Source organism: Dermacentor andersoni, chromosome 5 (assembly GCF_023375885.2).
Source record: "Dermacentor andersoni chromosome 5, qqDerAnde1_hic_scaffold, whole genome shotgun sequence".
Taxonomy (NCBI): domain Eukaryota; kingdom Metazoa; phylum Arthropoda; class Arachnida; order Ixodida; family Ixodidae; genus Dermacentor; species Dermacentor andersoni.
The window spans coordinates 59,698,497-59,986,854 of NC_092818.1; the positions used below are offsets into that span (position 1 = coordinate 59,698,497).

The window sequence follows — 288,358 nt, forward strand, 5'->3', positions numbered from 1 at the left end:
TGCTCGTGCGCCCAATATTAGAATATGCATGTGAGGTGTGGGATCCGTATTTGAAAGATTCACTGGCAATATTGGAGCAAGTTCAAAGACGTGCATTGCGGTTTATTTATTCCCGATACCGCCGGCAAGACGCCGTAACACCACTTTAAGTGAGAGCAAACCTGCCCCTACTTACTGTCAGGAGGAAGGAAAAACGACTTAGCCTTTTCTATTTAATCATTAATGAGCTTCTGCTTGTTGATAAGTCTCGCTACATAAATGAATCTAAGACCCGCATAGTGCGAAATAAACATAGCAGACACGTTAAGGAAAATCAATTTCACAAGCATTGCTACAAATACTCATTCTTCCTTTCGACAGCACGGGACTGGAATTGTCTCCCTGCAAACATTGTAAACGCAGGGACCCGCGAGCAGTTTTCCGAACTTTTGCCCGAATATTTTCAACAATAGCGCATATACTGCTGTATCACTGTATTCTATTGTTCTGTTCACTGCTTGCTCTATGTTTATATATTGTTACCACTCCTGTCTTGGTCCTGATGTGGGCCGACAGTATCTGTAAATAAAAAAAAAAGTTTACGACATTACGGAAAGCAAAGTGTGCAATAATTAAAGAAGTTGTAACTTTATCTTTTTCACGGCGTACGCAACTTCCCCTCTGTGGCATAGCAGTGCATCTTGTGGAAATGCGTCCATGGACGGGGCTCTCCGGCTTCCCACGTCTCAAAAGGCTAGATTTACTTAATTTTAAAGGTTGCTCAGCATCTTGCTATCTGAACATACCTTATTGAGACAATCATGTTCCAACATTTTTATTTTCGTTTCCTTCGAGCACAATTCGGTGAGGTAGCGTTGTGGTCAGTGTAATAGCGTTCGAGCGTTTGTTCAAAACGCGATACTTTCGGTTTCTATTAAACAGTAGGAAGACGTCGACACACGTACCTGGATGCCACTTAGGCAGCGTGGCATTTGCGATTACCTTTGAATGTTACGTTTCTTTACACTTTTCTTAAATTTTCTTAAGTTTCTTAAATTTGTGCGAATCACTGCTAAAGCCCTGATGACAGTGAAGTTGCCGCGCTGGCTTCTTGTTTCTGAGAACGTAAGTGATATTAATGACCCCACTACGGGATTAATCAACTCCGTTGGCAAAAATACCACTACTATTGACGTCACAAGCTCAATGACGCAGTGCCACCTACGAGATATTGGAGGCATTTTTCTTTTTCCCCAGTACGTGTGCAGTGCTGTGCTCTTGGTGGCTGTGAAACTGCGTGCTAATGTGTAAAATGCGCGGCGTTGCCGCTGTGACGCCGCGTTTAGCATTGATGGCGTCGACGCTCTCTTCGTTCTGTTCCACCAACCGCCTGACTCATGATGCATTCCCTATTGTTTCAGCCTCATCACCAACATTATTATGCATGCCCGCTTATGTGCTGACGACTCTGTTTTCGCGAGCATCACAACAATCCATTTCACTTCAACATACGGCAACCTTGTCAAGAACATTTCCTATGCGATGCTCATAATATCATTACTGGCCACTGCAGTGCTGCTTGCCCTGCCTCCGAAATACGAGTACAGGCGCCACCACTCTCAGAGTCTCGGCGGATGCGAAGCTTTCAGTGCTGTTGATGCGAAATAGGACAGTGCTTGGTACGCCGGACTAACAAATGTCCGCTGTTCCCATAACATGAATTTCAATTGCAGTGCTGGCGCTTGTTAATAAGTTTTCTTCACTGTGCGGTTATGGTGTGAAGCTGGCGATAACGAAGCGGCCTGTAAACGACAAAATCGTTCTGTGTCGTTAAAGAGGGCAGTGACTATCGTAAAAATAATGAAATGAGCAAACGGACAGACCGAAAGGACGAGGCAAACACAATTTCGGGCACTGAGCTGCTGTCCTAGCGGGAGTACACTATCGGGATAAGCACAAACATCAGTGTGATAAACTAACATCGCGCTGAAGTGTTGCAGTCGTTCGCATTGGCCAGCAGCTCGAAAGAAGCGCGCAATCTGCTGCGTTCAGTTGCCTATGTGCGCAAGTATATAGATTGAGCAAAACAACTCCATTAAATAATCTGAACTGTGTTGATGGCCAACATTTTGACATTGCAGACATGTACCGTTTCTTCAGTGTAGATGGTAGAGAACACTAAGAAACAAGCACGACCAATTCAAAGGATTTGTCATTAGTGATCGGCATCGTCACTAGCCTTCCAATGTTTTTTCTGTGTACCTTTAAGACATTTCTTGTCACTTCATATTTTCTTACTTGTTTTTTCTTACGTAGCAGCTGAACTTAGAATTCCTGGTGGCACATGAGTGGCTGGCTGTTTTTTGCTTACAACTCTTTGCGCTCATATACGTATGTTCCTTTCTTTTTTAACCTTGACTCCTTTAGCGCCATTTTTCTCAAGTATTAAAAATTGCTGTAGTTTTTACTCCTATTGTTCTCGTGAAACGTGGCAGCGAACTAGTATTTCAATAGGAAGTTTCTATATATCATTTCACATGAATTTTCTGCAGATAGTTTTCGTGTGTTGTACGAAATTATTGGGTCCTTATCAGCATCTTCTATGTCTTTAGTGCCATCAGGCACACCTTGAGCACCACTCGTTCTAATTTATATTCCGAGAAAAGAAGTGAAAAAGACAGAACAATTGAATAGAGTAGAATTCTTGGCTATTATGTGCCAAACCCACGATTTTATTATAAACCGCGCTGTAGTGGCGGTCTCCGTAATAATTCTGATCACCAGCAGATCTTTAACGCGCCCCATTGCAAGACAGATACATATGCATGCAGTGAACGTGCAAGTGCGCGATTGTGGTGCTCTACCATAATTTTGGCGTGACACAGAATATATATTGCCACGGCCTCGACACAGCTGACAGCCACTCGGTGCGATTCGGTGCCACATGCTAGGCATGTTGGGTGGCTCCGAGAAGAAGAGAACGACGAGGGTGCCAGGACAGCGACATATATAAAAAGATCTTTAGCCTCGACCGAAGTCTTTTGTGGCTTTGTCTGTGACAAACTGGTGGAGCTGCTGGGTACACGTCTATGTACTCTGACCCCCAGGAACAGAGCGCGGACAACCTACGCAAAAGCCGACGGCTTCAAAGACTGCCTCCGGAATACGGCCTCCAAGATCTGCCGAGGATGTCCACCACAACTGCAAGCCAGACACAGGAGACGTACGGTACGGGACAGCCTCCTGCGTCGCTGGTTCTCCACACCCCACGCTGGCCGCGGCCGTTCCATGGTGAGCCTTTTGAGGACGTGGAAGACTGGCTCGACGAATTCGATCGTGTGGCTGACGTCAATTATTGGGACGAGCAGAAAAAGTTAAGGAACGTGTACTTCGCCCTAGAGGACTCTGCCCGAACATGGTTCGCTAACCACGAGCCATCCATCACCACCTGGCAAGAATTTCAAATGCAGATACGCGACACGTACAGCAGCCCCGCAAGAAAAGAGCGAGCAGAGCAAGACCTTCAGAATAGGGTTCAAAGGCCGAACGAAAGCGTAGCCATGTTCGTAGAAGACATCACGCGGCTTTTCAACCGTGCTGACCCTGGCATGACAGAAGCGAAGAAAGTACGCCTACTGATGCGTGCAGTTAAAGAGCAGCTGTTTGCTGGACTGATGCGAAGGCCTCCAGCTACAGTAGCTGAGTTCGTCAGTGAGGCGACAACAATGGAGCGAGCCCTTCAACAACGCTCCTCGGTCTACGATCGCCAAATCAACCTGGGATCAGCATCTTCTGTCTCGTTACCCTATGACACCGATGCGCTTCGAGAGCTTGTGCGTAGTGTCGTGCGTGAGGAGCTCGACCGGCTACAGGGAGTGCGATTTCAACCGACCGTAACATCCCTCACAGATATCGTCCGCGAAGAAGTTCGCCAGGCAGCACAGCCATTCGTGCAAACCAGACCTGAAGCCGCCCCCGTACTGACTTATGCGCAAGCAGTGAGGCTACCTGCGCAACCCGGGAACCATCGTAACCCGCCTTCTTCTGAAGAACCGCTGTGTCACTTCCAGGGCCAAGGTTCACGTACAAATATGTACGGGTCCACGAGCCCCCGAATCAATACGCGAAAGTCAGACGTGTGGCGCACACCTGACTACCAGCCACTCTGCTTCCACTGTGGCGAAGCGGGCCACGTGTACCGTGCCTGCTACTACCGAAGAATTGGACTCCAGGGCTATCACCCCGGCGCTCCTCGCCCACGTGAGGGAGAGCGCCCGAGAGAAATCCAGCAGTATCTGGCCAGTCAACCTTCGTCGCCGTACGCGCAGTTCCCACCGGTTGAACAGTCCCTGCCAACGACCCGATCTCCGTCTCCGCAGAGGCGCCAGTCACGATCACCACCTCCTCGACGATCGGCGTCACCTAGCCGCTACACTACGTTCTCCGCTTCCGTGGGCAATCGGCCCACGAGCCCAAGTCGGGGAAACTGAGAACAGCGACCTCCGGAGGTGGGGCCGCTGTCCAACGCACTTCGAAAGATCCTCCGCTGCGACACCCCGACGACGACGATAACGACGACGACAACGACGACTGCGCACCTTCGACACCTTTCTTCGAAAACCCTGAACCTGTTTCAGCCGACATACTCGTTTCTGTAGATAACCACCCGGTCACCGCTCTTGTCGATACTGGCGCCGATTATTCTGTCATGAGCGGACAACTGGTTACGGCACTTCGCAAGGTGACGACACCGTGGCCAGGACCTAAGCTCCGTACAGCCGGCGGTCATGTTCTCACGCCGATCGGCAAATGCACTGCGAGGGTACAAATTCGCGAGGTCACATTTGTTGGCTCATTTATTATACTGGAAGAGTGCTCTAGGCAGGTCATACTCGGCATGGACTTTCTTCGGGAGTACGGCGCAATCATAAACCTTCGCGAGTTGCTTGTCACATTTTCCAGCGAACACGCAACTCATTCGGACGACTACCACCCACAGTCCACGGTGTTACGCGTTTCGGGTGACTGTGCTACTTTACCACCCCGGAGTACTGCGTTGATCACCGTAGAAACAGACGATGATCCTCCCCATCTCGGAATCGCTGAAGGCAATCTGTCAGTCTTGTTGGCTCGACAGGTTTGCGTAGCCCGCGGCATCTTGCAGCTGTCGTCACGGACTGCTCAGATTTTAGTGACCAATTTCAGTCGTGAATACCAGCACTTCGCCCCACGAACTGCCATCGCCTATTTGGAGCCAGTCAGTGATTTTCCCGCTTGTTTAACTGTAGGGCAAAATGATGGAGATTCTAACTGTGACGTACCAGCCAACAGCAATATTGATGTGAATTCTAAATTATCAGGTGAACAACAGGCTAGCATTCGAAGCCTTTTACAGTCTTTTGCGGACGGTTTCGCTTCAACATCGAAGGTCAACCAAACGCCTACTGCGAAACACAGAATTATTACAAATCCCAATGAAAGACCCGTGCGCCAACGTGCCTACCGTGTTTCTCGTAAAGAGCAAGACGCCATCCGGAATCAAGTCAAACAAATGCTTACCGACGATATCATACAGCCCTCCACCAGTCCATGGGCGTCACCTGTGGTTCTGGTGAAAAAGAAAGACGGCACACTGCGTTTTTGCGTTGACTATCGCAAGCTTAATAACGTTACGAAGAAGGACGTTTATCCCCTTCCCCGCATCGACGACTCTTTGGACCGCCTTCGAAATGCTCGATACTTCTCATCGATGGACCTTCGCAGCGGCTACTGGCAAATAGAGGTTGATGAGCGTGACCGTGAGAAAACTGCATTTATTACGCCTGACGGACTCTACGAATTCAAGGTCCTTCCTTTCGGATTGTGCTCTGCGCCTGCCACTTTTCAGCGCATGATGGACACGGTTCTATCAGGTCTCAAGTGGCAGTCATGCCTTGTCTATTTAGATGATATCGTTGTCTTTTCGGAAACTTTTGAGCAGCACCTCCAGCGCTTACAAGCAGTTCTTGACGCAATTCGTACTGCTGGCCTGTCTTTAAAGCCTGAAAAATGCCATTTCGGGTATGACGAACTCAAATTTTTAGGCCATGTCGTCAGCTACGAGGGCATTCGACCAGACCCCGACAAAACCATTGCTGTTGCTTCGTTTCCAACACCTTCGAACAAACACGAACTCCGCCGTTTTCTAGGGCTTTGCGCTTATTATCGACGCTTCGTGGCAAACTTTTCACGGATAGCCGAACCTTTGCAGCGGCTGACTAAAGATAATGTTCCGTTTGTCTGGGAGCAGGAACAACAAGAGGCCTTCTGTGAACTCCAGAATCGTCTGCGCACACCTCCTGTTCTAGGACACTTTGACGAAGACAGTGACACCGAGTTGCACACGGATGCCAGCAACGTTGGCCTTGGTGCCGTCCTCGTACAGTGGCAAGATGGAGCCGAACGCGTCATTGCGTACGCAAGCCGCACTTTGTCTCCAGCCGAAAGTAACTATTCCACTACGGAGAAGGAATGCTTGGCCGTTGTGTGGGCAATTGCTAAGTTCCGACCATATTTGTACGGCCGATCGTTTCGAGTTTTGACAGATCACCATTCATTGTGCTGGCTAGCCAATCTGAAGGATCCATCTGGCCGTCTTGCACGCTGGAGTCTTCGCTTGCAAGAATACGATATGACAATAGTGTTCAAGTCCGGGCGTAAACACACCGACGCCGACTGCCTGTCACGTGCTCCACTTCAACCGTCGCCATGCGAGTTTGATGAAGAGGACGCATTTCTGTCCATTATCTCAGTATCAGACATCAGCAAGCAACAGCGCGATGATTCAGAACTCCGGCCTCTCATCGACTACCTTGAGAACCGTCTACCGGAGCCGCCTCGTATGTTCATCCGCAAGTTCTCCTCGTTTTTTCTCCGCGATGGCGTTCTCTACAAATTGGGTTTTCACTCGACCGCAACCGCCTGCCTCCTTGTAGTGCCTTCTTCACTACGTGACGACATCCTGCGGGCATCTCACGACGATCCATCTTCGGGCCACTTGGGATTCGCACGGACGTTTTCACGCATACGCCAAAAGTACTTCTGGCCTAACCTTCGCCGTGACGTCAAGCAATACGTGAAGACATGCCGCGACTGCCAGAGACGCAAGACACCACCCGTGCGTCCCGCTGGTCTTCTCCATCCCGTGGATCCTCCGCGGATCCCTTTTCAGCAGGTTGGAATAGATTTGCTTGGACCATTCCCCACGTCGAGGGCTGGTAACCGTTGGATTGCTGTTGCCACAGACTACCTAACACGTTACATTGAAACCCGAGCTCTCCCACGAGGCACTGCAAATGATATTGCGACCTTCTTTGTACATGGTATCGTACTCCGCCACGGTGCTCCAAGAGTGGTTATAACCGACCGGGGCACAGCATTTACAGCGCAGCTCACAGAAGATATCATGCTTCTCAGTGGTACCGTTCACCGCAAAGCCACTGCTTACCATCCCCAGACGAACGGGCTCACAGAAAGACTAAACAAAACGATCGCTGATATGATTTCCATGTATGTTGACGTCGACCACAAAAACTGGGACGACGTTCTCCCATATGTTACGTTTGCATATAATACTGCCGTTCAAGAAACTACCGGCTTCACCCCTTTTCGCTTGGTGCACGGCCGGGAAGCTGTCACAACGTTGGACGCAATGCTCTTACCCACCTACTGTTCTAATGTTGTCAATGATGCTGCCGAATTCGCTCGATGCGCCGAAGAGGCACGCCAGCTCGCACGAATGCGTATCCGCTACCAACAACACAACGACGCCGACCGATACAATCTTCGTCACCGCGACGTCACTTATCAACCCGGTGACAAAGTATGGGTGTGGACACCGATTCGCCAGCGTGGTCGGTCGGAGAAACTTTTGCGCCGCTACTTTGGACCTTATCGGATCGTTCAACGACTCAGCGACGTCACATACGAAGTGATTCCTGAAGGAGGAGGCACCGCTCGCCGTTCCCGACGCCCAAGCCTGTCCGATGTCGTTCACGTCTCTAGATTGAAGTTATACCACTCCCGCTGAACGCAAAGTCCCACGCCTCTCTCACCATCTACGTCCCTCTTAACAGCATCCCCGTGGCAATCTCCAGTGCCTCAATGTTCCGCATCGAGACGATGCTTCTAGGGAGGGGGGTAATGCCACGGCCTCGACACAGCTGACAGCCACTCGGTGCGATTCGGTGCCACATGCTAGGCATGTTGGGTGGCTCCGAGAAGAAGAGAACGACGAGGGTGCCAGGACAGCGACATATATAAAAAGATCTTTAGCGTCGACCGAAGTCTTTTGTGGCTTTGTCTGTGACAATATATATATACGCAGGAAAGAGACGACAAACTTTGTCGAAGACTTCTTTTACTTAACGTTCTCGGCTGGTGGACCAGCCTTCGTCAGAGTACAGTCCTCTGACGAAGGCTGGTCCACCAGCCGAAAACGTTAAGTAAAAGAAGTCTTCCAAAAAGTTCAATGAATGAATGTGTGGTTTTTATCGGCGCAAGGGCCAGGTATGGCCAAAGAGCGCCATCCAAAACGTTCGTCGTCTCTTTCCTGCGTATGTTACGTCGGGTCCTGCGTGCTGAACTTTGACGAAAACAACCCATATTTATATATATATAGCTCTAATAGCGCTACGAAGCCTGACCTTCATTCATTCATTTATGAGCCTCGCCAAATTGCAAGCGAAAGAGTGGGCATACTCAACGAAACCTACCTAAATACGTAAATCTGGACACTTAAGAAAACTGACCTCTTAAATAAATCTTTTGCTAATCGTAGGCATTGTTGTACTTGTTCTGATGTAATATGGATACTGTAATTTTAGCAAATGTTGTTGTCAATTGCCTTCGCGATCTGATTTTTAAGAGTTGTATATTTTGTCATTGTTGTTTGCAATGCTTTGAATGCGTACCGATGCAATGTTTCTTGCTTTGCTCGGTTGCACCGTCCTGACACCGTAGCCTCGGGCACGCTGAGCCTTAACAAGTGGCAGCAAATCCGCTGCTTTTGCAGGAGTCGTCGTTTTTGACAATGAACAATACATGGTTGGTATAAAACCCCTGCCTGCATTGTTTTTGGCGCACGCTTACTGTAGTTGTTTAGAGTGCTCTTAAATTGCCTCACGGGGCCCTTGAGCAGAATTTCTCATGTTTGCGATAACAATTTTTCGCTGCTAATCCGTCAGGCTAACATTGAACTTGCTATCGGAATTAGCTACCAATTTTACGAAGTACTTCTACCATAGTAGTTCCTAAGTGCATCGCAAGGCCACATCGGTCGTGTTCAGTCAACGTCCGAAAAGTGTGATTACTAGTGGGTTCGGCCGAGCTTACCCATGTGTATATGCACAGCTATTAGCGTAGTTGATCGCACAAGAACGAGTAAGTCGTGACGCACTGTTCATTATATTTATGCGCTATCACATAGCTTTCAACATGGCTCCGCAGCATTTTGTTGAACATTTCGTTTTCTTTTATTCCTTTGAGCCACGTTGTGTGGTTTTTGTGCTGGTGAATTCTATTTGCTAGTTTGGTCAAGTAACGTCAAGTGAAACGTGCACGCATTCACGCACACGCGCACGCATGCACGCACTCGAGCACACGCTCACACACACACAGAAAAGACTATGGCTGAATCGAACGCCCTGCTTAATAATGCGGCTGTGTTTTATTTTAGCGTTCCCGCGGGTGCTGCTAAAGGTGGCTAGTTTAGTGGAAGGACTACTAGCATGTTTGGCGGGATGTTAATACGACGTGCAGTGTTGCGTCACGAACCGCGAAGAAGCAGTTTTTCTTTCGTCGCCGTGCCTACAGCCAATAATTAGCTTCTGCATGTGCATTGAGCTTGTGATTGGATTACGTTTGCGAGGAAGCTCGTACAGTCGATCACAATTCGATCCCCCTAGAATTACGAGGCTGCATTATAAAATGTTCAAACGATGTCCTACCCCTCCACTTTGTTCCAACGTCCTCTACAGCAGATGTGGACAAAACCATGTAATAGTGACGCATTTACTGACAGTCCACAATGATTCAGAGACTGAAGGCGTTATGGTTCACGCAGGAGCTTGTGCTTTGGCTGAAGCACACAAGCCCCTATTTATTTGTGTCGGTTGAACCGCGTGGAGATTCGCTTCGGGTAGAATTGTCTAATATCTTTCTTTTGAAAGGCGTGCCATGCGTACGCTTCCTAACCTTGAAGGCCTGTCTGTGTACTTTGTTTGGTGCCAAAAGCAGCGTTGAGCTCAACCACCGTGTTTGCCCTTGAGAGCGTCGTTTGAGCTCCTATTCCTGTACTTTTCGCCCAAGGGAAGCTGCCAAAACATAGAAGTGTCACGATAAGGTTATAGTGAAAACCGAAAAAGAAAAACAAGGAAAAGAAAGACAACTTTACCTCGAGGGCAACCACGCAATTCTGCGACTTCTTCAAAGTCTGTTGTCGGTATTGTCGGCTTCACTGCGTTTCTACGCTTGCCCGTGCTACCAAAGCGGTAGCTGAGTGCGACTGCTAAGCAGCACAGCTTCTTGTCGAAGTTTGTCACCTTGAGTAGGCGTTTTTTCTTGCGTGTTGTGCAGTCGGGCACTGTTTTACGTTCGCTAGTTCGTTTGGTATCGTTTTTTTGTGTGTGTGCCTGATTGATTTTGCCTTGTTTCTCTTTCAATCTTTACGTGAAACGCGCCTGACTAGTTCCGAATGGCAAATTAGAGAAGTTTCTGCTGCTGACAGTGACGCTTGACCTCGTCCTTTGAGGAATTCGTGTGTTTCCTGTACTCTTATCACACTGTTTCCGCTAAGGCGGAGAGCAGTGTGACAGAAGAATGCGCGAGCGTAGATAAAACTAACTTATCTGCCTTCCTAGAGTTGTCTGAATTTTTTCCAGAAGCCATATTCTTGCAAAAGACAAGAAACGTCATCTTGTTGCTGATATTGCGTGAATTCGTTGCTGAGGATTGAAAAAGTATCTGTGGAATAATCTGACACCTATCATGTCTTTTAGCAGTCTATCCCACTTTAAGATTCCAGAATTTGCGTCATCGAGTCTAAAGAAGCCGCTAATAACGACATTTTTAAGCATATGAGCACCGGATCTTGAAGAGCATAACAGCAACAATAAAAAAAAAGATAGGAACCACTTGCTACACATTAATCCGCTTTGACGAACCTAAGTAACAAAACATTATAGATAAAGTAGAAAAAAATAAACACTTTTTAGAAATTCCTGACTGTCTCTACTCTTTCTATATTTAACGTTGCTTGCATTGAGCGAAGGCCAGTAGCGAACAGGGAACCTAAACACCAACGTGGCGAGTAAGTTCTCTTCCAATAAGAGGAACAGAGTTTTTGCGCATGGCAGGCTGAGCGTTACGCACGCCGCTTGGCACACAAAAACATCGTTATTTTTTGCTCCTTAATAACTTCTGCATTCTTTCAAGCTTGCATTGGAAGTGCTTGTCTCTTATTTGTCGCTTTATTTAGACACTATGTGTAAAATGCACCCAATCCGTTTCCTCTCACCTGAATGAGTGAGTGAGAAAACATTATTCCGAATCAGAACGATTCGCGTCCGGCCAGTTAGTGGGCTGGAGCACCCGCCGAGGTTACGGCCACGAGCTCTTGCTTCTCGGCGGCTTCCTTGGCCCGCTGGACTGCCCAGAGTTGTTCGTCCAGGTTCGAGCTGTGCAGCTCGGCTTGCCATCGCGCGCGGAGGCTGTCGATGGAGGCTCTGTCGATGGAGGCTTCGCTTGCATTGTCGTGTATTAGTTCCCGGCAGCCATAAATCATTTCGGCATTGGAAATTAACAACGCCTGTAAAGGATGCTCTGTCGTTCGTAGCGTCTTCGTGCGGCAAAGCACCCTTCTCTTTTTCCTTGTAGCGTAAGTCGTAAAGCGGCAAAGCATTAGGTTGATGCGACGGGGCTGATTAGGCTGACTTCGCCACAAGTGACAACTAGGATGTTCGGAATCGTGTTTTGAACGAGAGATAAGCAGGATGTGTGTATTTTTGTTTCTTTTTCATACCTTAACACAATTTGTAGGAATTACCCATGACATGTAGGCTTATTCTTCTTGAGTGGATTACTAGTAGACGCGAAAATTATTTGTGCGATAAATCAAAATTAATATTTGAGTAATAATTGAAGTCTTGCTGCTTAACTTTGAAAGTAAACATTTTATGAAACACATCGCAATTTCTGAATTCTAGCCATGGATTTCGAAAGTCATATTCACTCGAAACGAATTCTGAGCATGGCGCTTGTATTGAGATATGCATTGCGAAAGTTAGCAAGAAACACGTCGGTGTTCCAGTAATTTATGAGCTTCAATACATGAAAACGCGTTTGTTTAAAAAGCTGAGTTAGGCAAGAGTGAATTTTTACCGCAACTTTGACGGTGCTTACCGAAAACTGGAGTTAATTTCAAAATTCCTTTAAAGCAGATATGCCTTCTGAGAGCAATGGCATAAATTCGAGTATTGCAATAGCTATGCGGAAGTATGCAGTCGGAAACTTGATTAGTAAAGCTTAAGTAATTCATTAATTAAGCATTTCAATTTCTACTGTGCGCAACGTCCACCTCTTCGAGTAATCGAGCTCAATGAATGCATTTGCGCTTTATGCCGCAGGTGATTTTTTAGAATTCTATCAACGCCGAAAAAAGGGAAGAAAAAGCAATATTAATGAGATACACGTTGAAAGTTCTCGTTTGAATAGACCTAGATTTTGACATTTTAACTTGCATGTTTATTGCAAGAAACTTACAAAGCTGACCACTACTAAAACACAACTGTCTAGGCGATTTCTCCAGGATTGGATTTGACAAACCATAATAAAGGTCCTGCAGCACGCACGTCAGCGCGCAGTGGGCGTCTCCCCCGCAGTGACCGACAGGACTCTACCAACTGTCCTAAGCCTCTGCGCTTGTCAAAGTGTTTATTTCCCATCCCCCCTCAACAGATGTCTCTTCGTCTAGGGCTTTGCCCATAGCAATTCCGCGCCTATAGGTGGTGTTCAAATTCAATGACAGCTACCGATGTCCTCTGAGTAACGGAAACATATCCCGAAGGCTACGCTGTTGCGGGATGCATTCGCCGGAAATGATTACGCAGCCGAACTCACTTCATAGAAGCGATGTTTTAGACAAATTGTGCTGCTTCTATCTCACATTTTTCGTCTATCCGATGTGTACTCATGGTAGCCCTTCAAGGTTGGTACCTGCTAAAGACGCCTGAGAATGACGTCACAGTATCAATTTCTGGACGGGCGCGACGCGTATCAAGAGTCGCGTCCCGGGTTGATTGAAGGCAGGAGAGTTGTGCATGCGCGCGCAAGCTTTCATGGCGGATTTATGACGGCTATAAACAATTTCCCAATCCCTGGCGTCTCTTGTTTTCATGCGGGTCTATGATGTCATAGACTGGAGAAAACAGTAAGGGCCTGGAAAGCCTCAGGAGATAACAAGCCATATTTTATGGAAGGTTCTCCACTCGCTGCTACATGCAGTGGGTTAATATTTGGCTTCGAAGCTCTTGGTAATATTGTTCAAGAAAAGAGAAAGATTGACATTTCCCTGGAATGTAACAAGACGTTACAAGGAAACATACAAAAGAAAAGCTTCAAATGGTCGATTAAATCGGCCTCCTCCTTCAGTATTCGGGCTGCCTAGATTGTTCAGATGGTAGCCACCACCGAGGAAAGGCGTTGGTCTCGGGTTAGGTCCCCGAACTGAGGCTATCCTTCTTTATTTCAACTGCGCGACTTCCTTTCTCAGAAGCCTGCATTGGTTTTCCTTGTACTTTCTTAAATCGAATGCTTGGGTTCTACGTGTCAAAACCACGATGTATTGATGAGGCACGCCGTAGTGGGAGACTCCGGATTGATTTTGACCACCAGGGGATCTCTAACGTGCCCCAATGCTCGGGACACAGGTATTCTTACTTATGGCGCTGATCTAAATGTGGCCGCTGTGGCCGCGATTTGATTCCGTGACCACGTGCTTAGCATTGCGACACTATAACCGCTTAGCCACTGCGGCAAGTCTTTGTTTCTCATGCTGTGCTTGCGGTCGGATCAAAAATTTTAGACTTTCACGAAACTGCCTGCCCCATTCCGGCTTCTACAGAGCTGACTTGGCAGAAGCATTTATCCATGGATCGAAAACGTTTTCACACAATGACGGAAAAGTGCCCCCTCGACAGGTTACAGCTTTGCACGTTGTAGTTGGCAAGGTTTTCCCATGGGCCGGTGCGAGGGCTGACTAGGCGATACTGTGGTCTCTGGTTGGCCATTGTCCTGTAATCATTTCATCGGCACACCTCGAGGGATTGCGTTAATGTGAGCTTTTTGCTATCTAGGCGGAGGTGCCAGGTGCGCCAGAAAGGAGCGTTTACATTAAAGGAACACTAAAAAAAAAACTCCAAATGAGTTTAGGTAGACAAAGTATTCATTCAAAACTAACTTTCCCTTATTCTTTGCTGAAAATAAAGGTCTGTTTCGCATTTAAATTTGTGCGCCTAAACACCCGCGGCTATACGACAGCCTGGCGTCATATATTTTCGAACGTATTTCTTTCTTTTTCAACTTCGGTTTCTGTGATCCAGTAAAGGTACATAAAACGTTCTATATTCTGTCTTTGGCTCTTTTAGAACACAATGTAGTTCGTCTTTACCGATAAAACATGTATTCAGCTCGCACTGATGCCTAGCTGGCGCTGGAAGGTGACGTCGACACGCCAGGCATCTTTTGCTTTTGGGTTTTCTTATGGGTTCCTACCTCTGGCTCCAAGAGTGGTCATCAAGTCCACGCCGGCTAATAAGGGCTCTTTTGTTGTTGTCAAAGGGAGATCTCCCTTTGTAAGTTTTTTTTTTATTTCTTTCAAATGTGCCGGTCAATCACCACAGATCATTGCGGGAAGGTAGAATGGCAGTTTCCACGAAAAACACAATGTTTTACTGTATGAACTGTTGTGGCCTTCACTAACAACGGCTGCTATGCCGGCCGTACCACCTGTGAGCTATTCTGCCCGCTCTTTCCCACTTCAGGATAAACGCATTATCATTATCGGAAATAACCTGGAGGGTTACTGGCAGCCTTGCCAGGCGAAGGCCAGTACGTTGTTAGTTGATCATACTATAAGCATGTGATGTCGTCATTTACTGTGTCGCCCGTAGTAAACATTTGTAAAAAATAAATGCTAGAGGTCTTACGTGCCTAAACCGCAATATAATAATGAGTCACCCCATAGTGGTGTACCCTGGGTTAACTTCGACCATGTGGGCTTTCTTAAAATGCGCCTAAACCTAAGACTGGGAATGGTCTACTTGGTAAGTTGCTGGGAATGGTCTACTTCAGAGACAATCCCACAGATGCTCTGCCATGACTCTGATTAACACAGGGCATCAGCCACTTATAGCCACATTGTCAGGTTTGAACGACAGAGAGCTTTCAGAGCAGGAGATAATACTAGCGTCCTGGGAAAGCAGTTGAAGAGCAGCGCAAGCAAAAAGAGCGCTCCCGACATAATTTTTTTAAGGGGGCCCACTCTCCCCTTCATACTAAAACCTACATAAGAGATGCCTTCGCATTGGGGGGGGGGGGGGGGGGGGGGGATTGAAGCGTGGGTGAAAAACACGTGTGCATGAAGCACGTGTACCTGGTTCACTGCTATACACTGTCATCACCATCCACTATCGCTCTCTCTTCTTTTCCTTCCCCTTCTGTCTTCCCCTACGCATAGTAGCAGGCCAGATACAAAGCTCCTCCGGCCAACCTCTCGTCTTTCCTCACATTAAAATGCTATATTTCGCTCCATCTCGCTCTCTCTAAATTTAAGTACGCTATCGTTCTTGCATTTCGCCCCCATGGAAAGGCGGCCGCCGCGGAGGGGATCGAGCCCGCTACTTCGAGCTCAGCAGCCTAATGCCATGGTTATTGGGCTACCGCAGGGGGCGACGTCCCGCCAACGTGTTGTCCGTTTTCCATACGCATTGCACACGTTCTGTCGCACAACCCTCGCATATGATGAAGGTGAACAAGATCTAGAGACGGCTCACGTTAGACCAGAGGCAGACATACGAAATACAATTTGAATTACCTTACCCCTATTTTACAGGTAGGCCCATAGGCTGCGCCCCTTACAACTTCCCCCAATTCCTGAATCCCATCACGAGACACATGCAGACGAATGTATTCTGTTTCACGTATTCCGTTGCCGTCCAATGCCTTCAGACAATTTCCGCAAGAAGCAAGAGAACGTGACACTGTGCCGGCAACTGACAACTCCGGCAGTGCAAACGCCGGTGACAATGAGAACTAGTTACGCGAATTGATTGAACCAGCAGGCACTTTAATTACGGCCTGTCGTAAGCCAACCGTGCTAGTCGCAGCAGTCAATGAAGAGCCGGTGCGCCCGCAGAGACGAACTCAGGGGAACCGTCGCACTCGGTTGAGTGTGGCACACGGGTCGAACAGCGGCGTCACCAGTTGACACCGACACATGGGCCCTGTCCTGTAGGGATGGAAGTGCTGCGCCAGTTGCGCGCGCCAAGTCATCGAGCTGCACGAACCTGCGTCAAAGCACTAATTTCAAATGCAGTTGCCGAATTTCGCAGGATGTCCGGGTTCAGTGACAACCACACAGCTACATGCATGCGTTGGCTAGCGCTTAGCCCTGCAATCCAAGCCTAAGCACTCCATTTGAGCATCGGCGTGCTCGGTGAGTGGGTGTGTTTGGTGGCATAATTGTAACTAGGCCACAAAAAATGAAAACTGTTTTGTGCTATGCAATGCATTATGAATATATTATAAAAGTGTTACGCGTTTGCGTATAAGCAGACCAGCTGAAGATGTATTTGAACTGCGGCTCATTTCACGGACAGTAGGGATGGAATGCCGCAATGAATACACAAGGTCGTACAGTCTGCTCAGTATGTAGCTGATCAGTTTTGTTATACAGTTTAGCGCTGCGTTTGGCGCCCTATTGATACGCGTGCGTCGATTAATGGGCGAACGCCGTGCGTGCAACGTTCTAAATGTATTTTGCACCTGCACCACTTCTGGTTACCGGCATGTTAGTGCGGCCCACCGACTAACGACCTGCTTGCTTTCATGAAACTTCTTGGTCACAAATATTTGTTAGCAACCGCAATCTTCACTCAAATTTGCACTCAGGCTACACTCTTCGCTGCCCTGCCACACCGCACAAAATCAGGCTCTTTCCGCTGCGGAAAGCAAGCCAAATATGTAAAGTTTAACATTTACTCAACTTTAGCGGCCAAATTGTGCTCATAATTAAACGTTCGACCCAACCGCACACCTCCAAAATTGCGCTCGCGGAAATGATGTTCACGACGCGACTTGCGCAGGTCGAGTCCAAATAGCTTAATAAACCATAATTCGGCGCACGAAATATCGGTTGCCCTTTTACACTGGCTTTACAGCTCCTGTGGCGGACCCGCGAATAAGCCCAAATAATCGAACTCATACAAAATACTGGTCGACGACGCAGGCGGAGAAAGCCAGTGAACATTTTTATCCCTTTATTGCCTTCAAAACTATCTCGGAGCTATTAATCGCGAAGCGATGTGAAATACTGGCAAACGTGCAATGGCCAGTCAGTCAACTTCACATTTATTCTGTGGTACTCTGCTATCGTTATGGAAGGTCACCAAGAGTGAAAAATTAGCTGAGGGCACTACGCAAACGGCATTCACCGTACCTTGATAGGTGCTCTTCAGTTGGTGGCCCCTGTGAATATTTCTCGTTAATTGTTCACGAATACGTTTAATTAGCTAAATTAGAAAGTTTTCGTAGTCGATGAGATGTCAATGAAAAAGTTGTCGACGATGTTGAGAAAGGACTGATAACATGATGTAAAACAGCATAGGATTCGTGAAGACATCTTTTTAAGAGAAAGAAAGCTCGTGAAATAAATCAAAAATAAAAGAACAAAACTCCAGTGCCGCCGCGACAACGCCTCAGCGCGCTAAGGATTGCATGAATCTTTGCGCAAACCTCGTCAAATAGGGGCACTGGGAACGAGCGGCCGCGCTGTTTTCTCGACGCGCCAGCAGTTTTTGACGCGCATCTTCGGTCTCTATCCAACGCAAAGTAGCGCGATGATGTAACACTGCATTTTGAAAGCCGTTACAAGGCCGTGGCCCAGGTTCGCACGCTCGTAATGTACACAATGCACTGATTACGTTCACGCTTGAGACCACTTATATTACTGGTGCGGAGACTCGTTCTTATGCGGATTTTTTTTTTCTAATTTCGCAGGCTTTCTATAAGTTTTATTAGAAAAAAGGACGACACAGACCTAGGTTGCTATATATGCTGTTATCGGGAATTTCCCTACGTATTCCACAACTTTTGCATTCACACCTTATTGAATAAGTAAGGTAATAAATGTTGGTTCACTAAAATTGAATGTTACCTGTTTGCTCAAAACGAAACAAAATTGCTGGCTCTCGCGTACTCGATAGTAGCACTAAGTAAGAAATGGCAGCCGCAAAAGTAAATTGGTTGGAGATGATACTATCCACAACTTTAAAATGGGCGTAGTTCATGTTCGGAACGGCGCGTCTCGCCACAACACACGGCACCCCACCACGCCATTCTGTGCACTGGTCCACATGGACGCTGCCCAGCTAGAAGAAAATCGGCTGAAGAGCGCCCGACAGGCAGTGAAAGACGGCAGGCAGACCGAGCGGACAGCCCGGCTAGAAGAAAATCGCCTGAAGGCGGTGCCACGCAGAGCCGCGCCATCTCTCGATGCGACGCAAAACCCGCGCCACGGAACTCACAGACCACTGGCTTTCAAAAGAGCACAGGCAAGCCTGCTTCAGCGCCAAAAGATGACAATGAAGTGTATGATGTCCGGCATCTGCCTTTTGAACGTCGCTATTGAATATGACAAATGAATTTTAAGCGTGCTCTAACACACAGCTTGAGGGATATTGGGAACCACATTACGATGAATTTGCAAGCAATACTTACTGTAACTTGTTTGGGAGTAACTAACGTATGTAATGCGGCCCTGTATAAAGCGGGAGGGGCCAGAGACAGCATTTTCTTTAGTTTTGTCTGGTTGACTAGATGTTCTCGTTTTGTTCTCGCAAGTTGCCCGTATGCTCTCGTTTGAGTGCTAGGATACCGGCACTGGCTTTTGGCACAAGCTCACTTGAAGGTCGCTGACAACGGGAGCTAAAAAGCACTTCATGCTTAAAAAAAAAAAAAACTCGACCAGTATTAACACAAGCGTATCAACATAGAGTGGGTGCTGTTCACGGAGAAGTTTCAGCTTTTTTTCTTTCTTGGCCATATTTAGTAGGCACATGCAGTGTGTAATTTAATGGTGGTTTCTGAGAAATGTGTATTGGTTCCTTTTGTAGCTTCATGCTGAAGTCAGGTGGATGACAATTTTTCCGTGGCATGAATTCTACTCGCCTTACGTGTTTCCGCGGACCTGATCTGCGTAAACCTGATACCATTCTACAAAGTCAAATAAGGAACACCTTTTCTTAATTTGCCTGTATTTCGCTCATATTGACCTTTACCAACCTTCTCGAAAACGCGTATTCGCTGTTTCAAAACGGACAATTTATGCTCCAAAGTGCCAAATTTGCTGCTCCCAGAGCTGCTTCCAAACTTCCTTGGCCGCTTCCATCCCTGGGCTTGTGGATCACGTGATCTAGCCACAACTCGCAGAGGGTGACGCGCATGAAGTGCACTTCTACCGTGGTGGCCAAGCGGGCTTGGTGTGGCGCTGCTAAGCCGTGGGGTGCAGGATCGAATCCCGGCCATGGCAGCCGCATTTCTATGAGGGCGAAATGCAAAAACGCCCGTGAACTGTGCATTAGGTGCATGTTAAAGAATCACAGGTGGCCAAAATCATTCCAGAGTACCTCACTACGGCGTGCCTCATATTCATATCGTGGTATTGGCACGTAAAATCCTATAATTTGTTATATTATATTTAAACTGCACTTCTCTCTCAACCATTTCTACTTCTCTCCCCTATGCCGCACTACCCAGAATGGCGCGGAACAATAAATAGGGCTAGTTGGTTCCTGGTAATCTTGAGAACGTGTTAACTTCGAGCACATTAAGCTTAATAATGTAGGGGCACTGTAAACATCTGTGCCTCTCTCTGTTAATTGCGTTGTATATTTAAGTCAGTGCCTTCTGAAAATTCACCCCGGGTAGCTGTATTTAAACACTCCTCTTGACATAATCTACTCCCCACCTCTCTAGCACCAGGCAGCCCCCCCCCCCCTTCTTTACACTCTGCTGAGGGACAGACGTCCCAAAATTTTCGCTCAACTTTGCGTCGCAGGCGGTGTCAGTGAAACGATTGGTTCAATGAAAGCTTATTTTCCCCTAACTACGGCAGAAGGTAATTGTGAAGTTAGAAAAAGAATGTCAGCTGCGGCAGCTTGTACTGCCCAACATATGAGAGAGGATGGAGTCAACTACAAGCTGATACAAAGTCCTTCCACGTGCATTTTACAACTTAAGCGCCTTATTGATTCACAAATGCATGCTTGCTTTGTTTGTTGCACTCCTTCCCTTTTGTTGTGCGTTACACTTTGAAGCGGCCTCAAATGCCCTTTGCTTTTTCTTTCTCAAAGTTCAAACCGGGCGAATGACGTTATTTTTGGGATTATTAGTTTACTCGTCTGCAAGGCTCAGTTCTGCATGTGTTTGTTTTGCAACGTTTTTTTTTCTATTTTCACGCCGTGTGGCATGCATGGCTCAGTTCTGCACGTGTTTGTTATGAAATGTTTTCTTTTTCTATTTTCACGCACTCTGGTAGGCATTCTGTCCCGAGTAAAACCAATGCTCAGGTCTCGCAACACGCTGTTCGACTCATGTTTGCCCAGACGTTGTCAAGCAAACACACGTGCCATGTTCACGCTGACCCCGTCAGGGTCGCCGTACCGTGCTATGCCTTTCAACTAGAGGCGCAATTGTGTCGCCATGCAGGTCTTGGCGGGTTACTGAAAGGATGTACTAAAGAAAAAAAACAAGCATTGAAGAATATAAGGGGATAAAAAAAAGTGGTTTCTGAACGCGTTCTACAATTCACACGTTCGATGCTGACCCTTACTGCGAGATAAAAATAGGAGCACACAAGACCTTTTTCTTGGCTCACGGGCTCTATATCATTTGAAGCTATAATAATTGTATATTTCTTTACCTTGTGTTTCAGAATGCCTTGAAGAACTAAATCTTATTTTGATTTCTTACTTTCTTTCGTCTCTCGGTTTGGCATTCTGTTTACTTCGATTTCGACTAATACATAGTAAACGAGATTTGTAAACAACAAATAATAGGAGCGTTTTTAGGGTCATATAACGTAAAACTATTCCAACCTGTTTTTATTCAAATCTCCTGACGTCAACTTTACCTGCACAAGCATGGTAACCCGCAGCGTTGTTTGTTAAGCCTTGAAAACCTTCTAGAGCCGCAATTGAAAAAAAAATCACGAAAATTTTCGCAGTAGCCGGGAAGATTGGTGTGTTGGGATTCCATACAGTGAATGTATGTTCTGGCTTGGTCCAACGATGTGTGCTTCTTAGCGCAACGAAAACGACAAGAAGTGGTAGGAGAACGACACAGGTGTTTTCCTCGCTTTTTATTAATTAGAGCACTGAAAGTGTTTTTCTTACCCGAACAAAACTTACCAAAGGCTAAAGCTTGAGCCTATGAATCGATTATTTAAAGAAGTGCTACGTTCGGGCTCAAAAACAACAGTTCAGTTTAAGTAAATTTCTAGCCCGCGAACAAGCGTTAGCGTACTCTGACGAAGGCTGGTCCACCAGCCGAAAACGTTTAGTAAATATAGATGTTTATACGCCTATCTGTGAAGCATAGAATAACAGCATCTGGAACAAAAATAGTTTGAAGAACAGAAGCACGCCGTAAAAATAACTGGCCTTTACTGTCGTTTCAGCCGCGGGACCGCACTTCCGTGGCCGAACAGTCAGTAAAGTCATGTTGTTTTCACTACGTGCTGCTATTCTTTGAACTCGTCAGCGAATGTTCCAAACCTTGGCGGCGGATGTTCCACATCCGCCGCCAGGGTGAATTAGTTGAATTAGTAAGTACAAGTAATTTCTCTATGTTGTCCTTGGTGCCTTTGTTGGTTTCTTATGATATGTTTAATAAATATCGCGCTCCCCGGCTAACCCCCGTTCTTCTCGCTTATCATTATATATACATATATATATATATATATACCCTAATTTCTTTCCTGCAGTTTTTCCACTCTGTAGGGTCACACCAATGCTATCAGAAGATATGAGTATGTTAGTCCTTTCACAATCTTTTCTAGCACCGCTACGAAGGCTCAATAGCGATTGAACACGAGCGATGTGGTAGAACGCCGCATCACGCTTAAGCATTATACCGGCTAAGATGGCAACGTCGCCGTTCGCTAAACAGCGCAAGGCAACACGAAGAGTAACTTTGCAGGCAGGAATGTCACTTTTACGCGCATTAGTTGCAAGGAGAACAACCAGAACCCATCTACGCTCCCTGAAGAAGCAATTTCTTGGATGTTGCTACCCATAAAAAACTTCGTGAAACACCTTCCTGTACGCCTACTACACATAAAAAAGCACTGTTTTGCGAAGTTTATGCCCAATAGTAATTTTTTTCTCGCACCTACTTATGCAGAGCAATGTAGCAAGCCCTGAACCAGATCACCTTTTTGCTCCTGGGGAAATCCTTTTCCTCTGTGATCTTGCTCCTTTTTTTTTCTGTCGTTTTCGAAAAGCAGCTACACTGAGCTCTGGAAAAGCAGACCCGGTTCCTAATGGTTCTCACGCCGGTTGGTCTGAGATCACTCTCTGCTCACCGTTCCAAATGGAAAAAAAATATATTGAGAGCCGCAACCAGGAGGTGTGCAGTCTCCCGGTGCCCCAATCTAGAATGTGCCCACCTGTTTTATTTGTGTGTGGGTGGCTTGCAGAATAAATAGTCCTAGGGATGCTGTTTTGTCGAATGCACTGCAGTCTGCGTTTCTGTGCGTTGCGCGCCTCGGCGTTCGTAGAGATGCCTTCGTTTGGTGCCTCCCTGTGCAGCATAAGTCAGTGTGTGTTGGTAATTTTGAAAAGTTTTGTAGGACAGCCTGTAAAGCTTCTGGGTTGATTCAGTTATGTCATTCGTGTATGTTTTTCTGTACTTGTTGAAACTTATTTCCCATGTGTTACGTGCTCTCATTACAATTTGGCATAGATTTTACTTAGTATTTTCTTCCCAACTGAGGCTTATAAAAACGCGTAAGAAAGTGAAGCGGTTTTATTATGAATTTTTCCATTACACGTTCCTAATAAACAGGAAATCTAGAGAGTTCAATTTATATGCATGGATGAGGGAACCACAGAAATCCGCGTGATGTCATGACGGCCGCCATGAAGGCGGTGATTGCCAATGGGGACTTGCCACCGAAAAAATAATCCTGATGTAGGGTTATAATGAAACGCAAATAGTGCTTACCAAGCAAGCAAAGCGAACAAGTATTAGTTCATTCATGTATTTGGTCATCCATCGCTACGAATATGGGCCTGAATTTAGAAAATTGCTCGTACGTAAGTGCTATGACGTTGGGTGGCGCCCTTATCTAATTATTTCCAGCATCAGAATTGGCTAGGATTTGCTCCCATGAATAATTCTACCCTAAGAACAGTTTGTGAATATGAGCCTTGTTTGTTTAAATTTTCTCTCGGTCCTTTAAGTATTTGTGTGTTTCTATATCTAATAATATTAATAATAATAATAAGAAGAAGAAGAAGAATTGCAGATTCGATAGAAATACTGTTGATTACTAGTGATTATGCTCAGTACAATGTTCTCGACTATATACAATTCATGACTTCAGGGACATCAAATAGGAGGTTACTTGTAGAGTGATTCAATTATGACAACCAACAGAAGAGGAGAGCTCATACTTTTACCTCCTCAGTACCATGGTGAAGTCCTGAACAGTAGCTTATACTCAATACGTATAAGTTTGCGGTCATTACAGCAGAAAGCCATGTGGTGTGTCAGGAAGTTCTCCTGCGCTTAAACGCTGCCTTGCAAAATACGGACTCCAGAGTGGCGAGGCAGCACGGAAATCTTTGTCTGCTGAAGAGCAAGCATTTGGGATGGCGTTTTAGTAGAAAGAGGTCATTTGATCAGAATACGCGACTTTCGTGACCATCTGGTGGCCATAAAACACCAGATATGACCCTTCATACATCAAGGATGTTTTTTTTTTTTTTTTTTAAGTGGCCGCAGAGCTGAAAAGGCAGAGGACACCATCTCTCGTGATGGGTCCGGTGTGCGGCGCCATATGAACGACTATGTGATATCTGGAGAGCACCGCAGAATAACTGTCCGTGTGCTGATGCCGTACGCGCTCAGTGGCCGCTTTGCCGATTTGTACTACAGTTTTAAAGATTTGACTCTCTGTTAAGAGAAGACTTGGTTTTCTAGTAGTGTCAAAATTAGGGATCAAATGTGAGAATATTCAACAGTTTTATAGGTGACTGGTGATGATGAAGCTCTCTCTTTACAATGCAATGCTCCAATTTTCACTGTGGCCTATCGACCACTCCAGTGGGGGGGTTGCTAGATTTCTTTCTTTCCTTGATACATTCATCAGTTGGATTAATGAGGAAAAGTACATTACTTCGTCTCGTTTACTGTCGAAGTAACTTTCGTTTACTTCGACAGCGACATCAATACCACTTTACTTCAGAGTTCCACTGCTCACACTGATGTGAGCACAATCCTGCAATCGAATGTTTTTAGAAGTGATATTGATTAGCTCAATCGTAATCTCAAAGAGTAGGTGTACATTGATACGTGTTCTTACACCGAGCACAAATGAAAGTACGCTGATGTCTGGTGCCACCGCATGATGCAATAGTTTCGTTCTTCCAGTTAACTTCTCAATAGACGAGCTTCTCCGAGAGGTTGAGCGACTGAAAGCAACTACTCTGTGACGTAGCGAAGTGTAATTGAAACCACACTCTGGAACTTTAACAGTGCACTGGCAGGAGCCGGTTGGGATGATGTCATTGCAACATTTCATGCAAAAGAGGCCTACACAGCTGTCTTAAAAATTTTAGTAACACATGTTTCTCCTGTAAGAACGCAACACAAGCTTCGAAATCTCGGAAACAATAGTTGAGGAAGGGAGGCTAAGAAGTGATGGGCGCTAAAGATGGCTTATATAGGCGATTTAAAAAAAACAAGGAACATTGAGGACCTTAATATGTTCAAAGGCGACAGGAATAGGGCAATCAGCATTACCAGAATGGCCAGAATGAATTACATGAAGAACTTATTTAATGTTGATGTAAAGAACAAGGCTGATATCGCCTAGACTAAACTCAACAATTGAAGGGCATAAGAAGACTGCGGGTGATGGATTAAATATTGTCAATAAATGTATGTCCGAGTCTATGTTAACAGATGTCTTTAATGATTTATTTGCATCTCCTTCCGATAGCACTCATTCTTTTAGGAGTAAAGACCCACCTTTCCTGGAGTCCAAGGTTTTGTAGAGCGCTTCTTTTACCCCCAGTAACAAGCAGCAAAACTGCTGGGACGATCCGATTGAACAACAACAGCAAAAGCCCCGACATAGATGTACTTCAGATTCAAATCCAGCTGTGCCACCTGCGCATCAAATAGGCATGTGTCAAAATCGTGTCAGTCTTTAAGCATACTTTCAAACTTATTCTATCATCGGGTGTATTCCGAACGAAACTGTAAGTTGCTCGTAATACTTAAGGATGGCGACCAAAATAAACTATATAATTATAAGCCAAGTCAACTCCGCAATTATTTCTAAGTGCATCAAAAAGCTGATTTCCAAGAGTGGTTTGATGAGCAAACATTATACCGTGTCAGCGTCAACCTTTCGTTTACTGAAAAGTTCGTCGACAAAAAGCGCGCTCCTTACTCAGAAAGCAACAACCTTATATTCTTGCGGAAAGCAAATGTACACATTCGAGTTTATTCGTTGATTTTTCACAGGCCTTTCATCTTTTATCTTTCAATCAAAACATCTTGCTCTCAGAAAGCGAACCTTACGGCTTCTGAGGCAGGTTTTGATTATTCTTGAAGTTATCTGCAACACGGACAACAAATGGTAGTTATAAAAAAACCTTTATAGTATATTGAATCAAAACACGAAGGCGTTTTACTAGGCAGTATATAAGAATTTTTACTGTTCATTCTTTACCTAAATGATTCACTACGAATAGACGACGACGCTCAGGCTCAGTACGTTACTTATCCAGGTGATGCCAGCGTATTTTTCTCAGCGCCAACAAATCAAGAAGGGGCAGAAAGTGCTAACAATGTCCTCGGGAGACTATTTATCTCGTGTGAAATTCCATCGTTAAAAGTTAACGAAAAAAAAATTTCACTGGCCTGCGCGGCACACGTAGTCTAGTCGCAGCGTGAGCTGGAGGATCGGCCTCATAGCAGCGTCGTTTTTGGCAGCACGCAATAGAGGGTCTTTGCGGCGAAGTCCGTTGCGTCGTTTTCCCGAGAACGGCTGCCTACCAGCGTCGACTGCGAGCTGCGGCTTGTGCTGCTCTCTGCACAGCGGTGTGCTAAGCCTGACGGTGCCTGGTTGCAGCCTTGCGCATTGCTCTATGATTCCTTTTTTCAGCAGCGGATCGTATCTCTTGAGGAGCGTGTACCGTGTAACGTGTGCCGATGAGCAAATGCAGGTGTCCAGATTTCGCGACGCACATGTCACATTCCATGACAGGTGGCACGATACGATGCAACTGTCACGTGTCGGGACGCCTGCTGGACTACAGCGTAACTGCAATACAATTTTTTCACGTAACGACGCTACCCACGGCGCGTATATCACATCGTGTGACAAGTGGCAGAAAAGGGTGCGGCTGGTGCTTCTGATAATGATAATGATGATTTATCGCATCGCGTTTGCAACGGAGCGGCGGTAAATAGCCATCTGACTTGTTTGATTTAATCAGGCATTCGATACATGTTTTTGTTTTTTCATGCTAGCATTACTGTATGCATCTCCGTAATCTTTTTCTCTACATCAGAACTTCTGTATCAACCTTGCACCTCTGCCTATGCAAATGCTACATGGCATGCCGCTTGGTGCTATATTATGGAACTTCATTGCAAAGGTTGCACTTATGGGCGCTACGCGGCGCGCATCTCGCATCACGTGACTCGTCGCGTGCTAGGACGCGTGTATCGGTATATGCAAATGCATTTGCAATATATGTAAATGCCACGTAGCTGGACAGAACGAATGTTGTGCTGTCTGCCGTCGCTTGGAGATACACTGTTTTTTTTTTCGCGTAATTTGATAATTAGTCTTAATTATTTAGTCAACTTCTCAAATATTATAATATAAATAAATGAAAGTGACAATTAGAAAACTTTAGAGCGACATGAAAAACTCCCGATACAGCTTTCTGTTGCTGAATAGGTGCTACATTAAAGGTTTTTCCGAGCGTGAAAGAAGCCCGCAAATGTACGCAAATTTGCCACGCGACTGGTCGCTCGAGGCACTTAGGACGTATTCGCGCGCTTCTTTCAGGCTGGGAGAAACACTTTTATGTAGCACGTATTGAGCAAAAGAAAGCTGTATCGGGAGTTTTTTTTATGTTGCTCTGCAGTTTTCTTAGTGGCCCCTTTCATCTAATTATGATATTTGAGAAGTCGATTAATTAATGAAGACTAATTATCTAATTACGTGAAATCAAAAAAAGTTAATTTGAGTATCTTTATGCTACGGCAAACAACATTAACTTTGTCTTGCTCAGCTACGTGGCATTCACATATTTTTATGTTTGGCTAAATTTATTTGGGGCACCCTGCATAGCGGTTCTATGAAACGAAGAGGATTCTATTTTCTGCTACCCTAAGGGAGCATGGTTCAGCATTCGGAGGTGCGGAGATAAGGAGCGTAAAGATAGACAAGTAAACACAGCGGGAGATGAAATTCGGCGATAGCGAAGAGAGCGCGAGGAGGAAAGCGGAGGAGGAGGTCATGGGGAAAGCGCGAGAAGAAAAGCGTAGTGCCGCGCTAGACAGGCTGCGCGGCTACGATGGATACGAAATGGAGCTAAAGTAGCGACCTTCTCTCTGTTGCCCGATGACGCCACTGATACCATATATGGAAACAAAGCGCTGCATGAGCGGAGGTCTGTCAGCGGCGGCTGCTGTGAATCGCGCGTACACATCACTGAGGCGCTGCGTCTCAAGATATCCCGATTCGCAAGGCAGTAGCGCCACAGTTCGCTCTATTTGCAATGTGCCGTCTTAAACAGATTGTCCGCGCTAGCCAACGTATCGCGAAATGAAAACATGCATAGAGCTGCGCTCAAATTTCGCATTAGGGACTATCGTAATCGTCGGTGATTTTTATTTCCATATGCAACAGGTGCTACAGCATTCTGCAATGCAAATATGCTCGTGCTTTCTGAAAGGCATAATTTTTAGCTTTCTGCGCCACTAAAGTTGTGGACTGCGGCTGGTCGCCTGAGATATTCGGTCCGATAAAATAGGCGTGTCTTGAAATTATGGACACCATAGGCCACATTTCCAAAGCTTTTCATTCCTGAGCGCTTTCTTTCATTTAACAAGCTCCAATATTGGCTCAGTATTACTATGCGCATTACCACGATTGTCTGAAATGCGTTCTTACAAACTGATTCAGTTTATTTTTTTTGTAATAATATGGGCGAATATTTATGCAGGAAAATCTGCTACCTCTACACTGTATCTGCATGATTTGCTACAGCAATTACCTGTAATGGCTGGCTGAAAAGAAATGTGACCAGCACGTCAGGCACAAAACATATTGATTTCTTGTTCTATTTCAATGTTTCTTCTTTCCTGACGTCCTTTTCTGTATATTCGATCACTAATTCTTTACAATAAACATGAACCAACTAGCCCCTAAAGGTGTGCTTCACAATTTGACGGTAACAAATAAATGCCTATATGCCCTGTACCATAACATTATATGCGCGGACTGGCTTTGTACAGCAACATACCTGTTTTCATACCGGTTCACATGTCATATAGAAATATTGATTGAGACATTCTTTAGATGCCGCTCTAACTGTGCACGTTTTCTTTTAATAAAGAAATTCACAAAGCTATTCCTTCGTCATTGCTATTTGCGCACATGGCCGCACATTTGCTAAACATATGTCCAGTGTCAGGTGCGACCAGAATTTGCACTTGCTAACAATTTTAGCATAAGACATTTTTGTGAATACGAGTACAGTTTCTTCCTATTTATTTATTTCATTTAGTTAGTTTATTTTTACAATACTCCCGGCCCAAGGATGGGGCCCTTGCAGGTTGGACAACAGATAATTTTTACAAATGCCAGTGTAACACAGTAATGCAGCGGTGCAGCAGAAAAATACAATGGGAAACTTGAATTCCGAACAATTGCGCCAGCAAATGTGACAAGCAAAGCAACATAGCACCATACAAGAAAACTATATTGACACAGTGTAATATGATGTTACTGTGTCAAATAAATCACTGATATGCAGCATACGTAGTGCGCAATCGTGTTAGCAATAAAGAACACAATCGTGTTAGTTCGTGCTTTAAATAGGGTTATAGGTTAAGCATTACGATTTAGGGTATGTCATGGAGTTAGAAGTACGATATATGGATCAGAGCCTAAGGCAAGGTGCTTGTTTTTCAGGTCAATGAGCAACCTTAATCTTAGAATCATACGATGTAATTCAAGTTCCTGGGCATTCTGAGGCTGCATGAGAGATGTCGGGGTATCAGTCATCGGTATTTAGAAAAGGTCAAGCGTATCAGTTTACGTTCATTAATTTCCAGAGAGTTGGTGTTTTTCTTCGTGTGCGGGTCCCCACTGATATATTTGCATTCAAGAGTAGGTCTAATTTTTGACATGTAGGCCTGGCGTTTAGCGAGTGCAGGGACTTGCCAGAGCGTATTCCGAGGAAGCATAACTTGCGGAATGCCGATGCACATATCATAGATAATAGATACAAGTTATTCAACCAGAGTTTGTTAGGTATAGTCACACCAAGGTATTTATATTCACTAACCTCTATGAGCGATAGAGATGTTGTTCACTGCAAGCTCTAGAACTCTCCGCAATCACTTACTTCCATACTTCTCCGATTCGATCACCCACTGGTGTACCTTTGTAATAGAAGTTATTTGTCATCAGCTTATACCATAGCTCAAATTTAAATTTCTCTAGTGACACTGACCCATCAGTTGGCCTTCTCTAAATGCAAAACCATGCACCTATGTTGGTCTTGCAGTGTTTTGAATTTTGAATAACGTTGCTGCCTTTATTTCTAACTCTTGTCTTCTTCCGTCTGGCACGCCACCTTTTGACTGTAAAACGCTTACCCCCACTAAAGACACTGTGGATCAATGGTCCTTTGAAACCTCCCACAGAGTGACAGAACAGCAACACTGGCCGAAACCACTAGGCTCCAGCGCCTCCAAAGATTGCCTGGTTGTGAAAACCGATCCACAGCTATGAGCGAAATCCTGCAAACCACTCAAACGTTCGTCTCGATCTTGTTTACACTACTGGGGTGTTTCCGCTGCCTAGAATATGTTCTCATTTACAAGAAAAAAATGGTTCTACCATTTGCTTTCCGTGGGATAGTTGACACAGTAGCTGATTTTAGATAATGCATAGAGCTATGTTACCTTTTTCCCGAGCAGGACAGGTCGAATGTTTTTTTTTTTCTTTTGTTTTTTGTTGACTGTATTGCGTTTGCGAAACTCATAAACATCGCTTTGGTGATTCATAATATATTGTAAATAATATCAAATATTTTAATCTTTAATTTAGTGCGACCATTTTGATTGGCATTCGTAATTTTCAAAGCTTCTATCCTTCACCGTCCGAGCCAGGCGTCGAGTTTCAAGCGCGAAATATTTAAGCGGGAAAGGAGGGCGCTAAAGAAAAAATACAAGACATTAGGCATCAATTTCACCAGCCGCTATCAGTAAAATACGCTCGTCTTCTACCATCATCGCGAGCCTTTCATTCGATGTCGTTAATAGCACATCTCAAACAAAAGCCATGTTCGGAAAGAAGCGCGCCCCACTGCTACGGACGCGCCAGTGCCTGACATCCCTCTTTGATTAGACTGGTAGTAAGCGTTCCGGTGACAGACAGACAGACAGACAGACAGACAGACAGACAGACAGACAGACAGACAGACAGACAGACAGACAGACAGACAGACAGACAGACAGACAGACAGACAGACAGACAGACAGACAGACAGACAGACAGACAGACAGACAGACAGACAGACAGACAGACAGACAGACAGACAGACAGACAGACAGACAGACAGACAGACAGACAGACAGACAGACAGACAGACAGACAGACAGACAGACAGACAGACAGACAGACAGACAGACAGACAGACAGACAGACAGACAGACAGACAGACAGACAGACAGACAGACAGACAGACAGACAGACAGACAGACAGACAGACAGACAGACAGACAGACAGACAGACAGACAGACAGACAGACAGACAGACAGACAGACAGACAGACAGACAGACAGACAGACAGACAGACAGACAGACAGACAGACAGACAGACAGACAGACAGACAGACAGACAGACAGACAGACAGACAGACAGACAGACAGACAGACAGACAGACAGACAGACAGACAGACAGACAGACAGACAGACAGACAGACAGACAGACAGACAGACAGACAGACAGACAGACAGACAGACAGACAGACAGACAGACAGACAGACAGACAGACAGACAGACAGACAGACAGACAGACAGACAGACAGACAGACAGACAGACAGACAGACAGACAGACAGACAGACAGACAGACAGACAGACAGACAGACAGACAGACAGACAGACAGACAGACAGACAGACAGACAGACAGACAGACAGACAGACAGACAGACAGACAGACAGACAGACAGACAGACAGACAGACAGACAGACAGACAGACAGACAGACAGACAGACAGACAGACAGACAGACAGACAGACAGACAGACAGACAGACAGACAGACAGACAGACAGACAGACAGACAGACAGACAGACAGACAGACAGACAGACAGACAGACAGACAGACAGACAGACAGACAGACAGACAGACAGACAGACAGACAGACAGACAGACAGACAGACAGACAGACAGACAGACAGACAGACAGACAGACAGACAGACAGACAGACAGACAGACAGACAGACAGACAGACAGACAGACAGACAGACAGACAGACAGACAGACAGACAGACAGACAGACAGACAGACAGACAGACAGACAGACAGACAGACAGACAGACAGACAGACAGACAGACAGACAGACAGACAGACAGACAGACAGACAGACAGACAGACAGACAGACAGACAGACAGACAGACAGACAGACAGACAGACAGACAGACAGACAGACAGACAGACAGACAGACAGACAGACAGACAGACAGACAGACAGACAGACAGACAGACAGACAGACAGACAGACAGACAGACAGACAGACAGACAGACAGACAGACAGACAGACAGACAGACAGACAGACAGACAGACAGACAGACAGACAGACAGACAGACAGACAGACAGACAGACAGACAGACAGACAGACAGACAGACAGACAGACAGACAGACAGACAGACAGACAGACAGACAGACAGACAGACAGACAGACAGACAGACAGACAGACAGACAGACAGACAGACAGACAGACAGACAGACAGACAGACAGACAGACAGACAGACAGACAGACAGACAGACAGACAGACAGACAGACAGACAGACAGACAGACAGACAGACAGACAGACAGACAGACAGACAGACAGACAGACAGACAGACAGACAGACAGACAGACAGACAGACAGACAGACAGACAGACAGACAGACAGACAGACAGACAGACAGACAGACAGACAGACAGACAGACAGACAGACAGACAGACAGACAGACAGACAGACAGACAGACAGACAGACAGACAGACAGACAGACAGACAGACAGACAGACAGACAGACAGACAGACAGACAGACAGACAGACAGACAGACAGACAGACAGACAGACAGACAGACAGACAGACAGACAGACAGACAGACAGACAGACAGACAGACAGACAGACAGACAGACAGACAGACAGACAGACAGACAGACAGACAGACAGACAGACAGACAGACAGACAGACAGACAGACAGACAGACAGACAGACAGACAGACAGACAGACAGACAGACAGACAGACAGACAGACAGACAGACAGACAGACAGACAGACAGACAGACAGACAGACAGACAGACAGACAGACAGACAGACAGACAGACAGACAGACAGACAGACAGACAGACAGACAGACAGACAGACAGACAGACAGACAGACAGACAGACAGACAGACAGACAGACAGACAGACAGACAGACAGACAGACAGACAGACAGACAGACAGACAGACAGACAGACAGACAGACAATGAACTTTATTTGATCCTGAGGAGCTTCAGCGGAGGCCCCTATCGGGGACCCGCGGAAGCCGCTGGCCGCGTCCAAGTCAAGGGTTCCGGTGATATTTAAATATTTTATTGGTAGCCGCGCCAGCATGCGTCAGTGCCATCGCTGATCAAGATTTAATCCGCTGTTCCAGCTACGCAACGAGGGCAATTACACTACATGAACGAATTTCTTGAATCCAGCTTCTCGCTTCGCTGCACGATCCGTTAATTAACAGAGACCACCAGTAACGGCGCTCAACCTAACAGCCTGAACGCCCAGGGGCAGTGCGCGGCTGGAAATGAAGACTAGTACGCGTTGTCATTCCTCGTGGCGTCGGTTTCACGCGAGCGTGCTGCGATGGGCGAATCACAAAACGAAAACAAAGCACTATCACCCGGACGACGGGAGCTGTGTTCATTGGCGCGAATGCAAAATTCGATCAGCCGAAACCTTTGTCGTGTGCAAGCACCAAATTGGGGCCGAGTTTACGCCTTGACGACTTTCGACGCCGCAGGCAAAAGTATTAACAGGAATTTTCTTCGACTACTTCCTTACAATCTATCTTATCCAAAGTTAGCATTACTAGTCTGTATTATCTACTCTCTATATCAGAGCGACTTGTATTAGTTTTGTTAGTAACCCTTACACACATACTTCCATTTTTCTGATGTATCAATTATGTCTTTTCTCTTAGTCTTTATATTATTTTCGGTCTTGTTATTGTGCATTTTTTAATTAATTTATTCTGAGTGTCTAACAATGTTACAATTTTGATGCAACCACCATGTATGCCTTGTAATGGACCATTGGTCTAGTCAAGCTGTTTTCCAACAGCTTTTAGCCTTTGGTATCCACCAGAACACTTGTAATTCTGGAAATAAAATTGAAAATTGAAATTGATAGAAGCTGCATCTGCAAGCACTTTAGCGGCCCGAAAGATAGTATTAGAGGTTGTATACGCTGTATCGAGCAGTGGCTAGGAATAATAAAATTATAGTAATAATTAAAATAGCAGTAAAACGCAAACCGTCGTGGAAAATCTTTTCTCGCCACGTAAAACTATGAGTTTTCTCATGTGTAATGTACGATTCGTCTGTAAACGAATGAGAGAAAAAAAAACACTTCTGCCTGAAGGGCATTGAGAGCAATAGAATTGCTTAGCCGAGGCGTAATCCTGAACACGATTACGTCACTGGCAAAACTTTTTACAGCAGCAACGAAGTAGAACGCACTTGTCTACTGCAGTATTAGTTCTGTGTTTGTCTGGGAGAGCTCTGTGACACCTGGTGACTGTATATACTGTGAAGGCCACTCATATTTGCTCCATCGATCACCCGCTATTCCACCCGATCGGCCTGGAACACCGGACATGCTCAAACTCTCGAACTCACCGCATCACTAAGAACCCTCAACGCTAAGCGCGCAAGTGGCGCTTTTGCCATCAGCGGGACAGCACGATTACAGCAATTACGTTGCCCACGTTGCCTCGGGCTTCTGTCTATTTGCTATCGCAGTAAAAAAAACTGCTTATCGTCATAACAATTATACGGACTCGACAGAACTATTTAAAGCGTTCTACATAGGTTAGATTGGAGTTGCTTCATACAGGGCATGCTAATTTTGACCTCGGGCCTTGTTGGCACGGCAGTGGGGAAATTTAGCACAAGCCGTTAGTGAAAACAAAAACACAGAGGAAAACGGGTCGCGAAGGTGTTAGTGAGGTGAGCTCGGGGGGTGACCTCGCAAAGGTGGGAGGCACGTTTTGTAACTGATTAGCCTCGGCAAAAATGGCTCATTGCAGAATAGGTGAAGTCGCCAATAGGCCTTCCTACTTATCAGCCCCCGTGACCTCACTGAGAATCTGGGAACTCAAAAGCTAGACAATTACTGCTAAACGTACAACAAGGAATTCATTCTTCAGCTCGTACTGGTAAAGTATTATTTTACAAATATATTTTCATTCATTTCGCGCTAAGAACATGAGTTATCGTTGGGCATAAAATAAAGGAAATAAAAGTAAAGAAATAAAAAGTGTAAATAAACGAAACGCTATCGCAATTGCTCGCAGGGCAGGAAAAAATTCGTTCCGAGATATCTTCTTGGACAGCCAAGTTTGCTTCCTTTGAAGAAAGGCTAAATAGGCTTGAGACTTCAGTACTACCATTCACGGAAGTGATTCCACGCGTTCAAGAACTTGAATAAGCTGTCGCTCATCTTGCAAACGTGGTATTGAAACTGGAAAGTCGGTCTGACGACCTTGAAAACGGGGTCCCGCAGAAATAACCTTGTTGTCTATGGATTACCTGAACCCCATCCTGAGCCCTCCGGGCAACTACTTGATGCATTCACAAACTTAATATCTGATAAACTTGGTGTTCAGTGTGCAGACATTGAACGTTGGCACAGGCTTGGGGCGCGTAGAGGTGATAAACCACGTCCTGCTAACTTCAAATTTTTGGACTACAGGTCAAAGCTTGCAATATTAAAGAATGCCCGGAAGCTTAAAGGTACAGAAATATATATAAATGAGGACTTCTCTGAACGGGTTCGAAAGATACGCAAAGCTCTTTGGAGACTTTCTGTAAATCAAAGGAAAAATGCATCTACGGTTCGTCTGCAATATGATTATTTGCTGATAGACAATGTACGCTATGTGCTGAATGAATCAGGTGATTCAATGATTAAAACCAAAAAGCAAACCTCTGCAGTACATGAAACTTGACTGCATTCCGATACTAATTTCTCGCTGATAAACCCAAATGCCCGCAGTCTTCTTAACAAAATTCAAGACTTTCATGACTTCGTTGCATTTTATCATCCTTCTGTGATTTGCGCGACTGAAACATGGCTTGCTGAACACATCTTAGATTCTGAAATTTTACCACCAGGTGACAGCGCCCTCAGGAAAGATAGAAGTGGCCGGCGCGGTCGCGGTGTGGCACTCTTTCTAAACCAAGACATTGAGTTTACAGTATTGCCTGACGTTCCTAACTGCGAATCTGTATGGTGCAAAATAAGGCTTTGTGGATTCACTTTGGCTGTAGGGGCTGTTTATCGACCCCCTGACACGGATCTCAGTGTCTCTTCCGATCTTACCGATTATGTAACCAAACATAAACTTAACTGTTGTAATATGTTACTTGCTGGTGATTTCAACACCCCTGGCATACATTGGCCAACGCAATCTGCTAGTGGCCGTCACAAAGCCATTTGTGATTACTTGATTAACAAGACTATTTCTTTCGATCTGACGCAAATTGTGAATTCCGCAACCCGCGAAAGCTCAATTTTAGATCTTGTTTTCATAAATGAGCAACTTATACAAAATGGTTACGATTGTAATATTGTTGAAGGCCTGTCGGACAATGAGGGGGTCAGTGTTTATTTGAATTTAGCAACTATGCCTAAGCTTCCCTCACATCAGACAGTATTAAAATTTGAACGGGCTGATGACAACTCCATAACTGAGTTACTCGCATGCTCTTTTGATGAGTTTTCGAGTTGCGTGAACCATTCCTCTGTTAACGTGTTAGTGAACCGTTCTTGCTCAATTCTCAATCAGTGTATAACCGATTACATTCCAACTAAGTGTAGAAAGCGCAATCCCAAGCACCCTTGGTACACACGTGAAATTATACACCTAATTCGTAGCATCAGGCGTCTGCGCAAACAACCCTATGCAAACAATCTAATGAAAGCTTCAGTATTGTCCACACCTAAAAACAACCGAAAATCTGCTATGTCAAATGCGAAAATTTTCTATTTTAATACCACCTTGTCATACTTCATTAAAAACAAACCACCAATGTTTTGGCGAACCATCAGTCCACCAAGTCAGAGCTCTCCTTCATTAAGTTTTGCTAATCAACCATGCTCAGATAATCTTAGCATTACTGAAGTCTTTAATAATTACTTTAGATCAGTGTTAACCCACCGTGGTTGCTCAGAGGCTATGGTGTTGGGCTGCTGAGCACGAGGTCGCGGGATCGAATCCCGGCCATGGCGGCCCCATTTCGATGGGGGCGAAATGCGAAAACACCCGTGTACTTAGATTTAGGTGCGCGTTAAAGAACCCCAGGTGGTGGAAATTTCCGGAGCCCTCAATTACGGCGCGCCTCATAATCAGAAAGGGGCTTTGGCAGGTAAAACCCCATAATTTATTCTTTTCTTTAAATCAGTGTTCACCTGTGATGATGGACAGACCCCCACGTTTTGCACTGCTCTTTTGTCATCACCTTTTCCTAGTATGGTAATCACTTCAGCTCGTGTACATAATCTTATACTCAAGATCGATACTATGAAAAGTACTGGGTCAGATAATATACCAAATATGTTTTTACGGCGATATTCTGAATGGAGCTCTCGGTACTTATCCCTATTTTTTCGAAATCTGTAGAATCATCCACTGTTCCAATACTCTGGAAATGTGCTAAGGTTGTTCCCGTTCACAAAGGCGGTAATAAGCAGGAAATGTCTAACTACAGACCTATTTCTTTAATATCAACATCTTGCAAACTGTTGGAACACATTATTCATAAATATATTACTGAGTCTTTCTGAACATAATGTTCTTTCACATGCTCAACATGGCTTCCGTTCCCGATTCTCGACGCTAACACAACTTCTAGAATTCTCCCATGATATTGCTTCCATACTTAACCTTACAGGACAGCTTGATGCCATTTTCATTGATTACAGTAAAGCTTTTGACACAGTGTGTCATACAATGCTTCTCATTAAACTCACGGCAGTTTTTCATAATTATAAACTACTAGGTTGGATACAGGACTACCTAAGTACAAGAACCCAGTTTGTTGCATTTAACCATGTTCACTTATCTCGTGTCAATGTTACATCCGGTGTACCACAGGGCTCTGTCTGGGATTTTTTGCTGTTTGTTGTCTATGTAAATGACGTCGTTGAAGTAATTGCGGGCACTTCTGTCAAAATAAGACTATATTTTGATGACTGCGTCCTTTATTCTACTATAAGTAGTAAGCATGATCAGTTGGAGCTGAATGAAGTCTTCGCCCGTTTTTGCGAATGGAGCAGAACATGGCAAATGTCACTTAATTTTAAGAAAACCGTATCAATGACTTTTCGAATAAAAAACAACCATTACAATTCACATATTATAATGAAGCGCACAAGCTTGCAAGCGTCCACACGTTCAAATACTTTGGTTTTACTTTCTCCCCTGATCTGAAATGGCATGCTCACATTAAGTGTATAACCAACAAGGCGTTGAGAAAATTGCGTTTTCTTAAAAGAAACTTACGAGATGCAAAAGAACTTCAATTAACGGCATACAGATCACTAATAAGGCCTCTATTTGAATACGCGTCGGTAGTGTAGTCGCCACATCATTCCCAAGACATAGACATGCTTGAGTCTATTCAGAAAAAGGCCATAAGGTTTATACATAATCGTTATGACCACCATTTCTCACCGACATCACATGCTAGTAAGCTGCTACTAAAGCCTCTGGCCCGTAGACGTACATGTGACCATGTTGTTCTGCTACATAAAATTGCTCATGGGAAAACTTGTATCAATGCACCTATTGTTTTCGCTAACTCTTCTTCTCGGCCCACCAGAAAAAGTCATCGTCTTAACATTGTTCCTTTGAATGCATTGATTGGTTGTTTTAGGATTTCCTTTTTTCCGCATACAAGTGCGATTTGGAATGGCCTTGAGGGGTCCTTGCGCGAGTTATCAAGTGATGCATTTGCCAACCTCTTGCCAATTATGTTCATTAATCAACTAGCTCTTTCTGATATTGTTTTTGCATTGTTTGTTTTCTTTTTGCCACTCAAATGTATCTTTAAATTGATTGACATATGTATGCACTCACTCCTGCAATATCTTGCTATGCAAGGTGGCAGTATATGTAAATAAATAAATAAAATGAATAAATAAAAGCCGTAATATTTTTTTTACAATTTCGCACTGAAATTTATGCACAGGTATGTTAGAGTGACGTCAGTCATTTCAGGACAGTTTCTCAATTTTCCGGCGTTCTCGTGCAGTAAAGGTTCTAGTAACTTGATCTTTAAATTCAGTCATTGAATTTGTAGTTAATACTTTACAGTAAGCACTTATCCAGGCCAGACCCGAAGCCTTCAATATCTCTGACGTCATGGAAAGCCGGTCGGCAATGGGGGATGTGTCAAGGCCACATATTGTCATAATCGGGTGTCCCTTACTAAGGCGTGCCTAATAGTTAAGCCGTCGTTTTGACGCGGAAGAAAAAAAAAACTGTTTAATTTTTTACGAAACGTCCCGTGATGGTAGCATCGGCTCTCTTCGGTATTGAAGTAGTGTTGGTTACTGTTAAAGCTGATCTTTATGGGCCCTTCAAGAAGTGAGAAGCTGTAAGAAAAGAAGCCAGTCACAGCGCATCGTGACCGAATAGCAACGAACAGAAAAAGAAGACGTAAAATTTGGTAACGTGCTAGTTCGTAGTTAACATCTAAGGCCATGCTATGCGCCTGCCGCGCCCATGCAGCTATTGCTCTTCGTGCAATCTTGTTCGCTGTGCAGGAGCTTTCCTTCAGCGCGCTTCAGCCTATCGTCTCTTCCGTGTCTCTGGCACGCTCGTTCATGGCGTCGATAGCGGTTACCCGAAGTGTAACGTCAGTGGCAGATGCACCGGGCGCCCCGGAAATTGCGTGTTTACTTTGCTCGGCGGGGATAAGAGCGACCCAAGTCGAGCTGTTGAAAAGCATTCTCGGGCTCTACGCGGGAAGCACCCACTCCATCACGTGCCGTGCGCTAAGCGAAGCGCTTTTGCGGCCGGCAGGCTTTCCAATAAAGACTATACGCTGACCCGATAGAAGGGGGAAGCGTCGGCGTTATCAGCCATCTGCGAGCGATGGCTTTTGGTCGCATCGTCTAGTAAGCGTGGTGCGAGGAATACGTAGACGCCTTCTCGGAGCGACAACTTGTATAGGTGCCAGTATTTGGTTTTCTTTAACGGCAGTGACGCGTTCACCCCGTTACTTCATTCTGCGGCAACTAGCAGCTTGAGTAACGGTTATTGTTTCGTCGCAGACTGTGCGTGAATATGCATTGCGAATTTTTTTAAAGCGAAGCTTTATATGGTTAAGCGGCAATGGTGGGCGGATGCTGCTAACCACGCCGCCGAGCAAACTTCAGACATCGAACGCAAGCGACAAGAGCCGATGGCGGGCATACTGTCACTGACGTCGTTCACTCCGTCGCAGCGGAACCGCTGTGAAACTTCATTAAGAAACACAAAGACGTAGCTAATAATTGAGAAAGACATTAACGAACCATCGGGATTAGCCCAATGATAAACACCGGATCAAGACGGCAAGTTGGGCCAGTTCGTTAGAATTCATTGTAAGGTTCGTTACAGCGCAACACAAGAGACGGACAAACGGAAGGTATAAAACTGTGACAAAGCGCTTTCTGTGAACTGATATTTTTATTGAAGATATATATGGTGTGTATATAGTGTGCTTATTGTATCTTGTGTTGCGCTGTAACGAACCTTACAATCAATAAACACCGGGGCTGCACGCTTCCACTTCACTGGTTGACCATCTGTGCGAAGTGCTTGGGTGGTGAATTTTTTTATCTGTGCTTTAAGTCAACGCTCATTTGGTGGACTACAAATTTTCGGAAATGAATGCCGGTTGGTGTGTGAAAGTTATTACTTTAATGAGGCCTATCGTATTCGTATATTGTTTCTATATATTGGTGCGTGGCATTGTATCGGCTGATATTAATGAATGAATAAAAAAATACTTCAAGGCAGCGGGCGGCTCTCAGTGGCTCTTGAGGAGGAGCCTGGAAAGTGTTTCGGTTGAGTGAGGAACACCTAGATCTCGGCCTTTGTTCCTCTGGCCTATGTGGGTCCTTGCATTTCTGCCAAGGCGCATCTTCAACTCGGTCGCTTTCGTACGGGCCAGTCGATCTCCCCGACAGAACACGAAACAGGCAGCTGTGACTACAGTATGCCGTAGTGGCTTTCCGTGCTTCAGAAATAAATTGTATTTGATTCTATGGGGTTCTCAGTCACCATGCAGTAAGTGTTGCATGTTGGATCTCTTGAAAAAACCGCGCTGGTCGAAATGAGGTGTTCTAAGTCTGCCCTGATTCACTCCTAACAATATCTGCATCGGGTAGAAGTGCTGGCAGACGTAGTATGGTTGGCGTGAAACCATTTTTCAAGGCTGAATACACACCGGCTGACATAGAAGTAGTTGCAGGAAGGAAAATATTACATAATTATCGTGGAGTGCAAGCCCGGTTATTTCCCATATTGAACCTTATTTTCGTATACAGATGAGGCGAGATTTCTTGAAACACTTGCGGTTGGGATAATTGTGCAACGCACAATTTAAAAAAAATCTTCCTTCAGGGAATACCTCCAATAACGTGCTCCGAGGGGAGAGCTGCCGCGGTTGTTCAAGTTGTGCCGGAACGTGCTCACTCCGCCGGGTCACCATGAGAGCGTCAGTAACAATCGATTATGAAAGCACAGCATTTCAGCCCTCTTTTCAAGCAGCTGATAAAGATACTACTCAGAAAATGTATTTTACACCTGTGTCTCAATTTTGTCACGTCCTGCATGTGTTCATATATATATATATATATATATATATATATATATATATATATATATATATATATATATACATGGAACTTTCTCTGGCATTACCCGACCGCACTTGTCACAAAGAATTTTACAGCAGACACGGGCAACCACGCAGAGAATGCATAAAGAGGCCCGATGGCGGCACACGTATTTGAGCACATGTTAAGTGGCTCATTCCAAAGTTTCCGCACTGGTTAAAACGAGATGACCAGGTGCACCATGCAGCGTAGCGTGTGGGAAAACGCACAAAAGTCTCGCTGTTCTGCACTGGCGCTGCTCTCAGCGCTTTCCCTCCCCCCCCCCCCCCCCCCCGCAAGCGTCACAGAGAAAAACTGAAAGCTTAGGGAGTTGGTAAGGATTCACGAATCAAACGGTTAGACGTAGAAGACATGAACACTTTCTCAGATAGTGACCTTACATATGTTTGAAGGACGATCGGTCGTGACGGTGTTCGTAACACTTGAGTTATGCGCGCTCGTGTTGGTATTGAACCGACCTTTTCTGCTTTCGCTGGTGGAATGCATTGCCACTACCACAAGTGTAGCGTAGGTAGTGATAGACGTCATTGTTCCCTACCAGCGAGGTTCTTCGTTTTATTTTCCATGCACTGATATCACAGATAATGCCTGTTCCACTAGCGCGCGCTGTGAATGCATGCTCGCGTTTAGCCGTACCATCGCACTCAGACTGCGCATCTAGTATGGCAGCCTATCTCATCACTTCAGAATCGTCATCTCATTGTGGTCACGTCATTGTCATGACAGCACTTTTGTCGCTCTGTCGATGCTGTTCTTTCGTCGCCATTCTATTGTCGTCACGGCGTAGTCGTCATGCAGTCGCCGTTATGGTCACGGCCAACGTTGTCGAGTGAATGTCTAAGCAAAGCGGGCCCATACGAGAGACCGTGTATGACGAATATAACCAAGGCAAGGAAGTTTCAGAATGACCGCTACAGATTAGGAATATCCGTGTTTTCCATGATATGGTGGGCAAATTGATTGCTTCAATACTGATCGCTTTAATGTCGACAGTCATCGTGAGGTGCGTACTGCCCGAAATTTTTGGGTATTACTTTTCTCGAATATTTCTTCTTGCGTTGCCTGTTTGAGGTTCTTTTTATCTTTTCTTTTTATATTCTTTATTCGCTTGAGTTAACACTTGAGTCTCTTTCAAGCCGGTCTCTCAGTGGCATATTTTTCAGGGATCAATTTATTCAGTAATTATCTACAGAAACAACAAGGACAACATACGCCTTTGAAACCTTGAAGCTGCCTTTCCTGTGCGTGGACCTTTACGTCTAGCGGTCCTTTCCGTTAAGACGGCAGAGTAAATAGCTGTTCTTTTTTGGAAGTCATCGTGTCGTTGCTCGGTATTCTGTTCGTCATTAGTTTCACATGTATCCCTTGGATAGTGTCATGTTGATGTAAAGGGAAATTGAAACTAAGTAGGATCGTTTCCCACCTCCGCACTACATTTGTATAGGCTGTGTCTGCACGGGTTTCGCGTTGGCGTATGATAAGTGTCCATGGCTAAGTCAAGCACTGGTCAAAGAAGCGATGTCTCCGGATGGAATGATTCGACAAAGATGTCTTCATCAGGAAAACAAAAAGAAGTATCCTTGCCAAAATGTTGGCTCCTGAGATATCGTTTGTTCAACTGCGGGTCACATTAAATATCCACAACTTCCTGTGAACCTTTGTCTTGAATAGCCAGGTAGGTGTTATGCCAATATGTTTCTGATACAGTGGCACTCCATTCAGAGGCACAGTTGTCGGTCATCGACGTTAAAAATTAAATTATGTGGTTTTACGTGGCAAAATCACTTCCTTATTATGAGGCACATCGTAGTGAGGGACTCCGGGAATTTCGACCACCTGAGGTTCTTTACCGTGCACCTAAATCTAAGTACTATGAGTGTTTTCGCATTGCGCCGCCATCGAAATGCAGCCGCCGTGGCCGGGATTCGATCCCGCCACCTCGTGCTCAGTAGCCCAACACCATAGCCACTGCGCAACCACGGCTAGTGCTTATCGAAGTGCGATATTCTTCATTATGCATTTTTATGTATGAATGAACAACAAATTTCGCAAAAAGAATACTTAGCAAAAAAAAAAATCTACAGCCACAACAACAGTAAGAGCTGGAGAAAGATAATATCGGCGTCAAAACTTATTACGGTTAGAATGCTCAGCAAAATCTGGGTTTTATACGTACCAAAACCAACAATTTGTTTGCGAGGCACGGCGTAGTTAAGGGACTCTGGAACAATTTTCACCACCTAGTGTTCTTTAACCTGCAGGCAGAGCACAGTACACAAACGTTTTTCCATTCCACCCCTATTGGAGTGCGGCGGCCGCGGTTGGGGTCGAATGCATCATCTCGAGTTTACCAATGCAGCGCCGCAGCTGCTGAGCCACCACGGCAGGTAGATTACAGGGTGCGAGACCGGCTAAAACACCGAGAACGTACGTGGCCTGAGCCTGGTATTCCTGTTTTCATCCTGCGCCGGCAAATACGGCCAACTCAGTGCTGCACGATATTACTGTCTCGGTGGAAAAACTATGCGTGATTACAATTTTGCTCGCTGGTCCCACAGAGGCTTTAACGAGAAGTGTAAAACCTTTATGGCGAAGACGAAAGCATGCTATAAAACGAAATCGTTATTGGTGGTGCATGACTAACGTGTAAATTGAACACTTGCAGCTCAGCGGGCTGTGAGTTGCGAGCTGCAAGCCCTTCCTTTTGACATTTTTTGTGTTGTATGTTTTCCTCACAGTGCAAGGCAGCAAAACGGACATGTGTGTCTTGTTAGGTTCGCTCGCTTTCCTCTCACCTCTCTCTTCTCCTTCTCTTTCTCTAGAGTAGACCGGCTAAGAAAAATTAAAACCCGGCACATTTCTTCGAGCGATGTCGGCATAGCCCGCGAGCGTAAGGATGCATTAATCTACGAACGAGCACGTGCTCTCTGAAGTATTATCAAGAGTTCTGCGTACAAGGGGCCATGGTTGGCACACCTTTCTTGATCGCATGCTTATCGCGTGTTTTTCAGGCTCGTTCGCTCCCACGCAGGCAGAGGCACACCCACACGCGCACGCAGTTTCGCAGCCGTTAGCAAAACATTCAGTGCATCAATGATTCTCTGAAGTAAGTATCGGGTGAAGACAACGAGCCTGAGTGCGGCTCAAAAAAGAAATCTAGAAGCATTCCAACCGCATCGCCGCCCGAATAGGTGCGCAGCTACTCGTCTGCGGCAGCGATCAATGAAACTCGGCCACGACTAATGGGCCTACAGGGACGCTGGAAATGGCGTCTATATGTTACCGCCAGGCGACTCCTGAAGTGCGTGTGGAGAGCAGGGCTAGGCGGCCAAATGAGATTAAGCTGTCTGGCGATAAAGCGGCCCGGTCTGCCATTTCCTACACCGCGATGTGATCATTACGGAAGCGGCCGATGTTCTTGTCGTCTTTTCTTGACTTGTTCTTCTTGGATTTATTGTGGGTTACAGTGACGCCTGCTTTCCTGTGTGGACCGGTGTGACGACATTCATGACGTCTTTCTCGTTGGCAGTTGATGCTGATGGTTAAAACGTTACGAGAATTTTTATGTAGGTGCATCGCCAAACTGCATTATGACTGTGATGAAACAGAGGCCTCTGCGTATGTATATACATATATATATATATATATATATATATATATATATAAATTTCCGGTAATACGGGCAAAGCACCTTATCGCGGGTATACTGTGTCAAGCGTGGCTCTCTCGAATAGCAAAATAGCATAGTTATTGGTGGGCATTCTCTGCAAGTGCATATACACTGTTGCCGAGTGCCTGAACTTTGCGAGCCACTAATGCGCCCCGCTGAAGCGTTTCAAGAACGCAGGAAGCGTGCATCAGGCACACACTGATCCAAAAACAACAGCAATAGCACATCGAAAAACTCGCCGTGCAATCAAGTCTTGATGTGCCAACAACGCTAACTAAAGCCGCGTTGGTCCGACTGAAAAGAACGAAATCGCCCACAGACCAAATAGAAAATTCAGAAGTCTTCACTCCTAAAAGCTGTCATTGGACGGCAGCTTGCGCTAACAGTGCAGATGCGCTCACTATCAACACTGACGGGCAGCTATCGCTACAGTGACGACGACTGCACAAGGGCTGGGGCACACGCTTGATGGTAGCGACCAATTAAGGAAAGAAGAGTAAGAAATAAACCAGGTGTCGGGCGCGATGGCCTCCTTGTCTGGTGCTTTCTCCACCACAATGGCAATGTCCGCGAAAACGCAACTCAAGTTGGACCAGCCTCAAACACAATGCACGTGGGACATTCCTCGTGTGCCTGCAGCGGCAAAAGAAAGCGGTTTATGCTCGCGTTGCATTGAATATCTGCCCCAGGACGCTATTCACCTCTGAGCTGCCAAGAGCTGCCGTAAACGCTTCCTTGGACATGAATCTCGCTACCGTGAGTATCCGGGCCTACTCGTGGCTACCCGTGGCTCATCGAGAGGCTCACCCGACAGCCGCATGAGCGTCATGCGAGCCACCTCGCTGCTCCCACAGCAGCTAAACTACTTCGCCTCAGTATCCTCACGATTCTCGAGCGGGCTCTGCTATGCCTGCGGGATCTCTCCCCAGCTCTGTTCCGGGGAAGGTGCCCGTGAGGTGCACCGCCTCGACGCAGCAACGGAGCCCCGCAGCTCCTCGACAGAAAGGTCTGCAGGCTGCCCCGCTGCAGGGTCCGGCTCACCCGTGCTCACTGTCGGTTCCCCTCCGTGTGGCGAGACGCACACTACGACCACCGCTGCTCCGTTGCCATGGCAGTACACGCCAGCCGACCTGCAGTGACGGCAACTCCGCGAAGCTCGGGTGAAGCACCGTCTCGCCGGACAATTCTGCGTCGGCTGAGCAACTGCGCCGGACCATGCTTTGATAGATGGGCTCATAGTAGATGGGCCCCACTGTAGCCTCGGACGCGACATATTATGGTCCACCGTGGTACTGGGGCCCTGCGTTGGCATCCCAAATCACCACAGCACTACCAGAGCCCGAGATCACTGTCCATCCACCACAGCCCACGGTGCAACCTCCAAGCTTGCCGTTGCTTGGACACCTGGATTATTAGAGCTAAAACTAGATAAAGACTAAGGGAAAGAACACACCACGAGTGGTTTCGTGGAATCCGGGCACCTTCTGTCCCTTCAACTTTTTCTAGTTCCAGCGGTAAATTTCCGACACGAATGAATACTAACTTGTTGACTTCGCCCTCCTTATTAATCTATGTGCACATGAAGAACTTAACATTTAAAGGATATCGTGCAAATCCAACGCACATATTGCAATCCAAGCTTGCGAGAAGCGGGTATTGAAATCTTTTACGTTTGTCCATTTAATTCCTGCACCCTTGGCGTAAAGGAAACTGACACGCGTACGTGCCTTCGCGTACTCGTGCTACTCAGTGTGTCATATCTAATACAAGCTCGTATTTCTCACTTCCTTCTTATTTGTTTTAACTCGACCGACCACTTCTTCGCCAGTACCCGTTCTGGACATGTGCCATAGCACGGAAATCGTAATCATAATCAACGCGCTGCCATATTCTAGAAGATCTAGTTGACGTCAGCAGGATATCTGCCTCCTGCTACTTCGACAATCCCCCGTTGGGTCGCGCTCCTTGGATGATCCCCGCTGCTGGCATGCGCCGTGGTGTGGAAATCACAATGATATTCAACGCGCGGCGATGATCTCCAAACATTTAGTGCCCTTCCACTCTGCGAAGCAGGATAACAAGCGAAGCTGGATTGGGATGTCTGTACTGATAACTATATTGATTTGTATGGTCATTGCTATGTTCATTCAATAAAGACACATACACGTAACTGCGTGCTTTTTATCCTCTTTATTTTGTCTCATTCGTTACCAAAGTGATCATAGCTTTGTGGTCGCTGTGGTGCACCGCGATTGGTTGCACTGCTGTGCGAGACACGTTCTTGCCAAAGGTTAAATCTGTGCACGATGAGTGACGCGTGGACGGCACATTGACGTCCGTGTAGCACTCAATTGCAAACCATTGCAGCAGGAAGGATTCAATCCACTTGCTTCAAGGCGCGCTAAGTCGACCTTAAGGTCGATGATTGGTGGGTACAATGTTGCGTTTTGTTATGCTGTTAGACCCTGTAACGGGATCGAAGGAGCGCTGTCATCCCACGTTTTCTATGTGGCGATGAAGGTCATGAGTCATAACGTGGTCAATAACATGTTAACATTCAGAGCGACCACTGCGACTTCTTTCTTTCGCGCATGCGCGTCGGGTTGCGCCGGAGAAGTTTTCAGCGTACAGGCGACAGACGGGCGGACGAATCGGCTAGCCATATACAGATTTCGCTGTAAAAGCTAGCTGGTGTTCATACGATGCATGATCCCGCTCCTTAGCCAATCTCCTTGTGTGCGTGTGCTATTGTACGGAAACCACTATCATAATCAACACACCGGCACGCTTCTTCTTATATAGGCCCCGTTGTAAGTGCCGTCGTATGAAAAATACAAGAACGCCAGTGTACCGCACAATAGGCGCAAGTCAAAGATCCGCAGGGGGTGAAATTTATTTTGTAATCCCTTACAAAGGCATGCCTCGCAATCATATTTTAGTTTTGCCCACTAAAACCCCCGAGTTTCATTTCTAAGGCGTTATAATTATGAAAACGCGGCGATCATTTGAAAGGTTGAGCTGGCAAAACCACTTGATAAAGCTAATCACTACAAGTAGTTTTTTGCGTCAGAGCCCGTAAACATTGGATTTCGTCTCCTTACGAATATCAGCACGTTATCTGCTAATCGCTAAACAAGGCTAATAGTTAAGGGCTGTTTCTCCAAATACATCTTGCTCAAGGCTTCAGTGAGGCAAGTTTGGCATTCGTCCGCACTCTTGTACACTTTGTAGTTGGAGCCGTTCTGTGGGCGAATGCTGCAAGATCATGCTTCAGCGATGCGCACTGCAGTACAGTGAGGCTCGTGTACTGGCGTATGCGGACAATAGCACCTGTTTTTGTGCAGACGAGAAAAGTGTAAAGACTTTGCTTGCCATAACGCATGACTCTTGTGCAGTTTCCAGTGCAGCTGTTAAATTATGAAAAAAAAAAGCTGGAGATTCTGGTTTCTACTGTGATGTATGATGCCAACCAGCTATGCCGGTATTCAGTGAAAGCAACACTGCCAGTGCTTACGTGAATTATACTCTCAACACCGTAACAGTAACGCTCACTTGTACTTGAAAGTTGCAGAAGTACATCGTGATGTTAACACTTGGCAGATGCGGCATTTGCCCATCTTTAGCGGCGCAGAAATTTGCTGTGGGGTTCCTATCAGCTCGACCTATGTATGACGTGCAAGTGCTACACTGATCACGTCTTAGGTTGCAATATTTCCATCGTGTGTTTGCTACATTTGTCTGGAGCTCACGTGTTGATGCCATGCCGCAAGCTAGCATTTTTCTTCCTCTTGAAAGTGGAGGCCCCAGCCTGATTCACCTCTTTGTTAGACAACTTGTCTACCGGCTATTCTTCTCTCGTCATTTTAGCTGCCCATTTTTAACAGTCCAGGAAAATGTTACAGCTTCGCTTATGCAACAGAGTTTCAGGAATAGCAGTTTCATCCTATGTCAAAGATGTACCAGTGCTTCCTTGGCGGAGTTCTCGAAAGATTGTACTTCCTGAAAGTTTGTAGCTCCTGCAAAAAAATTTCTGCTGCGCTTGTACACCCATTCTTTGTTCCTGTTTACTCGGCACCTTACATAGAGTGACATTACTTTGATCTACCTACGCCTGTGCAGCGATCGATTTTTCCTCAATCTGCTTAAAGTTTTTTTTTCTCTAAATTACATGCGGTAACTCTTCCTGTCAAAACTTGGTTAGAGAAAAGGGGCTATTTCTTGCTATGGTCGACCAACGGTCGTTTGCATCTGCGTGGTGAAACAAAAATAAATCTTTTATCAGTGGTAGAGATGCCCAGCTTTTCTGGGACGGTCTCCGAAGAATCCTAAAAGAATGTTCAGATGCCGCACCATAAAAACTGGTTTCCTTCCTACCAAAAGGTTACTGTGTACCATTATTCGCCATGTTCACATTACATGGCTTGCACAGCCTTTGGTGGAGCAGAATGTGTGACAGGCATGCTGTATCACCGCGAAGTATTCGGTCGCTCTTTCGCAAATCTTCTGCTTACATTCGTAGTGTGTATGCCACTCAAGAATTATCGCCGTAATGAATGTGTTTATCGGACGCTTGAATTTGCTTGTCCCGTCTTTACGCGTTTCTGAAGTGACCTTCAATTGCTGTAGCACTTTGTATGTTAAAGGATACTTTATTCCTATGTATGAAAGAAAAAATGAGGACGTGGTGTAATGGTTAGACCATCGGGCTGTTGCGCTGGGGGACGGAGGTTCGAATCTTGCGGAGAAACACGCTTCGTTGGCCATTATTCCGAATCTACCTCGTCATAACCCAACCGAACGACGCAGGTGAAACTATGGAATTTTAGCCAATGAAAGCTTCACGCTTGAAAAATTTGGGCTTTGCGTGTCAAAACCATAATCTGACTATGAGGCACGTTGTAGTGGATGACTCGGGAGTGATTTTGATCACCGGAGATTAATTCCAGGTAGAAGATAATTTCTTTAAAACTTGCTGCGATATAAATGAACCGTCGTGACCGGGATCGAAGCCGCAACTTCTAGCTCAGCAGCGCATGCCTTATCTGCCAAGCTACCATGAAAGGATGGATATATATTGAAAGGGAAATGACTGCTCGAGGGAGCATAATCTATATGTGCCGTGTCTGTTTTACTAGTCAGCGAAAAAAAGTTGCTAAACCGGAAAATTGAAAAAAAAAAGTATTTTTTAAGCTTTTAACTATTAAAATTAAATTGTGGGGTTTTACGTGCCAAAACCACTTTCTGATTATGAAGCACGCCGTAGTGGGGGATTCCGGAGATTTCGACCACCAGGGGTTCCTTAACGTGCACCTAAATCTAAGTACACGGGTGTTTTCGCATTTCGCCCCCATCGAAATGCGGCCGCCGTGGCCGGGATTCGATCCCGCGACCTCGTGCTCAGCAGCCTAACACCATAGCAAGCTTTTAACTATTCTAGGAAGAAAAGTATTTTCGGATCTCAAGCATATATCAGGAAAAAAAAAGCCAGCAGATCCCACGCCCTGCAGGAATCGATGTTATGCGAAGCAGTGAGCCGGCAGCTGACCTAGTTAATGAAACGACCATGAGAGCACCAAGACATAGGCAGATGTTTCATGACTTAAATGACACGGATGTCATGACATTCTTATCATGACCTATTATTTGTGTTCGCTATGTCCTGTTGCCATACTATGCCAACTTTCGTAGATACCAAGACGTAGGTGGCTATTTCATAACCCACACGACAGGCTTGTCATGACATTAGAACCTACCATTTATTATCGTCATGCACTCTTGCCATACAATGCCGATTTTCGTACATACCAAGACGTAGGTGGCTGTTTTATGACCTGTATGACAAGGATGTCATGATATTCATTTCATGACCTATGATTTTGTTCGTCATACACTCTTGTCATATTGTGCCAATTTTGGTACATACCAAGAGATAGGCGACTGTTTCAAGACCTACATGACACGCATGTCAAGACATTCATGTCAATACCTATCATTTATGTTCGTCATACACTCTTGTCACACTGTAAAAATTTTTCTACATACCAAGTTAACGAAACGGCCATGAGAGCACCAAAATGTAGGCGGCTGTTTCATGGCTTACGTGAGACATATATCGTGATGTTCATGTCATGACCTATCATTTATGTTGGTCATATACTCTCGTCATACTATGCCAATTTTGGTACCTACCAAGATAACGAAACGACCATGAGACCACCAATATGTAGGAGGCTGTTTCATGACCTACATGTCACATTTCTCGATAATAATGTCATGACCAATCATTTATGTTTGTCATACTCCCTTATCATAATATGCCAATTTTTGTATATGCCAAGTTAACGAAACAACCATGAGAGCACCAAGACAAAGGCGGTAAGATAGATACTCTCAAAGTTGGAAACGTTTGCCAAGGAATGATTCGCATTTAAAAAATCATGTCCCATTCCACTGTGTAAAGGTCCATGACAAGCGAAGCTGTTTAGCACATGAAAGAGAGGTGACACAGAATCTTCAACAAAGGGACGTGCTCATTTGTTGTCTTTTTTTTTATTGATATGATATAAGGAGATGTTGGCGCGCAACTTAAGGCGCCGGCTACTCCTTATCTCTTGGGTGGTTCCGTCATACATCATTCAGGGTTCACGGTTACATATCAAATAATCATTTCACACAAGCACCAGGACTTATAAAGCAACGTTTCCACAGGAAGACTATGGCAAATGTCTCCACACCTATGCAGTCGAAAGTCTCAAAAGTAGAAACGATACTGTCGCCTAATAACACATTTTCTAGCCAGCGGGTCAGCGGGCACATACAATATACATGGCAAAGAGTCTCCACACGTATGTAGTCGAAAGTCTCAAAAGTACAAACGATACTGTCGCCTAATAACACATTGTCTAGTCAGCGGGTCAGCGGGCACATACAATATACATGGCAAAGAGTCTCCACACGTATGTAGTCGAAAGTCTCAAAAGTACAAACGATACTGTCGCCTAATAACACATTGTCTAGTCAGCGGGTGGTATACACATCGTGTAAATATATTAGCACATACAGTCACAACAGAGCAGTCAACATAACATACTTCCCAAACAGATGGATATATAGAGTCACATTGAAATGAACAGAACAATGAAAGCACTAATAACGTCCAGCGATGCCGCTGTCTTCAAAAAAAGTCTTTAGTGCTTTTAAAGCGCTCTTCTGTAAGGCCGTTGTTGGCCAAGGGCCCAAAGTTTCCTTAAACTGAAAGGTCTGCGGTCTAATTTACTTCGCGCTAATTTAAGTCGGCATCTTGGTGTGTCGTGATGTGGGCAATCTAGAAGGAGGTGATATATATCTTCATCTACAAATCCACAATCACATTCGGGGGTTTCCACTCGGCCAATTCTGTGTAAGAAATGCTTTGTGTAGGCAGTGCCTAGCCTTAATCGATGAATAAGCGTTTCCATAGTTCTACCTAATGAAAATGAAAATTTGAATTCAATAAATGGATCAATATGATATAAGTCAGAGCTCTTAGAATTCTGGTCAAACCAAGTGTTTCTAGACATGTTGAAAGATGTTGTCCTTATAATGCAGCGTAATTCATTCTTTGATATTGGGAGCGGAGCCGTATCATCTTTCAGGTGCGCTTGTCATGCTGCTTCATCGGCTGCTGTGTTGCAAGGAATGTTGCAATGCCCTGGTGTCCACTGGAATGCTTTTGCATGCTTCGCTTCGCTTGCCTTTGTGAGGTTTTTAAGTGTTTCATATATTATACTGTCACTGAATGTTTTCCCCTTTGTGCTGCAGAGTGATGTTAGAGCCGCCTGTGAATCGCTGAAAATTACCCATTTTTGCGCTTCTGCTACTGACAATATAAATTTTACCGCACATAAGATTGCGAACAGTTCAGCCGTTGTGGACGAAGTCGCACGATATAACTTAAATGATTCTTGTTTGTTGAGGTGCGGTATAATGAATGATGAAGTTGAAGAGGTTGCTGTACTGGAGCCGTCTGTATAGACGTGTGGGTATCCTGAATACCGCATATATATCTGGTATAGTGCTAGTTGTTGAGCAGCTTGAATGAACATGTCTCTTTTGCTGAATATCCCTTCTACTGACAATTCGATTTTTGGAACTGTGAGCAGCCATGGAGGATATTCGATGTCTGAGTTCCAAAATTCATTTCCTGGCAATATGTGAAGATTTTTTTGAATTTCTATATAAACATAACTTCTATCTCTTTCCATTGTGTCTAGAGCCAATGGGTGGTTTTTATGCTGGGTTTGAAGACGGAAATAATGCCGGCATGTTTCTGTAGTTCGCATAACTGGAAATGGTGATTGGCGAGCCTCAGCTATTACAAGAGAACTCGAAGTCGCTCGTGGAACTCCTAGACATAGGCGTAGTCCTCTAGCTAAAAGTCTTTGAAGTCTCTCTTCTGACGTGTGGGAAAGTCCGTGTAAGATGGGCGCGGAATATGAAATTTTTTGTCGTAATAATGCATTGTAAACAGTCAGCATGGACGATGCTGATCCGCCCCATGATGTGCCTGCAAGTCTGCGAAGTACAGTCACTATGGCATTGACCTCGTTTTCGAGTTTCTTTAAGTGGGGTGCCCAGGATAGCTGCCTATCAAGTATTATGCCAAGAAATCGATGCTGTGTGACAATCATTAGTGGGTGTTCTTCCAGATTAAGAGTGAAATTTTTTAACTGCCTCCGAGTGAAGGGCAATACAGCAGTCTTTGCGTGTGATAGTACCATTCCTCTTTCTCTCAAAAATTGGTTGATGATATTTATGCCGTCTTGCAATGCCATCTGGAGTAGTTGAGCTTTAGACCCAGATGTCCAAATACACACATCATCTGCATACAGTGAAAACTTTAACTGTGATGGCAGTCTTCGCGTTAAATCAGCCATGACGCAGTTAAAAAGGAAGGGGCTGAGTACGCTTCCCTGTGGTACTCCCTGTTTGACAATATGTTCAGCACTCTTTCCTTCACCCGTCTGAACAAATATTTTGCGACCTGATAAAAATACAGAAATCCATCGCAAGGACCTGCCAGACAGACCAAGTTCCAACATGCTTAGCAGAACATGAACGTGACTAACGGTGTCAAATGCCCTCTTGATGTCTAGGAATACTGCTATAGTCATGTTTCCAAGTGCACGCTCATGCTCCACACAGGTTACTATATCTAATATTGCATCCACTGTGCATCTATGTTTTCTAAAGCCTACTAAGTAGTTGGACAACGCCTTCGTTTCATTACACCACCATTGAAGTCGCGCGTCAATCATTTTCTCCATTACTTTGCATAAACAACTTGTCAAACTAACGGCGCGGAAGGATTCAAGGCACAAGGGCGTCTTACCAGGTTTTAAAATTGGTATGATTCGAGCGACTTTCCAAGAGTCAGGTACAGTTTCCTCTATCCATAAGTTATTATAGATGTCTAAGAGCGCATTTGTACCTGTCGGTCCGAGGTTTCTTAGCATATTGTACGTAATGCCGTCCGGCCCAGCAGCGGACTTTTGGCGACATGATGCAATTGCACATTGGAGCTCGCTTAATGTGAAAGTGTGATCTAATTGAGGATGTTGGGCCCAGTAGCAAGCAGTAATTTTTCGCTTAGCCAACTCTACTGAAATATCAAATTCTGCACATTGTGAGGAAAAAGCAGATCTGGAAATAAGCTCACAAAATTCATCTGCAACTATTATTTCACACGTGTCCCGGGCTACAGCGAGAGCACGAAATGGGAAGCTTTGTGTTACAGGTCCGCTTAAAGAATGGATTACTAGAAAAATTCGTGGGACAGCCGTGTGAGGAGACAGCGTGCCGCAGAAATCGCGCCAGCGCCGTTTGCCTAAGCTTTCCATTCGTCTGCGCATTACATTGTGTATTTTCTGAGCGTTTCTGTATGCTTCTAAACTTCCGCTCCGTCGGTAAGCTCTTTCGGATCGGCGTCGGACGGCTCTTAGGTGTTCATATTCTCCGTCAACTGCAGCATAATCTTTTGGTATTGGGACCTTCTTTGTGCATATGTTCATATTATCCTGCAAAAATTCTGTAAATTTTTCCACTGTTGCATGTTAGTTAATTTGATCCGTTAGGCGGTACCGAAAAGCTTGCCAGTTGGTTAGTCTGCTGTAACGCCTGATATCATAGTGCATGCTAGGGTGGTTAACAAGAATGGGAAAATGATCACTTCCGCGCGTTTCCATATCTGTTGTCCATCCCACACCATTCACTAGATCATGTGAACACAGGGTAACATCTATGCAGCTTGAGTAATTATATCCACGAAGGAATGTTGGCGACCCATCGTTTAAAACAGTGAAGTTGCATTTATCTATGGCGCACTCAATAACATTACCCCGTGCATCACAATGATCACTGCCCCAGATGATGTTGTGTGCGCTGAAGTCGCCACATATAAATACATTAGAATGAGCTATTTTGAAGATATCCACTAGCGCTTCTACTGAAATCCGGTTTGAAGGTTGTAGATATAGATTAATCACTGTTATACAGAGCTTGCCAAAGGATACTTTGCATGCGATGAATTCCGGGAAGTCTGAATCACTGGACTGAATTTGATAAGATGATAGGTCCTTTCTGACGCACAGGAGCACTCTGCTAACAGCACCTTGACGAGAAGTCTTATATATCACATAAATCGAGAGGCGAAAGTCGTCAGGGATTCCCGCCTCTTGAATGCAAAGTATTGGGAAGTTGTATTGCACAAGCAGTTTACGAAAGTCAGCCCACTTTCTTCGAAGACTGTTGGCATTCCACTGAAATATGGAGACATTTTTGTAGCGGTTATTCATGTAGTGCCTGCCGCAGTTTCGGCCCGGATTGTTGGCACAACAGTATTTCTAGAGGCAACAAGGCTTTTACTTCTGGTAGGTTGTTTGCTTCCGGCAAAGCAGATAGGATTGCCTTAAGAGCTGCGAAAAGCATTGGCAAAATCAGTTGTGTCACCGATGCTGTGGTATGTTCGCTATTAGCTGGTGTTACTTCTGCTGTAGATACGTAAGGTCGCTGAGAGAAACGTGTGCGAGTACTGGAGCTTTCTTGTGTATTACTTTCGGCCTGCTGTCGTCTGGGTTTCTGTAGCACTGATGCATAAGACTAGGTGCTTGACTGTGATCCTCTTGATTGGTCTCTTGGTTGCACTGTTGGTTGTTCTCTAGAGGAGGGATATCTTGTTGGTGCTCTTGGCTGTGGTGGTTCCGGTGCCCGCTGAGGTGGGTGATCTGGTACTGAATGAACAATCTCGAGGTTTGGTGCGGGTTCATTGCGTCGCGGTTGTCTTCCATGAATTAGTTCATGCCGACGCATTTGTGCAGCTGCTTTTTTCTGTGGGCAGCCTGAGAAGGAGGCGGCATGGTTCCCCGCACAGTTTGCACATTTAGGTTGAAGAAGTGACTTGCACTCCTTGTGGTCATGGTCTTCTGAGCAGATTTTGCATCTACGTGTGATACGGCAGGTTTTCGCCATGTGCCCAAATCTCTGGCAATTATAGCAGCGAAGTGCGGGTCCTAGGTATTCCTCGACAGGGTGACTGGTGAAACCCAAGTAAATTCTTCCAGGAATAGGGCGGTCGTCTCTGAAAGTCAGGATTACCGTGTGAAGTGGACATGACTTCACTGCTCCATCTTCTTGGCGGGAATACCTTATCTGTCTGCGTGCCGATATAACACCTGCATCTTTCAAGAAGTCTAGGAGTTGATCGTCTGTGTACTGCAGAGGCACATGTTTTACTTTCCCAACGTTTCGCGTGTACGACTCTGGGATGAATGGCTTGACTTCCAGGCCACCTACACTTGAGAGCTTCAAAAGGCGTTTCGCCGATGCTAAGGAAGCAACGCTGACACTGAAACTTTCATCTCTGGTCGTCCTGAAAGACTGTACTTTTTCTTTGGCAGCAGAAACTATTTCGGCAGACACTCGGTTTGGATTTACTTGCCAAAAAGTAGTACCTTCACTTGTTGGGCAGAAAGACAACCGGAATGCCTTCGGCTCGCTTTTTCTTATACGTGACGACAGTAAATGGTGCATCTTCACCCATCTCTTCTTCATCACTTAGCTCATAAGTCGATGTTCTATCATCGTACTTGCCGTCTTCTAGGCAAGGTTTCTTGGTCTCGGCTTCACCATCAGCCATCATTCCTGAATTCGCTGAAGTTGATTCTGAGTTGGGGAGAACCAAACGTGCCGGCTTTATGAAGCTTTGTGACGCTTGCAAGGCTCCAGGCTTTTCATTACGGCCCGTAGCGTCATTCATATGGTTTGTTACGTTTGGACGAGCATAAGGCTCGTGACGATGTTCTCGGCTTCCGACCACCGTAGCGGCAGGGTAATAGTCAGGTCTTCAAAAAAGAAATGTCGTACCTGTAAGGCGCCTGGCTCGTTGAATCTTCACCCGATGTCTTGTTAATCAATCGGCGTCAAAGGTAACCGTAAGTATCCAAAAAATCAGAAAACCCAGAGCACCACATAAAAACAGCGACCGAACAGATACACTTCTTCTTCTTCCATTTGTTGTCTTGATTGGTGGTCACCGTGGCGAAAGGTACGCACGTACATTTATCGTCATTCGCGCGGACGACAGGAACGCCGCACCGAGAAGCCAGAGGGAACTAGACACGCGTGAAGTTTCGACAGGGCCGCCACCACGGGTGACCGGAAGGAAAGGAAATGAGATACGCAAGGCCTTGGAACGCCGTCACAGAGAGGGTGGTGCAAATGTATACATGGCCGACACGGGTCGGCCTTTTGGAGTAAGATCTGATGGTAGGATTAATTAGCATGTCAAAATTCTGTTCTTACCCGTGTACCTCGGACCTGTCTTATTCCCACAAAACAAGGGTAGTTCAAGGGTGCGTTATAGGTCCCGGATCCCACTGCCGGGAGTCCACAGGGGTATGTGCCCTTACGCTCGGACCCTTTCTACACAATCTTCGGAATCAACCAACGGTTTTTTCAGACGCACAGGCGCACGGAAGACACACGGAAGCCTAACCATAAACAGCGTAGCTGTAAAATTTTATAATTACACTCCTCCCTTGCTCTAACATTTGATAAATCATTTGACGATCACCGTGGGCCACTTTATGAGAAACAAGGGCATTTAAAACGGAAGTCTGAAGCTGCAAGAACCAAGAAAAAAGAACTATTCAAAACATCAAACGCTTCCTTCGCACCTCGCAGATTGTGCCATCGTTCTTGTCGACAACACAAAGTTTTTTGCGCCTGTCAGCTGCTCTGCTCGGCAACGGCGAGTGAACCCGACCTTCCAGCCACCAGTTTCAAAGTCGAAGCCGGTCACGTCCGTTAAGCGTTCTTTTTGTGTGTTCAGTGCCCGGCACTCTACGTTGTGTTTATTTATTTAACAAATGCTTTCGATTTTCTTTAATGCTCGCTCTTGTAGCTGCAGGGACGCGTCGCCGGAGTAGCGTCAGCAGCGTTTTAAAATGCTGGATGCAGGAAGTTGTTTCGCCTAACGGCGACGGTTGTTAGCTTCGGACAAAAGACGTGTTTTTTGCGAAGTGCTCGAGGGTATGAGCGTCGTCTCAATGGTTGTCAGGCTCGGGGCTCAGCTGAGAGCCTACGTTGTAGCCGGAAGCGCCTGGAAACATCGGCTTTAGTAGAAAGTCATCGATGTGACCAAATATATTTTTGGTCGTTGCCACTTCCTCCTAAAAAGAAGGAATGACAGCCATTTTGTAGGCTAAGTGCTAACGCGCTCCTCTGTACTCAACCCAGGAGCTGGCGGCAGGGCCTCTGAGAATGAGTAAGAAAATGACATCCGCTGCGAGGCATAGTTGTTTTTCCAATGCAGAGTATATCCTTGAATGGGGCTAAAGTTTATCTTCAGTCATGATTAGTTCTTTTCTCTGGAGGGGGGGGGGGGGGCTATAATGTTTGGAATAACTTGAAAACAGTGAAACCCGGTTGAAAAACAGCATACGACGTATACCATGATAACTTTCTGCCGGGCGACAATGCGGTGTTCTTTTTTTTATTCCGGAAGGACATCTGAAAAATTACTGCTGACCTGCATTTACCCGTATCCACGTGAATGAATCGAAGATGCATATATTAATTCATCGGCGAATATCAACATTTGATTAGTTTTGCCATATCAATTGACAGTTCAAATGAGATCATGTACATTTGTAAGAAGTCGTGGAACTATTCAGCAAGATATTCTTCTCAAGTTCGATTAACTACTAATCCATTCATTAATCGTTAAAATTGAGTCAGAACCACGAGTTAATTATGAGGCATGCCGTAGTGAGAGGCTCCGCATCAATTCTGCCCACCCTTCGGTTTTTAAACGTGCAGGTTTGCTATAAACGCACCACGTGTACCGTGGATAAAGTATGAAACGACGATGGCATTTCGCAGTACATTTCGGGGGCTGATAGCTTCAAACAACATAGGTGCACTTTTCTTGCGCACGGGAAACCCGTAAACAAAATGGATGCAAACCACCTTTATCTAATGGCATCTATATATGCAGTTGGCCACCCTGTAAACGCAGTAATGGCCGAATAAAGCAGTGCACCTTTGGCCTCATGTCTGTCACAATCCAGTCAATTGCTACATTTCAAAACGCAACAGCTTTAATGTTTTCGGGTCGATCGTTTCTGCATGGAAAATAAATTGTTAAAGTTATGGAGTCTCTCACGTTGTTAAACTTAAACCTGTGAGTTTCTCGTAAATGCATATAACTATTTTAAGGCCTAGTCGGCCTGGTTCCCTGTTACAGTGGTAACTCTTTCTGGTGACTACCAAGCAAACCGTAGTCGGTCAAGCGGAGTCTCCTGGGCTAACATTGTGAATCTCGTAGATGACGTTGCCGTTTAGAAAGCAAGCAAGCACCCTGGAGAGCTAGTACACTTGGAGATTCTAAGGGTTAGACAGGAAGGAGCAGTCTGTCATGCATGTCCGTATCAGCTGGAGAATTCCTCTTGGAAAATTTATATTCATATATGGCAAAGCATAAACAAAAGACCAAGCTCGCAGAAGTAGTACAACTTCTTACTGTTATTTATCAGACTCTGTGGAAAGGCGTTCTCCTAAAATAATACGTAGGCTACGGCGTTATCGACACCTGCATAACTGCTAGCTTTGGTATGATAATAAGTACATCTTTTATTAGTTGAAGTCATAAAATGCTCTCTCCCCCTGGTACCTTTGCGAAGTTACCTCGTGTAAACACGGACTTGCCTCCATTGCGCGATCTCTAAAATGGTATCTCAGCGGAGAGCACTGATATGTCGTTCTTGTCATGACATATAGGTGTATGGAAACTAGGCAGCAGCCGGTCGTGCGGCTTAGGCCCAGAATGCAGATTTTACTGGAAGTAAGCTTCTGCAAATTCAACCATGTCAACTGCTTGTACGTCGGTGCCTGCATTGCTAACACGTATCTGAACGTGTCACCAAATGATCGTAAGCTACGCCAACATGCATGCCCACAAGGGTCCTTGTGCTTAGGTAAGCATGCGGCGCATTTATCTTCCAGATTGGGTGCATCAAAACACACATTCGAATAGCCCTTCCTGCCTAGATTTTGGATGCTGGTGGGAAACGTTCGAGGACTTGCTTCCTGAGTGCCTATTTTCAGCAGTCGTCACTGTCTGCTGGTCGACACATTCACACCGCTTTCTCCTTTGCGATCATCGCCATTTCGAAGGTTGGGCTTCGAACCGATACGATGAAAAATAACGGTTCTCTAATTATTTTTGTCCATCGTGGACAATTTAGGAATTTAAGAAAATGTTTACGAATGACAGCTATACTGAAACTCGCTAACGCATTCTAAAATTCGCCTCAATTGTTGAACAAGGTGTCACGTTTCCTTCGCTATATTAGAAATTGCAATATATGTTTCTGCAACATAGACTGTTGCCACATATTGCCGCGTTATTTCTTACGGATATTTAAATGCGTTTTGCCTATAGTAATTGACACTTTCTAACTTTTTTTGTCTGCTATGCGAGTACGCGCCTATTATCACATCAGCAGAACACATTCGAACATGTGGCTTAACGTCATCGTAAAGCGTCTTAAAAATAAAAAGAAAACGCGAAATATTTTTGCCTCAGCAGAACGCTGTAACAGCGCATGCGCATGAAATAATTATTATACCATGCAAAAATTGCTCAAAACACTGGATAACAAATAAAAAATTAACATACTGCTTTCTTCGCAAATACTGCCGGTATGTTACAAAATAACCACCCAAAATTCACAAATTCTAACAGCCACAATACCAGCCAATCATTAACACTTTTTCACGATCAAAACTTTTGTATTCCCGATCGGCGAAACCGCCACACAACAGAACTACGTTTTCTCGCCTGTTTTAAAGTCGGACCTGACAACGGTTTACCTCAACTTTCCTATTTGGATCATGCAGTCATCTCTGACATTGCTTTTTGTCCTGGTGTCATTGAATCGCTAATAAAAGTATCATATAAATAATATAAACTGAAAAATATTGAAAAACACCACATTAACTGTGTGTACAATTATGTAGGCTATTGCTCAGCAATAGTTCTCATCAGGAGTGGCGCTGAAAGACTGGAGGGTGGGCACGATTGTTACAGTCCCCCTACAAAGGTATTTTATCTTTGTGAAGCTCTTATCATCAAATATAACAGCACAAGACACACCAGCTGCATCATGTTTATGTGATGGTCAAGTGTGCTGCTTCGCAACTGGTCTCAGTAAATTGCTCGGGCTCTGCTTTCGAACCTGAAATTCGTGCGAAGCTATCCAACGTACCTCCTAAACATTTCATGTTCATTTTGCCTTCTTTTACGAATCAGTGATTCTCTATTCGTCGCACAAGTTCTGGCTCTAAAACTCATCTCATATTTTCTAAAGCTACTACGCTCACCTGCCAGCTAAAATGGTAGGCAATGCTCGCAGTATTCTGAGAGAAAAGGAAAAAAAATGTACAAAGCAATTCGAAGTGAGATGGGCGAAATGTACACGGCGTAAGTATTTCCAATACTGGATATTAACATTTCATTTGGAGAACGCTAGGCTACAAGAATGATTTGCTAGGAGTAGCGAGCATTTTCAACGCGGGTGGAAAAAGATTCTCATCACTTGGGATTGAGCACCAGTACGAACAGGTGCGACATTGAAATAGTCTTTCCCGCGATGAACAGAGGACCAGCTTAAGACAAAACCCTATCACTACCTCTCTACCGAGCTTGCATGTTTCATTTCTTTTCGGCGGGCTCCTAGTCTTCCTGCTTGCACATTACTGTTAGCTCGTGAACAAAGGATATCTGCAGATTACAAAACGTGAAGTTCTATCTTATGGCGTTCGTAAGTGATCATTCATATTTAAAACAGCGCCAAAAAACACGGACACAGGAGGACGCAAGACGAGCGCTGGAGGAGTACACAAGACGAGTACCAACTAGCTCGCACCCAAACCCTTCTGAGTGGGTGATCAGTTCTACCAAAAATGCCGATCTTATGGAACGTCACTTCTGAGCTCTTTCAGTCACGCCGGTAGCATATCGCCTTTATGCCTATCAGCGACAGAACCATGTACCACTGGGGAAATGGCATTTTCGCTCAGCACATTGGTATAGATGCTCCTACTAAAGCAGAGCTATTAGTGCTGGCTCTGTGGATAGAGACTCAACGCTCATCAAGTTCCCCGAGCTAAGCGAAGCGTTTTGTGTCTAGAAAGATTGCCAATAATGTCTTCGGTGGTACGAGCCAGTGCGGGGCGCTGGCGTCAATGTCCGGTATAGAGGAGAGGTGGCACCATGGTGTGCGGTCGAGCGAAGATTATGAGGCAAACCTAAAGAGAGGTCCTTGAGCACTGACTTGGATAGATAATTGCGGTGCAGTTTTGTCTTTCAGTGTGGGCACTCATGCCATCCATTGAACTGGCGGCAGCATGATCCCGATAAGCAACATATTTGAGCTTTGCGGGCCATCAACGAAGATTAGGGGAGTATAGTTTGCGGGGTGAGCCTCGTTAAGCGCTGCTGTGAAATTGCTTTTATTTTGGCGTCCACCGCTGTTTTGTGCAAACAAAACTGAAGTGAAACGCAAATTGATTATTTCAATGACGAGTGACAACTGGAAAACAGTGAGATCTGGGAAACATCGCCTAATTATTACGTCTTTAATGCTTTAGAATACACTAGGCAACGTCATCGAAGGTTAAAGCTGCTGTGAGCATCTTTACTGATCCTAGGAGGCTTTCTTGCTTGCATATATATTCACCTGCAGAATCGCTAACCATAATGCCTTCTCTATGTACTTTAACTGGTGTTTGCTTGAAAGTTGTGACGTCAGTCCATAAATGACTGCATCGGCCGCAAGCCCGCGTATCGAGTTCCTTATCGACTAAGATTATTAAAAAGCGGCATATATATAAGCGGCCAGACTCACTGTGACATGGTGCAGCGGCATTTGTTACTCGCACGGTGGCTACGAACGTTTTGACAAATGGTTTGCCGACATTCCGTTTTATCTATCGCAACTGCAGAGGAACAAAATGTATAAAAGTTGAGATTTCAGTGGAAGAGATGATGGTCATGCCTTTCTGTAATCTAATATTATGCGGCTGATTGGAAGTAATGTTACGTAAACTCGCGACAGGCAGCAAGGAAAAGGGGAAGCTGTTGGAGCAAATATGTTCGCCGCGACGAACAGGCTTCGCGGAAACCCCACAACCAGTCTTGTTGGAAGAGAGGTATGCATACCCGCGGTGAGGTTGCCAATGGAAAGGAAAGTGGCGCTTTCACCCCGTTATGGCATATTCATCCAGCCGTTTCCGAGACCCATTGTAGTTCATAGAAGTTACGGAAGGTAATGTAATGTAGGTATGGAGGGAACGAACCGACTTCGAAATGGTATATAATATGTGCACAGCCTGCGCTTGTCCAGCAGCACTACGAAGCTAATATAAGACATTGGCCAAGCTTTCCTGCAAGATGTCTTTCACGTGTTTGTGTTATATGTTACCATGTTATGAAACATAAACCAAACATGTGGTTATACATGGCGGCAACTTGACGAGCGCGGTGAAAAGCGTCGATAGTCATAGCGCGCACGATCTGGGAACATTCTTTTCATGTGTTTCTGTTGCACAGCCTTAGTGCTCCAATACGACAAATCAAATACCTCAGAATACGTGTTCTTTTGAATGGAGCGGAATCCGACTCCTGTCGGCATAGCTGCTACCTGTTTTTGTCCGTTTCTTTGCTTTAATTCTATCTTTTTTTTTGGGGGGGGGAGGGGATCAGATTACAAGGCTGGCTTACGTTCTCTCTTTCAAGGGAGTCTGCCATTTTCTTTGTGCCATGCTTAGTCAACCAATCTTTCATTCTAAGAATTGTTGCTCTGAGAAATAAAGATAATAAAGCAGGCACATATAAGTGCTGCCTAAAATTATGGAGAAGAAGCCGGCGCAGCCATGTTGTATTTAGTGTAGTTGGTCAGTAGCGCAAAATTCGGAAGAGAAAATAGGTTACCGATATGGGTGACCCTCTGCAATTGAAACTCCTCCCACAGGTTCGTGACTAGAAAGCACAGACACCTCTATTTCGGTTATACAGAAGAAGGGCAACTTCAAGAGGTCCCTACCTCAACCTCAATTCGACCTCAGCCTCCTAAAGTGAGGTGAGGTTGAGGTGAAGTTGGCTACTGGTGGAAATTCCGTGAGGGAGGTCGGCAATGTTGACCTTCACCTAATGCGTGAGTTTAGGTTTAAGCGAGGTCGGATGCTTGGTGAGGTCGGGCTTTGAGGTCAATCTTTGCCGTATCGGCTTACGTTTATGTCCTCCTAAACGAATGAGTCCACAGCATTGATCAGACTTTTGTAAAATGTAAACTTTCGAGTCATTATAAATATGTCGACATGTAGGTAGAAGGTCCTTGAAATTTAGCTGATGCGTTCTAATGTGCGACGTCACCGAAAAACTCCACGGCCAATCCATGCGCGCGCTCATGCCATGCAGGCTACGTGACGCGGTTGGTCTATCTAACATACGTGCGTTTATTCATAACCTCGAGAGTGTTCACTTTCGAAGTACATGGTTCAGGCGTGTACTGTATATTCTGGCACGGCCAGAATCGCTGACTGGCAGGACGTCAGAAATATAGATTAGACGAGTTCAGTGGCAGCTATCAATGTGCGCACGTGCGTGTATGACGTGTTTATGACGCGAAGACATTGTTCCATCATTTGGTGTGCAGCTGCAATAGCTTAGTTCCCCTCCTTTTTTGACAATGGCGTGCAACATTGGGCGTTGCGCTGCTATCTTTGACCTAGAATAAGTTCAATGCGTGGGGCTAGCACGCCCTGCGTGATAGCTCGCATGCTAGGCTGGTCATAAAAATTTAATTTTGAGTCTCTCCCATATCTTCAGAATAATAATGAAGGCGTTTGATGCCGTTCTTGACGAGATAATAGGTCGCGGAGGTGCATCATTACGGTATTCTAGAAGCAATGCAGTAAAATGTGGTGTAATATCTCCCCTGTGTAAGTGGCGGATCAGAAGTTTTTAATAGTCGGGCATGATGAAAACTGAACGTGCTCAGAAAACTAAATAGACTATTATAACATTGCGCCGTACTTGCCTGATATCCTTTCATGTACAACGTAAGGATTGCCAAATTTTTTAAAATATACATACTGTCAATCCCTCATGGGATTATAACAGGAAGGGCAAGTACATATGGCAGTATTTGCGAACAAAGAATATAAATAGATTATATAATCATAAGTGTGTTATTGCAAAGGTTTTGGTTTCACTAAACAAAAGAATTAAGTAGTTCATCACAAATGCACTATTTGGGTACAATATACTATAACAACATACTATAACTATTATCGATTCACTGCAATCAGATGGTTTCAATGCCAGAAAATTGACCGAATCACAGCTGAATGAATACATTTATATTTGAGTGCCATCCAGCGACCACCCTCACGTGGGCCGGCAATAAATATTGGCAAGAAAATTTTGAGTTGATAGAAAAATTTTGCTGTAAAGGCCACCGATCAGAAATGACTCCACTCGCCCCTTACACGTTAGTTCGTTCGGCGTCCGTCTCAGAAACAAGAAATGCAATGAACACGCGAGTTTTCATGCAGAGCTCTTCCTTTCCTTCTGTCTTAGGTAAGGTGCACAGTTCGTGGATGCCATTAGTCCATCGATAGGCGTTGTCGTGTAACGAGAACAGGCAATAATCTCGGTCGAATATTTCGCATATTGCCTTATATATATTATATCTTGCCTTTATATACGGAGAGAGAGAGAGAGAGAGAGAGAGAAAGATTATCGAGGACCAAAAGGCGGGGAGGTTCTCCGGAAGATAAATATCCAGTCTGTTACCGAGCACTGGGGAAGAGGTAAGGGGAGACCAAAAAATAAAAAAAATAAAAACACACGCAGAGAGAGAGAGAAAAAAAAGAGAGAGAGAGTGATTACAAAAAAGTTTAGACACCTTTTTATAAGGACGAAAAGGACGCGCGGCGGGCCCTTCCCTCCTTTCTGGCTAGTGCAAACGTTAATGCTGAAATTTGTAGCGTGCACGTTAGAAAAGGGTGCAGAGAAAGTTGACACACGAGTGCTTGCCAACTTACCAACTCGTCCAGCTGTCAGTTCTGCTGCTGTTTGTGCGAGCTGGCGCGCCGCTGCTTCAATATGTGGCCGCCATGTTCTACGGAAAGATTCGGCGATGATATAACTCGTTCTCCGAGCAATTTACGCTATATCCATTCATGCAAGGTCGTCGGGAAAACACCGCGTAGCCTTCAGGTGCAGCCGCAACTACAGTATGCGGAAATTTCTCTTGGATAGGCAAACATGTGACGCGCATCATCAGCCGCTGTGTGTGTGTTGGGAACTATATTTGACTGCATCGGTTTCCACAAGACAAATATCAGCGCCACATGTGCATTGCCAATGTGAATTGCAAACATAAGAAGCATGACAGTGCTCGTGTACCGCTAACCCAGGGGCCAATCGTTATTTATGAAGAATATTTGCACCGGCCATGGGCATCCGTCTCACGCATTTCAAGTTTACTATGGTATGTTTACTACGTTAGCCTTCTGCATAAGGCCGGTGCGGTGGCTCGACACAGCGATCCCGAAGGTTGGTGAACCAGCTCGATGCCTTTGGGTTTTGTGCTTCGGCGTTGCCTCCTTGCCCTCACTGCAAAACAGTGATATCCAAAAGGCTCGGCATCAAGGGAACACGACTGATATTTGTGTGGATGCAATTTCCGTCAGGTGGGTGAGGGTGTCGCACAAAACTGGCCGAGCAAGATCTACCAAAACCAAATTTTCATCCCACTGCATACTGTAAAATTAGAATCAAGCTTCTCTAAAGTTGGTAATCGGCCGATGCGCTCGCCATCTATCGCCGGAAAAATAAAGTCATGGGGTGTCGTCGAAATATGACCACGCGTAGGCATGCCGCATGCTCGACCAATGCTCTATAGTACGAATAACCTGTAAAGTAACAGCTACCACTGCTTCGGGCGTTCGCGCAAGGCACATCTGGCAGCTCGACAAATTCAATTCATACTATACTGTACGCTGTCATCACTAACCAAAGCCATACTATCAGCTGCCAGTTACCCCGTCCAACAAGCGAGGTAGTCCTGCAGTGCTTCGAGGGAGAACAATCTGAATGCTTGTCAAAGTAAAGAGTACAACTTATTCCGTAGCAGGACGGCGCTCACGCTGTTACGATCGTTGTTTGTTTCTCAACTTCTCATTGCTGGTACACCACAGCTTCGACTTAGACGGAGAATGTTTTCTTAAGGGCACATTCGTGAAACGAAATTTTAGAAATACACAAATTATATCCGAGGCTGGTTTTAGCATCAAACACGCGCGGATGCATTGCGCTAGATTTTCTGTCCGCCTCATCGGCACCAGAAACTCCGACCATGCCAAGTTAAATCATTTGAGTACGCCTCACAGAACATTTACAAAGTAGGACACATCACGTCATGCTGGCAGACCAAGCAAGCCTGAATGGCTTTCGGACAAGACCACGCGGTAAGCACGGGCATGCTGCTTTTGGCAGCGCGCGCCCGTGGTCTTTCTACCAAGACCCCAATCACCACCAACTTTCGCCGAGCGTCTTCCTGGCATATCACACGGAGCGACCGCCCAAGCCTGCATGGAAGTAGCCCGCAGATAGCGCCACAGCCTCCACAATGAGGAGCACTCATGAAAACAAGGTGTATAGGAAGATTAAAAAGACCTGTGAAAATGTCACACTTTCATGAAAGCTTCCAAACGATTAAAAGGGGGACGAGGCGCTACTGAAGTTCCCGTGGTCAAGCGGCCTATTTGTATGACTTTGAGACTCCCGTTTTCTTTGATGGGTGTGCGTGTTTTATTTGTTTTCTTTTTCTTCTAGGCGTGTGGTGTTTATTTAAACACTAAAGTATTGAAATTAAGTAGCACATCTTGAGCTGGATGAACTAAGTAACTGAAGCCCCGGATACCACCAATGGACAGACAAGGGGGCGTACTCAAACCAAATAAGTACTTGTGCCGCGGCTGCCTTTGCATTTATTCCTGCGTTTAATCTTTTATCAATATAATATTTAGATTCTTACAATGACAAAGTGACGTTCTGCAATTTGTTTTATATACTGTAATTGCGAAATAATAACAAATTGTTCCTTCAAGTTAACGAAACTCAACATTGAATTCTTGAATTCAAAAGTGATCATCAAATTCTTTCATGACGCAACGTATGCTTTACTATGGCGAAGTATGACAAAACGTGGTACAACTACTTTCCAAGAGCCAGTGAAAATGCGATTTTTCATTTCTCACCTAATTTTAATTCTCTGGAACCTAATCAAAGGAATTATGTGCAAAATACAATATTGCCATTAAAGTACAGATTGCGGCTTTGTCGAAGTGCCATTGTTCAATGGACCCTCAAGAATGTGCTTTGGTTCCAAAGCTTCGTTGAACTTAGTTCAAATATTTTGGTATTTTTCGACTGATTGTTTTGCAATAGTAGTGTCCTGGATTGCGCCACCTGGGGTTTATGGACGGCACTAAAGGATGTAACGTTTGCTTATCTAAATATAATTAATTTTATCAAAATTTCACTGTAAAAAAGAATGGTGACAGTGAAGTTCGACACCGCCATTCTCTGCGAGCACACAGAACGGGGGCGAGCTTTTTGTACCATCTCTTTATCTCCAGAGCGGCAACATAATAATGAAAACTCAGCTTTATATTCTAGCCAGAGCATATCACATGACAGGCCATTCGCTCAGCTAGCGTCACCATAAATCCGGTCGTACCACCGCCATCGGTCGCACAGGACACTAATAGTTTATCTAAACCAAAGAACACTTAAGATAAGCTATTTCACAGCTGGAACCTTCCCATTAACAAACTATTTACAAAAGAATTACTTTGTGTTGCTACGACGAAGCCACCTGTATCATAAGCATTACAACATGTTTATACTTTAGAATATTGGCTAGCCGGGCTTGTTGGTACGAGCACATACTTCAGCAAACAGCGCAAAAACGGGACACAGAACAGAGGCACACGACACAGGCGTTGTGTCAGTTTCTGTGACGTCTGCCCGTTTTCTTTGTCCAGTTTTCGCGCTCTTTGTGAAAACATGTTTACCTAAGTTAACGCGCTGGTCACATCATCATCATCATCATCATCATCATCATCATAGCCTGTTTTATATCCACTGCAGGACGAAGCCCTCTCCCTGCGATCTCCAATTACCCCTGTCCTTCGCCAACCGATTCCAATAAGCGCCCGCGAATTTCCTGATTTCCTTGCTCCACCTAGTCTTCTGCCGTCCTCGACTGCGTTTCCGTTCTCTTGGTATCCATTCTGTAACCGTAATGGTCCAACGGTTATCTAATCGGCGCATTATATGACCTGCCCAGCTCCATTTTTTTCTCTTGATGTCAATTTGAATATCGTCTATACCCGTTTGCTCTCTGGTCCAAACCTCTGTATTTGTCTCTTAACGTTATGCCTAGCAATCTTCGTTCCATCGCTCTTTGCGCGGTCCTTAACTTGTTCTCAAGCTTCTTTGTCAGTCTCTAAGTCTCTGCCCCATATGTCAGCACTGGTAAAATTCACTGTTTGTACACCTTCCTTTTCAATGATAATGGTGAGCTTCCAGTCAGGAGCTGGCAATGTCTGCCGTATGCTATTCAACCCACTTTTATTCTTCAACCCACTTTTATTCTCTTTCAGAGACTCTAGATGCTGACTGGCGATCCTGAACTCTTGTTTCTTTGCCCGGCTATTCATCATTGTCTTTGTCTTCTGCAAATTATTCTTCCAACAGCACTCTTACACTCTCTCTGTTAAGGTCCTCAATCATTTGTTGTAACTCGTCTGCATTGTTACCGAATAGAACAATGTCACTCGTATACTGACGCCATGTGCTTCTGAAATATGTCTTGACAAGTCTGTTAATGTTTTAAAGAAATTCGAAAAAATATAAGTTACATTGAGCGCGCTAGGCACTTAGCTGAAGCTGGCGTTATTTCGTCTGAAGTTCAACATATCTTCCTCGACCATAATAAATGATTCAGTAAATCGAACTTACAGAAGAGTGCTGGCAAAGAGCACTTACTGTACCTGTATATCACAGAAGCTAAGCGTGACTATTGCCATAATGCCGCTATTCGCGGGAGCAGCCTAACAATCCTATATTCCTAGTTTTAACCACTTTTAATTGCGTCAAATATCAATCCCTTGCGGTCAGTGCACTTTTTGCGATATCCTCGTTGCCTACTGAGATGAATTTACGGTTCTCCAACGAGGTAATACTTATCAAGTGATTATTAGATATCACCATACGCAAATGCATGATGGCACATGCAAAAAGTTTGGCAAACTTTTGTTCCAATCGCGGTACCTGAAATTTGGTATGTGGCTGTCCTTGGTCCACGATGAATTTGAACCTTATAGTGGCTCGTTATCCTAAGATCACGTTCTACGTCACGCCTTCGGTCTTTGACATCCGCCAACGTGCGGTTTTGTGTGGCACTGTTTAACGCTCAGAGGGCTAGGTAAAGTTAGCCACGAAAATGGATGAATGTACTGGTAGTATTTGCTGTCGGAATAGTTCGTGCATGTCAAATAGTGAATTTAGAGCCAAAAACACAATCACAGAGAGGGGAAAGAAAAGCGCTCGTGCTGACTATATGTAGCCGCCCCTCTGTGATCGTGTTTTTGGCGCTAAATTCATTATTATTTGGGCGAACGGACAGCCAACATAGCTAAATGCGCGTGATGCGCCACACACGTTGTGGCGCCTCACATGGGTTTGGTTTGGGACAGATGCAAATTATTTCTTCATCCTTAAAGCCCATAAGAATGTGCAGCCTCACTCATACATATTGTACGATTCGAATAAAAACAATTATTTACCGCTGTGCTTGTATTCTCTTCATTATATTGTGGTTACGTATACTTTTCTCTCTATTCGCAACTTTTTCCAACATGTGACACCGTCCAGAGAACTATAACGAAAATAATAGCCGGTGCGCGTTTGCGGTAGTATTCAGCTAGTTGAACCTTCATTCACGTTATTTTTACCGTTCACATGAAGACGCGTAAGTTTTCCTACACTTTCCTTCTCTTTATCGTCTATTTTTTTATATCGTGAACGGCCCACTTTTAACTTTCCTCGTATAGTACTACGTTCAGGGATCTATAACGGAAATAATAACCGCCACATGTTTGTTATGGCGATAAGCCCCCGAGAAATGGGCTCGATTTGCTGGGGCAGTGTCTTATGTTATTTCTTGCTTCTGTGTTTTCTTTTTTTTTTTTCTCTGAGACGCCGTGTTGCCTCCTCGGTGCAACTTTAAAATAATCTCGCGGTGGAGCTTGTATTTTTTCTCGGAGGGACTAGTATCAGGTCACTGGACTGTGAAAAACTCTCTATCTTTCTGCAGGGTTTCAGGGATAGCTTTTCTGCTTCCTCTCGCGTGACCTCTGCCGGAAGTCGAGCAAATGTCAACATCGTTAATCCACGAACCCGGAAATCCTCTTCAAATTCGGCCGCTGGAGTTCGCGCAAACGGCTTGTTTATAAGTGAGCTTAACTTCTGCGTTTGTTCTGCGGGCCCGGAACGCTGAATTCAGTTGTATAGCAACATAACACGAAGATAGGGAGAATCCTTATCAGGAGCAGTAAATTCGTTTAAAGGTGTATTGACATGATATTTTCTACTTTGACTTTTCTTTTATGACGCCACGTGTGACCGTGAAACGAGCGCCACCATAACAAGCTACCGAAGGAGCCCGAACAAGTATGAAAATCTTGGGATGTTCTGCTTCCACTTGACCACATGAAGCTTGATGTCGTCATTATACATACGTACCTGCGGAACGAAACAGAAAATGGTTGCTGGAAAATATATTACTGTAAATTATGGTGTTTGAGGCTTGCCAGTATTTTGGATTGGATTTCGATTTAAGGAAGCTTTGTTTAACGCGAGAGATCAAGAAAGGAAAGTATCATGGCAGTTTGCCCTTAAAGTGGACAGCGAGAGGGAATGCTTGCAAAATAGTTGCGATATGGGTCAGTTGGTACATATTCTTGAGATATAAACGAGTCAAAAGACAGTTTTTTGACTGTTTTATACCCTAAGAACATTTTCAAGCTTCCTGACTTACCTGCTGCAAGTTTGGGATGCAAACAAGAACTGAGCTAACGTGGCGACTAGGAATGCAAAGGGATTTCTGCGTCAATTTTTTCTATGAATGTGAATGACTTTTCGCAAGTACAAAATGCGTGTAATATGTAAGATACTTTGCAATCAGAACGTTCAGATTCAATGAAAACATCAAAAACATGCCATTGTAAATTCTATTATTTAGTTTGCCATTAACCGCGCACTCTCTCATGCAATGTCTCAACAAGAGACCTTTGAGGAAATAAATAATAAAAAAAAACTCGAGCAGTGAACTGTTCAAAAAGCGCATCTCTTTCATTGGTTTTCTCGTGCAGACAGCTATATTAAACGTTGTTCTCAGAAACAAGGCAGAACGCTCAAGAAATGTGCATACGTTACTTGTTAGTTTTGTCAACGATAAATGCCACACAAAGTTCTCAAGTCGCATAATTTCATTCCATACATCAAAAAGGTTGAATTACGTGGAAGATATGGCCTAACCTCCACCTCCATCGATGCCGACTCTTGGTTTGAAGGTAACAAACCAACGCTGAACACAACCGTAAACTGAAAGAAAGGTGCACACGTTAATGCGGTGTTACAAAGGTTTTTAAACGCGTCAAAAACATATTATCTATGCAGCACATGCTACCTGACTAAATGACAAATAAAGTTGCCTGATTACGTATCTCGCTTTAGTTGCGTTTTTATTCGTCTACTTCCTTTCTTCAAAGCTAGCTGGAACTTCAAGAGGTGCTTTCTATATCTTTTTATGTCTTATTTTTTCTATTTTTTTATATTTTTGCCATCGTTCTAGTGCTATAAAATTCTAAGTACTCTCCAGGCGAATGTTCGCCGTCACCATCACTGTGAAGTTTCATATAGAGTCCAAATGAGAGGAGGATGAGCCTGAGGCGAGCTTGTGCCGAGGATGATCGCTTTATGAGCGCCGTCTTCCTGCGTGCGCAATTGTAACTAACTAACTAACAGACAGACAGACAGACAGACAGACAGACAGACAGACAGACTAAGTAAATAAATGAGAAACTAGTTATTACTTAAATAAGTAAATACCCAAATAAATAAATATAAACAAATAATGAGATAATTACCTAACTAAATGACTATCTGAACGACTGACGAAAGAATACATTATTAATTGAATAAATGAACGGATAAATCACCAATACATATTTTGTCACATTTTGGAAGGCACACCTAGAAAGTGGTGGTGTAGCCTTAGCATTCTTACTAGTCAGACTTGACTACACTGCTGCTCGGCTTGAATTGCGCGATTAGAATCGGTGTCCTAAACATCTAAAGAAAATTACCAGGTAAGCTGTATCCGGGACGGAGCTGCAGTGGGGTAGGTGAAACGTCCTATGCATGCTACTGAGGCGCGTATGACAAGTATACAGTACGCAAACAACTTAACAGGGAAGAAGTGACACTTATGCACACACTACAAAGTGTGCATGCATGCTTGACTTGCGGTCCAGCTAGTGGGGGTCGTTACGTCTAATCTCGCAAGCGTGCTGGCTCAATATTCGGTATAGGCGCAGCGTACTCAAAGGTGGTGGGAGCGAATTGGCAAATCACTGCATTGCTCCCCGAGTGTCTTCAAGCCATTCCTGCAACCCTGCCTGCCGAACGCGGATACGCCACAATTGAGCAACCACCAACAATTTGCAATAAAAACGACACACCGGCAAGGCTAACAACTACCGACAGCGAGTGATTGAGTGAGTGAATAAACTTTATTGAATCAGTAGCTATTAAGCAGGCCTCTTATGAGGGGTACGGAGGGTCGGGGCCAATATTTCAGGGCACCGCTGGCTTCGATACGCCCAGGATTGGGTTTCAGGCAATATAGCTACTCTGACCACTTTAGCACTCTGAAACGCGACCGCTCCCCTTCGGATCGATAAATGTACTTAAGGTCAGTGGCTCTCTGAACACCGTGCCTGAGGCTAAATTTAACTCCGATTGCATCGAGCGTGCTGCAAAACGAGCGATATCTATGCACGAAAAACAGGGGCGGCCGGGTACTGGCTTCTTTGCCTCGTCGGAACGGCACCAAAATATGGAGCGTGCGTCACTCGATTTCAAAATTATGTTAGCATTAAATGTTATCGCTACATACATGCGACCAAACACACAGTCATACGTGATCTAAGTGAACCCTTTCTGCTGGCTGAAATGAAAAACGTTTCACGCTTAAAGTTACTGGTCCACCATTCGTCTTGCAAGTAATGCAGGCGTATTTATTGCTCTCTATTCTTTATGCAATTTTTGAAGTTTTTCTAAGTAAACAAGACAAACCCGACAATCAGGTGCGCACTAACTAACCAAATAAGTTGTCCTATAAAGAAAACGTTGTATGCGCTCCACTAGGATATTCGCGGAAGCGAACTGCGCCATTCCGTTCAGTCCCTTCAGGATTCCATCAACGAGAGCCACCTAGGCAGGTACGCTATCCTGTCAGCTGTGTTGTCGAGCACATAGGCTTCCCGGCTGTACTGATATAAAAGCAGAAAACAAAGAAGAAAAGAGAAAGAGAAGTGGTTAAATTATTTCCAATTGACTTGTTTATCTACTCTTAGCTATTGCTTTTGAATGTTACTCTACTAGCCGGGGTAGCCCAGTGGCGATGGCGTAGCTTGAGGCTGCGCTTTCTATACGGGCCACGGCGGCTGCAAATTAAAGGACGCAACATGCGAAAAAGCGCCGCGTACTTAGAGAGACAGAGAGCTAAAGGAGGATACAGGCAGGTAAAGCAGCTGTGCGTTTTTGGTTTGCTGCCCTGCTCTTGGGTGGGAGGAATTCGCTGTTTGAATGAAAACATGAAGAGAACGAGAGAGAGAGAGAGAGAGAGAGAGAGAGAGCTTTAAAATAGGAAACGAAAAAGATGAAAGTCGTTTTATATAGAGGCGTTCACACAGTTGGATGGACCGTGAGAACCCCCGCAGCGTTACCACTGTGTTCTGATGCAATATTAAGTCCGATCGATGCTGTAGAATTATGTGTAGCGACAAAGGCTGATCGTCAAAATTCTGAGCACCACTCAAAGCGATTGTCCATGCAAATTGCACAGCGGGCCCTGGTATAGAACATGACAAATAGCGCGTCAAGATACCCAAGGTGGTCAATAATTCGGTGTCGTCGAATTTAACCGTTGGTGCTACTTCATGAGATGCCAAATATAAGCTGTTTTTTCTTTCTTTCTTTATGCGCGCAGTTCTGCATCTAGCTGTGCGTTTTGAGTTTTCTTACCAACGGCCCATCGCTAACTAATAAACAAATATTCGCTGGTACTTTCATAATACCTATTCATTGATGTGAATATCTCGATGTCTACATTCGTGCTCAATTGGCCCTCCATTGGTGTAGGTCCTCGTAATGACACAAATTGTGTAACCTTACATTGCCTTTACAGTGGCTTTCTCATATCATTAGCTCATGTGGTTCCCTGGTGAGTATTCATAATTATCATTACCCCAATTGCTGCAAAGGTGCTAACATAAGCCTACACATTATGCAATCAATAGTCTTCTGTGAAGGGCGCACACATGGTGTCACGGGTGGGGAAGAAAAAAAATCTAAATAGAAAAAAGCACGAAGCAAGCATCCCTTAAGGAAAAATGGCAGACATCTTTAGCTGAAACGTTTGTGAAGTTGGCAATGTGGCGCTCTTCACGTACAGTGTGAAAACCGAACAAATACAAATCCAGCACCATTCGATCCTTGCAGTGGTGCGAAGATGGGCGACATCGTTCTTGATCGTATTTCCAGCCCTCTATCTGGAGCCCGCACGTGTCAGGGTGACAAATGTACCCTGCCCCCCCCCCCACCCCTCGGGGAAAAAATATCGCATCCGATAGCCACTGCGAGGACTCTTCTGAATACGTTGGGAATGAACGGAACGGGAGGTAATTCGTATACTCCATCAAGTGAGTTGGCGGTCAGAACAAGGCTCGAAGCCATTGCTTTCAACGCGTTGTGTCAGCAGCTGGAAACATGGCAGAAGACGAAGTGGCTGCCTTGAAGGGGAAAGGTACGAAAAAAAAAGTACAAGACGCTTCAGGCAAAGCAATTCACAAGAAGGACAAATGCTCAAAATGTAATTTTCTGGAGAAGCAGCTAAGGGAACAAAAAAGTACGCCAGAACTCATCTTATGGTGAGTGTCGACGGTAATGCGAATAGCGTTCGAGCAATGTAGCGGCAGACCATATTCCTGAAGGCGCGTTTATTAAATAATTATGGGTGCAAGAGCAAAGATGTTGATGATGCATCTTTGGCTAGCAGCGCAACGAAAGACGTAGGAAATGAGAGAAGGGGCAAGGAAGCGCTTCTTTTATTTCTTTTCTGACCCTTTTCTCTTCCTTCTTACGCCGGTAGTCGCGCTGCTAACGAAAGATGCAGCATTATCAGCACGCTCTTGCGAATTGCATTTTGGCTATATGCCACAAGCTCCAATATCGCCCCACATTTTTATCGCGCTCGCCTGCCAAGGTCACCCCTGAACATGTGGGCATGACGACGATTGTATGACGCGAACGCAGTGGTGTAGGATTGACGAAACAGGAATTATATCAATGGAACGACAAAAGTGCTGTAAGTACGACGGCAGGGCGACAATGAGATGTCAAGTTTTAAATTATGACGATGACATAACGATGACACCATGACGAAGACAACGCAATGACAATCACACAATACTGTATGAAGATGGTAGCGTGAGGACAACCGGATGACCAAGCTGCAGTACGATGATGGTACGACCTCGATGGCATGATGACGATGGTATGAGAACGTATGCACGATAGCATCTGTCTGACGATGACCCTACGGCGACGATTGATCGCACGGGTGGCCTAATCACGGCTGAGAGACTGCACGACGATTACAATAGAAACATGGTCAATAAATGATGTCCATAGATCGGCGAAGGTGGTTTTATGACGACGGCATGGCGACAGCGAGATGGTCACTGATGTGATGACGATGGTGAAACGACAGATCGAGAACAAAACCGTGAGGACAACGGTAGGACAATGATAGCTCACGACGACGCCATGACTAATGTCAATGTAATCACCGTGACGCCATTCCGACGGGGTTATAACAACGAATGCATGACGACGTCTGTATGACGACGACGCAATGTCGATGATGGCAGGACAATGGTATGAGCCCAAATGGATGACGAGGAGTGTATGATGACAATAGCGTGACGAAGACTGTATCATGAAACCTATATGATAACAATGGCATGACGGCGACGGCATGACGAGAATCGGATGACGAAGATGAAGTGACCACGAAGGAATGGCCACCATGGCATCACGGCAGTTGTGTGAGATCGAATGCAAGACACCTGTATGACGACGATTATCTGACGGCCACGGCATGACGAGAGTCCCATGAGAAAACTGGGATTCCGACGATGCAATGACCGTTACGACGACATCACGACGGCTATCACACACCTACTGGCCGAAGCTATTAGGAAACCTTGGTCACTGGGTCGGAGTAGATGACGTGACGATCACAGCATGACGACAGTCGCATCATAAAAACGGAATGACGACGGTTGTACAATGATGGCGGAATCATGGCGCCTTGTGACAAGGAATGCACGACACCTGTATGATGGCAATGGCGGGATGATGACGGCGTCACCAGAATCAGATGACAAAGCTAAAATTGACAGTGCAATGACCGCGATTGCATGACGACCACGTGATGCCGTGACCAAGGCCCAGTCTGCTACACAGCTTGGGCCACTAGGTCACGGTAGAAGCGTTATCACGACAATATCACGAGAGGGACGGGACGAAGCTGGAATGATGACAGTACAACGACCACGACAACGTCACGACCAGGAGCACATACGTAGTGACCCAAGCAACTGCACAACTTGCCGAAGGATTGCACAACTTGCGTTCCTAGGTGAGCGCAAGAGGCTAGATAAATGGATAGACTCAATACAGCAGAAGTAAGCAAAAAATCATATTTTCAGTAATATTGCGAGGTACTAAAGTTTAGATCGATTGAAGAAGCTGGGATCATGGTAAGTATTTTTGCCACTGGAACTTCAGAAGTAGTCATCTAAGGAGAAGGTATGGATAACTGGAGTCAAAGGGGAGAGGACGTAATCGTGCTTACCGCCTCTATAAATGACACATGAGCTGGTTTAATGTCACAATTCTATTCCGACGCTATCCCTTTGCATGCTTCGTCGGTTGTCGACGCTCCGCCCTGTTTGTCACCGGCACTAGTTGACCGTGAGTGCTGAAAGATAGGAAGTGGCACAACCGAGAGAACCGTATGTTACACCGACCTTTGTTTCAATGAACTATGCTCGCACCTTTGAAAGGTTTCGAAAACTGACTCTGTTTTACAAAACACAGCCATTACGTATCTGAGGTGATTCTCTTCACTTGTTATTGTGCAAATTAGGGGCAATTCAGGAATGCATGTGACGAAATACTCCATTCACACAAGTCGGCAAGAAACTGCCCGTGAATGGCATGCAAAGCTGTTTTGTTTTGCGTTGCATAATATTGGTGTAATTAGCTAAATATAGGTACTTATTGCATTTTCCGCTTTATCATATAGTGATGAATATTTTAGTGTAAAGTATGCGTAGGTAAAAGAGAGTTGTACTGCGGTCGTAGCTTCCGTTTTGCCACAGTGATGTAGAAGGTGCCTGCTCTTAACGTTGGTAACACCAACGCTTGTCCTGGCGGGTTCCGACAATGACTTGTTCTAGTGTTCTAGACGTGAAACAATGATTAGCCATACATGAAAGTATGACTGCCACGACAACTTATTCCTCACAATCACATTGACCCGTATATTTTTTTGCAAACTCTTCAGCATAACTCCATTGACCCAATAACGTACTTGAGTAGCTATGAAGATTGTTTGGCGACCCTGTAGGGGCGAAGGTTTTTGCAAAGAAAGAACTAATATCTCGCACCCAACGGTCCGTAAAGTTATTCCTTCCTTTAAAAAAATTCAATTTAAATACATGCCTGTTCAATCAGCGCAGCCTTAATGTGACAGGTATTCGCAGAAGTTATACCCAAAAGCAAGAGCCAATCCAGCACGTTCATCCTTAGTCTATACAGCAACCCCGCGCACATGCGACACCGCTTCCTAACCCGTTTTAGGCAGGCCACCGACATTGCGGGCTCCCATCGCCTACTAAACGGGGGAGATTTTAACGCCCCGCACGGAGCATGGGGCTACGCCTATACGAGAGCCAAATACAAGGCTTTATGGCAGGATATACAGGAGACAGGCTTACCCTTATCAACGACCCCAGCTCCCCCACCAGAATGGGAGCCCGGCTTACAAGAGACACCACACCCGATCTAACATTAGTGAAGAACACGAGAAGAGCCAGTTGGAATAACGCGTTCGAAGACCTTGGTAGTGACCACAGAATTCTCGAAACGAAATTATTGGAGAATTTCAAGATCTAACCCAACAAAACCTTCAAATAGACGGACTGGGGCCAGTTCCGCAAGAATCGAGCCGGAATGACGCACGCGCCCATCACACACATTCAAGAATGCGCCAAAAAAGTGATTGCTGACGTCAATGAAATAACAAAGACCGTGACGACTGAACAGCCAGCTGGTGCACGTGTGGGAGGCCAAACGATCGCTTCAAGCCAGATGGCAGAAACAAAGACACAATAGGAAGTTGAGGAAACGCATAGCGTTACTCAACAAACAAATAGAAGAACACTGCAGAACTCTTAGTAAACAACAATGGGATGAGATCTGCAACGCGATGTACGAACGGATTGGCACCGGTCACACATGGCGCCTGCTCCGACACCTGCTAGACCCGACCAAGACCAAGGCAACACATAGGGAAACCCTGCGCAAGGTAATACACACACACGTCAAGGACGAGGAAGAAATTCTTTCCGAACTCTGTGACAGATACGCCCCTCAGAACCAGACAATTCAACACGGGGAATACACGGGAAAACCCAACTTCTCTCTGGACAGAGACTTTGGCGAGGCGGAAATCTGGGCCGCTTGGCAAAAGCTCAACAGCAAGTCGGCCCCGGGACCGGACGGCGTAACTAATAAGACCCTTCGTAACTTGAACAAAGAGACCATCTCCGATTTGACCAAGTATATTAACGATTGCTGGACCCGAGGATGCATCCCCGACCAGTGGAAAAGAGCAAAAATGGTGCTGATCACCAAACCCGGGAGACCCCCAGATCTCACCAACCTTCGACCAATATATCTTACGTCGTGCGTCGGCAAGTTGATGGAGCACGCCTTCCTCACACAGATTAACGCACACTTGGACGACGTCAAAACGTATCTGGACACCATGCTCGGGTTTCGAGCTCATCTCTCTACGCAGGATGCAATGTTGCAAATCAAACACCAGATACTCGAAAACAAGACAAGAGGTACACCTCAAGAAAGCCTTCGACAACGCAGCTCACGCAGCCATACTACGTAGCATTGCCACACTCAATCTAGGAAACAGAGCGTACAGCTATGTTCAGGATTTCCTCACAAACAGCAAAGTCTCCTTAACGTTGCGAAAACTAGTATTGGAAGACAAAAGCATGGGCAGCGTCGGTACCCCGCAAGGCTCAGTCATCTTGCCGATGCTCTTTAATCTCATTATGATCGGCCTCCCCGAGCACCTCAACGCCATCTAGGGAGTGCATCACACAATATACGCAGACGACATTACGGTCAGGGTGTTCGAGGGAAGCGACGGAGAAATCGAACAGCGGCTACAGACCGTGCTCGAGGTGGTGGAAGAGTACCTCGTCAGAACCGGTCTCGCCCGTTCGCCAGAAAAATCGGAACTCCTCCCCTACCGCCCTACGCTTAGGGGAAGACCTCCTAAGGCTTACATCCAGCGTGCTGCCTACGAAGAAATTTGCATACGCAGCAAAGATGGACAAGAAACACTCAGGGTGAAGCAGATTAAGGTGCTCGGACTCATCCTAGAATTGAACGGCATCAACGGAGAAACGGTCAGGCATTTGGAGACTAATGTCACGAACACAATGACGCTTATCAGAAGAATCACCAACAGACACCAGGGTATGAGGGAGGCCAGCGTCGTCAGACTCATACACTCCTTCGTTAGTAGGCTCATTACGTATGTGGCCGCCTACCACAACTGGTACGCGGCCGAATATGCCCAACTAAACACCCTCATTAGAAGAACACACAACATGGCACTGGGCCTTCCAGACAGCATAAGCAAGGAACTTCTGCTACAGCTGGGCGTCCACAACACGCTCGAAGATTTAATTGAGGCACACCAAATCTCGCAACTCGACACGAACGGTCAGGAGGATCCTGGACAAACTCGCGATAAGTTATCAAAAGCAGCACGGTGACAAGACATCCCTTCCAAGCGCGATTAGGAGAAAGCTGCAGGTGGCTAATCTACCCAAGAACATGAGCCCCGAATTCAATCAGGGTCGAAGAGAGAGTAGAGCCTAGGCTTTACTAGAAGCCTTCGGTAGGGACAAGCAAGCGCTGTTCATAGACGCTGCAGAATACGAGGATCTACGTGCTTTCACAGTGGCCGTCCTCAATACGGACAAACAATTGGTCAGTTCTTTTGTTATACGTGGCAAAAGCCCAGAGATAGCCGAAGAAGTGGCGACAGCCCTAGCCATCGTTAACCCTAGTTGCAGAAACGTACTCAATGACTCACAGACGGCGGTCAGAAACTATGCACAAGGCAGAATTTCGCCGAAGGCTGAGGCTATACACAAAGCCAACGCAAACTATGTCACCTCAGAGGAGACGGAGGAACGGCACATTATGTGGTTCCTGGGTCACACGTCCCCCGACACCCCCGTACCCAACCTCAACGAGGAGGTCCACCGCGTAGCGCGAGGTCTCACATTCCGCGCTCGCGTAGAAGGATCCTCTCTTATGGTTGGAAATCCAATGGAGGCATGGACATAGAGGGACAGCATGACCAGGTACTGTGATACCACAAAATTTTATCAAAACTCGAGGCCCACACTTGACCTCACACTCGACACACTCGACACAAAACCCCACACTCGACAGGGCCCAAGCGGTAGGCTGGAGGCAGTTACAAACCAAGACCTTCCCCAACCCCGTCCATCTCAGGAGGATAGATTCAGACATCTATTCAGACAATAACTGCAAACTATGCGTCATGGCTCACGTATCTCTTAGACACATTCTCTAGGAATGTGAGGTTATATGTACAGTAAATGCAGTTTCCCCAGATGAAGCTGCGGCGCGATGGACGGCCGCGTTGCGCAGCTCAAAGCTCCAAGATCAACTATAGGCCATACAGCAAGCCCGTGAGGCGGCAAAGACACAGGATCTCCGGATTTCCTCAGGGGCGGCCTAGGCCCAGGCCACGAATTTGCGAGATTGTCAATAAAGTTGTTACCACCACCACCATCACATACATACCTCCAGGACACGTTCGCCTTTAGTCGCAAGACCTTCAGTCTCACCTGGTATGATAGTGTGTGCCATGATGTGTGTTTTGGTGTTGCGGCCGTATGACGCAAAACTAGGCCAGACGAATCCTCTTCGCGCTCATAGGAAGTCACTTTTGTTCAATTTGCAAGCAAATAGCGTTACCTACCTTTACCAGTTTTTGTTATCTTTTTGGCTTACAAAAATACAGAAGCCTGCTGAAGTGGAGAGGGCTTCGGTGCGTCCGAGCTAGCGCCGTGAACGTATGCATAACTGAATATCGAAGGTGGTGCCGACGTGTGCGATTGGTCCGCTTCCCCTTGCTAAGCGTGCTGTGGCTTATTGAACATCGCGGTGGCATGCAACAGAGGGTAACAGTAGTTCATCAGCAAAGAAAAGTTGGCAGATAGATCTCGAGTAGATGTGGAAAGGACACGATAACATTATACTTCCACCCAAGTTGTTTTATTATACGCGCAGAAATCAATTCCGGTCGGTAGCTCCGAGTCGCCAGCGCCAGAGCGATCGTGGGACAGTCATATTTTATTCATTTCGAAACGGGTAAGTCTCCGAATATTCCTGGAAAAACTCAGTTTTGTTCAGCATAGTGCGCCACCTTTAGTGCGCGTAAGCTACTTAGTCGTGGTGAGTTTGCGGGGTTTTTTTACGTTACGTCAGACAGGGAAAGTGGGCAAAGCCCCAAAATTTTTGACCAATACCTGAAGGCTCATGCAAAGGAAGCGTAGAATTGTGAGCATTCTTTTTTCTTTTGGCTGGCCTCATCATGCATAATTAGTTTGTGCACTTCTATCAGAAAAGGAGTTTTGTAGTTTCCATGACGTCGCGTGACGGGCAGGCGAGTGGGAGTCACCCGCAAACATTTTCATCAGTCGAGACTGGATCGTGGCAGAAATGGAATAGACGCAGATTGAAATAGCTTTATGTTATAGTATCCCTGATCGTCCCAACTTGCGTGACAAAGTTTTCATTCCAATGTACAACAACATTGGTATATAACATCCACAGTATTTTTTTCACGATACATGTCGTAACTCTAGTGAAGCTGACATTCCCTCAAATGTTCTCGCTGTAAGTTATTGAAAGTCTTATATGCACTTGGTTGCTTTTACTGGCGAAGAAATAGTGCTCATCTATAGTGCTTTATGCCAGCCTTTAGATTAAGAAAACTTAGCGAGAGAAATGCATTCTTCACTAGTTTTATTACTTCCTTAAAATCGACAAATAATAATTATACGAGTGGTGTTATGTTATGAGGGCCACCGCATACTTCGAAAAAGAAAACAGCCGCTATATTATGCGCGGAAATAAGATAGGCGGTTACAAAGTGCAAGAACGCTACAGCAGGTCTTGCCAATGCCACTGAACAGCCCTCCCTCTTCATGCCTCACTGCCCTTCTTTTCTGTGCCACTTCCCATTAATATGGGCTGACTGTTCGTTGTGCGCCAAGACCTTGTTTTGTCGCAAGTTCCGCCCGTCTGAGACCTCATTACGTGCTTGCACTTTCGCCTTATTGATCACTGAGCCTTGCGCACCAAGATGAGCTGTAGTCACGCGAGTTTGTTGTCAAGCCGAATAAAAGTGTCTTCTCTGCTAACGCAATCGAGAGGGGTGACGATCGATAAGGAAACAAGAGGCACGGGTGACTGGCGTCCGTAAGCAATAAGACTTTGCAAGCTATCATGATAAAGTTTTCGTACCGACCTGTAAATAATCGGTGCAATTGTGTCAGGCTGCGAATAGCACGGACGTGTCGACGAGGTGCGTGACGTAGTCACGTTGCTGCGGGCAGGAGTTTTATCCTTGATTTGCAAAAATCAGCCTTTGCGACCTGATGCCTCAGTGTATGACAAATTCTATGGCTGGCTGTCGGTCTATTTAACTTAGCGATTGTTCCTTGTATACACCTGCAATGTTCGCCTGCTGCGATCTCCTAACCGCTTGACGAGCGAACTTGCGTATACGGAAGATAAAGATTGCAAGAAAATCACAAGGTTTTAAAAGTAAACTTATTTGTAATGTTTAGTTGAGAGTTTATGCAAACATTTATTTTGACACTACCTTTGTAATGTTTCATTCCTCTGTTACATGTTTTCTATAGAGCACTGCTAACTACGACATTCATTAACGCGCCCATGCGCCTAAAACATTACGAATAGGACAGGTATCGCACGCTCTTTATTGCTGGCGCACATGTATTTGCAGGGATACCATACAGGAACGCTACCAGGAATACCATAACAATATACGCAGCTAAGCTTTTCATTGCTTAATAACCTGAAACTCGTTGTAAGGAATTTTGGGCGGTCAGCTACTAACGCTCGCTTACCACGAAGTCCATGCAACGGATAGGAATGGAGCTCATTTTAAACGGCCAGAACAGTAGCCTAAAATGTGGTGAAACTCCTATTAGTGAACGGCATACCTAAGCTTGGCTGCGCCGGAATTAGCCGTCAAGAGTAATCCTGAGTTTTAAAATACCCGTACACAGAACATGGTCCAGGATGGAGAGGTCATACTAGACATTACAGAAGGGTGTGTCGCTCATAATTAAGGATGTCGTTTGTTTTGGTGGCAAGCCAAGCGGCCAGCGTAAGCGACACTTCGTTAATGAAGTGCAGGCAGAGCCGCTTGCCTTGTGCGATGTTCCTGTATCATTTTTTCACTTGTGCATGTTGATGAAGCCGAATATTGCATATTTCAGATGCTCTTAGCAGCGCCATGGCTTTACCGCATACATATTTCATCCCGCGGGCACGCCAGCGTGAGCGACTTTGAGGGTCAGGGATGCCCGTCGCGAGCTGAGCGGCATTTTCGGCAGCGCCGGTGAAAGAACAACAATAAGGTTGATGACGCGTAGGCCCAATAAAGCATAGTAAATATCTTTCTTCTACTAGTTAGTAATTTTATGGCAGGCTGCGTGGCCCTAAACATTGGGCGCCCACCAAGTGCTCTAGAGTACGCCATCAAGATTTCATTCTAGCGGCGTTTGTTTAAGCGAGCCTCATGCTGCGACTAGCGAGGTGGTTAGTTTTTCTTTAGAAGAAAAAACAAATGGAATTCTGAGATTTGACATCACGAATCTGGCACACTTGGATGGAAGCCGTCGTGGGAAGCTCCTGATCATTTTCTCTAACCATTGCCTAATTCTATGTACGCGAACGTTTTTCAATTCACCTTCATCAAACTGAGGCCGCAGTGCATGTGAGTTGAACTCGCGACCTCGGGCACAGCTGCGGAACGCCAACGCCACTTGGACGCCGCAGTGGGTAGAAAAATTCGCGTTAAGCCCGTCTTTTCGTGTGGCTCGTGTTCCCGTCATGACGTATTCGCAATTGCACTGCTTATTTTCTGCATCCGGCATGTGGTGTGCGGCGTGTGCTATCCAAACCAGCTGGGGAGTCAATTTTAGCTTGTTTCCATCGCCAGCCCCCTTATGCCACTAAGAATAGACAAATGGGCTAATTGGTTTACTTGCACCTTGAAACTGTAAAATCGCACTAAGACGAAAGCAAAGACAGAGGACAGGACGAAGCGCTTACTCACAAGTGAAAACTTTTATTGAGAGGAAGCAAGTAAATTAAAGACCCTTCCCCTACCGGAAAATGGGGGTAAGCGAAGCTTGTCCTGCGTGCACCTCACCTTCGTCATGGTTAGTAACCCACAAGTAACGGTGCCGGATTGCTTCGGCCTTTCGCTCCTTCAGCTCGGGATTTTCTCGGTGCTGTCGGGTTGCCCGAGCTCGGGCGGCTCTAAACGCGCCTTTGTAGTCCGACGTTATCGGCGCGCGGGCGAGCGTCGCTAGTTGGCGGGCGCATCGGTGCGCGTTGGCCGCGTCCCCTTTACGTTGTCGGCGCCGGTACCTGGAACCATCGGTCGAATATAGACTCCGTTGTTCTCGCCAACGTCACGTAACGTGTGCGCGCGTTCACGCTACGTCGGACTATATTTAGGCCATAATGACTGGATCGGCGCGCCGACGGCGAGCCCGTTCACGATCGACTTCTCGCCGCCACTCGTCGGACGCTGCCAGTTCTTAGGGGGAACGCACAACGAATGGTCTTCCCGTCCGTTTTCTGAGAATGAACTGAACGCAAACCAAGCTGGCGCAGCTTGCGCGAAACCCTTTCCTGCCCTTTGCCTCCCCAGTCGTCTGAAGTGAAATGGCTCTGAGTTACTCACGCTCCGGCACTGGCGCAGCTGTCAACTCATCAAACCGCTCTTTCCCGCAGCTGCCCTGCTCTGGGAGCAACGGGTTTTTATGCGACCATGACAACGCCACTTGTGAGCCAATAGAAACTTCGCTTGGTACACGTAAAACGGCTCAGGAGGTTTGATCACGGGTTATAGCTTTCGAAGGCAACTGCCTTCACGTCGCTGATGACTTGAATTAACTTCACTATCCCTCCTTGTGCATATTTTGTCCTTACGCTGAGACAACTGATAATTCTTTCTTGTGTTGTCATCAATTCAGTGTACTGCACAATTTTTTAACCAGCGCTTATACTCAAAGGATGGAGAAGGTGTTTTTTTCCTGCATTTCTCAAAGAACATTTGCGCTCTAACAGCAAGTTATTCGCTTATTACCAGTATCGCCTGTTGTAAGGCTATGTAAAGCACAACCTAATTGATTGTACTGCTCAGCACGAAGCTGGTGGTCTTCCTTGCAGCTCTAGTAAGACTGATCTACAGTAACCTGAACTATTCTCTCTGAAGGACGTTATCGGTGTCGTCTTAAACCGCTAACGAACTATGTTGGCGCAACGTACGATGCATGCATTGATATAGTGGGTGTAGTGGTGGCCTTCTTTGAAGGGGAGAGAACCCCGAAAGCTGCGATTGTTTTGTATACAGAAGATCCGAAAACAGTCTTATCGATTGTCGGCGCGCAAGATTGTGCTCCTCCGTCAAACTATTGCTTGTTCTAGTGACTACGCTTTTCTGCCTGTTTTTCGTTTTGCGCCTTGGTTGAGCTCAACCTAATGGTGTCTGCACTCTTTCTTTTCCTTTACACTCCCCTTTTCCCGTCCCGCAATGCAGGATAGTACACCGAGCGTTGTCATCTTGATAACCTCCTTGCTCTTGGCTTGATTTCATAACCGTTACTTTTTTTTGTTTTTGTTTTTTATGCTGCTGTGGATGGGATCCTATTGTATTAGTTTTTTTTCTAGTGCGCACGGTTGCTTTTTTGCCTGCAAGACAACACATTTATTAGAAATTTTTGTCATTGAGCTTGCAGCTCACACATAAATGACTGGTGCTTTCTGCTGTGCTCAATCCACGTGGCTTGTACTCAAACTAACACTTTTTCTGTTCGAGTACACGTGCTACATTGCAAGCGCTTACGGCGCAAGAATACGGTGTAAGGAGCGATACAGGACTTTCCTTGCTTTATCTCCGTATACTCGCGCTGTACATACTCATGTTACAAGGCTGTAATGCTAGTTAAATATTTGCATCCGACCTTTTAAATACGGTTCTCGATTAGACCTAACGTTTTCTCCTCAACGTAAGGAAGAGCGCTTTTCCTTTTGTGGTCTTAGCGGACGGTTACCCTTGTTCTCTATTATATTTATTGAAAATAAATTACAAGAGAAAGATGTAGTCACCCTACCATGACGTCTCTGCTCCCCTTTGGTTTAGCAGTAACAACAAGGCTTACAGCGGACGCAGTGGCAGCATTTCGATAGGGGCGAAATGCAAAAGCGCTTGTGCGCTAAGATTTCGGAGCACTTCAAAGAACCCCAGGTGGTTAAATATATTCCGAATCCGTTCAGTACGGCGTCTGTCATAACCAATCATGTAGTTTCGGGGGGAGGAGGGTTAAAGATCATAAACAACGTCCTTTTTTTAGTTGTGACGCCGGCTAATCGGCATTACTGCTTCGTAGCGTGTGTTTATGTCAGTACTAATAGCACGTAGTAAGCGCGCAGATTACTGCGGTCAGTAATGGTTACAAGAATATCTAATACTTTTTAATGCAACCTAGAATATTTTCTTGCGCGGGCAAGAGATACAAACTATTGCTTGACCATTCATTGCATCCCGCTGAATAAAAAGAAAATAGGTCCTTCCCTCATCACCGCACCAGCACCCATGACAGCGGCTCAGTGTCTATTGCGTGGCCCTGCAGAGCTCGATGCCACGCGTTCCATTCTGGCCAGGATTCCCGCATTGCGATGGGGACGGAAGGCCAAGACCTTCGTGTACATTGAACTTGACACGCGTTAAAGTACCCTAGGCGTAAAAGTCAATCCAAAGTCCTTCACTATGGCGTGCCTTATATACTAATTGCGGTTTGGGTACATAAAGCACTCGCATCCATTTTTAAATATCGCAGTGACAGAGGCTGCTTCAATTAGGGCTGAAGCAACACAAGTTGTTTCAAATTTAATTAAGGAACATAGGAACAAGGGCGCTTACCGCTGAAAGCGGCGGCTCTGATTTGATAAAAACTCGATAAATAGTGATGCATTCAAAATGCTATATGTCGCCAGTCAGATTACGTATAACTGAAGAAATTTACAGCCTCTCTTATATTTTCGCTAAGACGACACGAATGTGAACGCCCAAGTGCCGATGCCGTTAAAGTTCGCTTATTCGTCTCTCTTAATTCCCTCATTTACCTTCTTAATTTGCTTGGTCATTCCCCTTAATTCACTTAGTGTACTTTGCTTAGTCATCGCGCTTAATTCCAAAGGTCGAGGGTTCGGCTCCCACACAAGGTCGTGGGTTTGAGTCCCATAATTAACTCTATTCTAGTTAACTTCACCTTCATTAACACTAGAGGTCGTGGGTTCAAATGCCTAAATAACTATATCTTAATTGTCTTCGCCTTCATAGCCTCGCCTTAATTACCACCAAAGTAGGTCGGTTTGACTCCCACCAAAGACCGAGGCTTCGACTGCAACCAAAAATTCGTAGGCTCGAGCACGTTAACTAAATTTATCTTAGTTATCTGTACCTTAAGAAGAAGCTTTAGTTCGGGCCAACTCCGACGCGGCCTATTCAAATACGTCTAAAACACAAAATCGCTTTTCTGAAATAAACCGTGGACTGGTTTTAATTAAATTTGTTGTATTTGAGAGAGAAAGCTAAATTATATTGACTGCTGGAAGCGGAATTTCAATTTAGGGCTTGAATTTTGTCAAAAAGATGTTTCGAAAATTTCAAAGTTGAAAAAAAGTAGACGCAGGAAGTTTATAAATAAATAGCTCTGCATCAAGAACAGATACCGCGGTTCCGTAAACGGCATCCATTAGACCACTCAAAGTGGTCAAATTTTATATGTCAATTTATGTCTTACCAGAATTACTTACCTTGTGTACAAGGGTTCTGTAAAATCTGTATTTCCATATTACTGAATTTCTTTTTAGGTTCTTGTGTAATATATCAATTTTTTTCGCTTTACATGTACTATCAGATGCAGTTCACAGAATTGCGATATCATTTTTCCTTGCTGAGTGACAGAGTTGTAAACTTGATAGCTTAGTTTTCTGAAAATTTCCTAGTTTTGCCAATTTTTAATAAAAAATAGACGATCTAAATAAAAAATTCTAAACCAACAGTATAGATTTTAGGTTTTTCTTTTAAATGCAACAAACCTCGCCAAATTTGAAGCAGTGCGTGCCGAGAAAAACGAATTCCCCTTTGACATGTATTTACATAGGAGCACCCGAGCTAAAACTTCCTGTTGATTGCCTTCGCCTTAATTTTTAATAAATCTAGTGGGTTTCACTCTCGACGAAGGTCTAGGGTTCGACAACCACCAAACGCCGAGGTTTTAACTGCGATCAAAGACCGTACGTTCTACTCCCACCAATGGTCATGCGTTCGACTCCCACAAAAGGAAGTGGGTTCGAGTGCCTTAACACTATCTTAATAAACTGTGCCTCAATTAACTTCGCCTTCGTTAACGCCAAATGACGGGGTTTAAACTCCGACAAATGGCCGCGGTTAAACTCCCACCAAAGCTCGAGGGTTCGTAGCCTTTTCTAACCTTTCGTGTCATCGACACGTTTTCGCTCAAGGACTTTGAAGGTCGACTAACTGATGAGACGCATAAGACTTTCGCCTTTATAAGTGACGAAAAGAGTGGCGTCGGTACCCACGACAAGGATCGATCAGAGGGCTGGCAGAGGTGCGCTTCCAAAGCATTCCGAAAACCGACATTACTGCAGCAGAAAGTTATACATTCTTCAAGATTTTCTCTTGGTTAAACGCGTTCACCCCAGCCTTTCGTTATTCTCTGAGAGAATACTTTTTGTTTTGTAGGTTCCTTGCTGGAATACATCTCTCAATTTTCTCGCTATGCTTGCTTGGGAGGCAAGCTGCATAAAAGAGCTTGCCATTTCCCTGATCGATACACGTCAAAGGATAACTACTTCCTCCTCTTCATCCTGAGCACACCGCCTCGATCACAGCATTAATTGACAGGCAGCGGTGCCTGACGCAAGTGATACAGACTTTCACTCTGCACAGGTCAGGAGATGCGGGCTGCGTGTTAGGAACGATTAGCGGGACCCGGTTTCTGACTTTGCCCAGCATCTATTGAGTGGCGCTGATCATGAATCGAACATATAAGAATTACATGTCATGTTCACGTTCGCTAGTTCGTCAATTCGGCTTTGTGTCCTTGGGAGTTCAGTTAGTTGATGGAGAGACCTCGGGGACGCTGCAGGTCGAACCAACATGCCCTCTTACGAGTCCACCTTCTCTATTTCCTGGAAAGGGCGGGCGCATAGACATTCTGATGAAGTGAAACCCTCGGATGTAACCGCGAGAAATTTGTCGCCATGACTTTTCATATGTATTCTTGACAGGAGTTACATAGCACTACTGCCTGTGTTCATTTTCTTGTCCTTCTATTTGTACTGACAGCGCGAAATTGAAGTGAACGTGGAGAGCTGTCGTTCCGTCTTTGTTTCTTTGTTTGCATGTTGTCTTAAACTCAGCGCAGGCATTAAAAATTCAAGGCGTACCAAACACGTAGCCTGCACTTTCGCTTCCACGCTTTTTTTCTCTCTTATATTGAGCGGAGTCAAAAAAAATTACTTGCACGAGATAGCAGCACTAAGCTTTTGCGGCTTGACTACGACATCTGAGAAGTGATCCTGAATGCGGCAGCTGGCAGTTGCGATATATGCAATGAAGTTTCGCTACTTGAAGTGTGAAAATAATGAAAATACGGGTTAAGTTTTTATTACAAGTATTCGTGCTTCAAACAATTTTTCATGTTACATGCAATCTTACACGTGATTGTGCGCCATATTTTATGTACATAGGCGCTATGAGTGATAAAAGGTCGTTGGAAAAATCTAAAAGGACTCGAAGAAAAATTTATAGAAACAAATGAAAACTACATCCACTCGGCCTCAGGTCTTTGCAGTTAAATCTGGCACAGAAGAAAATTTTATACACTTTCTCTGTGAATGCCCTGTATACAAAGATCAGTGGCTTGCCCTTCGGACAGCGTTATGGATTTGTAACAAGAAATGTTTCTTTTAGAAGTGATGATCCCGACACGGCGGCCTCCTGTGTTTGCAGTGTGCAAATGTGCAAAAGCACAGCTGCATGTTTTGAGATGTTGCAGCCTGCATGACCGTTTGTAAGGAACTGAACGAGAAACAACCGCTTGATTCAGAGTGCGCGTGGGTGCATACGGTGACATTATCTTCTTCTAATCTTATAGTGTCCTTTCCCACTACCCGCATTCCGGGTAGTCAAAAAGTATCTGCTTCGTTAAGCACATTTTATTTGCATTCACATTGCTGGCGCTCCTATAAAGTTACTCCTTGTGTAAAAAAAATATACTTCGGCTAAAGCACAATCGCTTGAGATGTAGCCATGTCCTACATTTAAGCCAGTGAAGCCCACCGTGTGGTAAGCAGCCAGAAACGCTTGATGAGGCGGCTGCCTCCATAAAACAATTTCGTGATCCAATCGAACGCAGTAGAAGGGCGAGTTTTGATGTTTCAGGGTATATCACGCAACTATTTCGATTGCAACATCGGGAACCGGCGTTAACTGCAGACCGGGGTTTGAACGTCAGAAGCTTGCGCAGTACCTTCTACAGAAGGTTAGACGCATGAGTATTTTAATGCGTTGGCATTCTTTGGCGAGTACCGCAGCAAAATCTGTCGCGCGAGAAGTGTAATGCCTTGTATCGACACAAGATAAGTAATTTCTTATATTAAGTCAGTTAATCGTTATAGCAGTGTAAATATAGTTGATTGGTAGCTTCATAAGCAGTAGTGAATAACTGAAACAAACTAAAAAAGTAATTCATCAGAGAGAAAGCCATTCTCGCCATGCATCCTCAAAAGCTTGCTTTCCCGTTATACAGGTGTATGTGCCGAGAAGCTTGCTGTGGGGCTTATGAGCATGATAACAATAACTGATTGGTAATAATAGCATCTGATAACAGTATAATAATGATAATAAATGCTTGGTGGCGTTAAAAAAGCTGGCGACGTCACCGTCACCACGTCAAGGCTGTGACATAAGAGGAAAAAAATTAAATAAATTAAAGGAAAAGCCGCTGTGGTGAAACCGGTTGCGATGGCGTTCCGGTTCATTTGATACGATCGCTTCGAAGGGGCTTTGGAGGTTCCTGGCGACTCATGTCCACACTGTTCAGTGCGCGTATTTCATTTCTTTGGCACCGGAAAAGCGATGACTAGACATGCATAAGCTAGGAAAAGCAAGTAAGCAAAAGCGACGTTAACAGCCGACCTGAAGAATGTTTGCGCATTACTAGACAGATCTCATAATTCCTGTTGCATTTTTCTTTCCCTCCAACAACAAGAAGAAAAAAGTTGTTGCACTTATGTCCTGTATTTACATAGCTTTATGATTATAAGGGTTCATGGAAAAAAAAACTGTATCTTTTCACTTGTGAACATATGGGATAAGAGCACACTTGGGCTTTTCTGAAGATGGACGTCACTAACTCCCTCCTCTACACAGGATATAGATGGCGTCTCGTACGGCGAAACACACTTACGTCATATTACCAAGTGTGTTACAACACAATTTCACCAAATCATGGTGTTATAACGCGAATGCACATTAAAAATAGCTCTTCGAAGAAACGACACCAGAACAATTTAAGCTTGCGTAAATCAGAAAATTATACCGCCATCATGAATCAAATGTGCGCTGAAGTCGTGATATGGAGAGGGCGGAAGCAATAGTAGCACGCGGTCATCACGATGTTAGCAAGGTAATCAAGCGCTATTATACTGCATGGTACTAGACAACAGCGCAATGCGGAGCCCACTTTGCGTAACGACATGACAGCTGTCATGTAAATATATGTTGCCGTCTTTTTAGGGACATAGGTTAGCGACGATGATGCCTCAGTGGCTGTGACGCCATACTGCTGAGAACGAGTGCAAGGATTCAATTGCTGGCCCCGGCGGCTATATTCCGATGGGGGCGGAATGGAAAATCAATTTTGTACTGCTCATTGCGCTTGAGTGCACGCTACAGAAACCCAGGTAGTAGGTATCACGCTGGAGCCATCCACTGCTCACCATGTTTATCATGCAATATGGAGACGTTAAACAACATAAATCAATTTGCATGACATTGATCGAAAGTCCTAGCGCAAGAGTACCGTGCATAAGTGCGGCACACCGTCATGTACGCTCTTTTATAATATGAAGTGGCCTGCTTATATATCGTAGCCATTCGGCCAAAGCAGTTTTAATATTTCCTATAACTGGAACTGATTATTTCCTCGAATTAAAGCGGTAAGTCTGCCGCACACAGGCGGATGTCAGGTTTAAGTACAGCACTTCTGCACTCTATGTTAACAAAAAGACAAACGCTCCCTTAAAAAAAAAAAAATATGAATTTTGCGTGCCAAAACCACGATCTGATTATGAGGCATGCGTAGGGTGGGGGGGACTCCGTAATTGTGGACCACGTGGGGTTCTTTAACGTGCACCTAAATTTAGGTACACGGGTGTTTTCGCATTTCGCCCTCATCCAAATGCGGCCACCGGGGCGGCATTCGATCCTTCCAGGTCTTGCTTAGCAGCCCAACACCATAGCCACTAAGCAACCACGGCGGGTGTTCTTCGTTAAGCGTTGTGGCCTAATACAACAGCCAATAAGTTTAGGGTATAATTTGATTGAATAACTTTAATGAAAGGTCCTGCGAGCTACGGGACGCAAGGGCCCATAGAGCGGGCTGCTCCCACGTTGGGACCGGGAGTTGTAACTCCCTGGCCAAATCGTGGGCTCGCTAGACGGCCTAGAGCTGCTCCGCCAGGTCCGTGCTGCGTAATGCTTCTTGTAGCCTGGCGGAGTCTTGATCCTCGTTTGCGTGGGTCCGACCACACGGCCAGAGCAAGTGATGTACGTCTAGTGTGCTATGGCAATTTTCGCAATATGATGTATGATGTTTTCGCAATATGATGTAGTGATGTAGTCATTCTGAACGTAATGTAAGCATTCTGAACGTGAGGGCTTGAGGCCTGGTGAGCTTATTGTGAGGTGTGCTGTATATTCTGCGGTCAAGATAAAAGTGCTTTGTTATCTCGTTATATGTGGAGGGAGGGTCCCGATTCTCGCTGGGATGGTCACGACCAGAATAGGTGGCGTCGCGGAGGGTTAGGTCTCGCGCGCTCCTGTGAGCCATCTCATTGAGATTGCGAGGGGCGTCCTTGATATCTCCGAGGTGTGCCGGGAACCAGCAGATGGTGTGATGCTGCAGCGGTGCGGATCTATTGATTATTTGTAGAGCTTGGCTTGCAATTGCTCCTTTCTGAAAGGCTTTGACGGCCGAGCGTGAATCGCTGTAGACGTGGGTGGTGGTCGGGTCTGTGAGCGCGAGTGCGATGGCGACCTGTTCTGCTATCTCGGACTTGTGGGTCTTGACTGTGAGAGCGTTTGTGACTTGACCTTGCTTATTGATCGTGGTGGCAACAAAAGCCTTCCTGGTCGGGTACTGTGCCGCGTCTACGAAACAGGCTAAGATCTTCTTATCACGTATTTCACGCAGGATGAACGATCCGCGTGCCAGCCTTCTGGGTTGATGGTGCGCGGGGTTCATGTTCCGCGGGAGTGGGTGAACCCTGTAGGAGTTGCGTGTGTCCGTCGAAACGCTCTGATATAGATTCTCCATTACTGTGGTGTCATGACCTAGTTTGGCTAGGATTTCTCTACCTGGTTTGGTTCCAGAGAGTCTTGTCCATTGAGCCAGTTCTTGAGCTTCGGCGATTTCTTCAAGTGTATTGTGCACCCCCAGTTGCAGCAGGAGCTGCGTGTCGGTGTTCTTGGGCATTCCCAGCGCTAGTTTGACTAGCTTCCTCAGTTGTACATTGAGTTTGTCCTTCTCCGCTGCCTTCCATCTGTGCATGGCCGCCTCGTAGGTGAAGTGGCATAGCGCAAAGGCGTGTGTTAGCTTGAGGAGGCCGTGTTGTCTGTTTGCTATGCGTCGTATGAGATTCAAGGCATCATTCGACTTTGTCACGATCTTCTCCACTGTCGCGGCGTTAGAGCCGTTGCTCTCAATGAGCATCCCAAGGACTCTGACTTTGCTGACGTGTGCAATGGTTCCTCCGTCTTTTGTTCTGAGAGTAATGGAGTGTGTGTCTCTGATTTCATTCTTTGGCTTGGGACCGCTTCTCGATGGTTTGTAGACAAGGAACTCCGACTTCGCAGGCGAACATCGCAGGCCGGTGGGAGCGAGGTATTCCTCGATCGCGTCGATCGCTTACTGCAGAGCGCTTTCAATTGATCCCAGGCTACCTCCGGGTACCCAAAGCGTTACGCCATCTGCGTATATCGTGTATTTGACGTTCTCGATTTGATCCAGTTTCTTGCCTAGGCCAGCTAGAGCAAGGTTAAAAAGCGTCGGAGAGATGACAGAACCTTGCGGTGTGCCCTTGCCGCCGAGTTTGTATTTCTGGGACTTGATTTCCCCTAGACGGAGGGTGGCCGTTCTGTCGCTCAGGATATAATGTGGCTGATTTCATTACGTTTGCATATTCACGTCGATGCCTCCTATGCGCGTCTACGAAGACAGCGATAGTATAAGTTACCCTTTCGTAACCCTTTAATAGTAACACTTCCTTATCTCCCTCTGATAAAGAAGTGCTTTTTTTCATCATAGACAGCTAACACCTGACGAGATAGAAGAGGGGCAAAAGTTTCGTGCTCCTTTTCCCATTATCGGCTCAGCATATGACACATGTGCTTCATCTCTTCTTCATTTAATCGCTCTTTCTCTCTGGTTATTTCATTTCACTTTGTGTATATAGCAAGGAATGAGTCGAAATAAACTATTATCCGTTTGTCTGGTCCCTTGCTTTGTCTCCGTCTTGCGCGCTGTTTAGGTACTTCAACTAGGGAGACCAAGTTGAGGTACCGTGCACCGGCGATTTCCTTAAAACATGTCTCATAAAAAAAAGGTTTTCCGGTATTCCTAGAAAACATTTCAGCCTTGCTTCCTTTTTCTAGACAGTTGCATACGTTGAACATTTCCTCACACCCTGGATTCTTTCTTTTTCTAGAATTCCGGAAGAAGCGCTTTATAGAAGAAATCGAATCACTCCTTTTCGTGTAGGGATTCGGCAGCACTTACAATGTTTATTCCAGGTGGGTGTTATCACAAATTTTCAGCTACGGTTTCTGCGTGTCTAATGCGCGGTGTAAGCAAGGTGTCTTGTCGGCACGTTGTACCCTGGTTGGATGTTCGTTTAGCAGGCAGAAGGCTACGCTCGACAAGGAGACTCTTACCATAAGAACGCGACGCTATTGAATCCTCGCGCTGCGCTTTGAAAAACCGCTCTGCAGCGCACGCCTTTGCGAGAATCTTACGCCTACGTCTCAACCATTTATTGATTTCCGCGAATTCCTTCGCTACATGCTTACGTCCTCCCGGCGCGTTCTGAATAGACAGGTTTAGCTGAGCGCCGCTTACGCTCCGCTCAGATTTCGCACGGTGAGGCGCTGCAGGAACCACGAGATTTCGCAAACGGTAAGCACGACTCGGCAAGACGCGATCCTCGTGCTATCACCTCGGCTGCTAAAGGACTAAGAAGCCAAGTAGACGTGCTCTCACGCTCCACCAAATCGGCAGTGTAACAGAGGCAGCAGAAACAATCTTGGTGCCGCTATCGGAATGAGCGTTGCGTGCCATCTCACTAGCATTCCCGCTAAGCGCTTGTGCGAAAATCGCTACCTTAGCGACCTCCTTTGGGCAACGCCTATAGCCCGCATAGCGCGCACCAACTTGAGAATAAAAGAAAGACGGCGGCTGGTCGTGGCACGCGAATCCACGACTCGCAGTTCTTTTCCTACGTCGATTCGGGTCAGCTGTATTTCTCCTTAGCTCCTGGGACATAAGCTTACAAGTGGTGACCCAGCTTCGCCGCACTTTTTTAGGGGTCTTCGTCATCACAGACGTGGTTCACCTGATCATCGGCTCGGACATCCTCTCATACTTCGACTTGGACGTCAGAATGCGGCGTCATCGCCTAATAAAAGGTCTGACTCGGCTCTCCATCTCTAGAGTCCTGTCCTTCTTTGCTACCATGGGCATCCGCACGCTGATACCTTCCTCTGCGTGCGAAAAAATCTTGGCGGATTTTCCGGAGTTAACAAAGCGAACCAACCTCCCTCAGGTGCCTAAACATGTGGTGACACACCACATCGTCACCTGGGGTTCACCGGCAGCCGCTCGACCAGGCCGCTTGTTTGGGGATTGTCTAGCTATCGCCAAACGAGAGTTCGACCGCATGCTGCAGCTCGGCATTATACTCCCACCGCCCAATGCGTGGGCTTCTCCGCTGCATTTAATGCCCAAATTTGATCCCAGTGACTGGCGTCCCTGTGGAGACTATCGAGTGTTGAACACCAAGACTGTCCACGACAGCTATCCGCTACCTCACACCCAAAACTTTGCATCACACCTCGACGGCTGCGCCATTTTTAGCAAAGTGGACATGGTTAAGAGGTATCACCAAATTCCCATCCAACCCGGCCACATATCCAAGAGCACATCACGACGCCCTTTGGTTTTTTTGAGTATGTGCGCATGCCCTTTGGACTCCGCGATTCGGCTCAAACCTTCCAGCGGTTCATCGCTGAGCTCACGCGGAGCTTTCCTACTGTGTTCGCGTTCCTTGATGATGTCCTCATGGCCAGCCCTACGTCTGAAGGTCATGAGCACCATCTAGTACGTGCTTTGTTCCAACGTCTACAGCAGTACAGCCTGGTTTTGAACGCCTCGAAGTGTGTTTTCGGCGCATCTGAGCTCGAGTTTTTGGGCCATCGCATATCATCCGAAGGTATACGCCCTCACCCGTCCCGCGTCGAGACTACCCAGGATTACCCCGGGCCTACAACACTGCGCCAGTTACGCCAATTCCTGGTTCTTGTGAATTTTTCTAGGCGCTTTATACCGCACTATGCCGAGCTCCATCGCACACTCTCCGAGCTCCTTCGTTTAACCGCCGGCCCGTCCTATGTAATTTTTTCGTCATCAGAAGCCCAAGCCGCCTTCCCTGCTGTCAAGCTAGCAATCGTTAACGCCATACTTCTTATCCGTGCGCACTTCAAAGCCCGAAATCGGTTGATGGCGGATGCCTCCAGCGTGGCCATCGTTGCCGTCTTACAGCAGTGCATTAACTCCGAGAGGAGACTTTTTACTCTCGGAAGCTACTTCCCGCTTAGATCCGCTACGGCGTCTTGGCCCAGAGCTACAAGCCATCTACACTGCGATACAGCACTTTCGGCAATTTCTGGAAGGATGCCAGTTTTTCGAGCTGACCGATCATAAGCCACTGGCATATGTTTGCCGCACCAACTCAACGAAGTACGTGTCACGCGAACTCAGCAATCTCGCCTATATTTCGGAATTTACAACCGACCTCCACCACGTGAAAGGTGCTGACAATACCGCCGCTGATCTCCATTCTCGTATAGCCGAAGTAGACCCTCCATCTCCAATTTTCTAGGATTCTCTTCCTCTCAACAGAATGACGGAGCGCTCACCGCTTTTCGAGAGAACCCCGTTCTCCCCGACTACGGCTTGTGCCCCATCCATTCTCGCCTGAGCTTTGGTGGTGCGATGTCTCAGCAGATCTTCCCGGCCCTATTGTTCCAGCTTCACTAGGTCGTACCAACTTCCAGTCTCTACACGACATATGTCGCCGACGTATTCGGGCTACTCAGCGTGTCTGCCCTGCCTCCCCAAGACACCTCCCCAAGACGCCTCACCAAGCCTTCCTTTCACCCGGCCATCGTTTTGATCATGTTCATCTAGACATCGTGAGCCCTCTACCGATGTCTCAATGTTATCGTCATCTACCCGCCATGGTCGACCTTTTCACATGCTGACCGGAGGCTGTTGCCATTCATGACATCACCACTGAGGCTGTTTCCGCGCTTTCATTTCTGCGTGGATTTCTCGCTTTGGTTGTCCTGGCACCGTGAAAACAGACCGTGGACGCTAATTTTAGTGCTCCCTGTTTGCTTGCCTTAATCGCGTTCTCGAAGCCAGACATTGTCGTACAACTGCATATCACCCGTGTGCCAACGGCATGGTGGAAAGCATTCACCAACAACTGAAAGCCGCCCTGGCTACCTGCCTCAATTACACGACCTGGGTTGACCCTTGCGCCTTGTGATCCTGCGTTTACGGCCCATCCACCGGACAAACGTACAGTGGTCTTCAGCAGAGCTGGTATATGGTAGTTCTCTGCGTCTCCCCGGAGGCTTCTTTACGGCAACGCAGCTACTAGCCCAGCCACAAGCATTCCTACAACGCGTCCTTGACTATGTTAAAGACCTTCGGCCCACTACGCCCCGTCCTTACTGCCACAATACAATCTTCGCGCTTCCCGACCTGGCCACTTTAAAACACGTTTTCGCGCACCTCACCCCTGTCCGTGCACCCCTTCCCCGCGCCTACAGCGGCCCATTCCGCATCCTCAACCATATCCCGAAAACCACTACCTCCCTACAGTACGGCCGTGAAGAGACAGTCGGCTTAGACTGCTTTAAGCCGGCTTACGTGGAGGCTGCGATGAAAAGCCTCGCATCACCGCCTGACCTCATGCTAGAGTGCCATATGCGGCGCTCAGACCAGTTTCGACTTGCAGCCTAGGTGGGGGGCACTGTAACGCCCTCCCTTGGGTGGTGCCTAGAACCCATAATAGCACGCGCCCACACGAGAAGAAAATAAAGACGGGGCCTGGTCGTGGCCCGCGACGCTACGGCTTGAGGTCCTTTTCCGGTGTCGATTTGGGTCAACTGTCTTTCTCCTTCACTCCTGAGGCATAAGCAGCCTACACAAGCACATGCCTGACTGAGCGGAGCGGGGCATGGGGATTCGTATAGAGCAATGTAATGTGCGCACATTTTATGAAGGAAGCCGACTTTGTTGAAGGCGTTTTAAAGTACTATAGTCGGAGGTGCATTTCTGCATCGGCTATCCTACACGTCTGTAATCGGTCTATTTATACTGAAGTGTAGGGGACAGTTCACCGCATCCAAGTGGGTGCATAATGATTAGTGGAGTCAAAGAAATCAATTGGAAATATGATTCTCTTCGTCAGATTCGTAAAAAAAGAAACATCAATCAGACCAAGTTGATTACGGAGCTTAGGTTTCGTCAGTTACAGAAGTTTTGATGGTGTGTGTGTAGGGCCGTTAGCTACACGAAGACTCAGTTCTGTGTTTACAAGCTTGCAAGCAATTGTCTGCCTTGACAGCCTGTATGTAGCAGTGGCGTAGCCAGAAATTTTGCTCGGGGGGGGGGGGGGGGGGGGGCTCACTTTGCAGTTCGGCCCCCTCCTTAATAGGAAGCTTTAGCTCGGGTGCCCCTATTTAATTACATGTAGAAGGGAAATTCGTTTTTCCCCGCAACCACGGCACCAAATGTGACGAGGTTTGTTGCATTTAAAATAAAAACATAAGTTGTAGTGACCTTTGGTTTCGAATTTTTCATTTAGGTGGTCAATTCTTTATCGAAAATTGGCCGAAATCGCTAATTTTCAGAAAACGAAACTATCAAGTTTGTAACTCTGTAACTCCACAATGAAAAATGATATCACAATTCTGTGAACTGCATCTAATAGTACATCTACGGCTCACAAAATATGTATGTTACACATGAATCTAAAAAAATTTTGTGTTATGGAAATACGGCTTTTGCAGAACCCTTGTACACAACGTAACCAATAAACGTAAGATACAAATTGACATAGCAACTTTGTCCGCTTTGACTGTTATAATAGATGCCGTTTACAGAACCGTGATATCTGTTCGTGATGCAAAGCTATTAGTTTGTAAACGTCGTGCTTCTGCTTTTTCGAACTTTCGAATTTTTCAATGTAGTTTAAACAAAATGCAGGCCCTAATTTGAAATTCCGCTTCCTACAGACACTAGAATTTAACTTTCTCTTTCAAATGCAACATATTTCCTTAAAAGCGACTCGGGGATTATCTCATAAAAGCGTTTCTGCGTTTTACTTGTATTTGAATAGGCCGCGTCAGAGTTGGGCCCGAGCTAAAGCTTCCTCTTAAACAATTTGTCGAGGGATCAAATACATGAATAATAACTGCATTGCCATTGCCAAAGATGCTACAAACGAATTCTTAAACGCTATGCACTGTCAAGACAAGTAAAATGTGTATTTTTTCATAAAAGAATGTACTCTTATGTGCCAAAAATTGTGCTGAAAATAACTGATGTTAATGCTTCCGTGTTCTTTGTCTATATAATAAGAAGATGTCACACGAACTTTAGAACTATATCAGTTCGAAACGAGGAAAGCAGTGCATGCCGATGATATGAAAAATGAAAGGTCATGAAATGAACAAGTTGACGACAAATATGTTCATGAAATATTGTCATTCAAGAACCGTGTTTGTATTCTTGTACATATGCAATGGCCAGGGAAAAATCTCAAGTCAGTCCCAGTCGCCGATAGACTGTACACAAGTCCGTGCGCTCCACATCGAAGGCAGGGCAGTGAAGTAGCAAGTGGTCGAGCGTCTGCAAATCGGCGCAGTTGCTGCACGCAGGGTCGCCAATTCCCTGCAGCCTGTGTGTTCTAGCAGCCGTCTTGTAGCAGCCGACGCGCAGGCGAAGCAGGAAAGAGCGGTCCGCCCGGGAGAAGCCCACGCGGGGGAGGAGTCGAAGTGACGTACCTTCGGCGACGCGCTGGTCCGGGTGCTGCGCACGGAGCGTTCGCCGAATGGTTGTTTTGGCCACGTCGAAGCCGCTGACCGAGGTGGCGAGGGGGAAGCGCAACAACACCTTTCTCGCGGAAATAGCGGCCTTTGCGTTCTTTGGGCGTTGTAAATTCTAATGTTTCCACTGTAAGCTCTGCCGTCGTGTTTCAGGCTCGTAGTAGTGGCACGTTGGTTCGTTCCCGACTCCAATTGCAGACAAGAAGTCGTCATCCTCATGGTGATACGGGATCAGATGAATCACAGCAGCGCCAAACTTCTCCGTCTTCTGGTGGTGGATCAAAATCTTGGGCATCCATTGCGCACACAATAGCCGATAACCGAGGTGTTCATGAATTATGGCATGAACCGAACCTTGACTGATGCTCACATGGCCTGCCAGTTTATCGATGCTTATCCTCTGTTCTTGTCTCATCAGCTCATCAACCTTTGAAATTGTGTGGGGGGTGATCGCACGATGGCTTTGGCCTGGTCTTGGAATGTCTTTGCAACTTTCCCGTCCTTCTTTGAACCGTTTGCTCCAACGCTTCACAGTGGCCAATGAAATACAATGCTCAAACGTACACGGCAGCCACACGGCGAATAATTTTTTTTTGGAAACACCTTCAGTTGCCGAAAACCTCACGACACCACGCTGGTCAACTCTTGAAGCGTCCATTATGTCACGCAACCATGTTCAGCCCAGTGTATAAGAACATTACAGAACATTTATCCTTACACCTGCGTGTCACTTTTGTAAATGAGAGATGCCGCTCTGTTACGCGCATGCCTTGCAGATAATGAACCGAACCATTATTGCGCGGTGAGGGTAGGCTCACATTCATTTGACTCTCCCTCATACATTAGAAGTGCAAAGATACAATGGGATATACAAATGCGAAAATACAGCTTGATAAAGGGCAAAAAAGTGTCACTGGAAACAAAGTTCACTGCCAGTATACGCGAAACCTCACAACAACATATTTAAATATAAGTATAAGTATCCAATAAATCCACGTATGTAAGAAAACGTCATCGTATATAATGCATCAAACAAGGCAAATAAGCATGTTGCGCAATCACAGATTCACAGAATCCTAGATTCCGCCCACATTGCATCCACACCCTCAGATGCATCGCGCGCGATGGAAGGCGGCGCGCTTGCTCCCCGTTTTTCTCCTTTGCGCACACAAGACTGAATCACCATCGTCGGCTCACCCATTCAACCCCCACCCTTATGCTTCCACCCCCACAGCATTCCAACCCCACAGCATGCGGCGCGCGGTCGCGATGTTATCGCCCTTGGACTTTATACAAAACATGAGGGTGACGGCGACGGCAGGAATGCGCCTAGAGTGTCCATATAATTGCTATCGCAATAATATAGTAAGAGTATCCGGCAACTAAAGCGTGCCGTGGCACATTACGTTCTGCAAAAGAAGAAGCAACAAAATTGAACTTTCACCATGCGACAATACGCTGCGCCGCAACAACGTATTTTTTTTCCTTCTGTGGTGTGGGGGCTCCGAAATGAAGAAACGCATAGGAAAGCATGTTGGCCATAATCGAATGCGTACTTTGGGCACCTAATGTGGCTACGGAAGGAATATCGAACAAAACATGAGACGCTTGGTCCACCGAGAACCATACGCATACTGCTTGGTATCCTGCACCGGGGAGACAGGACTTTACGGAGAGGTTGCGCTCAAGCGAACGCGGTGCAATCCGTCGATTCCCCACAGTGATGGCGGCGAGCGACCATTGTTTCGTTTTCTCGTCTGCTAGCCAGAAAGTATCCAAAACTCTGCCAGGCGAAAATCCACTCGGCCAGAGCAAACCGAACGCGCACCAAAGTGCGCCGCGTGGTGGTCGAGGCAACACGAGAAAAACGTGTGCGCTCTGGCTAGCTCTGGCAGCCCGCGGGTAGGGTAGCGAGAAAAAAAAATTGAAGAGGCTCAATGTGTCCTCACGAATAAAAGTCAAAGTAGAAAAATAAATAAGAACGTAGTTACCTTGGCTGGCTTTAGTGTCTTAACATGGATGTTTTGGCGTAGGTGAAAAAAATGTTGATTTTTTATGTGACATGACGGCACAATAAACGACCACACCCTTTCGTCTCATCGGACCTCGCTGCGTGCTTTGTCAACTAGTCTGCTAGTGTGCTGATTTGGCTTGTCTTGTTAATATGTTCCCATGTAAGACTTTAGAAAAGTCAATGGACTTTTGGCGTCAAATGTTTATAACACCATTAAACCCACAAAGTTCCGGAATTGAAAATATAAAGCACAACATTGGAAATGCCAGTGCACCTTTCACGTCAAGAGTTTATGAGATTTATACCCATAAAGTTTCGGAATTGACATCTATGCACTCCATAGATTCCGCGGCCTCAGCGAGATGCCGCGGCGAGCCCGCTCGCCATCAAAACGCCCTTGAAACTTTGTGCTCGGATGGGGCTACTTGGGCGTTATGTGACCCCCGGTGCATGGGCGTTGCCGCGAAATCCAGCCCGAGTTCGCAATGTTCACGGTAAATGTCTTTCCAGCGTGAAAAAGACATTCTAGACAAAATCCAGAATGATTTCCGGCGCCGGGGGTTGCTTTGGTCGGCTGTGCATGGACAGCCCAAAAACATTTCGGGGGGGGGGGGGGGGGGGAGCTGAAGCCCCATAAGCCCCCCCCCCCCCCCTGGCTGCGCCCCTGGTATGTAGCCCAGCCTCGTGTTAATGTAAAGCGGAATAACAGGCCACTTTTCGCCGGGAATAGGTGCGCTGCCTTAGTGAAACTCTCGCGACATGTGACAATTTCGCGATGATAATTCCTTTATCCTTCTTTCGCCCCTTCGATTATATGACCATGTGGATACTTTATCCTAGGAGTTTACGCACTCGACGCCGCGCCACGATGGCCTCTTTTTTGAGACGCGAGGGATATCGTGCGTACAATACCTTCATAAGGACAGTATAAGGATTGCAGCGACAAGTCTAGCCGAGCAGTATGGGTGCGCCTCATTGATTTCTGTTCGCCGACACGCAGCCCAAGGGAACGACGCGGAATCTCCATTTTCTCCACGCGACACCCAAGTCTGTTCAATGTGCCGTCTCCATAATTGAACGATCCGCTATATGGCGCAGAAAAATCTGAAGTCACATTTCGCCCTGTAATATAACGCGCGAGAAACTAGAGCAGAAGCTCTGTACTACGTAGCGAGCTTCTGCTCGGTATACGAAGTACAGCGGAGGGAGTAGGGTCATGACCAATCAGATTTGGGACAGGATTGTCTAGAAATGCTTCCGAACGCGCGAATTCCAAGGTAGAGGGGCTCTAAAGCAAGACAGCAAGGCGCTCTTCTTCTGGCATTGCCTCTGCGCATGTTGCAGATTCTATGCGGTTCCGTAAGGAAAGGCAGCGGCACCTTGTTGTACGAGTCTGGATCGCCTAGCTGCTCACTCGCTTCTTTCCGGTTCCGTGTGGCCCAGGAATTGCAAATACAAGAAGGACCCATGCGAGCAGACGGGTGGCTTCCTTCGGGTCGTAATTTATTGGCTGTAGCCAGCGGCTGACCGGCCATCTGTCTTGCCTGGACCGAGGGAAACGGGCTCGGGCCCTCAGGTTGACTCAGAGACAAACAGTGGTCATTTCTCGAGTGTCTCGGTGCCTATTTCTGCATCACTGTCCCATTATAAGTCACCATAGCACTTTATCTGCGCCGTCGCCCTTCTTGTTTCTGCGCCTAATGCTGGTGCTATCTTGAAGCAGCCGTAATTTGACCCTATTCTCTTACTCCCGAGAGAAAAGCGCACAATTCTTTTTTATGAGGTGACGCTACTTATAAGAAACAATATTTGTGAGTACAGTGGCAGTGGCAGCTGGTTGGATGTGGCACATCGTTTCTGAAAGCCACAAAGCAGGCCTCTGAGGAACACACTCGAGTGCTATTTCCCGAACTTCAGGCGATGTACTCATGCCCGGTGTATTACACTGTCGCATCTAGGCCACATGTCGGCGATTCTTATGCGCTACTGAGGCTATCTTTAACTGAATCGGACGTTCTGCACATTGAAACTAGTATCCTTACGGTTGAGGCATGTGCAGTAATGTCCGCGGTGAAACATGTCAAGAAAACAAGGTTGCAAGAAGACAAAATAATTGACACTCTTGAGGTGCGGTTGGATCTGTAATGTTGCTCCGTTAATATAAAATAATGTGCTAAATTATATTTATGCACTCCTCTGTATCACCTACAAGTCTAAATTCTACTTAATAATATTGTGATGGGGACAATAGTAGGCAAAACTAAAGGGAAAATGTATTTACGCAATATCCGCCGAGGGAAGCTGCAACCGAGATGGCGTAACAACCATCACACGAGCGCTTCCTTGATGGTCGTCTTCATCCCCTTGCTGGCGCCATCTCCCATGCACGGGAATGCTTATAATATATTCCCCCCGCCGTTGGGAGCGCCGTCTCAGCTCTTACGTAAAGCAAGGGTTGTTGTTATGAAGTAGTGCGTCAGACAGGAGACGTGCGCGATATCACCAGATTGTACGGAAGATCACGAGCTGCTATTCCCCCTGGGCGATATCGTATGTTACTTCAGTGAGGTGGCGGAGAACTTTGTACTCCCGAGAGTAGGGAGACAGAAGAGTCGAAGACCGGCTCACGTAGCGGTAAGGCGTTCAAAGAAGGACCAAAGAGCCTAGGAAGAACTGAATGGTTCTGTGGGTGGCTGTAGTAGCCGGCCTTTTGTAATATCTGCGAGGCAAAGAGACAATCCCGTGCAATCTGGCCAGCTGTTTGGGCTCGAGGACTAGCAACGTTGACGTAGTCTGTTGGAGCATACGTAGCTGATGGCAAGAGAGCCTCAAAGGGCAACGTTGGTTGACGGCCAAACAACAGATAAAAGGGGTGGAAACCGGCGGTGTCTTGTTAGGACGTGTTGCGCGCGAATGTGACTTAAGGCAAAGTATTGTCCCAATCAGAATGACTTGCGGAAACGTACACAGACAGCATCGTCATCAGCGTGTGATTAAGAAGCTTGGTAAGGTCATTCCTTTGTGGATAGTAGGCTGTAGTTAGCTTGCACCGTGCCAAACCCTAATGAAGAATGTCATCGACAACTTTTAAGCAGCTGTCGCGGCGCGCCGTGGTAGAGAATGACATGGTGACGCAGAAAGTCTGCGACGTCATTGGTACAGCTTGCCGGCAGTGCCTGGCTGATGGCATATCGTGTGGCACAGTCAGTAGCTATGGTAATCGACTTGCTCGTTGAAAACGAAGTTGGAAATCGTCCAACTAGATTGAGGCCCAAGCGGTACAACGAGACAGCTTGAATCTTGACCTGCTGAAGTGAAGCGGTGGGCAACAAGGAAGGGCGCTTGCGGTGCTGGCAGGAATCACAAGTAGCAACACACCGGCGCTCCGAACGGTAAAGGCCTGGCCACGACGACGCATCCTGTAGTATGTGCTGCACACTCTGGCACGTCCACCAGTTGGGGCATCCTGTAGCCGTTAAAGAACATTGGAATGAAGAGTCGAAAGGAGTACAAGCAAAAAGTCTCAGCCTTCGGAATTGCAAGTTGGCATGCAAAAGTCCTACTTCACAGAAATTCCTGCCGTTCTTAATTTTTGTCTGGCTGAGAGAACTCCGTCTTTTAACTTGAAACCTGCGAAATTTTTGAATATGGCGAGGAACTTGTCCTCTAAAAATTTGCACAATCTATGCGCAGGTGAAACAACATCCTCACTCAGCTGCATGTTTAAAGTTGAAGCCAAAATTTCATAAACTTGACGCACGCATTTATCGGCGATTTATTATATTTTTTTTCTGGGAGACGTTTAGGGGCATTCCACAGTTAATTCCATGTGTCGGCGGACCCCCTTTCTGCGTGAGAAAAGTATCTTTATGGAAATAGGGAACGTCTTCTCAACAATTCCTATGGATAACTTATTAATCGAAGCATTACCAATGTGCTCATAATTTCTTGTTCAACAAAACCAACCATCACCAAGATCACCAGAGCCAACAATCAGTTCACCAAGAGCCAGCGTCTTACTAGGTCGATAGTGCCAAGTAGCACACTTGATTATTTTGTCTGGCACGCCCGATGCACTTACAGCTTAAACTTAGTCCATAGTGTCTATCCAAAAACACAGTTCATTACTATAATTTCGTCTTGATGTGCGCTGCAACTTTTTAACAACGCATTGTTGATACCCCCAAAAATTTTTGAATAAGTGATTGTTGCAGAAAGCTAGTATTGTACGACAACTCAGCTTATTACCCAACAGCATTTATCTCTGCCGAAAGATTACCCATGACGTGCCTAATATTGCCCTTCAACTTTCATTGCGACACCTCTGATTTTTATTTCAATACATATTCGTCTGCATTGGGAGCGGTTGTCTGGACACCGCCACAACGATCGCCGATAATAGCCTCGCTCTAAAGTTCCTGTCATTTAATATACCTCACATTCTGTCCATATATTATCTTCAGCTTCTCTTGCAGGACAAAGCTCAAGCTTTTGTCACATAAATTTGTCTAATTGACATATTTTTTCTCACGTCGAGTGGGCTATTTAGAATCGGCGTTTTCTGCATTTCCGTTCAAGCGCCATATTTAGCCTTTTTGCCTGTTGCCACATTATTACTAAATTCTATGCATGCACTGATAGTTTATACCTAAGTCGCCACCCTCGTTAAGCACTGCAGTGGTGTTTTTTTACGATTCATTGACGACCAAACTTTCAGTTGGTATGCACCAACTTAACATGTTTAAAAGACCTACTTTATTGTGTCGTGCGGCGAAGGTTGCTAACGGGATGAATAAACGAAGGCGGGATAGTTAGTTGAATGAATGAAACAATTCAGCGAAGACCGCAATAAAAGGGAAGTATGCACAGAATGCCGCAAACGAACGATGTCCTTTTGTGCGTGGAGCTCGGCTTTGACACGGCGCCCATTAGGAATGAAGATGCACCTGCTGGGCAAATATTCTATTCACACACAAAAAAAAATGTTTGCCAATGTGGGAATCGCCGTTGAACAATCTGATCGTCACTAGTGAACAATGGGCTGAATGAACCAGATAAAAAATAGAAATGTTATTCTCTCCCAGCTATAACTTTCCCAGAGCCGCCAGACAGGGTTGCTGGTGGGCGTGCAGAAAAATTAAAACTTGGCGAGGAGCACTTGACAGGAGATGTGGGAGATATAAGTATTTGCAAGGGTACAGATGAGGGACTCTATTCTCGCGTAATAACTTCGCGAAGTTTCTTTGCAGCCTGAACGGCGTCGGAATGGGGAACATGCAAATGCTCTAAAGAAATTTAATTTAGGAACGACATGACGGTTTACAGCTAGAGCACGCCGAAGGAGGTGTCGTTCAATTTTGCGTTTTCTCATTCGTCGAGTGCTTCCAACTTTTCGCATAACTTGAGCAAATGCAGCCGGGTGCAAATTCTTTTCTTGGTGCGTTCCGTCGGCGGCGGTGCCCGCTTTGACGCAGACTCATTTAACCTTTAACACTTTTGCGAAGTCGCAACGCAGAAGGATGTTTATGTCTTGGAAATTCATTCCTGGCTGCAATAACGAACAGCACTGTAATATGGAGAGACGTCGTGTAGAGGCACTTGCGATAACTTTTCGCGGAAGTGTGGAAATGAATTTTTCGAACCACTAGAGAGGGCAACGGGCTTTACTTTCCACGAAAATTGCTTTTGTAGAGTCGGTGTCTCCCACCAGCCTTGTTAGACTGATTGCCCCATCCCTGCCCACATATCTGTGATCTTGCGAAGTTCTCAATTATCCTCTCATTCACGTGCGTGATAGCCCGAAAGCAACTGGATATTGGGCAGTAGGACGGCGTAGTGCGTTCTCGATACGCTTACAAATTACGTCTTCCGTGATAAGTGAAATATAGGACACCGCACCGCAACACCGCAACCAGGGGCATTCAATACTTATATGGGCACGTGCTTTTTCTATACAGAAAGTAATTAAAGTCAGCACTTGACCGTGTGTACACGAGGGAATTCTGAGTGGCCTCGTGGGTCGGGGAGAAAATTAGGTGCATTCCACGCGCTGTGGGAGTGCGTACAGTCGAAGCAGGGGTGAGACGACATAGAGAAAGAGAGAGCGTAAACTTTATTTTCAAATCAATAAGATTTGAGTCCGGCGTCTTTTTAGTGGTTCCGAGACCTTGTCTCGAACCGGCTTCCTCTGCTCGATGGACGGCGCAGAGTTCTGCTGTCAGGTTCGAGCTGAGCAGTGCGGTCTTCCAGCGCGAGCGGAGGCTGGCGGTGGAAGAGAGGGAGGGGTCGGCACTGCCCGACTTGTTTGTTAAGTGCTGACATTCCCATAACGTGTGATTAAGTGTGGCAACCTCGCCACACGATGTGCATCTGTTTGTAGTGTACATGTCAGACGACATAGAGAAACGATGCATTTCGGCAGGAGGCAAGCAACGGCCATCGGCGAATAACTTGCCCTGTAACCATGAGCCGAGGTGACGTTCGAAACGTGACAGTGCGCCTCACCGCCCCCCGCAGCCCCTCTACTTTCTTCGGACGACACAAAGCTCTCGAGTGAGGGAACGGGCGCCTCAAAGAGACAGCTGACGGTGGCAGGCGAGGGGTATACGTGCCGTCGAGGTCCGATGCTGCTGCGACCACGAACACAAAAGAAAGAGTCAAGGGAAACTAATTGGTCCTAAAGTTTACGCCGTAATTTAAGGGGTTAATAAAGGAATTTTGCACTTGAAGGCGCAGATTTGGTGAACTGAGGATATTTAGGTTTCGTTCGCGGTTTCATTGCGCAGTATTGTGGAGAATAGAGCAGGCTACCGGCACATATGTTGGGGTAGTACAAATAAAAATAGGATGTGTAGATGCGTACAGATAAGCACAAGCCGGACCCGTTATATGAGCAGTAATGCACTGTGTTGAGCTACTCGGAAAGGCAACAGCAGTATCACCCAGGAGCATCATGAAGCACAAAGCACAGTTAGTAAAGATTCAAATTTCATTTTACTTCTCAAAGAAAAAAAAACGCCATGAACGAAACGCTGCATTGAAGCAGCTTGAGGTGACTCGGGGCCCATTTAAAAAATGGCAAAAGTGAGGGGGAAAAACAACTTTTGTACAATCTTCACGGACATCATACATCGGCAACCAGTACGCAATGCAGCATTACAATCAAACCCAATCGCAAAACAAAAGTCAAAAGTAAAAAATACAACAAACTCAGAAGTAAAATCAACGCTGTAGCAGAAACAGCGGAATTAAAGTAAATTTATTTCATATTATGAAATAATAAAATAAAGTTCAAACAAAGTAGATAGCATTGCTTTTTTTTTTCTTTACAGCGACAAACCAAGAAATCGCACCAACTCCTTCCTTTACCACACCCCATCTGAAAAAGATGGCTGATGAAAAGTGTTTTGCTTAGGTTCACATCTTCTGCGGACCATGCGTTAGTTTTGAGTATGTTGGGAACCCATAAGCTCAACACTTGGAAACCATACCTGTTGCGAAGTCGAGGTTGCTTCCACTTCTCTTTGCGTCTGATGCTTCTATGAGTTCATTCATTCATTCATTCAGAATTTATTTAAGACAACAAAAAGGTTGTCCAGGGTGACGTGGCAAAAGGCATACTTTGCCTGACGAGGCCACGCCACCCGGATGACAGGCGGCACCACAGGCTACAAAAATCAAGAAAGAGCATTACATAATAGAACACACATTCAATATTTTTTACACAATACATAAGACATCCTTACAAAACACAGGCTTTCGGCGGAAAAACAAACAGCATACTTCAAAACACAATTCGACCATAGCAGTATTTACAAAACACACTAGTGATAGGTATACGTTCAGTTTTCACCTTTAAGGTTCATTTATGAGCATTGCTTTAATTAACATTTTGTATTTACGTATAGAGGGAGTGTTGCGTACAGTATCCAGAATAATAGGGTATTGATTAATTAAGTCAGGAATTTGCCATCCTAACCTCTGAAAACCGTAATTAGTGCGTACACGAGGTGTTTCCATACATTGTTTCCTAAGTTCGTATGTGCTAAGTTTAGTGTGATAGGTGGTTTCGAAGGTTATTTTGTCTAGTTTGTACTGGCGTAATATTTCCAGACATAATTTGTATGTGTGCAGTTTACTTATTTCTAGTATTCCATAAGACCTAAACAAGGGCCAGCAGCTGCGCAATAACTGTATTTTCCCAATAGCTCGTAACGCCCGCTTTTGAATTGCAAAGAGGGAATCTCGATTTGTTTTTGTCGTCGTTAACCATACAAGGGAACAGTAGCTTAAACGGCAATGTATTAATGAATAGTATATTTGCCGTTTTATGGACGCCGGGAGATATCTCAATTTGTTTAAAATGCCAACCGCCCGACAAAGATCACTTCGAAGCTGATCAACATGCGAATTCCATGAGAGATTTTCTTGAAACAGAACACCTAGAAAACGAATTTGCGAGCACTGTTTCAGCTGAGTGTTTTCAAAGTTTAAGTTTAGGTTGTCAGGAGCTTTTACACCTTTTGCTCTGAAGAGAATGTATTTGGTCTTACTAGTATTTAATTGCATCTTGTTTAGTTTTAACCATGTACTCAAGCCGGTCAACCAATAGTTAGCCTTTCTTTCGAGCGCATAGGGGTCAATACCTGAGAAAAAGACATTAGTGTCATCAGCGTACAACACTAGGTTTTCGCTGCCTGGTATATTCACAATATCATTCAGGTATAAAATAAAGAGTACAGGTCCGAGAATAGATCCCTGAGGCACACCATATTTTATTGTTTTTACGTGTGAGGCTGCAGCATTTATGACAGTAAACTGCTCTCTTGACGTTAAATAGCTCTCAATTAAGGTCAACGACACGCCACGGAATCCGTAAAGTGGAAGCTTTCTTATTAGAACATCGTGCTGAACACAGTTGAATGCCTTTCTGAAGTCGAGGAAAATTCCCAGGGTGTGTGCCTTTTCTTCAATGTTGTTTAGAATTTTTTCCTTTATCCCAAGGAGTGCGGTTTCGGCTGATCTATCTTTCCTAAAGCCAAATTGCTCATCGGCTATAATATTTTGCGCGGTGAGAAAACGGACGAATCTTTTGTTTATAACCTGTTCGGCTACCTTTGCAAATACTGGTAGTACTGATATAGGCCTATAATTTGTTAGTTCGTTCGCTGGGCCACCCTTGTGCACAACAGTCACTTTGGCCAGTTTCATTTTCTGCGGAAAAACTCCTGTAGATAAAATAATGTTGCAAATGTGAGAGAGCGGACAACTGATTATTTCACCTACAGCCTTTAGAGGTTTCGGTTTAATTTCATCTGCTCCTGGAGCACAGCCATTTTTTAGTGTCAGAATAATATCTAGCACTTCACGTTCGTCAGTGTGCGTTAGTGTCAACGATGAAAGCTGAGTTATAAACTTGGCTCAGCAAAATTTAAATGCCGGGACTCTTACGGACCAAAAACACGATATGATTATCAGGCACATGGTACGGGGGACACCGGGATAATTTTGACCACCTAGGGTTCTTTAATGCTCATTTAGATCTAAGTGCATGGGCGTTCCTGCATTTTGCCCACGTCTAAACGCGGCCGCTGCGACCGGAATCAAATATTTCTAGTTTGTGAAGTATTGGCTAAGGGAATAGTGCCCACCTTTCTTTCATTTCTTCCAAATAAATAAGAAATGAGGATCTATCCTATCTTTGCGATTCAACACATTTGAAAGCCTCAACGAAAACGTTCAATGGTGTTTTTTGGTCTTGTATAATATATACCTCATGCCTATATAGTATTTTTTATCAAAGATGTCAGTTGGGACATATTATTATGAACGGTGTGACAAACGAAGACGGGGTACTGTACGCCCAGAAAATCTAAATTCAAGTGAAACCGTCCTGATCGAGAACTTTATTCACGCAGCGAGAGAACATACGTCTACGCAAATCTTGGATATTATGCGTCTTTTCACGCTTGATTGCTGCATAGTGTAATACTTGCCTAATGCACTAGTTCCATTCTCTCGAAACCAGTATTTATTTATTTTTTACGCACCACAGTGCATCTAACAATCCGGGACCATTTGCACCGTACGTCCCCTTGTTTTGCTGCCATGTCTTTTCCTCATAATCGTAGCATCGACTGGTATAATAATCAGCCAAGGCATTTCGGAGATTAAGGCACTTAGCGAGGAAGTGGCACCTCCTGTCAAACGTTGTTGCTTTTCCAGTACTTCTTGTGCCACGGTACCGGTATGTTTGTCGTTGGGTTAGTCATGCGATTCCGTGCTGGAAATCAGGTTTCCTGCTCTGAGCGCGCAAGCTTCAGTCACAGAAGAAACAAAGGAGGAAAAGAGTATACAAAAAGAAACGCACTTTCCAAACGCGTCAAAAACACCTCTCATGACGTTGTTCTTCGTCGCTAGTCCAGATTCGCTTTTTACGACATAACCCCATTTCGGTGCCGGCGCGGACAACAATGCTTAAACAGCGTGCACGTATCGTCTGGCAAACAAATTGTATGCGAGTATGCCATAAGCTTTTGAACACTAAAATCATCCCAGAGATACGAGACGCCGCTGTTGTGGCTCCACATGTTTTTTGTTTTTTTTTGCCCAGGCAAGACGTCAGTGATGAATAAGTGATGCGCGTCCAGAGAAAGTCCGACGTTTCTCGAGAGCTAGCCGGTTGTGCAATGTGCTCTCCGGTTAAATACAACACCTGTCACATTAAGAGCGTCTAGTAAGGCGGCACTTGCGTTCCGCTAGCATACTAATGCTGCTGGCATGAAATAAAATATACGCTTCTTATACGCAGCCATCAAGGAAGAGACTCCACGTGAATATGCAGAAGTTGAAAGTTTAAACAGAAATTACGTCGATATTCGTGTTTATGCTGGTTTCTGACAGTACAATCAATCAATCAATCAATCAATCCATCAATCAATCAATCAATCAATCGGTTGCAGTTTTTCGCAACGCAGATGGACTTTATTTACATTCACAAAAAAAAAACTCCTGTAGGACTGTGATACACGGGTGACAAAGTGAGCTACCTTTCGCATAATTAAACTTAAGAAACGAGCGATGGGCACGGTGTACAGACATGCTGAAAATGGCGAGACTAGCCCGCCCAGCGACTATATATTTATTCCCCCATAGTGAGATCGGTCGAGGGATTCTGCATGCAAGGCTCCCGACACATGCCGGTAGTTTTATCCGAACATATTTATATCATTTTTCGACGATAGGTATACAAGGCGCTAATCCCACTTCTGCCCTTGTTTTCACCTTGTTTGGGAACTGCCCAAGTACTGATTTGCTCTAAATTAGTTACAAAAGGATTCAAATGTATACTTTACGTCATCTTACGTACTAGCTCACTTGTCTACCAGTCAGCGCAGAGCTATCTAAGCTATTCTACGCATTATAATTTACTATATCACCATATGCTAAATTTCTAGTTTATGCTATACGTTAGTGGATTATTCAGGGTAGTGCTAAAGACCGCTGCTTACGAAGTCTGTTCCAGCCCCAAATCCCTCGTGTAAGAACAGGCGTCACTGCGAAGCGTGACTGAAGTCCTGCACTCCGGAGGCAGCTGTGACCTCGTAGGAATCCGGCTGCAAGGGGAGCAAAGAAGACATCGCAAAATAGATAGTCGACGATGCACTGTGAGAAAGCCGACATCAGAAAACGAACGCTGGAAGGAATATATAGAAATAGCAGTACAATTGGAGGGGGGGGGGGGTATAGCGACGAGCGAAGTGTAGCAGGGAAGTTGATTCATGTTCTCCAACGTCTCTACTTTTCTTGCCTCGTGCGCGACTTAGTCTACACCGTAAGAACCGGAAGACGCGTCTCTGCCTCTGAAATGTCAGTTGTGAAGCGAGGCGAGGTTGGAATTAATGAGGAACTCGCTCTGTTGCTCCGAGCATTGTCGGCGCTGCGAAGCAAAGAAATAAAACGTTTCCCAACCTTCTTTCGGCCCTTGCTCCCTTAGCCGCTCGTCACGCCCACGCCAGGCGTCTACATTCATTTATTATTTTTTTTTAAGGGGGGAGAGGACCAGCTTCAGATAAGAGGGTAATTCCCGCGAGACGCCTTGTCTCTGAAGCTAGCCCAAGACGTGCCGTCTAAAGATCTTCGGCGAAGCTTCTTTCGTTAGGAACTTTGGAACAAGCTCTCGAGAATGGTGATGCAATAGTAGAACGGTCGGCCCGGTTTCCCTGGGCATTCGAGAGCGTTGATTGCTTCTTCCTTTCTTTTTTCTTCTCTAGTGAGTAAGGCTGTCGTTGTTTCCGATGTCGTCCTTCGGCCTCAATCGATGAGCGAAACAAGGTGGACAGTAACGGGGCGCTGAAACGTTTACCGGACGCGGTATTTAGAATTACGCCTGTTGTAAATAACCATATATACCGTGTGGAATGGTAGCGAGGGATTGTTATTACTTGACACAGACCATTTTCCCGCCAAATTCCAAAGACACATCTTGGAAAACGTCTCTGAGAAAGCCCGTGGTGCTGCTAGCCACCCACAGACACACACAGAGAATACATATATATATATATATATATATATATTCGTTGTCACAGATAACCAGTGCTCCCAACTAAAACTTACCATTAGCGCCAGCTTGAAGATTAGCGCGTTTTGTTGCAAGCCCCACCAAGGAGTACTATGCGCAGTACAATATTTGTGTGGGTTTGCGTCGTGCGTGGATGGAAAACTGTACTGCTGCTGAGAAGTGCACCTGTTGAGGCGGGCGAAGGTAAGGTGCACACCCCATTAACCATGAGTTACCCTTGCGTTTACAGCGCATGTGTTATTATTTTTTTTTTTCGCTTGCGTCTTTGTGGCGTCCCTTATTCATTATACTTGGTGTATGTAGGACTAAAGCGCAATAAAGACGTTAGAGTGGACTGAATCAAGCATCAATCCAAAGGGGTGAACTTGTATAGACGCATGAAAGACGCATGCTTGTATAGACGCTTGTATAGACGCATGCATTTTGTAGCTAAAACCTTGGCTTTGCCGTCCAGGAATTGCTGAGAGGGCGATGAGGGAGGCTGTATAGTGGTGGGATCCGGATTAGTTTTCAACATAAAGAGATCAAAGCGGGGTGGACGCGTCCTTTTTGCATTTCGTCCTGTTCTGAATGTGGCCGCCATGGCTGCCAATCCGGAACGGTTCGTTTTACGCATTTGTCAGATGCTTATCCCGGTACAGTTGTGATGTCACGAGGCAATTTATAAGTTCAATGTGCGCGATTAAATGGGGTTTGCATTCACTGCGCGCCTTGGAAAGATTTTCAAACAGAGTTGCAATAATATTCGCTAGAAAATAGAGAAGGCTCTTAGAGCGGGTGTATTCCGTCCACGAAAGCGTAATTTTATGGGCAGTTTCTGTTTCTTTTTCGTCTACATTTTTATTGCCTATTGAAATCGCTCGCAGCACTTCACCTATTCACGGTTTCTTTTACCTTGTTACTGCTTACGTTTGCTTCGTGGCAAAAACGATTAAGAAAATTGGCGTCACATGACCGACACATATTTTTCAGTTGCCTTAGATTACATTAGATTTTGGGGTTTAACGTGCCAAAACCACTTTCTGATTATGAGGCACGCCGTAGTGGATGACTCCGGAAATTTAGACCACCGGGGGTTCTTTAATGTGCACCGAAATATAAGTACACGGGTGTTTCCGCATTTCGCCCCCATCAAAATGCGGCCGCCGCGGCCGGGATTCGATCCCGCGATCTTGTGCTCAGCAGCTAAACACCACAGTCACTGAGCAACCACGGCAGGTACAGTTGCCTTTGTATCATAGCATGAAGACTGAAATTCTCTTGAAACGTACCTGAAACAGATTCTGTCAACTACTCGCTTACCAAACTTTGATCTTGACACATGGCCGCCCTACATTTTTGTTTCGAATATCATTTTTTCCTGTGGTTGTTCTTCACTTCATGACGTGCACACGCTTGGTTTTCTTCAGCTACAGTTGAGTTATACTTGCGCGAACATAAAACAAAATACTTCACGTTCCCTCGAACAGCTCCTTCATATTGTGTGACAAACATCTCCTTTTACAAGGGTCCACTTTGAGATGGAGTATGTTTTATCTTTGTTTGAAGGAGAAACGGGCATGTCAGTTGTTTACATAGGTCTGGTAATTTGATATGCACATCACATTCATTGCTATGTTGATTTGATTTCCTGTCTGAGTTTGCCAGCATCTGCGTTGACAGCTTAGTTGACTTAATAATACTGATTTTACCATTTCTTGTCATTTGCTTGCGCTACGTGTAACAAGGTTTGAGGCAAACGTGAGCAGAAAGCTTGCAGCGCCGGAAAAAAACCGCTGGCCTTGGTTTCACGTACTCCGCTTTATTTTATTACTATGGCTGTTTTCTTCATATTTATTTACTTTTTAGCATGTGTGCTTGGCATTGTCAGCAAGCAGCTCTGTGTTAACTTACGCTTGAGAGTTCTCCGCGTGAAGCATGTAACAGCGCTAGCAGAAAATTTTGCCGTTAAGTCAGTGAGCGTGCTTTTGCCCGGCAGAATGTTGTGAAAGCTAGCAGCAAGGCCCATTGACTTTCAAAGCAGATGCGCCGGCGGAAAATTGGCCCCTTGCTGTGACGGCGAATTCATCTCAGTGATGTGGCGTAAAACAAAAAAAAAGAGTGATGCGGTAGATGATGGATCAGGCGAGGGTGCGTCTGCACAGCGCGATGTGCAGGAGCTAAAGCAAGGAAGCGTTGAAGAAGGCGCGAAATTTTGCTACTCACTCTGTTCGCTTGCGAAGTGAGCACTAAAGAGTCAACGACATTCAAAATTCCTATTGCGTATTTTGACAAAGAGGCAAGCTGCGTGTGTCTGTAAGTGTGCGCAAATTTGTTGATAGTACTCATCAAAAACCTGGCCTACCAAAAGAAATTCGAAGTCCTTCATTCGAAAAAGACTGGGTGCCGTTCCAATATAGCATTGCGTCAGTAATATTTCGCATGATGGCATGCGCTCCTGGGCACATAAAAAAGGGTGAGGTAATATTTCACGGTTAGCTATAGGATTCGTATGCTTGCCTGGTGCGCTATGGCGCATATTTCTAGACCAATGATGCCTAGGCAAAGGGTGCCCCTTCCCCAGAGTGGAGTTGCAGGTTGGAGTGACATCACACAGGCCAATCTCTCTACCTTTCTTTCATTAATGTTTCTCGTTTTATCTAGACGAAGGATGCGAAAGGATACAAGCGCTAAACGAAGTTGGCCTAAAATTTATTGCGATGGGCTAGAGCAGAACCTTAGCGTTGATAATTGTTGAGTACGTTGCTTGAGCTGTTTAATGCAATGCGATGTTTTAGTACCCCACGCATTGCTATAGCATCATTATTGGAATTTTATGTATACACAAGTCAGCCAAATCCAACTGTTGATCACCACGTGTGGTGATGCAAAGAATTCGTGACATTCAGGGAAAATGTTAGATTCATGACATTCAGGGAAAATATTGGCATAAGAATGTGGCTTCATGGGTGGACAGGTTCCCACCACGGGCTAACGACTGCGGGCTAAGCCTCCCCGCCTTCCTCCCTTGCACGCGCTGGGAGAGGCCGCCGCAGTGAGCCACCATCTTTCTCGGCTCACACTCGCATGCTTTCCGACGTACCCACAGCATATAGCTCGAAGCCGCGATCTTACCGCGACCGGACTTACGAGGAACATCAGGACGGCGATGACGGCGACACAAACTCACCTGGAGGATCCATATAATTTCTATAGTAATAAAACAAAAAAATTGTGTTGCCTGCTCAGTTGTCCGTTCTGGACTCGCTTTCGCACTGTGCCCTAATTTGGCGGCTTTCTCCACTTACTACGCTCAATATCCCTCTACTACAGCCTCTGGGGATACCCTAGTCGAGCATGAAAATATAACGGAGTGTGTGGAAGGCATAGAAAGAAATATCAGAGGCCCGAACGCCTGTCTGGCTTTTTCTAAGGGATGGTTTGCCTACATGGAACCTCAACAGCCACTTTTATGCTACCGCTAGTATAAGGGATGGGAAAGGCGGCATGTTAGAGTGGCCGGAGCTGAAGTAGTGAGATTTCGCCCACATATGAAAGAAATGGCCGGCTCGATCTCAGTTGCAGTGATATGAACTGTCCAGTGTATAGGCTTTCTTGCTTTGCGTAAATTGTTCCCGATGGACTACAAGAATGTTTCATTTATTGCAACTAATACTCAGAAATGTTGCATTTTGTAACAAGGTTTTCAGATTATGAAACAAGTTAATGCCTTATACATGAAACTTTACTCTTTCGATTGCTGTTCGTTTGAATGTAAGCTTGTATGCATGTAGCATATTCAAGATTTCGACGAAAATTCGTCTGGTCAGGCATTGAAATGAAAAAGGTTTGCAGTCACTGACCAAGTCAAGCGAAGTCAAACTCCTCTTGTCCGCCTCATTGTGAACAAAGAATCCGTACGGGTTTCAAAACGTCTTTCTTTTCTTTTGACTTAGTCAGTGACTGCAAACCTTTTCATGCATGTATCATGTTGTTACTCTTATTTTAGGCTGAGTTTTTCTTTCTCTGTCATGTGTTTATTTGCGTTGGACATCAGGCACACTCTGCCTACACTTTCATGAGCTTTTTGCCTGCGGTCCTTTCCCCCATTTTAGGGTATGGGAAAAAATAAAGGAAATTTTCAATATGGGTAAGTAATGTGCCACAGCGGATTGGCGACAGACGCCTCACTGATTATTCGATCGTGATAGGGTTCAGAGAATCTGAGCTTCACTGGGAATGTAAGATTGACGAAATATCTGATTGCCCACGAATGGAATCAATCGACTTGCTAAATACAGATCCGTTCGTTTACACGTTAAAGTCTTGAATTTTTTTGTGCAATCAATTTAGTTGAGAGTGTTTTGTCAGTAGTACATAGCTTTTTTAGAAGTGATGGCAGTTCCTTTTGTCTTTGAGACTACCGAAAATGCACTTATTTTGTAAGATACCGGTCAGCGAAGACACATTGAAGACCACTGAAAACCTTGTTCGGCCATTTCGGCGTTGCGGTACTTGCTGATTGATGTGTCTCTCAAATAAATCCTAGGGATTAGGAAAGGTATAGAAATCCTGCAAATTTTCGACATTCTTTTGTTGCACTATTAGTAAAAATACCAAAGAAAAAGCGTTATTGCCTCTATACAAAAGCACACGGAAGTAACTCGTTCGCAATCTAACCCTTAGTACTACAGATGCGAGTAGAAATATTCTTCGCAGGCGATCACTTCATTGATTTTGTTAGATAATATTGAAACCGCATGGCGACAGTGTCTGAGAATAATTCCACCGAGCATAAATTTCGAAACTCTTGCCTGTAATGGAACGCAATATTCGATTCCCAAATTTAACTCCGCTAGCCAAATAGTTTTTCCGATGTCTGAGTCTTCCTCTGCCCATTACTCCAAGTGTTTTTTTTTTCTTAACAACATATAAAAGCTACCGTATCTAGACCCGTGTCGTTGTTGCTGTTACACTACGTGGGTAGGCGGTCATTAGGAGCAAGAGAAAGTTCAGCATTTATTTCGCGAATTCTCTAAAACATGCCAATTCACTGTTTAAATACTAACTTTATGGAACCTAGAACGCCCAAATTGAGGCAGAAGAGTAGTGAAGTAAGTTCTACTTGCAGACATTATAAGACAAGGACTACGTTCGAGATAGCTGACCTCGATGTGTGGGGTGAAATACAATGGCATTCCTGTGAACAATTTTCTAAATAAGTGTTTTTAACCCAGATTAGGATGATATTTAGTAAACTTCTCGACAAATATCTCGAAAATTTTGGGTACTTTGGAATTTCTGCGAGGCACACACCTCTCCGCTACTACTTGGCTTTTCTTTCGCAAAACGTGTGTCGAACGTAAGTAAAACAACAATTGGCATATTTTTGCTAATTAGCGAAATTCTTGTTAAATGGTTTTCGTGTGCTAGTAACGTCCGCTGATCGCGTAGCTTTGCTGCGAATATTTGCGAAGCCTAGATAAAATTTCCTTCTTTGTTGTTCTCTGTACAAAAAAAGACACCTGGTATAAGCGCGTGAGAAATTCGCGAGGTCGCTCACCAGAACTGTGAATGAGACGTAGCTTTTGTAAGAAAGCATCGGACATAGTACCAAAACAACGATGACGGTAACAATAACAATAAACAAAACAGAAATTTTATACTATATTTAGCGGTTCTTGTTTGGACGGAAGTTCTGCTTTGAGATTTTGGAACATTTAGGAATTTAAACATATATGCCTTGTGCAGGTTCTCGGTTTAGATTAAAAACTTTCCGTTGATGAACTTTATCAGCTTTGTTATACGAGATCGTCAGTGTTAAGCAAGAATTTTAATTCTATTCTTACAATAGCACAGATAAGCGTGTTTGCTTTATCTGCACAGTTTCCCACGAAACTCAGTGTTTCCGTCGCTTTCTTTATATAAAGTTTGTGATCGCAAAAGTAAAGCGCTTGCTTGTTTTTTTTTTCTTGCTTTTACCTGAGCCCGATGAATGGTGAAAGGTGATAATAAATATAGATACGTGCCATAGGACTAGAGTTGGGAAGACTTCTCTTGTGCGCCTGAGGAGGACAGATACGCTACAACAGCTTTTGGTGAAACGCGCAGTCGTTATTCGGTGGTTCAGTCATTCAACGGTCCTTTTGTCAATGGTAAATTAAAGACGCGTTGTTTTGGAATATGGGCCTAAGCTGACTGCACAGACGCAGCCAAAGGATCGGAAGCCGAATTCACATAGACGCTCGTTTTCAAGTACTCTTTGTGATTGGCAGGCAATCTTTGGTATGTGTACGTTTAGTATGTGTACGTGTAGCAGCCGGGTTGGCAGGAATCTTCGCTTTCAAGCTAATCCTAGCGGAAGAAACTTTTGTGTATACCGATCAAGAATCGCTAGGGACGTATAAGCAAACAGGAGTGAAACCTTACCTCAACTTAAAGGCTACTTCAAAGAGTGTCACGAGATTGGCTTATTGCTGATGAGCGTGTGCACACGAACTGTTGAAATTTCTTTTCTGGTCAAGAAACAATAACTGGCACCTTTAAAAACGGCTAAGTCTGCTCACAGAACTTGAAAATTCTTATTTTAGCAGAGCATTTGTTGCCTAGCGTAAATATCGCACTTCTTTTAAATAAGGTTGAACGCGTACCCATTACCAAACTGGCTAACATACGGGATTGAGATATCACATCCAGGTTGCTGTTTGTTGTACAGTTAAACAGTGTTGTTATGGGCTAGGCACCATGGAAGTGACGAGCCTAGGTCGAGAACCTCGGTTAAGTTTCAGTAACAGAATGTGCAACATGATAGTCACGTACCCCCAGGACTTTATCAAAATTTTGTGTATCAGAACGTGCTTTAGATCGCACCCTTTGACGAACGCAGAATAATTAACACCAATGATTAGCTAGGGCGTGGACAAGTTCTCTTGTGAAAGCACTGAGACCTTTTGACACGCACTTTAAGTATTACTTGCCTCCACATTTCGCCAACTTTTTCATACATATTTACCTCCGACTTTTGGGAAAAACTTTATGAGCTACGCAGTTTCAACTGTTCCGATAGCATCTGTTGTGAAATGTAGTGATGAAGACTAGCCGTAGTTGTAGTCAGACATTTACTGCCGCGGGGTGATTGTTAGTGCAGAAAATTGTGGAGCGACAAAGACGCATGCAGTATGAGAAGGAAATTGCTAAACAATATAGGCGGGAACATTTGTGACAAAAAAAAACGAAAGCATAGAATTGCGAGCCTTCGGGGTGCAAAGGAAGCTCCATGAAAGGTTTTATGTCTTTGGCAAAGAAGAACCGCTTCGGAAAGCAATTCGGGACGAAGCAATAGGCTCACAAGTCGAAATAAATAGAAACAAACAGAACACAAATACGCATAGGTTTCCATGCAGTGTTATCCAAGTTAAGCGGAGTGTCGAATCCCTTTGAGCCCCCTGTAACAGCGAGGAGACATTGAGCAAGAAGGTGCAAGGAAGCTTGCTCCAAAAACTAGGCGGCGGACTACACACGAGGATAGAAAAGAATTGTAGATGGCGGGCAATATAACAGTGTAGATACAGCATCCTCCATACGCAAACTTGTTTCCTGCTTTCCGGGTCGTTGGTCCCTTGGGTGCCCTAAGCCGACTAGGTAAACACTCAAACCGTGAACGTGGCCTCAAATCGCTTTCTTGAATGAATAAACGTAACGTTCAATGTTTTTATGTGAAGCAGGCGGATTGGAAAATTTTACCCTTTTGTTTTAGTTGTATTTTTATTGCAAGCGTGATGTTCCGTTTTACGACCAAAAATTTTCTCGTGAAGAAAAATGCGTCTAGATAGAGAACTGGGTGTCGGTATCAAAGCATTTTTTTTTTCATTTTTCTTCACGCTCACACTAGTTTGTGCTACTATGGCGTTTATATACACGGGTCGTGGGCCGCCGTATACAGTTGACAAGAAATACCTTTCGGCTGATGCCGAGTAAGTTTAAATAAGAATTACCTAAATACCAACTTGAAATTCTGGAATATCGTTTCGTAACTTCGTAATTTTCGCAGAACTATATTGTCACGTAGTAGTGACGTTAAAGAACACAGTAGCAGTACTGTGAAAGACAAAACTAGCTTTTATTGGGCGAACCTGTGCCCACAAAAGAGGCTACACTTAAAGCGCAACGATAGCGGCGAACACAGTCGGCGATCGTCGAAAATCTGATCAGCGGGTCAAGCGCGTCGGCTTTTATACAGCAGTCATCGAATGTTCCAGTCTAATCGTTCGGACCCGCGTGCCTTCCACAAAGTTCTACACCATTCGCGTCACGCGATGAAATCAGATAATACAAGGTTCGGCGACAACAGACAGCGGATAGAAGCATCGATAACTTTCCAGAAACTTCGGATACATGCAGGCGCGTCCCGCGCTGTGCGATAGCATTTGTTCGGCGGCGAAACGTGGTCGCCCGATAAAGATAAGTACACGTGTCAATATGTATAGACACACGCTCCGCAGTAGAGGCATTTTACATACCTTTCGCCGTTTGCTAAAATAGTCAACTAACCATGCACGGATTTCTGGCCATCCGGATGATGGCGCCATCGTAAAGTGGAACATAATCGCCGCAGGACCATTCGCCAACTTGGATCCTACGTCTCTGCCCGTCTCTATAAAAGACCGCTTCACCGGAGGACGAGCGACGCAGGCTCAGCAGCAGTGGCACTGTACTGAACTTCGCCGTCTGCTATAATAATAAACCTATCGCTTACGTTGGTTTCCTGTATTTTCCGCACTCTTTGTTAAATTTTGAAACTCGAACGTTAATTTGAATAGCACTGCTGTTGAGTTATTTCAGAGTGCACTTCTTTTAACATTAACTCATGAGCCAATCAGCGTTAGCAAATGGCTGACACCTGCATAGCTTGTGATCATAGCCGTCTCCACGTAGGGGTGCATATCACTTTCTGGAAACAACCTTATTAATGCTGTACTTGAAGAAACCACCTAGGCTTTAAGCAATTCTGGTGCCTCAAAAGAATCTGAGAGAACAGAGCTCAACATGGTGGATGAAATCGCAGACATTAATCTCAAACCTGACAGCATCAAATGTACTGTAGATTGCATTGAAAATTGATGTGGGTGTTGTCAAAAAAATACAATGACGTTATTGTTCAAATGAAAAAACAAACAATGCGCCCATGTGTCTGATCTAGGCAAGCGTGAGGAAAGGCTCTAGACACAAGCTAAGAAGCAAGAAGCGGACCTACTGAAGCAAGAAATTAACACATTGGACGAATATATAAGGTGACTAAATTTACAAATCCATGGGCTGCCGCATCATGCGGACGAAAATTTGTTTCAGAAACTTAAATGCCTACGAAATGAACTCAAGCTACCACTCGTTTCAGCAACGGACATTGAAGCTGCGCACCGGCAGCGTGTTGGAGATTCGCCTGATATGGCAGAAGATGAGGAACTTGAGAACGGCTCCCATGCTTGTTTCTTTTTGGTCCCACCGCATCAGGGAAGCTTGGTACGAAACGAGATCGGAACTAAGGAGAGCAAGAACATAAATCATTACAAGCGGAAACCTTACTGCTTAGAACAAAAAGCTGTTCAAGATGTGCGGTCAAGAGCCACAGAAAAAGAGTGCCAGTTTTCGTGGGTGATAAACGGCAAAAAGTTTGTACGTCACAGCCCCCGTGACCGCGTCATGAGAATCAACAGAACGGACGATCTTGGGAACATTTGATAAAGAAGCTAATCTTTACCCACGATTTCTTTTTTTTTTTTTTTGGGCGAAGTACAGGTGGTCACTTATAACTGCATTGATTGTTTCAAGCATTGTAAGAAGCGATACAATAACAAGCATCTTTTCTTGTTTCACTTAAATGAGCAAAGTTGAGTACACAAAAGTGATATCAACGAAAAGCTCACAGAATCGTTTGAACAGCGGTTTGATATTCTGGCTTTCACTGAAATTTCGTCTTCACATAATTTCTGTCCTGTAAATTTGCCGGATATATCTGCACTGTTTCTCGAAAGAATAGAAAAGGAGGCGCTATTGCCACCGACGTCAGAAGCAATGTACATTTCGACGTCATTTCAGGGCACTGTTTGATAAATAATCATTACGAATGCATCATGATTCGGCGTGTCGACACTGTAATAATAGCTGCGAACCGGCCTCCATCTAGTTCATTTAGCGTCTTTAATAAATGCCCAGAAAGTGTGCTAGAATACTATACGTTACTTCACATGCCTGCTGTTCTATGTGGTGACCTCAATGTTGATATGATGTCCTTGGGCTCACCAAACAAAAGTTTCTTGACTTCTTTCTTTCATACTGCTACAAGAATGCAACACGCGTACCGACAAGAATCACGGCAACGTTTCAATATTTGCTTGGTTCGTGTTTTATACGTTTGAACATCACCAAATTAGAAGGTGTTCTCTATAAGCGACCACTTGCCTACGTTTATTATTTTTTCTAACAAGCAACTTGCAACCCAGGTAATCGCCATGTAAAAACATTATACACATAAAAATTGATAACGCTAACATTACAGTATTTCAGAGTTTAGTTTCTGTAATTGACTGGGACGAGTTACAAACATATGACTGCATATAGGTTAGTCATCAAAAAGTTTGGCCGTATTTTCCATCACTAAAATGAAAAAGAAAGGTAGCAAATCGCGGAAAGCACGTATTGACAGCATATGCTTAAAGATAATACGACACCGAAGCAAGCGCTTCGTCCTATCCAGAGAAACTAGGCATATAGAATATTTGGAACAATTTAAGATCAGGGACGAACTAGGATCTGACATTATACGGGCACGCACCAGATATGAGCGAAACATTTTCTATATTTTGACTCGGAATAAGTGTGGCAAGCATTTAATAACCTGACATCAAAGAATGATAAAAATGACATTCTAGAACACACAATAAATGGAATTGCAGGACTTTTAAAACGAGGACTTAAAAACAGGAATTTTTAAACGATGGGCACTCGGACGCTTTTCCTACAAATGACTGTGGCTACAACTTACAATCTGTTAAAGGCTATAAAGATTCAATATGTTTAGTTACCACTAAAAAACGGAAGTGTACAACCTGCTACATAAATTAAGTGATGGAAGTTCGTGCGGCTACGATTACATAAAAACTCGGATTAAAGCCATCGCGCATCCTATTTGAAAAGCTATGCGCCATATTGTTGACCTAGTACCATCTACAGGTGTTTTTCGTGATGAATAAAAAATTGCAAGAGCGTAAGTAATCTATTAAAGAAGGTGACGCAAACGACATTAATAATTATAGGCCCATCTCAATTTTTCCAATATTATCTACGAGTTTCGAAGACATTATGCACAACAGGCTAGTCAACTTCGGTAATTCAAAGGAGAGTATTTTTGATCAAAAATATGGTTTTAAGGAAAAAAAATCGACACAACAGGCGTTGTTATCAATTAAGCAGAAAATAATAACACTCTGCGGAACTTTCTTACCTTCGGAATATTTTTAGATGTTATAAAAGCATTTGATTCTATAACAACTATATTTTATTAGACAAACTATGGATATATGGTATTAGGGTAATTTCTCTGGAATTTATCAATAGCTACTTAGCAAACCGCGTTCATTAAAATAATTTTGATCACGCTAAACCATAAATAGATAACGTTGAATATGGTATCCCACAGGTTTCCATTCTAGGCCTACTTTTATTTTTGTTTAATATAAATGAGAGAGAGAGAACCCTTTAATGAAAGGCAGATATTTTAGCCGGCTATAGACGTCGCTGACATGCTACTCTGCGTGGCTAGGGGAATCGAGGACAGAAATACAGAAGGAGCGAGGCACATAAAAAAGGAATAAGCTAAAAAAACAGGCACGAGTTGTGGGCAACGGCGTGCAATGGTAGAATCATTCAGTGTTTGCACCGTCCTACAGTGAGGTGACAGAATTCGCCGCTTGGTGTATGGGTGTGACAGAGTAGAACTAAAGTTTGACGAGTTGACCAGTGTTTTCTAAGTATATAAATAAAAAGTTCATCGCACGCCTCTGTTGCGTGAGGGAGGCAAATGGCCTAAGACACAGTCAAATGATAAATGTCTCTGTGTAAGTGAAACCATGCAATGTTCATAAAACACACGCTCGTCGACATACGCTCGACACTCAAGCCGAATATGCACCACGGTTTCAATTGAGCCACAATTGCAGTGTGGGCTTGTCACTTGGCCGAAGCGGTACCGTAAGCCGTTTCCATAGACAGTGTTCAGGCGAAGGCGACGATATAGAGCTTCCAGATGGCCAGGTATGCTGGATGGGACTCTGGATCTGAGATGTGGGTCGATTGAGCAAAGGAAAGGGTAATGGTGGGTCGGCAAGCCCCAGAGCCGATCCTTGACATTATTAGCATTCCTGGATTTTAGTTTATGCTGATGACACAAATGTATTTATTCTAGAACTGAACTTGCTACGCTACAGAGTGAAGCTAATAAGTGGCTTGTAGGCCTCGTGATTTGGCTACAAATAAATAAACATGAATGAAATGTGCAAAAAAACGCAATTTTTTTATCCACGCAAGAAGCGCCTTTCCCATTCGATAACGGCCAAATTTCTTAGTCTTACTGCTGAGCTCGTTAGTACCAGTGTTGTGGAAGGGGTGCCCCCCTTCCATTCTAATTCCACTTTGAGGAATCAGAAGTTGCCGCAATTCCATTCCTTTCAATTCCTCGGAATGAAAAAGCTTAGGCCATTTCCACCCTGGGAATGGCCGGGCGAAGAAAAGGCGCCTTGGTAGTTTTACAGAGTCACCGGTGAGCGCACCATAAAGGTGATGTCATTAGACGCGTTAAGAACTACAAAAATACGCAATACATGTGACCAAGGTCGATGGAGAGTAGGCTTAGTGACATATCTCGTGCAGTACAACCACCCTACTAATTCCCATAGGGGCAGTTGTCCTGCTAAGAAAAGTATTTGCATGGTTAGCATGTTTTACCGTCTTGTGATGATTGAATATTGTTTAAGCTTAAATACGTTAATGCTAAAATGACGACATAGCTTATTTTTGCTGGGATGTCCTCGTGATTTTTAAATGCGGAAATAAAGGTCGCAAGCAGTGCAATGTGCAAGAAGAAGCTTTATTTTGGTTTTATTCATCGAAATTTGGCAAAGGCATGACCTAAGTGAGTGCTTCGCCGTTTCGTTTTGAAAACCTGGAGTGTAAATGACGCCTCCTTCAATGGATAGTTCTAAAAACACAAAAAAGTGAGATAGAACACTTGGCTTCTACCTAGGAGTTGCGCATCAAACATGAGCTGCTCGAAGGAAGTGCTTGACAGCCTATTTCGCTGTCATGATCAAGAATGCTGTAGAAAACACGCGTTCCACGTCAGCTAACGTCGTATTCACAGTGAAAACTTGCCTTACGAGGTCTTGTTCTTTGGACGAGGACGACGTGCTTCTCTTGCGAACCCGCCGTGGTTGCTTAGTGGCTATGGTGTTGGGCTGCTAAGCACGAGGTCGCGGGATCGAATCCCGGCCACGGCGGCCGCATTTCGATGGGGGCGAAATGCGAAAACACCCGTGTACTTAGATTTAGGTGCACGTTAAAGAACCCCAGGTGGTCGAAATTTCCGGAGTCCCCCACTACGGCGTGCCTCATAATCAGAAAGTGGGTTTGGCACGTAAAACCCCATAATTTAATTTTTTTAATTTTTTTCTCTTGCGGCACATATCTCGGCCATCTCTGTGTTTTCTGGACTTCTCACTGCGTTTGTGGGGTCTACCACCCCCTACATCACGGTGATGGATGTACTGCACCCCGAGGAACCTCGCGGTGCCCGCTCACCCGCGGACATCGGTTCGAGGAAGCGAGGAAGTACATCGAGAGATAGCGAGAACACAGAGCTGTACTCCGCATCAGGTGACGAGTCCTTGGAAGACAGCTTTCGACTTGTCCAGTACCGCAAGGCCAAACGAAGAATTTTCAACTGATCTTCGGCGTCCAGCTCGAACACCGTGAAAACTGCACCTCATCGATGGCCTCACTCCATCCTATTTGTGCCACAGAACGCTACTGACAACCTACGCGCCCACAACAGGCAAGTACTCTCCGGATATCTAGAAAACACTGTGCCGAACGAGATCAAGGATGTCAGAATAAACACTAGGCGAAACATCCTGGGAATCGATGTGATGAACCCAAGCGCGCTGAACATACTGCATCATGTAGCGCAGCTGGGTAGCATCAAGGTCCACTCCATCGTGCCAGCGAATGGTGCCACAATAACAGGAGTCATCTATGACATTGACAATGAAATACCTAACGCAGACCTCCCTGTTCTCACAAAACCAGCAAGTGAACAGAACGTCATTGTGCATGTTGGTCGCCTCGGTAAAACACGTTGTGTGAGGATAACGTTCAAAGGTGACTGTCTTCTATACTACGTGAAGGTTGACCAATTCGGCCACCAGGTTTGACCATTTATTCCAAGACCAATGCAATGCTTCAATTGTAAGAAGATCGGTCATGTGAAGGGTGTTTGCAGAAATTCCGCTTCCCCGTACAGCGGTTCCCTTTCAAGGCTCTTGCCCTCTCTCAAAAGAGACTGGAGATTGACGTGGCAGAGGATTTCTGCGCCAGATTATCCGGCCAACTCACTGCTCCCAACATTCCAACGCCTTCGAGTAGTTGTCCGCCACCACGCGATCACCGCATGGATCTACCATTCTCAACCCACGAAATTAAGGCAGCATTAGCTATGTGTGGCCGTGCATCAGCACCAGGACCTGATGGAATTTCCTACCGAGCTCTGAGTCATTTGGGTGAGCGAGCGAGAGGTGCTCTCCTTGAGCTGTACAATCAATCTTGGAGAGATGGTGCGCTACCAACAAGCTGGAAGACAAGTCGCCTTGTTCCACTGCTGAAGCCTGGCAAGTCGCCGTTGGAACTCTCGTCATATCGCCCTATCGCTTTGGCAAGCTGTGTGGGCAATGTAATGGAGAGGATGCTCCTAGGACGCCTGGAGTGGTACTTGGAGTATCACAACACCTACCCCGATGCCATGGCGGGCTTTCGACGTGGTCGATCATCGATCGATAACGTCGTCGACCTGGTCCCCTACGTTCAGCATAAGAAATGCCGTAAGCATTTCTACGCTTCTTTGTTCCTCGACGTCAAAGGGGCGTATGACAACGTTACGCATGAAGTCATCCTCTCTGCTCTCGCAGACGTAGGAGTGGGTGGTCGGATGTTTAAATGGATACGGAGTTATCTCTCCATGCGATCTTTGTTTTTGTAAGCACGGAGGAAGGCCATACTTCTCTACATTATAGCTGCCGCGGAGTCCCCCAGGGCGGTGTACGTAGCCCTGTCTTACTTAATCTAAGTCTAATTGCACTCCTTGAGCACGTGCCAAGCACAGTCAGGTTATTAATGTACGCGGATGACATCTGCATATGGATGGCTGCAGTAACAAGCCTACAGTTGCGAGAGAGAATTCAGGCAGCCGCCACCCAAACTGCTACCTACCTCCGTAATCGAGGCCTGGAAATTTCCTCCGAGAAGTGCGTATTCCTGCCATTTACAATGCACATTAGTGCCATTTACTAACATTGAAAAAAGGTTTTGAGATATTAGCATACGTCATGCCATTCAAGAGGCCTCAAAGCAATTCACATTCACTGTGTCAACAAAGCTTCAATTTATATTTGCTCTATTTACTTAAGGACGTCGGCATCTCGCGCGCGTTCTCTCCAATAGTAACGACGGTAAGTCTCGCGTTGTTGGAACAAGCTTTTGATCGAAATATATTATGAATGGCGCTTGTACTGCGCTTGGAAGAGCACCTGGTCTTCTTCGTACATGGAGATATTGTGCAGCATGCTCTTACTGAAATGAAGATGTCGAGTAAACCTTGAAGCAGCGCGAAGAAGACGAAGACAACAATCGAAAACACAGACAAGACGAGCGCTGTCAAGATGTCGAGATCAATAAAAATGAAGTGATAGTCAGTCAGCCACATTGAACTTAAAAGCTAAATTTAGCTTTGAAATGTTTCTCGGCGCTCGAGGAAGGAAACTTAAATGCCCCCCACCCCACGCATCGCTCACACAACATGAGGCAGTAAGCTGGCGAAGGCTGCAAGCAGGTACGTTCTTCAACCTGCACACATTACACAAAATGTCCCCTACCCAGTACAGGGATACATGTCCGTGGTGCGGAACCCCCACGTTATACCACATCACGTGGGAATGCAAGCGTAATTTCGCATTCCATAAAGTAAATAGCCTAAGTGCGGAACAATGGGAGGGTCTGCTCACCAGCAGCGAGCTCGCAGCCCAACGGGCAATTGTGCAGCACGCCTGCGAGGCAGCAAGACTCAGCGGTGCCCTGGAATAGGGGCGCAGACCTTGTGAAGCGGCCAGGACTCAAAACATGAAGACACCGGCCCACCGCCAATCTCTCTGAGATATAGAGAAATAAAGTTTTTCCATTTCCATTCCATTCTCGGCGCTAATATAAATCTGCATGCAGTATTCATGTGAAGTCAGTGTAGGTCGTGGCAAGCAAAAGCACAAACAGCAAGAGAAACCATTCTTTACCGGCGACAACGAAGATGGAGAAGGCTGCGGTGCAGCGGAAGACACCTCGATATAACGACCTACACTATAGCCGACACCTCGCCCAAGCAAGGTAGTCTTGTTTCGAGAAGGCTGTGAGCGACATTTACTGGCAGATCCTACAACCAGCGACAAAATACTACGGATCACTGTATCTCCGAAAACGTTTGATTCGCGCCCAGCCTGCAGCAGTCGGCAGTAAAATTGTATACGGCAATGTTGTTAGAATATTCTAGTCAAGGCGCAAAATGAAAGCACCAGTCTGCTTTGTTAGGTTGCGAAGATACTAAGCGTTTTCTCAGATCTCGTTCCCCGCAATATATTCTCGCCGGGTGTACGAGCGTGTATATTAAACTAGAGGGATATTCTATTTTGAAGGGTAGATATGTGAGTGCGAAACGGGTACTCTAAGGTCAAATAGGAAAAGGCGAAAAGATAAGCATTCATTTATAAGGGTGCACAAGGCTTATTCATTAGGTTGGGCTGGTGCAAAATGAGTTGTCACGCCCCCTCCCTCTCCCCGTTTTCGCTTTAGATGTTCTCAGAAATAGAAAATAACCTCCGCATTGGTTTTTGAAGGCAGTATTGCATTACAATTTGGGATGCTAACAAACATGGATGATGTCAACAATGTTTCTAACGCTTACACATCATGTCCTCATCTATTTAAAGTAGAATTCTGCCCTCGCTTGAACAATACTGAACAACTGGAGCACATGTCAGAAGTACGTTCGCAACGCCCTACTGATTAAAATGCAAGATTAATAATCGAAGGCTCTCAAGAGACACGGAAGCTACGACTGTGCACTTGATTAAGAAAAGATTATACCACCTGGGATTTTTCGGACAAACACAAAAATGGAATTGCGGACATTTTGACGATGCGCTTCGTCCCATATGTCGACGTCGTGGTCAGCAGTTCATCGAACTTCTGCACGTTTCCATGGGGAACGTGGCAGACACAGAAACTTTACTGTGGGTAAGCGCAACATTTACTATATTAGCACTCATGAATCGACAGCACTTAGTGAACCCTTATCACCTTTGAACAATTTGTTTAGCTTCAAAGAAACTCCAACCGCAGCGCTTGAAAGAGGTCTTCAGTGTTTCTTTGTTTAGATATCTTATAAAGCAAAAAGAACTAGTTCTAGCGCTTACTCCCTCATGAAGTAAGCAAGTATAAAAATGAATTTTGCGGGTTTACGTGTCTGAACCACAACATGATTATAACGCACGCCGTAGAAGGGAAACCCGCATTAATTTTTCAAGCGTGCGGGTTCGTTACCCTGCATGTAATGCAAGGTACACGAGCGTTATTGCATTCTGCCCGGTTGTTAGCACGGCCACCGTGGCGGTGACCCAACCCGCAGCCTTGATCGCACTCAGCAACGCAGTGCCATAGCTCCTCAGCTACCGGGGCGGGTTACTAAGCAAATCCATTTCTGTGACGCAATTCCTGCAAACGAGACGGGAGCCAAGGCTTCTTAAGCGGCTCAGGCTGTGCACGTTCCACATTTGCCTCGCACGTTTGCGAGCCACTTCGCAAATTAAGCGCGACGGCCCTCTTTTCTCCATCCTGTGTGCATTGGCAATGCTTGAAGCAATTTTCATGGTTGTCATCGCGGCCTGTTGTCATTTATTTGCGTTTTAATATCTTCATGCTGATCATTTGTCAAGGCTATAAATATGAAGGAGATAGGAGTTTATAGAGCGTCCCATGCTCTGCTCGTCGACGTAAGCATCATTTGTGTTTGAACTACTTTCCTTGGCGTTAGCAGGGTACTCGTGGCGATAGCATTTCTTTTTTTCGGCAGCGCGCAGTGAAGTACGCGCATCGTCAAGTGTCGCACCTGCTTTTGCAACGAAGGTGTCCGAATGCGTGACAAGACTAGCGCATTGCAGAGAAAAAAGAAGATAAAAAAATTAGACCATTTTCGAAACGTTTAGGTAGCTGGACTGGCGACATATTTGCAAACCTGTTGCCCATGGTTAACTTGCTGCACAGAGGGGTCCTTTTCCAGACCGACATTCTTTAAGATGAGTTGAGTCACACATAATTTACATTAGCGTAACAAAATGTCATTGTAACATTCCCTGCTAAAAGAAGTCCCATCATATTACGGTCTAACAACCTGCAAACTCTAGATGCCAGGAAGCTCCCGTAGTGATACATGATACTACTGAAGCCGTAGTTACCAACCAACATTACCAATGGCGCAACTCAAGCGACTACTTTTGAAGCCGTAGTGCTGCTTCACATTAACGATGCCGTACCACAAGGAAAAAAACCTTTTAAGCCCCCCTTATTTACCAACGTTACAAATGCCGTATCACAAGATACTGCCACGAAAGCTGCAGTACCTCCCAGCATTGTCAATGCCGTACCAATAGGTAAACGGATTATATAAATTGAAAATGCATGTTCGGGATCGGAACCGTAATTGGCGCATGAGGGATCGTGACTAATGACACCGTAATGATTCCGAATGGTTGCTGTGCTATACACCAGCTTTAACGAATAATGAAAACGTCCTAAACGTGTTGGGAGCATAGTTTAATGGAGGCAAGGAATACACGTTTTGACAGCTTGAGAACGGAGTCGACTGGCTTTATTCAAAAGTAAAATCAGGTTTGCCGAGTGGCCGTGGTGGCGCCCTAGTCTGGCCGTCACCTTGGTTCCAAAAAAGAGAAGGGGACAATGACCCCCACGGTGAGGAGAACTGGCTTTTCGAAAAGCGGGAACATCGAAGTGATGGACGGTCGCTACAGAGTAATGCATCATAAATACACGGTAGGAATGGAATAGCAACACCAGCTACTGCTACAGGCGCTCGTGTGTGTTTGACTCCTTTCTTTCTGTGTTGTGCAGCATTCCCCAGGGCTGTAGCCATCTGTTGAGCAGTCTAATTATAGTGGAACTCATACCGTCAAGAGTTGGTTAGAAAACAAATACGTTAGCCAGAATGACGAATAGAGCCACCTTTTGGCTCTTTTATACGTATCAGGAGTTCAACTGATGAGATTTCCCTTTTTCTGTCTAACACCAACAAATGTTTTTCAGGCAGCAATAATTGATACACCTGAAGTACCCGAAGTGAACCAAGCAATACGAAAAGAGACTCACAGAGCTCCATTTCTTTTTGAAGATCACAATCTCTGCGCAAGCTGCCAGAGCCTCTGAGTATGCTCCTTTGTGTGTCCTCTTCGCATATCTGGAATGAATATGAGATAGGTAGGCCATAAATACAATGATGAACACCCAAGGAAAAAGCATTTGTGCCAACTAACTTATAATTCCAGCTTTATTCCGCGTCACCTAATAACCCTGATACCTAATTTCAGCCCCTACCACTACCATAACTTATTAAGATAAACACAGATCTGAGCAGCCACACACGATGATCTATCCATATCTTGGCTCTCATATGATAGGCTATTGCCCAGTGCAACGGAAGTATGTGCAGCCATAATGGTATACATGCATGAACGGATTTCGAAGCTTTATGCGTACCTGCATTCTTAAGAGGCATAATCAGTAATGGACCAACTGGAAACGTTGTTTGTATATACGCAAGAAATAATGAGGATATGATAATTTATCATCTTGAAGCTTCCAAATCTCAGCAAAAAAAGAAGTGAAAAAGCAGTGAAACTTTCAATGTAACACGATGCAGAAATGAAAGATGGCATGTTGTCTATATGATGGAGAAGAGAAAGTAAGGTACAATGAAAGAAAAACCCAGGGACACTAGTCCAATATATCTGCCTCGAGTTCACTTTCTTGAATAATATTGTTTACAGGCAATACTATCTGTGCAATAAGGGTAAGGGGATTGAGCAGACTTGTCATGATGGGCGCTAAGTTGCCATGTACACATCCCCAAGGACATGCGAGTTCAAGGCGCTGCGCGTTCTTCGTACGCGATTAAGACGACGGAGACGACATGCCATGCGGCTTTCGCGCGAGCGCGCAGAGAGCTGCAAAAAAGAAGAAAATAAATAACCAATAACAGAAGTCCAAGGGTGACGAGAGAGAAAACGAAGAGTAGGAGAACAAACGAGACACGTCGGCAAAGGGGATTGGGCAAAAAACGGCTTGGGGTGCGGAGGTCTACGCTCGTGGGGCCACAAGGAGCCCAGCCTACAAGGCCCTCACCCAGCCGCATCGAAGCTTCCCCGATGGCTTGATGTCTACCGGGCACGACGTAAGCAGGGCTCGTTCGAGAAAGGCTGCTGAGGTACAGAGGCGCGAACTTGAGGGGCTCCTGGACCCGGGCTCGCAGAGGCCTCCACCCAGATACGTTGTGATTTCCCGACTACCTGTGGCACCTCTCCTGGTGTTGCGGCGACGGGGCGGCGTTTCGACAGCTGCACGGCTCGGCCGTTCTCGAGCGTCTGCGAGCGTCACTGTGCTGCCCACGCCGTCCGGGTTTTTAATCAGGATAAAGAAACAACCGGTGAACTTTTTTCCTTCTAAAGTTTTGATGAGAGGAACTCGGACTCTTTAGTTAACTGTGTACATTTGCCAGGGCTGCGTTAAGCCACAAGTCTATGTTTTGACCTTTTGCGATTTCATGCATGCCCTCTGGTTGCACTTACATTCTGTGAGTCCCTTCTTGTCAATATGATGAGATTTTGTAGACTCAATGCTATAACACTGTTTGCCACTGCTCTGATTTCTGTTTTATAAAGTGTGCTTTTTGGGTGTCTTAAGTTGCAGCTGGCTTTGTTCATTTCTGGAACTTAGGCAACACCTCTGCCTGTTAAGTAAGACAAGAACCAATTCGCTACGAAACTAATACATGTCACTGTAACTTGCGGAGACAAGTTGCAATATATACTACCTATCCTCAGATGCTTCTTTCAGAAAATCGTTGACGGCTTTTTGTGATTAACCTGTAAAAATGGCAGAGCATAACAGACAAGGCAATACCATGTACTGTTACTTTGGAGCGTTCCCTCTAGCCACTCCTGGCTAGAGGGAACGTTTGCTGAAAAAAGCTGAAAACTGCCAACTGTAGCATAAATTTTACAGCAACTAGGTATGTTATACTCACCCTTATCCATAGTGTTATGTTAGGAAAAGCAAGGCGATTAAAAAAGCAGGAAGATCCCACGCCCTGTGGGAATCGATGTTGTGCGAGGCAGTGCGCGGAGAGTCTATCAAGTTAACAAAACGACCATGATGCGTCAAGACGCAGGCAGCTGTTTCATGACCTACATGGCACACATGTCACGATATTCATGTCACGACCGATCATTCATGTTCGCCATGCACTCTAATAATACTATGTCAATTCATATGCATACCAAGACCTAAGCGGCGGTTTCATGACCTAGATGACACGCATGTCGTATCATTTATGTTCGTCATACACAATTATCATACGATTCCAATTGTGGTACATACAAAGTTAACAAAATAATGAGAGCACCAAGACATCGACGGCTGTTTCATGACCTACACGACGTACATGTCATGATATTCATGTCATCAGCGATCGCTTATGTTGGCCATAGAGTCTTGTCATAGTATGCCAGTTTTAGTACATACCAAGGTAACGAAACGACCATGACAAAACCAAAGCATAGATAGATAGATAGATAGATAGATAGATAGATAGATAGATAGATAGATAGATAGATAGATAGATAGATAGATAGATAGATAGATAGATAGACAGACAGACAGACAGACAGACAGACAGAGACAGACAGAGACAGACAGACAGACAGACAGACAGACAGACAGACAGACAGACAGACAGATAGATAGATAGATAGATAGATAGATAGATAGATAGATAGATAGATAGATAGATAGATAGATAGATAGATAGATAGATAGATAGATAGATAGATAGATAGACAGACAGACAGATAGATAGACAGACAGACAGACAGACAGACAGACAGACAGACAGACAGACAGACAGACAGATAGATAGATAGATAGATAGATAGATAGATAGATAGATAGATAGATAGATAGATAGATAGATAGATAGATAGATAGATAGATAGATAGATAGATAGATAGATAGATAGATACTGTCAAAGTGGCAAATGTTTGCCAAGAAATGCTTCGTATTTAAGAATCTCAAGTCTGTACTTATATGGCAATACATAGCCATCATCCGTCTTAGCCTTGCGAAATGCCCACTATTTGCTTTTCTCAAATAATTTATTAATTCCTCAAACACGCCTGTTTGGGTAATACATGAGGGTTGGGCTTCTGTCCGATAAAGAAAAAAATTTCCTATAGTGGCCTTGAAATGCTACACAGTTTGATCGGCGAGATCATTCCAGTCCATGGCCCTCTGAACGAAGAAGGGCTTCATGTACAAAGTACGTGCGGGTAGCAGATATACATGGTCTTCTTATGATGCACGCGCAGTGGCGCAGTAGGCATCTAAAAGCAAAATTGCCGAGTTAAAAAAGGAGTAACTTAAAATCTATATATATATATGATGATGATTGATGTTTAATGGCGCAAGGGCATCTAAGGCCAAAGAGCGCCAGTACATGTGTTATGGTTTAGTAAAATTGTGAGATTAGGACTATGATTTAAAATAAAGGCTGTATAGAGGCCTACACGTAAGATCTTTAGATACTAGTGGAGGAATTCTAAAATAATTACTAAGATAAATATAGGGCTTTAAAAACAATTGCTACAGGCACACATGTTAATTTATTCTGGATTGTCCAAGTCCCTTGGTGTACAATTCTTGCTTACGCAAGAAGCGCAAGAGCTCAGACATACTTTTGTGCATCAGACTGTGCCTCACCTGTGAGGCGCAATCTGAAGGTTAGGATGGTACGAGATGATGTTGAGAAAGTTAACTTGCGCAAGATAATTAAGCACTCTTTTATAATTAAAAAGTGCATCCTCTGATAAGAACATCGAGGGATGGGGTGGTATATGGTGTGAGTAGAGTTCTCTAAAATGAGTCAATCGGTGTCGGTGAAGTTCAGGACATTGAATGAGGACATGTAGGACGGTTAGGTTCTCACCGCAGCGTGTGCACGTCGGTGGGTCAGTTGCTGTCAAGAGGTATTTGTGTGTGCCATAAGTGTGTCCTATTCTGAGGCGCGCCAGGGTGACTTCGGTGTGTCTATTAAGCTTCAGTGGAAAGGATTTGGTTAACTGCGGTTTGAGCAGGTGCAGCTTATTTTGAACTTCCTTGTCCCATTCAGTTTGCCAATGATTACGGAGCGCCTTTCGTACCACAGGTTTCATATCCACACCAGGTACCCAACTTACATCAATTGTACCCCGATGAGCCGCTTCTCCAGCATTTTTGTCCGCCATTTCATTGCCTGCGATCCCAGAGTGGCCTGGCACCCAGCATACAACAAGAGCAAGGTTTTGTTTATGCGCTACATGAATCTGTTTAAGGAGCTGGTTAATTACGGGGTTTCGGCTTGCTTTGCCACAGGACAGGGCTGTGACAACGCTTAAGGAATCTGTGTATATTATAGACTTTTCTATCTTGTGCTGAACTATATACTCAACAGTGATCAGGATACCATACGCTTCCGCTGTAAAGATGCTGCTGTGTTTATGTAAGGTTTTAGAGTTGGAGAAGTTTGGGCCATGGGCTGCACATGATACCGAATTTGCAGACTTTGAAGCATCAGTGAAAAGTGCAATGGATCTGTACTTGTCTTCAACAGCCATGAAATGTTGCTGGATGAGGGCACTTGGACAACTCTTTTTCTTAAGCTCTCTAAAGGACAAGTCACAAGTGACAGGACATTGCTCCCAAGGTGGAATGGGTTCAGCATTGTCGCTTTCCTGTATATCTGTGAAAACTACTCCGAGTTTTTCCGCAATAGATTTTACTGCCAGCGAAAACGGCGGGGTGTGTGAAGGCCTGTTTAGGTACAACTGATTTGTCGACTGATCACTTATGAGTGCTTTGCATGGATGTTGTTTTAGTGACATGATTCTTATTGCATAGGTGACTCCCAGATATGTACGTTGATAATCCAGCGGCCACTGATCCGATTCTGCATACAGACTTTGGACGGGGCTCGTCCGAAAGGCACCAAGCGCTAGACGGATACCCAAGTGATATACAGGATCGAGTAGCTTAAGCGTTGTCTTTGAGGCCGATTGGTAAACAATACATCCATAATCTATGCGTGACAACACAAGGCTTTTAAAAAGAGATAGGAGACAGTGCCTATCTGTTCCCCACGACTGATGAGATAAAATCTTTAAAAGGTTCATGGTTTTAAGACATTTCAGCTTCAACTGTTTTATGTGCTGCATGAAGGTTAGCTTGGTATCGAAGATTACACCCAGAAATTTTTGTTCTTTTCTTATAACGAGGCTTCTCCCATGCATCGTAATGCAGGGGTCCGGACATACCCCTCTTCGCCTAGAAAACAGCACACAGGAAGTCTTTTCGGCACTGAATCTAAACCCGTTTTCGTCTGCCCATTTCGTCAGCCGATTAACACTCAGCTGTATCTGGCGTTCACATATTGATAAGTTGCAAGATTTAAAGCTGATTTGGATATCGTCCACATAGACAGAATAAGACACCGTGGGTGGTATAACAGAGCGGAGAGAGTTCATTTTGATTATAAAAAGTGTGCAACTTAGCACTCCTCCCTGTGGTACACCGTTTTCCTGGATAAAAGTGCGTGATAGTACATTACCAATTCTTACGCGGAACTTTCTTTCAGATAAGTAATCTTGCAAAAGGTTCAGCATACTACCACAAATTCCATAGGACGACAGGTCTTGCAGAATACCGTAACGCCAGGCAGTATCATATGCCTTCTCAAGATCAAAGAATACAGATAAACAGTATTGGCTATGTACAAATGCATCACGTATATATGATTCAAGGAGAACAAGATTATCGGTTGTAGACCTCGCTCTTCGGAAACCAGATTGGCGAGGGTCCAATATACCATTATATTCCAAAAAGAACACAAGGCGACGGTTAATCACTTTTTCAAATACCTTGAGTAAGCAGCTAGTGAGTGCAATTGGTCTGTAACTGTTAACTAAGGAAGGGTCTTTGCCGTGTTTGAGTATTGGTAGGACTATTGCTTCTTTCCAAGATGAAGGTATATGACCAGTTGCAAAAATCTTATTGTAAAGACCTAAGATGCAGTTTAGGGTCTCATAAGGCAGATTGTTGATTATTTCATAAGTTATTGTGTCAGAACCTGGAGCCGAACTACCACAAGAACCTAGGGCAAGCTTGAGTTCATGGAATGTTAACGGTCTATTGTACCCTTCTGATGACTTGTTTGGGCGCAGAGGAGTATTTTCTGCTATTCTTTTATGCTTTAAGAAAGTTTCGGAATAGTTTTCCGAACTTGATACTCTTTCAAAGTGCTGACCAAGAGTGTTTGCTTGATCTTCTATTGTATCGCCAGAGCCAGGGATGAGAGGAAAAGGATTTACACGTTGACCTTTTAGTTTACGTACCCTGTTATATACTTTACTAACATCCGTGTATGAGTTTATGGAGGATACGTAGCGTGACCAGCTTTCTCTTTTGGATGTTCGGCGGATGCGGCGGCCATTTGCTTTGCACCGCTTAAATTCTATTAGGTTTTCTGTGGTTGGATAGCGTGAAAATCTACTCCATGCTTTGTTCTGCCGTTTCTTTGCAGTTTCGCAGTCTCTGTTCCACCACGGCTTTGGATTGACTTTATCTGTGCAGGACTGAGGTATGCAGTTTTTAGCAGAACAGAGGATATGCTCAGTGATGTAGCTTGCCAGTTCTTCTACACCTAGGTGGTCCACATCTTCCAGGCACAGTTTACATATGTTTCTGAATTTCGACCAGTCTGCACTATGAAGTTTCCACTTTTTGGGGTAAGCTGGTCCATCGTGCCACTTTGTTGTTTCTAGGAGTGTAGGGAAATGATCGCTCCCATATGGATTACTGATAACTCTCCACTCCAGGTGTGGAAGAAGTGATGCTGACCCTATGGCTAAGTCAATACATGAATACGTGTTGTGTGTAGGACTGTGAAAAGTTGGCTCTGCCTTGTTAAATAGACAGGCTCCAGATGAAAGAAGGAACTTTTCTATTGCCCGTCCTCTCGCATCACATCTTGAGTCACCCCAAAATGGACTGTGAGCATTAAAATCTCCAATTACTATATAAGGTTCAGGAAGCTGGTCAATCAGCTTTTCAAATTCTGTTGTGTCAAACCGTTCATTAGGCGATATATATATGGAGCAAATCGTTATAAGATGATTGAACAGTATAGCCCGAACAGCTACTGCTTCAAATGAGCTCTGGAGTGATACATGCTGGCATGCTACTGATTTTTGGACTATGATTGCCACACCACCTGAAGAAGAATTACCATTATTTCTATCTTTACGGAAAACTGTGTACTGTTTTAAGAAGTTCTGGTGTGTAGAGTTTAAATGTGTTTCTTGAACACAGAACAGTCGTGGCTGATATTCCGCAAGTAGGTCTTTGATATCATCTAGATTGCGAAATAGGCCCCTGGCATTCCACTGAATTATTTGTGTAGCCATATTGAGGAAGGTTTTTGTTGTCTGTGTTCAAGAGAAAATGTTAAAAATAGGTAATATGTATACAAGGACGGTAACCGTTTAGGTTACCGGTCCCTTCCTTTGAGGAGTTATAGGTATTTTCTCTCTCCTAGCGCGCTCCTGAGAGCGCTGATCTTTCGGCGTCGATGACGCCGGGGATTTTTGATCGACCTCCATAACCTTCTCTGAGGTGCTGGAGGATCGTGAACTAGGCGCTGAAACTCGCGTCCCAGGCCGTGGAGTTCGGATTAGCTTTGGAACCTGCGGGACTGGAGTCGGCAGGTCCACCTTCGATGTTGATGGAGCAGCATTTGCTGCAGCCACCAGGGGGGCAGGCGGAGTGATTACCGGGCCACTGTCAGTGACCGCGGTAGACTCCCGGGAGATTTGTGACGCTGCCCCCCGTCGCGCCACCTCGGAAAAGCTCGTGTGATTCAAGTATGACAGACGTTTCCTTGCTTCGTGAAATGTTATATTTTCTTTGACCTTTAGTGTAATGATTTCTTTTTCTTTCTTCCATTTTGGGCACGTTCTAGAGTAGGCTGGATGGCTTCCATCACAGTTCACGCAATGTGGAGATGAGTCGCAAGTGTCTGATGGATGATCGTTCGAGCTGCATTTCGCGCAAGTCTGCCGTCCTCGGCATGTCTGGGAACCGTGCCCATACCTCTGGCACTTGAAGCACCGTCGAGGATTTGGAATGTACGGCCTTACACGTACTTTGATATAGCCTGCATCCACTGTACTAGGCAACACACTGGTACCAAAGGTTAGTACAATGTGCTTTGTTCGAAGTTGTTCGTTATTCCTGCGGATTAGAATTCGTTCTACCTTGATGACATTTTGGTCCTGAAAACCTTCAAGAAGCTCTTCGTTACTAAGGTCCATGAAGTCGTCTTCGGAGATTACTCCACGGCTCGTGTTCATGGTTCGATGTGCGGACACAGTGACCGCTACATCGCCTATGCATTTCAAGTCATTCATTTTCTCATATTGGGATTTATCTTTCAATTCAAGGAGCAGATCTCCATTGGACATTTTTGTGGCTTTGTAGCCAGGTCCTATCGTGTTGCGAAGGCATTTCGCCACCAAGAAGGGGGAGAATTTACGGACGCTCGTGTTACTTTCACTATTGATTACATGGTACTTAGGGAAATTTTCTTCATTGGTTTTCAAAAAGAATTGAAAGGTTGCATCGGTGCGCCCTCTTTTTAGAGGGCGATCAAGGGAAAGTGGTTTACTAGAAGCCATATAGAGGTCATGAGTTCGGCAGCAGCGCCAACCGCCCACCACCGAGCCCAACATGGGGACGGAGCAGGTCTTACGAGTAAGACAAGCCCTCGCCAGTTGTACGGTGCCACTATAACCCAATCTGGAGTACCCAAGGTTGGCCACCCACACAAGTTTAACCCTCGCTGCCAGGAAAGTTGGAAGTAAATAGAAGAGACGAGAAGACAGGAAAGATTGAAAGGAAGAGAGAAAGACGCAGAATGGAGAGGAGGACAGGAAAAGGCAACTACCGATTTCCCCCGGGTGGGTCAGTCCGGGGGTGCCGTCTACGTGAAGCAGAGGCCAAAGAGGTGTGTTGCCTCCGCCGGGGGGCCTTAAAGGTCCAAACACCCGGCATCGGATCAACCCCCAGGATCCCTCTTTCCCCGGACACGGCTAAGCCGCGCACGGCTACACGCGGGAGGGTCCGACCCTCATGTGCTCGGGTCCGTGGTGTCGCAACACACCAAACGCCTGCTGACGCAGACGCCCCTGCGGGGAGTATATATATATATATATATATATATATATATATATATATATATATATATATATATATATATATATATATATATATGTGCATATATATATATATATATGCATGCACAAACATGGTGAACTTGGAGATGTGTGTCTTATTTCCAAGTCGCGAAAGCTAATCTGCAAGTACATGCTATTGCAGTAGAAATACTCGTTATAAATACATATACATATATACATACATACAGCAGATTGGAGGGACCCGGAGAGTTTTTCACAATTGCTAGTAGGTACAGCGGTGCATGCCGCTTTTGAAGGCGCTCGACGTTTCTGCGCAGGCGCGAGTAAGAGCGGGTGCGAGAGAAAAAATCTGGGGGCCTTTGCTCCTTGAATATGTGACTCTGCCTAGGCACCACGGTGGCGAAGTTTTTTTTGCGCGTGTTGCGTGCGTTTGTCCATAGACGACCGCACGCCAAGTTTCATCCTAGACGCCAGCGCTCGTTTCTCCCCTGGCGGAACGATTTCATCTCCAACAGGTGTAGGTTTCCGCCGCCGCTTCCCTTAGCGGTCGCGCCCGCGTTCAGTTCGCGCTGCGCGCGAAACGTCTCTTGTTTACGAGGGCGCTTCTTCGTATGACCGGAAATTATTATTGTGTTGTTAACTGTCGCGACAGCAATGTAAACACGAAATGGTTGATGCCACCAGTGAAATTCTGCCGATTCACAAGAAAATGGTACGAAAAAAGCAGACGACACACATGGATTACTGCGGTGCGCCGAGCGAAGTAAACTGGCAAACGAAGCGAGCTCGTTCATTGATCACTCCTGAGTGTATGACGGTTTTTATATGTAACCCACATGAATTTAATAATTACTCGGTACATAATCCTTTTATTCATATAAAAACTTTTGTTCGACGAGCGCTTGTCCTGTCTTCTTTGTCGTGGTTCGTTTATGTGTGCGCTGCCCAAGAATGGAAACCACTTCTGTTGTATGCGCTAGCAGTGGCCGAAGTTCACGCGTGCCGAGAAATCGAATATGTGCACGATGCATTGAACATGACCGGAGTTCATTCCCGCTTCACCACTGCACCGATCGATCGAGTTACTGGACGATACGCGGCCCGCGTCTTGGTCGCGCCGGCATTGCTGAAGCAGGAATGATTACTAGTACTTTCAACTTCCGTCTCTTGAGCACTGTTAAAAAATGGCCAAGCTGTCTACATTGCTGCTTCCATTCCATATTGTAGGGGACGCACTAGTTAAAGTTGTGTGCGCATGTCGTACTTGTGCTATGCAGCGATATATTTTGTTTATTTCCACACAGTGTCGATGGAAGACCGTTGTCGCCATCAGAGACAACACGGATTTGTAGCAAACATATTGTGAGAAACTGCAAAAACGACTTTAGCTCGTATGTGCCGTATGTATGTGCCACATCGTATGTGCTGACGATTTTTCAGGCGGTACATACGATGTCGTTTCCAATCACCTGCTCAGCGTCACTTACATGGTTAAGCAGACGCTGCCCTTTCGCCGCATTGCAGCCATAAAAATAATCGTCAAGCCTACCGATCTTCTTAAAGGCAAATAGAAGCCTGTACAGTCTGTTTCACACTTAGGGGAAAACTGGGAACGTATTGCATCGCGATGCGGCAAGCAATGCAGTCGTGCGGTGGCAGCAGCTCGAGCAGGCGCAGACGCTCGAGGGGCGGAGTCGTGATCTGCGTCGTCTGCTACGGCGGCGCGCGCTGGCCGCATTGTCGGGAAGCGTGCTACTGTCAGGGGCAGTGTACGTATATTTCTTCACTGTGTGTGCTACCGTAATAAGCAGCGACAAGACGCACCAAGATGTGCGCGCAACGTGTTCAGTCTTTGTTTGACTCGAAAGGAAAACAAAGCACTCAACAATGATAACTATGGGAGTCGAACACGATGAAACAAACGGATACGATTAAATGAATGTTTTAGGTTCAGACAATGAGCTGGAAATGGTTTTTCTCGACAATCATTCGCTACACCAGACAGACTCTGCCCGCCGGCGGGGAATTGGACACGTCACGCTCGGAACTTCAGTTAGTATCTCGTCATGTCCCCAGCGGCAGCGATGACAGCGCTCATCCTGGAAGACAGTGAAGTGCAGAATGACTTGATCAGGGATGTGTTCATTTGCAGCACGTCTCAGTCACTGACGATGGTGGATCGAAGCCTATCCTCGGGCGACTGATAGAGGGGACGGTGCGCCAGCAATACTTTCAACGAGCCCCAGACATTTTAAATGATGTTGGCGCCCGGGGATTGAGGCGGCCACTCCAAGAGAGTGACTGCGCGCTCTTCTAGCAGTTGTTGCACCACACGAGCAGTGTGGATCGGTGACCTATCACGTTAGAATATATAGTCACCTTCCAGAAACGGGCCCTCAAGAATGTATGGAATCAGTACGTCGTCTATGACTGCCCTGCAGCGATGAACTTAACTTCGAGGCGTATCAGTTGGCGTCGCACAACGCATAGTAAAGAATACCGGCTCATTTCACGCCGTAGCGATGAGATCGGCGCCCTGCAACTGATAGTAGAACGTTTCCCGACAATGCGGCCAGCGCGCGCCGCCGTAGCAGACGACGCCGTTCAAGATCCCGCCCCTCGAGCACCTGCGCGAGCTGCTGCCGCCGCCTGACTCAAGCGCTCGCCGCATCGCGATGCAATGCGCTGCGAGTTTTCCCCTAAATGTGAAACAGACTGTACACCGCCCTTCGAACGAAATCTCCACGCGCACACACCGCGCGCGGCGCGAAACGTGCCAAAACACGCGCAGTGCAGGAGGCAATCAAGGCGGCACGAACGAGAGATGGGAGAGGGGTACCACCCGCTAATAGAATTTTGCTTCGCATGTGGCGCTCTCAACGCCGGCGCAGCAGCGCCGCTCTCGGTGCCGTTCTTGTCTATAGGCGTGATGGCGTGGGGTCGAGATTGTTGCCGCTGACTGCCCGCGCGGTGAGGCAGTGGGCACGCACGTCCCATTTGGCAATCACTGTCTCTGAAGGGGCAAGGTTCTGACTGGTGTTGTATAAGTCGCGGGTCACTTTGTTAGTCCCGATGATAGATTGCATTTTTTACAAGCACTGCTCCAGGAGGGCATATGTAACCGGCAAACGGAGGCCTCAGAAGAGCACCTGAGGTTATATTAAAGCAGCCGGCGCAGGATCTCTGGGGCACCCAAGCGGTCAGGGGGGAATCAAAGCTGGAAGCAGGGCGGCCCGTGGATTGGGGCCGCGGAGGCCGAAGCGTGCCAGGGGGTGGTAGCATAAAAAATTGGCTGTCCGCTGTCGCGGACAGCCGATCTTATACGTCCATGGCACGCACAGGCCTCTGCGAGCCCCAACCCACGGACCAGTCCGGCTTTTAGCTTTGGTGTCCTGGAGGTACCTCCAATAATGCTAAATAGTGACACGTTGTTTTAATTAGCAAACAACACGATTGAATACATATAATTGGTCGAGCCGCCAACTTGCGATGCCAGGTTCAGCAATTGCGCGCCCCGCAACTTCTGCCGGAGCGCCTCGGGACAAGCGCACACAACATGCGCTAAGAAACACCTCCGTAGTGCCTACGCAGAGTCGTACATTCAAGGAGCAAAAGTCCCCACATTTCTTCTCTCGCACCCGCTCTTACTCGCGCATGCGCACAAACCGCCGTTGTCTCCGCAAGTGCCACGCCCCACTGTACCTGCTAGCAATTGGAAATATGCGACCCGGACGGTACAAGAATATTTTATTTTCAGTCGTACTTTTGTCGAATATGCTAGTAGTGTTACAGAAAGTGGTGCGAATATCATGGGACGAACCAAGTTATCAAGAACACAATTAGTTTCCTTGGTTATTTTAGTGCGAAAGCACTACCAGCCTACCAACCTTGATTTCACTTGTCTGGATGAAGTCTCTTTTGCGAATCTCCGCGCAAACTGAAAAAAAAAAATCTGGACAGTCACATTAGGCGAAAGCCCGCGCATTCAAGAGGCATTCATTAAGTTACTTGACATTCTCATTCGAATGTGTTGTTGCTTATTTCCTTCCACAGAAGGTCGTAGGTTCGAGTGATTTAAGTGACTGTACCTTAGCTTCGCCCCAAGTAACACCAAAGGTTGTGGGCTGGAGGCCCTTACCTCTACAGTAAGTTCACCTTAACACGAAACATCGTGGGTTCTACTTCCACTTAAGCTCGAGGGTACGAGTGCCTGAATGAACACTATCTTAATTTTCCTTTATCCTGCCATGATGAGCGGCGTCGAAGCCAGCTGTGGAAGAAGACGACGAACGTGAGAGCAGCGGCCCGATCGCGCGTCGGCGCGAGGCAAGCTCGCACGACTTTCTGTACCGCACGCCGAGTTTTTCCAGACCATCGGGGGTATGAGCCCCTTAAGGGCTTAATAACGCGCGACCGACGGTGGAATTGCACATCGGCCGTCGAGCACAGTAATCCCGTGCTGTAACCGTTCGGCCACAATCCCGTGCATATTTCTGTCGTTCCAAAGCCAACCAGCGCTTTGAAGCTCTCGGCGTGGGCACCCTATGACATTTCGTCTTCTTTCTTTTTGATAGCTCGCGTGTAACGTCATGATAATCAGTCGTGTTCCCTAGAAAACGTTCCCGTGTGCCGTGCCGCATAGTCACTCCTCCCTTACCTTAAGTGCAACTAGGGTCACAGGTGTATGTGTGAAATAAAAAAGATGTCAAGTTAAACAAAAAAAAAACAAGATATCTAAGCCGTGCCGGCTGGCGCGCGGCTACGAGTGGTGCTTTTGTCGAAGTAGCGCAGCGTTATCAGCGCCTAGTTTGCCGCCAGTCATGGAAACGATGCGCGAAGCCCAAAGAAAGATAATCGTGCTGGGATAACCGCAGCTGATTTGCCAATTCCTTCCCAGTGTTACTGGAACGCGTCCTGAACAGCGGCGCGTAATCTAACGTCGGTGCTCCAGTGTAAGCCGCGGGTGGCAGCTCTGGCCGTGCTTTCGCGCGTTAATATTAGCAGTTGCGAGGTGTACGCTGGTGACATGAGCACGCTGCAATGCCGATACGAACTCGTGCAACGGCACACCATGCAAATCACCCCCGCACAGGCACATCGACTACTAGCATCGGCTCTGTGAGTGGCTAGAAGAATGGACAAGCAAGCACCAGCCGGCGATACGGCGACAAATTTTCAATTGCCAGGGGCGATAGAGCAAGCTTCGCTGTTCAGTTGTATGCCCAGAAAGAATGACGACGGCTGAACGTAACAAGAGCACTCTCGCTCGGGGTCTAGAATATTAACCTATAGCAAGAAAGTGTGCCGTATACAAAGGCAGGCGCACGGGCAGGCAGCGGATCAGTGATTCGTGGATGAACAGCTTTTTGACACAACAAAGAATTAAAGATCATTCAAACTTACCGTGAAATCCTTTGACAGCAACCGCAGAATTCACAGCGCTGCACGTTTGGACCTTGCAGCAGCGAAAAACGCGGGAAATTATGAAACCCGGGACGAATCCGCCGCTGCTCGCACATCGGAAACCACCACAGAGGCCAGGCCAGTGCGCTCCTGGCCGTGTTCTTCCGCGCGGTGGCGTTGTTCCCAACCTGTCAATGCGATGTTTCTGGCGGACGGATGGGTTTTTCCAGGGCTCCATCGCGGGAACACAAACATAAGTTTTTTTGGCATGCTTTTGGTTTGCAGATTTTTTTTATCCTTTAAATAATAATTGGCTAGCTTTCCTTTTTCTGTTTGTCTTTGGTGTGGGTGGATGTGTTTCGTGTATATTTGGGCTTCCAGGGTACACGGAGCGTCCTTTCGCGCCACGTGTTTCGGCACGTGCAACAGTGTGGGGCGTTAAATCTTTATAGCCTTTAAATAGACTTCATTTTATAGCCTTTTATAGCCTTCATTGTTCCTAGTTTCTTGTGCCTTGATGCGACATGTGTGTTGGTGTGTCCACGTATAGCGCGCCGATCGGCACTTTCCTCGATCACAGTCAGCGAGTAAGCGCCCGATATAGACGCTTCAACTCTGAAGCAAACTTTGTCCACTGTTCGTGCCTTCAACCTTGCCTGTTACTATCCTCGTTTGTTGCTTTACTCTTGATTTGGGCCGTAGATGTGCAGACTAGCCCTGCTCCCAAGGTTGCTGACATTCTCTCCCTAGACAATGAATACCACGCTAAACCAACAGAAATGCTAAAGAAAATTCAAATAGCCATCACTGACATTGAAACTAGGATAACAGCCATTGAGGGTGCATTGGGTGGTATGGCTCAAACCGAAACCAACTTCGAAGGCATGCGTGAATCAGTAAAAGAAGTCAAGCCGAGTGTCGCCAGGGCAAATGAACAACTCGGTGTTGTTGCAGATGACATTAATAATAGAATGCGAAGAAACAACCTGCTTGTAAAGAGCTTTCCTGAAACTGACAATGAAAACTACGAAAAAACAGAGAGCATCGTCAAAGACTTCTTCTCGGCTCACCCTAAACGAACTCTCGGAGACGTAGAACATGCCCCTAGGATTGGCCAACCCCGGTCTGGTTTCGATTGCCCCATTATCATTAAGTTTCTCAAATACAAATCAAAAGCAGAAGCACTGCGCAAAGCTTTCAAACTAAAGAATCTGGCTTCGTCTAAAGTGTGGCTGCGAGAAGACTTCTCGCTTACGATCCAGCTGGCACGTAAGAAGCTTCAAGACTTTGCCAAGGGAATACGCAAGAAAAACGAGCGCTTTACGATCCATTTTAACACACTGTATATGCAAGATCGCATATTTCGGTACGACTCACTCTCTAATTATGGCGTTCTGGTGAATAAAACACGCCAACCCTTGCATAAATGACCCGCCGCAGCGGCTCACTGCCAACCAACTGCGCATAACGTTTGATTGCTCCTGGCGAACTTGCGAAGCTTAGGTAACAAAGATGATATCTTGAAAACACTGATACACGCGTGTGATGCTCATATGAACATAGGTACAGAAACGTGGCTGACCGAGCATATTGCTGATAATGAACTATCGTTGCCGACGTCATTTGTCGTTCTTCGCAGAGACCGAAAGGTGTCGCGAGGAGGTGGCGTAATAAATGCAGTTAAAAAGAATTTGACCCGTCTTTTATACCTGGTGATTGATTGATTGATTATACCGGATGATTGAAATAATTTGGATCGCTACGTGTCATTGTCGCGTGTACTGTGTTATTGGTTCGTGCTACCGACCTCCCGATGGCCAGCCCGATTTTGTATATCTTTTCAACGATGCTATCGAACAGGTCACAAATAAATTCCCGAATGCCACGCTTCTTCTGGCCGGTGATTTTAATTATTCAGCAATAGACTGGTTGACTCCTTCTGTTCTAGGTAACCGTAATCGCCAAGAACACCTTCACTTTCTGCAAACTGTACACCTTCATAACCTTTCCCAATTGGTAAAAACCCTACACGTGGCGAAAATATTCTAGATCTGATATTTACTAACCATCCTGAGTACGGAAACGCTCTTGTTCTTGAAGAAATAAGTGACCATATGGCAGTTCACTGCATTATGGAGGTACCACGACCAAAGAAAACAAAGGGAACGAAAACAATGCTTAGCTATGCTCCTGTAGATATTGCCGAAATGAACCGCATGTCCACGGCTCTTGTGCACGAATTCCTGCACAATTTCGAAAGCCAATCAGTTAACCCCAACTGGTCTTTATATAGAGACAACCTTAAAAAAACGGGATTGCTGTGCGACAAAATTAATTCTGTCGTCCAAAGCAGACGATCATTGGTTTACACGTGATGTCAAGAGAACTATTAACAAGAAAAAGCTGCCGTTTAGAACAGTCGACATCAAATATCGATATACACTGGGAAAACTACAAAAAGCTGTCCAAGTTTACAGAGACCTCAATCAATGAAGCTAAAGACAAATACTTTAACTGTACATTGCCTAATCTGATTATCACCGACCCAGGAAAATTTTGGCGGGTAATAAACCCAAGAGAAAAGCTATCAAGCGTACAAATCAAATGTGAAAATGGGGACCTACTGTCGATAGAAGAAACTGCTAAACATCAATCAGCATATTGCTTCGGTCTTCTCAGGCGAGCTGCCGCTACAATCTATGATGCCTCAAGTACAAGCAATTCCGCATGAGTTTCCACCTATCTCGACAACAAAAACAGGCGCAGCACGCACAATGGAGAGACTTCCATGCAAGACTTGCCCTCTGCCGGGTGGTATCAGCGCAAAACTTTTGACGCTAACATCAGGTATTTCATCCTACATTTTATCACTAATCTTTAAACAGTCAATGGACACTGGACTTCTTGCAGTCGCATGTAATTCCTTGCTTTAAAGCTGGAGACAAACACTTCGCTAACAATTACCGTCCCATTTCTCTTACATCTATTTGCTGCAAACTACTTGACCATATCGGATACAGTCAAACAATGTCTCAGATTGAATCTAATAAATTACTTTTTGAAAACCAACACGGCTTTCAGAAAAACCGATCCTGTAAAACCCAGTTGTTTTAGCATGTAAGTGATTTACAGAACTCCATCAATGAGTCATTTTTCATCGATGCAATTTTTATTCACTTTTCTAAAGCACCAGATCGCGTCCGTCACAAATGTCTACAAACAAAACTACGTAGCCCAGAGCTAGGTGACAAAACATTTATCTGGATTAAGGGCTTTATAACCAACAGACTACAGAGGGCTAAAATCGATCACTACGTATCTCACCACACCTATGTTAAGTCTGGAGTCCCGCAAGGATCAGTTTTGGCACCGCTGTTATTTTTAATCTATATAAATGATATATCGACTAACATGCAGTCTTGAATACGTATTTTTGCTGATGAATGCGTAATATATAAAGAAATAGCAAACCAGGACGACACTTTATCCCTGCAATCCGACTTAACAACTCTTTCAGAATGGTGCAGCAAATGGCAGATGAAAATGAACATCGAGATTACTAAACACGTTAAATTTAGTCCCAGTCTCGATTTATTGCCTAACGAGTACCTAATTACCAATTCTGCAGTTGAAACAGTTTCGTCGAATAAATACTTAGGAGTTCTGTTCACTTCGATTGTAAAATGGAATGATCACGTCAAACTAATCACTAGCAAAGCTTTTAGAAAGTTTGGCGTTCTAAAACGTCGCTTACGCCCATTGCTTTGTTAATTACGACACCAAACTTACAGCATTTATTTCGCTAATTAAACCATCAATTGAGTACGCTTCTAACATATGGCATCCACATCAAGCAGAGGCGTAAGGGGGGTGGGGGGTTATAGGGCTTCAGTTCCCAAACCCCCAAGTTTTTTCGTGCTGTCATGCACCGCCGACCAAAAGAACCCCCGGCGCCGCAAATCATTCTAGATTTTCCCTAGGATGCCTTTTTCATGCTCGAAAAGACATTTCAGCGCGAACATTGCAAACTCGGGCTGAGTTTCGCGGCAACGCCCTGCACCGGGAATCACATAATGCCCATCCGAGCACAAAGTTTCAAGGGCATTTTGATGGGAAGTGGGCTCATTGCGGCATCTCGCGGAGGCCGCGGAATCTACGGAGCGCATGGATTTCAATTTTGAAATTTTATGGGTATATGGTTCTCATATTATTTTGATGGAAAAGGTGCCTTGAGATATCCAGAGTCGTGCTGTAGATTTTAAGTTACGCAAATTTGTGGGTTTAATGTTGTTACAAACATTTGACGCCAAAGGTGCATTAACTTTTCTAAAGTCGTAAATCGGACCATACAACGAGACAAGCCAAATCAATACTTCATCAGACAAGTTGACAAAGTACGCAGCGAGGTCCGATGACACGAAGCGTTGTGGTGGTTCATTTTTGCTGTCATGTCACAGAAAAGAATTTCATCATTTCACCTGCGCCAAACCATCCATGTCAAGACACGAAAGCCAGCAAAGGTATCTACGTTCTTATTTATTTTTATACTTTCACTTTTATTCGGGAAGATACATTGAGGCTCTTCAATTTTCATGTTCTCGCTACCCGCGGGCAGCCAGAGCCAGCCAGAGTGCATGTGTATTTCTCGTGTTGCCTCGACTACCGCGCGGCGGCCTTAGGTGGGCGTTCGTTTTTGTCTGGCCGAGGGGATTTTCGCCTGGCAGTGTTTTGGACGCTTTCTGGATAGCAGATGAGTAAAAGAAACGATGGTCGCTGGCCGCCATCCCTGTGGGGATTCGACGGATTGCAACGCGTTCGCTTGAGCACAGCCTCTCCCAAAAGCCTTGTCTCGCTGGTTTAGGATACTGACGAGTATGCGTATGCTTCTCTGTGGACCAAGCGCCTCACGTTTTCTTCGATATTCCTTCGGTAGCCACATTACGGGCCCAAAGTAGGCATTCGATTGCGGCCAACGTGCTTTCCTTTGCGTTTCTTTTTTATTTCGGTGCTCCGGCCCCACAAAAGGTAAAAAAGATTGTTGTGGCGCAGCGAATTGCCGCATGGTGAAAGTTAGATTTCGTTACTTCGTCTTCTTTTGTGGAAAGTAATGGGCCATGGGAGGCTTCAGTTGCCGAATATCCTTATTATATTATTGCGAGAGCAATTATATGGAGCCTCCTGGCGCATTCCTGCTGTCGCCGTCACCGTCATGTTCCGTATAAAGTCCAAGGACTATAACATCGTGATCACGCGCCGCATGCTGCGGTGAAAGCTAGGGGTGGTGGCATGGGTGAGCCGACGATGGTAGCTCAGTCTTGTGTGAGCAAGGGACAAAAGCGGGGAAGAAGCGCGCCGCCTTCCGTCGCGCGCAGTATATCGAGGGGAGTGGAGAGAGGGGGGGGGCTCCTTAGGAGTCTGTGATCTGTGAATCTGCGAATGCCCACCATGTTTATTTGTCTTGTTGGACGCATCATATAAAGTGATTTTTTTTCGATACGTAGATTTATTGCAGATTTAGACGTATAGTACAATATCTTAATTGTTGCGAGATTTTCTATATACGTGCATAGAACTTTGCTTCCAGTGACACTTTCTTGCCCTTTATTAAGCGCGAGTCAAATGAAAGTGAGCCAGCCCACCCTTCGAAATAATGGTTCGGTTCATTATCTGCGAGGCATGCGCGTAGCACACAGGCGTCTCTCATTTACAAAAGGGACACGCAGGTGTGAGGATAAATGTTCTTTATTGCTTTTATACGCCGCATGGGTTGAACATGGTTGCGTGACATAATCGACGCTCCAAAAATTGAACAGCGTGGTGTTGTGAGGTTTTTGACAGCTGAAGGTGTTTCCCAAAAAGAAATTAGTCGCCATATGGCTGCCGTGTACATTGAACCTTGCGTTTCATTGGCCACTGTGAAGTGTTGGAGCAAACGGTTCAAAGATAGACGTGAAAGCTGCAAAGACGATTCGAGACCGGGCCAAAGCCACTGTGCAATCACCCCCGCACAACTTCAAAGGTTGATGAGCTGATTAGACAAGAATGGAGGATACGCATCGACGAACTGTCAGAGCGTGTGAACATCAGCCACGGTTCGATTCACACCACAATTCATGAACATCTCGGTTATCCGCTCTTGCGTGCGCAATAGATGCCCAAGATTTTGATCCCTCGCCAGGAGACGGAGAGGTTCAGCTCTGCCTTGACTCATTTGATCCAGTATCACAATGAGGGTGACGACTTCTTGTCTGCAGTTGTCACCGTGGACGAATAATGGTGTCGCTATTACCAGCCTGAAACACGACGACAATGCTTACAGTGCAAACATTCGAATTCGGCATCCCCAGAGAAAGCAACTGCCGTCATTTCGGCCGGGAAGGTCTTGTTAACTTTTTCTTCGATCGTCAGGGGTCACTACTGATCGAATTTGCTAAACCTGGAGAGACTATCAACCGTTTGCGATATTGTGAAAAGCCGGATTGGCTACGTGTCGCAATCAAGAGCAAACGACGTGGAAAATTGACGAATGGGGATATCTTGCTCAACGACAATGCCCGTCCCCACGTCGTTGATGTGGTTAACAAGAAATTAAATTATGGGGTTTTACGTGCCAAAACCACTTTCTGATTACGAGGTACGCCGCAGTGGAGGACTCCGGAAATTTCGACCACCTGGGGATCTTTAACGTGCACCTAAATCTAAGTACACGGGTGTTTTCGCATTTCGCCTCCATCGAAATGCGGCCGCCATGGCCGGGATTCGATCCCGCGACCTCGTGCTCAGCAGCCCAACACCATAGCCACTGAGCAACCACGGCGGGTTTGGTGTGGTTAACAGAATACTGGCAAAGTTTAAGTGGGAAACTCTGCAAGATCCAACATACAGGCCAGACCGGTCGCCTTGCGACTTCCTCATTTTGGGGCAATTTAGAAAACAGCTGAAGGGAACCAGATTCGTGTCGGATGATGGCGTGAAAGAGTCAGTTACAGGCTTTTTGAAGCAGCAACCCAAGGAGTTCTGTGAGACAGGAATCACGCGACTCGTGAGTCAGCGGGATAAGTGTCTAAATGCTCATGGAGACTACTTTTAAATTAAGTACCCCGTTTGTCGTATATTCGCATCGGCTCACTTTCATTCGACTCGCCCTCGTATATTCTGTAGAACTCGTGCTTTTTATATGTGCTCTCTGTTGCGACTATAATTTCGGCGCAATTACTCACAATGCACGACCGGTGACAGCGGCTCCTGCACGATACATTGTAACAACGGACGGCGTCATTGAGATTTTTTTCCTGGCCGTTGCACATGTACAAAAATGTAAACAAGGTTTTTGAATGACAGTTTCATTAAAATATTTGTCCTCAACTTGTTCATTTTACGACCTTTCCATTTTTCATGTCTGCGGCATGCACTGCTTTGCTGGTTTCGAACTCATATAGTTCTGAAATTCGTGTGATATTTTCTTTACTTATTAATAGACAAAAACATGGAAGCATTGATATCGGTTACTTCGGGCAGAATATTTGGGACATACGAGTGTATTGCTTTATGAAAAGATACATATTTTACTTGTCTTGACAGTGCGTAGCGTTCAGAAACTTGTTAGCAGCATCTTTGGCAATGGCAATGCAAATATTATTCATGTATTTGATCCCTCGACAAATTTTATGAGGCGGAGGCCGAGCTGCAACGTAAGAGCCACCCCCTCGAAGGAAATCGCTGCAGTGACATCAACCTTACCTTACTGACATGCTGGAATCAATTCAAAGTGAAGTCGCTAGATTCATCTCGTCCTCATATTCTCGTTATCACGATGTCGTCCTTGAAAAGTACCCTTGAAGTTTTACCTCTAGTAAAACGCGGAAAATGGTCACGATTATCTTTTTTCACGGTGTTTATTACCGTGACAGTGCCTTTTCAGGCAAATTCATTCATCCAGCAGTCCACATCTCGACCCGTATTGACCGCGAACTCATGGTATACTCGCCTTTCGCACGGACTCAAAAATATTGACAACTCACGTTTAGTCTAATCAATAAATGAGTGGAACGCCCTTCCGCAATTCATTGTCAACATTAAAGAATTATCTTCTTTCGAATCGGCTTTACCAAACTGCCTTAATGAGCAAACCTGCCACCCCAGCTGATGTTTTCTAAACTACCATGTTATCCTGCTTGAGCGTCCTACTACCTTTGATCACTGTCATGCATCTGCTGCGTTACTCGAAATAGCGTTGTAGTTTCATCTTGTAGTACTGCATTATATGGTCATAGCGCCATGCTACTACTGGATGCACTGTATCTCCTTAATACTGAAAGTAGTTCTGTTCTTTATTTTGTGTTTTGATCTTCATGCTTACAACCCCCCTTTGAAGATTCTTGTTCCTAACCCCCTATGTAATAACGGATTCTGGGCCTCTAGGGTAAATAAACGAAGTGAAAAAATAAACAATGAAATGAAACAGTAGTTTGAAAGTGGTAAGACTAATAGCTATTAGTGGTTCAATGCTGTGCATTGGTATCGGGAATATTGATTTGGTGGGACAGCGAGAGCGTGGCCGCGTGGTTGTACACGTGCCAACAATTGTTATACCTTAAGCAGTGCGGCATTTGTTGCGTCTCGAGAATTCGTGATAATTATTTTGCGGCATTTTAAGGGTTTAGATCCTGTGCGTATCGGTTTATGCTAGAAGGCACGTGCTCGGCATTATTATAGTATTATGGCAATATAGTATTTGCATTAGAAAAAGCCGTGCCTTACATGGCAAGCAAGCCGAGAAAGTGGGCAGTTTGCGGGGGGTCCGTCAAGGCAGATGAGTGGATGGATGAGAATGGAGAGGGAATCGAGTCAATCGGCAGACACTGTGATGTCCATCCTAGGCTAAAGAGAACGGAGGATATCCAGCATGAGCTTGTGAAACAGGTCGAAGAGCTCAAAAATGAGCTGAATATGCAACGTGATGCACGGAAGGCGCTGGAAAAGACTTCGAGCAGCCGAGGAAAAGCTGAACAGGGACGCCATTGTGAACCAGAATAGTCACAATGGAACGCAGTCTCCCGATGTTGCAGGGCAGGGATTGTCAGCAAAGCACGTGGAATGCGTGCAATGTGGGGAGAGGGTAGCTGGAAATAGCTGCACTTACCTTCAGGCCGCCACAAAGAAAAAGCAGGAACGCAGGGGTCAACGCCCCTTGTCAAGTCTGAATAACACGGAAAAGAATAACAAATGGAAGCAGGCTGAGGCCTCGGCAACCGGAGACAGTGAAAGGGTGATTATGGCCGGTGACTCAAACCTGGCTAAGTGCTCAGAAGAAATTGTGGAGAGTGTGAAAGGCGATAAAAGAGTGGTGGTAGGGATCATTCCAGCGCGAATATTGGATTCTGTCATGGAGCGAGCAAAAGTAAAGCTCGCAGCATCTGCCCACGGATGCAACCGTGTCGTAGTAGCAGGTGGGTTAAATGACGTCCTAAACAAAAAAGGGACATGATTAGACCAGCGCTTGGCGAAAGGGGTAGACAACTTGTGCGATATGTCCCCTCAGGTGCAGATCGTGGTGTGCACGGTGCCAGAGGTGCCTGTACGTGACTGTCACGATCCGCCCGGGTTCGTGAACAAGGGAGGGCCCGCGGCACCCTCCGTTAGACGGACGCTCCGCAGCGTGGTAGTAGTGAACGATGACTGACCCTGCGCAGCTGTGCTCATCGGTGTTTATTGCGCTGCGGTGACCAATGTGGCCTACGGAGCCTGGCAGGCCACCGAGCCTGGCGGGCCAACGAAGATTATGTCCGAGGGGGCGTCACATGCTTGCTACAGTGACACTAACATATAAAGAGGCGTAGTGGCTGCTAGTGAGACTATATGTACAATGAGCCGAGAGAAAGGTTTTGAGGTTGTCGAAGTAAACAGGAAAGTGAGAATGTGTAGTGGTTTTGAACGACACGGGATTCACTTCAATTACAGGCTTGGACGAGAAGTGGGCTGGCGTCTTGCTGGTCGCGCGGTTGCTTCTTGAAGGGGCCCATAGGCGCTCAAGGGGCCAGTAATGAAGAAGGTCCCCTAGGGGAACCCCAGAGCATCATCGCCGTCAATAACAGAAAAAGGAGTAAAACAAAAAAGAGAGCTCGCCCTGCAATAAGCTACACAAACATGCAGGGCGGCAGAAGAAAGAAAAAGTGGGTAGAGATTGACGAGCAGTCAAATAGAGAAGAGCCGCCAGTGATTGATAATTTTGTTCGGGAAGGATGCAACAGAACTAAATCGGAAAGAAAGGGAGGGGTAGTGGGAATGCTCATCCATCAGGGAGCCAAATGAAAAAGAGTAAATTCAAAATGTCAAGATCATATTTCGTTATAAGGAAAGTGGAATCAGTGGAAAGTGGTTATCAGTGGAAAGACAACTTGGCTGGGCGTAACGTTTTTGTGGACCCGAAATAATTGCACAGAAAAAAATTTGTGGAATGCCTAAGTGCACATATTAAGGGTTCCGGGAATGATGTCGAAATTACCCTATTAGGTGATGTGAATGACCTCATACAGGATTTATGTGGCTATACCGACAACAGCGGGAAGTCTATGCTAGATCTTTGTGAGCGACTTAACCTCGTTAGCGTGAATACAGGGCCAAAGTGTGACGGGCAGACCACATTGGAAGTGTGAAACCCGCAATCGACCATTGACAGAAGGAATTCATGACCAATTGGGAGAAATGGTCATTGACGAGGAAGAGTATAGCAGCACAGGGAATGACCATAAATGCATCATTTTGAAAAAGGATATGCATTTCGGAAAGAGAGCAAGAGCGCAAAATGGCCAGTCCAAATTTGAACACAACAAATAACAAGTATAGCCACAAGAGTGCACCAACAACTTGGCAAATGACCAAGCAAAAGATGGGAATATAGCGAGCTTTCAAGTGTTATTACGACAGAAATACGGAAAGAGAAGCAACATGTTCTATGGAAAGGAAAAAAGAAATCGAAAGGCTGGTCGAAAAGGTAAACACGAGAAGTGACCACCGAATGACAGAAAGTATCGCGAGAGCACAGGAGGCAAGCAAAAAAAAAAAAGCGCAGTTGCCGCAGGATGAAGTAGCCAGAAAATGGGAAATATAACGGGAGAAAAAGTCTATGGTTCAAATACTGGTGCAAGCAAAGATAAAAGACGAAAGTGAACGTTGGTCGTCAGAAATACGTGAGAAAAAGAAGGCCGCACATGGAATATTTTGGAACCGCATAAAACTATTAGGGAGGAAGTCTGGAACAATACAACAACATGCCCTAGACGAATATGAAAGCAGACTGGAAGGGGACGCGGCGTTGAATTGCATCCGCAAAATGGCCGAATTTTTCCATGCCAATGATGACGAGGTTGCAGCTTAGAAAAAAGGGGCATGAAAGAGAACGGGATGGAAAAGGTACTGGTGCTCATAAATTTTAACTGGAAGAAAGCTGAAGAGAAAATTGGTAAGTGCGCAGCCACAGGGCTAGATGCGGTTCCCGTTAGGCTCAATAATGAACTAGGACTAAATAGTAAGGAAGTCCTGTTAAAAGCAGTAGAAAAAAAGTCTATAAGATAGATCAATACGAGACAGTTGGCGACAATATAGAATGAATTAAATATATGAAGATAAGGGAAAAAAGAGAAATTACTAGTGTAGATCATTGATCATTACATCGGTAATATACAGGTTAGCAATGGAGACAACTAAGTTAAAGCTGCAAGCATGGGCAGAGAATAATGACATTTTAGGAGAACTTCAGAGTTACTTCAGGATAGACAGGCGTTTGGATGATAACTTATTTGTCCTTACTCAGTGTATTGAAATATCAAGAGTAGAAAGGAGACCGTTATAGGTGTCGTTTTGAGATAATACAAGAGCGTATGACAACGTAGTCCTCAACATTTTCTAGGATATTCGGCAAAGGGAAGGCTTAGGCGACTATTGCCTGCAGCATCTCAGATTAGAAAATGCCATTTGCGTTGAATGGGAAGGGATGAGGAGTGAGGGGAAAGTTGGTATCAACAAGGGACTGAGACAGGGGTGCCCTTTATCCCCACTGCCGTTTATGATGTACAGGGTAGGGATGGAGAGGGCGCTAGAATCAATCGGGATTATGTCGCCATTGTCGTCATTGCGTCGTCGCTAGAGAGATGCTACTATGTATTCGTCGTCATACCATGGTCGCCATGCCTCCCCGGTCGTTCCATCGTGGTCATTCTGGCTTCTTCGTTCGATTGTCGTCATACAGTCGTGTGTGGCCATCGTCGTCATGCAGTCGTGGTCATCTCATTTTTCTACTGTCGCTGTCGTCACGCTGTTGTCGTTACACGATCGTCATAACTTAAGAATCGACATCACATGGGCGTCATTCCGTCGTCGTTGAACCGCCATTGTCATCATATGATTCCTTCATTTCGTATGGTGCAGTTTCACTCTACATACCGTACCGTAAATAAATGCCGTGGAAATTCTTCATTATCCCGGCACATGGCGCGCATGTAGCGACACGTGTGAGAGTACTATCATCCTAAAATGAGTTAGTTAATACTGCCCTAGGAATGCAAGAGACAACATGGGTATGCGCAAACAAGTAGCACGGCACACTGCTGGTGTATGGATAGAGTTGGAGCTACCTGTCAGTGTCAGCAGGCATAGTGGTGACCGAGGCTGTCGCCGCCGTCGTTAAAGGCATCCACACGACCTTTATACCCAATGTATTGTTTATGTGACGGCATCCGGTATGGGCGCGTTTAATTTCGCGCCACGTGCTAGCGATTCCGGTATGCCATGTATGAGTGTTGTGGAACGCATGCTTGGCCAGGCCTGTAGACGAAAAAGAGCTAGGCTGGCGTAAACGAGCTCATTAATCAGCAATAAGCTAGCTTTCTATCACAAGGTCACCACACATAGAAATGGCATCCGAAATGTGCTCGGAGAAACTGCGGTTTGGAAGCCTCGTGTAATAGTTGTGTGTCGCGAATTAGCTTCCCTGACTAATGGACACGCAATGATTTCGCAACCAGCGCGCCCTAAAAACTGACAACGAAGTCGTCGGAATGGATGGGGTCATGTGTTACGAAGAGAGGAATATATCTGATGCCATCTTCCACGACAGTATAATTACCATAGCCCGATTTCATGTATCTTACAAGACAAGGGCCTGCCCTAGCGACTAACCCTATCCTGCGTCAGGCGATACTACAAAGTTCGAAATTTCTAAAGCTCTTATGTTAATGTCAATATAAACCCTGTCATGTCCGCAAAGTTCCCTATCTCGCCACGAAAACTCGGCCGTTGGGACTACGTTTACTTTCACTTGGCACACGCAATCTATTTTTCTACTAAACCACTGTTCGACTACTCTTTAGCAGACTACATAACGTATCTAACGCGATTTCTTGCATATATATACATATATATGTATATATATATATATATATATATATGGGTGGGTGGGTGGTGTGTGTGTGTGTGTGTGTGTGTGTGTGTGTGTGTGTGTGTGTGTGTGTGTGTGTGTGTGTGTGTGTGTGTGTGTGTGTGTGTGTGTGTGTGTGTGTGTGTGTGTGTGTGTGCGAGTGTGCGCGATCGGCGACACTCGAGCAATTACGTTGTTTGCTGTCAGTGGCGCTCGTGGGAGCAAGGTCGCTGATTGGTTTCTTTCACAGGGTCAGCAAAAGTAAGAGACGACCGTTTGTCTCTCCTCCTCTCTCTGTGAGAGCAACTGTTACCATGTTGCAGCCACGAAACCGGCAATGCGACGTCCAAGGCTGCTTCGCAGCTGGCGCCAAGCGGATCAACTCTAATCACCAGAGCGCCGAGATTTTTTTTACACAGCTTTTCCGCGCAGCAGAATGAGGTGCGACGCCGTCAGCTCTCTGGGTGCAATTATAGTCAGAGCCAGCATTCCTAAGCCCTAAGTCCTCGCGAGATGTAAGTGCGCCAGAGTCGAGATGGCGGTATGAAAGTTGAGCGCGAAGGAGAAAGGGCAGTGGCGACGCTGACACATATACCATTCTCGCACCGAGGAAAAGCGGAGATGCCGAGTGCGTGAAAGTTAACGCCAGGCACAAAGTCTGGTGTATTGCAAGCCTGGGTGCTTTACCTCGACGTCGAAATTAGGGGACACAGCAGCGACAGCTCCGTTTTCTAATCTGCAGCGGAAAGGCACGCATGCTAAGCAGTTGCGGTCTCCCTGTCAGTGGGCACGCAAAACCTCGAGTTGTGCTCTATCCGGTGCGGCACTTGACGTATATTGGCTGAGAGAACATGGCGCAGGCCGAAATGAGCGCGTCGGCTTCGGTTTAATTCAAGGTACGGTACACTAGCGCCTTCTTATCCAGCAATACCCTTAGCGTGCAAGTAGGGAAAATGATTGTTTCTGAGGGGATTGAACTTATTTAGTGTCGCGTAGTTATTTATCGGCGTACTCTGTTAAAATCGGTTGCTTGTCCGAAAGAGAAATTTTAATTTTTGAGGGTGGGTGTTGTTTATTTCATTTTTCCTCTGCAATCGGATAACAAGATTCATATTGGCATAACAAACTTATTGTATGCTAATATGCTGGCCCTTATTTGAGTTAGTCTGCAGTGTATAACCTTAGTGGTATACGTGGAAGCAGATCAAACGTAGAAGTAGCTAACGGGAAAATGACATTTAAGTCATAGCACATAATTTGAGTACCCTAATTAAGTTATCAAAACTCAGTGTAAAAACTTTGACAGAATAAATTTTTTTTACACTCAGTATTTAGCTCTCAGCTTGATGCGAACGCGTTTTAGGCGGATTTTTTGTAACAGAGGCTGCGTTCTCAAGCGCCACTGAAAACAAAACGCTAATGACGCCATTTTCAATCCCAGGCTTATTAAACAATTCCCCATTGAATTATATTGTGCGCATATTCGCGCACTTGAGTAATGGCCTATACATAATCCATTGGTGCGTTGCTATAGTAAAGCAATAAGGTATTGCTTCATTTTTTCTTATTCTTCAGTTACCGTTCCAAGGCGATGTGCTGGAGATTATTTTCCACTCTTTCTTCTCTATTGATGTCGAAGCCATCGTACTGATTCCAAGCATTAATGTGGATATCAACAGATGAGTTAACAATGTACTAGTTCGTGTAATTTTATTCTACTTCAGGATAGGCATCCGAGATTGCGCCTAGCGTATATGTTTCCTTTTGTTGCATTACATTAACAATTTAAGAGAAAACGTGCTAGACATCTAGGAAATGACAAAAATTGTGACATGAAACATCACAATTTTGTTACTAGGCCTCACGCCATTTACCATGTATCGCGAAAGAATTATGAGAAACATGATCATAACTGATTATTCATACAGAAAGCACTTTTCACCGTTCAGGTGCTACTTATAGCGGAAACCATGCTATCTGAAGCCCCAAGAACACTGCTATTTTTCCTTCGATTCAGAAGAAAAAACGAAGGAAAACATCGCGGATTTCAATCTTATTTTACATGTCAAGTTCATGGTTAGCGTATATAGAAAGAAAAGTTCCAATGCCAGATAGAAATAGGCGTAGAAATTTATTTAAGAGGAATGACCTCGTTTAGCAAGCATCGGACAAGATGCGAAATACGCCTCATTAACACAAGCTGGTTATCTTCTGTGGATATCATCTCTCTCTAACAATCACCGACTATGTTTTCTATCACCATTCAGCAACACAAACATTGCCTGCTACTGAAAACCCAAAGGACTTGATGGGTTTTCATCATAATATTACTGCTATAGCTATTATTGCTTATTTCCAGTCTATGTGGCGTTTCACAAGATAATCTTATCATGGCGTAAAGGCAGACGAAGTGACAAGAATGTAAAACTGCGTTATTCCCCCTCCGACAATCGGTGCAGTGTATCAGAGTTCCGGGAACGGTCGACGTTGTTGCGGTTGCCTTCCAGTTATAGCGCTTCGCACTGTTGTAATTTAGTCCTCGGCAATCGTCTTCTTCGTCATGTGAGCGCAACGTATGTGCAATCATGCTGTGTTCATTGCTGCTTCGTGGGCATCGCTATGTTGTGGTCGCCTTGGTCACTGTCGCTACGAGAACATAGATTAAGATTTGGTTGTTGGGACAATCACGCCTTCTTTTGATAGCAGTTCCTGCTTTCCTTGAAGTAACCATTTCTACATTTTAAGAAGACAATAGATAATGAAGCTAGAAAAATATAGGATAAATCAACTAATACAAATACAATAAATCTGTGCATCGTTACAGTGTTATGTCTGTCAATAGAAATGACACTGCTTGCGTTGATTCTATAACGCTATGGTCATGGTTTTGGCGCTGGGCGCCAGAAGAATCAAGAACACCGGCACCGTGGTGGTCCTGTTCGAGGGGTACCGGGTGCCAAATTTTGTCTCCTATGGCGGCATTATCGTCAGGCGCACTTTATTTCGCAAGCAAATGGACGTGTGTTACAGCCGCGGCAGATTCGGGCACCGCGCCGACGTCTGCCCTTCGCCCAACGACGCCATCTGCAGAGGATGCGGAGAAGCAAACCCCGACGCTCAGCATAGGTGCGATCCCAAATGCAAGCTGTGCGGAGGCGACCACCTTACCGCCACCAAGGAGTGCAAGCGACAATTTCAGACGCCATATCTCGTCAGGCGCAGACGGGGGGAATGCTCCCGCGCCCTCAACGCCGAACATTTCCCGCCCATGGAGGGCGCGAATCAAGGCCGGCAAGCATCGCCTGAACGCCAATACGGTCGCAGCCGCTTCGGGTCCAAGGGGAGATCCAGGTCTCGTGGTCGCTCCAGCGGTTGCACCAGGAGCCGCTGCGTCTCCAGGGCCAGGTCGAGGTCAAGATCCCGGGTGCGATCCAGATTCAGGTCCAGATCCGGTTCTAGGAGCCTCCCGGGTTCCAGAACCCAGCCAGCATCCGGGCCTCAGCCCGCCTCCACACATTGCGGAAAGCAGCCCACCCATGTTTGGGCCGATCTAGTACGACCCAAGCCCGGCGCCAATACCGAGGCTGCCCCGGCATCTCGTAACAACCCGCCCACAGAGCAAGCTAGAGACGCGGAAGTTATTCGCTTATGCAAAGAAAACGACGACCTCAAGAACACGATCAAGAGGCTAGTTAGCGAAATGGCAGAGATCAGGAAACTCGTTTCGAATGTGTCGGATAATGGTGCGTCAGTCACTGCCACCGAGACTGCAATCCCAGCTCCGGTAGACGGTACTGCGACGTCCTCCAAATGCAGGGCAGTACTCAAACAAACATGTGAATTGGGAGCGTTGTCTGCAGAAGTCAGCGAGAATAAGCAAAGACTCATTGGGCTGGCAGATGGCCTGAAACAGGTCACCGCTAGCGTCGCTTGCCTCAGTGATAACGTTCGCCAAATTCAGGTTGCGCTCGGGGACCCCAACAGGTGCCTCGGAGCTCTCGCAGATCGTATCGGCGCCATTGAGGCGCGAATGGCTTCATCCGCCTCCATCGTACAACCGCTAACCGTTTCAGCCATACTAAAGGAAGCTCGACTTCATTATACCACCAGCGCGGCGACAGGAGGTCCCATTCTTTGCGCAGGCCTAACTGCCCCGTTAGGTGATAGTCCGTCAGGTCAGCCATAATGGATAGATCCAAAGAGAGTTTTCGCATTTGGCAATGGAATTGCAGGGGGTATTCTAACAAAAAGCCCCTCTGTAGCAGTTTTTCAGTTCTTTCGCTGCGAAACCTCAGGTCATTGTTCTCCAGGAAACATTAATCTCCGCCGCCTCGCTCCAGGGCTACAGGGCCGTGTCGGGCCGGCCCGGGGGGCGAGGAATTTGCACCTTGATCGATAAACGGCTAACTCATATCACCCACGACTTCAAGCTGGCGAGTGGTAGAATCAAATATGTCATGGTTGAGATCCTGCTCGACGTTCCGCAGCAGAATCAGCGCAGAAACAGCGTGTTCGTCCTCAATGTATATAGCAACCCCAGAGACTCGCGCCCGCAGTTCAAGACCATTCTCAAGAAGGCTACCGACTTGGCAGGCCCTCGACCTTTGGTCGTCGTCGGCGACTTCAACGCACCATATGGCATCTGGGGTTACGTCTACGACACTACCAAGGGACGCAACCTGTGGCAAGACGCTAACGAGATAGACCTCACTCTGGTCACTGACAAGAATTTTCCTACGCGCATCGGCAACTCCGTCACCCGGGACTCGACACCCGACCTCGGCTTCGTGACGAACGTCGAGGACGTGGGTTGGGAGAGCACTGCCATGGAGTTCGGCAGCGACCACTACATTCTCGAGACCAAGTTCAAAGTTTCTCGGAGTAGCGTCAGGGAATTCACGTTCATCGATTAGGACCATTTTCGCAAGATTCGTGAAGAGCCCGGGAGAGCCAGGGCACCTGCCACTCTCGAAGAATGGTGTGAAGGCATCCGGAATGACGCTTCCACGGCCACCAAGAAAGTGGAAACAGATCTCGATGTCGAGCGGATGGACAGCAGACTCGCCCAGCTGATCGAGGCCAAAACCGCCCTGCTTCGCCAACTGAAGAGTCCAAGGCTCAATCGCAGACTCCGAAAGAAGATTTCGGAGCTCAACAAGGTCATCGATGACCACTGCAAGGCGCTATGCTAGCAGCAGAGGGATGAGCTCTGCGAATCCATCGACGGGCAGATGCGCAAAGGCAAATCCTCGGGTACGCTGAAGCACCTTCTCGACGAAAGCGGCTCGAAGTCAAATCAAAGGCATACGTTGGCCCGGGCCCTTCACGAAGCCACCAGGTCTCACACGGTTGATGAACTCGTCGCAAAACTCATACAGAAGTACGTGCCTGTCCATCGCGACGGAGATCCGTCGACCCAACTCCCGGACTACCGAGGCCCTCCGCGCCCCGAGCTGGACGAAGACTTCTCCATTGCCGAGGTGAGACAGGCCATCTTCGCGCTCAACCGCAAGTTTGCGCCGAGTCGGGACGGAGTCACCAACAGAATGTTGAGAAACCTCGACGACACGTCGAGTGTTTTTCTGACCGACCAGATAAACGAGTCCTGGAAGAGCGGCATTGTACCTGCACAATGGAAGACGGCCTGCACGGTGCTCATTCCCAAGCACGGCAAGGCCCCGAACATCGAAAACTCGAGGCCGATTTCTCTGACCCCCTGCGTCAGCAAGGTCATGGAGCGCGTCGTCCTCAACAGGCTTAACGGGTACCTCGAAGACAACGAGGTTTACACGTACAACATGATCGGCTTCCGCGCCGGACTCTCAACGCAGGATGCCATGAAACTAATCAAGCATCAGATTGTGGATGGCCGTTCCAGAAACGTCAAAGCTCTGCTCGGTCTGGACCTCGAGAAGGCTTTTGACAACGTGCTCCCCACCTTCATCGTCAAGACCATTTCAGACCTGGGTCTCGGTTCCAGATTCCACAGCTACGTCAGCTCTTTTCTAACTGACAGAAAGGCCAAGTTTCACATTGAAGACTTCCGCTGTGAAGATGTGCCCCTCGGAGGGCGGGGCACTCCTCAGGGCACCGTCATCTCCTCAACACTGATTAACATCTGTATCATTTGTCTTTCCGAGAGGTTGGCGCGCGTCGACGACGTCAAGCACACCATCTACGCCGATGACATCACCATATGGTGCTCCGGCGGCTGCGAGGGCAGAGTCGAAGAAGCCATCCAGGAGGCGATCTACGTGATCGCGGAGTATCTCCGCCCCACCGGACTTCGATGCTCCCCCGCCAAGTCGGAGCTCTTACTTTACAGAAAAGAGAAGGGAGGCAGACCCAAAGATTGGAAGCCAGTCTGCGAAAGCAGCATCAGACTTCAGACTTGTGAGGGGGGGGGGGGGGGTGATACCCAGGGTCGACGTTATTCGGGTCCTGGGCATGTTTGTCGAATTCAACGGCGGGAACGGAACTGCTCTCCGCAAGATCATCGCAAAGACGGACAACGCTTTCCGCCTCGTTCACAGAATCGCAAACCGGCATCGAGGCATGAAGGAAAACAATCTTCTCAGGCTGATCAACGCCTTCGTACTCTGCCACCTCACGTACACGATTTCTATGCACAACTGGCTCAGAGTGGAGCGAGACAAGCTCAACATTCTTATTCGCAAAATAGTCAAGAGGGGTCTTGGGCTACCCATCAGGACCCACACCGAGGAACTCTTGAAGGTGGGGGCACATAACACCGCCGAGGAGATTGCCGAAGCGCACGAACGCGCGCAACTCAGTCGCCTGACCGCCACAGCGGCAGGTCAACGCATCCTCGAAGGGCTGGGTTACCACCCTGTGGAATTCCCGATGGTCAATACCCCGATCCCTAGGTGCATTCGAGATAAGTTCGTAGTGGCCCCTGTGCCCCGAAACGTCCATCCCGTCTACAACGAGGGCAGACGCAAGGCCAGAGCAGCAGCCATGCTCAAACAGATCAAGCAACACGACATTAGAGCAAGCTTCGTCGACGCCGTGGAGCACAGTGACGGGAAGACCTTTGCCATCATTGTGGTCGACTCGAGCGGAAAGATTTCAAATAGCGCCTCGATTCGCACTTCAGACCCCGGAGTCGCCGAGCAAGTCGCCATCACCCTCGCCCTGCTAGACGGTTGTAGGTCCGAAATCTATAGTCATTCGAAAGCGGCAATTAGGGCTTTTCAGAAGGGTTGCATCGCCAAGGAAGCTGTTCGTCTTCTTAGCGGCTCGAGTCCACATGCTCTCACAAACCATTCCATTCACTGGTTTACCGCTCACGTAGGATCGGTCGAGGGTGCTCCCTCGAGTCCCAATGAGTCTGCTCACGTGGCTGCGCGTGACCTCCCTGACAACGTTTCCTCTATAAGGAGCACTGACTCCCCTCCTCTCTACGGTCACAGGGACGTTGCCGCTACTCACAACGAGATTATTAAATATTTCTACATGTGCAGAAGGGTCTTTTCACCCCCTCACCCTAAGTTGAATAGGGCGCAAGCCGTTTCGCTTAGGCTTCTACAGACCAGCACATATCCGTGTCTGTCCGCTCTCCACGAGGCTTACCCCGACGAGTATCGCGACGACGCCTGCCCGCCCTGCGGCCAGACCTCCACTCTACCTCACATGCTCTGGGAGTGCGGGTCGACATACCCCAAGTTCATTAAGGAGTGGGACTCGCTTCTGCGTAGCCCCGCTCTAGAAAAGCAAATCCTGGCCGTCCGGCGTGCCCGCGACCGGGCCGGTGGTCTAGACCTGCAGGTGCGCGACGAGTTCGCGTCCTCGCCGGACCTGCAATAAAGTTTATTCACTCACTCACTCACTCACAGTCATGCGGATTTCGTATGGGCCGTATCGCGATCTCGGAATCACACATACAAATGCTATTTTCTTTATTGTGTTTCGGCATAAAACACGTATATCTTTCTCATATTTGAAAGGAAACATGTGTGAAATACGTTGCATTTAATAACCTATACAATGAAACTGCCTGTACGGTTTCGTGCCTAGATTTGCACATCTAGGTCGATACCTGTTGTGAAGACCGCATTCTTATAGAGACGGAACGTAAAAGCCTCTTCTACAGTGCTTAGGGTGTAAGGTAAAGAAATTAAAGTGTCAATATTTAACTCGGACCTCTCCACTACGGCATCGCTTATATTGTCCGGTGAAGTTTTGGGACGTTAAGCTCCACAATCATTATCAGCAGCAGCCTATGTTTATGTACTCTGCCCAAGACGAAGGCCCCTGCCGGCGATCTCCCGTTACCCCTGTCTTGCACCAGCTGATTCCAAATTGGCTCTGCAAAATTCCTAGTTTCATACCCTCAACTAATTTTCTGCCGTCCTCGACTGCGTTTTCCTTCTCTAGGCAACCATTCTGTAACACTGATGGTCCACAGGTTATCTGCCCTACGCTGTAGGTAGCCTCCCTTCCCCCAGCGTTGGGTAGCCAACCAGACTACTGACTGGTTAACATCCCTGCCTTCCTATATTACTCTCTCGCCCTCTCTCTCTCTCTCTCCCTGCCAAGCTAGATTTTTTCTCCGAATGTGAACCAGAATGTTGGTTGTCCCTGCTTGCTCTCTGATGAACACCGCTCTCTCCCTTTCTTTTAACATTACGGCTTCTATTTCTTGTTTAATCGCTCTTTGCTCTGTTCTTAACTTGTACCCGAGCTTCTTCGTTGACCTTCAAGTTTCTGCCGCATCTCTTAGGAAAGGTAGAATGCAATTATTGTACACTTTTCTTTTCAACCACAGTGGTAAGCTCCCAGTCAGGATTTGGTAATGCCCACCGCATGCGCTCCCACCCATATTTATTCTTCTGTAAATTTCCTTCTCATGATTATGGTCCCCTGTGAGCTATTAGCATGTATAAACTTACTCCTTACAGAGTAGAGGTTAACTAGAGGCTGAATGGCGATCTTTTATTCTTGTTCCCTTGTCAGGCTATTGAACGTTATCTTTGTCTTCTGTATATTATTCTTTCAAGCCACTCTTACACTTTCATGTTGAACGTCCTCAATTATTTGTCGAAATTTGTCACCACTGTTGCTGTAGAGGATAATCTCATCTCCAAATTGAACATCGGTGAGATACTCACCGTTGATCCTCCCACCTAAGCCTTCCCAATCAAATAGCTTGTCTACCTGTTTTTAAGCACGCATTTAACAATATTGGAGAGACTGTGTCTCATTGCCTGGCGCCTTTCTTGATAGGTAACTTTCTGCTTTTTTTTATGGAGAACCAGAGTAGCTGCAGAATCTTTTTAGATATTTCCCATGATAATTGCGTACGCCTCCTGCACTCCTTGATGACGCAATATATCTATGCTTCTTGGTATCTCTTCTGAATCAAGTGCCTTTTCATAGTCTATGAAATCCACATAGAGAGGTTGATTGTACTCCGCAGATTTCACGATTTCTTCGTTGATTGAAGTCAAGTGCTACCCTGATTATATTGGAAATTGTCTAGCTAAATATTTTATACAATACTGGAAGTAGGGTAATGGCCCTATAATTCGTGAAATCTTCAATGTCTCGATGTGTTCGAGTTACGCACCAGGACAACTTTTTCTGCAACTGCGAGGCTTTCTTTCTGACAAAGTCGCATGGGTTTCCTTTGTAGCTTCGTGCTACAATTTGGGTGAATGCCAATTTTTCCCTTTCAAGCTCTGTATTGTGTGTGAATTTTCTTTTTCTGTTTTTTTCGCATTCTTTTTTTCTGATGTATCGCATTCATTTCCCCCTGCCCGGTACAGGGTAGCCAACTGGTGATATTATCTGGCCAACCTCCCTGTCTTTCCTTTGCCTTTCTATTTCTCTCTGATCTAAATCTGCATATTTGTTGGCGAGCAGCAGCCTGAATTTTTCCGCTTTTACCCTTACTGCGTCTAGGTTGGCCCGTTTCTTGTTTCCACAACAGGTGCACCAAATTGTGCCTGTTGTGCCGTGCAGTTGTTTGATACTTTGCAGACAATATTGCCACCATGTGATCTGCACGCCAAGCTGTCTGCGGGTCTTTTGATAGCACTAAAAGTTCTGTCAAAGAAACTAGTACCCGCTTAAAAAAAATTTACTGCAAATATTGGTACCTATGTTCTATGGCGCAGTCAGTGTAAGTGGCAGGATGAAGCAAAAATAGTGACTGGCAGGCATATATGAAAAAGTACAATTAAATATCCAATTGGTTCATTCAGAAGCAGGCGTCGAATAATACTAAGAATCATATCATGCTCCGGCACATTTAGGGCACGATCACGAAATTACCGTCCTCAACTCATTCTTCCTTCGAAAAAAGGAAAAGCTGTCTTAACGCACTGTAGAAAGAAAAATAGTATGACTGCACCTAATCCGCCATCGTAACAGTCATGCGGAAAAGTCCTGTAGCGACAGAGCACATCAGCCCACGTGCCCAAATCACATCGTGCTCGATGAAAGTGAAACGCGCAGTGCTGAGAAGGCACATTTATTTCTACAGCAGCAATATAAAACACAACTAATAGGGGGAGCAGAGTCTTTGCCTCAGCGCTCGAAGAGCGAAGAAACACATCTCAATCTAACGACTTCTCACCCTCCACACTTCTAGAGTAGATTTTTTTTATTCGCCTCGACAATTCCGTTCAGCCATGGCTCAAGTTCTCGATAGCGGGGCTTCATCGCAGAGGACGGAATGCATGCTCGGTCGCCAGAATCGCTCAGTTCTTTCAAAAAGAACCGCCTCTCTTTAGACAGCGGTGCGTGCTTGCATGCCGTTAATGCCGGCACTGAAAGAATGTCCTCTTACCATCAAGTTTATTGTAGCTCCTTGTTCGGGTGTATTATATCTGCTCATGCCTATGAACGATTTATCTTATTTCTGTCCCTATTTCACCTTTCCGTTTACTTCTTCGCTTCGCCGAGCGTATTGTTGCCGACCAATTGCTTTTCTAGTTTATATCGCTGCCCCTGCTTTCTTTTTTTACTTTCTTCTTATTACTGCTATGCTGTGTGAAAGACTCTCTAGCACCTGACGCATAGCGCGTCTGAGTGTGCTTCGAACTAGGTACGTTTCTACATTGGCTGCTTATTAATAAAGTTAGAGACGTTCCGACGGCTATCAAGACAGCCTATATCGCTTATAAATTGCCAATGGAGCTGCTTTGCACCTTAACAATAAAACTTACATCGTTGATCACTGTCTGCCTCGAGCGAAACGACATGTAGTGCCGCAGCTTTTGGTAACCATGAGGGATTAGTTTTCAAAAGAAAACACTCTACTGATAGCTTTAACGCACACACAAAAGCGCGCACTGCGATGTTGTCACATTCTGAAGGACGTGTTGAGCATGAGACTTGAAAAATGATCATGGTAAAAAAAATATAACAATGCTTGTTTCAAAGCCTACTACAAATTTTCAAATGCAGCTAGCGCCCCGAAGTTATGGCTCATTGACGTCATTTGGTAAATTCATACCGCTTTCCGAGTCATCATTCAAATGTAGGAAGTTAGACAATGAAAATAATTTCAATAGCTTAATGCCACAACAAGGAAACATGCCGTCGTCCATAGCTGTCTAGAATGTGACACCTTATCAAAAATGGTAAAAAGTACGATTTAGGTCGCACTACGCACCCGGTATAAATTGTAAAATCAGTCATTATTCTGCGCAGTGACCTGTAAGCGTCACGTTGTATTTGTCGCGAGGGACCTCATTATGCGTTAAGGTCAACATTGATGACCAGCTTTTCCGAGACAGTTATGCCAATTCAAATACAACTTTACAGAGGCCATGGAATGGTCGTCCGGCTGTTCTCTGTTTTTTATTGGAACTAAAAGTAGGGGGCCCAATGGGTTATATACATAAGAAAACTGGGCTGTCAGAGCACACTTCAACTAGAAATTTCAATTTGAAATCGGTGCTTCTAAACCTGTCCTACCAACAGTGATAGGCGTTTTGTAACGGCTGTGTGACGTCTGGAAATGAGGACCCACCGCTGTGTCGTCTGCTTTGAAACAGTTCGAGACCACATCGGACGTCTTGCTCCGCACGCAGTGTGGCACCCAGCGGTGCCGTAAGAGCGTCACGCTTGAATTGTGGCCGCGATTCCATCACTCGCGCGATCAATAGTCGCAGCAAACCTCCGGGACGCACATGCAAAAACTAAACTACACATGGCGCCCATCATGTACCTGTGTTTCGAGCTCCTGCAATCACTTCTAGTGTCTTTAGTTCTTGAATGTATTGCCTTCGAAATTGGCTTTCTGTATGCCTGGGGCGGCCATATATGGGGGCACTAATTGATTTAGTTACCATTCCGTCTCACCAGGTGGTTTATGGTTCGACGGCAACTTCACAAATTGAAATACAATTTTTTGCTACACCGAAAGCGCTGAAGTTTTGCCAGCTTTGTGCGGGACGCGTAGGATTTAAACGACAATGCATATTTCAAGCTCGAAAATTTGCTGTCATGGCCCCTTTAACGAAGACTAGAATAAGGGGCACCTTAATGTTCTAGAGGAAGTGTCGAACCGACGTGATCTTACAGAAATAGCTAAGACTAGAAATTTAAACAACTCATCCAATAAATTCATGCATGAAATATAACAACATTCACACAGAGTCTTTTAAAGTGTCTATGAGATTTATTAGAAAATAAAGGCCTATTTTAAAGTGACAAGCAAAGACTCCAAGCTTGCATACGCTATATTAATATGGTAGTGAAACTATTCAGTTTTCTCTCAAATAGAAATATGCATTTTATTTTTTCTTTGTGTGTGTGTGACATTAGTAGTGATTGTAGTGTCTCCACCGTTCGTATCTTTGTTCTCTCATTCCGTCTGCCTTGTTTTCTTTTTCTTTCCAGTTCTAATTCTGTTTTCCTTCCTTCTGCCACACATGCGACGTGAACTTGATGTGTTCTCTCGGGGAGACAGTTTCTTGCTCTACTCAGAAGCATCTGATTGCATGGTTTGCTGTCAATATGATTTCATCGGGCAAAGAAGTACAATTTTCTTGTATGAAGGTGCTCGGTTCAAGGAAAACGCCAAGTTGTAAATGGGGTAGCGATAACACCCGGTCATTTAGCATCACAGAAAAACAGATCATCAGCGTTAGTAATTCTACGTTTCTCCTTCGAATAGGCGGCCATTAGACCTGCGGAACATCGGTCAGCCCAGTAAATGGGTAATAAAAGCAGCACAGCCAACGATGAAGAGCAAACGTTAATGTGCGTCGTCTTACGAGCCAGCACTTCACAAGGCCCATCGCTGGCAAGCAGCTGCGCCTCTAATGCAGTCGACAATCTGGCACGTCGCGTTTCGTAAAGCTCTAGTATACGGGAGAGCAGTCCAGGAGAGCAAAAAGAAAGCTAGCGATAATTGCGTTTCCTCTGTGGAATAGCAACGTGTCGCAAATCACGGAAATTGTAAGCCACATCATGACAGTTCTGTCACGTCGCGCGTCCGGCTATTACACATAGCCCAGAGTGCGATCGCACGTTCTTATTTTACGCGTTTCGAGTGCTCCGCGATCGAGGTTGTGGCCGCCGGCGCTGCTAAGCAGAGTTTCAGTCATCGGCTGCTTGCTTTGCGAACCTATATGTTAACATTTTTTATTTATTTATTTTGCCTGTGATGAAGGAAATCGTCATCCAACGTGCAGTTCAGCTAAAATATAAAGGGCACAGTAAAGTTGAGTCTTCCCGTGGCTACGTTAATGGATGCTGCTTCGCTGCACCTGAGACGGTAGGACGGTGCCAGATGCATGTTCCGAAAATCTGGGGCAGTTACCGTTATAAGCGTGGCTGAGACGCCGTGCTGCCTCCGGCACGTGTGCGGTAGCGATAGGTGGAAGGCGAAAAAAAGTGAAGGTGTGTGTGACGTTTCTGCCACCGATCACCCACAGTACAGAGAGAGTTACGAGCACGCTGACAGTGCGGACGTCCTCCCGTAAGGGCCGAAGCAAATCCCTGCGGTGGAATGTACCGACTGCTCTCCTTGGGTTCTGAGCACGTGGGAGTCGTTTACGGTGGAGTCTTCCGTAATTGTGACATGGAAGACCATGTTGATTACTCTGGCTGCGGGACACGCTTGTGTGCGCGTTTACGGTGTTAGCGTTCGTCAGGGTGAGGATGGTGTGAAATTGTCCTAAATAAAGAAAATTAACTTTTTTTTTTACACGCTGAGATATGCGACGCTCTAAAGGAACACAAGCCTGTGGGGCTGCCTTGATAAAAAAGTCGGTCCGCGTGGGCGCTTTGAATCATTGGGCGCCAACCAGTGGTCGCAAGCCACTATTATTTTCCTTTTCCGCAGGAAAAGGCCTTCGTGATGCAGTGGACATAAATATGAGGCCGATGATGATGAATACCTGTTTTACAGAACAGATGTGCTTGCTTTCAGCTTGGCGGAATTTTTTTATCGTGCCAGCTAAATAAAATTTTAAAATAATATTGAAAAAAGACAGCGCATTCGACATTTCCTTCGTTTTTTTCTTTTGTATGAGCATATCGTGGCATTACCGCTGTTGTATTCGGACATTCAAATGACGAAAGCAAGGAAAAAATAACCTACAAATTGTTTTTAGAAATAACAATGGAGCATGTATTCACCATGTCTTACTTTTTCGTCTGGCTCCTTGGTGTCTGCTTTGGAGACGATTGCGTGATTTGAAATTGGCTGGTTCGAAAGACGACTTCTTTGTACGCCGCCCGCCGTGTCTCTTTATTTTCTATCGTGCTCTGCAACTGAGAACGAATGTCGCCGGCTAACCGTCACCTTACAGAGAGGGAGCGTCTTGTAGCTGCTCGTTTCGATTGACATCACTCGATGGCTTAGCTGGCTGGCCTCGGAGAGAAAGCCGGCGTGTCGCAATCCAGACACTCCATGGCCTGGCAAGCGCATTACACAGAGCTCCCGGCGCTCTCTTTTTTTTTTTTTTTTTGTTACGACTCGGCACCAGCAGCTGCAGTGTCTCGGAAGGAGGGAAAAAAGAGAGAGAGAGAAAGCGTTAGGCGGGCGAGACACACTGAAAGAACGGAATGGCCCTCGTCTTTTTTTTTTTTTTTCGATGTCTACATCACCGAGTGCTATGTGCCAACAGCGTTCGACTCCGTCGCTGTAGATGTTGCACACTCTCTTGTGGGGTGTTCACGCTAAAAGTTGTGTCTGCGAGTTACAAGGGACCTATTTTCAAAGATGTGACAGCGAACCCGGGTGGGACCCTGGAGACGATATCGAACGAATGCTGCAATAGGCCTGAATGTGCACCGCACGGTGTGACACCGCGTACTTTGCTACAGTTCTTCTTGATTATGGTTTTTCGCCACTGGGGTCCCAATTTAATGGACGTTTTTCTTTATCTTTTTCTTCCCGTCGACAGCAGGCATTGCGAGTGCTGTTTGTTCGGTGAATGCGCGGTGCTTCTTAGTGAAAAGGGAACAAAAAATGCCAACTTGAAAAGACAAATAGCGAACTTCTGGGACTCCTCCGAAAGTATAAGAAAAAGGAAGGAGTACTTGTCATCGCAGTCATGAGTGAAATCGAACCCGCACACAACGTAGGACTGAGTCCTTAGGGTTGCCACGATTTCGTGCCATCCTCAGAATTTCGTCATTGTCGGCATATAGTACTTGCTGCATACAGCACTTAGTCGTATTTATTATCCATGCGCAAGTCCCATTTTCGTTTGCAACATGCTCCTTGCAGCCGAAATGTTGGCATAGAAATTAAACTATGAGTCATGATTTAGGCTTCACGATCTGCTCAGGCATTCGAATGGCGCCAAAAAGGATTCGTGCTCTAACGAGTTATCTCCCGCTTCCTTTGGGACACTAGCCTGGAGCAGACGCTTCAGCTAGCTTCAAATGTCTGCCATCACATAGCGATCATGCATACTTGAAAGAAATAAAGCATAAGTAAAACTGTTAGGGGTGCGCGAATACGCGAAGTTTCGAATTCGAAAGAATCATTGCGCATTGACTATTCGTATTTGTATCAGAAAATAACTATTCAGTGTGTACGAATATTAATAACTGACAAAGCATTTCGTTTATATCGACTGGTAAAGTATGGTTACTGTTATCCGTATGGCTAAGCAAAGTATCCAAAAATCATCAGAAGTAGCGACAAATGCTCTCGAAGCAAAGCAGCAATAAAATTGGTAATGCCAGCTTTCTTGTCGATTTTGCGAGCGAAATCTGCACCAAAACATGTTATTTTCCTTGCGGTCTGTTACATTTCTTTTAAGTCTAGTAATGTGGTAGTTTTATCTCTCCCACTTTAACCTATATTGTTTTTCCTTGTAACATGATGGCACTTTTTCCTTGTATTTTGTATTATTGATGGAACAGTCCCTACGTTGAAATAAACTGACTTGGGAATGGTCCCTATTACATGCGTCTAAATCGCACATGTCTCTCAGCAGTTTTCCCTTAGTTTTTTCAAGAATTTATGGTCTTTCTTGTCAACCATTTGCTTAGCGTTCTTGAAACGCTAGTCACAAGGCAGCAATTCATTCTTGGAATGCTGGTTTACAGCGAGATTCTCAAAGATGGTGAGAGGCTATTCGCGTAGTTATTTTATCTTGTGCTGAACGCTGATCCTTTGTCCCTCGTAGTTAACTGTCTTTTTTTTTTTGCATTAGTCAGTATGGCCATGGTACCTAATTACACCGAAATAAATATTCCTGCCGTAAATATATTCGTCTGCGTCTAACTATTCCATATACGATTTGATATTTGATACTTGCTATTGGAGTTCAATTCGTATTCGCAAACGTTTATGCTGCCCCACGACTAAAAACTATATACGCCATCCTAGCGAATTTTCGTCGTTGGTCACCTTGTCCAAACTTTGTCCAAAGCACGTATTGTTTTCTTCTTGAAGGTGTCAAACTGGGGTGCTCGTGAAAGTCGCCATTTACCCCCCTCCGCCCCTCCACCCCCCCCGCCCCCGGTTGCTTAGTGGCTTTGGTGTTGGGCCGCTAAGCATGAGGTCGCGGGATCGAATCCCAGCCACGGCAGCCTCATTTCGATGGAGGCTAAATGCTAAAACAGCTGTGCACTTAGATTTAGGTGCATGTTAAAGAACGCCAGGCTGCCCAAATTTTCCGGAGTTCCCCCACTAGGGCGTGCCTCACAATGAGATCGTGATTCTGGCGCGTAAAACCCCATGATTTAATTTTATTTTAACATCGCTACTTCCCGCCTAAAGTTAATTCTTTGCCTCCGTAACACAGTTCTTGACACAAAGAAAAAAAAATGCGACAGCCACGAGCACCCTCCCTTTATTTCTGCAAAAGGTAACCCGCCGTGGATGCTCAGTGGCTATGGTGTTGGGCTGCTGAGCACGAGGTCGCGGGATCGAATCCCGGCCACGGCGGCCGCATTTCGATGGGGGCGAAATGCGAAAACACCCGTGTACTTAGATTTAGGTGCACGTTAAAGAACCCCAGGTGGTCGAAATTTCCGGAGTCCTCCACTACGGCGTGCCTCATAATCAGAAAGTGGTTTTGGCACGTAAAACCCCATAATTTTTCTAGGTATACTTTGTGGCGCAAAATACATTTCTGGAAAAGGGACAGAAGAAAGGGAGACAGTGAAGCGCGTCTCCCTTTCTTCTGTCCCTTTTCCAGAAATGTATTTTGCGCCACAAAGTATACCTAGGAAATCTAAGCACCAACTTGCCCAAGAAGAAGTCCTTTTGGAAAACCCATAATTTTTATTTCTGCAAAAGGGTCTTAAAGAAGCCGGCCGACGTTGCACAAACATAACGATTTCCATAGGCACCCATGACGTCGATATCTTCGTCAAAGATTACTCGGGGTGGCTGCTGCGTCAGTTCGACCCCGACAGGAGCATCGGAAAGGAAGCAGCCGTAGCATGTCCCAGCGCGTTTTGGCTATATCCGAGGTTCTTTGCCAACTGAAGCAAACAGCTGCCAAATACTTTTATAATTTAGGTGGGTTCGCACAACCAACTGCGACGGGAGACAAACACCAGAAGAGCACGTCTCTCAGGTTAGCCATATGTCGTAGTGATCCCTTCTGCCGAAGTACAGACGTTGCTGTACAAACGGAAGCAGTTCAATAGCATTATTCGGTAACATTAAGCCGAAAGCGGGCTGAGGGCCAACGCGTCTTCACTTTTTTTACTGCCTCCATAACCATAAGAATTTCATAGCGCGTGCCTTGGTAAAAAAAAAAACAAAAAAAACGACACAGGCCTGCAGGACACACGCAGCACAGTCACAGCGTGAGCTGGAGGAGTGGCTCCATAGGAGCTCCATTATAGGCAACACGCTCTAAAGGGTCTTCGCGGCGATTTCGCCTTCTATTTACGAGAACGATCTGAACTGTTCACTCTGCGTCGACGGCGATCGGCGGCTTTTGCTGCTCTCTGCACAGCGGTATGCTGAGCCCAACGTTGCCTCGTTGCAGCCGAATGCTTAGCTCTACGATATGCGCTTCTTTGGCAGCGGTTTATACATTGCGAGGAGGCGCCATAACGTGCACCGTAGAGTAAACACAGCTATCCAGACTATATGGCGCACATGTGACATCTTTTGACCTATAGCACAATACAAATGCTGTTTATGATGATGATGATGATGGTGGTGGTGGTGATGGTGGTGGTTTACAGGAATCTTCGAAAAGGGGTGGTGACAAATAGTCACCTAGCTTGCTTGAGTAAACCAGGTGCAGCTACATGCAGTATGCAACTGATATATGCAACTGCTACATGTCGGGACAACTAGTCGAAGATAACTCCCTTGCAAAGTTTGCACGTATCGATGCTAAGAGGCGTGCATGTCGCATCGCGTGACAAATGACACGATACGATAGTAAAATGATTCAATGATATTCACTTTGAAACGGGACGGTGACGAGCAGTCACCTAGCATGATTGATTTCATCGGTATGCTGTGCATGTTTCTTTTTTATTCTAGCATTTTTGTATACATCCTCTTAATCTTCTTTTTCTTCCCCAAACTATCTCTGGCTACCTTGTACAACTGCCTAAGCAACTGCTACATGATGTGCCACCTGGTGCAATAATGTGCAACTGCAAGACAAAACGTGCACGGAACGACGATAGGCGTCGCGCATCTGACATCGCGTGACAACTGGCACGTTACGGTTATAATGATGATGATGGTGATGGTGATGATGATGATAATGACTATTTAATGGCATCCCTTTGAAACAAAGTGGCGGCAAACAGTCATCTAGCTTGCTTTATTTAATCATGTATGCCGTGCATGTTTACATTACAGCAATATTTATACATCTCCATAATCGACTTTATCTTACTGAAGGCTTCTCTTGTGCCCCTATATACCTATGCAACTGCTACTTGACATGCCACCTAGTGTAATAATAACCTAGCTGCTCTGCAAAGGGCGCTCGTATAGGCGCTACGTGCATCTCACATCGCATATGGCACAATATTATGCTAATGATGACGATGATTTCTTGGCGTCCCTTATGAAATGGGCGTTTACATAGTCACTTAGCCAGCTTGATTTAATCAGGCAGACAATGTATATATATATATATATATATATATATATATATATATATATATATATATATATATATATATATAAACCTCTTTTTCTTCCATGACATGCACGCCGCGTCCGCGTCACTAGTGTCAATACTAGCTCCCTTTACATTGGAGTTGCATACTATTCCACCAGGTGGCACGCCATGTAGCAGGTGCATAGGTACGGACAGGTGCAGTGTAGTTGGAGAAGGTTTGCAGAAGAAAAAGAAAAATTTGAATATATTATGCGGTTGTACGGCGCCAAATACACGATCTGATTATGAGGCACGCTGTAGTGAGGGACTCCGGATTAATTTTGACCACCTAGGGTTCTTTCAGGTGCACTTAAGTCTTAGTAACCGGGTGTTTTTACATTTCACCCACACGGCGGCCGCATTTCAATGGGGGCGAATGGTCACACGGAAAGATTGAACTTCTTCCTGAAAAATAAGACTCCCGTATTCTAAAGCACTCCTCCACTCGACACTCCAACTACACCCAAGGAGGTCGACGGTAGCGGCGCCCTTCGAGAGCCAGAATAAATGCGCGATGTTGAGACTCCCTAACAATTCTTGAGCAGTGTAGCGCACTTGACGGTCGAGGTGCTGTGCTCAACTCCGTCGCTAGAGGGAAGTAATATCGGGTTTAATCTCTCATACAAATAGGCGGGTACAGTAGTAGAGTAGCAGCTTCCAGGTTTATTTTATGCGAACGACAGTGTGTTGCTACCTAACAAGCAAAGAGATATACAACGTCTCGCTAATATCTGTGGACAGGAAGGCAAGGATTTAGGTCTGAAGTGTAGCGGTAAAGAACCAGGTGTCAGGGGGTTCAATGAAAACAGTGAACAGACAGTGCCAATTCGGGGCCAAGAAATACTTCGGGTAAAAGGATACAAATACCCTAGTATATGGATAAAGTAAGGTAATAGATAAATGGAAACACGGGAAAAAACTATAACAGCAAAGCGGAAGAGAAATTCGGCTATTATGAAACACAGAGTACTATGGGTTTACAATACGTATCAGTGGCGCCGAAGTATGTGAAAAGGTGTAATAGTTCCTAGATTTACATTTGGAAATGCAGTTGCTTGCTTGAAGGCACGGGAAGTCAGGACTCGATCGCAACCAAATGTCTGTGGGACGCCTCGCATTGAACGCTCACGGGAAGACTAGAAATGAAACTGTGCAGTGTGATATGGGCCGGACAAGTTTTGAAGTGAAAGACTCTCACAAAAAAATGGATTGTGAAGAACGACTGAGGAATATGGCAGAAAGCAAATAGGCTGAGAGAGTGTTCAGATATTTGTACATGAAAAACATTGATTCACAATGGAGGAAAAGAACTCGGGAGCTTAACAGCATGCATGTGACCACTATGGTGAGCAACGCGGCAACAAAGAACGTCAAAGGAAAGTCAGAGAGACTGTTATAATCTCATGGTTGGCAGCAATGAAAAACAAAACGTGCCATGAATAACTGCTTCAGCGGAAAAAACGAAGTCCGGAAAGAAAACAATTTATGATAACTTAAATGGAAGCTCATTACTTTTAGAAGTGACAAGATGCCTTAGAACACGCACTTATAAAGCGAGATGCTATATAAGGAAAAAGTATGTGCTTGCTGCGGTAAAGCTTGAGAAGCCATAGAGAATGTTTTATTAGAATGTGAATATATCTGCCCAGTGGTTGATTTAGGCAGCTCTGGTCTCCTGAAGCCGTTGGGTTCAGCGAAAGCAGAGAGAAAGTAAACTTGCCCTCGATAGAGATTAGTAGGAGGCGATTGGAAGATTGGTCAAAGAAAAGTAGAGAAATCACAAGTTCACAGTAGGGGTTTAGAAAGTTTGGTGATGGGAATTTTTCATGTTATTCTTCCGTTTTTTTTTCCTTTTTCTATGAGAGGTAGGACATAACGCAATATAATTACAATAGTTTGGCAGTGCAACCCACCGCCACGCTCCAAAGTGACGCTCATTCCATCCATCCATCCATCCATCAATCCGTCCGTTTGTCCGTCCGTCCGTCCGTCCGTCCGTCCGTCCGTCCGTCCATCCATCCATCCCTCCATCCCTCCATCCATCCATCCATCCATCCATTCATCCATCCACCCACCCACCCACCCACCCACCCATCCATCCATCCATCCATCCATCCATCCATCCATCCATCCATGAAAGGAGGAAAAGCTTTGAATGAAGATCACTTGACAATACAGGGACCACAGACGCTGTTTTACGCTTCTTCAACATGGAAACGACATTTCCATCAAACACCTCGTTTCGCAGTACAAAGCCACACATTCTAAAAATAACCTTCTGTCGTATATTTGAGCTCAGTGAATTACTCGCACCGCAGGACATGTGTTTCTCAAGGGACGTGCTTCGATGATGGCATTTAATACACGGGGCAAACATACATGCCGAGGTTCCTCTTTAAAGAAACGCGTCATATTATTATGCTTTAGCGAACAGCACCGCGAGAAGTAAACAAGCAGTTACTCTGCATGGAGAATAGGGAGACAATGGACTACTTGGAGAATAAAAACTATTATTTAACTGACGCCAAGTATATCACTCACTTTATTCGGTACGATTGGAAACTGATTTCCTGCAATCTAACTATGCCAATTATGAGCAAATATTATTTACACCATTGTTCATCCATTCAAAAAATATATAATGTGTACGCTTAATGGTCTGATAACAATCGCGAGTTCTACATTTCTGGCCCACCGAAAGAAAGAAGTGTTGGTAAGAATTTTTCTTTCTTTGGCGCCACGAGAACTAGAGAAAAAAGGCGGATTGCTATTTTCTTCGTAAGGCGCAGGATACAGCACAAGCTCTAACATGGGAGGGCGACGCATCTCATTGCAAGCTGCCACGTGATGTCAAACAGGAGGAAAGTTTTCACGGACGCAGGTGGCGTAAGCCGTCCATGCGGTTACGCGTGTCATTTGACGAGGCTGACGTGATCACGGAGCTCGTCTTAAAACCACTACATAGTGCCCGTGCCCTGAGACGTGACCGTGTCGCTGAAGTAGAACTTCGCCGGTTCGCTATTTTTATTTAAGGATGCGTTGCCTTCAGGAGTGCCAAAGGGATCTTTCATATGGATATATATATATATATATATTGTGAAGTTAATGAACGGCACCGAGGCCCGATGACTTTTCAGGGAACATTGAAGATGAGAAAAAGATGTGAAAGAGAACAGAACAGCTGGCCCAGGAACGGGTGCTGTCTGTGTATTCTTGATCACGTTACAATGGCTCAGCTGTCCAACAAACCTGGACGCTGGACGACCTGCTGTTGGACGCGTCCCGAGGCTTGTACTACATTGCCTTCGGTAGCCGAGCTCACACACGCTCCAGTCCAAGCCAGCACGCTGTCTGCAATCGTCAACACAGCTCAGGTCAGAGACTCAACTTCCGTTTATATGGGAACTGCCTCGTCGCCAAGGGACGCCGTACAAGCTCCCTTGAGCTCTGTTTCCCGTACCGTACTGCAAGCGACTTCAGCATCCCCACCAGAGGTCAACACTCCTCCCGCGCATGCGGTTTCCAGCGACTTCCCCGCATTCACACAGGCAATCGCTGGCTTGACAATGTACTTCGAAGACGCCAACAACTCCGTCACCACAGCCTTGGCGTGCACTGCATTGCCTCCGCCACCGCTCACAAAAACTCCAGACTCTCTGGGTGTCCGGATGATCCGGTCCTCTAGCTACAAACCATCAATTCCCTGACCCGTCGGCACTCTTGGGCTGACGACGTTATAATGTCGATTGCTGAGAGTCGACTTCGCGATTTCACCAAAGCATGGTGTCGATACGATAGCAGTAATCACCAAACTTAGACCGAATGGTCTAAGTTTGGTCATTTCTAGATTTCTAGTCCTCTAGTTTGATGATTGAGTTTGGTGAACCCCAATTCTGCTCGCCGGGCTCACTCGGACTCAGTTCCAGTAAATCTCCATATCGTGGTCACTTGGTTTCAGACTAACCAAAATTCTACTCAGCCGGAGTCACTCGGATTAAGATTCAGCCAAAATTCCACTGAACCGGGCGGACTGGGACTCAGCTTTCACCAAATTTTACTGAGCAGGGCTCGCACTGACTCAATCTTACCAAACCGGTACTCATCCCTGCTCACTCGGAGTCAAGCTCACCAAAATCTTACTGAGCAAGGGTCATGGTGGCTAAGTCACCATTATCAGTCTCAGGCAGGCATACGTTCCCTACAGACTCAAAAAATCTGACTTTCTCTTGAAAGGAACATATCAGTGGTTAAAATGGTTTCACGCGAGAAAAATGTATCGCTCATGCTGACGGATTATAAACGCTAATCATTTAGAAAATATATGCCCTATGTGGTGGTGACGGTGGTAGTCGTGGTGGTGTACAGCAGTCGGTATTAGGCCATGGCATGCTTAGCCGGCAATCATTCTGCGATTCAGTTATTTCCTGTGCATCATAAAGCCTTGGAAGAAAGAAATGTGTATGATGCGTGATGTTTCCAGTAGTGCAGTTATTTCGCTTAAGCATCAGTAAAATGTGCCACGGGATTTTTAAGTTTACGGAGATCTTTACTTGTGTCCTTGTGCGCGCATTCATGCATGTGCGTGGCGGTGCGGTGTGCGCAGAAGTTTCTGGCAATTTAGGACTGAACTCATTCCTTTCTGGTGCTGTGTCGCATGAACACCTGCATAGTAAACAAACGTGGGCACTGCCTACATAGTGTACCTAGAAACTTGACTCTGGATAATGTTACATTTTAACTACGATTCACAATGGCCCAATGAAAGTTCGGCTCGCTGTTTTGTTTTTTGAGTTGCCGACAATTTAGCTATAGACGCTGTCGATTCCGCGAGTCCTGATCGGTCAACAGAATCAACTGTAGTTTTGTCTATAACACCACGTTCCACAAGTGCAGACGCGCTCTTCGAACAATAGCACTGCTGACATCCATGTTTATTCTCAATTGCGCTCAATGCCAGCACCAAACACGGAGGAAAGGAAATGATTAGATGAGAAGCATGACATGACCATATTGAAGCAGAGTGACAAAAATGTAAAATAATGGTTCATGAGAAATAGGGCCTCTCCACGGCATGCCCAAGCGGTAATATCTAGCCGCAAAGCGCACGTAGCGTGCGCAAGAGAATGCACCATGAGAGCAGATGAATTGTGGTAGATTCTGAGGGCCGATTGTGACGAAAGCGCCACTAAGAGTCACCGCGTACCAAACAATATCTTTGGAAGTCCTGTACACCATGGAGGGCCTACTCCTTACAGCAATCGAGCAGATAGGCCCATGATAAATAGTGGTTGCACCGCTTCCGAGGAGGCCTAGGCCAGTCGCTCCATGACATGTTCCCTATTAGATTTTTTCCCCTTCCTCGAAGGCTCGAAAGTCACCGCTCGAAAGCTAAGTTGCTGATGTTCAATCGAACTACAATTCACGAGAGTGCTGGACACTACGCAGTTTCAAAGTCCGGTCGCTATGCATAAACTACAGGAGTACCACTCATTATAGAAATTAACCCAAGCGTCGCTGTGCGGCACGACGAGCAAACGAGCAGAGCCATGGTTTCAGTCGTCAGCCGCGTTAAACGCCATCGATCCCCGCTTCTGCACGGAAGCAACAGCGCAAATTAGCACAGGCAAAACAGCGGAGGGGTAGAGCGTGAACATAACGGAAACAGTAACTGAGTATAACAAACTCGAGAAACTCGGAGACGTCGGTATCACTCGCTTCTCGCAACACCGCAGCCGGCAGCGCCGTAGCGTCTCGCCTTGTTTGACATTGGCCGCAACGGTGAAAGGGGACCGCTTACACGGCACACGCTACTCCCATGTGCCCGGATGTCTGGTGCTTCCCAGCAAGCCTTCCTCCACTTCCTTTCCAAAGCTAGCTGCCTCCAGCAAGCCACCGATGCACGACAAATACTCAGACGCACTGCAAGGAGATACGCGGAGAGGGGGATTATAGGAAGCGTGGCGGCATGAGTCTGGGCTTAGCGGGGCCAACTTGCGCTGCCGGCCGGTGTTGCGATAAAGAGGGGCGTAAATGCTGGCGACGTGCGACGCGCGTACAGGAGGATATATTCGTGGGGGAGGGCGATTGTAGGCGTAGCGCGGGCCCCAACGACAACGCGAACGACGGCGGCGTGTTCCCATCATTGCTCTTCCCTATTTTTTATGCACTCATGTGATGCACGTGGCGCCCTACATCGAAGCTGCCGCCGCCGCGGTAACTTTAGCGATGTTTCTCTTTATAGGTGAGCAAAATAAACAGAGCTCACTCAGACTTACTCACGAAATATATGTTTTGCTTATATTCCACTCGGACTCGGTCTGGCCAAAGTTCTGCTAAACCGGCCTCGCTTGGACTCAGACTGTACAACATTCATACTCAGCCAAGCTCACTGAAACGTAGACTCACGGGTCGGGCTGAGTCAGTCTACTCATGAGTGAGTTTGCCGACATGTGGTGAAAAGCACGTATATCGTGCCGCACGAAAGATATCTGCAACTCTAAACAAATGAATACTGGTAAGCGCAGTTCCAAGACGGGATAAAAGACACAGAAGCACAGTACAAGCAGTAACACGCAACTAAATTTTATTGGGGAGATTTCGCCTACTTCAATACGCAGCAGACCAGGATAGCGCAAGCACACTGTCCATCAAGCCAACCAATGCATCATATCGAGAAGAGTATAGATTAGAGCATTATTTCTAAAAACTGCTTTTCATTGCTAGGCAAAACAATCGACGCATCGCTAATACAGGCGCTTTCTTTGTTCCTAATTGTTAACCTGCAACTCGAAGAGTGTGGTACTCTGGTTGGCTACGCCCCAATCGTTCTTTAAACCATGACACGTAACAAGAGGAAGTTTCACGTCTCGTTTATAGCGGCGATTAACACTCACTGAGAAGGTGAGGGTGATCATAAGCGACCGCAGCGTTACGGTTACAAGAAGTCACACAGATGAACTCGTTGATATCCCTCCTGGAGGACCTAGTCCCTACCACTCTGTATCTTTATCTAATACATCTAGTTTTAGTAAGAATTAAACTAATGGTCGACTTGGAAGCGTCGCAAGAATGTCAGTGCCGCGGAGCCCCTAAATCAATTTTTCAGCCGTGGAACACAAATGGCATGGTCTATTTCAGAAGTGCAAACGCCTCCGCCAATGTGAGCGTCGTTACCAGCACATACCCTTTGTCCAACCACATTCTCACAAAAGACACAATTCGGGAGTCGTAACAATCTGCTAGTAGGGTGCGATGATTGAATGAGTACAGTTATTCGTACAATCGTGCAATCTATCGAGCATTCGTTGTCGAATTATATGCTTGAAAATTTTCGTGCCAAACCACTGACCATTATTATTTTTTAGTTCAAGGTCCGTTCAGGTTTAGACACTTCTAAATATATAGATTCGCGTTCAAGTTCACTTCAGCCATAAGTTGTGGTCCGGGTTTGTATTGACACTCTGTTCGGAACATACTTACAGAACTAACAATTTCCACTACTCCTTCTTCCCCAAAACAGTAAGAAGATGAAGCCATTTGTGAGATTATTTGGCAAACATAGTGAATTAAGTTTTTCTACGCTGTGATGTCACTCTGTAATTCCTGCTTGCATAGGCTGCAGCTGTTGTGTATCTCTTGAGTACCTTTGTTGACTTTATGTATACCTATTTTTGACAGAACATTGTGGTGGTGTTAGGATAGGCGGTGTATATGCTTCGTAACCTGTAATATCTAAAAAAAAAAAACGTATTCTCTGTAACTTCATTTGTCCTGCGTCCTCCTTGCTTAACGCCTCCGAGGCGATGGAAGTATTGTGTAAATAAATAAATAAATGCCTGTGCGGCTTGTCATATCAGGCATATTTTTGACACAAAAAGGTGAAGAAATGAAAAATGCGCTAGAGACACAGACAAGCAAGGAACGTACGAGACTTGGGCACCACAACGTAAAGTTATTCCAAACTTTTCTATTCCAATTCTGCTACCAGGCCTCCATGATTGGTCGAAACATTTTCGGGACACCCCCACTTCGCACGTCTCTCACGCGACGTCACTAATATGTGCACACTGATTATGCCTGATTTCACTGAACAAAAGAAAAATAATTATTTCTCATTCCGCGCTCTTTTCACCATAATGATCTGTCATTGATTAAACGTTATCGGGCTGCGCCCACTTCGCCTGTCTGTCACGCGACGTCACAGAACCGCGAAAACTCATAGCGTCAAATAATGTGTACGCCTTAAAGGCGCATTAATATGCTGAACAAAACGGATATTTTTTTTCTGGATAGACGGAGGCTCCGCCATTCCTAAAGGAATATAAGATGGCTGCCCATGGATTGCTCTGGCACTAGCTACTGAGAGTGGCCGCAGAGCATGGATTTATTCGCGTAAAATAAACATTTTTCCGTGGCACTATAGTGTTATAGAGCAATTTCGGCACGTATGCAACATCACTTTGCCAGCTATTCTTTGCTGAGGATCCCTTCTGGCGGCGTTTTTACCGTTCTGTTGCACGCCGCCGCGATTTTCGGCCATCCACCACAATATACGTAAGGGGAAGCGGATCAATCACAGCCGCCGGCACCACCCTCTTCAGCCGGTTATTCACTTTCACTGCTCTGGCTCGGCCCTATCGAATCCCTTTCCACTGGAGCGTGGTCATCGCCTCTTGTCAGCCAATTCGACAAGAAAATCTGCTCAATCTAGGCAATGCTATTTGGTTAAAAAGCAAAAAGAAAAGTGACACCCTATAAAAGATGAGCGTGTTTCATTGAGCTTTTCAAACAACGCTGCGGGTTACTGCCTGATGCTTGCCGGTTACGTAAGTTTTACGTCAGAAGATTTGAATAAAAACGGCTTGAAATAGTGCTACGTCATAGGGCCCCTATTCACTGTCGATATATATATATATATATATATATATATATATATATATATATATATATATATATATATATATATATATATATTATTGCTAATTATAATTTATGAATTAATAATATATTCACGCTGATTCAGCCTGTTTAACTGTGCTCACCAATTTGCCCGTTTCAAGCGCTTAACTTTGACTTAGACTACATATGACCGGTATGCTGTTTTTTATTTTCTATATATTTTGTTCGACACACCGTATCCAGGAACAAGAATGCAGTATCCCCATGAAAATAAAGTGTTCAGGGCAATTTCGCTGTTGAAGCTTGGAGCTAACTAGCGGTGTGAAGTGAGGCACAAGGTGCATCAATGAAGATCCCTGAGTCCTGCTCTCGTCAGCCATCGCACCCTCCCAGTTTTTTCAGTGCCAGTGGAATTGTGCGCTGCCCATTGGAAGCCGTTTATTATTTTAAGCGCTGCTTTCTAATTTTCTTTACTTTTGACCTGCTCATCAACGAAAGTTTTTCGCCACCACCACCGCGATGCGCCGCTAACCAGATGACCCGACTGTTTGCGTCGCGCATGCGCCTGTGCTCGCGCCGCCGCCTTTCCGGTGAAGACGTAGGCGCTCCGTCCCTGCTTCTGTCAGGTTATCACGCGTCTGTCAAGTCGTCCTCCGACATCCGTCGCGAGACGCCATCGGGCTGAAACTCTCCCCCTCGGCCATAAAGCAAGCGCGAACGCTAGCACATGGGGGAGACTAGAAAAGGACGACAGGAGAGGGTGGTGAATGGTCGGATCGGCCGCATCTGGGTGGCATCGAAAAAAATATAGAGGAGGCGCTGCCCCAGCTTTGTGGAGAACGCAGGCTCCATAGAAGCAGACTACACAATATGTGGGAGAATTGTGCGTGCGCTGAAAGACAACGCATAGAGGGAAGACCCTTCATATGCACTAATACACAAAGATAAAATAGAGTCATAGTATTTCTACAGAAAACTCCGGGAATATGATGAATTGAGTTTCAGCTGATTAGTAGCGAAGCACATGGAGGTGCTAGAGGGAGAAATAATGAGCACACCGATGCTCTCGTAATATTATTGGGCGTAGTTAAAGGAAATTGCCCAATGTATTTTTACTGCGTTGGAAGTGTTCCGTGCTGTATATCATGCGCAAAATAGTGAAACATTGATCTCGGCATCATTATTGCAACAATATCCAATCAAGTCCCTTCACACATATTTCTGACGCGGGCTCAAATATATATTACTATTTTCGCATTTCTTGCTGGGGTAGAACTGCCCAGAATTTCCGGCTACCGGTGACTGGGTGCCCATACTCTGACATAAGCTATCGTTATCATGAAGAATGAGAAACGGCCGTGGTCTCATCATTTCCAGTGTTCCCGCCCAGGACTTGTTGACCGTCCCCTGCTTCGAGCCGGTACTTGGGTCCGATAGATGAGATTGGGAGGACAAAAAGGAAAGAAGATGGGCAAGTCGACAGAACAAGGGAGGAAAAAAAGACCACGCAGAAGAAGGGAGAAAACACTCGCAAACCAAGTCCCCAGAGCGTAAACAAACGGCTCGAGGGTAGACCGCCGACGGCCCTGAGCTCACTCTTCACAGATGGGCGTGCCCGTACGCACGTGCCGAGGAACACATCGTATCCCAAGTGAAGAACAGTCGAGCTGGACGGCGATGGCAGTCAGCGTGTGAAATTGGCTCTGGGAGGTCGTTCTCTCTATCGCGTCATCCTTGCACCACAAGGTTTTGATGTATATTGATCGGGTTGCATCACCTCTATTTTTGTTATGTGATGAAGTTTAGATGGTTGATCCTTTTTTTTTTTTTTTTTTGCTGTGGACTGCGGAAATCGACGGTTTCTTCGATTTCTCGGCAACTTCGTCTCGAGCCTGTTCGCACGGTAACGTTCATTGGCCAAAAGCGGTACCGCGGCCTGTCTAGGATGGCAAATTGAAGCTAGTGCTAGTGCCCTTGTCTTTTTCGCGCGTCGTTAGAATGAAGAATTATAGATGGAAAAGAAGGGACAGGGATAGAAATTGCAGCATGTTTTCTTTGCTGCTTACGTTCTTGTTCTTTTTACGTCTACAGTGAACGGGTTAACGAGTTAACGGCATTCTTCTGAGCAGCCAGGAAGCTTCGAATACTCCTGAAGGTGTTCTTTTCATTTACCATGGTATATATCAAACAACTGTGTGTACATTCTTGAATGCCGCAGCTAACAAGTATAGCATGGAAATATTCATTGTTTTATATCTTATGTTGCATTTCTTGACTTGTGTACATTACTGAACATTTGTTGGCGTTTACTTTTCCCATAGATAATCTTGGCTAAGCAGGAACTACCAAAAGTTTCAAGAATAATCTCCTGATACCAACTCCCCTTTGTAATGTAATTTTACCTCGAGCGTACTTTAAATAAATAAATAAATAAATAAATAAATAAATGAATAAATAAATAAATAAATAAATAAATAAATTAGCATTGTTTTGCCTGCACTATATTAGTGTTTACACGGATAGCTCCGCACTTTCTTCTACATTGAGCTGCATACCACGCTTGTTCTCGGTTGCTAAACAATGAACGGCAGAAGAAGAGGATCCGTGTCGGCTTCGGAGGGTGTGTATTCGACTTTGCAGCTTGTAAATAATATAGGCCACATCCAGTCACATAAAGCGGTCAGTTGTAAACGCTTGCATGCGAAAACGAATATATATTTTAACTTCTCTGTTACTTACAGAATTGTGACTGCACTCCATTTCCTTGACGAATGCTTTCGCGGTTCTTTATTTTGTGCAAAAAAATAAATAAGAAGATACTGGAGTTTCTCCTCCCGAAACCACGAGCTGATTATCAGGTCAAGCCGTGATGGGGGCTTCATATTTACTTTCCACTGCCTGGGGTTCTTTGACGAGCACCCAGTGCCCAATAGACGGGCGTTCTTGCAAGGTAGCGGGTTCAATGCCGGCCGCTGCAGAGCGCGGCCACTGTGGCCGTGATTGCAACGCCTGACGTCGAGCTCTGCAGCACAACGCCATAGCCACTGGGCTACGGTGGCGGGTCCGTTGAAAAATATAGGGTTTAAGCTCCAAAGCCATACAGACGCCACACATAGACGCCTCAGCGGGGGGCCACCGGAATAATTTCGACCATAGAGGGGAATATGCGTGTTCTAGAAGGACGGTGCGTGCGCGTTTATCGTCATTCCGCCCACATCGGAGCGCGGCCGCTCCACTCGGCAGTCGAGCCCTTGTGCCTCCCACTCGGTAGCCGAATGCCATAGCCAGGGAGTCACGGCAGCCGGTTCCACAAAGAGGGACAGATGACCGCATTGGAGTGTCTGCGTCTCACTGCAACCAAATTTCTATTGGTAGCAGGTAAGCATAATCTGAATGTGGAGGGAGGAAAAAGCAGGGAGGATAATTAGGCGACACCTGGCTTGCTACCCTGCACGGGGGGAGGGGAGGTAGGAAGAAACAGGGAAAAGAAATGGTGCTCACGCACGTGCAACATCATTCAATGTCCATTCGAAGATAGTTGCACAGTGTAGCCGCCTTGAAACATTGCAGAAAGGCCGTAGTAGCTTTCTGTGCGGATGGCGGTAGATCGCGCGGTCAAAATATATTCGCCGTCTTGTCGGCTATAAGGGGCACGTGGATAGCGTGTCTGGTCATCAAAAGAAGGACAGTAGCAAGATATGTGCCTGATGGCCACTTCAGAACCACTAAAGCTGCACGATGGTCTATTCACCATGCTGATGCATGAAGAGTAGGCGTTTGTAGACGTTCAGCCACAGGCGACACAGTTTTGCTTCGCACTGAGATAGAAGAGACGGTAGTCACAGCTGGAGGAATGTTATTCATTTTAAACCTACATAGACAATGAAGTGGGACAGAAATACGTGAGGAAGCAAGCAGGTACCTGCCACCAAAATGCTCACAACGCCTGTATATTCTCTATAGAAGGAAGGGAAAGAGAAACTGAAGATAACAAGGAATAAAGTAAATAGCAATAAATGAACAATATGTCCAGTCCCAAAAGCTAAAGTAAAGCTGCTATAAAAAATAGAGTTCGGCAGCAGGGAGAAAAAAAAAATGAGGAGGAACGAAGGATGATGATTGTCAATAAAATCGAAGACCACTAAGCCTCCAGACATGTATTGTCTTAATTAAACAAATTAGGCACTGTATTTGATGCAGTGGTAACATTTATGTATCGTTACGTTGCATCTTCGCAAAATTTCGCAGAGAACACAGCCGTTAAACAGCACATCTGCAGCGCTAGCAAAGGCGGCAATGCGTATAAGCCATTTCGTCATATCTGTGGGGTCTTGAGCTGCGCGAGTGCCGGCGTGGAACACGACTGCCATCTTACTTTTTCACAGCTGGAGCCCTCTACCGCCGCCGTCGCAAGGAGTGCTCCTCCCGAGTGCTCCAGCATAGCACCGATACCTTGAGACGTTCGAAAACTCCCGCACAACAACTCGGAGCGTATTAATGGGCTTTATTATTCGCTGTCCAGCGAAGAACACGCGCGATAACTCCATTGCGTGAGCGCACGTTGATCCTTGCTTGCGCGCCCCTGTGCCTCCGCTGAAAGTGGCACGATCGCAGAATGCCACGAAAATGGGGGAAAGGGTTACAGTAAGCTGTTCGCTTTATTACTTTCTTAGCTCACACGAATGCACAGCCAGATAAGAGCAAGCCCGACTTGAGACATTCCACTGAATTTCATTGTGGTATTATGGTGCGACGAGCAAATACACGAAGTTGCCTTACTACACCAATCCTTCAGAAAAAAATGTTCATGTACGTATGCGAAGTTTTAAGCGAACAGCGGGATGGAATGTTATGCACTGTCTGCGAAATTGAATTGGTTTGAGCGCAGAAGGAAAGGCGACGAGGAAAAAAATCCAAGCAACATTTCACTGCCAAAGGAACCATTCATACAAGGTGCACAAGAAATTTGATTGGAAGGTATTCTTAAGGTGTTGTGCTAGCATACTAGACACACGTTTTGTAACAAATTTATTGAAATGTCCAGCGGCATCCTTAAGTAGTGGTTAAACGCCACTTGAAGGCTTTATGGAATAACATTTGATCTGGAGACCATGATGTTTAGATTTTGAACTCGAGATCACTCGGGTTCAACTCCTTGCCGCGACACTGGGATTCCGGTGGCAGCGAAATGCAAGAATGCTCATGTAGCGTAGTTTCGGGACGGGCTGTGCAAATCCCAAATCGCAGAGATTATTCTCAACTCACCCTCAAGAGCATCCCTCATAATCTCAAAGTATCTTTGACAACTTAAACCCGCAATTTAACCCAGTTTAATATATTTCATTTCTGACTGAAAATGGCAAAATGGTTCGTGCGAAAGAACCACTAAAGTAATAAGAGTGCGATCTATTATCAATTGCATATGCAGCGTTGCCCAAACGCTTCATCAGTGAGACACATATTTTTTTCTCATCTGCATGTTTGGATAGCAGTTCCCGTGTTTGGATGGTTTTACCATGTCTGGATAGTTCGGATGTTTTAGTTGAGCGCATGTATCGATAAGCTGAACTAATAATCTTGGTGAGACGCTTTGTAAAAAAGAGGAGATGTCATTTCCGCCTTCTTTACAATTATTCCGCGTCACAATAGAAAAGTTATTGCTCTGAAGGACAAGCACAACTTACATGAACTAGTCTGTGAGCGTACTATGAAACCTAATTTTACGCCACCTTTCTAACGCCTTTTACAATACGTTTTTCCGTCTCCAGCGTTGTCTGTCTGTTATAACCACCGAAGCCCCAAATGTTTTAAGGGCTTCCTCCCACCAGCACGCATCTTGGCAGCAGAGGCGATGAAGTAGAGTAAGAGCCTAGCCACTGCGCAGCTTGAAAATGGCCTGTCACTGCCGCTTCACTGAATAATGTGCCATCTGTGCAAGGAAAAAAACTGCCCCCTGAGGAGTCGCCGCTTTAAGATGATTGTCTCTCTTTCTTTTTTCATCAACCCGCGCCTACGTACGTGGAGTTTCTTCTCTCAGCGCGACTTGATCCTTACCCTAGAGTGTCATGTTCACTGGGCAAAAAAAAAAAAGAAAGAATCTCTCCATAGAACGCGTGATCAAAGCGTAATAGCTCTTTGTTCAGAGAGGCCGACGTCATTGCTGTTTACATCCGTAAAGGCTGTACACGTCGGCGTTTTAAATGCGTGCCTCACTGCACATTGCAGAAATATCTGGGAGCTTGAGGGCAGCGTTTTATTTAGTTTCCCTTGGCTATTTTTTATGCGCTTCACTACAGCTGACTTTTTGTATATATCAACCACTCCTCCATTTCACTATTTAAAAGAAAATGAGCTTCTTCTTGTATTTGTTGCTCCAGGACACAGTAGTATTTCGGCTGTTATTTTCTTCGTCGGAGAGAAGAGGATATAGGAAAGTACTCATCGGCGGTGTACATCGCAACTATTTTCTTCCTATACGGAGCATTCCATTGTTGAGTAAATTATGCTCGCCACTCATCTAGCACAAATGGAGAACAGCAAGAAGATAGCAATAGACATCTCTGCAATGTGCTTTCCTCGTATGCAGCACCTCATCAACAAATACTGCGACGTCTCACAATTTTTCGCATGGCAATTACTACATTTTACGAATGAAAGAATCCCTCTTTTATTGACATGACATTGTGGTTGGGCAGAGAACTTGCGAGATTAGAGCAGAGTGGCGTCATATAATTCGATCAAGTACGAGCAGTTATGATTAGCACAAAAGTAAGACAATGACTATGGTTAAACTTTGTTGCTCAACGAAGGGTCTCATGACAGCTAATAATATTGTCACGCGAACGAGGGAAGAGGCACTGACGTATGTTTCCACTGCAAATCTACAAAAAGAACTGCAGCGCTGGCCACTTCAGCCTGCAGCTGGAGACCCAGGAGCAGTTCTTCGTCAGGATGCCCACACGCATCGTCCAAAAGAAACACGCAATAGGCGTGTGGCATTATCGGCGGCAGAAGCACCGTCCCGGTGCGTCTAAATGTCGGTGTAAACAGGAGAGTAATAAGGCCTGAGCCGTGCGATCTGCACAAACTCAGTGGAATGCGGGGCACATTCGGTACTGGCATTGACTGGGACAACTTTATCTATAACTGGAGTCACGGCACGCAGCACTCGGTAGGGGCTATGTACCGAGACAGAAGTTTTTGGATAGCCCAACGTGACGGGTTGGGGATCACAGCAATAGCAGAGATCAAAAACGAAAGCACACAGCTTTTGTGTGTGGTCTCGGAAAGCATACGGCTGTATTCCGGCACGGGGACCAGATGGCGAGGGAAACCTGCGAGACTAGAATATAAACAAAATGGGAATATATGTGTCAGCTAACCCTCTATAGCATTACATAACAAGGAGCTGCCTATTAGATTTTGGAGCGGGATCACCACCACATTCTCGTATCCTGGTTGAGTGTCTGATAGAGCCCTGTTTTGACGTTCATGTTTCTTCTGGTTTTGTTATCGCTCAAATTTTTTTTCCCGCCCGCATGCTCAATGCTCACTATATATTTTCCTTTGTGAAATAAACCTTCACTTGTCAGTAAGCATTGGTGGCGTGTTCTTCCTTTGTCGTCTTCTTCTCTAGCGCTAAGTCTTTAACATGAATCAATACCAGCGTGCTCCGTTAACTGCTCCTTAAAAAAACTTTGAAGACCGGCCTTACGTGTATTGTCATTTACATACAAGTTAACGCTTCTTCACTTCCCTTAGCTAGTACGAGTCGTGCGGTATGATGACAGTCATGAATACTGCTTCGCTAGAGGACGAGCCTTTCGTGAGTAACAAGAATTCATTGAAAACCTCATGCATGTCGTAACCAGACCGAATATCCGCCTGCACGAAGTTGTAAATAATAAATAAAGATGAAATTCTTATTTAATTAAAATAAGAGCATTAATCACGAATGTAGACACTGTAGTGTCTGACCAGCCTTTTCCGCTTTGCTATATAGCACGGGATATAAAACGTGTGCGCGTTATATAGGGCCTATGGAACGCGGCACGCTGCTGTTTGACACGCACTATTCAAGACGATTAAAGTTTTACAACAAAGCATTAGGGATGATGCTATATTGCAACAGACAAAGGAAAACGCGATTTTGGCGATCTTCTTTGAAGGTGAACGCGGTCACAATAATTGGAGAAGCGTAAGCGGCGGAGGGGCCTGACGTTGCACTTCTCCTCTACCGCCGGCTATTTCGACTTTTGTGCTCGAGTGTCTCTGTCTGTTCCAATCTCTTGCGCGCTCTTGCATGGGATCGATAGGGGGCGCCATTACAGCTGCCCTCCTTATAGAGCTCAGGAACGTCGTAGTAAAGATTACTTACAAAATTGTTACAGAGCGTTGAAAGTGTGGAAGATCAATATCTGCCGTATCTATTACATTGTACAAGCATCATGTTACGTATACTATTATACCGGGTGTTTCAGCGAACACTTTGAAAAAAATTTTAGGAATTGCCTGCGACAGATAGCGCAATTCAAGTCAATGTGCTGATCTACTCGAAATGCCGAATGTTACTTTCGCAAGAAACTGAAATGCAAAATCGACTAATTAACAAGAATTCAATAATTAAGTTTTGAACTAATCACCTGATGCCACATATTTCAATACACAAGCTCTAGCCGGCGAGTACCCAAGGCTGATCCACTTAGAACGAATTCTCGGCATCACACCAGTTTGGAGATATTAATGCCCAAACTTTTCAGAGAAGTGCAGTGGCATTCCAGTTACTGTTGTGCTTCAATGCATAAAACGACGTTTTGTTAAGAACGAAAGTGGAACAAGAGTGCTTTTTTTACCGCAAGCCTGACGGCGCACATCTTGTAAAAGGTATCATCCACAAAATTATATTGAATTGGATATGCCCTGTAGTCTCACCCCACTAGAAACTGTAAATTGCAATTTGTGCCATAAGCTAGTTAGTATAAAAGTTCATTATTGAATTTATGGTAATTAGTAGTTTACGCACCAATTTTTTGTTGCAAGTAATGTCCGCCTCTTCGAGCAGACCAGCTAATGGACGAGAAGTGAACTTTATGCCACAGGCGATTTTTAAAATATTTGGAAGTATTCGCTGAAACACCCTGTATATGCCCTTGTGCAAGGGTTTCAGAGCGAGTCAACGGAAAGTACGGTCGAAACGTTAAGGCGTCGGATGGGTGAGGGTCAGATTGGCTGGTGGTTGGCTGCTGATGCCCGCGGATATCGGTTAGCAGTGCGCGAGCAATTTGAATAGCGTCGATGATACTTTCTTTGTCCGCCTTGTACAGTTGCTCTCGCGCGGCTTCGTCATTGCGAAGTCGGGTGACAGTCTAGGGCCAGTGCACTCTTGCGCTGGTACAGTGGACGTAGAGTGCTCTCGGTACGTAGACTGTGGTCGAGACTGCATGGTTACCGCGCCACGGTTGAGGGCTGGGTTTTGTTTGGAACGACAGTCACTAAAGACGTTGATCTGGAAAGAGTCACAATAGCTGAATGCAGCGGGTAGCCAATCTGTAAAAGCCGGACGATGACATTCGTGGCGATGCATGACGAAATCATGCACGTCGAGGTGTGGGTCTAGGAGACGTCTGTGCAAATCCGAGGCGCGTCATTTTGTGCAGACCATGGAGGAAATACGTGACCTTTAAAGGTGCGCACGAATTGTAATTATTTTAAGCGCCTGTCTAAAGTTTCTTTTCATGTATCGCGTTACCTAGACATGTACATCCTGCTATCCACATAGACGGGTACCAAAACCTCGGTAAAGGCTTGTTTTCGTCTGCCTTAGACTACGTGTCTCCGATACTGAAACAAAGTAGAATTTTTTTTAACTGACGCCCATTTTTTCTGCGGCGCGTTGGTGGCCATAACAGACGCGCTCTCAGAAATAGAAAGGACTAAGCCGTAGCAAGTGCCTAATTATGGTCGAGTGTCATGACGACGAGAGTGATTTATTTGGCATTAGGGTGGTGCCTTTTGTGTCAGTGAGTAGTAGCAGCGCGAGTGATTTTGCGCAGGCGCGACCACAGCTGTCGTATTGTGGTCACTAGTGCTCATAGCCAGTTGCTCGGGCTCTTCGGCGATTTTGGTAGGAGAGCGCTTGGAAACTTAGTTGAGAGTTACAGTGGGAGTGCAAATCCAACTCTTTGTAGTCGGTGGTTTCACATACGCCGGCTGACGCCCTGTGGTTTTTGTTTTGTGCTGTCGCAAGTACTGATCAACACCGCTGACTTCATGCGCGGTGAAGTGTTAATTTTTTTTTTTTAATTATGGGGCTCTACGTGCCAAGACCACTTTCTGATTATGAGGCACGCCGTAGTGGAGGACTCTGGAAATTTCGACCACCTGGGGTTCTTTAACGTGCACCTAAATCTAAGCACACGGTTGTTTTCGCATTTCGCCCCCATCGAAATGCGGCCGCCGTGGCCGGGATACGATCCTGCGACCTCGTGCTCAGCAGCCCAACACCATAGCCACTGAGCAACCACGGCGGGTGGTGAAGTGTTACGTGCTACAGTCTGGTCATGGAAGCGGACCTCGGCAGGCTACGAGGCGGTAATAGATGCTGATACACTGGCAGAGGCGACATATTTTTGCGGGACGTGGTGGGACGGTAGTGCGCCTCAATAATTGTTTGGAGGTGTATTCATCAGAGGCGCTAGAATCAAGGATTATGAGATGTCTGTGTCTGGGTGTAGTCTGAAGAAATTGGTGGCATCGGTGACTGCTTGCACCAAATCGTGAGCCAAAGACCAAATTAAGCCAGTACCAAAGCATTAGGGTCATCGTACGGCGTTTCACTCGGTGACGAGAAAGGCAGGTTCATGGCAACATCTACCCGGAGTACGCGCGGTTTAACCTCGTGCGAAAATAGCTGAATGAGAATGAAATTATGAGGATTGGAAGTTTCAAACACTGCGAACCAGCCTTCTATGCCTGCTTGAGCTGAGAAAGTGGTTGGTGAAGCTGTCCGCGCGATAGGGGCTGAACTGAAGAAGATATTCAGTGCGTTGCAATGATTTAGGATGCTTCGAGGTGTTTGCAGCACACATATCGCATTTCTCTGCGAGGTAGCGCATACCTCCGAGTCCTGAGTCATGGGTGTCATCGTGCTGTAGGCCTGATGAGCCGACCACATCTGGTGACGAGAAAGGAACCGACCTCATCGTACGGCCTGTCACGGGGTTCCGACAGTTCTTTGAGGAAACTTATGGACAGTAGTTGAACAGTTAGGCAGCACTTCTCTTGCTATTAGCTTATCCAATGGAGGAGGAAGTGAACCTCTAGGTGCAAGAAATGTGACTTAATCGTGGCTCGCAAAGAATACCTGAAGGGATGGCAGCACTAGCCACAGATTATCTTGGTGGAAAAACCAGGATGTGGGTGCCATGGTGGTCCATACCCAGGGCCACCAATATGTGGCAGTGGATAAGGGCGCCATTTCAAGATAAGCAGGTTAGATGACTATTTGTAGCGGTCCCCCTCCACAGAAATAGCCGTGAGATGTACTCGTTATCGTCCCGCGCACACTTTGCGTGTACCAGAGCAACGTTATCGCATGACGACTCCCTGCTGTGATGCCCATGATGATTACTCTACGCTGCGTACACTGATGATGTCCATGGTGTTGATGGGAAAGATGATAACGAGTCTTCGTGCGAGATTTCATCTAAATGTGTTAGCACTGACATTGGAAATGATCTATAGACGGTCTGGACCCACAGTTTTAACAACCTTTGTGCTTATGGTGCCACTTAATGAGTGATGCATTCAGTCAATTCTTTTCTGCATCTGATTTGAGCTGAGAGTCTTTTCGCGTAGATACCACCTACTTTCATGCACGTTATGTGCTCTTATTGCTGTTGCAGCATGTCCTGAAAGGTGCGCACGCTTAGACCAAAAAGTGCACGTATAAATTTCACACGTTTTGGCAATCACCCATTTGTCACAACAGAAGTGGCCTTGAAATGTAAACCAATTACGTTCTACTTCTTTCTATTAGCTTATCTGCCGGAGAAAGAAGTGAACCTATGTTCTACACTCTCGGCGCTAACACATAATCGGTCATTGCCTCACCCACCAACCTTGTTCACCTCTCTCCTTTAAAAGAAGTGTACATATAGGCACCGTGCCGAGGAATGCATATGTCGCCTTGAAAAAGACAAGTCTACTTTCAAAATGTTGGCTCCGCCTTTCACCTTGTTCTCATTTTGCTCATCATCTTGAATTTCCATCTCCCGTCTTCCCCGTGTTTTTCCCCAGATTACCTCCTACTTGGTAGCTTTGTGATTATGTCGCTGTTACGAGGGTTCTCGAATGAGAAGTCGGGAAAAGTGTGTTGCATGCGTCTTCGTCAGTGACGTAAGCGAAGTCTCACAAGCAATAGCTCTGAATATGAGGCACGCGGAACTATCAAATTCAAGTACAGGGCGGAAGTCTGGGACAAGAGTTCCACTTCGTCGAAACTAGAAATCTGGCTATCAAATAGTGGGCTAGCGCAGGGTAAAGGTGGCCTTGCTACTGGTTACCGTTAAATTAGGAAGACAGGACTGCGAACAGGTGTGACCGGGAATGAAGGGCGGCGTAAAATGTCGAAGTAACGACAGGGAGTCATGGCCAAGGCACAGAAGCGAGAAGTATTGGGCGCCCTAATGAGATAGCGCAGCCGAGTGAAGCCCATCGTAAGAAGAAGCTTCAGCTTGGGGCCAACGTCGTTTCGCCATTAAAGTGCATGCAAAACGCAGAAATGCCTTTATGGGACTAGCGAAGGAGCAATTCGAATGGAATTTGTTGCGTTTGGAAGAACGAGTTAACTTCCAGTGACTGTAGAAAACTGTTTTGAGTTATGTCTTCAATTTTATGAAGAATTTCCTAAGGTTCGAAAGCTAAAAAGAAAATACAAGCTTATAAATAGAGAACGCGAAGCTTGTAAATCTCTGAGTTGAAAAAGTTAAGTTTACACACCATTAATTCACCAGGAGTGAACCAAATGTTTACTAAAACCAGATCTCATGGACTGGCACTGTTTGATCACTCAAAGCAGACATATTTCACATGTGAACTCACAGCTTACTTGAAATCGGTACAACTTTTAGGAGGGTATTTCAAAACTATTATTCATAAATTAGTAGTAGATTTCAGAGCGCTATACAGTATATCAATTTCGTCGACCTTTATTGTATTATTGAGCGCAGTGTACGGTATAGAGGTATTGTTTTTATAGTTCAGTTAGACTTTTAAACTTTATACTTCGTATTTTACAAATTTCTAATATTCATCAAGAAAAAAATGTGGACAGCCTAAATAACCAATTTGTTTCTTAGAGTCCGGAAATGTTATCTTTTATTTTTAAACGCAACAACACTCATCAAAATCGGCGCAGTGGTTTGCGAGAAAACCGATTTCTCCTTTTCCATGCATTTTGATCGGAGCTCCCGAGCTAAAGGTTCCTCATAATGCTCTTGGACGGTTGATGGCAACGCGACGAGACGGCGTATATTGGCCGGCAATCCATCGAGAAGCGTGGCACGCTTCAGAGACTGCGAACTCATGCCGTTAAGCTGCCTGATCGCTTCGACCTGAGCGAAGCAGGACCAAGCCGTATCTCCACTCGCTTTTTCCATCATCTCGAGCGAACAGCTTTCTTTGGCATTTTCGACCATTTCCGTGGCGGTCGACTGCCGTAGTTTACCTTCTCGGGGCGCGTGTTCTTGCGCAGCCGGTTAATGACCAAGTACAAAGCCTCTGGCGTCAGAAGTATACTTTTAATGTATTGATAGTATGCGCATTTCATTTTGGCGATTCGCACAATCATCATCATCATCATGATCAGCATCACCGTTCCATTTTATATGCACCGCTGGACGTAAGCCTGACCCAGCGATCTCCAATTACCCCTGCCTACAGTCTGCAGAAGTTCTAGTATCTCGAGAATTATCTTCGATGGTTTTTGCAACAACTTTTTTTAACGTGACAGCAGCCGGCATAGCATGCGGTCATCCCTAGGCTGAGGACAATGCGTGACGTAGAGATCTAGGTGGAGTGGTATTCTGAGGCTGTCGTTTGAAGGTGCTGAAACGAAAACCGAGTTGCTTGGCTCGACTGAGGGCTACGCTGAGCCTATCAGTCGTAAAGCTCAATCCGCTGTGTGATATCGTTTTTGTCATTGACTGTTTCTAGGCTCCCGAACCCCGGCTATTGGTTGTTTCGTTTGATGTAAATACAAATAACAGGTCGGCAGGCTTGTGGTTACGCGTGTTGAATGGTTTGACTACACAACTAGCGCTTGTAAGCAGTGAAGGCTTCAGTTGCTTTTAACGAGCGCGCCATGTATTGAGTCAAATCTGAATGTGCACCTGGAGGCAACTGGATGTGCAAAAAAAGGAAACGCATTCCATTAACCTTGGGAAGATGCTACAGACTTCAAAAGGGTCCTCTGTTAGCTTGGTTTACTTTTATGTGAACTCTGACGTATTTGCAAACTGCATCAATCGCTTTGTTTTCTTCGCTCTAACGGAGCGAACTTTTTTTTAGTCGAACCAACACAATTGTGCCCCTATACCTTAGTGGTTACAGATCAATATATTGCATGCAATCCCAACTACCAAACAAGACTGCAAGTAGGCCAGCTAAACGCGCAGTTTCTAAACCTGCTATGACCTGACCCCGAAGCTAATGGCAGCTTCGTGTCAGTACGGTGGCTTCTCACATTCGGCGTTGTTCTGTCATGCTCCCAGGGCGATTCACTTCCGAGCTGAGGTGGCGTGCGTGGCTCAATTAGCGGCTGCGAAGCAATTACCGCTCTAATGTCCTCTCGCGCTCACAACCCTTCTCAATCCTGAATCGGTGTTCGGCCTCGGTGCTTTAATCCTCGCAACCTGAAACTTTCGACGACCAAATAAATAGCCAAGATGAAATTGTTACCGTTTGTGACCTCTTGGGAAGGCAGGGAAGCGTAGTTAAAGAGAGGTGTCACTTTGTAAACTCTTCGTGCATGTTTTTTGAGGTGGGATGCTTCACTGCATTATAAAGAATGTAACGAGTGCATTTTAGTCAAACCTTCAAGAAGCTTTTATGAACACTTCACATTTCACATTTCACTTCACATTTTGTAGTATTAGTGGTTTCACCATAACATAGAGAAATTTGCGCCTAAATCCTTGACTACGTGTACGTCATTAGAATTACGATCATAGAAAAGAAGGAAGGTACTCGTAGTTGTGCCGGTAAGATACCGTAGAAATATCTAGCAGAAATAAATATTCTACTTAAACAAGAGTACGCAAACACAAGGCTTAGAATTATTAACGAATTGTTACGCAGAGTGGAGCATGATGGCGAGGAAACCGTTTTAAAGGTTTAAATATTTTTACTCGAATCCCATTGTGCCACCTAAGCACAGGATTTATTTCACCTACAATGTATACTGCATACTTGCCAGAAACCAACGCGTTGGAAATTCCATAAACTCCAAATAGCGATTACATTTCCGTGAAATTTCAAAAGCTTTCATGCCAGCGTGAGCTATATTTCCAAGAATGTGATTAAAAAAACAAGCGTCACTGTTATGCATCGGTAATATGGATAGAGGAAAAACACCAGCCAAATTCACACAACATTCTTGCGATAGACGTATTCGTAATATTAGCTCATTCCGCTAATCCTGACGCTGGGCTATATTATTAGCGAATGCAAACGGCCAATGGCCAAGAACACTTACGAACGAAAAGCTGTGTGAATTCATACCCACATTTTCCCGATGCCACTGTGTTCCCTCTTAATATTTTCAAAAAGTGTATTTTCATGAAGTTCTGTGTTAATATAACAAAATCTCTCGTATCGTGTGTATTTGTCCTTGTGCCATGTGGAGCCTAATTAGCCGATTTTGTGCTGTACAAACTTCGCAACAGTTTGTTTCCTACACCAAATAGGAAGTATTCACATCGTCGTCCACAGCCTAGTTACGTCCACTCGAAGGACTAAGACAAGGCCATTACACCGCTATTTCCAACTATTCTTATCTTGCGGCAGCCAACCCACATCGAATGACCGAAAGTTTTCCAATCTCGCCACTCCAAAGAATCCTCTCCTTCCCTAGACTAGCAGATAAATTTTTTTTGTTTTTTTAGTAGGGTATACATGTATAAGTATGATGACGCGAAAAATCGGAGATAAAGAATCATATGTCGACACGGTTTCATAGCGAGAAAGAAATAGAAGATATATTCTTCCTACACTGCACATAATATAGGCGAACAAAAATGACAGTAATAATGATGACCACGACAATGATCCTGTAGTTGTGTTGAATTTGAAATTAAAGTCAGTTAATTTCACCCACAGGTGTTCGCTTAACTGCCGACGCACGCCCTTTCATCGCATTTTGATTGAGGCCGCTCCGCTGAACTACCGATACTGATTCGTCACTTTCTACCCGTTCATTCAAATTAAAAAACTACGTGTGTATTATAATTGCACGGTTATATGCTCTGAGTAATGTTTTCAAGCTTCTCAGACAGGCATGTAAATCTTCAGGTAAGAAAAAAGACAGGATACGATAAAATGGCGAACCACGAAAACTCCCGCCCGATCGCTCGCATAATTTTATAAGACTAAGCAAAATGTCGAACCCCCACAGGGTTAGGATGGTTGCGTTACTCTACCAAATTGCGCGCGCCGACTGCCTAAAAAGTTGTACCGATTTCAAGTAAGCTGTGTGTTCACATGTGAAATATGTCTGCTTTGAGTGATCAAACAGTGCCAGTCCATGAGATCTCGTTTTAGTAAACATTTGGTTAACTCCTGGTGAATTAATGGTGTGTAAACTTAACTTTTTCAACTCAGAGATTTGCAAGCTTCGCGTTCTCTATTTATAAGCTTGTATTTTCTTTTTAGCTTTCGAACCTTAGGCAGTACAACCACTGAAACTTTCGCTAAAGTGGTAGCACGGCACTATGCCGAGCGTGGTGCAGGGGCCGATTTAAAAATTCACGTCTCGATAAAAAAAAAAGCCGAAATGAGGCAATACGGAAATTAAACGCCAATGTGTAGGCGTATCTAATGCACTTTGTGTCAAATTTTAACAAGCAGCACCTCATTGCAAAAATTGTGGATGTGTTGGCATGATTTGCAAACGTTCGTACAGCGTATTAGCGCTTAACAAGTTTTATTGCAACATACATTTCTGCGAAAATCCAATAAAATAATTACACTAACGGAATCTACAGTGGTACTGCTGGAAAGACCAGTCAGTGTGGTAGATTTTTTTCTTTCTACTCGTGACTCCTAAGGGACTACTTCTGACTGAACTTGCCAATAATCGCCTTTACATATTGATGATGAATGTTTGCAGGCTCAGTGCACAAAGTGTGGAGCGTTAGGCGCTAAAAAATTCACACGGAAAATCCTCTGGGGCTGTCTAAGTATATGTAAGCATTGTGCCACTTGCTCATCTCCATGCAGCCCGGTGTCATTATCAACGTTATGAACCTTGATCCGACCAGTATAAAGTTTATCAGCCCTTATCAGTGGTTAACATCCTTATCGTACTATATCAGACCCTTACCAACCCTTATCTTTGGTATCAACATTATCAGACTCGATCCGACCCTGGTCGGTATCAAATTGAACGCACTCGGCTCGATTCTTATCAACCCTTACCTGTCCTTATCAACCTTATCGGACATTATACGGCCCTTATCAACTTTATCGGACTTGATTCGACCCTTATCAAGCGTTATCATTCCCAGACTTCCCAGCATTACCAGCATTACCAGGCCATTATAAGCCCTTATCGCTCTTTAGCGCCTTATCCATCCGCGTCGGACCACTATCGACCTCGATGTGACCCATTTAACCCCTCATCACTCCTTATCCTCCTCATCAAGTCGTTGACTGCTTACCTGCCTGTGTTGCTCTACATGAAGCACATGAGCCCTCATAGATAAAGGAACGGCCCGAGGGAAGGCGCATCCTGCGACAACCGAAATGTAACGGGGACGTGGCGCGCTTGGCATTACATTTTCGCAAATCGGAATTTCCCGACGTCCACAATGCACCAAATCGGCTCTACATGTGGTTCCAGGGATGGGTTTTATTCCGCCATCAACAAATATCTCAACAGAGCCTTCATGGAAACAGCGTTCTATTGATTATTTTCTTTATAGTGATTTGTCTTAGATGATGGACTCGTTTCTTTGTTGGTAGGCAAGGAAACGCTTACGCATTTAGTAACTTTTATACATTTTCTTGCCGAACAATGTTTCGCATACTCGAGCAAAGTATAAAGAAATGTCAGGGGACATGAAAAAAATTCAGCTGAAATATCGGAAAGCACTCTGAGCAAGGTTGTAAATAGCCATGACGTTTTTAAGAAGAACAGAGATTATCGAGCGATACGTCTGGGACAAGGCGAAAAATGACCCAGTGGCCATCCTGACACTTCTGTTCATTCGAGTATTACGCATAAGCAGTTCTCTGGTATCGGCTGAAGTTGCTATGGCATTCGCTTAGCAAGGTTGACTTGAGCATGACGGTATAACAACTTTATGACGACGGCAGAATGAAGGATTGACGCAGATGGAACGATTAAGGCGGTATGGCGACGTCGGGATGAGGACAACGGAATGCTGACAACTCTATGACAATATTGAGCGACGACGACGGCATGACAAGTGTCGGATGAGGAAGTCACTGCAGTGACGACGGAACGAGTACGATGGCACGTCAGTGGCAGTTTGACAACGTATGCATGATGACAGTATGACCACGACGGTGTGACTACAACATGACGAGATCAGATGGTAAAGCCGGACTGACGACGGTGGAATGGGCACGATGGTAACATGACGACGGTATGACAACGAACGCATGACGACTATATAGAGATGATGATGGGGAGATTATGACGTGAAGATGATGACGTGGAGATGATGCCAGCACGATGACAGTCATATGATGAAGCTGGAATGACAACAATGCAACGACTAACACGGAATCACAATCACGTGCGTATGCCTGCTGGCCTGAGCTATTGACAGCTTGGTTCAGTGAGTCAGCGTGAAAAGTGGTATGATGACGACATGACGAAAGTCAGATGACGAAGGAAAACGATAGAATGAACGCGATGGCATCGCAATCACAAACACGTAACTCGTGGCCTAAGCGATTAAACTTGTTCCACTGGGTTGGCGCAGGAGGACGGATGGACGGACGGACCGACGGAGACAGACAGACAGACAGACAGAATCAAAAGGTCTAGTACAGCATGCTTATCGCATCAAAAGCCGTAACATTGCGCACAAGGCAACGCACTGGTTGTCATAGTTTAATGACCCTTGTTCTTTGTAATCGGAGCCGAAATATCAAGATTGAGTTCTGGAGACTGGAACATGGATAACTTTGCTTTTGTTTTCAGGATTTTGGGCCATGCGGGGTGCTTTACACGGCGTGTGTGTCTGCCGCTGTGTGACCAACTGGATTGTCTTGCAGCTGGTCCGGTATTAGCCATTATGCGTGGCCGCGCACTGACATTTCCCAAGAGTGTACTCTTGTGCTAAGCAACCACAACCGCGGGCATTTTTCTGAAATGGATGCGCTCTTCATATAGGAAAGAAGGGTGTTTAATTAACACAATGTTTCTTCTCTTCCTTTTTGCTTCGTGACATGCACATTGTTCTTTTGAACTGGTATAGGCCTCACAAAGCGCGCCGCCATCATCTGAATGTAGGGTCATCTAGCGCATCTCACCGTCCAACTAGGTTCACCTGCCCATAGAAGCTTTGCAGCTGGCTGCAGCGGCACTTGCATGCGCTAGAAAAGCCGTTCACCAAGCAACAAATTTGCTGCTTTTGCACAATTAAAACAAATTAACTATGCATGTTCACGTGCGCGCGAGCCTCGTTGTTGTGCTGTAAAAAAAGTGTTAAGTAGTATATTGATACCTCTGGCGAGATCTATTTTGAATATGTTTTTCTGAGAAGGCAATCCGATCTGGAATATTAAGTTCTGCAAACAAGCGAGAGAAATGATTATTAATAACATCAAGATGAAAGGCATAGCCGTGTGCGAGGAATGGGAACGAGATAAAAAGTGAACATGGAATTCATGTTCACTTTTTTCATGCGTACATGGCCTCTTATCTGCTTCTGTTTATTCCAAATGCGTGCTCAAACAAAAAGTAGCACTAGGGATGGTGTTTTTGATACTGTAATCATGTACCTCAATCATTTACGATACAGGAACTCACGCGTAGATTTCCAGTTTTCCTAAAATGTTTTTTTTTTTTGCTGCTGCTTGCTGACAAGTCTACACCCATAAAGATTGGTTTCAGGATTGAAAAATGAAAGGTTGGAAGTGAGCCCCCTGTGTGTGTCGCTCTAGTTCCTTTATTTCCTGTCTGTTCGTACAAAACAAACTCAGTGTCATGAACAATCTATAAATAGCCCGTGAAAACAATTTTTTTGGAGCATTATTTCGCTATCGCTGACAGAACGCGGCACATCGAATATACCGTCAAACGTGGATTCCCTAAAGTGGTCATGTGGGGCAGAGCTCATCAGTCTGAAGTCAAATTAAGCTTGGTTGAGTACGTAGACAGCCCAGTGCTGAGTCTCAGCGGGGTTTCTTTCTTTTCTTGTCACTTGATAGCCCTGGTAAAAGCAAGTCGCGTGCACAGAGATGTACACCATGAATAAAGACGTTATTTACCATATGGGATGAAAGATCGATCCTAATGCTGTGTGGTATTACTCTTCAATGTAACACATACCCAATCCCTCTGTCGTGTTCTCTAACCTCACCTATCTTCTTTTTATTTTTCCTTCTGTCTTTTGTACCTTAGAGACCCGCAGGCCAAAGGCCATTTCGAACGTTTACGACGTCGTAATTTCTGCTGTGGATAGAAGCAAGCGTCTGAAGCGCCGAGCTGACGACGTGCGGAGGATCCCGACGTCACGGACAGAGTCGGCAGATCCTGCACGCTGGAATACCTTGAGACCGTAACGCGTGCTGACCTCCGCACAAGAAGCACGCCTTACATAAAGAATACTTTTTAAAAAAGTTTACAGCTGTACGTTCTGAACTCAGTTTACGAGCAAGTATCCGGTGCTTTGAAGACTCGTAAAATGTGTGGGTTATACCCCGGTGCCGCCAGAAAACTACGATTACAGGGGCAAAAAAAAAGGCGAGGAGATGATTGGACTTGGCCTGAAAAAAATATCTGCAGTAGACAAACTTAGACTGAACAAAGGCGACCAAGGCATTTATTTGGATGTTTTGGTAGGGCGAAATCCTTCGTTACCTGCCAAGCTGTAGGAAATACTGTCCCGTGAATTGTGTGCGTTGCGCAATTGCGGATTGGTGTGCTCGAGTAAATTGAAAGTGCTGCATGTGTTGGTTTCCGATACCGCTGAGACAACGAATATCTACTGAAATAACACATATTTTCGAGCGAGATCATATATTGTGCAAGCAGTTTCGCCTAAACTCGGCAACGATACATCCCGCGTAATGCAGCTTCACAATAAATATATGAAGGTTGCATTCTCGAGGCGGCTCACGAATATATATGTATATACATATACGGGCTCCTCGGTTAACCCCCTTTCTTCTCGTTATTACTTAACGACGGTCTCGAATAATTTCCCCTATGTTGTCCTTGGTGACAGTGTTTGTTGGCTTCTTATGATATGAGTAATAAAAATTCGGGCCCCTCGGTTAACCTCCTTTCCTCTCGTCATTACATAACGAGGGTCTCGAATACGGCAACATTGATGCCTTCAGGTAGCATATGTGGGTTTATTGACCAGTTGCCTTCACCCTAAAAGATCGCGTTCTCGTAACGCCTGCGGCGAAAAAGACGTTCCACGTCCGCCGCCAAGGTCTATGAGTGGTGGCACTGGCTAACACTCCCAGGGTTCTACTAGGACACATAAATACCCAACAAAGTGGATGGGAAAACGGCGCCGCGATATCTGAATTGGTAGAGCATCGCACGCGAAATGCGAAGGTTGTGGGTTCGGTTCCCACCTGCGGCAAATTGTTTTTTCATCCACTTTGATTTCCATTTATTTATCGTTTCTTTATTTTATTTATTAAGGGCAAATAATTTCCCCTATGTTGTCCTTGGTGTCAGTGTTTGTTGGCTTCTTATGATATGACTATATACATGTATATATATACATACATGTGTGTGTATGTGTGTGTGTGTGGTATAATGGACAAATACCGGAGGGACTGAAGACATTTATTCTTACGCCTCTTCTTTATCTCTAACAACTATTATTTTATTTATTTTTAATATTTTATCTTAATTTGTTTTCCCTTGAATCGTGTCCTCTTCTTCTGACCTGTAACTCTCACGCGCTGCTCTCAGGGCTGACGATCCCAGTCACCTAAAAGGCAATCGGGTGTAATGCTTCCTGTGGTCATTGTTCCACAATGCACCAACACACAAGTTGACGGACACCACCAAGAATCAGCTCTAATTTCGCGTCTGTGAGCTCTTCGCTGCCGATGAGTGTTTTGAGAGGGCTTATTCAACGCGCAGCTGCAAGGACTGATGCAGGTAAAAGGGCAAATTAAATTTGCGATTTCTTACAGACGTCATGGCTTCATCATCATCATCAGCCTGGTAACGCCCACTGCAGGGCAAAGGCCTCTCCCATACATCTCCAACTACCCCGGTCATGTACTAATTGTGGCCATGTTGTCCCTGCAAACGTCTTAATGTCATCCGCCCACCTAACTTTCTGCCGCCCCCTACTACGCTTTCCTTCCCTTGGAATCCAGTCGGTAACCCTTAATGACCATCGGTTATCTTCCCTCCTCATCACATGTCCGGCCCATGCCCATTTCTTTTTCTTGATTTCAACTAAGATGTCATTTACCCGCGTTTGTTCCCTCACCCAATCTGCTCTTTTCTTATCCCTTAACGTTACACCTATCATTCTTCTTTCCATGGCTCGTTGCGTCGTCCTCAATTTCAGCAGAACCCTTTTCGTAAGCCTCCAGGTTTCTGCCCCGTAGGTGAGTACTGGTAAGACACAGCTGTTATACACTTTCCTCTTGAGGGATAGTGGCAACCTGCTGTTCATGATTTGAGAATGCCTGCCAAACGCACCCCAGCCCATTCTTATTCTTCTGGTTATTTCAGTCTCATGATCCGGATCCGTGGTCACTACCTGCCCTAAGTAGATGCATTCCCTTACCACTTCCAGTGCCTCGCTACCTATCGTAAACTGCTGTTCTCTTCCGAGACTGTTAAACATTACTTTAGTTTTCTGTAGATTGATTTTCAGACCCACCCTTCTGCTTTGCCTCTCCAGGTCAGTGAGCAGGCATTGCAATTGGTCTCCTGAGTTACTAAGCAAGGCAATATCATCAGCGAATCGCAAGTTGCTAAGGTATTCTCCATCAACTTTTATCCCCAATTCTTCCCACTCCAGGTCTCTGAATACCTCCTGTAAACACGCTGTGAATAGCATTGGAGATATCGTATCTCCCTGTCTGACGCCTTTCTTTATTGGGATTTTGTTGCTTTCTTTGTGGAGGATTACGGTGGCTGTGGAACCGCTATAGATAGCTTCCAGTATCTTTACATATGGCTCATCTACACCCTGATTCCGTAGTGCCTCCATGACTGCTGAGGTTTCGACTGAATCAAATGCTTTTTCGTAATCAATGAAGGCTATATATAAGGGTTGGTTATATTCCGCACATTTCTCTATCACCTGATTGATAGTGTGAATATGGTCTATTGTTGAGTAGCCTTTACGGAATCCTGCCTGGTCCTTTGGTTGACAGAAGTCTAAGGTATTCCTGATTCTATTTGCGATTACCTTAGTAAATACTTTGTAGGCAACGGACAGTAAGCTGATCGGTCTATAATTTTTCAAGTCTTTGGCGTCCCCTTTCTTATGGATTAGGATTATGTTAGCGTTCTTCCAAGATTCCGGTACGTTCGAGGTCATGAGGCATTGTGTATATAGGGCGGCCAACCTTTCTAGGACAGTGTTCCCACCATCCTTCAACAAATCTGCTGTTACCTGATCCTCCCCAGCTGCCTTCCCCCTTTGCATAGCTCCCAAGGCGTTCTTTACCTCTTCCGGTGTTACTTGTGGGATTTCAAGTCCCTCTAGACTATTCTCTCTCACCTTATCGTCGTGGGTGTTACTGGTACTGTATAAATCTCTATAAAACTCTTCAGCCACTTGAACTATCTCATCCATATTAGTAACGATATGGCCGGCTTTGTCTCTTAACGCACACATCTGATTCTTGCCTATTCCTAGTTTCTTCTTCACTGTTTTTAGGCTTCCTCCGTTCCTGAGAGCCTGTTCAATTCTATCCATATTATAGTTCCTTATGTCCGCTGTCTTACGCTTGTTGATTAACTTAGAAAGTTCTGCCAGTTCTATTCTAGCTGTAGGGTTAGAGGCTTTCATACATTGGCGTATCTTGATCAGATCTTTCGTCTCCTGCGATAGCTTACTGGTTTCCTGTTTAACGGCGTTACCACCGACTTCTATTGCGCACTCCTTAATGATGCCCATAAGATTGTCGTTCATTGCTTCAACACTATGGTCCTCTTCCTGGGTTAAAGCCGAATACCTGTTCTGTAGCTTGATCCGGAATTCCTCTAGTTTCCCTCTTACCGCTAACTCATTGATTGGTTTCTTATGTACCAGTTTCTTCCGTTCCCTCCTCAAGTCAAGGCTAATTCGAGTTCTTACCATCCTATGGTCACTGCAGCGCACCTTGCCGAGCACGTCTAGATCTTGTATGATGCCAGGGTTCGCGCAGAGTATAAAGTCGATTTCATTTCTAGTCTCACCATTCGGGCTCCTTCACGCCCACTTTCGGCTAGCCCGCTTGCGGAAAAAAGTATTCATTATCCGCATATTATTCTGTTCTGCAAACTCTACTAATAACTCTCCTCTGCTATTCCTAGAGCCTATGCCATATTCCCCCACTGACTTGTCTCCGGCCTGCTTCTTGCCTACCCTGGCATTGAAATCGCCCATCAGTATACTGTATTTTGTTTTGACTTTACCCATCGCCGATTCCACGTCTTCATAAAAGCTTTCGACTTCCTGGTCATCATGACTAGATGTAGGGGCGTAGACCTGTACAACCTTCATTTTGTACCTCTTATTAAGTTTCACAACAAGACATGCCACCCTCTCGTTAATGCTATAGAATTCCTGTATGTTACCAGCTATGTTCTTATTAATCAGGAATCCGACTCCTAGTTCTCGTCTCTCTGCTAAGCCCCGGTAGCACAAGACGTGCCCGCTTTTTAGCACTGTATATGCTTCTTTTGGCCTCCTAACTTCACTGAGCCCTATTATATCCCTTTTACTGCCCTCTAATTCCTCCAATAGCACTGCTAGACTCGCCTCACTAGATAACGTTCTAGCGTTAAACGTTGCCAGGTTCATATTCCAATGGCGGCCTGTCCGGAGCCAGGCATTCTTAGCACCCTCTGCAGCGTCGCAGGTCTGACCGCCGCCGTGGTCAGTTGCTTCGCAGCTACTGGGGACTGAGGGCCGGGGTTTGATTGTTGTGTTCATATAGGAGGTTGTGGCCAAGTACTGCACCAGGGTGGCCAATCCCGCTCTGGTGAGAGAGTGCGTTACCGGTTCTGGTCACCGGGATCAGGCCGCACTCCAGGCCTGTTTGTTTTGTTGTTCTCAACACACGGTTGTTTGTTTTCCTGGTATTTTCCGGTGGAGAATTGTGCGGCCCGGGATTTGAATCACGGTCCTCTTGCACGGGAGGCGGATACTGTACCGTCCCCGCTGGAGTTAAATTTAAAAATAACTTGTGGGATTTTACGGGACAAACCCACTTTCTGATTATGAGGCACGCCTTAGTGGAGGACTCCGGAAATTTCGACCACCTGGGGTTCTTTAACGTGCACCTAAATCTAAGTACACGGGTGTTTTCGCATTTCGCCCGCATCGAAATGCGGCCGCCGTGGCCAGCATCCGATCCCGCGACCTCGTGCTCAGCAGTCTAACACCATAGCCACTGAGTAACCACGGCGGGTCCCGCAGGAGTTGTACGCCTCATTTAATATACAGTGGTGCCCTATTTGATCAGTCAAGGTGGACCAATCTGAGCTCGGTTATACCGCACGGATGGCACTCGGCTAGAGAATCTGGTATTTATGACCTGCACATGTGAGGCCATACATATTTGACGATATATATCTTTCTTTTTTTATTTTAGGAGGGTTCCCGTACAGTGATAAAATAAAGGAAAAGACATTAAAAGAAAAAAAAGACAGAAAAAGGGGCGAAAAAAAGGAACATAATAGGTGATTTGAACTCGTGACCCTTCGATGTTGCCCGGAAAGATAGCTCAGTCGGTTGGTTCGTCAGGCCCCAGGCTACTTTCAAGCGCCACAGCTCCTGCTCCGAGCCTCACACTTACGTGGAAAGGGACTCATGTTGCCCGCGATAGCGCATTCCGAGTGGTTGGAAGGCATACTTTCTTGGAAAAATGGCTGCCCGAGGAGAAGAGCGAATTCGAGCGGCTTTAGAGGCAAGGAAAACTGCCTTAAAATATTTAGACTGGAGGGAAAGCTTCGTTAACAAACTATAACACGGCAATCAGAACTCGAATACGACGAGAGAAATTATTGAGACGTGGAAAATTTCCTTGAAATAAATATGGTTTGCGAGACAAATGCTTGTAAGTATTGAACCTCTTAAAAGGGGACGGGGACGTTCAGTTCATTCTTCGACCCGAATGTCTGATTACTAAATGCCTGTAGCACTACCTTGCGAGGACGCGGTACTCCCTAGCACCGGCGGTAGCCATCTTGTGAGGGAAGCACGATGTTTTAACTGCACAGAAACTCAAGCCATCAGCTGCGCTGACTCGCCACCTACGCTTGAATCTTGTTCGCTGTTGTCGCGGTAACACTAGGTGCAATTTTCGAAGTCCAAAGGTAACGGCCACGTCACACAAGGACATAACACTCGTTTATTCTTGAGACTGTCGCATCTCCTCTAGCACTTTCGCCTATTTCGTCTGTTAATCTCTGGTATATCGTGTCCTCTTCCGACCCGTAGGATATCATCATCAGTTTATGTTATGTCCACTGCAGGGCGAAGGCCCCTTGCTGTGATCGCTAATTACCCCTGTCCTGCGCCGACCGATTTCAACTTGCGATTTTCCCAATTTCATCACCCCACCTAGTTTTTCGCTTTTCACGACTGCGCATCCCCTTTCTTGGGATCCATTCTGTAACTCTAATGGTCCTCCGTATATCTATCCTACTTATTACATGGCCTGCCCAGCTCAATTTTTTTTTTCTTACTTTCAATTAGAATATCGGCTATCCCCATTTGCTCTCTTCCTGTATCTTAACGTTACGCCTAACATTCTTTGCTCCATCGCTTTTTGCCTTTTACCCCACTCTTACACTTTATCTGTGAAGGTTCTTAATAATTTGTTGCAATTAGACCCCAGTGTTGGTGAACAGGACAATTTCATCTGCAAACCGAACATTTCTGAGATATTCGACCTTGATCCTCACTCCTAAGCCATCCCGGTTTAATAGATTGAATACTTCTTCCAAGCATGCTGTGAATAGCATCGGAGAAATTGTGTCTCCTTGCCCGGACCCTACTTTTCTTGTGAAAAATCAAGGTATCTGTGGAATCTCTATAGTTGTTTCCCAAGATTATCACGTCTGTTTCCTGTACACATTGATTACGTAATGCCGCTATGACTGCTGGTACCTCTACGAAATCTTCATGCCTTTTCGCACTCTATGGAAGCCATATAGAGAGGCTGAATGTACTCTGAAGATTTTTCGTTTACCTGATGGATGTCGTGAATGTAATCCCTTGTAGAGTATTCCTTCATTAAGTCACTCTGTTTCTTGATTGACTGAAGCGTTGCCTTTATTGTATTGGAAATAATCTTGGTGCATGTTTTATGCAATACTAAATGTAAGCTAACGGGCCAATTATTTTTTTAATTCTTTAACGTCTCCCTTATCGTGTATTAGTATAATGTTGGCATTCTTCTAGTTCTCTGGAACCCTTGAAGTCGTGAGACACTTCGCCTAAAGGGCCACAAGATTTTCATGCTTTTCAAGACATCATGCTTTCCAAACCTGGTTTATCTTTCCTTTTTGATTAAAGCGACTGTTATTCCTTCTTCTCTGTCCGCTTTTCCCCGGTTCATCTCTTGCAAGGCCCTTCTAACTGCACCTCTAGTTAAAGAAGCCTCTGTATCCGGTTCATTACAACTTCGAATAGAGGTAGCGTGGCTGCTCTGGGTGCTGTAGAGGTCAGTATAGGATTCTTTCGCTCCTTTTACTCTTATGTTTGGAATAGTGGTGATATTACCCTGCTTATCTTTCACTGCATACATCTTGGCTTGTCCTATGCCACGTTTCCTTCTCAGTCATTCCGTGCTGCCTCCCACTTTTACTGCGTCCTCAATCTTTTTAAGTGATAATTACGAATATCCCTTGCTTTCTCCTTGTTGATCGGTTTTGACAGTCCCGCGAATCCTATATGATCGCTTGAGTTAGACACTTTCATTGTTTGTCGTTTCTTTATTAGGTCCTTCGTAATTCGGGAGATCTTTCCTGCTGGTAGCCTTGGTACCTTACCTCCAACTTCAATTGCTGCTTGTGAAGCCAGCCTAGTTACGGTTTCATTCATCACCTCTATGTGATCTTCATCTCTCTGTTTTAAGGCTGCATTTTCTTTGCACACACCAGCGTGAATTGGTCTACCTTTACCCCTATTTCGTCTAGGCTGACCTGTTCTTGACTAATTTTACTCCTTCTCTATTCATAATTAGGTTAATTCTAGACCCGCCCGTAGCGGCCGCATTCTGATATGGGCGACATGCAAAACTGCTCGTATAGAGCATATTTATTAACCATAAAGGAACCCTAGGTAGCCCAATTAAATCGCATTATTTCAGAATTGCTTGCCTTATATTCAAATGATCGTTTTGGCAAATTTAGCTTAAGAAGTTAAGTTTTAGCGCGTTAGAATTCTTCGGATACTTGAGGCACTCTCAGGGGGCTATCTATCTATGTATGTATATATCCGTCTATTTATATGTGTATCTTCGTATCTAACTGTCTTTGTGCCTAAACGGGTCACTGAGTATATGGTAACGTGTACATACATGCCGCTCTCCAAAGAACCTCTTTCACGCCGACACGTCACTGTAGGCGGGAGACCTCGTACGTCCGGTGTTCGATGAAACTCTCTGACGCCAGCTTGGAGTACTGGGTACGTGTCACTCGGTCTGCGCTGGCCTACAATTAACCTCTTTGGTGCTAACTTGCTTCACTGTGTATGTGCTAGCACGTGTGTAACGCTCTCCAATGAACGTCCTTGACAATAACTTGGCTAACTAGGTATTTGCCACCAGGTATAACCTACAGAGCCCCATAGTACAACGAAAGAACAGCTACAGCTTTGTCACCCCAATGCAGAAGAACCAACAAGAGGATCCCCCATAGCGAAAAAGAAACCTGAAGGACAATTCCGAGAAACAAAATACGAAATAAGCATTATGTGCTCTTGCAGAAAACGCAGGTCTTCCATGCATAGAGCTATTGACACCTTGAGGCACCTTCCTTCTGTTTTAGTAGCCAAGGTCTCAGTTATCACCCTGCCTCATTTTATTGTGCTAGCTTCTGTCGAAAGGCAAGAATTATTTACTGTATTCGAGGAAAGTTACCAGGAAGGGGTAGGTGGTAATTCATATTTAAAGCGACTACAGCACACAGATAGTCAAAGGCCGAATAAATTAGCTTTGTGTGTCCCCGTTATTCAGCCATTGTTTCGTATTGCGCTGTAGTCGTGTTATTTAAAGATAGGTTTATGCTTTTAAGTGGCACCAACTACTGCTCTACTTCGTGTTCATGGATAAAAGAGACGAAATGGTTAAAAAAAGCACAGTTATATGTTCTTTAAAGATCATGTTCACAAATAATACAACTGATTTGGGCAGTTCCAAGTAAGGTCCCTGTTGAAGGCAATGTTTCTAGCACAACACTTGCCAACAGAGGCACAAGTGACAAAGCAACATGAATACACAGGGATGTAAATCACGAAGACTATGTTTTATTCACCATGAACAAGAATAAGGAGAAATGGACGGCGTCCGTAACCTTTGGAATGGGCAGACGATTACAGACACACTGAGTCACTCAAACACGTGGTATGATCGTCTAAGCGCCCATTCAGACAATAGTCAGTATCGCCTACATACACAAACGTATACGGCAGCGTTATACAAAGCGTTATGCAAAGTTCAGCGTGACGGTCCGGAATCCCGAATTAGGACAAATTTTTTCTCAACTCCAGAGCTTTATTTCACAGAAACCCGTACGGTGTTCTTTTATAGCTTCCTGCTACAGTCGGTTGGATGACAATTTTCCTCTTTCATAAACAGTAGAAGCTTAGAAACGTTCTTAGCAGTCGATCTTCAATTAGAAACTAGAGTGTTCAAAGTACGTTATATATTTGGTCTTCAGAGAACAGCATCTATGCAAAAAATATATTATAAGTACACTTTTTTATGTGTTCACTCCGTTGTTGTGTTAACAAATTAGTCTCCGTGTTTGGATTACGCAGAGGACAGCGCCCATCCTCAAAGAAGAGAACGTTGCTGGTTAGACTCAGCGCACAACCCTAAGCACGCACACGTGTTAGGTATTTCAGGATGCTGGGACCCTATTAAACTTACGAGGCGCCAATACCGTTTCACACCAAGGTAAGTTAAAAAAAACGTGACATTTATTTCTGGCCATTAAGACTATATTGGTACGAAACAGAGAGTGCATTAGTAAATGATTAAAATATATTATTATGGTGGTGACCTAATTATGAATATGATGTGAACATAATTTTATGAATAATGCACAATTGAAAACTCTGTCCAGCAAATTAAAGACGCTAGTATAGGATCTGCACTGGTTCTCATTGGCTTTAGTCGGACTTTTCAGGCATCAAATTCAGCGTATCGCAAGTGGTATGTGGACAGCGTGGGTTTAAATTTGAAGCAGCGCGCGTACTTCCCTATGTAAGAACAACAGCGGCTTTAGACACGGGGTTTTACGACTGACACAAATCGTCAAAAGCACAAACCTCGGAATACCTTTCACCATGAGCGACGTTGTCGCAGGTGCACGATAATACGCATATCGGGACAGAATACGCTTTGCAGATAGGAAAATCGCAGGTGAACTTTGAGGTGCTCACCAGTGCCCTTCAGAGGGATCACTCGGAAGCAGCACAAAAAGGAGGATGATACCAAAAAGCCAATAGAATCAATTACGCCACCAAGTGCACAAACAGCCCCCGTGAGCTTTTTTTTTATTGGTGGAGGGTGCCGCTAAACAGTTCGAATGACGCAAATCATGGCAACGTCGTTAACACGCTCGTGCTTACTGAGATCTCCGTCTTTGAGCTATTATTCGATCGATTTCAAGCCTCCAAGCGCCCCAACGGTCTCATTATAAATTCCCAATGGTTGCAAGAACGCATGACCTCATGGAATAATCTCCTTCTCCAATTTGAATCCTCTACATTGCGTCGGCGAATTTGATGAGAGCTGGCGTGGTACCGCGGGGCCTTTACACTTAGGAGAAAGGTGTGGTAGCGCGGCTCGGACATCGATTGACGGCGACATTGAGATACACTTCCCAAGAAAACACTTCGTCCAGCGTTCACTGTTTTGGTTTTGATTGCTTCGTTGCTCGTAGTATCGAAAGAAAGAAAAGTAGCATTTTCACCAGAAAGGCCAAGCATCGATTGCGATAGCAAATTACCAGAAAGCCATAGTAAGGATAGTGCTTTTATCGGCCGCATCAACTTGTAAACAATAGCTTTCTAAGTAAATTAACAAATATAGTGTCAGCGCGGAGAGCAAACATGAACACATCACACTCGATGACCGCGGACACTCGTTGTCAAAACGCTCGCGTGAGAAAACATGGCGGCGACAGCAGTGAGCGACTATCGACTATCGTGCTGTCTATCGCTTAAACGCAAAGTGAGCAACGAGAACACACAGCAGGCACAAAGCTACGAGCCGCCGACGCATGTAGACTCTGCCCCCAACGCGGATCGCTCTCAAGATACGGCCCCGCGACCACGCACAGCCGCCTCATACGCAGTTGCAGCGGGCATAGAACTCCAACCTAAAGCCCTCCAACCCGCTCTCTCCCCTTCCCCAAGTGCCTGGCAACGTTGGGTTCCTCACCCGCAACGGAAGACAGCGCGCTTCGTCTACGCTTTCGTCCCTTTCCCGCGGGCGAGATTGAGCCTGCATCGCCTAAAACCCCTTAAACTTCGTAAAGTAGTGACACTCTCCTCCTCCGCCTTCACTCCTCCTCGTTTCTCCTTTCTTTTACGCTCCCTCCTCGACTGTGGCGGCGCCTACACTGCTCGAGCGTAGCAACGGCGCCAACATGCGCTCCTCGCCACTCCGTAGACGTTTCTCGAGCAAAAATGGCGCTTATGCACGGCGCGAGGGCAGACGTGATGCTATTAGGCCAATAGCGACGCGGCGTCGGCCTCGGCCAGAGCGCGCGAGGAGGAGGCGGCATTCTTCAAAGCGTGGCACTACTTTACGAAGATTAAGGGGTTTTAGCTTCGTCGGCTCCCCTCGCACGCTTTCACTCGCACATAGGGCGTAGGGCACGCGGCGGCGCTGTTAGCGCCCTTGGACTTTGTACGGAACATCACAGCGACGCCGACGGCTACGGCAGAAGCGTGCTTGGAGTGTCAATATAATTACTTATTCATTTATACTTACTGCAGCCTCAATGAGGCTATTGCAGCTGTGGGATGAACGACAAACATACGAGCATGTACAAATAATCTTGCATGAATTCTATCAGAGGTACTGAACGTATGTTGCCCGGTAATAAATACCAGACTTGAATTGTTGATGGAAAAAAGCTGTATTAAAAGTAACCAGTGCGGGCAAAAAATGTAGCGGGCGAAAAAGCGTGGTGACTCCACGTAGATGAATGTTTGGAAAAAGTCAGATAGGTATCTATAGAGAAGAGACGAAGAGAATTGTTTATGATGTGACGAAATTTTAGGCATTCAAGTTTGCGACGCTCTGCAAGAGGAGTGAGACCAAGTAGGTGAAATAAGTTAGACGGCAAAAAGCCCTCGTCGTATCTCCTACAAAGAAAACGCACTGCGTTTTTTTTTTTTTTTTTGCACTGATTCTAGATTTTTGACGTCACAGTGTTTGTATAGATTCCATACAACCCAGCCACATTCGAGGATGGGGCGAACGAGGGTTTTATATGTGAGAAGTATGGCTTCTTGACGAGGAAAGAGCAGCGTACGATGTAAGTAACCTAATCTTATAAGGGCCTTCTTACAAGTGACCTCAATTTGCTTTGACCATGATAAATCGTGCGTTATTAGGATACCTACATATTTCAATTCTAAAATTATATTTAAAGTAATATTATTGAAGACATAGGCAAAGAAGGAAGGCGGAGAGCGTCGTGTAAAGGACGTGGAGACAGTTTTGGAAAAGTTGATATTCATTTGCCACGATTTATACCTGTTACAGAAGTCAGCGAAATAATTGTTAAGGACAACATGACCAGTTGGAGGTTTAATTGTGTGATAAAATACGCAATCGTCCGCAAAAAGGCGTATTTTGTCTGAGGTGTGTAGGTTGACATCATTAATATAAAGCAGGAATACAAGAGGACCCAGTACGGAGCCTTCGCGAACCCTTGATGAAACAGGCATCAAGGGCGAGTAAGTAAAGTTGAAACGTACATATTGTGAACGCTGGAAAAGAAAGTCCGACATCCAGCCTACCAATAATGCATTTTTCAGTATAGCGAACAGCTTGTGCAAAAGTTTAGGGTGTGAGACATTATCGAAGACCTTTGAAAAGTCCATAAATGTAGGATTAATCTGGTAACCTATGTCCAAAGAGCTGCGGATGTCGTGAACGAATTCTGTCAGTTGTGTTATAGTGCTGAGGCCACGTCTAAAACCATGTTGGAAAGTGAATAAAATTTTGCTAGTTGCAGGAAATTCTATAATATGTTTAAAGATACTGTGTTCCAGTGATTTACATGAATGTACTGTTAAAGAGATGGGCCCATAATTGGATAACAATAAGGAGGGAATTTAAGCATGTTTCCACAGGCGAGGAAGAGTGGCGTTTGAGAGAGATTTCCTAAAATATGCTGCACCAAAGAAAGTACCGAACGAGAAAAGCAGTCGGGATACCGTCAGGACGACACGACTTCTTGGTGTTTAAGGATAAGTTAAGTACACCCTTAAAAGACAGTGATACATCGTCGATTGGAGGCTATGGTTCTGAATCAAAAACACGGATTACCGAGTTGTCAGTCGTCAAGAGAGAGTGGAAGTAGGTGTCAAAAAAAAGAAGCGATTGTGTGCGTATCAGGAACTGCAACATTGTTAATTATCAACGTGTCCGAGGATTACCTAGGTAGTAGGGTAGCTTTCCCAAATTTACGGGAATTAGTCTTCTTAAATTTCGGCAATATTACCTTGTAATAAATTTTTGTTCCCGCAACCACTTTAGAAGAAAGTTGTCTTTTAGCGCTATGGAACTGCATGAGTTTTGTTGAGTCGCGAGAGCGTTTTCATCGACGTATTCTGGCGACACGGCGTGATAAATGCAAAAGTTTCCCAGTCATCCAAGAAATTTCAGTGTTTTATTTGTTTTTAATGGAAAGAAAAGGTTGATACACTTACTGACAAGATTTTTGAAGAAACTTGTCAAGGTTAGGTTAGTAGCACTAGTATCACTAGTGCTACTTATTAGTCCAATCTTATCAAGATAATTGCATAGCGCGTCTGTTATCTCCCAATAATCACCGCGGTTAAAGTCAAGAAATGTTCAGTAGATATAGTGGGATTTAGAAACGACGCTTGGAACTGAAATTAACATAGTATTGTGACCAGATATTCCATGAACAACATCGCATTCCTAACCAGCATTAAAAAGATATGTAAGAAAAACAAGATCAAAAACTGAAATTTGCTGAGTGAAATCCCGAACGACCTGGTGTAGGCCACAGGACAATGAAATGTGGACCAACTCCTGCCGATAGCTACTTCGTGCCTCTCACTTTCATCGAAGACCAATCAACACCAGGGGCATTAAATCGCCCATGCATATAACATTGGATGAAGAAGTATTATAACTATGCGAAAATTCACTTAGATTCTGTAAATACTCTATATTAGAACCAAGCGGACGGTAAACGACACCTATAATCAAAGACATATATTCAAGTTGGACTTTACACCACAAAGACACAGTACTAGGGAAGGGGGGCAGGGAGTACAGAAAAGTGGAGGTTAGATTGAAGAAATAGAGCAACACCGCTTCCTCTCCCGAGTTTTCTGTCTCCCCGAACCACTTTGTAGTCAGGGAGAGTTAATTCAGAATCATGCGCACCTTCATGAGAGCAGGTCTCAGCAACACTGACAATATACGGCGAGTAAGAAAGACCAAGAAAAGAAATTTGGAGAACTTGCTGAAGAGGCTTCTTGCATTAACGTTTAAAATGGGAAGCTTATAGCCAGTACCTTTAAATCAAGAATATTTGGCCCTAGGAAATGTTTCGGCGGGTTTAGTTGAGCCAGCAGATGATCTGACGAGAGTATTGGTTGTGATGTCTCAGTCGTATCGTACCCTGTCAATAAAAACACGATCAAATCGAAGTTGGACAGATGAGCTACAATTTCTATGATAGCAGGACGCTCCCCAGAGCTTCTTACGAATATTGCGAACCTGAGGCGTGAAGACTTCTGAAACACGAAAGCTTGTGTGTTCAATTTTATAGCAATTCTCCAGCACCAGCACCTTATCCTGAAAATCAAGAAACTTCATAGTAACGGCACGCTGCCGGCGTCTACAATTATTCCCGAGTCTATGACACCTTTCGATACGCGGACATACGATCTTAAGAGCTTTCTGGAACCACTTAGCAATGTTTGGAGAAAGTTTGGAGAAAGTTTGGAGCAATGTTTGGAGAAAGAAATAACATACAATTATGTTATTTCCGCGCGACCTGTTTTCTAAATTGTCGTTCCTACAAGAGAGAGTTCAGATGTCGTTTTTTGATTGCTGGATTTGAGTGTGTAGGTTGTGATTAGAAATCTGAGCACCACTAGAGTTGAGGGTGGCTCGAGAGAAGATACACGAGCTTGCAAAGTCTCAAACCTCCTGTTGACTGATGACTGAAACATTTTGATTTCAGCAATCTGCAAAGCTGATTTCTTTAGGCCGTTTAGGTGTTCAGATAGCATTCCCGCTACCTCGGGTTCTTTATCAACATTTGCCAACCAGGTTTGGGAGACAGGATCGCGCTGAGAACGAGCATTGGGGTCAGGGTTAACTTCCACGTCGCCGCTCAATAAAAGCCTGCGGGTAGCATTTAACAGAGGAGAATAAAAGTAAATATGGCCAAAAGCATGGTAGCAGTTAGTAGTGAGGGAACAGCAGCATACAGCGGTCATCAGAACGGATGCAGCGAAAATTAGCATGATAACATACCTGCGGATCCACATGGTGCCCACGCCGCTGTTGCCTCACCCACTGAAATGGGGAACTGCCGGGGGCGCTTTTACAGCCGTAAACCATGTCGTCCTGGAACTTGCTCTGTCGGTGATTGGGCGGTGCATTGTGACGTTAATCTTCACCAGCGAAGCATGTGGGATACGGGCCGATGAAGCAAGGAGAAGGCTGTCGCTGTTATCCGCAAGGAAGATAGGCTCGACCACGTGTTGACCGCCCGACACATCCATGACACGGAGAGCGAACCATCACAACGCCAAGTGCAGCGCGAGGTGAGGGACATGTGCAGCAGCATTCTCGAACATGGAAGCAGCAAGGTAGCCGGCGAACTGCGTGATGAATTGAAAACGGATCAGCATGGTGCCCACGCCGCTGTTGCCTCGTCCACTGATGCTATCGCGCTTCTATCGCAAGAAAACCAATTGGGCTTGTTAACTGCGGTCCACACTGGCTGTCTGCACATGTGTCTTACCAAAGAATGTGCAACTTTGCCCTCGCTGTTTCCACTGGCTTTAACGTGTATGTCAGTTATGGCCCCAATCAAGCCATTTGGCTATAGGCATTCCTCTAGAGAGCGTGACAAAGTGGACCGTAGCTGGCCAAAGCTGAAACCAAGGTACCTTGGCGTGAGGAACCCTAGACTTTGACTCTGCAGCTCATTGGAGAAAGCAACTTGCAACTTTTGTTTTATTGGATTTCTATTCTTTGCCCATCTTGCGGCCAGAAAAACAACACAAAGAACTCCTCGACAGCAAAAGAAAGAGCGAATTAAGCAGTAAAGAGCAGTTCTAGTTTACTTTTTCAAGCAGATTTACTATTTGCATACCTGTGATTGTGTTGTTTGACCCATTACACATTTCCGAAAACAGGACACCTTATAAATTAGTGGCATGCTTATTTGCAATCAGTTTCATTATGTCTACCTTCCGGCACGCAGACACGCAAGTACACGCATGTGTGACGCACATACTACCGCCATCTAAAAAAAATTACGTTTTTTCAGAAACAATCGATTCACGACAACTGCATCAGTGGTTTTACAGTGTGCCTCCAAGCAAGGCTGCCCCGTTAGTAACACAGTAATGTATGGCTGTGAATTGAACACCGCCAAATACAGGAAAAAGACGACCGACACAGCCTTGAATAACGACCAGACATAATTGCATATCAAATGCTATAATAATAGCAATGAGAATCTCTGCAGAGGTCGTGAAATATGTAGGATACGGCCATCGCACTCGGATGGGGGCGAAATGCAAAAAATGCCCGTGTGCCGATCGTTGGGGACACGTTGAAGATCCACTGGTGGTCAAAATTAATCCTGAGTCCACCACGACAGCGTGCCTCATAACCATATCTTGGTTTTGGCACGCAAAACGCGGGAGTTGAGTTCAATTCGATTCAGAGGTCATAAAAGAAACAATTCAACACCAGGCCACTGTTTTCTGCAAGTTATCACGCATTGAATAAATAGCTTATTCCACTGCAAGGCAGACATTTAGAAGGCATGCCAACACAAGGATCAGCGTGTTGTAATCGGTGAAAAACTTCACTAATCTCATGGGCACGTTGCGCTCAGTAGCGTCCTAAGAACTTTGCAGTTTTCAGCAATTGGTTCAGAACGTCATTTTCTCACAATTTCATGACGCACGACTGGCAACTGAGCACTTCAGTGAGTACGCACGCTTCGTACACGGTCATTAATTCACCGGCTTGTTTGCCCGATATCACAGCGCCTCCATAAAAAGGGCATCCTATGAACAACCCAACACGTGTGCTCAAAAAAGCACCGCATGTGTTTCTTTTCGAATTCATGTTCTTTTTTCTGTCTTTTTTACACTGTCTTTGTTTATTCTACGTCAAAGAGATGAGGGTTTACCGTGAGTGCTAAACAGAACCTTCATTCCTATTGGCCCTGCTGAAAGTTTTGCTTAGCGCTTTATTTTTTCCTAACGACCGTGACTTAATATTCGCACCTATATTTTTATGCGCTGCCCGCACTGTCAACTATAATGTGCCACGTTGCAAAGGGGAGAGGGCGAAATGATTTACCGCTGATCAAGCTTGTAAGGCGATTTAAAGGCTACCGTCTTTACTGTTAAATAGACCCCTGTCTTTACGGAAACGACGTGCTCAGTACAGACTGGCCATTACCGGGACACAAGCTATATGGAAGCGCAAATAATCACACCGGGACAAAACAACTTGAGCGCTTGCGGTGGTGCCGGCAAAAGTTGGACAACGCAGAAAGGCACCAAGATTTGTTATGTTTTTTTTATTGTTTATACATACTGCAACCTTAAGGAGGTTATCGCAGGAGTGAGGTACAATATAAAAGGTGTCACACACACAGCAAAAGGGGGTACACAAATCAAAGGTGTTGCGAGGTGTTCTTACAAGCTGGAAGGTGTTCTTGAAGCTCTACCTGCCCGAGCACGCTTACCAGTTCTTTGAATATGCTGGAACTCGGTATTCTCGAGGGTCGGGTAAATTCTCACTAAGTATGATGCTAGGAATTTGATAGAAAAATGGCGAGCGATGCATACTGCCTAAAGATACTCCTCATCACAAGAAAGACCAGCTGAACGAAGAGTACAAAAGTAAATAAAAGATAAGTCCACGAGCTTCTCGAAAATACGCACAGTGATATAACCAGTTGCCAGAATGTCTAATTTGTTTATTTCCTTTCTTATTGGAGTTATGTTAAGTAGAATAGTGAAGTTATAGTTGTTTAGTGCCAGAAAAAGCTTCAAGAGTAATTTCTTATTTTATGCTGAGGCATTTAAGTGCTTAGCGCCCATGTTGTACTCGCGTTCAGACACTTTCATTGCCTGGTCTCCATTCCCATCCAGGATGGTGCTTCGGCTCGAAATGAAGCTTTTACTCTTGCACACGTCTGCAGAAGAAATGCTCTTGCGACGTACGGTTCTCGTCTCTCTCTGCCATGCCCGACAAGCCATGTTCCCTTTTTGCACAGGAACATTCACTTTCTTTCTTTTTCCCTCCCTCTCCCATGTCGCAGGATTTCATGCCAAGTACAAGCGACATGTTGTGCCCAAACGTATGACTGTCGACTCTCGAGCTCCTCCTGAGTAAACAAGATTCGCCGTGAAGGCTTCCATCGCGCTGTGCAGGAATCGCCGTGTGAAGTGCCGCCTGTGAAAGTGTAGCACGCTCTGGCATTGAACAAAAGGCGTCTGCGTATGTGTTCCTTGCAGCATCTAGAAGCGAACACCGTAAAACGAGTGTATACGGATGGAATGGGAAGGGCCAGTGAAAGCATCGAACATTTTATATCTCCTGCGACTGAAGCCCTAGCTCCAGGAAGTGAATAACAAAGAGGGACTGCCTTTCCTGGCAGAGCCCCCGCTGCATCATTTGCATCAAACTACATAGAAATAGTGCTGAAAGAAGATAAAATGAGAACTGGAAAAGAAGGAGAAAAAAGCATCCCACCGTTAAGAACAGAAAACACGGTTTTCAGCATTCAATTCAATGCGTGTTGTGTAGGAAATGGTGAGAGGTGAACAGAAGCTTTAGACCAGCAAATCTCGTTTCCGAATACGAAACATTTGCCGTTGTCTCGTTCACTCTCCAGGACACTCCGCGACGTGCGCTTCGTAGGCTGTTTTATTCCAGTGTAAACGTCCCCTTGTCCTAGTTTTGGATTTCGCTCTCTTCAGCGATGCGTCTCTCGGGTGTTTTTGAATAGAAGTAAACAACAGCAGAGTTGCCTTCACTTTAATAAAATGTAAAGATTGCTAATACGCTTGTGTTAGACCAGAACATTACACAGCGCTGCAGATGGATAACTCATCGAGGTCAGCAATGTTGGCATGTGAACTCACTGTGTATAATTACGAAAAAGCTTCAATAGCTTTAGCACAGGTAGCGCTGTATTAGGCACGGTATTAAGAGCAAGCTTTAGCTCGGGGGCGCCTATCTAAATACCTGGGAAGGGATAAATCGTTTTTCTCGTCAACCACCGCACAATATTTGATCATGTTTGTTACGTTTAGAAGAAAACGTTAAGATCTAGTCAATGCTGTTGACTGTAAATACTTTTGCTTTAGGTAGTCAATTTTTAATAAATATTGGCAGAAGGCAGAAATTTCAAGAAAACTATAGTATCATGGGTTTAATTCTGTAACTTAGCAACAAGATGCAGCATCACAATTAAATAAACCGCACTTAACAGCACATGAAAACAACAAAGTTGATATATTGCGCATGGCTCCCAAATAAACCGCTACTATGTGAATAGACCTTCTACAAAACCCTTCTGCGCAATGTAACAAATTCACATAATATATAAATAGACATGTCAGATTTTTTCCACTTTGGGTGCTCTAACGGATGCAGTATCTGTTTTCGGTAGAAAGACACAAGTTTGCAAACTTTCTGCTTATAGTTTTGTTTCAAGCTTATCTACATTTCGAGATTCTTTTTAAAATATATACGCCGTAACTCGAATTTCCGTTACCAACAGTCACTATGATTAACCTTCTCTCTTAATTGCAACAATTATCATTAAAATCCGTCCAGTGATTATTTCAGAAGCGCGTTTACGCGTTTTACATATGTTTGAACAGGCGACATCGGAGATTGGCCGGAGCTAAAACTTCGTCTTAAGTAGCAATCTCAGCAATGTTATTAATCCCGTGAAAATTTTCAGCGTGCACACACTCGAGCGACGAATACCTAGTGAATCCTGTGTTAGAAAATTTGGCTTATCATGGCAGCACCAAAATTAATTGCATAGCAGTGTACAATTTCCTGATCGAACATTCAGCGCTTGTCAATTTTCACAATCGTAAGACGAAGAAACGTATTTTTCCCGACTGACAGAAAAAGCAAAGGAAAAATTTAAAAAAAAACGAAGGAAGGAAACACAGAGGGGTGCAGCGTGCTTAATTTTCAACATATAAACAACATCCCGTTCACGAGTCTGCATCAACTGGAAGCTTCTCTTCGACTTCCGCCTGAATCTGGAGTATGCCGATTCCAGACAACCGTACTTTGCTGACTGTGGCTTGGTGTCGCTTTCACAAAATAATCCGCTGGACGCATCGGAATGGAAGTTTCAATGCCTAAATGTATTTTCTGTCCGCAGAATAACGCTTTACTCACTGTCCTCGTTCTAACCGCTATCTCCCATCCCCAGTGGAGGGTAGCAAACCGGAGACTGATATCTGGTTAACCTCCCTGCCTTTCCTCTTCATCTCTCTCTCTCTCGCTTTCCGCGGTGCCCTTCTCGCGCCTAAATAGAAAGTATTGGAAAATGGTTTCCGCAAACACACACCACTCCGTCTACACCTAGACAACCGTATTTTTTTTTCTTGGTATTATAAATTATTATTCGCCTACCTGGAGGCTCATTTTCCGGAGTGAATATAACACTGAAATATGGCTTATACTCGTCGCCTTAGACGACAAAAGAGTCCGACCTAGTTTTAACAGATCAATGTTTGAGGTAGATAAAGTTGATTGTCCTCAGAAAGAATGCGTCACTTGAACCCACAGACGCTTCCTATAGCACGAGTTATTATTGCACTTATGAGAAATAAATGCCTTTCATCTGAAAGTGCAATCGCAATATAAGCCTTTCAAGCCAAGACTTGTCAACAGATGAAAGCGAGGAAGGGCCCTCGACGCCAGCGCTGCCAAATGTTATCACCTTGGATCCCAGCCATTCAACAATGCTGAGCGCACGAGATTAGCATATCTCATCCGCGGTGGCGCTAACGCTCACCGAAGCCCTCCACTGATGAAAATTTAATCCATCCACGAGACAACTCGGCAACGAGCCCAATTACAGAGCGAAATTGTCGGGGAGTGCCTTTCAGTTTAAAGCACCGCCCAGTAATTAATGGGGCACCTCTTGCAATGACGCTGAAGCTGACAGCTCGCGTGGCCTGGATGCTCCGAGCTTGGAATCGGAGAGCACCGCACTCTAAGTATTTTCTTGGCTTCACTCTGACCAGAGCGCGCCACGATGTTTGAAGGATAAACAAACGGGTAACTAGGCGATGAAAATTGAGGCGACGAAAGTGATTGTGTGACACGGACATGCTTGGACTGCAAGGATACATTGTTTTTCTCGCCAACCGCTGCAAGAAATTTGATTAGGTTCGTTACATTTAAAAGAAAAAGTTAACATGCAGTGACTGACGTTGGCAATTCCTGGTTTAGGTAGCCAATTTTTCATAAATACAGGCGAAATCGCAAATTTCAAGGAAACAATAGTATCGTGGTTTTAACTCTGCAACTTAACAACGAAGCGCGGCATTGCAATTAAATAAACTGCACTTAACAGCACATCTAAACAGAACAAAGTGGATATATTATGCATGGCTCAGAAATAAAGCACTAATATGTCAGTAGACGTTCTCCAAAACCGTTGCGAGCAATGTATCAAATTTGTGCTGATTGACTGAAGGCGCCTGTCTCCTTCTGGCGGGTGATCCAGCCCAGCCCATCAGAACTTCAGCACCAGACGCAATGGATATGTCTACTAGGCGGACACTTACAGGATATCCCCCCTCCCCCCCCCCCCCCAGTCATTCCGACGTGTGATGAAAGCTGGCCGATTGCAATAATGTACGTGGTGTAGTCAATGCGTATCACGCCGCTCTCTTCCGGAATGTGTTGCGTGCTTGTATATATGAATAAATTATTGAGATTCTCATTGGAATGCGTTGTTATTTCTCATTACTTGTTTTCTCCCATCAAAGCACGTGAGCTCGAGCTCGTAAGCATCTTCATCGTCGTCTTCCTCGCTCTGCGAAGCAACCCGTTCTTCCATGTATGGATCGCTCCTCAGAAGTATGCACTTTTGCAGGGAGCTATGCAGGACAATAAAAGCGACATGAGTATTGCTCAGCCTCCAATAGCACTTAAAGCAAGTATCGTATTTTATTCCGTTGGCATGACCAACCTTTTATTGTTTGCGTGTAATTATGGTATTGCACTGAAACAAATTTTACATTACAATGCATACGTTACGAAAACAAAACATTACTGCGCGCACACATATAGAAAAATAACACACCGTTTGTAAATATCTAGAATAATTTTGGTCGGCAAATAGCACGCTACCCCTACAAAAAAGGCCGTCGTAACGTCGTTGCCCGTTGGCGCCTAGTCAAGTAGTGCTTTTTTAAGTATCGCGTGGTTTATTTGCAGCCCGCAAAAATTTAAAGCCCGGCAGCTATCACCATGGACAGAAATTATTTCGATATTCGTCAAGAGGCTCTGCAACTTCTACATTGAAGATATTGCGTTTATATCAATGTTTTAAATGTAGCCTAATTATTACTTATTGAATAATTGAACTGGCGCAACGATTTCTTTGAAACACCGTATGGCCGCTCACTATCAACATTTCCTTATTATATTGTATTGTGGTGGTATGTCTCGATGCTAAAATTGTCCGGAGCATTTAAAAGACTAAGTATATGCTTCAAACATGCTGATCCACTTAATTTACTTAATTTTGAGCAAGGGACAATTAGCGTATATAGCACCACACAAGGGCCCAGTCCAAATATGCTCCGATAACACAATCCCATTACTGGTAAGAAACTGGTCGAGGCCATCCTAATGTCTTTCATTATCTGATGGAACCAGATCGAGACAAAAGCCTAAATTAGGTATGGCTAACGCCGTTAATATTCTAGTCCACCTCGGTATCACGGCATGCGGCGCACATAAAAAATTTACAATAAAGCTGGGCTCATGAACGTGCGGGAATTTAAGTGGCACGTAGAGGTGATTTTGGGCTGCACTGTACAGAATCTAGGCTTGCACATGACAAACCAGCGGTACACGCATAGGGAAGCAAGTTAGGTTCTGATTACAATGTCTTCAATAGCTCTGAGCACTACAAAAGAAAAGATACCTGCGCTTCTCAACTTGTAGAATAAATATTTCCGAATGACTCTTTTGACAAATGCAGCTGCCTGCTCATTCTCCGAGTTATCGCAACGGTGCGAAGCAGTCGCTTTCTCCTATGCAACGTGATGTTCTAACCCACCACACTCAATTTAATAGAGAGCTGCACAGTAAAGTAAATATAATAGGTTTCGGTTAATGATTACATATTCTAAGCCACTGGTGGAGTTAACTTTGTTGCTCTACAAGGACCACGTTGCGTTCCTAATGCTTAGAACGTGACCTGTGCTTCTTGCAGTTAGTACTGAACATAAAACACACGCTGCGGTACTGCAGTCTTAAGGAATAAAATTCCGGTAGGCTTCGAAGTTTGTTTCAACCAGTGCGTATACAATTGGTGAAAGTAAGGAAGAAAAGTTTTGTTGACAGCAGCAAACGAAGACGTCTACCGCTCCATAGTCACCGCAGATGCAATGTTAGAGAGACGCGGACGAGAAGCATTGAATAGCTTTAGACTGATAAAATAATGATTCAATAAAATATTTTTATTTCAAGGTAATATTCTGATTACTTAAAGAGAAATTTAACTGATCTTTTTTTCTACTTTCATGCGAATAAATTGGTGAGCATTCAACTTTCGATAATACCACATTTCACTTACAACACTAGGCATTGCGTAGGTTGTGTGTGCCTCCACAGGATGAAATATTCCACGTGGTTAAGCACATTGCAGATATATCCCTGTCATAATACAGTGCTTAATACAAACTATAGCTGTGGTAAAGCTCCTCAAGCTTGTTGATTATTACAGCTAGTCATTTCGCTTGGAAATATCGTTGCCCGCGGTGAATTATCGAGCTGCAACGCTATGTAATGCACTCAGCAAGGACAGGCATATTCTGAGTATTTATATTATGAAAGACGCACACACATGCGCGCCCACACGCACGCACCCACCAACACACAGAGCTGGCTGCTGCTCAAAACAGACCGAAAGACGCATCGCCGAAGGAAGTGAAAGCCAAAAGCTACGAAACAAAACCACTTGCGATGGAATAAAACAAGCTGCGAAGCGCACGCCACGAGTTGTCCTGGAGAAAGAATCATAAAAAAGCTTATCCTTCGAATTCAGAAACGAGAAACGCTGGTCTAAATCTTCTGGTCACCTCTCAGCACTTACTACACAACACGTATTGAAGTGAACATGAAAAACCGTGTGTTCGCGTTTTCACGGCAGAATACCATTTCTTTCTTGTTTATGATGGTGTTTTTGTTGTTGCGTAGTACAATTTTTTCAGTGTTTGACGCAAAGGGTAGAATGGGAACCGTGCCGTGATGAGCAGCCCTTGTTTGTTGTTGCTGCTGTTTTTTTTAATTTTTTGCCCCAAGAACTTCAGTCGCAGGACATTACAAAATGTTGAAACTTTCACTGAGCCTTCCCCTCTCATCCGCAGACACTTGTTTTACGTGCTTTGCTTCTACTTTCCGTAAGAAGCCCATAGACAACATTTATTTAATGCGAGAACATGATACACTTTCTTAGAAGGCACTCCACGGCAACATTTGCCCTACAGAATGATCGAAGCGCACAGCGAATCTTGTTGACTGTGGGAAGGCTTAAGTGTCGACATCCTGGCGTTGGTGGACTGGGTATGAAAGCCCTCGAAACATCTGAAAAAAAAATGAAGAACGAGAGTACGTCTTTGAACACAAGGGACGTAAAGTAAATTGCCGCGCATGCCAGAGGGAGGCGAAAAGCGCACGTCGCCAGAATATTTCGTTGTCAGATGCTTGGTAAAGTAAACGATTAACATCGAGGCGTAGCATTACCCGGGATAGGAAAGGACTTTCTGCGAGAAAAGATTGTGTGCAATAATACAACTTGAACCCTAAGCACTAAGGGCCTCACCATAAAGCTAAAGTGCAGTTCCAGCTTGTTTTGCAAATAAACAACTCTATATTGTATATTCTACCAAGAATATTTCGCCTAAGAACATGAATAAACATACAATGCACTCTCATCGCTGGCTATGTGACTATGTACACTTTCGAGTGGTTTGTGCACTTCATTTGCTACTTAATTTTGTACCTTCCTTTCTGTATGAAGAACGGTATCTCCCAAACAGAGTGTTTCGCGCACAATTTTATACGCAATTCCTGGCATTAAGCATAGTAATAATTTAACATCTCCTCAATATTACTAACTTGCTGCGTCGTCCAAACACTGCTAAGCCGGTTCGGGACGCAGCTTCAGCGTCAGGAACACATCTTGGCGCATCCCTGCGTTATCAAAATTTTGCCTTTGCCACAGCATGGGCTCAAATTGGCCCGTCTTGGTAGGATTAGTTTTGCTTTCAAATAGCTTGCGTCACAACAGTAGTTACTGTGTACAGAAGGCGTCGTTTCTGTGAAGACAAGTGTTCTAGTTAACAGCCATGATTTTATTACTGCAGCTTGCTGCAGTGATAAGTCCTATTGCAACTCCGTTTTGGAGCGCCGCACATTACAGGTTCTAATGCGGCGGCCCATAAATTACTGCGTCAAGGTGTGAGGTCACAATAGCTAAAAAATATAAGCCACTTAAGGGAACTTTCTTCACCGCACGTGCTAAAATCTCAGCAGCTTCACGTCAAGAAAATAAAGTCTTATAAGCTGTGAAGGCGAAAACATATGCAACGCTTTGTTTAATGCACGTGCCCGGTTATTTTTAGGATACCGTCTTCATGCGAGTGCTGTTACATCGGCTAGACAGGCAGACATTAAAAGATCCCTGAGACGGTTTGGACAAATTTTGTAGACGCATAGGGTGCAGCTACAGTAAATCACTCGCACCACAATTTGTGTGAAGCGTCTAAGAGCAACGCACGATTGCAAGTTACCCTCCTGTGTAGCCGTGTATTTTCTCCTCAACTCCTTCGCCGAGTGATCGGGGCTAATCTCCGCCTTTATTGGCTCTGCGTCATGCTGGGACGTCGTGTTGTCTACTTCCGGTTGCCTTGGAGACAGCGCACGGAGCATCTCAAACCTCTCAGCCAGCCCCCTGGCATTCGATCCCAAAGGAGCGATATCGAAGAAGGGTGCATTGCGAGCATTCTGTCGCAGCGCCGAGCGTGTCCGCTATTGCGGTAACTACAGGCAAGCTGGGCGCTTCGATGGATGTCTGGGGGCGTAAACAAAAGCCCCTCCATACGACTATAATATTGTGATGAAAGTGCTTTAGCGTAGACGTACGTGAGCGGACTGGTGGGCCTGCACGGTCCAGTCACCTGGCGGTACAGAGCCTAATCAGCCAAACAAAGAGCTAATATTGCTCTAATTAAGTGCAAAACGTTTTAAACATTTCGAAAAACAACCATCACACTCCTGCCAAATATTTACATCAGCAGGAAAGTAGAATGCACTTCGTTACTGATAAATTAGTTCTTTGTTTGGTTGAGCTCTGTGCCACTAGGTGGCAACGCCTTTCAGAGCATTGACGTTTGCGCGTCAGTTTATCCCACGAAACGCCCATGCCCAGGCCACCTGCCTTTACCCGAATACGGGACACGCGAAACACTATTGTTGTGTATAGAAATCCTTCGGCGTGAAGTGACGGCCGCGACCGCGTAAACGCTAGTGCCGATCGGAAGCAGCCACTCCGCTCTAAGCTTGCCTTGCAGAGAAAGACGATGTCGAAGCTTGACATGTCGCCGATAGCTACGTTTGCAGCACACAACGCAAAGGCGAACCACAGTGCTCACAAAAAGACAAATCGAGAACAAAAGAGACCGCGCAGATTGCGTCAACACGAAGCCCGTTGTAACACAAGCAGATGGCATTGTGCCGGTAGTGCTTGAGTGCAGTGGTAAATTGGCCTTGTGCATTCTCTTTCTGTTACTTTCTTTTCATAGAAACAAATTAACATTCCAACTTTTACGAAGAACATTTATTAACCATAATGTTGGAAAAATTATTCATGACGCATCCTCAGCAGTCAATCGGACAAGTCGCCCTACTGGCGTCACATGATCACCTCGCGTCACCTGGTCAGGGACGGCTGAAAACTCAGCCGTGTGGCGTGCTGCGATCGGTAGCGATGCACATTTTTAAGACATTTCAATAAGCTACACGCTTTAGGCGGAGCACTTAGATGCGCCAATTAATAATGAAAAAGGACCTGCGCTAACGGCTCTGTTGGGAGCACGGTTTAGCGGAGGCAAGGAATGCACCTTTTGACAGCTTGAGAGTGAAAAGTCGGCTTTCTGTATTCAAAAGAAAGTGCAGGTTTGCCGTGTGGCAATGGTGACGCCCCACTAGGGCAGCCGCTTCTCTTCGAGCTGGGGGCAATGACGCCTACTGCGAAGCAAACTGGATATCCGCAGCAAGGGGTAATGACCCCTACAGCGGGGACAACGAAGTGACGGATGGCCGCTGCAAGGGCTCCCCCTAGAATGCCGGAGGCCTAGTTGTGGATGGCGGAAGGAATGAAGAGTTAGCGTTCAAGATAGGCTTGTTTCACGCGGTCGCGCGACACTCTCTCTTTTTTGCCGCCTACGTCAATATGCAAGGCTTTCTCTGAACGCGAAACCACACAAAACGGGCCTTCATATGGAGGAGCCAATGGTGACTTGATAGAGCCACGCCGCGAGAAGACGTGCTTGGTTGTGTCGATTGTCGGGAAACTAAACAGGCTGCGCACGGGTGATACGTGGAGGTGTAGGCCGAAGCTGATTGAACCAGGAATGTAGCCTGCGCGGCCGCTGGCGGGGTACCTTTCTGTTTGCCGAAAAACTGGCCTGGAACGCAGACTGCGGACCGATCTAGCGTCGCGGCTGCACTTAATATTCTTGAAAACGATCTACGAAGTGGACATAGTGCGCCGTGTGCTGATAGCTTCGTGTGCGCTATATTCCCGCAGCTTAGTTCTCGTTGAAGTGAGCGGAAGCTCGAAGGTCAATTCCCTAACTGCGGCAGGCCATAACCTCAAAGCCATCGTGTTACGTCGCGTACGGATGGATAGACGGTTGAACGGATGGACGGCTTTCCTGGTTGGGTAGGCATAGAAACGCTTACGTATTGAATATCTCGAGCAAATTGTTACATAATGAATATGATAACGCCGTGGGGCGGTGAATTCAGTTGGTAATTCACTGGAAATGAAAGAAGGCCCCCAGAATTTTGAGGCACAATGCAACAAATATTCAAGGAATCTGTCACCTGATTAAAGGTTGCATACGCAGCATCAAGTTAGGATTAAGCATTACTGTTATGATTAAGTTGCTCTATAAACTAAAAACTCGTACTCGCCGCAGTTAGACTCTTGTATTACACCTGTATTATGTATTACGTGCATGGCCTGTGGACGTTCTTGCAAAGAAAAAGAAAATATTTTCCATCTGTGCATTTTGTCTCCTCTTCATCTGACGGTGCATGTGCAGGCGAGCACTTTGCAGATAGCCAGTGTGCAAATTTCTGGGCAACCGGAAGCGATCGACTACTAGGTCGCACACCACACGGGCTGTTTCGTACAACGCTAGAGGAGGCCGCCTTGGATAAGCCTGCGGGGGCAGCTGTACGGGGAGCGTCACCCGTGTCTGTGCCAGCTGTTGTGCACTGCCACCACGTGCACCGGCGTCATCTTGGCCATCTGGTAGAGGCACGCCTGTTGCAAAACAAATTTTGTGAAGCGCTGCACAAGATGCAGCAATGGCGGCTGCTTTGTGAGGCCACTAGTGCACTGCTCGACACCTCTACAGGCATCGGGAGCGTCTCTCTTGAGGATACCTATGCATTTGGACCGTATTTAGCGCGGACGCATGGGCCTCAGTGGCACCCCTCTGCCGTAAAATGAGTTTGATGGCCAGGCACAGGATTTATGATGCAAGGTTCCAGTGGTTAACCCGAGCCCCCTGAAGATTGTGCACTGTCAATGTAGGAATATGGACACATTAGGGACAATAAATAAAACAGAGCCTACACGCGGGCATTTAGAAACAGTGGCGGTACTTGGACTTACTATTGTGATGCCTATCAGTTCACCTTATGATACAGGAAAGCCTGAATTAACCTGTCGTCTTGCCTGTAAATGTCATTCTCAGATTAACTTGGGCACATAATATTTTTTTTATTCTCCTGGTTCTCCACTCCTTTAATCTCATTTGCCCACCCTAATCAGATTAGCATGTCAAGTGTATATTTGCCGGCAAAAATAACTGCCTTCTAACAGAGAGCTTCTCTTTCTCTCATGGAGCACAAACGTTTGTTGCAGGTTTATTATGCGCTGATATATTCATAGCCCATTTCTTGTGAATCATATACGGTTTTGAAAGTTTGCTGGAATACAGCACCATGTGACAATGTGTGCTGTATGTGTGAAAGCAGCCCTGCTACTTCTGGTACACGTACCAAGCAAGAATTCTCCAGGACGCAACAGCTCAAGAGTATGGGGGCGGCGAAATGCCGAGTGCCTGGCGAACGAACGAGTTGTGGCGCGATCCGGGCAACCGTGGCGCAGTCGCCAGAACTTTCTTGTTTGCATCGCACACCTGATAAGTGAGAGCGACGCGAAAGGAAGGTGTTAGGGACACTGCATTCGTTATCTGGTGCAATTTATGATTAGGACAATGTTTACCAATCAGTCACTGCACAGTTGGTCAGTAAAATGACAGAACATAAGACATCAACATACAAAGGAGGCAGTTTGACCTGTGATGCATTGGTCAGCATAATGATAAATCTATTGCGTCAGCATACAAATGCAATGTAGGCATGTACGCATACTCGTATATGGCGTCTTGTCACAGCAAAGCTACTTTGTAAAATAAGTCGTTAGTTTCTTTTTAAACCTCTTTCTATACCATTTTTCAAGGTAGTGAAACAAAGGTTTTTTTTTATGAATACATTGCATATTACAAAAGACATAACGCCGAGACAGCATGTGGCCTACTTTTTTGCAGCTTGAGCAATTGGGTGCAAAACACATTTTCCTTCACCCCCAGAACATTTTCTTTGATGAGACATTCTTTTCCCTGTCTACTGCCTCTTGCCCATATTTAGTTGTAGGTCGACTAATAATCATGAGGGCTCGTAGTGAATGATTTTGCTTGCGTCGCTCACACAGCAACACTCCCCTCACTGCTCCTGCGTATATTCCGGCTTAAGTCCGCGCAGCGCATTCCACTTTGTAACATATAACAAAATTTATTCAAGCGTGGTTAGATAACACTGAAAAATTGTTCGGTGTATTCTGTTGCGAAGACCAACGTCGCAATTACAAATACACCCCCCCCCCCCCCCCAACCCAAACTTCACTTTCTCAAATAGCAATGCTAGTATTACCGGCTATTAATGGAAAATAACGCAAGGAATTTTGTTTACAGCTTGTAATCGCAAAAACACATATCCATATTACTTTTCAATGAATCATACTTACGACCATGCCGTTGAGCGAGTATTACCCTTGCGGCTCCAATAGCATTCTGTTTCGCCGGGGCTGGGCTTCTTAGGACTGGCGACCATTGTAAGAAATCCGTTCACGCATCCCACAATTTTGGGAATCTTGCCGCGGTCAAGGAAGCCTTCTTTGACTGCGGTTTTCTCTTGTGCCGTGGAGGGGAATCCCACCTATCCTTTCCCTTTACCTGAAACCCGACTGGCCTAGGCGGCGGCTTATTTATGCTACTCACTGACGGTTGCGACAGCCCAATCGCTTCTTCATTCCCGACGCACGTCTGCAAACTCCCAGGGCCAAAAAAAACAAGAGAAACGACGCAGAGCGCACAGAACTTGCTTCACAGACTCCAGGCCAATAAATATTTGTGGTCCAAGAGACTGTTCTAGCTCCTCGCAAAGGCATCGTACTGTGTCTTCGGAAAGACTAAAGTCCCTCCGAAACACCTTGGCAGCCATGTGGAATGTATCGCGTGGTTGACTTTCGTCGTGTCGTTGCCCTTCACCGGCATCGCCAGCAACACAACCAAGGTAGCCGCTCTTGCCGCCTCTGTATCGTCTCGTCACGTCGGATAGCGCGTGACTAGTTGACGGCCACGGTTGCCTTATCAACCCTCGCGACCCGCCTCGCGACGTTCGAGTGAACCACTTCTTCGCGGTTACGCTCGTTACAGACGACGGCCTCGGTAATCAGGGGCTCGACAACCTTTGTGACGACAACACAATATGTGGTCACGCCCACCGGTAAAGACGATAGCCAAGCGCCGGCAAATGGCGTTCGTGAAAGTGAATCGGTTCTAGAGCGTACCGTGAGAGAATATGAACTCTTCAACTTCTTCAACTAAAGTGAAAAAAACCGTTCCGCCCCCCGTTCGTGGAAGATACCATAAGCTTCAGGGTTAACATGGCAAGCTGGGCGAGTTGGTGATTGAACATGTTCCTATGGGTGGGCCGCGCATCCCGGATGAAGGACGAGAGGAAGTACACAATACGAGCGCAGACTAACAACTGGTTTATTATTTCAAGCAACGGACTATAATATACAGCCAATGTAAACACGTGTAAAGTGACGTTTACAAGGGTGTTAGCCTATCTTGCCATTCAAGAAATTATACAAAAATCACCCGTACGGACATAGAGAAATGCGGAAAAGCACCAGGGCTTGCGGAGTCAAAATTGTAAGGTTTATTTCAATACGCAGCATTCTTCGTAACCATCGTAGTTGTTCAAGGTGTATATATTCTTTCTTTTAAAAAGTATTTCACTTACGCTAAAACAACACGGCAGATTTGTTGTTGTTAGGAGAGGGAACCTCACCTTTAGAGTTCGTCTTTTAGTGCAGAAATGATTATATCAAAAAACCTTTACTTTTCTACTTAGACTAAAGGATGGTGTAGTGGAATACAGTGACATCACATTTATTTGACGATGTCGACATTTCGAATGTTTTACGGCGCGTGATCGAACACTCAGTCGACAATCCTTAGTGAGACGATGCGGCAACTTCCAAAAAACACCTGGATATTGGAACCAAGTAAGTCGACAAATTATTCTTTGCACGTCGATCACTTCACAGAAGAGCCACGCAGGCGCTGCAACTAAGCCTAACAAGCGCTGTTCTCGCCGCAGGGAGTTAAGCCTAACCAGGTCATGAGGCTGATTTGGGCCCCTCGAACAGCCCAATACCTCAGGTTAGCGCCGCAAAATTGAGGTCTTGAGTGTGGAAGAAGGGTATATAACGGAGGAGTACGACAAAGAACCAGCTTGGCGTACCTTGGGGACATGCAAGCAAGCCAACGTGGAATACGCGGTTCCCGGAAACAAAGACCAAGGAAAGCAACTCCTAATGCCCCTGACACACGGGCAAAACAAAGGTCCTTTGCAGTAAACCCCTTTTGTTACTCTGAAATACCCTTTGCGGAAAGGAGTTGCGCCAATGACACACGGCGCCCCACTAACTTCCCTAGGTACTTCCTCATATGAACGCCACAAGAATAATAGCACTGGTTGTTAAAGCAGCAAGAGATAAAACATTATTGAAAAGCTGCATATTTGGATTATATTTAGCTACTGTAGGACGCCAAAACATTTTATTTTCGTTGTTGATTGCTCACAATGCGCATATTAGTTTATTTCAATCGTGTTCTTGCGTTCATAGCAGCAATTTAAAATGGTCCAGCAACTATGTACAGTCGGTGTTTGGGTATGCTAGAGTGTAATAGAATAGCTTTGCATGCTATTTATTCTGGTGCTGGCCACGTTTCCGTCCTCCTTTTGCACGTCTTTGCCGTCCCTTCCTTCGTGCGTGAAGGCGTAACGCGTTTTATTCAATGTGTTGAATAAAACGCGTTAAATAAAATAAAAACTGCGCATTTGCATCATGGCTCAACGAAACGCTAGCGATGAACCAAGAGTTGAGGTGGCTGTGACGCTTGTCGTTCTCGGATCTCTCGAAGATGAGATAGACGCGGTCAATGCGAAAGTTGAAAAGATCAAACGTCAACTCATCGCAAGCATGCTTCGTGTTGACTTCTTCGGCACGTTCCTCTCGAGCCGGCAACCGCGTAAGGTGGGCCTACTTGCGCAACGAACGATGGTTTCACGATGCTAACACACCAAGGACGCCGCAGCCAATGACACTGCCGGAATACAACATGGCGGCACTAGCGACGTGATGCGAGCGTTTGAGAGCATAGCTAGATTAAACCTTCACTGTTCGACAAGTCGTATTACCGCTAAAATTTAAAACATTTTCGCAAGGTCAAAAAATACTTGTGGGGCACCGTAGTTGTGTGGAAGGTTTTCTTCTATTGACGAGTTGTGCACGCTGTGTGCGAGAGTAACTCCTTTTCCGCTCGAAAAGTAGATGCACTATCTCCTTTCCCGCAAAGCTACGTTGCCTTAAGGGAGCTACTCCTTTAACGTGTGTCACTGCGCATGAACGCCTTTCCGGTAGATCTCCCCTTACCTAAAGTACTTTAGAGTGCCCGTGTCTCATGGGTATAAGAGAGGTTTTGGCTAGAAACAAGTGGAATAAGGGCTAGAAAGCACGGAAAGTCATCATGGCGAGCAATATGCCATGTTTGCCGAAGGACGATTACAAGATAATAATGCCACCTCGTGGTGGCTTTAAAGTCACAGACTAAGGACTCGATCGCCTAGGGGGCTGTGTGCATAATGGCGCTGGAATTCCCAGACGGTAATCAGAAGGGAACTTCTTGTGTGCGAACTACAAGCAGAACATTTTAGTGGTCAGTACGCCATCCGGCGACCATGCTGCAAAATGCAGGCATATTACCAGTTTGAAGACGACATGCAACCCGTATACATCAAACCCCTGGTACTAACTGAGGTAGTAAGAAAACTAATGCCGACATGGATGGACGCGACACGTACAAGATCTTGCAATGGAATTCTAGCAGATACCACAGAGGAAGGTTCAATCTACAGCAGCACCTGATCCACAAAGAAAGCCCAGACATCATAATGATACCAGAGACGCAGGTATACAGTAAAATTATCAGTATACAAACAGTTTAGTGGTGCCGAAGGTGAACCGAAGGCCGAACTATTTTAGTAAAACGAAATTGTACGGTCGTGCAACGCGACACAAAAATTAGGGATATGGACAATATCTTAATAGACATGATAGCCACACGGAAATTAGCATACAGCCTCTTCTTCCTCAACGTTTACAGTAGCCGTCCGGTCAAAAAACACAAATTCCGAAGATTATTTCATAACACCTTCGCCATAGCGTGTAATCAGGTGGTAGAAGTCGGCGGAAACTTTTATGCTCAACACGTGGCATGGGGCCCTAAACTGGAGAGTCCCAAAGGCAGAAACCTCTGGCTATACGCGCAACAGCAGGGCTTAACCCTCCTAACCAATTCTTCAGCTCCCACAAGGAGCGGCACTAGTGTTTGCGTCGGCACTACGCCAGACGTTAGTTTCACCAGAACATAACGGACACACAGTGGATGAATACACAGGGAGATCTGGCCAGCGACCACAGTTTAATAGGAACAACAGTCAGTGCGGGAGCACGTAGAAACAGAGGAAAGAAGCTCAAAATTGTAAAGTGGGATAAGTTCCAGAATATTAGAGAGAATATAAACGGAGAAATTAAAAACATCGAATAGTGGGCTGAACAACAGACGTAACCACGGCTACATAAATAGTTTCACCAAAAGCGCCATTAGAAGTCATAAACTGTAGGCTCCTGTACATGTGGGAGGCTAAGGAAAGGCTAAAAACTAGATGGAAAAATCAGACACAACCGGGCACACAGAAGCAGGATAGCCAGATTAAATACAGACATAGAGCAACATGCACAACAGCTATGTAAATATCAGTGGGAGTAGGCGTGTAGTAACATGGACAGTCAATTAAAGGTTAGCAATGACATGGTACCTTCTTAGGTACCTGCTACCCTGATACGTAACCATGACGGCATACAAGCAAAATATTACCAAGGTGATTCATGTCTGTAGACGTTCATAACAACACTTTCTACGAGATGCTACAGGGAAATATACCTCTACGGAAAGACCGACTATACACCTAGGCTATACAGGAGTAGACAGCAACGAACTCGACAGGCAAATTAGTGAAGCACAAATGAGGGCAGCCTTGCAAAAGCTTAATAATTAATCAGCACCCGGATCAGACGAAATCACATATCAGATAATAAGAAACCTAAACGACGAGTTTTAAACAGGATTGACAGAATATATCAATAAATGCTGCAAATGCGGCAGAAGTCCACAACGATGGAAGATGGCACATGTAATCTTAATACCTGAGCCAGGCAAGCGCTTACACCTGGAGAATCTGATGACCATATCCCTCAAATCTTGCGTTGGAAAATTCATGGAACATGTCTTAAGGAGACTATCCAACTATCTCGAGGACAGAGACCTGTTAGTCTCCACGATGCTAGGTTTCAGAAGAAATGTTTCCACGTAGGATGCGATGCTCTTGCTTTGGCACCAAATCATAGGCAACTCAGGCAGATCCGCTAAAGCCATCCTTGGCCTACACTTAAGGAAAGCTTTAGATACTGTAACACATACAAGAATACTCAGTAGCCTAGAAGAGCTCGGATTAGGAACGACACCATACAGTATGTTGTCAGCCGAATGGCAAAGATCACCGTGGGGGACCTCGTCTCGGAAGAGCGTGAGATTGGTAGTGCTGGCACACAATAGGGGGCAGTGATATCGCCGATGCTGTTTAATGTGGCATTAATGGGATTACCAGCGAAACTGCCGATGGTATGCCGATGGTATTACCCTGTAGGGAAAAGAAGGTAATGATGGGCAGAGAGAACAGACACTCCAAATCACGATTGAAACAGTCGAGCAATAGCTAGAGGGAACCGGATTGGTTTGCTTTGCGGAAAAATCGGTATTATAATTGTACAGGCGGACAGGCAGGCGCCGTTAAGCAAACCGCTACAAAGGGGCAGGCAATCTACGAAAGGAAATACAATTGAAAATAGTCGATGATAAATCCACACCTAAGGTCGATAAAATCAGAGTTTTGGTACTACTGACTGAAGCAAAAGGCAACAATGAGGTACCATTACGAAGTTGGAAGGGACAGGATCTCAAGTTATGGGGTTGGTCAAAATAATAGCCAATAGACAGAATAGAATGAAGGAAGGAAACATGATCAGACTGGGGTGCAGGCGTTCGTTATCAGTAGGATCGTATACGTTGCACCCTACCTTATATGATACGCTGCAGAAAAGATTAAATTAGTATGCCTAACTGGGAAAATTTATAACCAAGCTGTAGGACTACCAGTCAACACTAGCACCGGAGAGGCTATTAGAATTGCGCCTGCACAGCACAATGGACGAGATCATACAGGTGCAGCGGATAGCGCAGTACGAGCGCCTAAGAGCAAGCCTAGAAGACCATTACTAAAAATACCGGGTATTGGGTACAATAATCAACACAGAACCAAAGTGGACATCCCCTATGATGTCAGAGGTAAGATAACAGTTCGTCCCTTACCAAAGAACATGCACCCAGTATACGATATTGGTAGAAGAGGAGGCAGAGCAACGGGCACACAAAAGAAATTTGGGTATAGTAAAGACGCAGTCTCTGTCGACGCGGCAAGATACAAGCACAGGCACGGATTTACAGCCATTGTAATAAATCCCGAAAAGAAGTGAAAAACATGCGTTACGGCAAGTACAGGAGCAATCGAGACTGCGGAGGAGGTAGCTATTGTACTAGCGGTATCACAAACCGAAATGGCGTAATAGTCCATGCATTTCACTAACGGCCGAATCTCTCCGGAAGCACTACGAATCCTGGGGGAGGTTACAAAAGTCAAGAAAAGGATGTTTACTTAATGTGGACATCCGCTCACCCTTCCACATCACAAGGAGACAGAAATGATAATAAGAGGGAGCATGACGTGGTTTGAAGGCTTACGGACCGAGTCATGGCCATTAATAGGGTCGGCACCTTAGCGTCTCCCGAGAACGAGGATGGAGAGGAGGCGAAGTGGGAGGATCGTATGACCAGGTTTAGTGACTTCACACAGCACTACAAATTCCAAAGGTGCGCTTTCCCACCTTCCCACCAAGAGTTCAGGAAAAAGCAGTCTGTTGAATGGCGGCAGTCACAGAGCAGAAATGATCCGAACCCGGTGATTTCCCACTTCATTTACCCACACATTGTACAAGACAGATAAACGCCAAAACTATGGTTCTAGAGCCACTCTAGAAGATGTACTATGGGAATGTTGAAGCGTAAGAAACAATAATGGGGATGCAGCCCCTCGCGGTCACCTCCACGCACGCTGGGAGACTGCGTTGCTCAGCTCTTCCCTTGACGATCAACACTGGGCTGTCCAGCCAGCCGAAGAAGCCGCCAGGACTCAGGAACTCTTGGCCGTCACCTAGGCGGAGCCGTCTGTCTGTCGCACAAACTATCAGGGCCTTTCAATAAAATATTTTGACAGATTGACTGACATGATTGCTGCTGCAAAGGGAGCGCGAAAGTTTGCTAAAAAATAATGAAGAACCAACGCCGGTTGCTGTCAAAGAATGCGTTGAGAAGGCTTTGCGGGGCGGTTGGTTGGGGCGCTATGTCACTCTATGTCTAATGGTTGGAGCTCCCCTTTAGCGTCGTGGCCTTATTCGTACGCGGGAGCGGACCGACACTTCTAGCGGCACTTCCTGAAAGAACAGTTCGGAACCACGTGTAACGTCTAAGACCAGAAGCGCAGTGTATCAAACGACAGCGTCTATGTCTTTAATCGGAGGCACAGTGTTTCAACGAGAGCGTTTAAAAAACGCTATAGCTGTCACAAAGAAAGAATGCGTTTCACGTTACTTTACCTTCTTGCCATCGGGGTATGCCACCTGTGGCCCCGACACCGTACCCGTTCTAAAGTAAACCGTTATACAAAAAGCGGGAAGCACAATTTCAAGCAGGTAGAAATCAAGGGCCCTATTACGTAAAACTATTCCAATATGTTTTTATTCCAATCTCTTGACGTGAAATTTGCGTAACCGCCGACGCAAGCATCGGGCGGTCACCCACAGGGTTGTCTCAACAGACCAATCAAGCGCTCTCCTCGTCCATAAAAGGTCACTTTTGTTTGCTTTATAAACGAATAACATTGCCTACACTGAGCGGCTAGTCTTATCTAATTGGCTCACAAGAGGCGAGGAGCACGTTCAAGTGGAAAGGGATTCGATGGGGACGAGCCACTGAACTAAAAATCGGTAACCGGATGAAGAAGGTGGCACCAGCGCCTGCGATTGGTCTGCTTTCCCTTACTTAGCTTACTGTGGCTCGTTGTCAATCGCGGCGGCATTCACGGAAGCTTAAGAATGACGCTAAAACGGATCCTCAGCAAAGAAGAGTTGGCAGTACGAGGTCGTAAACGTGCCGAAAGGGCTCGAAAGCATTACATGGCCGCGCAAAATGTTTTATTACACGCAAATAAACCCATGCTCTCCGGCAGGTGCGAGTAGCCAGCGCCTGAACGATCGGCGGCAGCCATCTTTTATTCCTTACGGAACGGGGCAGCCTGCGGCTATTCAGAAGAAAATTCAATTTTGTTCGGCAAATTAATGCATCTTTAGCGCGTACACGTCACTTTGACGCGGTGAGTTTTTGCGGTATAGTGACGTCGCGTGACAGGCAGGTGAAGTGGGTGCAGCCCGAGAACGTTTGACCAATAGTCGAGGGCTCCGGGCGAAAAGGCGTCGAGTCAGAAATAACTATTTTTCTCTTGTTGGGTCAAATCATGCACAATCAGTGTGTACAGGTCATATCAGATAGGAAGCTGTCGCGGTTTTTGTGACGTCGCTCTGGGGCAGGTCCAAGAAACCTTTTCGCCAATCGCGGAGGGCTGATTGCAGAATTGGAATAGAAAAGTTTGGAATAGTTTTACGTTATAGCGCTCCAAGCTTCAAAATTGCATATGCTCAACGTGCATCATTTGTGCCATAAACGTACACATATGCATTAACTTATCGCAGTCAGTAATGAAAATTCTCTTAGAAACCACGGATAACTAATGTCAAACATATCGATAGCTTTTTGCAGCGAAGCTGATTGCCTCTCGGTGGTGAGCATATTTTGTGTCTATCAGAGAACAAAAATTATCATCACCGTCAATGGCTCACACCCTCCTAAGCAAGCGAAACATGCAATGGTTCATTCCCCTCACAATGCCGAGGCTACAATCACTCAGCAAAATGAAGCGAACTGTGCGTGCACTCATTGGAATCGCGCATACAACCTACCCAACAGCTACGTTTCAATAAACAAGAAGCTGAAAACAAGCATCTTTCACTATCAGCAATGGCTCATACACCCGTAAGCATTCAAAAAATGCAACGGCCCATATACCCGTAAGGCAGATGCTACAAGCGCTCAGCAAAGCGAAGCCAACGGTGCGTGCATTCATTGAAATCTCCTATACAGCACACAAACAGCATACGTTTCAATAAAGAACAAGCTAAAAAAAAAGCACCCTAATCATCACCAAAGCATTGCACACCCCCTCAAGTAGCTGTAGTGGTGGTTTCGTAATAGCTTCGCTAGTCATCCAATTTCTCAGGGCCGGGTTGGCGAGTGAATTTTTGTGACGTCTGCTGTAATTCTGTTCAAGGACGTTTCTTACACAAACCAGTTATTGGACGGCTAAAAGCACGCTGCACTTTCCGAAAGAAAGCGGCGTGAATACGCGCTGACTCCACCGCGTGCGTTACCGGGATCGACCAGCTTTCACCACACCTCGAGATCTGGTCACTCTACTATTACATTGGCTCCAGATTCAATCAAAATTATCCGCAGAGAGCAGACACGTCAAACCCCGGGAAGGAAGCCATAGAAAACTTCGCTCGAAACAAACATGGTGCACGGTATGGCACACGTTTGTTGCAAAGTGTTTATTTTAGTGCCGTATGTTGTTTCTTCGAGAAATTACGGAAAGAACAAAGCTGGTAACTCGCGCGTTTGTGACTCACCACGAGGCTTTGTTAATATGGCGTTACGCTTCTAAGCATGGGGCCTGGGTTTGATTCCGGCCGACGGCAACAGCATTTCAATGAGGGCGAAAAGCAGAAACGCTCGTGTAGTTTTATTTAGATGCACGTTAAGCGCCCAAGATGGTCAAAAGTAATGTAGAGCATCCCTCTACGGCGTGCCTCATAATCATATCTGCATTTTGGTACGCAAAACTCAGCATATATTTTTTCGCATTCTTAGGGGTATCGCAGGTAGCCATAAAAGCCAATTCATTAATTGCGCCCCGAAGCATTACTCTTTGCGTTCACATTCATGAACGAATGGCTTTCAGTCTCTCAACGAATTTATACCACAAACAACAATTATGTGGGGCGGCTTGCACGAACATTTAATAGCGTATATGAAAACGCGTTCTTCAATTATATGTTATTTTCGTTAAAAGATGTTCGTGCAAGCCGCCCCTGGGAAACAAAGAATTTACGCTGACGAACACAACGAAGGATTATATGACATGTGACCTTCATAACGAAAATGAACATGTTTGTCAAGATTGCCCAAGTACCTCGCAATCTCATCGTCACACTAGTGGTTGAGAAATGTTCAAGCAATGTGCCACTGTATCATTTACACGATGCTGCCAGAGAGAGCGGATAGTTGTATCGCTGGCCAAGTTACTTCACTGCTGTCCCACCTCTACCCATACATTGTGACCTAGGCGAGACGTAGGTGAAGGATATATTTACAAAATGTTTACAAAGAAAGTTGGGTCAAGTGAAAATAGCTGATGCGCCCCACCCACAAACATTTTCATCGTCGTCTTCATAGCTCTGCCAAGCATCGAGTTCATCCATGTACCGATCGCTCCGAAACAATATGCACTACTGCAGAGAGCTCTGCAGGACAATATGGAAATGACATGAGCATTGCTCAGACTCCAATAGCGCAGAAAGAAAGAATCTTTTTATTGTGTTGAAATGACCAGAGCATTATTGTTTTCCTGCAATAATTTTGTTGCAATGGACTGAGGTATAACGAATCTAGTCTTCCGTTGCCTGGGTGTATGAAATTAAAGCATTACAGGGCGCCCAGATAAATAAAACCAACACGTCTTTTGCAAATTTCTATTTTTTTTTCCGCGAATGAGCACGCCACGCCTTCAACAAGGCCGTCGTAATGTCGGTGCGCGCAAGCGCGTAGTCGCGTGGTACTTTTTCAAATTTCGCGCTGTTTGTTTGCATCCCTTAAAATGTTTTACCACAGCAGCTACCACCATGGAAATAAGTTATCTGAATATTTGTCATTCAAGATTCTGCGTTTAATAAATGCTTTAATGTTTGCTTAATTAGTCCCATGTAATTAATTACGAAAGCTCATAGTAAAGATACCTTGAGTTGTTCAAGGCGACAGGGAACAACATTGAATTAGTTGCGTACTTGTAATTCGCGCGATGATTTTTTAAACTTTGAAACGCCCTGTACACGGCTACTTGATATCAACGTTTGCCCACTATATCGCGTTGAGACGGTATGCCTCGCTGCTAACATTGTCCGGAGCTTTTAGAAGACTACGGATATCCTTCAAACTTGCTGATCTACTTAAGTTACCTAATTTTGACCAAGAGACAATCAGCCTTCATAGCACCACAAGAGGATTCCGCAGTGCAAATACGTTCCGAGAGAACTATCTCAATATTTGCCTCAACTTTGGTTGGCAAGGGAGCAATTGGTTTGTAATATAGCGAGGCGTGGCGCGCTATAGTAAAAGCGAGGGCCAGAAAATAAAATTCCAAGCTCTGAGCCTTCACGCCACGCGAACTTCAACGTCATTGCATGAGGCGCTGCGTTAATTACCGGGTCGGGCGTTAAACCGAAGGATCTGGCTGGATAATTTCGAGCAGTAATTGGCCTCGTTGCAGTGTTGTCTCACGAAGGGATTAAATTTTCATCAGCGAAGGCTTCGGCGAGTGTTAGCTCCACCGCGGCTAAGATATGCTAATCTCCTGCGCATAGAATTGGTGAATGGCTGGAACGTAAGGCGATAATATTTAGCGGCGCTGGCGTCGAGGGCACTTCTTCGCTTCCATCTGTTGGCAAGGCTTAGTTTGAGCAGCTACCATTACGGGGACAATGTCTGTATAAAGACATCAAATGCTGATAAATGTAATAATAGCACGTATACTAATAAGCGGCTGCAGGTTAAGCTACGCACTCTTTCTCACAAGTCTCCACTTTGTCTATGTAAGGCGCCTCAAACCAGGTCATAAATTTATTTCGCTCAAAACGTCGAATAGAAGCTGATTATTCAGGGACGCAATAATCCCCGAAAATTCGTTGCCAGGCAGGCCAACAATATTCTCACAACACGAACATAAAAAAATAGCATCCTCCCAATTTAGACGAGGTATCTAGATGTGGCAAGCATTTCCGAGTACCTTCTATCTAGATATGAGCACAGCTCAGTAAAAACAATAAATTGAGGCATATTGAAACTTCACAAAACATAAACAGGTAGAAATTGCTGCACTTCATGAACACACGCTTGTAAAACGGCATTAATGTCGTATGCGTCTTCGAACCGGTACTTGGTGGCCTTCTCAGAGCTGTAATGCTTAAGACGTCTGTATATGCACTGTTTGCTAGCGGCGGAGGCAATGAGGCACATATTGCGTGCAAGGAGCGGCTGCTGAGAAATGAATTCAAGGAAAGCAGCAACAAAATCTTAAAGCATCAAGAATTCAAAGGGAAAGACACCCTGCGTTGTATTCCTTATGAGATACGTCGTTATAAAGCATATGTAACTGTGACGGTTTGTTATGCCCACTCCAGGTGCAGAGGAAAACGGGAGTAATTGGACACAACATCGCTGAACCCGCTATGTTGACAATTATAAAAAAGCCACTAGCGAAAAGCAATAGTGAAATTATATGCTATGGCTAATATTTTAATGAAGTGACTGCCGCCCTTCACAAGTCAAATAGAGAAAACAAATACGTGTAAGAACCCGTACAGGTTCCTTGGTGCTTCTAAGTTGGTGAATCTTGTTTTCTCTTAGTGAAGATTTGTCTTAGTGAAGTTTAGCATCTAGGAACTCTATAATTTACGGCTTACGTTCCTTCTCGTCTTGGCATATGATTGCTGAGGTTTCTGGCTACTTAATTAGTTAATTGAGGTCTTCCTCTGTGGTGACAAAGAATAGAAGCAAGACACTAAAATATGGCAATGCGGTCTATGTTCTGCATGGTAAAAAATTAAAGTTGCACAGATTTATACAAAATGGTGCCCTTGCGAATGCCACCCCCCCCCCCCCCCCCCCCATGCTCTTTCCACAGACAACTAAACTGGAGCGCAAGATTTTTGTGAAAGCCCTTGTATTTGACCTTGAAGAAGTTCAAAATAATCTTCGCGGTTGAATAACCTTGCTGTAGTTGTGTTTATGCACCGTATGCTAACCAGTCCAGAGCCTGAGCTACCTACGAAAGAAATAGTGTTGAATATTGAAAAGAAAAAACAAATCGGCACATCCTACGCTGTGTGGGAATCGAGTTAAGCGAATCTTTGAATGCTCCTTCTTTTGATTGACGATAATTAGCGGTGACGTTGGCGGCGGATGTGTAACTTCTTCAGCGTTTTTTCCAATACGAGAATGGTGAGTTGATGCTACAGGTTACCTTGCGTGTACTACTGTTGTTTGTCTGCGTAGTCTACACAACACACAGGGACTCGTGTTTGCTTGAGGCATTATTGTGCGTCATTGTTCACAATGTCTGAAAAAATTTAGCGTTGATCATTGCCTCACATGGCACATCGCATCGTGACATCAGTCTTAGATTTTTAACTGAATTCTGGAACTGCGCGCAATTGAATTAGCATAACTAGAAGTGAGGCGTGCAGACAGGACACAAGAGTAGAGAAGTGGACAATCCTTACCAACTAGCTCAGCTTTCTGTCGTTCAATTAGCATAACTTTATGTATACATTGAATTCGCGGTCAGCCCCGCGTTTCACTTCGTAGCGACGACGCTCTTGTTCCGCACGACGCTTCTTTCGGGGCTGGCTTTCGTCGACGCCGCGTGCAGGCTTTGGAGCCGTTTTGCGCTGGCACGTGTTTACGTGCTGCTTCAGCATACGTGGCAAGCACGCTGTTGAGAGTGCTTCTTTCTGATAGACGATTGCAGTGTTTACACTATCCCAGCACAGCACGCGACCTCCACAGCCCAGCTCCTGCATATTTTGCCGCATAGGAATATAAGCACAGCACGTGCCATACGCACAAGCTGGGCAACGCTGCTGTGGCGGTGCCGGCTCGGTTGCGCAGAGGCGAGTGCCATCTGGTGGTGCTGCTAGAAACCCAGTTGCACGCTCGTCAAGGCCATCACAGCAGCGCCGGGAAAGTCAGGAGAAGAGGCAAGGAAAACATTGCTTAATATATATGGATGCTCGCATAAACAGGCACCGAGGAAAAGAGAATAATTGATAAGCAAATTGCAGTCCGGGAGTTCCTACTAGGAATTTTAGAAGCAACTGTCCTGGCGGAACTTTAGCGCTGTTTTTCGGCAACCCAGCGCGCATCCGTCATAACAAAACGTTGCTCACCCGCCGCGGTGGCATAGTGGGCTTTGGTATTGCGCTGCTATGCCCTAGGGTGCGGGATCAAATGCCGGATGCAGTGGCCGCATTTCGGTTAGTGGAAATGTAAGAACGACCGCGTTGCCGCGGATTGGGTGCACATTAGAAAAAAACCAAGTGGTCGAAATTAATCGGGAGCTGTCTACTAACACTTCTCTCAAAAACCAGGGTAGTGTTTTGGGACGTTAAACTCCACAGTTGCAATAAAGATAAAGATTTGCAAGACAGCATCCGACATTAATCACAAGTGCGGCACCCAAAGAGATGGAGTATAACAAGCAGCACACGCTGACTTCGTTCGTAACGGCTGAAGCAGCACTAAACTTTCCGCAGAAAAAGCACTACTAGGCCGCGAGAAATAAACGCAAAGTTTAGGAACACGAAATCCTAGTATTTTGCATTTAAGTACCTTTGATCTCCGTGGCAATAATCTCAGCAGCACGACGATGTATCTCTATATTGTGACAGAGGGCTGAGGAATAAGAAGATAATAACAAATAAATAAATGAACGGGCTGGCAGGATCCAAATTGTGGCATCAGGAGTTGTTCGGAGCCGTCCTAATGTCTTCTTTCGCTATCTTACGAAACCCGAACTGGATAAAAGGCTAAACTAGGCAGGGCGATCACCGTTAATATTCTGTTCCACCTCGGTACCACAGCATGCGGTGCACATGAAAAAAAGAAAACAATAAAACAGGGCTCACAAAGGCGCGGGAATTGAAGTCGCGCGCAGATGTGATTTCGGTTTTACCATAGCACATTCTCGCGACAAATGGACGTGTCAAAACTTGGGTACGTGCGCAGGCAAACGAGTTTAGTTACCGTTAGAAAGTGTTCGACGACTATGAGAACTACAAGAAATAATAACGCACATCTGGCCTTTCTAATTCACAGAACAAAAAATAACAAAATAATTATTTAGACGAATGCGATTGAATTTCTATTCTACGCCTTATATCGACAGTGCGAAGCACTATCTTTCTTCTATGCAACGTGATGTTCTACCGCGCCACGCTCACTTTAGCAGAGAAAAGCACAGTAAACTAAGGATAATAGGTTTCGGGTAATGATTACATATTTTAAACCACTGGTGAATTTAACTTTCTTGTTCTACACGGCAACGTTCCCTTTCTAATGCGTACAACGTGAATGTGTTTCCAGCCGTTAGTGATGAATACAAAATGCATGGAATGGTAAATCATTCAGAAGGAATAAAATTTTCCTAGGCTATGAAGTTTCTTTAAAATGTTGCCTCTACATTTGGGAAAAGAAAAGAAGAAAAGTTTTTTGACATCAGCAAATGAAAACAAGATCTACCCCTTCAGTGCCACCACAGATGCAAGGTTAGAGGGACACAATATGGAAGTGTTATATAGGTGTAGGCTAATAAAATAGAAACTCGAAGCAATATTTCTGTTACCTTCACGGTAATAGTCTGTATATTTGAGAGCAACTATACTCCAATCACTTACGAGTACTCAATGTTCGGTCATAACGAATTTCCCATTGCGGCACTATAGGCATTCCCAGGTTGTGCGGAATATTTCACGTGATTATTCACATTGCGTTGAGACCCCTGCCTTAAGACAGCGCACTACGTGTGCGCACTACGTGTGCGAAAGCTCCTGAAGCTTGTTGATTATTACATGTAGCGATTTCCCCTGCAAATAGCGTCGACCTGGTCGAATTGCCCAGCTGCAGCGTTACGTAATCCACTCAGCAAGAACAGACATATCCTAAATGTTTTGTATTATGAAACAAATACACACATATACACACGCGCGCACACACACAGCTCGTATTTGCTCCTGCACAAAACCGGCCGAAAGACGCATCGCTGAAGGAAGTGAAAGCCGAAAACTAGGACACGGAGGCACATGCAATGGAATAAAAGAAGCTGCGAAACGCGCACCACGAGTTGTCCTGGAGAGTGAATAATTCAATAGCTCATGCTTCGAATTCAGAAACGAGAATACGCTGGCCTGACGCTTTTGTTCACCTGGCACCATTTCCTTACACAACAGGTATTGAACTGAACGTGAAAAACCGTGTTTTCGCGTCTTCACGGCAGCACGCCGTTTTTTTTCTTCTCCTTTTTTTTTTGTCGTGTTGTTTCTGCACAGCACAATTTTTATGTTGTTTGACGCAAAGGGCAGAATGGGAACTTTGCCAGGAAAGTCAGGCCTTCTTTGTCATTAATTTTTTTTTTTTCACGTCTTGGAGCGGGGACATCAGTCGCGGCACATATAAAGCTTGGATGCCTTCACTGAGCCTTCCCCTTTCATCCATATACACTCGTTTTACGCGTTTTACTTCTACTTGCAGTAAGGAGCCCGTAGACGCCTTCTATTTAATGCGAGGGTGTGATACACTTTCATAGGTGGCACTCTACGCGACAATTCTTCTACGGCACGATCGAAGCGTACGGGGAAACTTGTTTACTAGGGGCGACTTAAGACTCGACAGCCACACGTTGATGTACTACACGGCGCTTGTTCTTGAGCTGAAAGCCCTCGAAATATCAGGAGAACAAAACAAAGAAAAGGAGCATGCCCTTGAAAACAAGAGACGTAAAGCAAATTGCTGCGCATGCCAGAGCGACGCGAAAAGCGTACGTCGTAAGAATATTTCTTTGTCAGATGCTTGATAAAGTAAAGGTTTAACCATGAGGCGAAACACTATCCTAGATGGAAAAGGCCATTCTGCAAGGAAATATTGTGAGAAAGATTGCAGCATGGGAACGCTCAGCACTTAAGCGCCTCAACACAAACGTAAGAAGGCCCACTTCCATCTTGTTCTCGCAACAAACAAGTGTATATTGTATATTGTACCAAAAATACCAAATAAGGCACTCTGATCTTTGGTTAAGCCACTGTGTGTATTTTCGACTAGCTTGCGGACTTTATTTCCTGCCTAATTTTGTAGATATCTTTGTGTTTGAGGAGCGGTATCTCTTAAACAAGCGCTGTCGCGCACCACTTCTATACCAAATTTCTGTAGAATCCAGCCTACGAGTATAAGGAGAATTTAACAGCTCGTTACTAATATTAAGCTCCTGTGTCGTCAGAACATTTCTAAGCCTCCTCGCACCTCAGCTACAGTTTCGGGAATACATCTCGGTGCATTCCGGCGTTATTCAACTTTTGCCTTTGCCGCGGCATGTGCTCATATTGTCCTGTCATCGTCGCATTACGTTCGTTTCCAAAAAGCTTGCCTCATGGCAGTGCCCACTCTGTACCGAGGGCGTCCTTTCTGTCATGACAGACGTTCTGCTTAACAACCAGGATTTTATCCTATAAATCGCCCTACTAGCTTGCTGCAGCGGTAAGTCGTTGTCCAACTTCTTTTTTGATCATTGCACATTAAAGTTACTAATGCGGAGGATCCATAAATTACTGCGTTAAGATTTGAAATCAAAGTGGCTAAGAAAAATAATAAGCCACTCAAGGGAACTTCTAGCAGGGAAATTAGGAGTGAAAGTATTGTTTAGCGCATGCAGTTACCGCTCGGATTCTTGCTGTGCTGTGAAAAAGAAATCCGAGAAAACGGGAATACAAAAAGAAACATATGCGATACTTTGTATATTGCAACTGCTTGGTTGTTCATAGGATACCATCTTCATGTGGGCACTGTTACATCGGCTAAGCGGGTAGAGCTATCAAGAATCATCTACGGGAGCATGCGCACTGGCTTAAGGTCTCATTTACCAGTCGTTCGGCATAACATTGAGAAAAAGATGTGTTTATGTACCACTTCTTGAAAACAGCGCGTTCTTGTAGGAGCTACAGGGAACAACGTGCCCGTGAGATTAGTTAAAATTTTCTTGCATTCCAACACGCTGATTCTTCTGTTGGCAAGTCTTCTACGTCTCTGCATTGCAGAGGAAATTGTTATTTATCAAATGCGAACGTGACAGCCTACCGCCATGAGTGGCCGAGGAGGAAATGGTTCTTTTATGACCTCTGCGCAAATTCTATTTCCCATATAATGCAGTCGATATGCAATAAAACCTAGTATTTACCCAGCACCATACTAGTCGTTTTCACTGCGTCCTGTCTTTTCAGCTGCTCGATTCCCTTCTTTGTGTCTGTACGTAGTGCATTAGCGCTGCTCCTCTGCACAAAAACTCACTGCGAAACCTGGGTTGCATGCATGCTTACGGGCAGCGCTCTTGCAGTACACTGTTACTGTTATGGTCAAGGCAGTATTTCAGAACGAACGCCAGTTTTACGATGCTGTGGTATCTCTGCTACAAGCAATGCCCTCTCTAAGGTCCGCGGCACCCGGGGCAGTGGTTCGCCACGGCACCCTCCCCGTTGGAGGCGGGTGTGCTTGTGTGTTTCCTCGCCGGACAGGAGAGTTATCGATATTTGTTGCTAATACATACACGACCATACAATAGTTGATAGGTTGTCTTGTTTTCGCAAATCGTTTGTGGAACGAACATCACCGGCACTCGTACGCGAACAGCTCATCTGTAAGAAAGAGCTCAGTGCAAGATCTCTTATCGGTCTAACTTTTCCCTTTCTTGTGTTACTTTCCGTCTCTCTTTTTGTTTTTCTGGTAGTAGAATAAGCAACGCGGACAAATCCAAAAAAGCCACATGTTGCTTCCTTCAATCAGCTGCTGTGTGAGCTTCAAAGTTCTTTTACCAGCACACCACCTAACTTCCGCTGCGGCATGTTTGTCATACCAACGGTCTCTTCGTTTCAGGTTTGATCAGCAAGATTCCGCTTCTCCACTATCTCTGGTGCAATTCACAAGGCCGAACGTCTTTACAGGGGGGGGGCGGGGGGGGGGGGGGGGGGGCGTGCAACGGAAACACACCTCAAAGCCGGCATACAGAGGGAGGGAACGTTATTACTCTCTTCAGTAAGGTATGCAATCAGTTAGCCAGTACTAATCCACAGAAAACTAGTTCAATTCCTCATGAGCAAACAATCATGCCAAACAAAATCAATCGAAGTTCGGCGCAGCGTCTTCCTTATACTTGTCTCAGCCTCCCTCGTCAACCGATCTGGGAACCACCCGACCACCGCGTTCTCCGAAGCAGAAAGACGCAATTTGAAAGGAAGAAACTATAAGCGGATATCATCCCATGAGATCGTACGTTATGGCAACCATTGATGAGTTACATCGAGACTGTTGGTGTGCTTGAAGGCTTGAACTTGACCGTGCAATAGAGCATAGGCGGCAAGCCCGCTGTGCGCCAGTGAGTTAGCGGCTTGTCCTTGCGTTGCGTCATCTCGAATGATTCCACGGTGCTCAACAGAAAGGAACAAACATGATGGCTGCTTGTGCCTTGACTGCATTACTTAGTTATAGGTATTCTCTGGTGCCGTCGCTCTTGGCTTGTTCCTTCTGGGTGAACCATCTTAAGCGCATTGTGACGCACTCAAAAGTGCGCATGCCCCTTTACTGCTCGGCGAAGAGTAAATGTCATGATTTGCGCGTTATCGTCACGCAGCAGCAACAGCGTCGCTCATGGGGAACGGTCTTCTGATGTTTGTGCCTTTGTCTGTTTGCGTCCATCGCACAATTACGTGTCTAAAGCTGCTGTTCCTTCATAGGGAACTGCGTGAACTGCTTTGAATGTACTACATAGTCTCCCGGTAGACTGAATTAATGACACGAGTGCACCGTTTGGGGTCGTGCCTCGAGCCTAAACAGTAACGTTCTTGCATTTCACGATGTGTGCTGTCTTCTGGATAATGCAAACACGGAGACTAATTGCCAACACAGCGATTCGAACACACAAAAAAGCCTATAGTTTGTTTATTCCTTCTATTACCGATATAGACTGTGCTGTTACGACCAAAGATGCAAACTTGCTTCCAACCTTCTATTGATTTTCCCATGGAAGATAAATGAGCTGTTGGGAGTGTTTCTGAGTTCCTGCTGTTTATTACATTCTTGTATTACAAACACTGGGCCACTTAGTGTGTGGAGCAATGATGGCTTCGACCCCGATGTCTCTCTCACTTTCTCTCCCTCTCTATCGCTCTCTCTCACTCTTCTCTGGCCGTCTGTGTCAATAATGTACGACGCAGTCAAATGAACGCACGTTGCCTAATTAGTGCTGTTCATTTTTAATGGTACCTAGCATGCGCCTTTGCTGCCTGGATTTGTAGCTTTTATTTTTCTTGATAATTTAGCTGTGGATTAACGACCCCATTCATTTTACTTGGCAACGTTTGAATATAGTTTGCGATTGTTTGTGCTTGCGTAACACGATACTAGGAACACTTGTAGGTGCTGAAGTATTACTATAACAGCTGTAAGTTGCCTAATTTGTAGCTTGCTTTTATGAGGGGCGCCAGAGGCCTTTGCGGAGAAACAATCAAATCAACCTTATTTTAATTTTTTTCTTGATCATTCAAGCACGGTTCAGAGCAGTCTACGCGCCATCGCTACAGCAGTGGTAATTAGGGATGGAGTGGTTCAGTGTTCTAACACGTTCCTCCAACTATATCGCCACGTGTCGCCTCTGCTGCACCGTCCCCGTCGCTCGTCGGCGCGCAAAGCTGTCAAGTTACTTTTGTCTTTCTTGAGGACGACCGGATTACGCGAACACCTTTGACTTGCTCAGGCCCTCTGCGTGCTTTCGCGAGCTCACCACGTCTTACCTCCCCCACCTCTCTCTATTTCATCTTTCTATTCTCTCTTTCCAGTCTTCCAGAGTAGGGTAGCCAACCAGAAGCGTTTCTCGTTAGCATCCCTACCGTCTCTCTTCCCTCCTCCTCTTTTACATTGTGGAAGCAGCCCGTAACCCACTGGTATACACCAATAACATATAACTGCTGCGGATGTCATTTTTTTTATGATTTCTCCGTGCGCTTGGTATTCCCCTACCCGCCACAACAGCACAGAACCATATTTGCATCTTGTGGAGTCGTTATCATCTGTAGTACTTTATGCGTTTGTTAATGTCGCAGCTTACTTTTTAGAGCAATCAATGTAAATTGTACTCTGTTTCTAATATGCAATTGAAATCTTCATGAGGGCTTGTAGTTTGAGAAATTAGTATCACTACAGAAAAACTAGTATTATGTTTAGCCCAAAGTACAATTCGATTTACTGCGGTCAAAATGCGTTCCTCTGGATAAAAAGTGACGTTGCATGTGTGTGTTTGTCGTCAGCGCATAACACTGCCGAAAAAGCTAACGCCAATTTTTTTTTTCAACAAAGCAGATTTGTTTTCGAGTCGCAATTCGTTATTTACCTAAACGCTTCGGTAAGAATCCATAGCCAGTGTGCGCAAGAGGCTTATGATAGAAAGTTGGGTAGTTTTGCTAAACTAAAAGCCTGCTTAAAAGCTACGTGAAGAAGTGGCTTTCGGCTCATTAACGCTTTAGGGTTAGTCGTACTGGAGCGGCCTACATGGAACGCCTTAGAGTTATTGTAGCGTCACGATACGTCACTTGAAGCTAACATTTCTGTCAGGGTCACCATACTCCGTGTTATTCGTCAGGTGTAACACCGTGGAGGCTATAGATACTTCTTGCAGTTGCGCATAGAAATAGTTCGGTGTTTTTTGGCCGATGTCTTGTGACAATGTTGTTTATGTAGGCTCACTTCTGAATTAAAAAAAAATATGTTCCTCAGAAACAAACCGTGTACTTATACGACCGCTACGAAGTGTTTAACGTCAATTTTCTTGCCCTTGTTTTTCATATCGTTCTTTAATATTTGCAGCCCACCATACGTTCTCACGTGAGCAAACGCCACTGGCGCGCACCTAAGCATAGAAGTATAGCACGCAGTGATAAATCTTGGCGACCAAAGTGCGTAGCTTCCACAGCGTTGCACGTGATGTATGAAACGGAGTATGTGTAGCCTTGAGTACGCTGTATGCGTTATTCTGTAATAAAACATCATTCCAGTGTATGAAACATGTTCACCTTTGCACCGATAGCTGGGTGTGTGGCAGGGGGGCGGGGGGACACCATCCCAGGGCACGAAAACGCACAAACTGAAACGTCTTAAACCAGTGGCAGGGCACCTGGAAATATTCTTTTTATTGATTCTAAAATGGCCATATACGGAGAAGCTCTGAAAACTTATAGCAATATACATGAAAACTTTCTCACCTTTTCACGTTCAGCTAGTAAGCGTAGGTTCCGCTGAAGACAATGCAGGTAAGTGCCAGAAACAAGCAGAGGCTGCGTTCTGAGGGTGGTACAGGCACTTGGCAGGCGTCACTGGTGCATGTGAAAGTGCCGTAGCAATCCCAGCGACAATGGGAATGTACGAAGAGCCACACAACTGCGTAAGTATTTTAAAGCGTAGCAGTAAAAAAAATATTTATTATTAGTGCTGTAATTACTTTATGGTCAAGTAGATGATGATTTCTATCGGCATCCCCTTTGAAGCATTGCGGCAACAAATCACAAAAAAATACCCTGCTTGAGCCAATCAGCTATTACATGCACTCTTAGACGTGTAGAATTTCGCTGTGTCTCACAGAATTTTTTGTCTCTGCGATGAAACATCTACCTCAGTACTGCATCTTTGACTGTAACGACTCCGTTTTTTATTAATCTCTTCCCGGCTTTTTTTTTCAGTAATCGAAAAGTCTCTTGCTTATCTGGACTCCTGTTCAGGGTAGCAGATGTTTTTGCGTCCCCTCTAGGTCGACCTTGACCGATGCGCGGTACACTAAACGATGCCAACGTTCGCTGTTTACGTTTACTATATTACTCTATTCTTATAGTGTGCGCGGTCACAGTTGTCAAGCAAGTAGCGGAAGGCACAACGCTTCGTCTGTTTGGCCGCCAAGGCGACTGAGCGTAGCGTTGCCAATCATAGCCAAGCCTAGCCAAGCGCCACTTCGTTTATCTAAAGAAGCGCACGCGCGAGCCTCCGATGAACCGTCAGCGGAACTGCACGACAACAGTGGAGGTAACGCCGGCGATGTGAAAGCGCCTTGAGCGACCATATAGTTGCTATCGAAGGGAATGAATTAACGTCGTCTTTATTAAAAAAGGAAGGCGCTTTGATATACATGAAAGACAGCCTCGGTATATGAACTAGCCGACGTAGCGCAGCACAGGAAAACTGCCAAGTGGCGGATACGCAGCGCTGCGGGTGGGCAACTCCCGCGAAGTTGGCTCCTTTGTAAGGAGGGTTGCTTTAAGCACAAACAACCACGCTCAGGCGCGTAGCGTAGCAAGCGGTTCACGACCAGACCCAGGTGAACAGTTCTTTCGAAGCCACACACTGACGCGTTTGCTACGACGGATCTCTTTCGGAACCACATTTGCTCTCAAAGTGCCCCGGTACTTTCCAGAAAAATAATACTTCAGTGATTGATGTAAAAAGAAAAAGTGAAAAGCAGTAGTCATTTATTTACTCTTTCAACAACCTCTATTAGTACCACATTAAGATAACGCACATCCCGTGCGCCCTAACCGTCTCCAGGAGCGAATTTTTCAGCGACGCTATATGTGGCTGTGGCACTTCCGTCACCCGCGAACAACCTGCAAACTACGTCACAGGCGCCCCTCGGCACAACCGCGCGAATGCGCTCGTGCCTATGCTCCAGCGTTCGTCGTCGTCGTTTTCATGCACAGCTGGCTCCATTGCCGCTCGTCATGCCAGCATAGAATTTCAGTTCTCCTCTGTCGTCTTAATTGAGAAGCAGCCTTAATTTTTTTGTTTTTATTTGCAGTGGTATGAGCCGTTGCTTAATGGGGTACGAGCGATTCATTGTCTTACGTGACGGACGCTTCTAATAACAGAGTTGATACGACAATGCGTGTCAATACGTATCGTCACGATGACCACCAATCGGGACAATAAATATGTTCGTACCTTTTTTTGAAAATTCTAGGTCACCTCTGCGTCGTGTGCTAAACACCATCGCTAGTCGTCCACCTTCACCGAGTAGAATGGCTCATGGTGTTTTTGTAGATAATTTTTAGCTGCCGCGTACTCTACGCATCAAGAAGGGTTGAGCCGTATGCAGAAATAAGGCAGTGTATTATCTGCGTTTTACAGCGAAGCTGTTTATAGCTATCTTACAGTCTGGGCTCACAAAAGGAGGTTCTTATTTTTCAGTCTTTGTGAAACCTATTAGAATTTCTCAGAACGAGAGAAAGGAGACACAAAAGTCATCTGCGCATGCTCAGGAATGGTAGCACCACGTATCAAGCGGGTACACGTGCCGGTCTACGTGAGAGATAAGGTTTAAAGCATTGATCCCTTCCTTATGTACGGTAATCGAAGGCTGACTCACGCACACACTTCCACCATTATTGATATGCCATGCCTCGACCATGAGACGCCTATCTTCATTCCCATGCCTGTACAATACCGCGCATTCGTCTAACTCAGGCGTGCAGTTACAATCTTGTCAATGTAAGGAAAGATTTAAAGGCGATCCACCGGTTAACGACCTTCTATGTTCTATTAGCGGCTGATTGACACACCGCCCTGTTTGCCCTACATAGAAATAGCCACAGCTAAAGGGAACTTTATATGCCGCATCCATACGACAGTCAGTAAAATTGTTGTTCTTGACGTGCTTCACTGCACAAATATCGGTTCTTTTTTTGCCTTTCACCTGCTCCTCTTTTCTCTGCATGGCAACGCATATCATCCCTAGCTTATTGGGAGCAGTAAAAACAATAGCACCATATCTACTTGCAACTTCTTTAAGCCTGTGCGATACTGAATGAATGTAAGGAATAGCCACTGCTATTTTCTTGCTATTACTGCTTTCTGTAATCCCTTCCGTCCGCCTCGAAATCGACTTCTTAAGCGTTCAGCCACAGTGGCCACTCCTATGCTAGGTAGGATAACCTGCTTCTAATAGGCGCCGGACCTGTGCATTAAAACTTAATGGAGGATGACGAAATTTTACTAAGGAATTTTTTCAGGGACGTGTAGTAAAGTTTCTCCAATTGTGGGGTCTTAGTGTTTTACAGGAGTACCGACCACCGCGGGTTCGAGCTTAGCGAGCCACAGGGCCGCGTCAGCCGTCAGCCTCTAGCGCCGCTGCGCGCGAGCTCAGGCCACAAGGGGCTACCAAGCGACGCACTCAAGAACACAGTATTGCCCTAAGTTGACGGAAACTGTTTATTGTGTCCGACGGCATCCGACATTGCACAAACGCCCGGTCCCTGGACGGCGGGGAACCAAAGGGGTCCCGCACCAAGGGCGGAAAATACAGTCAGGGGCGCCTGTAGCACGTCGCTGCGAGAGCACAGGCTCAAGCTGAGACACGCAGCTAGGAACAGTCCCGGCGGCTATGCTACTTGATCTCGCCATAACCGATGGGCCAACTCGCGAGAGCTCGGGCAATCTCCTTCGGCTTGGGCCTCCGATAAGTGCGGCTCGGCGTGGTACGACCTCGCGCGAGCACTAGGCGCCCGTTCTTCGGCTCAGCGTCGGGATAGGATCAACGCGAGGTACGCGCTCCCCGCACGGGCAAAGGGACCGTGCGTGAGCTCAGTCTTGGTCACAAAGGTGTCGGCGGACGAGAGGAAGCATGTACGTACCGGGCGCCGTCCCAAGGAGCAAGACAGCCGCTACCGTCATGGCAGTAGCCACCAGGGGCCGCTTCGTGACGTCACTAGCTCCGCCCTCACCGCGAACCACCGCGAGTGGAGCGCCACCGCTGACAACTGGTTCGGAGCGAGGACGGTGTGGCTTAAGGATTGCAGAACATAGGTGAAATGCGCCCTCGCAATGGCGCGTCGAATTCCCCAAATCCCCACATTTCCTTGGTCTTCTAACAATATCACGTGTGTTGGCAGTACGCCCCTAGATCTTCGAAGCCATTGTTAAAATTTCAATCCAAACATTCCAAAGTAGTAAAAAACTAAATTGCCATGTCGTTCCTTAAGTCTTCTTTCATCAGATGGCACATGCACAAAATGAGCGCAAGTTTTAAAGAACAGGTCCGGCGCCGGATTAAAAGGAGGTTATTCTAGCGTAGCAGTGACCACTGTGGCTTAACGCCTGAAATAAGTCGATTTTGCGACACGGACGTGATTACAGAAAGCAGTATTAGCAAGAAAAGAGTAGTGGTTATTCCTTACATTCATTTAGTATCGCACAGGCCTAAAAAAGTTGCATAGATATGGTGCTATTGTTGTTTTTACTGCTGCTACCAATAAGCTAGGGAAGATATGCGCTGCCGTGCCGAGCAAAAAGAAGCAGGTGAAAGCCAAAAAAGAAAGAACAGATATTTGTCCAGTGAAGCACGTCAAGAACAACAATTTTACTGACTGTCGTATGGATGCGGCATATAAAGTTCCCTTTAGCTGTGGCTATTTCTGCCTATTCATATAGGAGGTATATATAAGGGTTGGTTATATTCTGCACATTATAGAGAAATGTGCGGAATATAACTAATCCTTATATATAGCTTTCATTGATTACGAGAAAGCGTTTGATTCAGTCGAAACCTCAGCAGTCATGGAAGCATTACGGAAGCAGGGTGTAAACGAGCCGTATGTAAAAATACTGAAAGATATCTATAGCGGCTCCACAGCCACCGTAGTCCTCCATAAAGAAAGCAACAAAATCCCAATAAAGAAAGGCGTCAGGCAGGGAGATACGATCTCACTAATGCTATTTACAGCGTGTTTACAGGAGGTATTCAGAGACCTGGATTGGTAAGAATTGGGGATAAAAGTTGATGGAGAATACCTTAGCAACTTGCGATTCGCTGATGATATTGCCTTGCTTAGTAACTCAGGGGACCAATTGCAATGCATGCTCACTGACCTGGAGAGGCAAAGCAGAAGGATGGGTCTAAACATTAACCTGCAGAAAACTAAACTAATGTTTAGCAGTCTCGGAAGAGAACAGCAGTTTACGTTAGGTAGCGAGGCACTGGAAGTGGTAAGGGAATACATCTACTTAGGACAGCTAGTGACAGCGGATCCGGATCATGAGACTTAAATAATCAAAAGAATAAGAATGGGCTAGGGTACGTTTGGCAGGCATTCTCAGATCATGAACAGCAGGTTGCGATTATTCCTCAAGAGAAAAGTGTATAACAGCTGTGTCTTACCAGTACTCACGTACGGGGCAGAAACCCGCACGCTTACGAAAAGGGTTCTACTCAAATTGAGGACGACGCAACGAGCTATGGAAAGAAGAATGATGGGTGTAACGTTAAGGGATAAGAAAAGAGCAGATTGGGTTAGGGAACAAACGCGAGTTAATGACATCTTAGTTGAAATCAAGAAAAAGAAATGGGCATGGGCCCGACATGTAATGAGGAGGGAAGATAACCGATGGTCATTAAGAGTTGCGGACTGGATTCCAAGGGAAGGGAAGCGTAGCAGGGGGCCGCAGAAAGTTAGGTGGACGGATGAGATTACGAAGTATGCAGAGACAACATGGCCACAATTATTGCATGACCGGGGTAGTTGGGGAAGTATGGGAGAGGCCTTTGCCCTGCAGTGGGCGTGATTATATCTACGCAGGGCAAGCGGGGCGGCGTATAAATCAGAAGCTAATAGAACATAGAAAGTCGTTAACCGGTGGATCGCCTTTTAATCTTTCCTTACGTTGCCAAGATTGTTACTGCACGGCTGAGTTAGACGAATGGGCCATTTTGTACAGGCATAGGAATGAAGTTACGCATCTTATGGTCCAGGCATGGCATATCAAAATGGTAGAAGTGCATGCGTGAGTCAGCCTTCGATTACCTTACATGAGGACGAGATCAAATTTCTTAACAGTTATCTCTCATGTACGTGTACCCGATTGACACGTGGTGCTACCATTCTAGAGCATGCGCTTTTTGAGCATTCGCATGAGCATGCGCATGTAACCTTCTTTTCTTCCTCTTGTTCTTCCTCTTGGGCCTCCATTAGGGTGCCTCGAGGCGCGCGCCTCCCGGCGCGGCACATCGAGGCAGCCTATCCTCCAGGATCGCTAGCGGTGGCGGACACTGGGAGTGTTCGTCTTAACCGAAGAGTATGTCTGAGGCAGTACGTCTTAAGAGGATTTTTTTTTTTACATTGAGGCTACGGAAAACCAATACAACATCCGCACGTTGTTCGTTATATGTGAGAATTCAGTGTACGAGAGTTAACTGTATATTGTCACCTAGTAGTGACAGTGACGAAAACAGTCGCAAAACTGTGAATGACGAAACTAACATTTTTTTGTCATTATTGGGCGAACCTGTGTCTGCAAAACCAAGTTCCTGGTTATGCACAGCGATACTGGCGAACACTGTCGGTGATCCTCGAAATCTGATCATCTGGTTGAGCACGTCGCCTTCTATACATCACTCGTCCAAGGTTCCAGCATGGCTGCAGTGTTATTGCTGGTACCCGCGTGGTTTCAAGGAACTACTACACAATTTGTGCAGCACATGCCATCTGATAATACAAGGTTCAGCGCAGACATGCACAAAAAATATAGTCAACGGTAACACTCGCGTAAGTTCTCAATCATGTAGGCGCATCTTTGTTAGCCAGTGAAAAGCGATCACCGAAGAAAGATAAACAAGTACATGTGTCAATGTTCTGAAATGTCACATGGTTTCTCTTTTCGCAAAATTCACATAAGTTCACGACGTAACTCTAGAATGCGATTCATGAACACTATAATTCTGTGGAAGCAGTCAACGGAGTGTACTGTTGCGCAACTCAGAGAAAACTGCCAGTACAGTGCGATCTCAGGTTTGCATCAGTGGATATGGTTTGTTTCCGCAGTACGAGAAACCAAAGAGGGCATCACTTGCGATTCCTTCGACTACACATGTTTGTAACTGCACAAGTGATGTAATTCATGGCGAACATGTGCTATTCATCGGCACCTAACGCTGGATTTCACATTACCAAATATCAAAAGCTTGCTGAAGTTCATTATGCTGCTGCAGTCGTTTCTTCGAGGCCATGTGCAATCATGGCTTGGGCATTCTTTTCTGTCTCCTGCGTTTCCTAAGGCGTCGTGGTGCAACGCGCACCTCTTACGCGTCTTCGAAGCACGGAATGCCCGCTCGTAAACTCTGAAATTTTTACAGGTATTAACTTTTTTAAAGTCTTCTTTAAGTAAGACGTGCCCCAAGCTTGAAGGCCTGCACCCGGTACAGTGGCAAGATGCTCCAGCACGCATAGTTCTCCAACTCTGTCTGTGTCGTCAGTATCCTCCACACGTCGCCATGCAACTCGGTCCTTCAGACGCTTCTATCCAAGGCAGAATATACGACGTCGTAAATGTTCGAAATGGCCTTTGGCCTGCGGGCCTCTACGGCAGAAAAAGACAGCAGGAAAAGTAAAGAACAGATAGGCAAGGTTAGAGCGCACGACAGGGGAATTAGGTATATGTTACATTGCCGAACGAAATTACACTAAATTTGGATCGATGTTTCCTCCGGGATCAAGTAGACTGCATTCAGTCACAGTGCACTCCATTTTGTAGGCGACTTACTTATTGCCAATTCTGTCCAATGTTGGCAGCAAGGAATCCATGTTCTCAAACACGCTTTATTTTTCTTCAGCGCGATGAGCATTTTGTACATTGTTCTTGATAACTCAGTTTGCGCAGTGAAAGAAGGCAGGAAGTGTCCGAACCCAAACGAAGTAAAGAGCGCTAACTTCTACTATTTGTTTAGGAATGATTGTACAATTTTTTTAGTGCAGATACGCGAGCAAACCGCAGGAAAAACACATTGCCAAAGCCTGTGGTCCTGCTGAGGGAACCTAGCGTATATTAGAGGTACAGAATTTCAATCTCAGCATGGCCATCGCCGATGCCGATTTGTGGTTTGATAACACGTCTTCACGTACAAAAATCGATTTGTGTAGACTGCGCTGTTTTTTTATACAGAAGAAAATAAGGAAGCCTAGTTTACCTGTTCACATCTTCCTTCACGTTACCACTCCGCGCGCTGCCCAGTGCCTTTCATATTTATTTATTTATTTATTTATTTATTTATTTATTTATTTATTTATTTATTATACCCTGAACGTACCGTTGTACATGGCACACGGGCGGGAGCAAAGGTAGATACAGCAGCAAAATAGATATACCTGATTATATATACAAAATGCAAAAAAAGTAACTTTGAAAGAAAAGACTAAAATCAAACACGTTGAAGTCAGTAATTAATAAAAGAAGAGAAGGAGAGAGAGAGAAGAGCAGGTGGAAAGAACAAAAAGGAAAGGGAAGGAAGAAAAAGAAAAGGAATTGGACCGGTAGTTTTAAATAAGTAGCATATATATTGCAAACAACATGGCAAACATGGCATGAAAAATGATAAGCACAGTAAACCGAAACACGGCAAGCGTAAAAGAGACACATGATATAATTAAAAAGAAATACAGGGCTTAACGTACAAAAAAGAAAACATATACCATATAAAATACAAAGCATAACTTAAAGCAGAAATATGGCATAGGAGCAGTTATCATGCAGAAAAAAGCTATCAGTCTTATAAAATGAGACTTTTAGGTGTTGTTTTAAAGTTGTCAGTGTTAGATATGCTTGTAAGTTACGCGGGCAGGTTATTCCAATCTTTGCTTGTTTGTGGAAGAAATGAATATCAAAATCCGACGGTGTTGGACAGCGGTAGGTTTAAATTTGGCGGTAGTTAATGAGAGATGAAATGTATGGTGACGGTTGCATATATACAGAACGTAAATATGAGTTATGATAATAGATATTACGGAAAAGGCATAGGCGAGATATTTTTCTGTGGGCTGATAGCAGCGGAAGGTATAGGAGAGCTTTCATATTTGTGACACTCGCAGTTCGTTGGTAGTTGCTTGGGATTAAACGAGCTGATCGATTTTGCATTGCCTCTAGCGACTATATGTGGGTGTCATGTCCAGGATACCACACTGATTATGTGCACTGAAGCTGTGGGCGAATGTAAGTTGTGTGCAATAACCGTTTTGGTGAAGATGGTGCTATAGGGAAAATTTCCGGCGAACATATCCCAGTGTATGAGCGGCCTTGGAGGTTACGTGGTCAACGTGAGTCCTCCAGGGTAGGTTGCTAGCAATGTGAACCCCCAAATATCGGTATGATGTTACACGTTCTAGTGGGATATTATTAAGAGTATATGTGGGGTGTATCACGTTAGTGTGGATGATTCGCATAGTCTTACAATTTTAATGTTTAATTCCACGCGCCACATACGACACTAATTAATATTAGTAAGATCTTCGTGAATTGCTAGAATATCTGAGGGATTAGTTATTTTATGGTATAGGACGCAGTTATCCGCAAAAGACAAATGTTCGATGAAACGTGAGTGGGCAAGTCGTTAATATATATTAGGAATAATGAAGGACCGAGCACGGACCCTTGCGGCACGCCGGAGTTAACTGGAGCTAGAGGCGAGTTTGCGTCATTAGATGTTACAAATTGAACACGTGATCTAAAAAAAGCGCGAATCCAATTAATTACGGTAGGGTCTGCGTTTAGAACGTTTAATTTATGAAGAAGCAATGCTTGGTTCACTTTGCCAAATGCTTTGGAAAAGTCGCGAAATACACAGTCTGTTAAGAAACCATGATCTAAATTGTCATCTCGACAGTTGGTGAAGAGGGTGAGTTGAGTGTCACAGGATAAATTTTCGCGTGTTCCATGCTGCACAACTGTGAAAAAATTGTTATTTTCAAGAAAATTAACTAGATGCGTGTATATTATATGTTCCATAACTTTGCATGGTACTGATGTAAGATAAATAGGCCTGTGGTTGTGTGGATTACAGGTTGGTCCAGTTTTGTGAATGAGGATTATTTTGCTTGTTTTTAAATCAGGCGGTGAGGCGCCAGAGTTGTAAGATTGCGAGTGAATATAATCAAGTGTGGATGAACAGTATTCACGAGTGTTTTGCAAGTACTTAGCATTGATTTTGTCTACCCCACATGATGCTTTAGGTTTTAATTTCACTATTACGGTTTTAACACCGTTTGAGTCGAATACGATGGGATCCATTAAGTGGTAGTTAGTACAATTTATCTCGAGCAGCAGATCAGGTATCTTAGGCGATGAGAATGACGGAACGAAGGAGTTGTTAAGCACAGTAAAACACAATAGAGCAGGTACTGGGTACCCAGAACTTGTCAGCAATGGTATTCTAGTTTTAGTGGCATTCGCTCGTACAGTTTCCCAAGAGCGCTTTCAATTAGTCTTTAATAAATTTGGAAGCATGCACTTAAGGATTGAAGATTTGGCTGACCTGATGTTTTATTATTATTATTATTATTATTATTATTATTATTATTATTATTATTATTATTATTATTATTATTATTATTATTATTATTAATTGTGAAGAATATAGAGAAGTGTAGGCGCATCTAGAAAAACGTACTTCCCTGTACGGCAATACACGCAACATGCCTTTTCCGTGATCTAAGGTTTCTTTATTTCTCTTTTCTTTTTTACTACAACTCAACCGCAGCGCATGCGTTTGCGGAAATCCGTATTGCAGAGCCGACAAGGTTCATCTAAATAGATCGCGAAGCCTGGAACGAAAGGCGTGCCAAAATCTATTGCCAGAGATATCAGTTATTGGTGCACTATTGAAGCGCGACTAGGCGAGGGGGGGGAGGGGGGAACAGACACTGAAGCTAGAAAAATGTACGCGAAAAAGAAATGTTCCTACATTTCTAATCAAATACTCTAATACGATTAAGCATTCCGTTTTAAATATTTCTGCTATGTTAAAATAACAAACGTATATATTTTGTTCTGTTTCACAAATTATTAGTTCGTTCTTGGTGCGCCCTACCTAGCAGTGATTCTGGCGCAAGACTTGGCAAGACTTTGCAAGCCAGCTAGTATGTCGCACGAATTGGCGTTGCTCACTTGAACGCGACGATTTCGAGCAAGTCGTTCTTTTTTTCTCAAAGTGAGGCGTGCGCTTCACTTCCAATTTTGCGTTACCTAGCGCACGGCATTCATTGGCGAAAGGTGTGAGTGGAGGCTTTTTGTTATCGGGCAAGTTCATGCTGCGGCCACTGCGGCATGCGACGCGCTGTGCCTTGTCGTGACGACAAATGCGGAACGCTCCGCAAACAAACGTCGCGCTACACTCTAAGAAAAAAAGGACTAAAAGGGGTAGGGAGGTTAGTCCTTTTGGGGACTAACTGATTTGCCACAACCATTAGTCCTTTTGGGGACAAACTGACATGGGATGAACTGTTACTCCCCATGCGCTTACTCCTTCGGGGACTAACAGTTGCCCTTGCCCGATGCTCCTCAAGGGAGTAACGGTAATTCGTTCCGATGCTTCGCAAAGGCGGAATTAATGAAATTAGGCATTTATACCCTAATAAAAAAATTAATGAGCTGCAAAAAGAAAATAAGTGCCCGAGAGTAGGATTTGAACTCACGCTCTCCCGCTCACAAGTCAGGTACTCTAAACACTTTACCACGCCGCTTTTTTTTTCTTTATTTCCAGCTTGGCTACAAGCCTCAAAAGTGTTTGTGATCATAGATCACACTCGTTTTATATGTGTCAAAGTATCAAGCATTGACACCACAGCTTCATCACAGTCATTCATCTTGTACACGTCACGTACCTTCACAACCATTTCCACAAAATATTCATAGACATTTCGGCCTTTAACATCACAATGTCTATATGCCAACATACTACGCCATACTGCGTGCAGTCCTAGTAGAAAGATAACATCAATCTGTTCAAAATCGCGTTCAGGGGGTAAAAAACGAATGCCATGTGGATTGAGGGGTAGGTCTATCTTTAACGTTCTCTGTAATATATCCCAAAAGAATATGGCATTATTACAATCAACGAAAACATGTTCAATCGTTTCAGCTTTGTTGCACAGAAAGCATCTGCTTCCCCATGGCACTTCAATCCCTCTTTCCTCCAGCCACGTTTTAACAGGCAAGGTTCCCGTGCGAAGCTTGAAGAAGAATGTTTTAACGTTCGCCGGTATACACATATTTTTAACCCTTTTAAGTACGTCTTGCCCAGGCCCTTCTTGAAAAATTAACCGATACAATTGAACAGCGAACACACTTTCAATGAAATCCTTCATAAGACGCTTTCTTTTTACATTGGAGAGGTGCTCAAGGGAAAATCTCGCCCTAAGGAAACGATAGGACGTTACAACTTCACGCAAGAACCTTGAAATTGTGTAGTGAGGGCCAATGGCTGAAGAAACAAAAAAATCTGGCATAGAAGCTGTTAACATGGTTTGAAAAAAACAACACAGAAACGGGTCTCTTTCGTCCCTTATCAGCATGAAACGTGACACAACCTGCTGAAGAAACAAGTGGCTCACCGACAGACCACCTTCCTTTACTCGACGAAACAAATTTGTCCTTGATGTTCGCTCCCACGTAGAACACCAGATAAACGTGGCAAAGATTCGGTGAAATTTTTGAATGTGCTTACGTGTACAATACAGTGCCTGCAGAAGATACATAATTTTCGCGACGAGAAAAACGTTACAAATAGTGGCACGTGCAAATATCGACAATTCACGGCCACCCCATGCTTCAGCCATCGCACGCATTTCATCCGTTTTTTTGAGCCAGAGTGACTCGTTCTCACGATACCCATCGAAAGGTACCCCCAGGTAAGTGCTAGGTGTCGTGAGCCACCTAATATTTTCAAAAACACCGGGCGTGGCATTCCAATGGCCATGCCAGAGACCAATACTCTTTTGCTTATTGATTTCACTGCCGCTTTTCTCGCAAAACCTTTCAGTAATTCTTAATAATGAGCTAACACTCTCCCTATCTGCAGCAAATAGGGCAACGTCATCGGCATAAGCTAGAACACGTACTTCACAGGACTGTATCTTAAACCCCCTGATTTCTGTACTATTAACTATTTTTCTACAGAGCGGCTCCAAAAATAAAGCAAAAAGTAAAGGACTTAACGGACAACCCTGTCGAACGGAAGAGAGTACTTGTATGCGTTGTGATAGTTCACCATTAACAATTAAATTGGTACATGAGCTTTGATATGCCATTTTGATACCTTTACACATGACGGAACCAAGCCCTACATAATTAATTAATAAAAAGAGAACACTATGTGGTACCATATCAAAAGCCTTAGCTAGATCTATTTGCAGCATCGCTACCTTGAGGAGAGCGCTATCGCAATATTCTAAAATGCTTCTAGCTGTATGGATATTTGTAAATATTTTCCTACCTCTGATGCCGCATGTCTGATGCGGCCCAACTAACTTCCGTATAACTCCCTGCAGCCTTGCTGCAAGAACTTTCATGAAAACCTTGTAGTCAACATTAGTCAACGTAATTGGCCTGTATCTCGTTACTTTACGTAGTATATTTTTTTCTTTGCCTTTTGGGATTAGTACTGTGTGCGCACGACTGAACGATGGAGGTAAAGTCCCCCGCTCGAGTGCCTCTGAAAATACTTCATGCAATGCTCTTGCCATGTCCGTCTTGAACGCCTTGTAAAATGCCGCGGTAATGCCATCCGGACCAGGAGATTTGCCCGAGCTTAGTTCCTCAATACTTTACCACGCCGCTTGGTTGACAACACGGGATATTTAGACAAAGTTAAGCATGGTAACGCAAGTGCGGCAATGTAAAAGCGACTCCGTATTTTGTGCAAGCTATGCAATGAGAGTCTAACGTTGAGTGTACTTGCAACCATAAGCGACTGCGAAAAGAAATCAGCCCGAGTATTCTTAGCGTGATTTAAACTGAGGCACTACGCCATGTATACGTGTAGCGCGCTCAAACGGGGCACCGAAGACAACAGAGAAGGACAATTTCTCTCTTGCTTAGCGTGTGCCGTTTGAGCTACACATCGCTTCAATTCGCAACCTCCTTGGAACGGAAGGAACTTAGGTACCATTGACCAAGAAAATCTAGCCGTCTATCAATGACTTGCGCGTTTAATGTATATCGCTCACTTATGGGGTGCGCACGAAGGGCATGGCTCTTCACATTCCAGTTTTAAGTTTCACGTAATTTTCTCAAGAAGAGGCAAGGAAGTTCAATAGACAATGCACGAACTTCGAACCATTCACGATTTATAGACAATACCGTTTTCGCCGCATCCCTCCATGACACGGACGAAAACAGCGAAGTGCCTGGGGAGTAACTGTTGCCGTTCGTCCTCCCATTGCTCTCTTTCCGACCAGGGACTAAACACTTACTCTCCGAAATTTGCACACGGCACGCACATTCATGCAGTTAGTCCTTTGAGGGACGAAAGCGCCCTTTTTAGGACTAACGGCGCAGTTACTCCCGTTTTCCCCGGGATTTTTCTTAGAGTGTATGTTTGTTCCGTCTGCTTAGCACAGGCCCTGAGTGTCCGACGGGCAACACAATTAGTAAGTCGAATGTTTTATTACTGGTAATCTGGGGCAATGTTGCATTGTCTGATAACTGGTGCATATGAATGCTTCGTGACGCACGGAATTGCGAATGCTTCTGGAAAAGGTGTCTTCGATGTTGTTATACATTACTACTGTGTGCTGGCCATAGTTCTCTTCATCCAGTGAAATATAGGTTTGTTTGGTCAATTAATATGGTTGCATTATTATAGACTATTGAAAGTGAAGTGGCTTTTGAAACCTCGGTGACACTGTCATTTCATCGTATACGCGCACCTTCTTAACGAACCTAATGGAACAATTGCAGTCAATAACAGCCTAATTATGTTCACATTATGATATATGTCAGTCCTACAGTTCAATGACACGTTGGCGCTTCAACTGAGCTGACTTGCAAGCTTGCATCAGCCTTAAAAGAAACATAACTGCTGGCGTAGCAGTCGAAATGCCGGACGCTAAAGAAATTCTAACATTCGCGCCAAGCAGCATAAGATATTGACGTCTCTGCCATTTCAGGTTGCAACGTGATTCTTTATATTCTTTCGCTTATTGTTAGATAGCACGCTCGTCCTATCGACGAAACGTGGTCCGCGGATCAGACGCAACGGCTATTTATACATAGCTCAATGAACCTTGCAGCTTAATCGCTGGTGCTCGCGGGTGTCCTGGAATGCATCCCACCATTCGCGTCGGGCGCGCAACATGATTACACAAGGCCCGGCGACAACATGGGCAACAAGTGGGATCAGCGATAACACTTCATACACGACTAGTACAGAAGGGCGTGCCTTGCGCTCAGCGCTAACTTTTGACATTTCTTAGGCCGTGAAAGACGGTTACCGAAAAAATTAGTAATATTCCATTTATATATATCCTGTCGGAGCTTGCGGTGTACAGCTAAACACTTTTTAAAACACAACTACGACACACGTACGCACCCGAGCACGGAAAAATTTCACTTTTTTTTAAGAAGCAAGAAAAGCAGCTTTGTAGCGCGGCGCATGGCTCCACTAGCACCGCCAAGCGCCGCAGCTGCGCAGCCCAGCGTGGCAGCTGAACCCATCCATACGCGCAAGATGGCGTCAGTTTCTGACGAAGATGGCACCAGCTGTGAAATGGCCTATAACTGTTCGAAAGACAAACCCCAATATCACTAAGCCAAAGTAAAAGGAACTTTGTCTTCCCATTACGCCTGCGTTTCCAATACACAGAGCACACCCACTCGACAAAAGCGCCCGCTCCTTAGCGCTAGAGTACGCTCTTCTGAAATGTCAGTACGGAACCACTCAATGTGGCTGGCACCGACTCAGCTCCAGGACTATCGAAATAAGCACACAGCGGCAGACACGCACTCCTGGTAAAACCGTCCCGATGGAACGATATCGCGTCTACCCAAAGCGAAGTTATCCGCGCTCGAGCCTCCATGGCTCAATTTCGCCATTTCTGCTGGGATTACAGAAAGGCTAATAACAAAATTGCGCCAGCCAGTGTGCTGCCTTCTGCGTAATAAGTTGGCTTTTTTTCCCGTCTCTCTCTTGTTTAGATTTCCCCTAAGGACGTTGTCTGGTTCCTAACCGATACAAATGACAAGAACTCGAATGCAAAAAGCAGTTCCTCTGCTGCGTTCGAGTGAGGCGCAGAGCCTAGATTACTACTTCTAAAGGTATTAGAACTCACCTGTACAGCTTCACTACCAAAGAAGATTAACATGCACGTAGCTCAGAAAGTAAGTATGTATATATATATATATATATATATATATATATATATATATATATATATATATATATGTTGTCGCGAAGCACTTTGAGCGGTAAGCGTTCGTGACTAGAACGTCGGAGCAGCAAGAGGTAATGTAGCCGATCGAGCACCGAAACAAGGTTGTTCTTTCTCGTCGTCGATGCCTCTCTCCTAGCCACAGCCCCACTGCTCCTTATTTTACAGTACAGTTATCTCCCCCGCGGAAAAGGAAGCCGTCCCGGTGACCTACAGGTAGCACAACACAGGCGGATGAGAGACGGCTTGAGACGCTGGACATGCACAATTTCGCGTCCTCGACGGCGATGATCCAAAGGTAGCTCGAGGGGTTCCACAATATAGTTGACTGGAGACGTTTGGTTGATCACGCGGTATGGGCCTTGGTACTTCGACGCGAGTTTCGGTGACATTCCAGGGGTAGAGGCTGGAACCCAAAGCCACACTAGCGGCCAGGAGCATAGGATACAGGAGCATCGGAAGTTTCTCGATGGTGCTTCTCGCGTTGCTGGTCTTCTGACGTAAATATACGGGAAAGCTTGCGACACTCTTCTGCGTGTGCAGCAGCTTCGGATAGGGTAGTTGTTTCCGTGGAGTCAGGGCGGTACGGAAGGATAGTATCCATTGTGGAAAAAGGTTCGCGTCCGTACAGGAGAAAGAAGGGCGAAAATCCCATGGTAGTCTGCGTGGCGGTGTTGTAAGCGTAGGTCAGAAAAGGTAGAACACGGTCCCATTTGGTTTGGTCGGATGCAACGTATATGGCCAGAATGTCACTAAGAGTGCGATTAAAGCGCTGGGTCATGCCATTAGTCTGCGGATGATACGCAGTAGTAGTGTGATGAATGATACGGCATTCTTTTAGGAGAGCCTCGATGATGTCGGAGAGCAAGACGCGGCCTCTGTCACTGAGTAATTCCCTGGGAGCTCCATGGCAAAGGATGATGTGGCGCAGGAGAAACCAGGCGACGTCACGTGCAGAAGCGCTGGACACAGGGGAAGTTTCCGCATATCGCGTAAGATGGTCGATGGCCACGATTACCCAGCGATTAACGTCTGATGTGGTTGGCAGAGGTCCATAAATCTATTCCTACTTGATCAAAAGCACGTGCTGGGCAAGACAAAGGCTGCAATGGGGCGGTTGAACGACGACGGGGATCATTACGGCGCTGGCAAACGAGACGGGAGCGGACACAATGATGGATGAATCGATACATCCCCCGCCAGTAGTAACGAAGGCGTAGGCGCGCGTATGTCTTCACTACACCTGCATGCGCGCACTGGGGATCATCGTGGAACGCTGCACAAATGCCAGAACGCTGGTGTCGCGGGATGACAAGCAGCCATTTTCGGCCGTCCGGGAGATAGTTACGACGGTACAAGAGCCCGTCGCGAATCGAGAAGTGATGTGCTTGGCGACGTAATGCGCGATTGGTAGTGGGTGTCGATGGGCTGGACAAGAAACACAGCATGGACACAATCCATGGGTCTTTCTTCTGCTCCAGACGAATGTCCGTGGCAGCAAGGGAAGACTCGGACGATGAGGCCTTCGGGGAGCTAGCCTCGTCTGTTAGTGGCGAACGAGAGAAGGCATCCGCATCCGAGTGTTTTCGACCACAACGGTAAAGCACGCGAATGTCGTACTCCTGCAGTCGAAGGACCCATCGAGCAAGACGAGCGGACGGTTCTTTTAAGGACGACAGCCAGCACAGCGAATGGTGATCAGTTATGACGTCAAATGGGCGGCCATAAAGATACGGACGGAATTTGGTTATGGCCCAAATTATAGCCAGACATTCCTTTTCTGTGACAGAATTGTTCGATTCAGGTTTAGTGAGTGCACGACTGGCGAAGGCGACGGCAATATATATATATATATATATATATATATATATATATATATATATATATATATATATATTCAATGTGCACAATAACAATTGAAAATTACCTGTCAAGAAAGGGGTTAGGAAAGAAGGCGCAATCTCTCTAATGCATCCTTAGAAGAAGCATTCAAGCTACTAGACTGGCAAGGCTTTAGGAGCCAGGAGGATCACCGTCCAATACCTCAACAGCCTTCGGTTTGCAGATGGCAGTATCCTCTTCGACAACAATGGGGATGGATAGTAAAAAATTATTGAGGCGCTTAACAGAGGAAGTGCAAGAGTGCAAGATGAATGTGCAGGAGATAAAGGTAATGTTCATTAGCCTTGCAAGGAATCAAGAAGTCATGGTCGCCAGTCATCCCCTAGATTCTGTGCAGCACTACGTTCATCTAGGTCAATTACACACAGGCGAATCGGACCATAAGAGGGAAACTTAGAGAACAAAAACTAGTAGGAGTTCATACGGCAGGCATTATCAAACACTGACTGGGAGCTTACCGTTCTCGATGAAAAGAAAAGTGTGCAATCGTTGCACTCAACCAGTGCTAACATATGGGGCAAGCATTTGGAGGTTAACCAAGCAGCTCGAGAACAAGTTAAGCACCATGCAAAGAGCGATGGAATGAAAAATGTTAAGCGTTAGGTCGAGAGACAGGAAGAGAGCGGTGTGGATCAGAGAGCAAACGGGGATATCCGATACTCTATTCAGGTTGTCCCATATAACTTGAGCCAAACTTTGAAAAATTAAAGGCATTCCGGACGCGAGTTGACCCGAATGCATGTTGCCACTGGCGTAGAGTTAGTCAGGCCGTTTTTTTTTATTTTCCCCTTAACTAACGGATTATGTCTAATTAATCAGCTTTTAAGTATTTTAAAATTTGTAGAGCATCTTGAGAGACCTCTCAACAAATTATTTACAACTTAATATATCTCACATTGGGCTTACTGGTGCTCTAGGCCTCTCACTGTTATGCATTTTTTTACGTTCTTGCCATTTTCGTCAAAGTCATTTCACCATGGATGAGCAAGAAGATATTCCCACAACCACCTGACCAATGACAGTCGTCTACTTCATCACTCATTTTTGGACGACGTGCCTTTGGAAACTCGGACCAGCTCGATTCCTGGGAGAGCTCAACGCCAGAAGCCATGGACTCTGACAGCGAGTACACCGTAGGCAGGGCCGCCGTATTAAGAAGATGCGCCGTGA

The 288,358-nt window shown here is 45.4% G+C and overlaps 1 long non-coding RNA gene across 1 annotated transcript; it reads right to left on the reverse strand.

Moving 5' to 3' along the window:
• Window positions 1–25,434: 25,434 nt before the first annotated feature.
• LOC129384877 (uncharacterized) lies at window positions 25,435–153,373 on the reverse strand. The gene is made up of 3 exons (XR_011894620.1): window positions 153,244–153,373; window positions 138,652–138,739; window positions 25,435–25,689 (listed from the first exon to the last, which is right to left on the reverse strand). It is a non-coding gene; the product is annotated as an uncharacterized lncRNA (long non-coding RNA).
• Between the last annotated feature and the right edge of the window lie 134,985 nt (window positions 153,374–288,358).